Here is a 238,943-nt window from a genome sequence, read left to right as displayed (position 1 = left end):
ACACACCCGTTTGGAGTCTAGCGTAATGAGGTCACGCCTGGCGCGAGAGAGGCCGAGCCTCCCTCAGACGCCATGCCAGTTCGGCAGTTCAGCGCAGCTCATGGACCGGGGCGGACCTACGTCCCACGGAGAGGCAACATCCTTTGTCTACATTGAAAGTAACGTCCGGTAAATATAGTCACTAATTAACCAAACCCCTTTTATTACTTAACCTCTCCGTGAGTACCTGGTCCCTTTTTACGGTCCAGGACCTAATCCGGCCGCATCAACTTAAGGACACCCCGCACCACACTTGGTCAGTGGGGCTGCTCTTCAGCATACGGCACGGGCCGTCTCCCGCAACGTACAGAACTTTGTTTAAGGTCACGCGCACGGCGCTGACCACAAACCCGCAAGGGAACTTGGACAAACTTAATTGCGGTGCGTGTTTCACCACAGTGGGCACAACACCCGCGCCGAGACATTTGCATACGGGATTGGCCGTCTCCAATCGCCCGCCCCTTAATTCAGTGTATTTTTGTATCCCGTATTTTGTACTGCTAACTTACGTTACCCGAGTAACGAGTGCCACGTAACTTGTGCGCGCCCCCTTAATCCAGTGTATTTTTGTATCCCGTGTTTTGTATTGCTAACGTACGTTACCCGAATAACGAGTGCCACGTAACTTGTGCGCACCCCCTTAATTCAGTGTATTTTTGTATCCCGTATTTTGTATTGCTAACTTACGTTACCCGAGTAACGAGTGCCACGTAACCTGTACGCGCCCCCTTAATTCAGTGTATTTTGTGTCCCGCCTTTGTGTTACGAAATTACGTTACCTACGTACCCAGTGAGACGTCTGAGACATAACAGCATCCGAGGCCACGTAACGCGGAACACAAACAATAAGGCGCCACGGAATAACAAGTAAAAACCCCCCGGGGACCTCTGTAGAGTGTTGTATTGTGTACGACTCGCTCCTCTGAATAAAAGGTACGACACCACCACCTCAACTCCACGTCTCTTATTTAAAATCATCTCACGCAACACCGCCGCCGGCCCTAGTGGGCCACGCAGGGGCACATACATCCACGACCCCAAATTCACGACTAGAAACGAGCTAGTCTGGCGCCCACCCGGACAACACAGATCAAGAACCGCCTTTTCCCACTAGGAGCCACACCGGGACTCGAGCCCGAGACCCCGGACGACGGCAACCTCTAAATCGTTCATGTACAAAGCCATACATATATATAGACCAAGCGTCTTCGGACCGAGAGACCGGGTCATAATCAATTTCAGACGTATAGACCAGTTATTTCCGAACCTCACGACCTTCCTCATCGTCAGCTAATTATATTCAACTGAATCAACGGATCATGTTTTTTACGTTTACAAGAGTACCAAGAATCCAATCAAAAAGGCAGCACCATTAACAAAAAGGAAGCCCATTTTGGAAGCTACATCAACAAAAAGACAGCACATTTGGAAGCACCATTAAAAAAAGGGAAGCATATTTGGAAGCACCGTCAACGAAAAGGCAGCACATTTGGAAGCACCGACAACGAAAAGGCAGCACATTTGGAAGCACCGACAACGAAAAGGCAGCACCATCATCGAAAAGGCAGAACATTTGTCATTGGCTCCAATATTCATTGGCTCCAATATTCATTGGCTCCAGTATTCATTGGCTCCAATATTCATTGGTACCAAAATTCATTGGCTCCAATATTCATTGGTTCCATCAGTCTAGTGACTCCATCAGTCATTGGCTCCTACAGTCATTGGCTCCAACTGTCTTTTGTCTCATCAACTCCAAATATATTTGGCTAGAATTCTACAAGTCTAAGAGACTATGAGGCCACAAGGCTACGAGTCTTAAAAAATCTAGCTGGTTACGAGTTATTTTAATTAAATTGACACTTCATGTGTTTGCTAATTACTAAAGTTTGTGACCGGCAGGCGTTTGCGCGGTTGTATTAGCAAAAGTTCTGTGGTCGGGAGTCGGCCAGGTCCGTTATGCTGTTACTCGCGTGGCAACATGAACGCATCCCGGGAGTGAAATGAAAAGCGGCCGGGTTAAGCCCTGCACCGTAAATGGTCTAGGGACTCGCGGAAGGTGACTGAAAAGGGTTTTGAAGAATTAAATAATTACCAGTATGACGATCAGTGAGACAAAGGTGATGACACTCCGCGGAACGAACACGTCCGCTTTAGACCGCGATCAGCGAAGAACTGCCGGGGGAACATGGCGCCAGGGAGGGAGTCATTGTTCCCTCGCGCCAAAATCTCGAATTTACCGTTATACAATATAATCTGGAAAACTTACGTGCTAATTACATGTAACTCTTATTTTAATTAAATTTAAGGCTACTCCCAACTGGTTCTGTGTCTATTGAATTGGTGGCCACACAATTACCCGATAAAACAGCCTAAAGTGGGGCTCAAGTTCGTGACTGTTAATTATTATTCAAACACTCCCCTCGCTACACATTTTATAATTAATTACTACTATGATGCACTCACGCGGTTTTCCGCTATAATTAAGGCCCCAGGCCGCACGGGAAAGAATTTGCGTTAGCGAATTGGGATGCCCTTAGGGGGCCAAAACACACACACTAAGACGCACCATTCCCGGCACTTAACTTTGGGTAATTATACCTGATGAGTTTAATGAGGCTTAATTTTCTACCATCCTTGCTAGGTGAGTATGTTTAATTTACAGGGCGCTAGGGCTACTTGCGGGAGGGTGCTTCCTTTGACTTGTGTTGGTTCGGCGAGGGGTGCGTTCCACCAGCGGGGGCCAATACTGGCGGGTGGAGGCCGGGCTTTGTGGCCTTCGGCGGTACGACGTCAATATATGTAACTAATGTGAGACACTTTTGATATGTTAGCTCCGATTTTGCTTTTGTTCCATTTAAATTGCACTTCAAAGGGGAAAAAAATTGATGAAATCATTAATTTATACTTGTCGTCGCCTGGCCGACTAGCCCTTGAATGATAGTATTTTGCCTGCTACTCATTGTTCGGTAGAGAGGGGTTCGGGCCTCGTGGCCAAGGGACTTAGTCACCAGGATAGCAATTGACATACTCGAAGACAGTTTCCAGGTTCTTTATATACTGTAAATCAAACCCTTTACAAGGGGCTACCACGTTTCCGCCTGTGACTGATTCTGTAGGGCGAATCCCGGTTCCGCGCACTATTACTGTATGGGAAAAAATACGTGACGTCCCGTTCGTGACGAGCAATACCCGCGTCGCTAAGACTTGAACTCTATATGACTCGCCCCCTAAGCTGAACGACTGACCAGACAACACGGTGCCCGGGAGGGCCCGTAAATTACCATAAAAATAATGGCGAAAATCCAGTCCGCAAAAGAACTCAGCGACTCGTAAACTACCAGAGAAAACACGCATACGAAAGAAGTGACTGACTGCAAGCCGCGACTGAATGACGAAGTGACCCTCTCGCCTAAATGACAACACGACTGTAAGATAGGAATTACTTCCTCTCGGCAAGACCTGAACTCCAGCGAGACACCACGCCCGTTCTCACCGTCTTGGAGCGATCTCGTAGACACGTCCGCTGTCTCCAGCGCCCAGCTGCTGACTGACTACCTCCCCGCCTCGCGCGACCGAGCGCCCGCGTCCCACCCCTCCTCGCGAGCCCGCGGAACACGCTCATTGGTCACAGGCGGAAGCCACGGCCTTGGCGCCCGGTGAACACGTGAGAACTTATTCTACATAACGTTTCATACAATATAATAAACAATTTACAATAAAGAAAACACGACTCTTCAAATATTAATAGAAACCATTTACAAATAAGAATGTTAAAAAATATATACAACAATTCGTCCCGTCTGGTTCTTAAGTATTTACATTAATTTTCACTGGCGCGTGAACCTCTCTTCCCCCCCCCCCTGCTCCAGCCACACAACACTGTCGTCGCACACGAAACACAGGGCAGGAGAAGTCGTTGGCGCGGCATAACGGGCTGTGAGAGCTGGGTCGACACCTGGGTCGACGTCATACTATTTTTGGAAAAAAAAAAAAGAAATTTTTTTTTTAATTTTAATTTTTAGCATTTAATTTAATTATAATTGCCATGTAATAATTAAACTATTGTAGGTTTTAAAATTATTATACTTTACTAAGAATAGACATTTCCCGATTGATTGACCTCTATCCTCCTACCCCCTACGTCACATATTTTTAAATTCTATGCACAGGCCTTTAAAACTATAAAAGTTAATATTGTCACGCTATGGGATTTATCTATATGGTATTTGAGTTACACATCAGAGAATTTGCTATATACTTTTTTTCGTGATTGTACATGAATAATACCCTTATTAAAATAGTCACTAACCAGAACATAGCCTAATTTAGAAGTGAGTGGTCCCGAATATCGTTTTATGGTTGGCAACACTGAAGGTGAAGAATATTTCAAATGTCATATAGCAGCAACTTCTGTATACGTTTGACGCAAAATGATATTTATACAGGTTACAGGCTAGTTTCGTTTATCATGGATTCCGAAGTTAGGGCCTTTCAAGATATTGCAAAGGGAAAATGTGATACCAATTTAAAGTTGGTAGAAAATTTAGAAAAACTGAAAATAGATCTTAAAAATGCTAAAACCAATCTAAATATTGGTAGGACTTTCTAAATTGTTACATTAACTTATTATTAAATATTCCATTTTACAGATTAGTATCATATGAATCTATGTATGAATGCACGCTTGTCTTAATAATTAGGGGTACATATGCACTAAAGACAATTTATTATCTTTCAAATACTAATCTTTGCATGGTTGAATTAGCCTATTTGTTCAAAATGACATGTATTTTAACATACAGTATCTGCATTGGAAGGTGGCAGAAACCATAATTATTCAACCAACTTGTTTTAATGTATCAACCGGTCTTGATTGTACTCCATACATCTTTATGTCGAGATGATGGTGTGATTGAGGCAAACAAGATACGGTAAAACAGTGATGATTCACCATTGCCTGTTGTAGTATGGAGTATAAAGGATAACAAGTACTAAATTTGGGAAAGAAATATTTCCAAGTTATAGCCAAGAATCAAATCTAAGATCTTTGGGCTCATTAGCTAAAAGTTATAACCTCTGATGAAAATAGAACATGCATATCTATACAGAATGTATCAAAATTCATGTTACAACGCTTGAGGGTAGAAAGCTCTTATTATTTGCAACCATTTTTGCCAATAAACATGTTGCCAGAAATGCGTAGTTAAGCCCCTGTAGCCCCAGAAAGAGTCACCGTAGGCAACTCGGGCTTTGTGCGAGACAGACGATGCTGTGGTGAATTACGTGTTTACGACGCCGGGCAGCGCTCGAGAGGACTGTACAATGTCGAATTCTGACCCCCACCCCTTTTTACTTTCGTTGGTGGCGCCCTCACGTCTTTTCTTTAGTTTGTGCCGTGCTATAGCATTGCGCAGCGTGACATTGCAGTGTCGCAGTGTGTTTTGATATCACTGGTGGTCTGTCGTTGACTGTTCTTTCATACAAGCAAACTCGTGGTGTCATGGTATGCTATGTTCTCATATTTTACAAATTTTTATTTATTGGCCCACAGCTGTTGCCAATGGCCAGCAAACAAGTACATACAAGAGAAGGATCTCGTTACATTGTTATCAAATATCTGCATTCAAATTTTACACCCGTGTCTTATCCAAGACTATAACCCAAAACCCCTCAAACTGTACGCCAGTGTGCATCCAACTACTTTACAGAGGTTAGCTACAAAATAACCTATTAAAACATTTTCTCATATTTCACACAGGTAAAAGGTTTCAAATATTTTCTGTTCCATTCAACTAGCATTTTCTTAGAATTTTTCCAACATTCTCAATTAGAATGACATGGCCATGAATTTGAACATGGCCAGGAGCAGGCAGACAGGTCTGTGTTGCTAAGGAAACATGAAGTATTTTATTTCACCCCCTGTACTACAAAAAATAGTTGATTACAAACTTGTTTTAGTCCTAGGTTTAAGATAATATAACACGTTAAGAATAGTTAGAAAAGATTTGCTTGTGAACATCAGGAAGAAATGAATTAATTATTTCAAATCATTGCTTTTAATCCCCTTGCAGGAAATGTAACGAAATTTGTACTTTAACTCTGTGTTCAAACTTAATATTGGAATCAAAAATTGATTAGACAAAAATTTTTGTTATGACTCTTAAGGTGAATAACATTATTTGCCATATTAAGGTAATTATAGCAATTTTTCTTGTTTTCAGAAAACATCCTCTTCCCATTTCTACCAGATTGGTTCTATTTAGCATAATAAAGAACTTGTCAGATATATTCTCCATTTATACATTCTCTGAATCAGTTTTTAGAAGTGATTTTTGCAGAAGTCAGTGTCCATAAAAAGTAATATATTAATGGTTTTGGAGGTCTATGAACCGTAACATGAAAAACTATGTAAAAATGTTCTAAAGTCACACCATGATAGCTAACTACAATAGGTACTCTTCCTTCAAAATCTAACAAACTCTTTACAATGGCAGAAAAAATATTTCCTTACAGACTGTTAATTTATTTACAGGTTACCAAAGTTGGCGGACAATTAGGCATCAGCAACCACCAAGATAAACCATCCATCAGAGTCGAAATTCAGTCTTGCCACATGACTTACAATGGCTGCAATATCTGTTTCATATAGCATTTTTTACTTTCAATTTACAGCAAAAGAAAACACTGAACAAAAGAAGCTGGAAAATCTTAATTTGCAGAAGCAGATAATTACTTTAGATGATGTCATTCCCATGAAAAAGAAGCTAGTTGAAGACTTAACTCAGGAATATGTTGTAAGTATATGCATGCATCCTGATCATACGAATACAGAATATAAAATGTTTGTTTACAGCTGGAATGTTATGTGGTTGAAATGTAGCTTGAAGTAACTGAGTGTGTGAAGCAACTTGCAGAACCACAGTTTGTCATGTCAGTATAATATGCTAACCACTACACTCGATTGGTTTAAACATCATGTGGACACATACATATTTATTGAATTTAGATGGATTGTTGAAGGTACCAGTAGCTACATTCTTTCAATGGTGGAGGAGCTAGAGCTACTCCTCCCAAATAGAGGATTGAGATAGCACAAGGGGGGGGGGGGGGGGGGGGGTTTTGTGGTGTGTGTGATGTATGTGCTTTTTTTTGAGAGAGTGTAAAATTTAATGCCGCAAAGCTATGCAATTTATTTCTTTCAGGACCAAAGTTGATGTTCACATATGGAAAAGAGTGTGCAGGTAGTCTATGTTGCCACTCTCTCACTCACTCTCTCTATGATGTAAACAGTGAGAGAGATGAAATGAACACTACTGTAGTGACCAAACAGGTCCAACAGAAACAGACAAGTAACTACGAATGTTATGTACCTTCGATATATAGAATACACATCATTAGCCAGCACTAACATGTAGCGCTAGTGTTCTGGCACACTCACATTTTTTATAGACATACTATTCTATTTGATCAATTTACATCTGCAGTATTTATTTTACATATTAAACTTTACAGATGGGATGAGTGTTGAAATATATTTTGAAAACTTTTTTTTTTTTTGCATTAACTGAATGTTAGAAAGCAAAGGTTATAAGAAGCAAATGCATAATTTGTGAAACGTTACTAGCAGGAAGTAAATAGATAGTCCTATGGAGGAAATGTTAGGACTCAAAAAATATGACGTTAGAAGCAGGAAAACTATAACAGGGTCTTCTATATACTGAATACTGCAGTTATTTTTCAGTAATTCAAGTCTGCTTGATTGTTGACATTTCCAAAACTTATAATTATTGTTAACCACTCTGGTATCAGAAGTCATCCTGGATGTACCAATGGTACATATGTTAATATTTTAAGTTGTACAGTATGTGATATTGCTCAAACATATTCAGTTTTTAATTGGATGAAAACAACATACACTAAACAAGAAAATAATGTAACACAATAATTGTTTTGAAGTGTAACCATCACTTAGTTTACCAATAAAGTGTTATTACGTAACATTTGAAGCTATGAAAATTTCCCACATAGGTACATGTTTCTTTGTTTGTTCAGCGAAACATGAATGTTAATTACGTATCAATAAATATAAGACTAAGGTCAAGTCGTTGCAGGATGTACACTTGAGAGGGTAACGATGCCTACAGCAAGGATCTTCTCACGCAGCAACAGGTTAACTGTGCGTGCTGGTAGGTCAGTGTGCGTGCTCAGACATTTTTTGCAGAACCTATGCGCGACCGTGGACGACACTCGGTGCAGGCAGTTCCGGGCGCGCGTTGTCTCGTCCCACGAGGCAGCCAACAGGAACAAGTACTTATCAAGCATGGAAGAGTGCAAGATGACCGTTGACCTGACAGCAGGTAGGCCTGAATGTGAATCACAGCGTGGAGACGTTGCGGTAGGAGGCAGAGCCATGCTTCAGGTACTGCGGCAGGTGGATGTTGGCACAGCCAGAAGCTAGCTGTACTGTGTATGAAGATCTGAGGAATAGATGTGCTGCGTACCATCAACAAGTCTAGACAATCATTTGGCACAACAAAACATGCATTTCTTTTCTTTATTTGCAATTTCTTTTCTGTTTTATTACATGTGGTATTTCATTCCTAGTTCGACATCTAGTTACACACTGATCAGTCACTACCCACAAACCACCTCACAGTTCATTTTTGCTTTGTATTTCTACAAGTAGCAGTTTGTTGTGAGCTTTTGTACTCTAATTGACACTTTATCTAAATAACCTGTTATGAACAAAACATTTACTTATTCTATGAAAACAGGGAGTGCATCATCATCATCATCATCATCTCACGTTCTCTCCATGATAGCCTGAGGGCAACATCACTCACGCAGAGTGGAATCGCTGCTCGTTCCAGGAGCCAAGGCCAAACAGCTGCGGGACCTGTCCAGAAGGAAGTCGGGGCTCGAAACAAAGATACGATCGCTGCTCGACGAGTTGCAACAGAAACAGAAACAAGCTGAAGACAAAGAGAAAGAACTGGAGGGCCTTCAACAGAAGATCTTCATGCTGAAGGTCACTACACTACCTAAAATGCAAAGCTACAACAGGTGCTCTGTCACTGTACGCACTTCCATCGCAACCAGTTTGGAGCAGAGCAAAGTTGCATAGCTGCAGTTGGTGGGTCTGTTAGTTGTGAATGACAGTGGGAGTGATTGCTAGCTTTACGTTTTTGTGAATAAGAAAAACAAAGCTTTGAGGTTTTCTGCAACCTAGCACTGAGGCCTAGCTTGGGAGTTGCTGTTCCTGAGCATGGCGGTAGTCCCTCTTCTGTCTGGAGAGAAAGGTCGCCCACATGACTGCTACCGGCACCTTGTGTGTGTGTGTGTGTGTGTGTGTATACATACATACATATACCGTATTTACCCATGTACCACCCGCCCCCATGTATGACCCGCACCCCTAATTTTCAACACTCTCTCCAGGAAAATTTTTTTTTTCACTATAATGTCATTTACATGTGCCAGCATAAATAGGGAAAAAGAGTCTGTCATTGTAACAACAAAGTAAACACAGAATTTTATTATACTGGCTTGATGCTGCTCGGCACGGTCCGGCGCTGCCTGGAATGCTAGGTCGGCACAGTCCGGCACGGCACAGTTCGGTGCCGCCTTGGCACATCCCAGCGGGCGACGCAAGCTGTACACGCGGCGCACGACGTAGTTAACAATATTGCTTGTTTGCTATTCACCCGCGCTACAATATCAATATGATAGTAACGGGTTGGATACTTATATTTTCATTGTAATAAATGCTTCCAGCATTCTGTAATGTACGATAAATCCATTTTTTCAGTCTTAATTTTTGTCCAAAACCTCAAATTCCGTGTATGACCCGCACCCCGATTTTTGAATGTTGTTTTTCGGAAAAAATGTGCGGGTGGTACATGGGTAAATACGGTGTGTATATAATATATATATATATATATATATATATATATATATATATATATATATATATTCCTTGTACATATACAAGGAACACTGCAGACAATGATGTCTGTTCACCTACCACATGCCTTCACTGCCTGAATGTGGTATGCTGACTACTTCCTACTGCAACTAGGCAAACAGACCAGCGCTTGGAGAGGACAGAAACATACCTTAATCAACATTATCTAGACAATGTAGCAACAGTAACTCATTGCATCTTTCAAGTGTTTGTGTGTGTGTGTGTCTGGTTTATTTTAAAGCTTATTAGATCAAAATAATAAATTATAGTTTAACATTATTTATAATTATGAAATGACGCTAATAAAAATGATTTGTTGTTGAACAGAAACGCAACGAAGCACGACTTGTACGTCTCAAAAAACAAGTAGAGAAAGCAGAAGCACGCCAGCAAGCCCTTCTGAAACACCAGCACGTCAACAAGTAATAAGAGCTTCTGTTTTAGCCAGATGAAATCCTTTAAGAAATGTTGTATTTACAGAAATTATGTATTTAAGCAAGACATGTAATTGCTTTTTGCTCATTACACCAGTCACTTGCTGAAGTAACTGAATAGCCTTACTGTATATGTATTTGAAATATAATCAATAACAACCTTTTTGGTTTAAACTGCACTAGTAGTGCTTTTTACTATCCAGACAATTACTTTTTTTTGTAAAACAAATTAGCTGACCAAAATTTATGCAGAGCCCTAGGACTATATCTTTTCAATTATATAAAAGTTTATACTCGTAATTAAAGTCTACATGCTCAAAAATTCTTATATAAAAACTATATTTTTACAGGAATAACATATTGATTACTGCTTGATTATGACATACACTGATTTCAAAATTTTTCTGAACTGATATCACAAAACAATAACTTAATTTAAAGAGTTTGGCAAGATAGTTTTTGTACATACGTGCACAATACTGAGGGCTTCAGTTTAGTTTGGTGACTAGAAAATTTTTGTCACTCATTTTATGACTACCTGACGAGATTGGCAGTGTGTGGAGAGTTCTTTCACCGAGTGAAATTGCAGTGCTGCCACATTGGTGATGTGTTTCAGTGGGAATTTCAAACTTAAGTTATTGTTTTGAGAAAAATACTTATTTGCAAGTGTAAAAATTTGAAGATAAGTTGTAATCAAACAACGATAATAGAATGGAATGAGATAATAAAGAAAATAAGCATGTTCCCCACAGTACATCATATCACACAGCATCGTCTATACTCCTAGAAATGGCTGCCTTGATAGGGATGTGCTAAGTTTCAGTGTCTAACAAGGGATGGGCGCAAACTTTGGTCATCAATTTTGACATGCCTTTGAAGAGTAAAGTATTTCCCAATAGCAATTTTTAAATAAATGTACTTTCCATGAATAAGTTTTATTTGTATGAATAATTTTACATAGCAAAAATAACTTTTTTTTGCATAAAAATTACACTCACTTTTCAAACTCTATTTTAGTGCATAATGTGCGACAATTATGTGATAAAACACGGTAAATGAAAAGTTTCCAATGACAGCTGTATCGTGCAAGAGCACATACCAGTGAGCTGCCCAGTTTGAGTCAACGTCTCAAGTCTGTTCAGTTACGTGTTGTAAAAAGTTGCACAAGTCAAGTATTTTGAAGGAATTTATTTGTTGATAAATGAAATGTGTTGTTTAAGATATATTTAATTTTTTTTACAAACATTTCAAATCTTTGTACTAACATTACTGAAAATTTCAGAAAAAATATTTGATACAATATTCTGGGACTAGGTATATAAAAATTGTATGTAACTCATTTTACCCCGACTGTTATATTACATGACTTAAATGTGTATATAACACAAGCATAGGATGTTTTAAAATTACACTGTACAAATTATTTAATACATATTTAACATATATATTAAATATTTTAGAACAGTTCATTCCCAAAATAATAAAATGAAATTTGAATGGATGACAAACCTGCACAATAGTCATCACATGGATACCGTGGGTAAATGGCAGCTGTGAGCAAGACGGCCAGTCCCAGGTCTAGACACTGGCAGCTTCTCTGCTCCACTGTTGCTGTCCAAGCAGCTCATGAAGTCTGCCCGTAACAGCTTCCTGAGCACTAGTCACCACCAACTCCTTTTGCGAAAACCTCTGTCTTAATTCAGAGTTTATTTCAACTATAAAATAAAGCAATCTGATTTCTACTTGAAGCTTATCTTAGGCAGATAAAAAATTACAAAAATTAAAGCTATCACACTGACACTGAAGTAGAAACTACTTCTTGACTTCTGGGCTGAATGACGATGTGCCTGATGGTGCGGCATGCCTTGCAGCCTTCATCAAAGGCGATCAACATTTGAGGCCTGGTGTTCTGGCGCAGTGATACATAGGGGCTGATCATAGCTCAGCTCAAAGGACAAGTCAAAGCTCAATCGCCCTTGAACAAGGCATGCTGAAAAGGCAAACCATCAAATATACACGCGTGGTCTCGACCCAGAAGGCAAGTGTTCAGCATCTCTGGCCACAGAGGCCTACAATCAAGATTGAAGAAGAAGAAAGTTTGTTTGTACCCCGAACAGAACGATCACAGTTAAGAGTGGTGGTGGACAGATGCACGTAGCTACGGAACGTCTGGCAGCAACGAGAGTGCGCTGGGCACCGGCACACAGTTCAGCAGGCATGCCTCCAAGTCGTGCAGGCAGTCACGCAGTTCTGCTACCTGCCCGTGCACGCACTCTAGGCGCGGCAAGGTGCACGCCTGCTGCGAAGCCAGCGCGGCCATTTCCTGCTCCAACTGCTGCCGCTTGTCAGCCACGTCCTCCTCTCTCTTCAACACAGCCTCCTCCAGAACGAGGGACCTCCTCATCTTCTGCTGGGCATCCAGGGAGCACATGTGTGCCTTCACGTTCCCTGGCGGCCGCCTGCAACAGACTCTGACTTTGTTGCCAACATGTTTTCCTTCTGTTCACTTCTGCAATTGTGTACGACCCAGAGCTCTGCCATTTGGGCATGGTCACCAAACACAAGGGCAAAGGGTATAATTAATTAATACCTTTAAAATAATTTCAAAAATTTAAGACCTATTGAAATGTAATGATATGATCATTGTTCTATGTAAACAACTCACCACGCGCTGGAGCCGGTTGGCCCCGCCCCCTTCACGAGGGCCGCCAACCTCTTCATCGAATCACCCACATCCTCTTCTTGCACTGTCCAGTTCAGTTCATCCAGGCTGCTCGTCACGACTGTCTTCTGGAACGCTTTGTGCAGTTTCGTCACGACAGACATGTTATTATTGCACACGTACCCAAAAATGTCAGTAAACTTTTCAGCACTGTGGGAAAGAGAACATATAAAAAATAAAATAAAAAATGTAAAATAATTTTGTAAAGTATGCACTGATCAAATATATATGGAGAAATAAATGCTTGATATATATGCATATAACTCACAATTACTAGAAATAAAATTACTACAACACCACTTTAAATATTTAGGACAGTCACTTAAAATAAAAATTTGAATGGTATGTAACAAAAAAAGTGAAGTACCCTACCTAGTAACATAAGATGTTTATTTGTTACGTACAGGCAAATTTTAAAATCCTCACTAAGAATCAATTACAGTAAAGGATTAACTTAACCCCCGACATTATGTAATTTCATTTTTAAGTCAGTTTCATAAGTACAATTACCACAAATGTTTCTCTCGATTAAGCATCAAGGGAATTGTTTTTACGTCATGATATATTTATTTTGCAATTTTCGACCCATTATTGTCAAATGAGTGTCGTCTTGACAAAGCAGCGTGGTCTTCATGGCCAAGAATGAGTTGGCAAAGACTGGTATTACGTTTCATGAGAATCAACAGCTGAAAGACTTAGCTTCTTCAAACTGCTGTCTCAAATTATGAACACAGAAATGTGTGGACCATGGATGGCAGGATCGTTATCATTGATGGCAAGAAGCCATTTTTCACATGTATGGAGGACTTGAGAGAAGCACTTTATTACGTACGTCATCTGACGTAAATTTCATTATTCCTATGTACTCTTGCCCTCTATGTACTCTTCTAGTTTTTTTATTCTTGTATACAATCATTATGCGATATATTGTAATGTACAAATCATTATCATGTGTGTGCAAGAGTTTATCCTTTATTTACGTCCAAAACATGCATGCATAGATTTTCCTCCCTCTAGCCTGGATGAGTACTGGTGTCCTCTTCAATGGCTGGGTTGGTGAGTGCTGTAAGTTATATTTCCTGTCCAACTCACTTATATGTTCTCTAGTCCTGTTAGCCTGTCACCTTGGAATTGCTAAATAATGTGTAGAAATTCAAGGAAGTATTTTAAAAATAATAATATATGGATAAACTATAGCGTAAAATTTTAAATAACTCTTTGTTACTATAGATTGAATAAATCATTGGGCGCTGTTTAAAATAAAATATTTAAATAACATACTGTTACGAACACAGACAGGATCATTACACACGCCAGGTTCGGAGCTAGCTGGCAGCCCTGCACAGCCACTGGCGTCATGCGCAATGTCACGTGCCGTCCACTGACGTAAGGCATGACACGCGTGCTTGGCCCCAGATTACAAGGGTCGTCACTACCCCCCTCCCCCCCGCATCGTCTAGCCACAGGCTATTACCACCTTTTTCAACCTGGGAATTCCGGGCTTCCAGTGGCCAACGTGTGGGGTGGCATTCTTGATATTTCGGCCGTCAGGACGGCCCAGGATGACGCGACAAATCAGTCGCTCTTGTCTGTTCGAGAAGGGCGCAACAGGTACTTAAGAAGCATTGCCGACCTCCGTGACAGTTCTGCGAGTGAAGGAAGGGAAATGAAAAATTGGCGAAGAGGGTGAGAGACCCCTCGAGAAAAGGCACAATGTGGAGCGAAGGGATCGAAAGAGTGCGAACGAGTGGCGCGAGACTGTGTGTGTGGACCGGCACAAGGTAAGGGGCGAATCACTGTTGAGCCTATCTCTAGTGTGGAACTTGACAATCATGGAGTGACTTGCAAATAAACATTTTTATGTTACTTAGTCTATCCTTTACGAACCCAGTTTTCCCCACATAGGTCGTAACAATACATATTAACTCACTTAAACTAAACCATATTTTTAAAATGGCAATGTGACATGTGAACATCATTTTATTATCAATATCATCTAACAAGCTTATAATATACTATGGTGTAAAAACTATCAAGAATCTAGTATAACAAAAAAAAAAAGAGATATGAATGTGATAGTTACAGACAGTGATTACGTATAGTACCAAACCAATATTAAATCAAAACTGAGTTAATAAGTCATACTTCAAGTATTCAAATATTGATTAGACAAACATTATTAGTTTTTCAAAAACTCGTACTTATGAGTAGGGTTGAATGAGAGAATGATAGACAGAAGTGTTAGAGATGAGAGAGGATTGGGATGGCAGATAAAGCTACTGTACTGGCAATGTATAGGTCACCAGGGCAAGGACAAGAAATCATGAACAGGCTAGGAGAGGAGAGTTGGGTGACGGTAGCTGGAGACCTTAACTTGCCAGGGGTGGTGTGGGAGGCAAGGGGGCAGAGATGGGCAACTCAATGGGTAAATAGAGGACTGGTGCAGGTGGTGGAGAACACCAGAATGGGAAATTGTAGAGGAGGAAAATAGAACTCCCCCCTATATATGGTACTATTAAGACCAGTGGACGTGGTTGTAAGCAGTATGGTAATGGAGGGGATCAGTGACCACAGGGTCCTGTTGGAAAGAGGGAGAAAGTGCGTAAACTATTAGGCGGGGTGGATAAAATGGGGACGGAAACATATCTGAGGAGGGAGTATTGTAGATGGGTAAGGGGAGGATGACACCTGGGCCGAACGGGATAGGGAACAGTCATATTAATTTGATGGGTTAAGGATGGAATGGAGATACTTAATGGTGATGTTCATACAATCTATAGAAGACAGAAAGTTGCCGAATCAATGGAAATAAACGGTACCAATTTACAAGGGAGGTAGGGATAAGACTAACCCAGCGAACTACAGACCAGTCAGCATGATGTCCTGTGTAGGGAAAGTAATAGAGAGGATGGTGGCCAGTTATATGGTGGGAGTAATGAATGACCTAGGTTGGCTGGACGATAGACAGCATGGATTCAGGAGAGGGTTCTCGTGTGAAACACAGATAAAGGGGTTGCTGGAGGATATGGTGGAAGTGGAGGATGGGGGGGGGGGGGGGGAGCAGATGGATGCAATTTCCATAGACTTTAAAAAGGCATCCGATAGAGTACCTCAAAAGAGGCTAATGAAGAAGGTAGAGATGTTGGTGGAGGATGAGAGGATGGTTAGTTGGGTAAGAGACTTCCTGAGGAAAAGAAGGCAGAGGGTGAGGGTGAGTGAGGAAAGGTCTGAAAGAGGGGAAGTGACATCAGGAGTTCCGCAAGGGTGTGCGTAGAGCCCCTGTTGTTCATGATAATGATGAATGACATTGAGGAGGGGATGGAGGCCAGGTTGAGAGAATTTGCGGATGACTGCGTAGCATATGAGGTGGTGGGGGAAGGGGTTCATCTGCAAGGTAGACTGGAACAATGAACAGAGCAGAATGGGATGTCACTGAATGTTGAAAAGACGAAGGTGGTTAAGTTCACAAAGAAGAGGAAGGTAACAAAGGAAGTGTACATGTGGAAGGTGCAGGAAATAAAGGAGGCTGAAGAGTAAAACGTATCTGAGGGTGACCTAGGATGGGCAAAATAGGTTTAGCAGGTGGTAAGGATAGGAGGGCACTGGGGCTGCTTAGCGGGACCCTACAGGGGCAGGGAGGAGGTTAATGGAGAAGGCATACTCCACATTGGTCAGGCCAGTGATAAAGTATGGGGCTGTGATCCGGGACCCCTACTTAGTGACTGAGGTAAGGGAGCTGGAGAAGGTGCAGCGTACAGCTGTGAGGAGGGTGATGGGTATGTAGAAGAGAAGGGAAGGGAAGGGCAAGAGGGGGAAATGCATAGTCCGACTGATACTTAAGGAGCTAGGGTGGGAAGCATTACAAGGAAGGAGAAGGGTGGAAAGGTTAGTCGGACTGTATAAGTTGATAAAGGGAGGGGGGTGGGTATAAAAGGCGGAGAGATGACAGGTGGAAGCTCCAGAGGGACTGGAGACGAATGGAGAGGGGTAGGAACGCTTTTATTGGCAGGACAGGAAGGAAGTGAAATGGGTTGGATGAAGAGATGTGATATACATAAGTGGGTATAAAGGGCAGAGATATCCCGGGTGGAGGTTTCAGAGGAAATGGAGGCAAACGGAAAGGGGTTAGGAATGCTTTTCTTGGCAGGACAGGAAGGAGTTAGATGAAGAGATGCCAAGATCTAAAGGATCTGTGGAGAATGCTAAGGAAGGGAAAGTGATTGAAAATGGAGGATTCTTTACCCAATTGTGAGCGAAATCGTCAATTAAAAAAAAACTTAGCTATGCTATTAAAGAAAACACAAATTTAGGTCAATATAGTAAATACAGACAGATAACTGCCTCGTTACTGCTATATCTACGTTAATTAATTTTTATTTACAGCTACAATTAAAACAAATGTTAAGCCATATGGGAATATTTTCCTTATTAATAAAAATTAGTACACTAATAATACAAATAGTACCAAAAAAAGAATACGTGCTGGGGAGGGCTATCTACCTTATTGATACAATTCAGCCTTGACACAATTATTATTTTGAAGTCAATACAGCTCTTCACCCACAAACGTGATTTTCTCATAATCCAGTCAGAATTTCCTATCGATGTCTTTAGGGTAAATAGAGGAACATGTGTATGTTGAAAAATACCAATTTACAATATTAATATATTATTTACAGAAAATCCGCGACTCAAAATATTTAGCAAATTCTGTAATGTTCAAAATCAGACATAAATTTAAATAAAACCGTGGTTCCACAGTGTTTCAAAATAAATGGATGGTATATTCTACAACTTACCTAACTTTATTTACAATATTTTCTAAAACACAACGAAATGTTACATCTAGCAGAAGAGATTCCTTGCTTTTAACATTTATTTCCTCATCCATTTTTAACACGCTTTTCTCAATGCTCCTATCTACTAACACAACGTAACATACAAATTAATTTAAAAAAAAAAAACTAGCGGTACATGAAAGTAATTAAAAACAATATGACAAACGTAAAGTTAAATCAAATTGAAATTAAGTATACAATTTTGGCGCATAATACACAGCAGGAAAAAAAAATTCAACAATGCCAATTCGTTTTACTCACAGTGTGATTTATCCTTATGACTCTCGGGACGCTCGTTTGCGTTTTACTTGCCGCAAAGTGTTAGGTGGATGCAAAGATTGGATGGCTATCATACTTGTAGGAGCAAGTCCTCAAGACAATCAGTTCTGCCCTCGGTTACAATAAGGGATTTGTAGAGAATCCTATTGTAGAAGGGAATATTGATGTTTCAAAGAGGTTTTTGAAAAGCAATAATCTTCGCGCAAAAAAAAAAAACCTAATTGGAACCCTCTTATCCAGGTCATTTTAAGATTTTTAAATACTTGGGACGAGTTACTGACCTTTTTTAAATGGTGGGGAAAGAGGCTGAAGGATTTCACTGCAAATCAGGAGTCTTAAGTTTACCCACTCTCGGTTAAACATGTTAGTATCTAAGTTTTTATTTGTCATTTATAACTTTTTAATTTTTTTGGTTGCCTAATGTAGCTTTACAAGGATTTGTAGCAGCAAAGCAAAATTTGATTGGTCTTTTGTTGTTTTTGCTTTGTTTTTCTCATGTTTATTCATTCGCATATTTGTTCCTCGCTGGGTGCTCTCTTTCTTGTATTTTTCCATAGTATATTTGTGAGCGCCTGCTATATTTTGCAGACTGCTCATTTTCTGACCTCGCTTTGGATGGGCTTCACCGAGTCTCTAGGGCATAGTTGTTCCACAAGATGTTCAAGTTCCTGCATGTTCGCTTCATGTGTGTCGGACCCAGTCTGGAGGTGTGTGGCTTTGGTTTCCGGGGAGAGGAGGGAACCAGCCCGTCCTGCGACTGTATCTCATCGGGCCTTCCTCCCCCTGCTGTGTTCATCTCCTGTTGGGTTTGGTCTGATTGAGGGGAAACCTGTTGATACTCGGGGAATGGTAAGGGTGGCAGTGATGTCTGCACTGGAGCCACCAGTATGTCAGGCGCATATTGTCCTGTGATTTGGCGAGTTTTTTTTGTTGTAAACCGAACTAAGTACATATGAGGTCCAATATGAGCAATTACCTCTTGTGGGGTGGATTATTTTGAAGCTAGGCCTGCACATACGATGGATTTATTTTATATCACCATTTGGCCCAGTAAGTCATTTTATGGAATTATAATATAGTCCGATGAAAATAGACTGAGAAAAACTTACTTTATGGCAGTTACCAGCGGTGTAGACAAAGTGTTGAGGGCCCGGTTGTGCATGGATGCATCCGACCCTTATAGGTGGAAGCGACGACTGGCGTGGCCTTGGCAACTTCATGCCATCGAGGGCCAGTTTTCCAATACACGGAGCCAGGGAACGACTCGCTGTGGTGACTGTGGCATAGTTGCATGATGAATAATCTTATTTTAATGATGCAAGACAATGAATGATAATATTTTTATTAACAATAAGACATAAAGATAGAATTATATAAGAAAGTTTTGGCACTATGTATGGTGGACGGATACATGTATGGGAATGTCGGATGCACACATGAACACTCGATAGTCACCGGGTGGCTATCGACCCATCTACCTGGGTTTCGTTCCCCTCGCTGCACTTTCTTACACAGTCACTACGTTCGTGGCACACACACGATACAAAATAGGCGTTTGGCGGTTGGCGCGTTGGCGTAATTGAATAAAATTGTTATTGTCTTTATCTATTTACTTTTTTATGTGGTTTTTGTGTAATAGTTTGAGCTTTTTATTATGTGATGATATTAATTTTTAAAAATGTTGCATTTGTTTAATACGTTCTTTTCTAGTAGCGAGGCAACATGTTTTTAACTTGTATCTCTCTCTTAAGTTTGATTAACTTGTTATTGTTATTTATATTATTTATATTATTTATATCCTTTTAATATTTTTAAGATATATTTTTTTTCTGTTAATTGTTTTATGGAGATTTTTATGTCTAATTCAAGATAAATTAACTTCAAGAAATTTATTGTGTAGTAGTTTTTACTTTATTTTTATGAAGTTTTAAAATAGTGTTATATTATATGTTTATAATTATTTATATATAACATTCACACATATGTTTATTAAATATATTTTATTCGTTTAACAAAAGTTGATTAACATTTTATGCTCGAATATAAATAAATCTTATCAATTTTACTTAATTTTTTGTAGTGTATGAGTATTTTCTTTGGAAGAAAAGTTATTCTTTTCCTGTTATTCTCTTCTTTGTTTCCTTGCTAAGTACAAAAATCATTGACGAAGTTACATACCACCTTTCAGCCATCTTGCTAAAATTTGGAGGGATCTTGTCTTTTGGTGGTCTATTCGCTGTTGTGGAATCCTTATTCAATTTTTAAGTAGGTAAGTCATATGTATTGTTGAAATACGATTATTTATGTTACATTTGCTTTGGTAATTCGTTCCCAGTTTATCATAATGCAAATGTGTTGTGTTTTTTTTTGTGTAGAAATCCATGGGGTAATTTTTAGAATATTGGTTTCCTGAGCTTATAAATGTTACTTTTTAAATTTAACATTAAGAGAACCATTCATTGTTTGTATCATTTCTGTTTTACTCATAAAAGGGTTGTGTTCATAAGTTTTGCTATAGGTAATGTTCCATTTACTGCGTGGCCTGCACTTAAAGTACACTCTGACTGTGTTCAGGTTCCTTTCATTGTTTGTATCATTTCTGTTTTACTCATAAAAGGGTTGTGTTCATAAGTTTTGCTATAGGTAATGTTCCATTTACTGCGTGGCCTGCACTTAAAGTACACTCTGACTCGGTGTTCAGGTTCCAATGGAATTGCAATGGCCTCTAGAGCACATGTTTTTGGTGTTTTAATGGCTACTTGCATTAGGCTTGTTGCGCACTAAGTGCATTTTTACATCATACAGGCGCGATTATTCAGTGAAATACAGCCGGTCAACATGGAAATAATTAAAAATTTGAACTGTTGAAATTTTTAGTATCTTCATGGTAAAATTTCTTTTGTCGCGGCTTTTCCATAATTAAATTTTGAAAATACCCTTTTAAAGTGAATTTTTTGTTTTGCGTATTTTCCGTAAAAAAAAATAGTTAATTCGGAAAATAACTTATTCAATCACTAAAGACTTTCGTGTTTTTACCCAGTAAAAACCGTTTAATTCCTTCTGGTTTCTGAGAAATTACCATTTGTAGGTCACATTTGATCGCCTAAGCACACACATCAAAGGAATTATTACGTTTGATATACGCACTGACATTTCCTTTTTTCAGGTTAACGCAGTTGCACGTAACAAGTCGGCGCTTGGCGTATCCATGCTGCTAAAAATTATTTCGTGTTAAGGGTTGATGGTTGGGTTTGGATGAACAGTAGGGTATCACATATTTTTTTGTTAGTTATTATTAATGGTACATTCATTATATAAATAAAAAAATTAATCATTCTTATCTAAAGAAAACTACAGGATCGGCAACACAATTAAAGGACCACATAGTGACTGCTGTTTCGTTGTATAGGCTATCTTATGTGACCTAAAAACTGTAATTTTTCAGAAACCATTATGAATTAAGAAACAGTTCACAGGGTAAATACAGGAACGCCCAAAGTGTTTGAAAAATATTTTTTTGCAACTTTTATTATTTTATTAATGGAATAGCGGGTATGTGAGAGTATTGCCTTTTTGAATAGTGAAGATGTGCCTGTTTACCCTGTAAACTTGATTTTTTAAATTCCTACTGGTCTCTTGAGAAATTACGGTTGATAGGTCATATTAGAGAGCCTATGCAGTGAAACGGCCATTGCCATGTGCTTTAATTGCGTTGTTGATCCTGTGAATTTGTATGTGAGTTCTACTGTGCATCCAAACCCGTGTCAACCTTTGACAGGTTTTTTTTTTTTTACCAGTATGGTGGCACGTTGACCACGTCGACTTGTTATGTGCAATAGCATGTAACCCGACTGTCAAAAAGGAATAATTGTGTTTGATAAAAGTAATTATTGCTTTTATACTTAAGTTTACAGGGTAAATAGAGGTGTGAGTTTAGAAGTTAAAAACTTTTTTTGTAACATTTTTATTAATTTACGGAAAAGCCGCGTAAGAATTTTACCTCATTGCACTGGAAGATGCAATGAGTCTCATTACACAATGACATGATGAGCTGCATCCGAATTCTATCATAATGGATCCCTTAGTTAAGCGATCCACTAGAAGTGCATCGTAGTGGACGCAACCATCTTTATATTGCTTCTGAATTCTCACAAGTGATCCATTCGAAGTGTATTGCACTGTACGCGGCCATCTTTACGTTGCTTCTGAATCCTCACAAGGAATGCTGATGTCCACTAAAATAGAGATTTCTAGGGATGCATCCCAACATCCATTAGCTACGGCATAATATTTTATTATTATTACTGTTTAGCTTAAAATTTTATTAAAATGTTACAAGCATAAGTGGTAACTCAATTGGAGACAAATAAAAATAATAATAAAAATTACAGAGAACGGAATTTTTACTTACAGGGGTACTTAATGCTCATTATATTTTTAATATTTTGAGATTTATAACAAATTTGTTATTTTGATCACTAACACATAACATCCATGCTATATTAAATATTTTGTAATGGTCGTTATTTATGATTTGCTAAATATTTTTAGATGCCATAAGATAACTCAAAATGGCCACGTGCACATTAGTCTGACCTACTATAAACAGGTGGTGTCAGTCGGATACCATTCAACCATTAGAAATGTGTCCTTTAAATTGTGGCAAATACAGCCCAAAATTAAAAGATGTATTGCTAAGGGATGGATGGTATCTGAATATTTTTATTGCTTACACCATCTGTTGTCATTTGTTAGTACAAATGTGCATGCATCTATTTTAAGTCACGATATCTATGTAGATTTAGCAAAATGTAAATGATGACCATTGGTAAATACAATTACAAAATTTTAATGTAATTTGGATGTTATAAATGTTAGTGATCAAAATAAGAATTTGCAATGAATTCCAAAATATAAAATATACTTAGTGAGCATTAAATACTCCTAGAAGTTTAAGTTCACTAATAAATAACAATTTTGGTTAGCTTTTATTAATCTAGTTATGTTTTCAACAAATCTTGTGCCAAAACTCTAAATCAACAACACTATTCTGAAGCTAATGGATGTAGGGATGCATCAGTGGATGTGTGTCACAGCCCTAGAAATCTCGACTTACGTGAATGCATGTAGGGATGCATCTGCAACCCTTGTGAGAATTCCATAGCTTCGCAAATATGGCCATGTACTCTGTAATGTTCTTTTGGCTGATCTCTTAGCTAAGGGATCCATTGGGCTAGTATTCAAATGTAGCCATAATAAAAAGGGTAATTCTGAAGGTGAGCCACTTTCCTGGAAAACAATAAATCCAAAATCCTCTCTTTTAACAAGTTTTTAAATCATTTTCCGAAAGGGCATTGTGATACTTATATTAGTTTACCCTTTTAATGAGTGATTAGGTATGTTAACTACATTACAAATAATTTGATTTGGTGAGAGTGGTGAGTTGGTAGAGGTTATTTTACACCAATTATTTTTCAGGTTAACTCATATTTGCTCCTTCATTTCTGCTGACATCATTACTACCTCCCATAATTATGACAATGTCATTGAAATTTAACTCATTTCCAACTAATTTTCAGGCTTCTGTTTCAGACTATTTTTGCACCAGGTTTTACTTAAGGGTGATTCAATATAAAGAGATAAAATCCAAATTACCTGACCATTTTTTATGGGGTTGATCGTTTTATATATTAAATAAATATGAAAAAAAATTATCTCTTAATTTTTTATCTCTACCTTTTTTTAAGTTACAAAAAAGTGTGTTTTTGTGTGTAAGGTAACATTACTTACTGTATGTACTGTATTTATTTTGTTAGTCTTAGCATAAATGCAGTCTGGTATAAGTGTTTCAGAAATATGTATTCTCTTTATGAAGTATTCTATGATACTAAATATATTGTGTATGGCAGATGATTAAAAAGACATATAACAAAGGTTTTTTTTTGTCTTGGAATGTAGTGAAAAATCTTTTCATTCTGCCATATTCATTTTATTTTGTTAACTCTTTAACCTGGATATGTCAATTGTGATAGTAGTTGAGAATGTCTGGTGTTCCAAGAATGTATATTGTTTATTTAACTTTTATGGTTATCTAAAAAAAAACATGAAAATGGATACTGATATCAGTTTGACTGTTTGTGGAAAAGATGAGCACGAAATACAGATAAGAATGCTTCACTATATGTTTGATTTGAGTAGTTAGATCATACAAAATACCTTGGTTCAAGTGTATTTGCTGAAGTGTGTATAAAAGATAACTCTCAAATATATGTTTAGTCATGTAATTAATACAGAAGTGTTGCATTTACCAGATTAGCGAAGGTCTGTTAATAAATATTAAAGAATAATTTCAACCTGGATTATAACTCTGAAGCCCTGACAATGCCAGAATGAGAAAGAGCTAGAGCAGGAGCCATTGAAAAAAGACTATCATTGTAATCTACATCATGAACTGGATATATATTCCATAGTATATGCAATTTACCACTGAAATGTTTTCTGAGTAATATATTACCTTTACAGTATATTATTGCATGAATATGTCAGTGGTCATATTGTCATCGTATTGCAAGTATACAACATTAGGTGCCCAATTACACACACTATTGTATTGGTGAAAGTTGTACATGTCCATATCACTTAATTACAAGTTGTCATATAGAGGAGTAGAAAAATTAGAGAATAATCAAGGAAACAGTTGAGTGAGACTTGCATGGGCTTACATGGATTTACGTTTTATTTAATATCTCAGACTAGAATTGAGATAGAAAGGTAAGATAAAGACAATTCTTTTCAGAATCCAACCAGCTTTAATTTGATATACGTGGCAGTATTTCAAGTACTTAATATTTTCAACTCCCGAACTCAAAATTTTGAAAGTTAATTCCAAAAAATAATATGATTTAAAATTAAAAAAAAAAAAAACACATAAATTCTTAATGTTATTACAAAGTTGTGTACAAAATTTCAAGTTGGGATCTCAATGGGATCATACCCAAACCTTAAAATTAGTTTTATTAAAACACTGACATTTTCACGATCATAAGTCTAAACTTAACTTTGAAAGGATTTATCATTCAGCATATTGTTATAAAATTTGATTAAAAACTTAATCTTGTTTAGACCTTCAACACATAATGGCCTATAGAAAATATACTAAGGTAATATTACTTGTGCATCACTATATTTTAAAATAACCACTAACAACAGTTAAGTTCATGCAAATTGCTTTTATAAAAAACCAAAATAATTTTTTTTTGTTCAAGGAGATAAAGGTATAGGTTACAGTAGAAGGTGGAATGAGTCAGGAGTGGGGGGAGTAGTGTTATGCGATGCTCATTTCACTCTTTCCACATGAACATAACCAATAGTCGTGAAATCTCTCCCTGTTAATTTTTCCTCCAGTCAAGGCAATCAGAATGCTATCTTCTTCTGCATTTGTGAGTAGTGATTTGTGAATGTGTTTAGTTTATTTAGACAATTGAAAACGTACGCCAGGCAGATGTTATTGAGTGAATATTAATGTTGAAAGTGAAGTATTTTTTTTCTTTTAGTTTAATTGTTTTAATGTATGAGTTAAAATGCTAAACTAGATGGAAAAGAGAGAAAAAAAAATCTGGTACAGGGTTTAAAACAATTTATTGCTATAATTATTTTGGAAAAAGTAATCACAAAGTTGTAAAAATTCTTAGACCAGTAAAAGAGTGGATGTTTGAAATAAATAGTGAAGTAAGACCTGGGATGAAAATTTGTGACAGCAAATGTAAGCAGCTATTAAAAGAAAAAAATTAGATTCTTTAGATTTGTATAAACCTTAGTCTTCCCGAACAGACACCAACTTTACCAACCCTAATTTATCATTAGAGTATTTAAATAAATCACTTTCAATTATTGTAGAATTACCAATTACAATTGCATTCACATGATTACTGAAGAAATTGGAAAATGTCAATAAAAAGCTCACTTTTGATTTGTTTGGTGATACAAGCTTCTCTGAGAATGAAGAGCAAGTTTATCTAGATTCGGAAATAATTGTACATTTGAAAGAAATATTCCAAAACAAAAGTGAAAACTTCTTGATCCACACAATTCCTAAAAGTTGGAGTATAAAAAAATTGAAAATAAGTTCTATCTCAGTAACAGGATGGCAAGAAAGGCAAAATCACTAGTTAAAGAAAAAGTAATGTCATGTCCAGATCCACTGCCAGAAAAAAAAACTTTAGACTAAAATGTTGCTGGTAAAGTCAAAGATTTTCACAACTCTGATGTAAGTCAAATTATGCCAGGCAAGAAAGATTTTATCACGATGAAAGTAAATGGAAAACAGTCTGGTTTTATTGAATTACTAAAAAACAAAAAAAAACAAAAAAACTGAATCAGTTGCCAAAATTGGTATATTTCAAAGTTCGCAGAATTAAGACTGAAAAATTGCATTTTGGCTGGGAGAAACGGAGCACATTTGGTTTGTGCATGCATAACGCACCAGAAAGTAAAATTAATGATTGTCGGAGGAAAACTGAAGGATATGAAGATTGATGAAGCTTCTGATCTTGGTGATTACAAACAATGCTTGTCACAAATAATGTGCCAAGAAAAGACCCCTAACTGCTACCTAACAAATGTGAAAAAGTCCAGGCCTGGAAATTTGTCAATTCAGGTCTGGAAAACCTGGAAAAGTCGAAGCATTTTGGAATTTTAAGCTTTGTAGAAACCTTGAAAACTTACATTGTATGGAAAACCAGAAGATATTCAATACATAATTATATATAAGTATTAAGTATAATTGTGGAAATGTGTAATTTGATAGAAAAATCATAAAATCATCATTAAGTTTTATAAATGTCTAGTCTTATTTTTGTTTCGGTAATTTTCAATGGGCAGTAAATTGATAGCAGTTATACTAACTAAATAGAACATGCCCTTCCTGTAAATTCACTGCCAACCTCTGCATATTATCGAATACCGCTTTAGCGGCGACGGGAAAGTTATGACGGCGGAATCCGTGTTCGCATTCCCATGCGGCTGTCATAACCAGTGACGTGTCGCTATGACGTGGCGAGTAGAAGAAACAAGCGTGACCTGCCGCAGTAGTTAGCTGGACGCGCTGTCTGCGTCCACAACACACATGTTGGACGCTACTTGATAAAAATGTTTGGTATTTGTACAGGTAAAGACCACAGTTAAGTTATTAAGTACGTAGCCTAAACATTCTTTAACGAACACGTGAAAGGAGAAGAAATGTTTAAAATTTGTTTACGTGCCCCACTTGAGCTTCCCCGTAGGGCGAGCTTGGATTGAAAATCGTCTTTCGTTAATGCGTAGTCGCTATTACACGCCCGTCTACATATGGCGTTCATTTAACCCCGTCACACAGCCGACGACGTGTCTTTCATTTAATACTGGAAATAATTATTTCAAACATGCTCAATATACTATCGTCAAATTTAATGTTTTGTCTCAATCCTAAAACAGTTAATTTTTCTTTTCGCTCTCCTAACGAGATATAATATTGTAGTTTGTAAAAAATAAAATATTGAAACTGATAAGGTTGAAAATACCCAATAATGCTGCTGGTTATTTTACACCCTTGTTTTATTACATTTTAAACATATTTAGTGATTTTTAGGTTATGCCTACTCCCCACTTTCATAGGTGGCTAGGTTTGCTCCTGCTGTATCGCATATTGCCACTTATTTTATACACAAAGGATTCCATAAAATACTTTGGAGTATGATAAAATGGTAACAATTTAGGTTTTTCTCATAGGATTAAGGGGTTTCGTGTTTAGTTCCTCTATTTTCTGGTTGTTACACATTACAGAAGTAACAAATGACCATTGAATTGTGTGACGGGTTTATTGCAGTGCAAACAATCGTCTATAAAAATGACACGGCACGAAATAGTAGGTATACAATGAATGCATGCTATGAACATTGAATATAATTGAAATAGACATTTAAAGCCTAAGTTTTATGAATGTCCACAGTCTTATTTTTGTTTCGGTAGTTTTCTATTGGTTGTAAATTGCCAGCAGATACACAGACTGTGGGTGGAGGGGGGGGGGGAACTTCCTTCCTGCAAATTCACTGCCAACCTGTGCATATTATATAATGCCGAGTCGTCTTAGGTACGACGCAGTAGCGGTGACAGGATAAGTTATGACGATGGGATCCGTGCTCACATTTCCACGCGGCCGTCACACCAGTGACACGTCGTCACTATGATGGTGGCAAGTTGCTCTACCTGCCGGTACCTGCTGATCTCGCCGTCTCGAGCCGCCTTGGACAGTGTGAACTACGTTCCTCTGCTTGTTCCTATTTATACATAGATACTTTTTAGACTACCTTCCGAAGTGCGTGTATGCGTGTGTTTTTGTCTACTTGACTATGCCAGTCATTAACTTTTGTTCCTTCTTAACAGATGTAAAATTTCTTACCTCGAGGTTTGGTCCTAAATCACCAAGCTTATAATAACTTAACAATACACGTATTATCACAAAAAATTTGACGGAAAAATTCCGATATTCGAATTTTTATCAGAACAAGTTACCATGTTGGTACGGGATTCAAACTATGTAAACTTTTTTTTTTTTTAGTAAAGTATTGTGTTTTAAATCTTTTAAATAACGAATTATATAAAATTCATATGCACTTAGAAATATAATTTTTTTTTAAATAAGAGAACTATGTTCACTTCATTAAACACTGGTACACGTTAAATACTTTTTTAAGATTAATAATATTCACATTAAAAATAATTATGGTAAACGGGGTTAACTCACTCTGGCACTTTTATTAGACATATTTTGCATAATCAGAGTATGGAAAGCTTTAATTCATAAAATTAATGAGCACTATATGTTCCCTTATAAGAATTACCTGAAATATTTAACAAGGATAACAACTGTTTGTGCTAGAAAATGACATTTTGTGTGCCACAAAGAAACACACTATGCAAAATAACCTATTCGACACCATATATTAAAGTGGCAGTTTATCCAAGATTAGGTTAAAAAAACGTGAAGTAAAATTCCTTAGGTAGGTATATCTTTAAATATAAAAAAAGTTCCTTATTCAGTTTAAAAAAATTTAATGCATAAAATATAACGACGTTTAGTGCAATATACCACAATAGTGAGAAAAAAAAAACCTGTCTATAAATTAAAACCAAAGGGATGTCTTTCGAACGGGTAAGGTTCGAGCTACTCGAGCCAGGGTGGCAGAGACTGTACCAGACGCTGAGAAGCGAGCTACTCGGGGCCAGGGTGGCAAAGACTGTACCAGAAGGTTCAAGCTACTCTGGACTATATCAGACAGGTTCGAGCTACTCGGGACCAGATTGACAGAGACTACCAGACAATGGAATCGTGCTACTAGGATCCAGGGTAGCAGGGACTGTACCAGACTGGCTGAGAAGCGAGCTACTCGGGACCAGATTGGCAGAGACTGTACCAGACTGGCGTCATGGCGCCAGCAAGGTGGGTCTACGACCTGATGGCGTGCCGCCGACTTGAAGTTTGTACTGTCGCCATGGCAACCGTCCATTTTCCCCCGCCCTATGATCGACTGCTTGATTAAATATTTAGGAAACAAATGAATGCGGGTACGTTTCGGCCTGCACGAGTGTTGGTCGAGGCGAATGGCTCTTTGGGCTTTGAAGAAATTTAGAATTGACTATTGTAGCAATAATTAGCTGAGCCTTCTGGTTGTCTCATTGGAGGTAGTTGGTCCGAGTCATTTAACATGTGACTCCATCGGCTGGGCCATGGCCCCATGGCCTCTTGGCTGGCGACAGTCGCGGTTATCGAGCTGATATAGACCGTGTGCTTGTTTGTCGTGGTCGTCATGGCGACTCCAGCCGGCCAATAGCAGCGCGGCACGTCTCACCGAGCCTTCTAACCAGTGTCTATTTATTACGTCAGAGATATCGTATTCCTATCAGCGGTGCGTTCAATAATTCTCGCGCATTACTGAGGTGGCTGTTGGCTGGTTTTATGGCAGTTTTTTTTTCAGATTTGTTCAGCTTGTTAGGTGTGAAATGAAAACCGAATATCCCTCCCCCTTTCTTCTCAACAACTCACCTATCCCGTACGAAATTAAAGAATCCAAGCATGCAATGCTTGCAGTATCTGAAGTTAAATTGCAGATATACATTATGTTAAGTACTTAAATAAGAATTCTGATACTTTATTGTTAAGCCAGTAAGATGTTTTTAGACCTGTTTTATTTAAGTTTATAAACTATTTTGTAGTGTCTAGTACTTGCCGTTACATCGCGTTCTTTCGATTGTGTGTGTGTGTGTGTGTGTGTGTGCGCGTGTGCTTGTATGGATGAATGTGATTAGTGATACGTGGGCAGCACGGTGGGCATACTAGTGTTCTGATTGGTAGAGCAGCCGGCCTCTATGTAATGTCTGCAGGCGCTCGTAATATTAGCAGCGTGTATTGAACGTTGTAGATGGAAGTACTTTTGATTATACAATATCATCTATATTATATATGCTTAATATTTGCTCTTCTAGTTCAATTTAATTCAAAAACTATTTTAAATTAGCGAACTTAACGACTTTTTACGTTATAATTCATATAACTTGTAAACGTAGTTATGTTGTGCCGTACTACACCTGATCTTCAGTTAAGATACCTACAAAGCCTGCGTTCATTCGCCATAAAACCGGACGTATGGAGTGTCCCGATTTGTGGCTTTAATTTGGAATAAACAAAAAAGAAAAGAAAAAAAAGTCAATCGCACGATTCCTAACCTATGAGTATTAACTGTTGGATTCACTTCCTAATGTACAGTGTAAATGTTAGAAATTATATCTTTATTTTGAAAAACCGCTACCTCTTGCTTCAGGTAGCATGCCTGCTGATGAAATGTTAGCATTTTTATTTCTTGTTCTGTCCATCTTCTCAAGTATCCAAAATGATAAGAAATTAAAAATACTTATTGCTGATAGTAACTTTATTTGTTTAAAGGTTAAATGTATCTTCGTTTGATAATCAGTCAAATGAAAATATTCTCTTGTGTCTATTGCAATTTTCAGTGATTTGCAAGTTTTATAAAAAATATATATTTTTGCACCCTAACACACATGTCTGTTATGTGTTGATGACAGGGCTTAAACAATGGGACATGAAGTCGTCGTTAAGACTGAAGATAACTTGAATATGCTTTAGTAGACGTTATTGTAACTATTGTCTAACTATGAAGTGAAATTGTTGCGCAAATTTATCAGTAACACGAAACATCTTAAACTCTACGTGATACGTTCTTCTTAAGTTTGTTACTTTTCTAATATACTTTAGTGCATTTTGGTGAAGTTTGTTAATATAATATGTGGTAATGTGTTCTAGCTGGTAGCAAAGGTAGCCTAATTGATGCTAGCTAAGTCACAATCTAGGAGAAATGATTTTTGATCGAATAGTAGAACAATACATATTGTGAAATGTTCAGCAACCTGCTAGGTATTTAATCTGCAGTATCTGGTGTATGCGCACCCTCATCAGTTCGTTATATTTTTACGAGCGAAAAGTTTTTACCCCAAAATAAATGTATGCTGAAACATTCGCATGTTTTAGACCTTTTTTAAAACGTGTTTTCTGCTAGACCTTTGTGATAATAATTAAGTAATATGACGCTGTATTGTTAAACATGAATTTAATTCTGTATATACCTTTATTTTTAATCTGTAACGTCTTAGCTTTCGGTATACGGCATTTGGCAGGAGTAATTTCGTGAATGGAACGGAAATGTGTAACCACGATGCTGCCATCTGTGGCGAATGGTGCGAACCAAAGTTCACAAAGCCAAAGGAAAACTTTATAACATTAACTGTTTAATTGATCTTAATCAGATTGGCCGTATTTTAATAAAATTTCTTGTCGAAAATCGGGTGAAAAGTCGTGGTTTGGCATTATTTCCAATTTTTTTTCTCGCTTTTATCGGAGCCGTTTCATTATATAATTTATGTTTTCGGTTTGAAAATCATACGATTCAATATTCGACGTAACTGCTCCGGCAGCGAATTGTAGCGGCAGGTGATACTGCGTGTGATACCTGGCAAGAAATACATTTAAAAAAAAACAAAAAAAAAAACGACAATTTGCGTGTACTTATTACGCTGGGAATTATTTTAAAGAATTCTACTTAATTTTCTTGTCAGTTTCGTATTATAAGTGTATTTGCAACACATGAATTTGCTGGTTACAGAGGTAAAGACTAGCTCACAATTTTTTTTTTTAGTAAGCGTTTCAACTTATGTACAAGATGTCGTGTGGTGGTTTTTTTTTTACAAGATGATGTTGGCAAAATGTGTGTGCTACGGTTTTAAAAATAAGCGATGGACTAAAACAAATGCGATTTATGGAATGACGGAAATATACAATATTCTACATAAATACGCGTGGACTGTGTTGAAACCCTCGGCGAATGTTGGAACCCACCGGCCTGCGGAAAAGGCAGCGAGATGCACGTGCCTCGGCCCTGCATTGTTAATGCGAGTGGGGGAAGTAGGTCGCCGCGTGTTGTGTCCGTCGCCATGGCGACGCCGGGACGCCGCGACGCCTCGACGCCTCGCGTAGACCGCGACGCGCCTCACTCGGCGCTGAGCGGGCGGCGGGACGCCTGGCTGTCAGCTCATGGTGAGCACTACCGACCATACCGACCGTAGCAACACTAGGTGTTTCTGTTGTCTCGTTTGTGATGTACGAGTAACTTCAAACTTGCTGTTACTTTTTTTATTTTACTGAATAGCGTGGTAAAACCGCAATAATGAAAAGGCCTGCATTCTGCTGGGTCGGCGAGACGTAAATACAGTTGGATTCCTGACATACATGAGACTCAGACGAACTGGTACTCCATGTTACAGCTGAATGCTAAGTATTTGTTAACCTTAATTCGAAATTTTCTTCATCTCCTTTATGTGACGTGGTAGTGGGTTTAATTAATTCTTCAGACAGTGAACTTCATACCGTTGCGCACCAGAAATACCATTCGGTTAGCTAAACATTATGTATTTAGCATGACTAAAGAATTTTACACTGCACTTTACATTCAGTATTACTCACAAATTCTTAGAAACTATGATTCACAACTTAGATTAGCATTTATATTTGTTGGGTGTTCATCCTGTGCAGAGATAATATTCAGGAAGATTAAATTTAAACGTGAACAATATATGCTTTTGCCTTGTTCAAAGATTGATTTAGTTTCGAAGTCATTTGATTGGGCACGAAAGAGCTCATTTGCCACTCAGCTGTGAATTCGACATACATTTCCGGGCCGATTTATAACATAATTAAACCAAACATGTATTTATTATCTTCAAGTGACTATTATGTTTAGGTACCCGAGGATTAAAAGATTAATTTAATTTCTTGAGAATAGAATCGTAAACTACCTGTATGTGGTATCGTTTCTCTCTCTCTCTTTCTCTAAAAATAGCGTAACGAAAGGTAGGTTCAAAATTTGCTGGTCTGATCTCAAATATTTTCCTCCCACCTGTAAATGGAGGCTGACAAGAAGCAGAGCACATTTTGTTTGGAGTTGGCGGTTTGCCTAGAGCCAGTTCTCGTAGTCTGCAGCTGTCTCACTGGCTTGTTCTTGTTGCAGATCGTCCCGAGCAGCATCGCTATTGCAGTGGTTTTCCCCCCAACTCCAAGGCTTCTGGTGAGTTTGTCATGTCATCTGTGCTGGATGCTTTCTTTCTCGGCATGCATTATATGTTGACTCTACCTTGTTATTTGTGGTCATTTCTTCATGCCTGCTAAAACTGATATAAAGACGCCAATAACAAGTTAAAGTAGAATCAACACGTATATTTCAGCAACCTTACTTACAATGTACTGTTACCTGAAAGAGAGCTTGTAAAGTTCGGCAAGAAGCACTGTGTAGCTGTGGCATGTGTTGTGTTATGTTAGACTTGGTAATTGATGGCCTGTTTTAGGTTATCTCTGTTTCCGGAAGTTTGTGCTTTGTATTACGAACAAGCGATGCAAGATATCAGCGGTGATTCTTACCCTCCAGTTTGAGTAGGCTCTATCTAAACTTACTAGTGACCAAGATACGGTTCTCAGCACGACCACGACTTAACATTCAAACATCACTAAAAGTCTCCAATATGTTATTTCTTTTAGTTAAATGACTTTGTGGTTTAACGGGAAAATACTATTGCCATTAGTAAAATATCAATAACTTGTCTTACACCTGTTTTAATCGATAACTAATAAGGACGATTATTTTAACGCTTTTTGATAGACTTCAAACTCTTGGCATGAACTAAAGTTTCCATAACTCGTATACACAAACATCACGGCTAAATCTTTGTGTGTAAGTGCTTCTAACCTATAAATATGTTTAAATAATGTAAGTCAAACTTCTCCGCTGGTTAGGAAAGTTTGAAGTGGCAACGAGAAGCATTGCAGTATTGCATTAAAACAAGCAATTTAACGTATAGACACAGTACCTTGTTACCATTCACTTGTTGCGTGAAGTCATCCCTGCCCGAGAGGTCTTGGCGTCCGATACTAAAAAGCCCTTTCACACGGGCAACAGTTGCTGGCGATCGATCGCTCACAAATTGTCGAGACCTGGCAACTGCAGTTGCCCCGCTGGGAACTTTTCAAACGATAGTTGCTCGATTGGTAGGGGAAATCTCATTCGATGTTCAGCTGTTCGCTGAACTGAGCGCCGCGCTCTTGTGCTATGGAAGTCGAGGCCATTTTAATTTAATCGATAGTGGGCGAATGTGTCCATAGGAAGAAATTGAAATCAAGAAAAATGAAATTATGGACGCATCCTATCAATGCTTCCAGACTGAAGGAAGGAGCTTTATTTTATTTCATAATTTTTAACTGACGATAACATTTTCTAATGACCTTAAGATGCCATTAAAACATTCAATGAACTATGCCAAATTTTGAAGCAAAAGATACCTTTATGTGTCGATGTATACGTGTTGAATAAGTTTGTCACATTCAGGTATTAACTGTTTGAATGAGATGACAATAAAATGACTAGACAAATGTGCAAATTTTAGTGAACAAAAGGTTCTTAAGAAAAAATATGTTATGTTGAGCTTAAATCAAGCATGATTTTTTTTAATTCCCGTAACTCTTGTCAAAAAAAAGCATTGTCCAATCGGCCTTATGTCTTTGGGAGTTCCTTTCCATGCATCTATTCCCGAATCCCGATTCATCCCACTTGATTTCGGTGATGCTGGGACTGTTCCTCACTGGAAGCCATACCTTTATCTCTGGCTGGAATGTTGGTGTTCCGTCTATGATGATCTCGTCAGTGATCTTGAAACGTAACCTCCATTCAACTTACATTCTTATTCATGCACTCCGTTTAGTCCCTAATTTGGGACTAAACGGAGTGCATGAATAAATAAATAAACACTCCTGTACACACTTCGCTCGGAAAAAAATCTGTATTATTTGTTTTACTGTTGATGTTTAAGCTTTAACTAAACCGGTAATGATATGGTAGGGGAAATACATCAAACAAATTTATTAGTTTCTAATGATATTGTAGAAGCGGACGGCTAGCATATAATATGTATATAAAATCCCCATGAATTCACGGGAATACAGAGACGAGTCACCGATGGCCACTTATTTGGGTCACTATTCCTCCTTGTATTGAGGTCATTGCATGTTATGAGCTCTGCCAATAGACAAGAGTAACGCACGTTTGCTGTAGCCTGTCGTCTCGGTAGGTACATTGTTGCCAAATTGATACTACCAATGTTACGATTATTTGGTAAAAAATGTTAAATTTTGTAAATAAAAAAAAATAAATGGTCGTTTGTACAAATTAGCTAATTTCCTGAAGTTCTTCACCGATTGCTTTGAAATTTTGACATATCGTTGCTTTCGTGTACGCGCGTGTTTTTATATAACAAATTGAAATATAGTAAAAACATATTAAATCTCCGAAAGGGTTTCACCGATTGCTTTCAAATTTTGACGCCACGTTGCATTTTCATACGCGTATGTTTTTGTATACCTGTGTTCACTTGTGATAGGTAAAAGTATGTTTGTGTGTTGGTCTCCTGTTCTATACAGAAAAAAGACATAGAAAGGAAGATATAGACATATATGTATAGAAAGGGATATATATATATATATATATATATATATATATATATATATAGAAAATGTAGATCTATAGATAGAAACACACACAAGAAACTGTTTGGAAGTCTGGCACTAATTTATAAAAAGGCATTCCATTAAATGATGTGCTATATTGTCATGAGTTTTGATCTTAAATTATACTTTCTGCGGATTAAGCATGGCTTATGTCAAAAATAATAATTTAAATGATATGAAAAAAATTGACGAAATGGTTTTCGTGTATGTCGGTTAACAATCCGTTTGAAAATCACGTGACTAATAGCCCTAAAGGCACGAAAAATTCCATCCGGCCGTATGTCCGCAAAAACTTCACAACATTTAACTTTGGATGGACGGCCAGATTAAAATTTTAACGTTATTTATTTATTTATTTAAATTTTTTGTTACATGCGCACCAACAGTCCAGGGACTTTAGTGGTGGGCACGACGTATACAAAATATACACAAATACATAAAGAAACAAGAAACAAAGGACAAGACATCCATACACACAGACAACACAAGGACAAATACAAATATAATACTTAAAATAATAATTAGTACAAAGTGGTAAGATAGTAAGCAGCAAGACATAAAATTTAATAGAGTACAATAATGTAAACGTGAAAGAGAAAAAATACTGACTATAATTAGTATGAGGATATAAATTACATTAAATACTTTAACATAGCTCTGTACACAATTAATTTGACTTGGTGTTGTGTCTATTATAGTTTTTAACGAGTCTATAAATAAGATCATTTTTGTTATAAATAGTACATAAACTAGAAAAGAGGCGAGAATTGAATCGGGGGATTCTCAATCCGGTGTTCTCAAGAATATAGCTACATTTAATTTTATAGTTATAAATGTTATGTACAAAAAGATAGTCCAAATGGGCTCTACGGTCTGCTAGAGGAATAAGTTTGGGATGCGGAAAACCTCTATGAATTATTAGTTGAGACAATTTGTTTTGTAAATTTTCTAGTTTCTCAATATCAGTCGACCCAATGTCATTCCAGATAGTTGAACAGTATTCTAATTTAGATCGAATTAATGCCAAGTAAAGAGAAATAATTGAATCAGAATTGGTAGCATAATGAGTGATATATTTTATAATAGCAAATGTTCTTTTTGAAATGGAGTTTAAGTAGTCGATTTGTTTATGAAAAAATAATTTTGAATCTAGAAAGACACCAAGGTCTTTTATAATGAAAGTTTTTGAGATTGGGTTACTATTCAGAATGTAATTATAAACTATAGGGTTATATTTCCTAGTAAAGGATATTACCTTAGTTTTACTATCGTTAAGATTGACCAAGTTTAGAAGACACCAATTATTGATTTCATTAATGTCCCTTTGTAGAAGAGCGCAATCATTGACTGTCGATATTATTTTAGAGATTTTCAGATCGTCAGCAAAGAGTACACCAGTTGAGTAATTAAGGACCATGGTAATGTCATTTATAAATATATTGAAGAGGAGAGGTGAGAGAGTGGCACCTTGTGGTACTCCAGAACTAGCATGGTGTAAAGAGGATTTATGGTTATTGACAGATACAAAGAAATATCTATTATTGAGATAGCTAGAAAACCAGTTCAAGTAGTTAGTACAAAAACCAAAGTCTGATAGTTTTTTTAAAAGTAGCGAATGGTTTACTGTATCGAATGCTTTGGCTAGATCAAAATAACAGGCATCTGCCTGACCTCTGTTAGTAACTACATTATGGATTGGGTTAAGAAAAGTAATTAGGTTAGTAGTGGTGGACATTCCAGATCTGAAACCGTGCTGAGTGGCTGATAATTTATTTTGAAGTTGAAAATTTAAAACTTTGTGTATAATTTTTTCAAATATTTTTGCGAAGCCATTAAGTAAAGATATTGGTCTGTAGTTTGACACAATCAATTTAGAGCCATGTTTGTGTATCGGAATGACCTTTGCTATTTTCCATTTGTCAGGGAAAACTTGAGAATGCAAACTGGTGTTAAAGATATGATAAAGATTTGTGCAATGGGAGTGCATGACTTGATGTAAGTTTTTGGACATACGCCATTGCTAAGAACTTTTTCTGTTGAAGAAAAACTAATAAATAAAATAAATAAATAAATAAAAATAAAAATACTCAAAAAAATATACAAAAAACACACAAAATTAAGCAAACAATTGCTGTTGTCAACAAGGATATGAACACCACAAAATATTCCGAAACAGGAATATGGTCAGCAAACAAAGAAAAAACAAAGAAAAATGTACTAAGAGAACGAAAAAATCCCCACAAATGATGACAACACAAAAATATTGAAACCCAAAATAATTCAGCACAACAGTTGAAGCGAGACAAAAAACATGACAAAACGAAAAAACAAACAAATACAATAGTTTTACCTAAACAGAAACAAGCGACGTTTCGGGAACTGCTATCTGCTCCCGTCCTCAGGCAGAGACGCACATGGCACGGAAACACTGAGTCGACTGAGTCGACTGAGTCGACTGAGTCGACTGAGTCGACTGAGTCGACTGAGTCGCACCTGTGTTTCCGTGCCATGTGCGTCTCTGCCTGAGGACGGGAGCAGATAGCAGTTCCCGAAACGTCGCTTGTTTCTGTTTAGGTAAAACTATTGTATTTGTTTTTTCGTTTTGTCATGTTTTTTGTCTCGCTTCAACTGTTGTGCTGAATTATTTTGGGTTTCAATATTTTTGTGTTGTCATCATTTGTGGGGATTTTTTCGTTCTCTTAGTACATTTTTCTTTGTTTTTTCTTTGTTTGCTGACCATATTCCTGTTTCGGAATATTTTGTGGTGTTCATATCCTTGTTGACAACAGCAATTGTTTGCTTAATTTTGTGTGTTTTTTGTATATTTTTTTTGAGTATTTTTATTTTTATTTATTTATTTATTTTATTTATTAGTTTTTCTTCAACATAAAATTTTAACCTCCAAAATGAGAGCAAGGTAGTTCCGCCAATTTTTACTGTCTTAAAAGGTCATTCAGTGTTTTTATTTTACGTTTGAACACATTTTGAAGTTTGATACAAAACATGACGTAGGCATAGAAGTAGAATAAATTACGCATGGTTAAAATAAAAAATATATGTATCAGAACTAAAAATAAATAGTTCAATGATTAATAAGTGCTTAACTTTCAAGATAGTCAATTTAATCGATCTTTAGTTCTTTACAAGATACATTTTTCACCACTTTTCGAGTCTTATAGTCTGCTGGCAGCATCAAAATGGAAACTTATTTGACGGGCCTATGGATCATTGCGACTCGCTCGGCTTGTTGCCTGTTCTGGCGGATAACATTCGCGGCCGAGTCTGACGTAGTTTGAGAGGGGAAAGGAGGGATTTCCCTCTCCTTCTCCCCCCCTTTTTTTCAACCACTTCGGAAAAGGGGGGAGGTTTGTCGAGGCGGCAGTCCGCGCTTTGTTCTGTGCAGCGTCGAGGCGTGGCTCACGTGACTACCAGAGTGTTATTCAACTGTAAGTACATTCATTACACATTACACGCGACACGTAAACAAATTTTAAACTTTAATGAAGGCTATTATTTTGCATACATAAGTTTAAGCGAATTGCGAACTGAAATGTGTTTTCAACTTGACAGAATTGACATATTTGTAATAAATAGTGTGGCTGGTTTATAAACCAAGATGGCTGCCTCCTGAAGCGGGGAGAAGTAATGGCCGTGTCTGTCGCGCCTTTTACGAAGCTTTCACCGCAGTTACCTACAGCTTTTTTTCCTCCGATTGGAGGCCATTGAGGCCGGTGTCTAGTTGCGTCAGGCTGGTTGATGGCAGTATCGACGATTTGGCGGGCATTAGTGGGTGGAATCGCCAGAGGACAGGTGAAGTAATCATTTTTTCGCTGGTTTGGCGATACCCAGGCCGCGACAGTGCACGAGGCATGAGTGTGCGATGTTGGCAGCGCTGCGTGTGCGTGTTAGCGCCTCGCGTGACCGATGGGCGGAGCGCTCTTGTCGTCTGGGGTGGGGGTGGAGGGGAGAGATCAATACCGCGCATCCTGTTTCCCCTCCTCGGGCCGCCATGCTGGCGTCGCCGGCCGATGGTGCAGTGGTGCCAGTTCGATAACCTGTCTTACGTAACTAGACATTAGTATCACAGGTAAATCACTTCAGCGTAAATTATAACGAGATATTTTCCTTATTTTTTTCTATTACACTTTAAAGATTTAAATATTTTCAGACTATATAATTGAAACTAATGATTTATATTTGTAATCTTTAATGCCGGATATAATTATTTGTGTGGAATTATAATTTCTTGCATTCATTATTGTATTGTGAAACGGGGAATGATGCTTCTACTGATTGCATTTAGGTTCTTCCATTACAGCCATATGTCCGGGTCTCCTAGAAAACAAGTAATTTGACGGAAATAAATCATTCAGGCAGGCAAAACAGTGTTAAGTTACTGTAGAGAAAAAAAAAAGTATATGGTAACAAATGCATTAATGACCAATGGGATTAGATTACAAAGTAATAAAAAAAATCATCGCTGAATTTTCTGTGAAACTTGAAAAGAACACAGTGTTTTCTAGTAACAGTGAACGGAGAAAGCAGGAACCGTCAGTGCATGTGGTTTCCCAGTTTACACCTGATGAGCTAGTTGGTGCAATTACATAAATCGTGAGTCAATACATGCTTTCTATGTAGTGCCAAAACACCTGTAATTTGCTGACTGTTTACTCACAATGATTCCTACTATTCCTAATCTTATCTGTAGGTCCGTAAATTAATAGGAGTATACCCTAAGTCTATGTATTTTTTTACCTTAACACATTTTAAACTCCGTATTTCCGATTTCTATATAAACCTTGATACATAAAAAAGTTCTTAGCAATGGCGTATGTCCAAAAACTTACATCAAGTCATGCACTGCCATTGCACAAATCATTCAAAGATAAAACCTTGATACAAGTTCGTAATAAGTATTGATCCCACTACAAAATTTTCAGGATTTAAAGTCTATAATATACTCACTCCTAGTAACTGTTCATTTTGCATAGTTTTGAGGTAACTATGCTAATAAATTATTTGAAGTAGCATGGTCATAGATTAAATAGATTAAAAATAGCACTCCTTTTCATCTATGTTAATTTTTATTTCGGTGCGTACACAATGAAACCGACACTTTTAAACCATTAAATACAATGAATCTGACGTCCATGGACTACACCTATGAAGCGCGGTACGACTCCACCCCTACGCCCTGTCAGGGCATAATTTTACCGGCACTGCACGTCAGCGTGTGACGTTTTGTACAGTGAACTTTCACCCGAGCATGTTGGTGAATGTCTGGTACTCCAATTAAGCATAAGTAATTTTTTAATTTTGCATTTCTTAACTTGTTTTTAATTTATTCATCTCCAGGAACACACCCTGAAGAAATAAGGTATTCTCATAATTTTTTATAATATTAAATACAACTAATGTAAAGGGTCCAAGAAACTTAATACTATGCGCAAATTTTTTTGAAGGGTGTATGCCTTCTGCTATAACTGTCTGCGGCAAGGTTTTTGAATGACTCAGCGTATTTATGTGGTGGCGTGAGGATGCCGTCCATCGCCCGCAATGGCATTCGCTCAGCGCAGTCGATCACGTCTTGAGGTGGTTGGGTATTGCTGTTCAAGTCATATACTGGACTCCTTTACCTTCGGGCCGTCTCGACAGGGCGACTGTTACATTTAATTAAGTTAAGACCTACTCAGGGACTTCAACAAGAGTTACTCGGACATCATTCAGCTGCGTGTGTGTGTGCTGGACTGCAAGTAAGCTGATTCGTGCCTTTATATATGTTATTTCTTTTATTATTAACTTCAATGAAGCATTTAAAATATGTGACTTACGTTATTTCCCTATTAGCCACGGAGTGCATTGATGTGTAGAGGCGTATGGGACGCCGCGAGAGGCCACATGATGTTGACATCAGCAAACAATAGCTAACACGTTCCTTAGAAGTCATTACGTTCCATCATTGCCAGGGGCGTAGCCACGGGGGGGGGGGGGGGTTGTTTAGGGGTTCAACCCCCCCCCCCCTCTTAGCACCAAATCTTTAATTAATTTCTTATTCATCACTCAAACAAATTTCATATTAAAATTAATAAAATTTTTACCATTACAATATTTAAATTTAAGTATTGAAAACTGCTAAAATAGCACTATTTTACACCTTAAAATCCAAATTTTCCCGGGGGAGGACCCCCGGATCCCCCACATTAATACGGGAGGGGGGGGGGGGGCATGCTTCTTAACACCCCCCATGCACAAATCCTGACTACGCCACTGATCATTGCATATTTACTTTAGCCCAATTAACATAGTAGATTGTTCGTACTATGTAAAAGTATCTGATGTAAGAGTGCTCAGTCAATAATTGTATTATGCCATCCTGTTAGTCTACAGCAACTCTGATGAGGAAGGCCAAAAGCTTTCAGCTTTTAGTCTATCAGGATTCACTAGTGCAAATCTTGAGGTTAGCTATTCATGTCAGACATGCATTTGGTAACCGAGTTTAGTAGCCGGATTTACATTAACAGATTCAATAATGATTTGTTAATTCAATAATAATTTATTAATAGAAAAATTACTTTTTTAATCTTATTATAATTAACAGGTTTTCTAAATGTACAACAATTTGTTACTCAGAAATTTTTTTACCACTTAATTAGTAAGGAAATGTTAAAAACCATATTTGTTTAGCACTGTTTTCCTGGAATTAATTAGGTTTCTACTTGGTAGGAGCAGGTGTATCAAAATTATCCTTTTTTCTCTATTCAATAATTATAAAATACTGAATTAAAAAAGAAAACATTTTCTTTAAGTTGTACATCTTTAAGCACGTTATTAAAAATTGATGAGTAAATTTTCATGATTCACACATCAAGCAACAAAATTTTTACAGGAAGATGGGGGTACCGACACATATGAACATAAACTTATATATAGTCACTTTCATAAAAATGAGAAGACCTGCCAAGCATATTGGTGTGCTAAATGAAACTTTGGTAGTGCAAATATCCTGGAATATATTTGGTAAACTAAAATAGTCATAGTAAAGAATAATTTCAAGTTAAAAAAATATGAATACTTGTATTAAAATACTTATTCTCCATACAATATATTTTCACGGTTCTTAGTGCAGTAGTTATAGTGTGTGATTGTGGTTAATAAGTTAATGGTGTGGTTCAAAACTTTACAGTTGAATTTTCTTTATATAATTTCCAATTTAAGATTACTGAGTTATGCAAACTGTGCTGAGAAAAAGGAAGGGAATACATTTTATTTGTGTATTGTATTGCTATAATATTATTAATTATTAAATACATAGCTCAGTCAATTTGATTATTTCATACTATGTAGGTCTGTATCCTCTATTTTTACTTAAAGTAATATTAAATAAATTACGTTTGTTAGGAAATATTTTTAAAAAATTTATATAGGTAGGTAATAAAATTTTATAAATTTACAACTATCCTTAAGTACTAAATTTATAGTCATCTAATGTTTGTCAAAACTATATAGTATTAACTTTTTAATGAATTTTAACAAGGTGGACAGAAATTCCTAGTCCTTTTTTCAAGGATTTTTTATTTTTCAATTATGTTTCTTTATATAGTCGACATAGCTGCTTTGGAAGAGAATTTTAGTGGTGGGTGCGGAACTATGTTACCCTGTCAAAAAAAGGTTCCTATCTTTTATGTTGTCAGTTGCTTTAAAGGCTCTGTGTTATTTGTGTTGTTTTCTTACTGTTTGTCTTTTCATGTAAATAATTTATTATAATAGCTCTTTTGAATTTTGTTTCTTTTCAAATTTTCCTACCTGATTCTTAATAAATATTATCTAATAATGATAATGTTCACGCTAGTGTTTATAATTATGATCACTTGCATGCCATTTTAAGCTATAAAAGGCAAGCCGTAAATATGGTAAGGAAAATTGTGACCCTACAAAAATTTGAGGGATCTATCCAAATAACTTCACAGAAAAATCCTTAAATTGATAGTAATGACAAGAAACAGAATTAACCAACACACGTTAGACTGAGCCTCAAGTCTGCTTATGTGCTGCCCTCTCATGGCAGCATGTTAGTTGTGCAATGTGTGTCCTCTGTGAATCCTACAAACTAAGACTGTTAACTCATAATAACCTCAAATGCTGAAGAAACTTTTGTACTTGTTTGTCATGAATTATATGATCAATATGTAAAGTATTACAGTGGAAGTATTCTAGCAAAAGCATGTCTGCAATACTTTTTAATGGTGACTCAAAATTTTTATAAATATAGCATAGTCTGAAAGACATTGTAAGAGATCATAGCAAACAGATTTTAGTCTATGCTTCTGAAATACAAGATTTTTTTATAGTATAATAGAATTACCATTTTGAAACTTAAACTCTTGTAAACCATAAGAAAAAAGGCAATAGAAATATAAAATTTTAGCTGGTTTGCATTGCGTTTGGTAATGTAATGAAAAAGGCGGATGTCTAAATGTTGCATGAGCTGTGTTAGTAATGTTGTCGTGGCAGTGCGCTAGTGAGGGATCGTCCATTAATCACGTGAGGCTCGAAAGGTGGGGAGGGGGAGGGGTTCGGGAAAAATCACGAAATTTCACGAGGGGGGGGGGGGGGGGGTGTAGAGAGATATCACGTGTATTTATTTTTTCGCCCGATTTCTACTAAACCGAAAAGCGACGCGTAACCTTGACTCGCCGTAGCCAGGCAACATTATCCCCGCCTGCCGCAACATGAACCACCCGGCTCGGCTTGCCAGTCGCCAGTAAGACTGTGATTATGGCGCAGAATACATGCGCAAATCACATATAAGCCTTTCCTTAATTATTTTTATGCCAGTGAGAATAAAACTGCAACCTTAATGTGTGTCTGGACATTTTTATCACTGTGCTTAATTTTTCAGAATTAAATTAGATTATACCTATATTTAAAGATAATATTCTGAAATTTTTAAAAATATTTTGTACCAAAAAAATACACGTGATTTATTGGGGGGTTGGGGGGGGGGTAGTCTAAAACCTCACCACAAATCACTAGGGGGGAGGGGGGGGGTAAAAAATTGGCTAAAAAAACATCACGTGATTAATGGACGACCCCTGAGCGACAGGCTGTCAGTAAGCACCCATGACCACCGCACGTAGTCTGTTGTGATCTGCACTTCCTGGACCATAGCACCGGGGTGCTATTGTAGACACTCTTGGTGTACAGTTGTAAGGCTGGTTACGCAAACGCTCGAGGTTATCAGTTTTGTTGTTGTAGATAACACGCGGTCCACGCACGTACTGCACGTACTCTCGTAGCCTGCCCCGGCCTCCCTAGTCTTGCTCGGCGACGATGGCTGACTGCGACGATGATTACTCTGCTGCAGACACGTACTCCAGTAAGTGTTGCATGATTGTCCATCTCTTATTCACCCACTTGCTTACAATACTAGATTTCAGCTTTTTTTTCTGTAGCTTTAAATTAAATAATATTTTTACATTTTATGGCAATTTATTTTGTTACAGAAGTATTGTTTTAATGACAATTAAAGCCTGCATTCAGGCAATGAAGAAAAAAAATACCTGTACACTTTTACTTTTTTACGTATTGCCATAGTCTTCTGTGAATATATGACAGGTGATATAATTTATATACATTTTACACTATTGGAAGTTAAAGCCTTCCAAATTGTTACATACCTACAAAATAAATAAATAAAAGTTCTTAAATTTTGCAAAGTGTTACCTTTTGTTAAACGTCAGTTCATATGAAGTAATTTTTAATGTAGCTAAAATGCTGTAATGAATACCCAACATAGAATGGGTGGAGCTGGGAGTGTGGTGTGTACGTAGCTGATATGATTGTTGTGTTGGCAGGCATGAAGCGAGAAGCAGACGGCGACATGGGCACCCCACAGAAGAGGTCACGCCCTGGGGGAGACACTGAGGTCCGCCTTCTCATCCCCAGCAAGGTGGGCTCCCTTTACCCCCTAGCCCTATACCCCTCTAGCCATATATTCTCTAGCCCTATACCCCTCTAGCCCTATACCCCTCTAGCCCTTTACCCCTCTAGCCCTTTACCCCTCTAGCCCTTTACCCCTCTAGCCCTGTGCCCCTCTAGTCCTGTGCCCCTCTAGCCCTTTACCCCTCTAGCCCTTTACCCCTCTAGGCCTTTACCCCTCTATCCCTATACCCCTCTAGCCCTGTGCCCCTCTAACCCTTTACCCCTCTAGCCCTTTACCCCTCTAGCCCTTTACCGCTCTAGCCCTTTACCCCTCTAGCCCTATACCCCTGCCTTATACTATTCTAGCTGGCACTGATGTCATCTAGTGTCGCGTCTCATGGCAGTCATGTTGTTGCAGGCTGCTGGCTCGATTATTGGGAAAGGCGGTCATAATATTACTAAATTGAGGACAGAGGTGAGTAGGTTCACATGTGCTGGCTGTTTTTTCTTTGCTCACATGTCTTGTGAAACCACTTATTTTTGTCACAGTTATACAATATAGTCAAGTTTTTTTTTTTTGAAATTGTCAGTTTGAATTGCTTGCTTGTAATGTCTTTTGGAAACATAATATTTTCTCAATATGTGAATAATTTACAGCATTCCATAAATAAGAGAAGGTTCATTTTGGTATTCAGCCATTATACAATTTAGTTTTGTAAAACCTTTTTTACTCAAGACACTTGAAATTATTTAATTATAAATCAGTAAAATGTTAACAATTAATGGTTTTGAAGTTATATTGTTTTTATTTAAGAAAGAGCTCTTGTTGAACACAACCTTTTCTGTAACTTTTGTTTAACATGTTTTGCCCCCCATTTTACTCCTTCGATGGCCCTCTGAATGGTTCGTCGTCCCCGATTGGTCCCCAATCTGACCAATGGTACGATGGCCCCGCCCCATGTCGCCGCCCCGTTGGATTGATTGCCCGCCCGCCCCGCCTGCGAATGGAAATATTGTCCCACACATCGATTGGATATGTGTGACTCCTCCAAAATGCAGTACAAAGCCTCAGTTACTGTCCCCGATTGCCCCGGGCCCGAACGGTAAATCTACACATCACATTCTACATTCTGTACTTATTAAACTATACTCCTTGTGACTGGATCTAGACACGCAAACCTACACCGCTTGCCTGAGTAATCCCGTAATGTTCACTTAGCAAGAGCACATTTTGTACAACTTGTGATGCAATCTTTAATGTAGTTTTTAATGTAAAGCAGTAATTTGTAGCTGTTTGTACCAGTGGCAAGTGTAACAGTGACCTGTGTCTAGTGATGGACCACAAAGTAGAGCTAGCGAGACACTAGCGAGGGAGACCTCGCAGGCGTCCCATTGGCCCTTGGCTCCCAGCTGTTGTGCAAGTAGGGGGAGCGTGGAACATTTAACTTTTTTTTAAACTCATTAACATTAGTAAGATATCAAATTGAAAGATAATGAAAAGATTGAAAAAAAAAAAACTACTTGTGTTTGAGTAATATGTTAAATAGCATCCATTAAGTAAACATTGCATGCTTTACTATTCATTTATTAAAGAATCATGTTGAACTCATAAAATATTGATATATATGGGAGGAGTCGTCTTTTGAAAGTAAATAAATGTGGAGAGATTTACAATTGGTGTTCAAAACTTATAAATTTGAAATATTAAAAGCTAAAACAAGGATAAGTTTGTGCCAATAAATAGTTTGTTCTGAAACATAGCTCATTTTTACAATCAATATTATTTAAAATTGAAAATGTTGACATTAAAATTGATAGTAATATGAACTATATAGTAAAATGATGATGTAAAGTAGTTGTTAGTTGTGTTGACATGATGATTGTAATAAGCACCATGGTGCTTGGTACCGTGGTGCTGTGCCACTGTGTCGGCGGCACAGTGGCAGAGTGTGGCTGTGAGTGATTGGCAGGGTCTCCAACAGTGGTCGTGCTGGTTGCAGCATCCTCACCGTGTGCTCGGATCTGGAGACCGTGCTGAAGGTTGTGCGGGACGTGATCCCCAACATAGAGGACGTGAGTACCTGACTGCGTGGCGACGCGGGGGCTGGTGGGGGGTGGGGCCACGTCCCGGGGACTAGCGCTTGTTCCCTGCGCAGGCCATCGCGCGCACCGGCTTGGCGCGCAACGACGACGTGGACCTGCGCCTGCTGGTGCACCAGAGCCAGGCAGGGTGCATCATCGGCAAGGCTGGCCAGAAGATCAAGGAGCTGCGGGAGGTTAGCACATTTCAGCTTATTAGTGGACGTGTGTGTGTGTGGTGAAGCAGGATACTGACTTGCAAAGAAATAATACTTCTTTATGCATTAGAAATTTATTGATGGGCTAAACGCCCACCTCTCAACATATGCCCTAATTTGCTCATAAGAAAAGTTTTTTTTTCATAAGAAAGTATTAAATGATGCTAACCAAACACGTAAGTTTGTTTGTTGAACACCATTTTACGAAGTATTGGGAAGTAAGTAAATTCTAGTTTAGCTGTGAGTGACACTTGAGGAGTGTGTTGTCGCTTGTGCAGAAAACGGGAGCAAGGATAAAGATCTTCAGCAACTGCTGCCCCCAGAGCACAGACCGCGTGTGCCAGATATCCGGCCGGCCCAACACCTGTGTTGATTCGCTCAAGGAGATCATCGAGCTGGTTAAGACGGTGAGCAGCTCCCTCTTCTTGTAGGTCTTGCTTACGCTCGGTTTTACGACTCTCGGTAGTTATCCTTGAACAAATAGTCGACTAGTGCTTAGACTGACTTATTCAGCTGTAGTCACACTTTCAGGGGGAACATTGGATACTCTCTCAAGACAATTTTGTAGAACGAGTTACTATTTTTCTGGGTCTCAATGGGAACTGTTATTTAATGTATCATCCTTATAATTTTGTTTGTTAACATAATTAACTTAATGGGGTATAAATATAGTTACCACATGAACATAATTAATTTGTACCTTGTATTTTCAAATTGTAGCACACATACAAAATATATGTCTATTATTTACCATCAACCTAGCTGAAAATGATGCATGACACACGTGAATTGAAATAAATGATCAGCGAGTAATGAATAAGTACAAGAGCTACCATAAAGGGCCTAATACATATTCTGCTAGTTAATGTTACGGTACAATAACCTGGAATGCAGTACCATAGTTACTGTGAATAACCTACATATTGGGCATGTAGAATGTTAAGACAAAGCGTGACATGCTGAGCATCCAAATAAACCTAAACCCAAATTTCATGTGCCAAACGAGTGAAATGCACAACTGTATCATCTAACAAGTTTGAAAGTAAATATAACCCTAATTACAATAAGGGGAAAAAAAAGATTTTTCATTATAATTTATTATATGTGTCGGCTGTCAGTGTTAATTGGATTTTATAGTTAATTCATGTTTAAAAAATTAGATAAACACTGTAAGTATATAAAAATTTTTACAGCTACTTTCAACATGCCTGATCTAACCTGCAGAGGATTAAAATGAACTATGGTTAGGAGCAAAGGCTGGGTTCATAATCTAATCTTTGCTACGAAGCACTTTGTTTCCTCTTCAAATGTTAAGTAAATCTGGTCTTAAATTTATATATGTTGAATCAATTTTATTTACAGTGTGAATTATAATTTTACATTCCGAGCTTTTGCGTGAGAAGAATCTGGTATTCGTAAACATGCAGTGCTTTGTACTCGGTGGCACCATGCAGCAACTTGGAAGAAATAAGATGCCCCCTGGTGGAAGGTTATTGGATAATCAAATGTGTTTTGGTTTTCATATTTTATAGTGTTTATTATTAATTAAGTTTACATAATTATAAACATTTCAATCTCAGTGTAATAAATAATTGCCAGTAGTTACAGTTAGAAAAAAGAAAACTCATTTTTAAATTAATCAGTAATTTTTATTTATTCTGTGCTTAATATTCAGAATCTGATTGATATCTCAAATATTGCCAGGGATTCAAATTGGATTCGAACCGAACTGAAAATCAAGGATTCGCACATCCCTAGTCGCTTCACTGAATAACAGCTTATCCACAACAATAAAACCACATTTCTGTGATGGGCTGCATGCGACATTGTCTGGCAGAGGAGAGTGGGGAGTAGCATGCTATAACCAGTGTGTGATGCTGGTGTTTGTGTTCTTGCAGTCTCCCATCAAGGGCATCAACAACCCGTATGACCCACACAACTATGACGACTTCTTCGCCCAGGAGTACGGTGGTTTCGGGGACCCGGAGAAGAGCATTGGGGTGCGTGGTGGGCCCCCACCCCCGATGCCGGGCGGCCGTGGGGGGCGCTTTGGTGGCGCCATGGGTCCTGGACCGGGCCCCAGGCTAAGCCCGCGCATGGGGTGAGTTGCCTTCTTCGAACATGTCTGGGCTCTGACAACAACTGTGATGCCTTTGCAGACAATGCGAAATAGATCCTCTGATCATAATTTCTCCAGTAGCAAAATCATTTTGATAGAAACACACACAACTCATGCAAGATGTGTGGTTATTTCACTAAGAATCGCTAATTTAACCCCCTTACGAGTTTGACTGCACTCCTGCTTGCCGTTCAATAACTGTTGTTTAAGATGTGATCCACGCAGATGAGTTGCGGGATCTTAAATTAACTAACTCGTTCCTTGGCTTCCAGGTACTTCACTTCTCTCCTGTTGCAGTAGAGCATAAGTAGGGACCCAAAACACTGTTAATAAAATTGATCAAAATCTGTGTAAAAAAAACTGTAAAATTGTTAATGTTACTTCTAAAATTCAGGATCAAATTTTCATCTTTGCCTTTTATTTCCTTAAAAATTGTTTTATATACACTGTGAATTTAAACTTGATATTTTTTTTGGTGATTCTGAAGAAAAAGCCTCCTGTTGCTGCTGTAATACAGGATCTCGAAAAGCCCTAAATTCCTGTATGGAATTTAGCTTTGGACTTTGAATAAAAACTTTTTTTTATTAACATAAAACTAGTTTATATAAAATATATAAAGCTTGTTCTTTATCAGTCTTTCACTAATCAGCATTTATTAAGTCTGGCTATTTGGAGGCTCAACTAAAATCCACAGCGGTTGGCTTGTTGAACACACATCCAGCATAATCTTGGAAATCGTACACATTTCCACTGTGCTTCATAGCCAATTCAATTTGATGGTGAAAGGAATCGGTAAGCACAAATGTATGATATCTGATTCGAAGTAAAAAAAAATGTTGAATGGTTTGTGCAGAAATCCGTAAGAAATAATCTACAAGATGCACGGAAAAGGTGTGCCAAGAGCCTGAGAATGTGGTGTGTGTGTTGCAGGGGCCCTCCGCCGGCAGGCATGGGGCCACGCGGCCCGGGCGGTGGCTTCGGCGGACGAGCGGGGGGGTTCAGCAGAGGTAAACACTACTACTAGCCTCCTGCTCCAAGAAGACATAGCTAGCTTCTGACCATAACACTTTCCTCATTTTCGTTAGCGCTTAGGGTCTCGGCGTGTAGCTTTTTTTAAAAAACATTTAAGAAATACATGTGTTTCTGGTGTGAGTTCTTGCGTTATTGTCATACGAGTAGGAACCTGTAACACAAATTTTTATTTTACCAAAAGAAATGTCGTAGTTTGGTGCACCAGCAGTGTGACTACTGCTGCTTACGCTTCTGTGAGAGGGTGCACTTTCGGTCTTCTAAAAGGAGTGCACTCTCATGGACTCCAATTTTGATAGCAATTATCATAACATTTGCAAATAACAAATAGTTTGGCTATAGTTTATTTGGACCATTTTCTTTGTTGGTTTTTGAAAATAAAATAAGACTGCTTAGCCTTATTCTACTGCGCAGTTAAGTTTTGAGCTGGGGTGGGCCTATGTACACTATACCGGCAGCGGGCAGGCTGGCCGGTGACACGTGGACACAGTCGGCCGATTGCTGCCTCGACAACTCTGGTAACCACCTGAACTCTTATTCATGCCATGTTGCAAGATTATCCTTAGGGGTGACCAGTGAATATTAGTAAGCAAATTCATACTGCTGGATACACATTGTGACCAGTGATTTATGTCAAGTGTTCAGAGTGATGCCTGCATGTCTGACAACCTTGTTTTATACTCTATACTGTACTCACCAATCACACTGCAGCTATCGCCCAGTTAGCACATTAATTGTATCAACAGCACTTCAAAATTCATTCCTTTTTATGTTACACTGGGCTAAAGGATTAAAGCTTCTTATAGCAAGACAACACAGTTTGGCTTTGTAGAACGTGGTGAGGTATGCACGGCAGAATTAAAGGAAGAAAATAAAATATAAAATGAAGAACAATGATTTTGCTATGCTGACTTATAATCATTTAATTTTTTGTCTTACATGAGCACAAATTAGGATTTATATAATTTCATGTTTTATCACATATTCATTGCACATTTTGTACTAAAATCAACCTTAAAAATTAGGGGTGCAATTTTTATGCAAAAAAAGGCATTTTTGTTCAGGTAAAGTTATTCATAAAAATAAAACCTATTAATTGCATGGAAATTAGTTTTAATTAGAAAGTAGTGTACACAAATGCATGCCAAAGAATGTAAATTATTAAGTCAGCTTTAAAAAGAGATTAGAAAATCATTACCCAAATGTAAACTGGAACTAACGCATGACTATTGTCGTAAACACTAACCATGAAAGATGCAGGCTATCAAATGTAGATTACTCGGCACTAGACAGAATGCGTACCGTATTTACCCGCAGAAGGTTTTTCCCTTTCTGTGGGACGCACCATTAATTTTGGGAAAAAAATTTAATATTTTCACCATAATAGTCGCCCCAGCTATGGGTCAAAGCACCATCTTAATATATATAAATCTCGTGTCACAATGTTTGTCCTCAATGGACTCCTAAACCACTTAACCGATTTCGATGAAAATTGGCATTTAGGTGTAATATTTTCCAACTTGAGAGATAGGATAGTTTTTATTTCGATTAATGGTCTTAATCTTATAATTTTAGAGTTTTCTAATGTGATGTATGTATGAGTTGGCAGAAAATCACCACGGCAACGGCTGTAGCATTGTTGATGCTTCATTCGTCTCCATGGCAACGACTATTTCATTGTTAGTGTAGTCCTCATCACTCATTAAATACAGACCACCAATTTTTAGATATATACAGGTAAATAACTATACACTGGTAGAACAAAGTCGGTCGGGATTTGAAAGTGATATAAATTATTCAAATTAAGAAGACAATTACTAACTACATCTGATTTCTAAAAAGGTCCCCTTCACCAAGTCAACTGATTTCGATGAAAATGGGCATTTATGTGTAATTTTTTCCAACTTGAGAGATAGGGTAGTTTTTATTTCGATCAATGGTCTTAAAAATTTATTATTAATAATAAACTGATCATCAATGTTAATTGGTGTTTAAGCCCGGGAAACAGTGGGCACTTCGTCTCCATGACAACGTTGCGTACTTGAGAGTCGGGAAACCATCGGTGCTATTCGTTTTTTCTTCGGTACATTACAAAGCATTGTATTAAATTTTTGTCAAAATTAATTAATTTTCATTTTATTTCATTTATTATAACTGTAAATAAGAGATTTGGTCTCATTTCCCCCCCCCCCCCCCCCAAATTAATACAACCGTGCGAAGCCGGATCGGGCAGCTAGTATATATCTATATCTATATATATATATATATATATATATATATATATATATCTGTCTTCACTGGAGTTCCTTGGATACAAGTAATGTGTTCCTTTTCTCAGTTTATCAGCTCTTTGTCTGTTTACTATGGGAGGGTGTAAGTTGGCCCACTTCCCCCCCCCCCCCCCCTCCAAATCGTATATAAGACCCTACCAATTCCCTCTGCTCCTAACCAGATAAAAGAGTGCTATTTTTTATACCAATGTTTTCCTTTCCTCCATGTTTTATTTTTACCCATCTTATTGCTGCAGAGAGAGGTGGCAAACTACTTTGTCAGTTCCTTCTTAAAAACTACAGGCAGTTTACCGCAAAGATGGAGGAATATAGAAGGTGCCCTTAAAACTCCAGCCATTGCTGCAGTTTTGTCATGGTATGTTCACTCATACAAAAACAATATCAATGTTTTGCATATGAATCACAATACATTTTTTGTACACTGAACTTTTTAAATTGAAATTGAAATTTAAACTACATTTGAATAACTATGAGATATCTTCCTGTACGTGTCTCAATAACCAAAATGCCCGGTAAGGTAAAATATTACTTCTGAGGCAATATAATCACTTAACTGAAATGAGCGCCAAATTAATTTAGTTGTATCTACAGATATCTTCCAAATTAATAATCAATATTAAAAGTAAAATATTTCAAGAAAAATAATTAAATGTTAAGCAATTTACAACTGATTAATTAATTGTATCCAAAATTAATGTTTGATACTTAAATAATATGAAAATTTAAAAAATAAATCTAATTTGCCAAACAGTAACTTCAGTAAACACTAGCTCATTAAAAATAGAACTAAGACTAATTAAACAAAATTTGTCAGGACTTCTGAGGGAAAATACTAAGTTTATCAGGAATAGTTGTGCAATATTCGAAAGTAATCAAAGTTAAATTTAAATTAGGAATTATACAAACTTTAACAGAATTCAATGATTATATGAAGAATTTTGGATACAAGTAACCTATTTCTCAATATTAATCTATTACTAACTAAACTCATATACCTGAAGCAACAACACATCTCACTATTGTAACGAGTAATTTGTTGAGAGTTGTTTATCTACATAACTATTTGAAAATTTTAAACTTGGTCAGTAAAATATTCCTATAGATATAATATATGCCATCGGCTAGTTCAAGAGAAGGGTATCGTGGGCAAATTTTAGAAGCTAGGTTCTTTACTTTTACAAATTCTTAAATTATTAAAGTTCGAGAAGTTAGGATTATTTATAATTTGAACTCAATATTAACAATACTCTAGACTTAAAATTAATTACTTACTCAGTTCATATCTTTTCAATATTACTTCAGGAATATAAAAAAAAATAATCTCTAGTTCAAGGATGTCCAGCGTTTGCACAATCGTTGACGTTAAAGTCTCTGTATCGGTCGTAGTTTCCTCTTGATATTCCCGGGGTTAGAACCTCGAACCTGTTCCATCTTCTGGTATTTACATGTTGCACTTTCCGCATATCAATACCGAAGTCTGTATATTAGTTTCGGACAATCTAATTGCTGACGTCACCAAAAATCAACGTAACTCGCGTCGTCTATCACAGTTTGATGATCTTTAACACGGGCGATGCTCGAATCAGGCTTCTATAGGTTGGTGGTCGTAGTTTTTGAAGGACTGGTGCTGGTTTCGGAGACTCTTCCTTTGATTCATAGAATGGTAAAGGTGCGGCTCTTGAAGTGATTACACGCACACCAACATTTAGTATTGCTGACCTCAGACTTGACATTTATTCATGAAATCCCTTTCACAAGCTAATGGCTCTGCCAAAAATTCTTAATAATCCATTATTTTTACATAGATAAAATATATCGTATTAGACTACAGCATTGATTCGAAATTTTAAACAACCATAGAGATTGATGATAATACACAAATTATAACTAACACATCATTGATATTAAACAATATTAAAATAAACATGACATACATATATTTAATTAAGGTTGCCCTTTATACTATACATACAATTGTAGAAATATCCAATCAATACAAAATCTTCAAAATATTAATTTCTGTAGTCTTTCATAGCAGTGAACCGAAGCTGATGAACTTGAAGAATGATGATTCAGTCCAGTAGTAGTATACGTTAAGACTTATTTTAAAAGCATCGAATCTTCATCTAGCTAATTGTCTATTGTTTTTTTTTGCAAGTGTTAAATTCACATTCTTCAATCTTGATCCGTAGATATTCCTTTGAATTCGGTGTAGGGCTTTAATTAATAAACTATATTATCACATTAAAAATGACAGTCCTTTTCAGCTTTCTAAATTCAATAAATGCTCTAAAACTCAATGTTCTTAATAATCACTTTCATTTCTTTTTCCCTGTTCTTGTTTTAAAACTAACATTTAATTTAGTGATGGCCCGATATTCGATATCCAATATCGGAGATCGGTAATATCGGCACATTTTTCAATATCGGACATCGGTAAATACTTGCGATATTTTGATAACCGATGTTTGCTCTCGCCAATAATACTTCTCACATAACCTTAACCGTAATTCCAAGCTTATTTTCTGCGGGCGTAATTTATCTTTCTTCACGTCACCATATTACCTAGTAATTCCAAGCATATTTTCCACAGAAACAATTTCAAGATTTCAAGCCTATTTCTTCTTTCTGATACTGCAATGCATCCCGACGGTACAATTCTTCCATGTGTACACAAATCCCAGTCATTAGTGCATATTTATTCGTTTCAGATATTCGCAAAATGTTTTCGCTTGATGAATTTTCGAAGTTCACTATGTGTACATAAATTGAAAACATAAACGAAAATAATTACGATATTTAATTTAATAAGTGGTGTAGCCGTAAGTAAACATGAAGAAGAATAAAGTTGCTGCTTGATATAACAGACATTTTCTTTCCGTGTCGTTTCATGGTCGCCAACTGCTGTTCTATACAAAAACATTACGTAAGTTTTTACAATAGCTAAAATATGAAACGTGTTTACGTAGGGCAAGTTGCAGCAAAGGTATTATGTTGGCTATATTGAGTGCATTGAAAACAACATAAATAAAGATGTGTGGTTTAATAAACTCTGCAGTACGTTTGAAAGTTGTATTGAAATTACTTTTCACGTATTTTTAACGTGTTTTCGCACCAATAAATGGAGTGATACACTTTAACAATGGTCACAAAATTTACTACTTGAAGACCTTCCTTTCTAGCGTGTCGTTTACCGTGATGAAATTTTAGAAAGGGTACAAAAGTTTGATGTTTTTCGGCGGTAGCCTACAACTCACGTAGTTTAGGTTCCCTACCACGTTCGTGCAACTTCGGATTTCTCTCAAAAATTGAAATTTAAAAAAATCAAAGTGTTAGGTTAGGGTAGGTCAGTCACAACATACTTGAACTTCTGATTTAGCGGCTGAAGTGGCGTTAATAAACTTCGGAAATCTTCGGAAATTCTTGCAGGGAACCAAAACTACGTGAGTTGTGGGCTTCCCGTTTTTCGGACGGTATTTTTCGTAGATTACAGTTGAGACACTGGACTCAGTACATGCAGTGACTTGTAATTCATACATTATAAGCAAATACATTAGAGACTAATACCGGACAGCTACAATATTTCTCAACATTTCTCCACAAAAATCTGAAATTTGTTTCCTTGTAGTTACAATATGTTTTTTGCATACTGTAGGTAATACCTACACCAGAATATTGCTTTATCTTGCCTTGAAAAACAATTTAAATTTTTAAGACCTTGAATTTAGAGAGCTTATTTGTAGGCCATTATGATAAATTCATTATTAGCTTTCATTTAATGTGAATTTACTATATTTTACAATTAATAAAAATAATATACATTCACATTTGTATGTTTTATTAATATTTAAAATTTTTCATTATTGTCTCTAACAATACTCCAGAACCACAATTTTATAGAATCAGTGTTAGAAATGAGATAGGCCTATTATCAGAATATCGGAATATTGGGTATCGGTTATCGGATCGGTAAATTTGGAAATATCGGAATCAGTATCGGTATCGGGTTTTTGGATATCGGGCCATCACTAATTTAATTACAAAGAATATTTAACATACAAGTTTCCACAGAGATTTTATGCACAAGCATAGAGTAATGCTGTAATTTATAATAGAGTATAACTGGTGTTATCAAAAAAAATTACACTTATTAAATTGTCAATTGACAAAATACAGTACAATTTCATTACAACACTAAACATCTGCATAAAATATGCAATTCATATGTGGTTAAATATGGTACATTGCATGCAATGGCTAGCTACCAATATCGATATTAGACTTTGTCCACACTCTTTAGGCATAAACTTAAACAAACATGATTGATGCCAACTAGTGCTGGCTACATTTTTGTGTGCGCTACACAGCGGCAACGAAAACTAACATTAAGGTTGTAACATTGGAAAAGCTTGACACTTGTTTCTTCACAAGTGTTTTATTTACCGGCATATTGCAAATAACATTGTAGTTCTAGGCATGAGGAAATTGTGTGAATCTGTAAATGTAGACCTTTTTCCCATGACCCCCTTCGCCGAACCAGCCGCATATTGGCCCTAGGGCTTTGCACATTCATTATGTGTCATTGTAATCTGTTGCTGTGTTATATTTTGCTAGCAACATTTCAACAAATAATATTTTCGTAACGGCAAGTGTTATTTTATGATTGTCAATGATTACCTTTGTTTAATTGCTATCAACATTGGTTTATGATTTGCAGGTTTATATTGCATGTCATTAGAGAAACATTTGAACTTGACTATCGGTCTGCAGTTTAACTTCGTTACAGCTTGCTATTCGTAAAAATTTTACTCTTTCTTGTTATTTGCCTGAGTGCTTTACTGAATTTAAGAATTTTTTTTTTTTCATTTGGGTGAAATAAGTGTAATTTTTATTATCTCCTAGATTTTTTGTATGGTGAGTGCTGAGAACAGTTTTCTATTGTGTGTTTGTAATGTTCAAGTGGCACATGGCTGAATGTCACATTCCAATCTGCTGCTGTTTTTGTACTTTGCAGAAATGTTTTGAAAAAAAATGTAGTGACCCAATTTTATTTTTAATAAATGGATTTGACATTTTATAAAAGTTAATTTTGATTTGCTCTAACATACCCCTGTTGATAAAGACATTGACATGTTTTGATATTTGCCCCGATGCCTACATTTGTGTGGTTCCCTGCAGTGACATTCTTGCCGCCTGTAGAGTCCTCGAGTGGTCGTAGTTACTTGATGTCACTGCTCAAAGACAGCACTTATTGGCTTGGCCTGCCTGCTCCCGCTCTTTGTGTGATGTTTGCTAGATGTGCACCATTCTGAAGATTTGTTCGATGCTTTTGAAATTTGAGCCTTTCTAAAGAAGCATCAAATTTAGTTAATACAACAATTCATAGTGGCTTAAAAAGTGCACTGAAAACTTCAATTTTGACAATTTTCGAAGAAGATATTTTAGACAAGCCTGGTTCACAAATCTGTATTCTGTTTTCTTAGGGACATAGTATAGTTACTTAGACACACTACTGTTGCTTTGTCCCCATTGTCACCCTGGAAATGCTTGATTATTTTTTTCTGATTATGTACACACTACACATACTTCAAGCTTACGTATGGGTACATAATTATTTTGTGTGAAACACTCACTGCTGGAAATGCAAAGAGTATCCCCCTTTTATCACAATATGATATTTGTGAGATTACAGTGTTTTATCTCATAATCATTGCACTGCTATTTTAGGGCGTCCAAATTTAGAAAGAAAAAAAATTCTATTAAAAAGTTGCATAATGTTTTTTAACCTGCTGTTAGATTCCGAGCACTTTGTTTAGGTTGTAAACATGGCCTTGCCCAAAATTAGTGTGCAACAGCAACTGTTTTCAATTTTTTGTCAAGCAGCCTGGTAGTTATAATGGGAAAATAAAGTAGTAATTACAATCTCGGTAAAACTCAATTAAGATGGAACTGCACAACACGATTGCCCATCCAATCCGGTCATATTTTTCGGTCCTGCCATTTTCTCCATAAGAGTACGTTATTTTTTCCCATGTAAGATGTTGCCCATAACTTTTTTCGGTGTTTCCTGTCACAGGGTAACCATCTCACCGCTCTAGACACAGCTGTGAGCAGAGACTACGTCAATCCTCATTCACATGAGAGCCAGTCGTGACACCTGCTATTTTCTTTTCCAAACACCATGTACTAGACGTAAACTAAATAAAATGGAGTTTTCAAAAGGGCATTGGATATGGCTAATGCAGGGAAAATAAATTTAATATACACAATGTTATCAATTTGATGACTTAACATACTATGATAATTTATTGAATTAATATGGTAAATAGAAAAATTTTACACAGTATGCATAGCCTTCGATCACTGGTTATGAAACAATCATTGTGAAAATAGTTTTACTTACTAACTTGGGGATTGAGAAGAAAATCCCATTTTTTCTTAGTACATAATCTTTAAACACTTAAAACAAGACATGCTATTTACAAAATTTCTCTCTAATGCTTAACACAACTGGCAAAACTATTGCATTAGCCTATCTTCAAACAAATAACCATAGCAAAAAGTAAAAGAAAAACATAAAAGCATATAAAAAGAATGAGCAAGCAAAAGTTAAGAAAAACTGTCTTTAAATGCTTTTACTAATAAAGAAAACAAAGTACCAAATTATTGGATAGGTTAAATTAATGTAAACTATATATGTTGCAAATGCACAAATCTTATATCTTTAAACGAGCAATTCTTGTATATATAAAATCTGAATCTCGGAAACGGCTCCAACGATTTTCATAAAATTTAGTATGCAGGGGGTTTCGGGGGCAATAAATAGATCTAGCTAAGATTAATTTTTAGAAAATATCGTTTTATCCGTGTTTTCAATAATCAACTTTATTGATAATCAACTTAAACATAACTGACTCTTCCTGACATCTATTGGCAATTAATAATACTTTTTTTTTTAAATTGGGAACAACTAACTGCTTTAACGACACAACACTATAGCTACTCCAGTAGATGGCGTTGTTAAGCGACACTAAAGCCAATGAGAGTACTGTTTGAGGTTAGACCAAGAAAATCAATTGTTTACTTATATTATTTGTGTTTTTTTTAACTCATGTGTTCATTTAAAAATGCCTAAATGAACTTTGAAAAAAAAAACTTATTATTATGTCAGTAAGATCGAAAAATATTATTCATATTTCATCATTTCATCAGTATGTAATCCGTATTTAAATATAATTTCTAAAAAAACACAATTTACCAAAAAAAATACAGACCAAAGCTGGGTCATCCAGGTACTATTTCTTAAAAGAACAAACAGCTGTTAATTACAAAATGGTAGAAAATCTAATAATTTATTTTTTCTGATTATATAAAAATATTAATTCTTTAATAAACTTAATTAGAAAGTGGATAGGACAGTTACTTGGGTCACAAAAGTTTTCCATAAGTAGTTGAGGTTTAATGCACATAAGTTTCAGGTAGTGTAATGATTGTAGCCTGTTGACCAGCCCTTCAGAGATGTATAACCAAAATGCTGGACTGCATTGGCTTTGATCAAGAGTTCTTGAGAGAAAAAAATGAAGAATGAAAAAGATTTTCACAGAGAAGGCTACAGTTCATTGATTGGGTAAAGTCCAAAGGCATAGTGTATGCATATGGGCCACTGAAAATATATGTGTCGCTAGGGAGCACATTTGGGATAGTCCGAAAGTGGATGTGTGGTGTGGGGGCATACACGACCAGGTTATTGGACCGTTCATTTTACAAGAGCAGACAGTGAATATGAACAACTATCTGGACATCCTGCAACTTTGTGCTGCACCACAAATTTCAGCCTGTGTACCCCACCCTACTGTTGGGACTATGCCAAGGGTAATATGTTCCAACACTGATTGTCTAATTGACCTCATGTCTGGAAGACCTACATCAGGAATGTGATCTTGAATATTCAAGCAGACATGCTCCACAGAACCTGGATGTTCTCCGTGCTTTTAAGCGGGCTCACATTGAGGTCTTCTGAAGTGATAAATAGAGTTTTACTTTGATCTACCGAAAACGACATACAGCTAACTTATTAAATTTTTTAGCTACAATTTTTCAAACCCTAGTGGACTTAAGACACACAGCACCCCCACCCCTGCCCCTTCCCCCCCCCCCCCCCCCCCCGCCCACTTCTGGCAAGTTCGGCTGTAAAATTTATGTCAAGGAACTGTTTTACAGCTCAGTTCAATCTCATGAGTGCAGAGCTGTCTACCAGTTTGTGTTCTTATATTGGTAAATTAATATTTAAATGTGTACAAGTTCATTACTGTATTATTTAATAGGTTTCTGAACATTTTCGAACTTGTATAAAAATTTAGAGGAAAGTGGAGGTTTGATTTTACGTGGTCACCATGTTTTTAAAGTTGTTGTTGGCGTGAGGCATATGCATAGAACTGCAGTGGTGCATTGTATTGGACAACCTGCACTCGGACACTTGATCTGCCGGAGACTCTGCCCCCATGCTTGCAGAGTGCTTGCTCACCGTGGGGTGTGTTTGTTGGGACTTCAGATGTGTAGCTCCAGTGCCTTACGTCGTGCCACTTGCAGGTTTAACCATTTCTCTGACATTAACAGAGAATATTCCTCTTTTGCTGTTGAAGAACTCCATAGCGGTTTTTGTTACGTCAAATAAAATTTTTTTGTGAATTGTATTTTTTTGGTTTAATTATTTAAAATATTCTAAAGAAAGTATTATTTGTGCTTGTTTGTTTAAAACACTAACCAAAATCTGATTTCACCTGCCCACTGCGGCTCCAGGCGTAGTGTGACTATAGATACATAGGGAGTCTATGTTATGGACACCGTGCCTAAATGTGCGTCCCCTAGCAGGTGAAACAGTTTAGCCTAAGTTGGCAGTGGCACGCCTTTAATTATATACACAGATTTTCCATATTTAAATCTAAGTTAAATTTTTGATTACTATAATAATGGAAAAAAATTAAAATTATTCTTGACTGCATATTCTTGATTCCTTCAAGTGGCTGGAGTTGTGACAGGAAGGATATTGTAAGGGTTGTGTGTTCGGTGTGCTGAGAAATTTTGATTTATTGGTTTTTTAATAAGTTTTTTTACAAGTAAAGGTGTGTTTTAAATTCATATAAGAATCTAGTGTTCAGTTAATGCACAGTGTTTACAGTGTGATGCCAAGTGGTGGTGGTGTCCGCTGGAGTGAACTAGCCAGGCGGGGCGTGTGGAGACTTTGTTCCAGGTGGCGCTCCCAACGGCATGATGAACAATGCCCCCATGATGGGCGGGGAAGACATGGCGGGTCCAGGCGGCCCCATGATGGGTGGCGGAGGTGGGCCGAAGGGCTCCACGCAGGTCACCATTCCCAAGGACGTGAGTTCAGCACTGTTGTATCTCCCCATGAATTGGCACGTACGCAGCTGGAATTTGAGATTTTGTTTGGCCAGAATCTTTTGACGTAATAAATTACAACAGCAAGCATCATGTGCCAAAGGATCAATGTAAATATAATCATGCCATCAGAATCAAGGGAGAAACATTTATTCTATGAATTTTTTTCTCTTGTTTTCAAGAGGCTCTTCCTGAGAAAGTTGTGAAAAGGTTAACTTTTGTAAAATGTGAGCTTATTTTTGTAGAAATTCATTTAAAGAATTTCAAGAAACCAGAAACAACTTTATTGTGATTGTTAATCTTTTAGTTCCTAGTAATTACAGTAGAACCTCATTTTTACGTATTCATGATAAACAAATTCTCGTGATTAACTTTTTTTTTTACTTGCAGTGTCATTTTCCCTTAGTATTACTGTATTACTTTACTACAGCTTTGTTTGCTATTGTAAACAGCTTAACCTTTTTTTTTCCTGCTATGTGCCACGGTAAACCATACAGCCGTGAACCAAAACTGGTGACGTGGACGTGAAAATTTAAGTTCCTGTTGATAGCTTTGACCTTTAAACTTTAATGTATTATGCTTGAAAATAAAGATGTTAATGTGGTATCACATAAATAATTAGTGGATAACTGTGCCATTGTTAAAATATGTTTTAAAGCAGCGTACCAAATTCCTGTAAATAGTGTCTTCATGGATGTTTGGCGATGCTCGTTTTACCACAATAGAATTATTTGGAAATGGCAGTTTGCAGCAGTGTATTTCCAAACTTTGCCATGGAAATGTTTTTAACTTTTTCTCTTCCTAAATGTAAACAATAGTTTTCATAGTAGTAGTGTTCATTTATTTGAATTATTTCCCATAAAAATCTGAAATTAATTACATGTCAATACGTGATATACAAAAGTCTAAAAGTGAAAAGTTTAAGAAAATCTCACCATAACAAGAGGTCATACTGAGATGCTTATACATTCTCATCTCTTGTTCAAGAACTGAAAAGTTCATGGTCAACTTCAAACAATTGTGAAGAACTGCAAGGTAGGATAGATTTATTGTTTTCACCATATGAGATAGTTAATGTATAAAAACATAAGCATCTCTTGACATTTCACTTAGTGTGGTGTATATTTGCTTATTGTTTCCATCATAATGAAACTATAAAAAAATTTTTTAACACTTACTACTTTTTATGTTTTGCCATTTACATATTATCCCCGTGGTCCCTTGAAATATGTAAAAACAAGGTTCTGCTCTATTGTAATTATCTAAATCTGTCAGGAGTTAGTTTTCAGTATTTATTTATTACAGACAAAATGGCACAATATTGCAACAGAGTTCATAATGTGTTCTTGTTACCCAAGCTGCATGTTCGCTTTTTAACATTTTACCGCCAGGATTCACACTCATGTCAGGAATATAAATTTGTATAGTCTCTATACGTAACTTATTTATTGCCTGTTTCCCATATGTTTTTTTTTACTCAAAACTACCAAATTAATTTTATCATTTAATGGACTTGTTTTTTTACTATCATCTGGACCACTTTCCATGGTACCCCAACATTAAATATTTGATTGAAGTATTGCGTTTAGATTTACAGAAATACCCCTTAAATTGAAATAATGGTTGAAAAATGATAAAATCAACATGGCGTGTAAGACATCTCCCAAGTTGCCACAGCCTACATTTTTTTTTTTTAAATCCTTGAGTGTGATAATGAAGTTGGAGTTGCAACAGTGCCTTTAAAGAAGTTAGGCCCCTGGAAGCACTGCTTGGAGGTGTTCCGAGAGGAACGGCAGTAACTAACTGTGCGTGAGTGTTGCAGCTGGCGGGGGCCATCATAGGCAAGGGAGGTGCCAGGATCCGTAAGATTCGCTCCGACTCGGGGGCCGGCATCACCATCGACGAGCCTCTGGCCGGCTCCAATGACCGCATCATCACCATCACGGGCTCGCCCAGTCAGATCCAGATGGCGCAGTATCTGCTGCAGCAGAGGTGAGATGTCGAATACTCCCAGCCCCCAGTGTTTGTGGCCTCTGGTGTAGGTGTTTCTTTTTCAAATTTGTGACTTCCTGGGCATTGACAGACAAGTTAGGCTATTTCTGACTGATCAGCAATTCACTTCCAATCTGGAGTTTCTCTATTAGCATTGATGTTTCTAGACCAGTCAATAGATTCCTGACCAATCGGGTGAGTTCCAATTAATTGGGATCATTATTCTATATTTTAAGTGTTTTTACAGATTAATCAGTGCTTCAAGCCAATTTTTCCGGAGTATTGTTTGATTTAATTGAAGATTCGTTTAATGAACAGTGGTTTGGTTGAAGAAAGTTAACAACTTGGTTCTTCAAGGTTTTGGTCAACTAACATGTTTCATCGCTTCTCTATATAGCCAATTAGCTGGAGAGATTTGCAATTAGTTTTGCAGTCTGGCACTGATTTAGCCACTTTTTTTTGTCACACAATTGTTCTGCACTCATTCCTCTTAATAGCTTCTAGAGAAAGATGACTGCTGTTGACAGTCTCTATGGCCTCTCTCTCTCTCTCTAGCCATGCCATACCCAAGTTGAGGATTACCACACAACACACTAAAAATATATTTCTGCTCGAAGTTGGTCAAGCATTTTTTTTTTTTTTTTTCACTTCTGAAGACGTTTTCGTTGGTTTTTTTGCGGATACAATTATTTCATAAAAGGTGTATCTACTAAATAATATTTTGGCTGACAGCAGTCATTGGCAAGAGCCTATTATAATGCATAGGCAAGCTTTTGCAGGCATTCCGGGGACAATTAGTGTTCCTTGGTCGCACCGATCTACTTAAGTGACGGCAGAATTTTCAATAAGATTTAATGGCAAATTGATTTTGAGCTGCAAACTTTGTTAATGTTGCATTTTTTTTTTGTGAAGAATATGAACTGTATTTCAGACACAGGATTGAAAATGTGCAATTCCATTTAAGAATAATAAACATAACTTTATTTTTAGTTCTTTTATTTAGCTATAATCATACACCCAGGAGCCAAAGTCGCTCGGACAGCGGACTCTGTGTGGCGGTATTAACCTGTAATGGACACTTAAACATCCGGGGTTCACCGTGTACTCGTCTGATGTATACAACTGTGCCAAATATATCTTTGTGCTAGCAAAAATATCCTGGAATATGTTTTATGAATGTAGTCATAAAAATAAATAACCAGAACTGAACACATTTTTATAATTTATGATATTACAACATTGATAACAACCCTACATTCTCAACTAGTTTTTACCTCGGCTCTTCAACTCGGTTAAATTCGTGGTGTGAGAATTGAAGGTTTTTGGTTCAAATTTCACAACTAGACAAATTTGGTTTACCTTTTGATACATCTTATTGTATTTTAAATTAAAACTAAAGAAAATTATATTATTACTATTTATTGTTTTAACTAGTTGTTTTAATGAACTTTTAGGCATTGGTCAGTCTGTTTCATTATTTTACCTAAGGTACCCAGTAAACTCTCTTTTCATTGGCATAACACTTTCATTTGTGATGGGAGATTAGACCTTGCCATCTTGCAATTTCAATTATTTTGGTAATGCTTGCAATAAAGCTTTTGTGCTAATTGTTTTCGTTTGGCATGGCATAGGACTTTGGCTACTCGTGAAGTGCTGTAGTCTCCTGCGATAAGTTATTTGCTTGCTGTACCTACAAACTAGAGCATATTAGTAAATATATGTTTGCAATGAGTTATAGAAGGTCTAAGAGATAGATTTATTACTTGTCATGCCAAAAATTGTGGTAAATAGTTTAAACCAGTATTATATAAAAAAAAATTGAAAAGTCTTAGATGGCGGGACTGAATCCCCCTAAAGTACTTTAAAGTTAACCTTAAACCTTGGAATAGGACTTGTTGCTGGCTACATTATTTTCTGGTTCATTATGTTTGGCATTCACATATATATTTTTCATACAATTTCAATATACCGTATTTACCTATAGAAGGGTCGCCCCATCGTATTTTTAACAAAAGAATGTAACATAATATGGGTCGCAACACCGTATGTCTTCACTAAAGTTCTGAAGATAAAGTGAAGTGTTGGTTTTCTTAGCTTCCTGGTGTTGACCCTAGCTCTTCTTTATCTGTTTACCCCCTTCCTTTTTATTTACAACCCATCCAATTCCAGCACTTCCTAACAAGACAAAAGAGAAGACTGCTATTTTTTTATACCCTTGTTTCCCTTTCCTCTATTATGTTTTTTGTTATTATTTGAAATTTCTTCTCTTCAGAGAGTTCTTGAATTTCCATGATTTTGTTCTGAAAGGAAGTATGGTTTGGCATCTTGAGTCTAACCTGGAATTGAGGGTAATTTTTTAATTGACCCATCCCTAATTGTAGTATCCATTGTACAACTTGGTGGTTGTACGTGCAGATTTTCATGAAGTTTGATTAGTGCAGCAATGTTGCATCTGCATTAAGTGTACCCATTAATAAATTGATTCGATTTAGTGCACTAGGGGTAAGTGGAATTTCGTGTAATTAATAAGTCACTCAGGTTCTGCTATCGTCATAAAAATAGGTGAGGATGGTAGCAAGACTGACAATACTTTAGTTTGGTGCTTCATATTGTGTTGTTATCGTAGTATCAATACATTGCTATTTTTAGTAAAGTTAAGTGATCAAATGCACTGTTCGTACGGAACTTGTCGAAACTGGAGCATGTGCTTCGTAACTGAACAAGTTCATCCAGAATATTAGTGAGAATGCAGAAGGAATGCAGTAAACCCAAATAAATTGTGGTTTGTTGTAAATGCTTGGATTCTGCGGCCATGTCTTTTGGATTCCCATTTCTACAAAAGGTGCGTAGTTCAGTTTGATTGTTTTTTCGTTTCTTTGTCACATTATTTTTTGCTTTTTGTAGTTTTTGATAGATTTTCATTTTGCTTGTTTTTTCGGTGTTACGTCCTGGCTGTGTAGTGCGTTCGTTGCCTTGGTGTTACTTGCATGTTTGGGTCGGTCGGATGCTCCGAGCCTCTTCTCGCCGTCGTCGTTGTGTGGAAGACTAGTGATTTTGTTGTTCGTCATGTGAGAAACAAGGAATCTCTAGTCATCCTACAAAGGCGCCTCCTGTGCTTCGCGTGGCCCGTCTTGAAATGCGTAGGTAAACAGGCGCTGTCTGATCACTTTCCTGCTATGCCGGAGCTGTAGACAGTAGAGAAGGCATGTGGCAATGCTGTCCATGCTCTTGTTCAGGAGAAATGGTGGTACAGATTGGCTGCAGGTTGAAGTACAGTTCCTCGTAAGAGAAGTTTACGCACATTACTGTTTTCTGTGTAATGTTTTCGTCTTCTCATTTTCTCCACAATTCATCAATAAAAATAATTAAATAATTATTAAGGTAGAAGTGCGATAGGATTTACGACATTACTACCTACTATTATTTCTGAGGGAACCTCGTAGTTTCTTTCCTGTATGGGGAGTTTTAGAGGTATGACTTAATTATATGTGAAGGTTTAAAGAACAGAAATAATCTAAATAATTTAAAACTTTATTCTAAAAAAATAAGAATTTACTATGACAGAGATAATTCTTTATAAAACATAACAGTCTTATACGTTTCAGTTTCAGAAATAATGTGTCAACATACATTACGTTATCGATAATGGGACCAGATGTGATTAAGGGAGTACCAGAACCTTCAGTAAAGTATACATTGCTAAACTATTCGCTTGGCGAGACTTAAAACTAAATACTTAATAATAAAGTTACTATCAACTGAGTCTTAGATAATAATTTTAACGCGCATGAAGTGGAACTCCTCGTATGTTCTGGGGCCTCCCAGCCCTTGTTCTCATTGTAGATTAGATTTGCCATTTCACATCTCAGCACCTACACTGTGTACTTAAAATAAATAGGTACCTGGGTGGCCGGTGCCTGCCCAGTCAGTTTAAAACTTTACATCATGAAATGAGAACTCATTTCTGTCTCTAGGAGTGAGCTTAAACAGTTACATCCCTGACTTGTTAGCACTAACAGACTCGTTACCAGGACAGGCCTGAGCCCCCCCAGTGAGCCTAATAAGTACATCTGTACAAACTTATGATAGCCCACTCAAACTCGTTCTTAAAAAGGCTTGGCCTTCCGTCCTACTTTCCACAAGGTTCCAGTGCAGCTGTCCCCTAATTTCGCAATCAGAGTACAAACTATCTGAGTGGACTTAACTTCGCTCGCTTCGAGAGGGACAGTGTCCCCTGTTTCACCATGAGCGACCCAGAAATGTCAGCATGAGGCAGCGCCGAACGAGTGGTCCGGCTAACGCCACACATCGGTATGTGTGACGCCAGCACAACCACTGCCCCGGGCCCGCCACGTGCTGCTGTTACCGAGTTGCACCACCATTCAGCTGTGGTGACACCCAACCAACCTGCACCTAGAAAGTTGGAAATCTAAAGGCAGACGTACTGAAAAATTCTGGAACGCGAATCTGGCAAAAGAGCACACCGAAACAAGAACAGCACTAATGATCAGAAATTGTGTATTAGTAAGTAAATGTAAGTGCTACTAAAATGCACACTGGAGTCTTAAGGATGAGACTTGCTATACACACACGATAATAATTTTCACTTGGACTATTTTGATTGTAGTTCTTGTATTTTATTGCATATACTCTGTAGCTGGATGCATACTTGAAAATTAATTCAACATTTAACGTTAAAGGCAGTTATGAAGGTGATGGGACAGCAATCAAATAGTGCTGCATGTTATTTGTGATGTATGAATTGATTGTGAATTGCACTGCTTTTTGAGTTCAGTTTTGTGGCTGCACAAAGACTAGCACAATATTGAAAAATGCATTTACACCAACAATAACTCAGCAAACAAAGTGGAAACCAGTAAAAACATAGTTAAAAGGCTTTTCTGAATCAAATAATTAATTATCAAAATTAGTTACAAGATAATTAAAATGACAAAATACAAGTATGAAAAACTAGCTCACTGTGATTTGGAGCCTATATTATACAACCAGCTAATAAACCAGACTGACAAAACCACAATATTTGTTATGAGGTGAATGAGTAGCATATTTTTATGTCTCTCTAGTAGTGCAATAAAATCGAGTATTTTGGTGGTGAGTAGTCAGGGTAACTGTTTCTTTTAAGCGCAACTAACAGGAAATAGTGGCACTTAAGTACACATTGTACATAGTACAGTATATCATGTTGGTTTTTTAATCTCTATCATGGTGCAACTACATACCATATTTACTCGCATATAGGTCGCGGCAATTTTACCAGAATTGATGGGCGGGGGGGGGGGGGGGGGGGAATAAAGTGCAATCTATATGTGAAGAAAAAATTTTAAAAAAAAATTTGAGGAATTTTTTTGCAAGATTTTGCTTTAAAATGAGAAAAAAAAGTTTATATAGGTATAGGCAAATTTATTTACAATGTACACATACAGCGAAACTCCTTATTTACGTTACCATTTTTTACGTTTTCCCGTTATTTGCACTATATTCTTCAGGTCCCGTTTAGTTCCCATTTAGTCCAATACAATACTTTCACGCAAATAACGTCTCAAAAATCGAATCCATCCCGCTATTTGTCACGAAACAACCATAAACAACCAGAAAATACAGTGGGTACTTTAAGAGTAGATAAGATTAGCTAGAAGGCCTAAAAACATCGTGAAAAACGTAACGTTTATAGTCGGCAATGAACATTTTAAATCGCAAAATATACATATTGTAAGGTGTACCATCTCGTGGCCCACGCTACCTAAGTAAAGTATATAAAAATCTATATATTTACATGTATATTTTTTATTTTTTTTGAATTGTTAATCATAGTGCGTTATATCAATAAATTGATGCGTTTGTGAAGTATGGTTGCCTGAAGAACATATGACGCATCAAGCAAGCAAATAAATGCCTAGATATCGGAATTTTGATCCCGCAGAAGAAAAGCATAAATATTTGAAGTTGGTGTACCTTGTAAAATAATTGTAATTTGTTTAAAGTGACAAGTAATGAAAAAGATCGGTTAGCTTTGAAAGTTTAACATTTTTTTTTGCCATAATTAATCTGTTTCAACATGATAACTTTTGAACCCTTTGTAGTAATTATTTAACGTGCCTTTAAATAATTTGCAATCGTCACTGGTAATGGAGGAGCAGAGTTTAGGTAATTTATAAATTTAACGTAAGTTAGATTAAAAGTAAAATATAGGTTGTCGGGTATCTATTTAAAGCTTATCTATTTTGGTACATTTTTGTTCTCTTAGTAAATTTCTGTAACTTCCGCGGTTTTAGACATATTTAATGTGGAATTTCTTTTTGAATTTAAGCAATCTGGGACAAAGGTTCTAGTAGTCGCGACAGGCTGGCACCGGTGCGTCCGGTCAGCGTTTTTTAGAATTGTGTGGCGACGCGGCTCGTATAACTGTTTCGGCGTGCTCGTCGCTGGTTGGCTGTGGAGGTTTGCGAGAAGGCGAAGGGAGAATTTTTTTTAGTATGACTCTGCGACCGAGCCTCGAGGGGAGGCTTTTTGATAATAGGGATTTTTGAAGAAGAGGAGCAGGTGATTGGTGGCAATCACCGTCCGATATGGCAGAGTGATTTAGGTGTAATTTACTACTCAGTGCGCCTAGCATAATCGTGTATTTAAAGGAGAATTTTGCGAAGGGTTCAAAAGTAGTGCGTTTGGCTTGGTGCGCGAGGGTGGAAGTTGGGTAGAAAATGGAGGATGGCGAAAGAGACTGGCACGGATTCGACGAGGTCTTTTCTTTGTTTTTTTGTTAACCGTGGCTCGTAATATCGGGACGCCCTCTAACGGAGTATCATCTGAAGTTGGCGGTAGAGATATTTATTTCAGTCTCGCGTGATGTAAAACAGAAACAATCAAAGCTGACTGATCGAGCATGGTGCCTATTTGAAAGTGAAAGCTTCCTGAATAAAATAAAGTAATGCGTGTAACAACATTATTTTATTTAAATATCTAGTTCCTTTTATTTATTTTCCGCGGCGCGAACCCCACGAGAACCCTGAGATAAGAAAGTCTACTCAATGCCGCGAGCAGCAACAAGAACCCTCAAAGTGTTTTCATGATTTAATGAAACCTGAGAGTGCATAATAAATAAGGGCAGCGTTACAATATTTTATAACATGAAAAGTTGCTTTTATTTCTAAACATGTAATAATTTAAGCCTAGGCGTGTAAAAGTCCGAATAATTATAGCAGGATACAATCTAAAATGCACGAGGGAAAAACGTAAACTCACGAATGTATGAACGTGGCTGATTGTTAAGTTCTGATACTGTATTTATGTCACAACTTAGCCGAAATACTGGTACGAGACAAACTTCACAAGATAAAATGAGTGGAGTCTTGGTAACTGTTTTATACGTATTTTATAATTTCGGAAGTATTGTACAGTTGACGCATATTTTTTAAACTAACAATTTATTTCTGGGGATCGTAATTAATTAATTATTTGTATCAAGACATCAAGATGAACGTAAACTTGAACATGTCACGGCAGCGAGAAAACTGGTGCGTATACCAATAAACTGGTATTAGAACAGGACAAAACTGGTACACGGGAGGTGGAGCTTATATTTTTTTCCGCTAAGCTCGCATCTATTGGCTGGCTGATGATTGAAGGTCACGAGTCTGGGCGGAGCGTTGAGTGATTTATACTGCGCATGCGCAGCTCAGTGAACAAAGAGAGCCAGCCGGCGTGCCGTAACAGCAGCTGATCGAGTACAATGACCTTTCTCCACGCACGGCACGCTACTGATGGTAAATTTCCATCAATTTGCGGCCATTTTTTTAAATTTTTTTTTACTGTGGTGCAATGCTTATGTGTAATGAATTACTGGTGCAACCTATATGGGGGGAATCTTAAATACCAAATTCAAGACCTCAAATTATGGGTGCGACCTATCTGCGATGACGACCTATTTGCGACTAAATACGGTAATAGCCTGCAGTCCTTACCTACATTATTTATACTTGCAAAATAATTTTCAACTGTATATTACCATGTATTTTAGCTATATAATGTTTCCTAAAAATTATTTGTAAGCAACTAGTACCTATTAATAAAAATAGTATTCATCCAAATTATATTATGAATAGCAAGGAAACTAAAATGTGTTTGTCCAGTTGCATTTCAGTTGTATAGACTTAATTTGAAGATGATGATGATAATCATAATAATAAAAACAATTTTTTTGCACACAATATCTTTTTATTTTAATTTTAAATATTTAAGTTTATTTCCTTATTCACAATACATGTAGTACAAGAATAATGAGGGTGTATGTACTGTCATATTGTGTATATTCTTGGTGTGTGAAGTAACATTGCCATAACATTCAATTTGTCTAATATATATCAGGTTATTTTTATTTATAGTAACAATGATGAATCTATGGTAGTTATTGTTCTGCAGTAACTGTGGTGCATATGTAGTAATTATTGTGCTTTTACAGATACTGTAGTTTAATTATGGCAACTATTGTGTTCGTGCAGTAATTATGGTGCTTTGTCCGTGTTTAGTCGTCAATTATTGTTCATTTGTTTTTACGTTCACCATTATTAATTTCAGCTATTTAGGTGGTAAAATGTCCATATTGTATTTTTATTTCTTTTCAATGATGCATGGTATGGATGATACTTAGTGGCAAAGAATGTTTCAAGTCCATTTTAAGAAGCAGTTGTTAGTGCAGCCATTTGGTGTTTGCATAGAAGTTATAATTTTTTGTTTTTGTAGTATATGTTAACGTGACAAAATTATGATAAAGATGCTGTTAATAACCCCAAATACGTCCAAACAAAAAAGAAAAATCTTACATAGAGTGTGACTATAAAATAAGCCACAATCGCTAGCAAATTCAATACGTAATTATTTATCTACAGTGTTTATATGCATGACATTTCCTTCAAACTGCATTGTACGAGCTTCAAAATTACCTACTAGGTATATAATCCTAGATTACTCCAGGGTTGTTAGTGGTGTTTCATGATTTTTTATTATTTTTTTTCCTGGACCAAACTGAGAACTACGGAAATTTTTGTGCTTTACAAGCAAGCTTGAATTGAATACTTATAACTTGAAGACTTGTTTTCTAGTACTTGTGCACCCCTGATAATATTTATCTCAAATACTTATAAAAGCTGGGAAGGGTAGGGTTCTACAAACTTACACATTCGTCGATTGTCGCCACCTTGCGATTTTTGGAAATTCAAAAAAATACACATCAATACGTGGAACAAAAATTTCTATTTCACGCCAATTTACCTGTGTACACAAATGTTGAATTTTGGCAAACAGCTTTTAAAACCCTAGCTTTTAGTCGTATTCCAAGCTTCAAAATTTTTGGGATCGGCCAATGAATGTACAGTAGAATCTCGTTATAGCGAGCACGGTAATAGCGAGAACATGGCTATAACGAGGTATTTTTGAGGAATTTACGGTGTGATCGCTTGAGGCAGTGCTTTTGTTATTTGTCTGCTTTATCTCCACCCCTTTCGCTCGCCACTAGACATCTTGCCGTTGACGCCTGTCACATTCTTCAGCCTTGCAGTCGCCACCTAATGCGTGGGTTTAAAAATAGAATCCCGTCCTTTCTTTCTTTTATCAAACTTCCGTTAGTTATCTGTGCCTGCGACTTGTCACAGCATCACTGGCTGGCTTCAAGGCCCAGGTATGCTCGAGTGGAATAAACCAAGCCTTTGAATATAGGTACATATACTTGTACGCATTTCTTGTTATTTAGAAAATAGACGAAATCTATTTTTTCCCGCCATTAAACATAACAATGTGCACTTTTTTAATATAAATGCTCTTAATTAATTTGTTGCGGCATTTTCATTAACGAATAACAACATTGTTATAACTATGTTAGGCCAAAAAAGTCAGAGCCGTCTTTATACTTGTTGCTAATTGATCGCGTTAATAATACACAAATATTTATAAACTTGTTTGGAATTATTTCAGTCGTGACATGTTTACAAACATGTCACGTTATTTATTTTACTATCTGACAAATAGTAGGCACTAGAGCTGTAGCAAACCGTATGTATTCGGTACTGAGTAACGGGTGCGCCACCTAGTAACGAGAAACGAAACGTTACACACGGCTGCATCTCGTTACTCGCATTTTTCGTATGTTTTACGCATGCGGGCGCATATTAGTTTTTACGTTACAAAGAACGAGGTTTGTTTATTAAGTAAAGTATAATTTGGAAATTCGTCCAAGTTTTTTACTGTTTATTAAAGGTATTGTGTGTGTAGACGAAGTTTGAGATTGGAACAGAAACAACTTAAGAAAGTATTTTTTACAAATTAGAAATATATATGTTTTTGTTTTAATAATGGCATATTTTCACGTTTTTTTTTATCTTAAAAGAGATAATATTAAAAAGCCGCTAATGAGATTTAATTGTTTCTTGGCTAACAAAAACTATTAATTATCAAATATTGTTAATTGTTTATATTCTATTTATTATTATTTACACAACGTCATACTGTACGCGTACGCAATACGACTGGTTTTGTTGCTGCAACATAACATAGCATGTTATGCGGTATCAGAAGTAACGAATAACGTAACGATAGTAACGAGTACTAATTGTTATAGTAACGAATACATATGGGTACACATTTTTTCGTTACTTTTACACCTCTAGTAGGCACTACCGTATTTATTTCCGAATCGCTAGGACAGTTTTCTTGTAACTTTTGTTTCGGTCAGTTGTTGGGGTATCTGTCCGGGAAAGGGATGGTGATGATTTGAGTTTAATCCCAAATTTATTTTCTAATAAAGTTGACAGGTTTCTTTAAATGAAAAAAGTATAGTTTTCCAGCGACTATTTCGTTTGAGACGTACGTGGTTGCCGCACTCCTGCTTTTTTGTAAGGAATTAAATTGTCGCGCTACACTAGCACCACCTGTTTTCAACATCCCGAACCAACATGGCCGCCAGCAGACAGCCCGCGTTGACAATAGATAGCAGGACAATGCTGTGTCGGCCGCGGGCTGAGATGCTATACTTACGTGGTGTGGTAGGGTATTCTGGTTATTTTGACGCAATCGGTGATCGCATCCGTACTTGTGGGGTAACGTTTTAAAGAGAATTCACACATCTGCTCACAGAAATTAAGATTTTGTTAATATAACCTGTTATTTTCCAATTATGCTGGTTTAAACACAATTTTTATGCTATTTTCGGTTTATTTTTATTTTTCGGGGGCCAAAATTTGTCCAATTCGGTTATAGCGAGGATCAAACCCGGAACCGTGACACCTCGCTATAACGGGACTCTAGTGTACTTGGTTTTAACAATAATAATTAGTTGAAGGTTTGTGAAGGCATTGCTTTAAAACTAGGCAGATTGATAGTAGAAATGGCATAATAAAAAAAATTAATAACCAACTCGGCGTGTCAGAGGAGGCCTTAACAATGATGTAACAATTATTATATTTTTAATATACATCAAATTCGATTTAATGCTGTTATTTTAAATTACACTTCCTTTAATTTCTATTTGGAGTCAAAATAATTTTGTGGGTTATATGTAAATAATTTTATGTAAAGAAAGAGAAATATCTGTATAAGTAAGTTCCTGCGTGATTTTTTTTTTTTTTTTTTTTTTTTACCTTATACAACAATTGATTATTTGGTACGTAGGCAATGTCATAATGGTACCAGCGGTATTGGTACTTATGACCTGCATTATCTTTGGGTAGGTACGCAATAATTGCTTAGAATTAATGATTGCATGGTTGGCATTGAATGCGGTATAGCAGTTCTCTACAGTTAAGGTACAGGTGGTCAAGAATTTTAATCGGACTCTGTGGGAATAGTGAACACTTAAGCAACGCGCTTGGCAAGTGTATTGGAATGGATGGTGGCCCGACGGATGCCGTGACTGAGAGGGCGGGTGTGACGCCTTGTTCTGTCGCAGCGCCCTGGAGAAGACTGGCCCGTCCATGGACTCTGGCCGCCCGGAGAGGTTCGGAGGCGGTGGTCGAGGGGGCGGGGGAGACAGAAGAATGCGCTAGTGGAGCCACTTGCTGCAGTGTGTGAAGCTGGTGAGTGGCCAGTTAAAATTTTGAAAACTCTTAATTATTTCTTTTTTTATTTTTTTAATTTGTCCTAATCACATAATTTGTACAATGATTAATTTATTTTCCTCTTCGAGCTTTTTTTTTACTTTGAGGGGCAGGTGTGAATTTCTACATTCCAGTGTAAACCTATGTATGATTCTTTCTGTTGGACATATCATTGAGTATGTTTCTTTTGTGGATTGAGAAATGAAGTAGAATGAAATAATTCTCAGCATAAGAATGCTTATTACTTTTAAATCCTACAAGTTAGTATTATAAAAAGTTTGTTGTCAGGGCGAAGGGGGTAATGACGTTTAAGATGAGTGTGTGGACCTGGTTCGACTCTTGTACTTGGAGCCATTACGTAGCTCGTGTGAGTCAAAACTCTCTTCCCCTAGTTTGACCAATCACTAGGACCTGGTCCACTTTTAGGGTTAGGCACACTGTCATTAATTACCTAATTAATGAGGCTCTCAAGGTGTACCTAATGCCTCGCTCTCCAATGACCTTGTCATGTTGTCAGCAAAATTGACACGTGGTTTGGTAAACATATTCGACCAGGTGCTTGTACACAGTTAATATAATACTATTTTCCTTATGATTGGACTTTTAAAACATTATACTCTTATGAAAATGCTGAAATTTAAAAATAAAAAATTGACAATTCAAATCTTGCAGTTCACTGAGTTGTAGATTTTTAAAGCATAATTCAAAATATTGTCTTCACGTCACTGACCGCAGCGATGCTAAGAGAAACAGTTTAGCAAAGATCAAGGAAAATGTCATACTCTAGGTGCATGTAAACATAACTTAAAAATGTTTTGAAGTACATAAACTAATGTTTATAGGTTTGCAAGCTTGTTTGCTTACATTATTATTATGTGAAAGCAGCTCGGCTTAATGTATTGATATCTGTTTCAGTGTCCGAGTTACAGCCAGCCTCTTTCACCTTGGAAGATTTTACGCACATTTGCAGTGAAGTTAATTGAACTTCCATTATTATTTTTAAAAAAAAAATTATTTAATATTGTTTGTGTATTAGTGTCAGGTGTAAGTATGTAGTGCACTGTAGGTAACAGGCTGCTTGTGTGGTTGATTGCATGTGACGAGTGCGGGACAGTCGCACCCAAGTGTTTCATACGGGGGCAACATGTTGCGTTGTGCCAATCACGTGTGTAGCCTGCAGCCTACTTAAGGGCATTTTATGTTGAGGACAAGGTTCATGCACAGACGTCCAGACTTAATATGGAAGTATTCGTATTGGTTTTGGTCAGTCTTAGCATCAAAGGTTCAATCTATTTTCTCCCATGTGCTTTCTTTTATTTGTTTCTACAGTTGTGTTGCCCTGCTCTTAGGGCAGGTGTACAGCAGTGTGTGGCTGTCAGTAGGTGTATTTGCACCGTGCTGTCTGTCTCTGGACCGCAGACGTTCAGGAGCGATCAAGTACAAAATATCAACACTTTCTCCGGTTCCTTGCATTTAGAATACTACCACAAGTCAAGGACATAGTTATCTTAATAATGATGTGTTAGTGGATAATAAATCCATCACTGGCTGCTAACACATGTCATGTTTGTATCATGTTTAACTATGGTATTCAATAAAATATTGTAATTTTACATTGTGTGTTTTTCTTAATCCAAGTTCCATAGCCTAATTTAGGAAAATAAATGGGAACCATTAATTTCACCAAAGGTCTCTAAATCACTTAAGTGTAATCTTTGTTAGGTTATAGCAAAGTTAGTGTGTTTGTGTTGTTAATAACCTGGTTTTTTTTATGAAATATATTGAAAAAAAGGTTGGGCAATAAAAAATAATAAAAGTTGACTGAGCTGTACGTACAGCGGCTGGAACACTGCGGTTCTGTGCTGTATATTACCGCCATCGTCGCGAACTAGTCACGTGAGAGGATATCTGGATCTGTGGAAAAGATTTATTATCAAGAACTTTTATAGACAAAATTTTGTTATATTTTTTGTATTGTAAATTTCTTTATTCTTAATATAAAGTTTTCCAAAAGAAACTTAGTTTATGGTATTTTTCCCATCAATCTGTGCCAAGTAAAATTTGTCTAATTCGCCAGTAGTCAGTCCTCTGTCTTCCAGTTCATGATAAAACATAAAAGTTATTGTGAATGATAATTTAATGCAAGCAGATGCCTGCTTATAAATTTGTAAATATTCTGCCAACTTAAAGTATTTCTTTGATATATGTGATGGTAATTATCGTAATTCTGAAAATTCACATTTAATGTCTTTTAAGTTATTAAAGCAAATTATGTTTGCTAACTCTGATACAGTAGATAAAGGGCCCGCCCATAGCTACAGAACTGCGAGTTCTTTTCCTGAACTAGTCGCATTGCCTCTCTGATCCTGGCTACGTGTAGCGCCGGTGTGGAGTATGAGCGTGTGACAAGTGGACTGTCAAACCAGCTTCCAATTGCCATCGTCTCTCCCGGTGACATGCTGTGTGCCACGTGCCTTCCGCCTCCCTCGTTCCGCACTGCATCCAGGATTTGTGCCAGCCAGCGAGGTCGACATTTGCAAACAAAACTTGTGTGCGTTGATATTGCACATTACACAGTTTTCAAAGAAACTTGACTGCTTGGTCATCAATATTACCACCTACACACACACTGCTGGTTTCATAAATATATACTTACTTGTTACTTTGTGTCAATTTTTATTTATAGCAAGTACATTTATCTCTTTATATATAGTTTACAATTTTACATTTTAGAAAGAACTATCATTGTAACATTTTGGAAGAATTCATTAAGTACTTCTTATTTTACATTAGAGTTAGAAAAAATTTACATTTACCCTAAAAAAAGTTCTACTAAAATGTAAATAATTGAAGAGTTGAAAAAAAGTTTCAAAACAGAAGAAAATTTAAATCTGCCAAAGTTACATTTTTTAACGTTTTTGGGTTGTACAAATAAGGAGAATTTAATTTATTGCAGAACTGAAACTTTTTAGGTTTAACTGCAATACCACTGTACTTCATGATATGGTTTGCATTTCTATCAACATGTTTCTTGGCTGTCCAAATTGTAATAAATTTGAGAATTTTGAAATGCCAGGTATAATTAATATTTTCTGAAAGAATTTCAAACCATTTCTTGAAGTAGCCAGTGGCATTGCAGTTAAACCTAAAAAGTTTCAGTTCTGCAATAAATTTAATTCTCCTTATTTGTACAACCCAAAAATGTTAAAAATGTAACTTTGGCAGCTAATTATACAAAAAGTATGTGCTGTATACATAGATTTTTCATTTTGTGAAAGTTAAACAATTGAAAAAGTCTAAAAGTTTATCTGTAATTACTGTAAATATAAAATCTTGACCTGAAATGGGAGGCACCCCCTTAAGCCACTTCCTGCAATATATATTTTTTCTCAAGTTGCAGAAAACAAAAAAAAATCATTTTAGAAATGCAGGAGAGAATCGCAATCTGGGACATGTTTGCAAAGGAATACTAGAGTTAAAAAAAAGTGTTGGTTAGACATGTTATCTGATAAATATAAAATCATCTGCTTTTACGGCATATCTTTCGCTGTATCAACAACACCAACATTGCACCTACTTCCAACAAATCCAGTTCTACACAGGCAGCTGGGAATGGGGCAAAGTGGAGCATTCGCAGTGGCTCGAGACAATTCTTGCCCGTTCCGAGTCCCTGGTGGAAAAGAGCCTAAATAGGTAGTCCAGGTGGGCTTATATTTGCAAATATATGGTCTCAAATACTGCTATTTGAAACTGTTAAACTTTCTTTCATCAAACTTTGTTTAACACATTTGCTAAGTTAACAAATACTATAAAATACGTAAATAAAATTTGGGCTCAGGAGGGGCAACATCTCTTGCTCGGACTAACTTGTTATCTTTCATTTGAGGCACATTCTGCTAATATAAAACTATGAATTAACATACAGGTGTATAATCCGTATGTGGTAGGCAAGATATTGTGTGTGAATTATTAATGTACATACAGTCCCTTTGTGTACAAGTGAACAATCATGTCCTTGGAAACATTGCGGTTGTTACACGTTTACAATTATTAATATATTACTATCCATAGGCACATGCAAAAGCAGCACAACTTATTGGCTCATCTAGTCTGCGAGTGAGGCGGGATGGTAAGTACGACACTCGCTGGTCCATAGGACAAAATTTGAGCTGTGACCATAACATTATACAGCATTGAAATAAAGGTCGAGGTGTTTTGCAAGTCGTTTCAAGTGATTTCATGAATCTGTGCGAGTTTTTTAATGCCTAGAAATTACTTTGAAAACCCACCTTTTAGCCATTGTAACTGCTAAAAAATAAAATTTAAAACTTAATCCGAAACCAAAAGTAATTTTCGGCTGTCAGTGAATTCTTACATGCTTTTCATGAACAGGCACCACTTGGATATGCGAGTATTTTTTAAATTGTGTTATTCCTGAAGCTCTGCACACTTGTGTGCACCCGGGCATACAGTGCTCTTAAGCATTTGTAGTCTAATGTCTACTCGAAACCAGTTACGGAAACAGCCATAGTGCAAATATACATCCCCTCTAATATTTTTTATTGCGGTAATGGTTAAGAAATAGTTTTTAAAGTGCTTAATTCCTAGAATTGTGGTGTTTAAAAGCTATTGTCAATTAGAAAATTGTTGATGTCTCAATTTTTAAATATAAAAAATGAGTAAACACGAACACATGTAAATCGACTGCTCCGACAACTTGCGATAGGTCACTTAGGTATAGTGTGTATTAGCACAAGGTAATCAGTAGACAAAGTATTGAATTAAAACCACCTGTAATAAAACTATAGTTGAAGTAAAGTCATCACAAAAAACAATTCCCGCATGTCCTTTTCTGGCGGAATTGCAATTCCAATAAGAACTCCTACTTTTCCTAATGCTCATCATTTCTACAGTCAGTTCATCCATTCCTGGAACTCGATTCTTCCCCATTTCATTGCTTCCTCCACATTGTTCACATAAGTATAGGTTGATCTGAAGGAAAACAAACATCTTCCAAGATTTTCTGCATCAACCAAACATCAGCTAAACAAGTAATTACTAATCATTAGGGCACACAGAAATGACAGACATTACTGAAATATTAATTTTGAAATATCCAACCAAAATTCATACATTTACACTTAAAATCTCATTCTGGGGCATTCTCGTTTCATTTGCTCGATGAGACTTTTCACAGATTCGGAACACTGGCCCTTCCAACTTGTTACACTAATTTTTTTTTAACCATATGAGAAGCTTTACATGACCGTTGATTAGTTGCCATTGGCAAGGCACATATTCCCCATTTCAGTTTCATAAAATGAACACTAAAGATACAATTTCTGAGATCAATAGCATTTTAAATTTATTTTTCACAAATTTAAGTCTGTACATTGCAGAATATAATCACACTAATTTAACATGAGAAATGTTAACTCCCAAATTCCTAACACTTTGGTCGTGTATACTAAGTTGGAAGTATTAACTCAACTCCCAAAGCTCTGAACACCCCTTCCTTTTTTTAAACCTTGCAGCGATACTACTCTGATGACCATCTTGCTTAGTCTGCAATATTTGTGCAAGCATTTTAAACAAATTATCTTCCCAAAACATATTTGGAATACGAATTGCATAGGTTTGTAACCAGGCTTGAAGGAAATGACAATGCTAAGTTAATTACATTAATTTTTTTTATTTCTTATTTAAGAGCAGTCTTACATTACAGGTCACATTTAAACAAATGCACACATATCAGTCTCAAAAATGGAAAGCAAAGAACACATCAAGTAGATGTAACAGAAATAAAATACAAAACCTACACTGCCTGCTAGGGCACCTACAGACATCGACATAGAGAACGTGGAGATACAAGCACTGAGTGGAAGCAGGCGGCCCCGCCTACTGCTCCATCTTGTCCCCGTCCTTGCCCTTGGCATCGCCGGCACCGCTCGGTGCCTGCTTCACGGCCGGCGCCTGCGTCTGCACGATCGGGATCACTCGCTCGTTGGCGGGCGGCGGTGTCGTGGGCTGCAACACACCACACGACCCCTTTCAGCAAGCCAGCTGGGTGCAACACTTGACAAAGCTAGGGTCTTCAACCAGGTGTACATCCAGTGAACACAGCATTGCAGCAATACATTGAAGAGCACGCGTAATACCTCATTACACCGGCAATGAAAGAAAATGAATGCATACTCCATGTAGAGTATAGATTGTTTTACAACTTAACAAAATATTTTAGTGTTTAAGTTTTTTAACATCTTGTGGTACACCAGAAAGCAATGAGCCTTGTGACAATCATGCATTAGGAAGGCACATTCAAAGTAAAAGATGTAACCGCAGGAAAACCAATACAAATCTCTCACCCTGCAATAGTTTCCTTCTAAATTAAAGCTAAGGTACTCTACTAATAAAATATCACAGAAATATTTATGAATGGGGAAAGTTTCAGAGTTTACAGGTATTTCACGCAGCACTCTAAATATTCAGGCCAGTGCAAATATTCAAATTTTCTTACACAAATACCAACAATAAAATGCATGCATTTTTTTTGCATTAAAAAAAATACATTCCACGGGATTTCATAATCACAAACCCTAACAATAAGCGACGTTTGAAAATGCAACTGGCACTTTCTCTGCTACTGTCTCACTAAACAGTTAATAGAAAAAAAAAATCACGCTAACAATAAAAAACACTGCACATTTCCATTTAAAACTTGAAAACTAAATATTTGTATCCTCCTCAAACCAGCTAGTAATGGGGAGAAAAAAAAAAAAAAATAAAATTGAAAGTCTACACCACTGACATTCCAGCCACCTGGGCATTAAAAGCAGCAACAGTTGAACGGCCCACAAACAGACATTCACCAACACTATGCGATACAGAAGAAACTTTCTTGCCATGTTCACGGATGACGAAACTAATTAGACTCAAAATACCGTATTGGCCCGAATATAAGGCGACCTGCAGTTTCAGGAGGCCAAACAAATGTAAAAATAATTTTTGGTAGAAATTAATGTGAAAATTCATTAGACATACATTTTGTGTTGATAAATCGTTTTTGCATTTATGTATAACAATTAATTTATATTTATCACTTTATACTTATCTAAAATAAGTTTGAATGGCCTACCCTAAAAGTCAAAAGAAAACAATTAGAAAATATTTACACTTTTAAATATTACACTAGAAATTTTTTCGTGTTTACTCTAATGAAGCTGCATAATTGTCATCTTCAGAGCTGTTTATTTGTCTAGAGCTCGTTCCCCGCCGTTCCACCGATGTGTGATTGTTGATTTTTCACAGTTTACTGTATCTACGAATTTAAAATTTTTACAATGGCTATTAATCACTCTTAAAATACAGCATTTAACTTTCCGTTTGACTTAAGCTACGTATTACCACAGAACAAGGTGTATTACTATTTAGTAGTGTGTTTAACGTAAAAAAAGCAAACAAATAATGCATCTTGCCGGAACAAAACAAGTGGCTAGCTGACATGATGAAGCATACGGCCATGAATAACTTCGGTTACGTGACCGCGTATATTTGTCCATATTACTCTCTGACAGAGAGAGTCTGTTCTATGAATTTGAAAGAATAATCTATTATAATTATGAAAGGTTTTTACATAAATAAAGAGTGGATTATTAAAATAGCTTTTGAAGCAACGTACCAAATTCCTGTTAATATGGCGTCTTCGAGCGTGTTCGGCAATGTTCGTTTTACAACAAAGAAATATTGTGGAAAGACAGTTGGCAGCCGTGAATTTCCATACATTACATCCGAAATGTTTGTAAACGTAAACAATCGTTCTGAAAATAACTGTGATATTTTAGTACAAATATTTCAGTTAAAAATCTGAAGATAAATTACTGTAAATGTTAACACGCGATTGTACACTAAGTACAAATATGAATTGTGAAATAAAAGGTTGCCATTTTGAGATGCTTCAACATTCACGTTTTTACTCAAGAACAAATATTTTAATTTTCAACTTCAAACAATTGTAAATTACTGCAATATTAGGTGGATTTATTGTTTTTACCGTGTGAGGTAACAAAGTTTTAGTTAATATAAAAAATCGTGAACGTTTTGTTAAACAATGTTTCTACTGTAGCTTTCAGCTTGAAACTAATGTTTGCGGTTCTGACGTCTTGGGTGCGAAAATAAGGCGACTTCCAATTTTTGCATCTCTCGTTTATGTAAAAATGGTCGCCTTATATTCGGACCAATACGGTATATAAACAACTGGTTTAAGATTCTAGAATGAAATTGGCAAATAGGAGGATTCAAAAAGGTAAATTTCAGCCCATTCAATCATTAATTCAGCAACTGATGAAGGAGGTTACCTTGAGGGGCGCGGCGACCGTCAGCACGCCGTCCGACGACAGGCTGGACAGCAGCTGCTCCGTGTCCACGTTGTCGGGCAGGGCGTAGCGACGCGTGAACTGGCGCGAGATGTAGCCGTGCTCGTCCTGGCGCTCCTCGTGCTTGCCCTCCACCACAACGCAGTTGTCCACCACCTTGACGCTCACCTCCTCTGGCTTGAACTGCTGCACGTCCAGGTTTACCTGCACGACCCCCAACCTCTGCACTACACCGCAAACACTTGCACTGTAGCCCTACACTCCGGTGCTGCTGAACTTAACGAGAACATGCAGAAACTAACCAAGCAACCTAGATAGCTATTAAATCAGAATGCCAAATCCAAGCTCACGATTTTTATCTAGGTGTAAGTACTTTATCATACATCACCAGATAAGGCAAGCTTTGCACACCTGTAACCGTAATAGCCACCTTGTGGTATAATACAAACTGCTTTGTACAAACCTATCCCTCAATTATTAATTTAGAACAAATTGAATAACTGGCATCAGCATGTACAAATAGACTTACGAGTGAACAATACACTATGCCTAGCACAGTTGGAACACTCCCAACTAAGTAAGAGTTTTTTGTGAAAGAAGAAACAATTTTATCCTACCATTTTATCCTACCATTTTACTACCAAAAGTGAAAATTCGATTTCCAAGCTGTGCAACATTAACATTGTATACACCTAAAATTTTCATCTACCACTGCTAAATGCTATCATACATCACCACAGCTCACAAGATAACATTACGAAAATAGGCATTCTGAAATACACATACGGAGGCTCATTTTGTACCCAAGAAATATCAATATGGAAATACTCGCTGAACACATTTAGAGTAAATTACCAATTAATAACCAGCCTTGCTCACAGCACATACCTTGAAGCCTTCCTTCCCACGCAGCAGGTTGGACACACCACTCTGCCTGGAGGCCTGGTGGCGCCACGGGCGGTAGTAGCCGATACGCAGGGGCCCTACGCTGCGCGGCTGCACCAAGTCCTCGGCCAACATGCCCAGGCCAAAGTTCTGGTCGAACAGAGACGCTGGCCGCTGGAGCTCGTCCAGCACCTCGCTCAGGTAGTACGGAGCCAGAGACATCTAACAACACAAACGACACTCATTTAAGTTTGCCTCATATTCATACTTGACTGACAGAAGTAGGCCTATTACCCCCCCCCCCCCACCCTTTCCCAAAAGTGTATATCACAACACAGAAGACAGCATGAAAAAAATGTTCATGACACAAAATTTGCGAGCTAATGCCGTCAGATTACCGACAGGAATACATTTGGTTAAAGTTTAACAGCCCTGCATAGTCTTAAGTAAGCACAGCTAAGCAACTTGAAAGCAGTCTTCAATAACAAAACTCAATCTGGCCAAAGTATAGAGCAACACCAACAACAGGTATCATGCCTTGAATTTTATTTACTATGGGAACAGTTAAATAAGACCGAGACGTATTTCCTAATTTGAAAGTTAGATGAACGAAGGGAATACGGAACAGCTAAACCGAATTTGCTAGTTGAAATGAGCGAGGGCTCTGTGCGCGCAGAGATAAAACCCAATTGTCAATTCTATAACTAAATAATAAAGATACAACAGCCAAGCAAGTTAATACTCGCATTACAGGACACAAATTCTATAAAAGGACCCCAACATGATTTGTTTAGAAATGTTACAAATTTCAAAAGATTTCGCATTTGCTAAATATTGTCACGTACCTTGTACATTCCAGATACTTTAAACTCGGCACCAACTTCGCAAACACTTCTAAAATTCAGACGCTCGATCGTAGAATCCAAGCGGTATTGATTGACCGACTGCTTCAACTGCCGTCTTTATAGAAACAAGCTGGCGGTGCAGAACATTCTACAACATTCCTCGGTAGTTAGTAGTTACTAGAAACTTCTCCGAAATTCTGTAAACGGAAATGACTAATAAGCACAAAAATTGTATCCTACATTAACAACATTTGTAATTTAAATTAAATTAAATTAAATTTATTTCAATTAAATTCTGTCCTCAGTTAAAAGTTTGATCATAAGGCGGTGAAAACATTTGACAGATACAAATACGCTCGTCTTTCCTTTAAGTAAGACGCAATAATGAAAGATAGGGTAGTGATAAAATTTAGTGAACATAATATAATTTTAATGAAAAATTTTTACCATCGTAACAGTTTTATCAAAATGCTGACCAGTTTTAATTAATTAGTCATCCTGGATTCGTTAATCCTAACAACCATTTTTATTTTTTTAGGTTTTTATAGTTTTCATAACATGGATGTAATAATAAAATTAAATAGTCAAACTGCAGGAAGAGACAAATTGGTCAGGTAAAATATGTTTGTTAATGTATTTTATCTATCGTTATTAGTTTATGAATTAGTAATTAGGAAGGACCATGTATTTTCATTGTAATGAACAATTACAGACCAATAGCACTTCTATCATCTTTTTCAAAAATATTTGAAAAAATAATCTCAAAACAACTTATATTATATCTAGATAAAAATAACATATCTCAGAGTCTATTTGGGTTCCAAAAAGGGAAATCTACAGAACAAGCAGTTTATAAATTCATAGGAAATATTTTAAAAGCTATTGATAAGAAAAACCATATTATGGGCATATTTGCAGATCTTTCCAAAGCATTTGACTGTGTGGACCACTATTTACTATTAAAAAAACTTGAGAGTTATGGCATAAAAGATAAACATTTAAAATGATTTTAATCATATCTACAAGATCGGAAACAAGTAACATTAATACGTCAATGTGATGATAAAGGTACATATACAAATGCTATATCAAAACCTATGACTATTTCAATAGGAGTACAGCAAGGCTCGATCTTAAGTCCCATATTATTTATAATTTTTATAAATGATCTTCCTACGTCAGTAATAAATGGAGACGCTATCATGTTTGCAGATGACACAAATATATTAGCAATAGCAGAAAATAAAAAAGAACTAATAACTAAAGTAAATTCTGTACTAGAGGAAGCAAATAATTGGATTATAAAAAATTAACTAGTACTAAATTTATCAAAATCCACTATATTACAATTTACAAGAGTAAATAGTCTAGCCAGTAAACATGATTTTGCTACTGTAAATGGTAAACAAATTAACATGACTGACCATATTAAATTTTTAGGGCTACAGATAGATAACAATTTTAATTGGCATATACATATAAATGCCATATACAAAAAATTGTGTTCAATGTGCTATGTTATACATACTATCAAAAAAATCTGCTCTTTAGAAGTTGTAATGGCATTATACTTTGCAAATGTACAGTCTATATTAACATATGGAATTATTTTTTGGGGAAACGCATCACTGTTCAAAAAAGTGTTTAAAATTCAAAAAAAGATAGTTAGAATAATAAATGGTAAGACACAAAGGACTCACTGCAAACCATTGTTTAAACAATTAAATATTATGACTTTTCCTTGCCTGTACATTTTTCATACTATACTTTACACAATGCGTAACTCCACAGTAATATCAAATAGTAATATACACAGTTATCAAACTAGAAATAGATGCAATTTACATTTAATCACACGTAGAACAAAACTATTTTCACAAGGACCCTACTACAGTAGTATCAAACTAATTAATAAATTACCAATTGAAATTAAGGGAATTGTCCATTTAAATAGGTTTAAACAAGAACTAAAGAAATATTTGGTAAAAAAAAATCCTTTTATTCAGTTGAAGAATACCTTAGGGTATAAGCATATTAATATGTTGGTTTTTGTATTTCAGCAAGTATGGTGGTTAGGATGTATCAGCAACCTAAATAATATTGCCAAGACAAAGATTGTAGTATCCAGGAGTGTGGTTATGTTTTGTATTTAAGATTTGTGTTTGTCTATATGTTTTAATTTTTTGTTTGTATTTTGTATATTGACAACTCCCTTCTAGTATGTATTACTGGAGAAAACAGGAGGCAACCAAATAAATAAATAAATAAATAAATAAATAATAATCGTATGTAGTGAATGCACACTTTCTTAGGCTATCATTTTGTGTAATAGCTGTTTCTCGTTACTTTACTGGCAAGTGTGTATGATAAATGTGGGCGAAACAAGAGTAGTTAAAATTTTAAAGTAAATAATGGATTATTAGAGTTTACCTGGGGTGAGGTACAAGTGAGCTTATTGAAAAAAAGCAGGCAGTGTAATTATCTAGCAGAGGAGAGCTTACAGACACAAGGACTGCGAACTCCGGCTGGTCACATTTCTTTAGTGAATGCCATATGAAATATTTGGCCAACTGCTTATTAAGTACTTACACTGAATTAAATGGAGGCATAACTTTAAAAGATTCATTTCACCATACCCAAGCAAGACCCCTTAGGATCAAACCAAGAAAGATGGTTGGGCACTCCTACAGTGTGCAGAGCTTCAGAAAAAACTATGTGTTCGAATACTCAAGACATCCTGTTTCCGTATTTCTTTTTTTTAAACTGTATTTTTTGAAGAGTGAATTTTCTAGACCATGTATTTTTAGAATAATGTTTAGGGGTGATACATCTGGTAGAGCTCCTTGCAGACACTTAATATACTAGAATTACATTTTTTTATCTTATTTTTTCCACCATCTAATGTTATGGTTACCACTTATCTCATAGTTGTCGTATGCACGAGAAGATGCACACCAGTCTTGCACTATGAGCACCAGCAAACATGTGCACTTATCGTCCTGTCTCACCAACATAAAATACATTCCTGACTAGGCGAGTGACCAGCCATACGTCAGTAGTTAATTGCCTCACTTAAGGTACGCCACTGCAGTGCTGATGCTATCCTGTGGTGGTAGAAGAGCACAATGTACTTGTCTGGTGAGACGGGCAGAAACTGGGCTCCTGAAAGTGCTCTGTAACTGTGTTCAAGGGAGAGTGCATAAACATACCTTGTTTCAGCTCTTAAATCAGCCTTAGGAAATAAAGCGTGGATTGTAAGTGCACTCGAGACTCACTGCCTGGCAGGGAAGTACTTCCATGACTTAACAACATACTGTTGACTGAGTGGCACGAGGATGCAGGGTGCTGCACCAGGAAAAGCTGGTGAGAGTGGCTGCATTGCTGTGGCAGGTTGCTGCAGTACGCGAGCAAGGCGGCATGGCACTTCCTGCAGCAGAAGGAAGTGAACCGACGCTCCGTGGACAAGCTCAAGAGCCTGGAGTACACCTTCAGCTCCTTCCGCAAGCGTGAGTTAGTTGCCCTCCTCGCCTTTGCCACCGTGCGCTCGGTGCATGCTTGAGCATGCATGATATACTGTGGTCCTGTTTTCATTGGGGTGACGTAAATTTGTTAAATGAGAAGGTGATGAATGAGCTCATAGTTTACTTGAAAAGTACCGACTGGAAAATGCTCTGAAGTTGATGCTCTGAATAATTGTATTCAACCTTGAAAAAATTACTGCAGCTACAATAAATATATGTATTTTAATGTTCTGGTAGGTATCATGAGTTAAGTAATATTATTGTTTAGTATGGGTGCTCTTGTGTTGCGGGCAGACATACGTACACTTGTGAGCGAGACACTTGCCGAGTGTGCGGGGCGACTCATGTGTGCTGCTTTCAAAAGTTCTCTTTCAACAAGATTTCTAGCTATAAACAATAATCAATCAAATCTGTAAACATACAAACTTAATATTTTTTTTAATAAATCTGCCAATTAAAAATGTGGAAATGTGGTGCGTTCAGCCAGGGTTGTGTCACTGCTTGTAGTGGCATTTCCTGCACAGCAGACACGAAGCTCAGCTTTAACTTGCATCAAACTGACAAAAATATCACATTGATTGCATCATTTGTAAATCAAGTTTGAAACAATCTGGTGTAATCCATGCAGAATTGACATGGTTGTTGCAGGCATGATTGGAAGGCTTCCAGTAATATTCCTGGGAAAATATGCTCTTTTATAGCCAATTTATTGTTATTAATTAGAGGGTGTTATAAAATGTAGTGTTCCTTCTTGGGGTGAGTTGTGGCTGTTGGTTAGACAAGCATAGTAAAAGGTTTCTTTAGAAAATTATGTGATTGTATAGATGTCTTTTAAACCTGGTTTAGTTTTTTGTATTTATAGGAATACAGAAATATAACAGTGTAGAGTACTTGAGATTATGCCGAGCAATTCTAATATTCAAAGATTTCAGTTTATTGTAGCATATTTCAGATGGTTCTGAACAAAATAATATCAATAATGTATTTATTGTAATAGTCCTTGATGACTCTGTAAAAAAAAAAAAAAAAAAATATATAATAACAACACTGATAAATATTAAAACACAAAATTCCCTTCCCCCTCCACCTTCTTTTGCTATCAATGTAATTTTAGAGTACTCTACTGTTAGCAACCAGAAACTAACTTAGTGATGTCCTGGAATTTTCTAAACAATGCCAAGAGATTCTGGAATGTTCTAAACAATGCCAAGAGATTCTGGAATGTTCTAAACAATGCCAAGAGATTCTGGAATGTTCTAAACAATGCCAAGAGATTCTGGAATGTTCTAAACAATGCCAAGAGATTCTGGAATGTTCTAAACAATGCCAAGATATTCTGGAATGTTCTAAACTATGCCAAGAGATTCTGGAATGTTCTAAACTACTCTGTAATATTCTGAAACATTCTAAAGTATTCTGTGATGTTCTGGAACATTCTCAACTACTCTGTAACATTCTAAATGACTCTGTTATGTTCTGGGACATTTTAAATAACTCCATAATGTTCTAGAACATTCTAAACTCCACCATGATGATCTGGAATATTCTGAAAAACTCTCTCATTTCTAGGCCTCTATAGTTTATTCTAGAAAGCTCTTTAACATTATTAGTGTTTCAGGCAAATAAAGGTAGTACTCCTGCAGAATTTTATTAATTTTTTGCTGTATGTATTAATTATTTGAAACTCTGTACATGGAATTTTTGTAATTTTTCTCAGATCTATTGAATCAATAGAATTTCCAATAATGTGAGACACAATTCAAGTTCAAAAAGTTAGTGTATCTGTTTATTTGTATAATAGTGTGAGATTAACTTGTCTCAGCTTGTTTCATGTTCAGTTCCTTTTTGACACTAGACTTGAAAATTTCCAGTGAAATGATTTTACTTCTTCGTGGATGCAAAAGAAATTCATGTTCGCTGCACCACTCTCAGCCTGAACCACCTAACTCAGTTTGTTCTGTAGAGCATCACATAAGCCTTGTGTACTTAAGGGTGCTAATTTACTGTACTAACTGAATGAATAACTTACCTGCATATAAATTGTATGGCCACAGTTGGGAATACTAATTTCTGTAATATAGAGCTAACTCCTTCTGTAGCCAATCAGTTTTCACCCTTAAAGAAGTTAACTAGAATGAGCATAGGTTGAAAAAAACTATTATGATAACATGAGATACATTTCAAAATGACTGAACTGAATATTAAAAACTGTAATTTGTTTGAATCAAGATAGGATTACAAGCGGATTATATTAAAATGAACCGACAGGTTATTTATTAGTATACATAGGTTGTTATTAAGTAAAAACTCAACATCATTTATTACACATTTCTTAGTATACAACACAGTTCAGTTTCTGTATGTACTGTGTTAGATTGCCAATACATAAGATAGCCCTAGAACATATATTTAGAGAGAAAGCTATGCATTTGAAAATGGAATATGGAGCAAACCATTGTCTGGAGAAAAAAATGACTACCCGGTTAGCATGTAATCATGCAGACATGGTTGCTTTCTATAATGTCAATATAGTGACTTAAATTTGTGTTGTGTTTTCGTAGTTTAGCAGAGAGTATTTTCCACGAGATATATCACGTATCCTATTGTCGCCTCAGTACTGTATTTGATACCAGCTGCAACTTGATCCTGTGTTTCTCCAGAAGTCCTTAGGAATATAGTGTAGTCGAGACTGTGTTTGAAAATACGGGAATATTTAATGTCAATATGGTACGGCCAGGGCTAAGACTGTTTTTCACCCTAATTGGTTTTCTAATTAAAGTGAATTTTCACTCTTTAGAGGTGCAAAGGTAAAGATTTCTAAAGTATTGTGATTTGTGTTCAACTCAGAGCAAAGCAGTAGCAATTATATTTTTCTTATTTTAAATTAAATGCAGAGACATTTTATAATCTTAGATAATCATTTTAATTGAACTGTCTTGTTTTCTAACATAAAGGCATCTCTGATATGTTTTGTGTCCAACATAAACATATCTCTAGATATCTAGATACTGTCTTTAAATGATTCTTGTATGGGGAAGGTTGATTTCAATTTTTTTTTGTTACATTTCATTGCTAGTTCACACTGTATGTCACAGGGAAGCCACAAGAATGGATGACTAAGATGCACACACATCCAAAAACAGCTGATGTCAAAAGTTAATGCATAGTCAGCACAGAGTATTCCGGAAAGGAATTAGAAAAATATCACGGCACAGGCGACAAAAATGTTGCAGCGGCTGAGAACTAACATCTGCTCCCGGCATCAAACTAAACATACTTATAGCTGACAATGAGAAATGTGTTTAAGATCCTCTGTTTTGCTGCGAGGGTTGTTTTTCATTAGTTCTAGTAGTAAATTAGTTTCAGGCAAAAATTTCATGCATTTTAGTTGAAGGTACCCATATATGTTTTTAATTCAGTACTTTCTTGTCTGATAACACTGTTATTGTTGATTCTTTTAGTTTCATTTTAATTGAGTGTTCTTTCTGAATGAGTGGAAATGCATTGTCCCCGAGTAGTTTATGACTATTGTTCCAGGCATGTTATATTTTGAATTTCACCCTTACTTATATGGTTTTTGTGTCTTAAATGTCTGTTGAAAGTTTTAAAATGTAGGATGCATCCACATTCACAGGGGGTCTGATAAACAAAGTTCCTACATTGGAACTTGACAAATAGACAAGTTTAAATGTTGGAACTGTGTTTATCAAATTCCGTTTAATGTGGCTACATGTAGTATATTGGAGAAGCTGGCAGAGTCCTTGTTATTTTATTTATATTTGTACTCTTTCGCTTCTACTTTAGACTACTTGAATGCTCATTACTAGAAAACTATTGTTAGTAGTATTAGTAGTTCAACAAAAGTATGACTTCTATACATACTTTTCAGAAATGGCTTGCACATCTGTTGTGTGGACTGTGTGACACTGCTACTACAGTAAGAGTAGTGTAGCTGCACTTTTAAATGCATACATACACTCACATTCATATTCATATATAGCGATAACCATTGTAAATAGTTGTAATGAGCCAAAAAAAATTGGAGTTATAACTCAAAAATCTTTTTTACAGAACTTTGTAGGCAGGGGCGCAATAACTAAATTTCCAAAGCGGGGGCAATATACCTTTTCATAAAGAATGATCAATCGCCCCTATTGAAGCGGGGGGTGGGGGGGGGTGGTGTCCGGGGGTCCTCCCCCGTGAAAATTTGTATTTCAAGGTGGAAAATGGTGCTTTATTTAAGCAGTTTTATTATCTAAAAATTGATTACACAGCACTTCCTTTCTTACCCCTGTTTGCCCCTACTTCAAGGTTTCAGAGGGGGGGGGGGGGGGGGGCAAAATACCCTTGCCCCCCCCCCCCCCCCTGTTGTTGCACCCCTGTTTGCAGGCTAAGTGGAAGGTAATAGCATGCTTGAAAGCTGAAACAGGTGGCCATTCTAAAACAGAGCCCAGAACACTGTAACACAGGGGATCAGCAAGAGAGACGGACACTACTGGAACACTGTAACACGGGGGATCAGCGAGAGAGACGGACACTACTGGAACACTGGAACACGGGGGATCAGCGAGAGAGACGGACACTACTGGAACACTGTAACACGGGGGATCAGCGAGACAGACGGACACTACTGGAACACTGTAACACGGGGGATCAGCGAGAGAGACGGACACTACTGGAACACTGTAACACGGGGGATCAGCGAGAGAGACGGACACTACTGGAACACTGTAACACAGGGGATCAGCGAGACAGACGGACACTACTGGAACACTGTAACACGGGGGATCAGCGAGAGAGACGGACACTACTGGAACACTGTAACACGGGGGATCAGCGAGAGAGACGGACACTACTGGAACACTGTAACACGGGGGATCAGCGAGACAGACGGACACTACTGGAACACTGTAACACGGGGGATCAGCGAGACAGACGGACACTACTGGAACACTGTAACACAGGGGATCAGCGAGACAGACGGACACTACTGGAACACTGTAACACGGGGGATCAGCGAGAGAGACGGACACTACTGGAACACTGTAACACGGGGGTTAGGGAGAGAGACGGACACTACTGGAACACTGTAACACGGGGGATCAGCGAGAGAGACGGACACTACTGGAACACTGTAACACGGGGGATCAGCGAGAGAGACGGACACTACTGGAACACTGTAACACGGGGGATCAGCGAGAGAGACGGACACTACTGGAACACTGTAACACGGGGGATCAGCGAGAGAGACGGACACTACTGGAACACTGGAACACGGGGGATCAGCGAGAGAGACGGACACTACTGGAACACTGTAACACGGGGGATCAGCGAGAGAGACGGACACTACTGGAACACTGTAACACGGGGGATCAGCGAGAGAGACGGACACTACTGGAACACTGTAACACGGGGGATCAGCGAGACAGACGGACACTACTGGAACACTGTAACACGGGGGATCAGCGAGACAGACGGACACTACTGGAACACTGTAACACGGGGGATCAGCGAGAGAGACGGACACTACTGGAACACTGTAACACGGGGGATCAGCGAGAGAGACGGACACTACTGGAACACTGTAACACGGGGGATCAGCGAGAGAGACGGACACTACTGGAACACTGTAACACGGGGGATCAGCGAGAGAGACGGACACTACTGGAACACTGTAACACGGGGGAACAGCGAGAGAGACGGACACTACTGGAACACTGTAACACGGGGGATCAGCGAGAGAGACGGACACTACTGGAACACTGTAACACGGGGGATCAGCGAGAGAGACGGACACTACTGGAACACTGTAACACGGGGGATCAGCGAGAGAGACGGACACTACTGGAACACTGTAACACGGGGGATCAGCGAGAGAGACGGACACTACTGGAACACTGTAACACGGGGGATCAGCGAGAGAGACGGACACTACTGGAACACTGGAACACGGGGGATCAGCGAGAGAGACGGACACTACTGGAACACTGGAACACGGGGGATCAGCGAGAGAGACGGACACTACTGGAACACTGTAACACGGGGGATCAGCGAGAGAGACGGACACTACTGGAACACTGTAACACGGGGGATCAGCGAGAGAGACGGACACTACTGGAACACTGTAACACGGGGGATCAGCGAGACAGACGGACACTACTGGAACACTGTAACACGGGGGATCAGCGAGACAGACGGACACTACTGGAACACTGTAACACGGGGGATCAGCGAGAGAGACGGACACTACTGGAACACTGTAACACGGGGGATCAGCGAGAGAGACGGACACTACTGGAACACTGTAACACGGGGGATCAGCGAGAGAGACGGACACTACTGGAACACTGTAACACGGGGGATCAGCGAGAGAGACGGACACTACTGGAACACTGTAACACGGGGGATCAGCGAGAGAGACGGACACTACTGGAACACTGTAACACGGGGGATCAGCGAGAGAGACGGACACTACTGGAACACTGTAACACGGGGGATCAGCGAGACAGACGGACACTACTGGAACACTGTAACGCGGGGGATCAGCGAGAGAGACGGACACTACTGGAACACTGGAACACGGGGGATCAGCGAGAGAGACGGACACTACTGCCGTGGGCTGAGCGGGAATTTTGTGTGCCGTGCGCAGTGCTGCGGCTCGGCAGGTTCCTGGACACGCTGTACAGCGCGCTGGTGTCGGTGCACTACGAGGACCTGGTGGTGCGTGCCACCTGCACGCTCTCCAAGATCGCACACGCCCTCTTCCTTCTGGCCGACAACATGCTGTGGGTGGGCCGCACGGGGCTCGTGTCCGTGGACAGCGAGCGCTGGAACAAGGTAGCTCTCTCTCTCCTCCCGCGCGATCAGCAGTTGGTGTGTTTGCGTCTTGTTGCACGTGAGATCAACAGTGTTATGAAAAATATTTATGATGTGTACAGTACAACCCTGTTATAACATTCTCCAAGGGACCAACTTAAAAAATTGTTATAAGCAGGAAATCATAAAATTACGCGTGGATTGATTAAATTAAAGAGTATAGGTAAAACAACTCAAAGTACAGGAGTAATACATTAAGTACAGCAATAGAGTGGAAAATTGGTTAATTTATTTATAGATAATACCTAATAATATGCTAAAGAAAAAAATGTTTTGTATGATACAGTTCAGAGTCGAAACAGAAATATTCAACTCTTTTGCAATCACAAGAAGCGTTTTGTTGGGGTTCCTGTCCACTTGGTTAATAAACGGAATTTTTTAAGCTACAGAATATGATTTTCGCTTATATTTATCGGCCATCATAGTCGTACATAACCTGAATAAAATTTCGATACGGCTTATTTTAATTAAATACGACCGTGACTACAATAAGTAAGTGAATAAATAATAATTACGGTAAAGGTTAAACACAAACAAAAGCAGTGGATATATCCATAGAACATTTAACCATCTCAAGGTGTTAAAACTTTGAAACAAAAACCAGCATCATAGAATACGGTAGCACTGTTTCTGACCTTGTATCAGTGCACAAAATTCGTATCATTAAGTATAAGGCCCGTTCCACAATGACACGGAAACGGAGACGGAACACGGAAACGAAGACGAATTTCACGGAACAGAGCTTCTACAATAGCACGCAAACGGAGACGGACCCGTACGGACCTGCTCAGCAGTGCTGAAGTCTTCCGTTTACGTTACTCCGTTAGACCAATAGGAGCACGTTATTTATTCACTGCAGTTGTCAAGCTACAGTTGCGCGTTCATGTTAATTAAGATAATTATTAGTTTTTACTAATGTTGGTTTCCGTATTTCTCGACTACTTTTTTTTATGCGTGAACAACAAAATAAGATTTGTTTTGAAATTTGAATTGTGCACGTGGGTTTCATCATGACGAATTTTGATGAACTTTTAATTTTCATGGTTAAAGATATACCTGCTATATATGACAAGACGGAGAAGGACTACTTTACCACCGCCACAACGCAAAAAAAATAACAAATTGACTTACTACATTACCAAGTTAACAACCATACATTTTGATTTGACAGGTAGTTCACTTGATACTCGTAGTTTTCAGTTACGTCACGCTTGCTCTTTCTTATTGGCCAAGATTTATTACGGGTCCGTGTATTGTAGAACGAGAAAAATACGGCCGGAACGGAACAATACTCCGTTTTCGTTTCCGTTTCCGTCTGTTCCGTTTCCGTGTCATTGTGGAACAGGCCTAACGGAACAAGTCATAGGCTAACGAGCGCGAACGGGACGCCACATTGATAGTCGATCCGGTGCAAGTTGTGGAGTGCGTGTGTACCACGTCTATGGTGAACTACACAAATGTAAACATCTGATGTTTGTATATGTGTGCTGTAATTTCTAGCTATGTTTTCGTTCTAAATTATGACTTTGAAGGAAGGGATACTGAAAATTGTGGCAGTTATCAAAGCAAATTTGAACGTTAAAGGTGGGAATGTAGAAATTTTAATATTGTTACAGGCGGGAAATTAAAACATTGTGATAAATGGAGAAATGATGGGGCCATGAAATTATGGTGTTATAGGCGGGAAAATGTTACAAACGGGAATGTTATAACCGGGTTGTACTGTATTTGCTTTCTAATTTAGCTGACTTGTCATAAAGAATTTTCTTGCCTCGCACTCCGGGCTGCGATGCCCTGCGCCCTGTCGCTCGGCAGGACGTGTTGTGTCGCTGCGGCCGGCTGTAGTGACGCTGTGGTTGCAGGTGGCCAACAAGTACTGGCTGGCGTCGGTCGCCATGAACCTGGCGCGCGACCTGTACGAGGTGCTGCGCCTGCTGGAGCGGGGGAGCCGCGGCCCACCGGCGCCGGCCTGGTACAGCGCCGGCCCGCCGCGCAAGGGGCTGCCGCTGGCGACGCTCGCGCGGGAGCACAAGGACGTGCTGGTGGACACGGTGAAGAATGGCTGCGACCTGATGATACCCCTGACGGCGCTGGGCTACGCGCGGCTCAGCCCGGGCGCGGTGGGCGTGCTGGGCGTGGTGTCGTCCCTGGCGGCCATCGTGGGGCTGGTGGACCCCGAGGCGCGCCTGGAGCCGTCCTAGGTCCAATGTCACCACTCGTCGGTTTGCTCGCCTCATTGTACAATAGGTTGACTTGTTTTGTTTGTGTGGTTTCAATATCTTCAAGGTTCTTTTCGTGCTGACGACGTGTAACAAGTTAGAAGCAGCGAGTAAGATGTAAATACGTGATTTTTAGGGAGGGCAGTTGGTGACTGTAATGTACACAAAACACACCGGAGTTTCAAGAGGAACTTGCGTTTAAGGGCTCCGCCTACCCGGGCACACACACGGTGCGCAGAGTTTCAGGAAAAACAACGCGATTTCAAAACTGCTCGAGATATCCGAGTGTGGTCTGTTTACGAAAAGCATTTAAGAGTTCGCTGAGTACCGGAAAAGTACTTTTGATTTCGGATGGAGTTTTTAAACTGTATTTCTAGAAGAGTTGAAATGGCTAAAACACGTGTTTTCAGAGTAATTTTTAGGCGTAAAAAAACTAGTACAGATTCTTGAAAACACTTAAAGGGCTTGCATTACACCTTTATCTTTATTTCTCTGCCATATAATGGTATGGTCACAGCTCAAATTTCAGAGTTATCCTGTGACTACGAGAAGACTGCGTGCCAGTTCAGGGTCTTGCGGTTAGAGGCGACACCACGCTGGAAGCACCAGCGAGCGTCGCGCTTATCATCCCGCCGCACTAACACACATACACCCATGACGAGGCGGGCCCCTTAATGAATAAGCAAACATTTAAACAAATATATATACTTATGACTACTGAATCACTTATTAAATGGCGTTCAGCTAGTGGTGGAGCCAACTCTTGTGAAGTAGTTGACTCCTGTCTCCAGGGTCACTCAGGAGCTGATGGGGCGGGTGTGAGATGTCCGAGACGGCGGGGAGAGGCCGACCAGCCCCTCTTGCAGGTAGTCACACTAAGTGCCCCTGTTTAAAGGTGATTCACTGATTCAGCATAAGCCTCTGTGCGATTCGACCATACAGTGGGTGTGTGTTTTCTGCCTAGTTTAATTTCACAATATTTAACCAAAGTTTTACTGTAATTTCTTCAGTTTTACTCACTATGTAGGCCTACTATCCCTAAAACAACAGTTTCACTAATTTAGGAGATATCTGGTTACAAGATTTTGATGGTCTTTCAATAATTTCACAATATTTAACCAAAGTTTTACTGTAATATTTTTCAGTTTTACTCACTATGTACTATCCCTAAAACAACAGTTTCACTAATTTAGGAGATATCAGGTTACATGATTTTGATGGTCTTTAAAATTAGTAGTACCTATTTGGTCTTTCAACAAAACATTTTTAATTTAGGGTATTTATTTATTTTTAGTATCTTGAAAATTTTTTTGTAGCAGTTGTGTGGAATTATTTATATATATTTTTTTACTTTGTGCCAGCCCTTGTATGTTATGTACATTGATGAAGAGCCCCCAGCTGTAGCAAGTCATGTGCTGCAACATGCAGTGGGGGATCCTTGACTCTCACGTAGACGGTAGCACATCTGCTGGGCCCCGTGTGTCGTGTCCGTGGTCCGTCCATGCTGCCCCTTCCCAGTCCTTGCACCCTGACTGTTCCACGTCTCCGATGTATTCCGTTGCATTGCCATTATGTATCGTTCCAAACACGGGCATTTATGTTGGAGATATATGTTTTCCTCCTGATATTATATACCTCTTATGTATAGGTATTTTTGAAGTGATATGCAACTTAAACTTTATCCAAAAACTGATTAACGTTACTAACGTTTCTGTTAACATCCAACTTGGTACTAATTACTGTAAAGAAATTAAGAAATTAACATCTATACTTAGTTGATAATTTAAAATCTTATACAACTGGAAAATATTACAATGTTTAAGCCATAATTTTGGTAATTTTACATTGGAACTAAATGATAAGTATCTTTGATAAGTTTTTGCTTGTGTGCTTGATTTGCAACAATGTGTATTGATTCACATTAAATGATTGGTTGTCACAGATCTCAAGTAATCTGTATCTAATATCATTTTCAGAGGCATATTTCAGTTTATTAAAATATATAATCATATGTGCTGCTGATGTTGGCTCAGACTGGTTAGCAGTATTGCAGGGTATGCCTATTATTGTTTTCCTTTATTCTGTGAAAAAATAAAATTGTTTTTACCAGGAAAAGCAATAAATGATTTTTCAGTAACTTATAAATTTATCTTCACTTTGCGGTAGTGAAGACTCACGCCGTCCATGACTTTGTGATTGAATGTGATTTCTGCGTCAGTTTGCGCAGTGCTCTGTGTTCTTGAAGTGACTGTCCATGCCTCGGGTCACCAGCCAATTGCGTTTGAACGACAGGTTGTTATTCAGGGTGTATACCAATGCGGGAAAGTCACAAATTAGCCTTTGGTCATAAAAGTTCCCTTGTTGGTCCAATTGTTGTTGGTGAGACACAATCTCCAGTTAGCCGCCACTGAGAGGCAAGCCCTGTGAGAGCGCCTCCTGTTGTATCGCTCATGACTGCCTGCTATTGCCTCATCTGCTATGTGGCGAGGGGCCCAAGCAACCGTAAAATGCTTGGAAAAACTACTTTTTTTTGTAGATGCTCCCCTGGGTTTAGCATGATGGGTATCCAAACAAAAATGAACTGCAAATACAGGGAGATCAATTATTTTATGGGGGGGAAAAAAGTTTTTATGCTGTATTCCTGAATTAGTATTCGGACAAGCAGGCTCGTGTGCAGTTTGCCGGAGCGTCTGTGCAATCAGCTGGTTCAAAGACGCCTGAGGCTCGGACACAACACTGTCACATAGTTGTCAGGTGCATCAAACTGTTTTTTGTTCAAATATTGGAAAATGAAAAGGCATGAAATGCGTGTGTGATAATGATGGTAATCTTCTTTGCCAGAGGTACATCCCTCACAACAGTTTTTATTGCTCTCACCATGTACCTTCAATGTACCCCAAGGATATTTGTGTAACGTTTAGTGTACATTGTAGATGTGTGTGTTTGTGGGGATCTGAGCGGGTGTATTTCTCAAGTTGTGCTCTTCCATTGTTTTTGTAGTCCCATGTAAATTTGAACATTTTTATGTGTTGGTTTCACTGGGTGTCTGCAGGTCACGGAAGTCGTAAAAAAGCAACCAAACTGAAGCACTGGTCGGGACAGTCTCAGAGGTCACCAAACTGTATTTTCCAGTAGCCATTTGCTAACTGGCATTGTATTCTGTCACCTCGCCTGTTGCAGTCACACATAGTGGGAGACTGTCCACTAAATCACATAGAAGTTATACATACATAAAATTAATAGATTACAAAAAAAGTTGTAAAAATTTTCACAGATTTTTGTAGACACCCTGTTCCAGTTTATGCATTAAAATGACTGAAAAATTTAAATCTTATGTAATACTAATACTTTTTGTCATAACTTGAGTTTATTTTCCTAGATCTTTTTTTTTTTACAAAATAGGAAATAAAACTATTGTTACTGTATAGTTAGTAAAGTTTATTCCCAGACAAGTGAAGTCTGGAATAATTGAGCGACACCCTGTGAGAGCATCAAGGAAACGCTTTATGGAGAGTTTTATTCCATGCCATTCCCGAAAGCCAGGTTTACCTACCTACTGCATTGCTCGCCACTTATTCTGCTAGAACTTTGTTTAAAGGTTTCTGTTCTCACCTTTGAGGTTTCCTGATTAAAATAAAATAAAAAAAAATATTTGATTCTATCTAATATAAACTAAAAACATTTATCAAATTGTAGCAATATGTACATAGAAATCGGTAATAATTTTTAGACTTGAGACAAAGATGTAAATGATTATAATTTGTCAGAAATATGTTATATCGTAAGGTTCGTGGAAAAATTTGGTATATCCAGTTTGTGAAAAGTGTTGTTTTGTAATAACCCAGGGGACGAATTTGGGAAGGCAAAACATGTTTTTAATGGATTTTTCAGCCATTAAAGGAATTTAAGTACAATTTTCTCTCGACAGCAAAATACATGTATGTACTTGCTTCTGTTGGTTACAAACTTTTTCCTGTAACTCCATGAAATGTTATAATATATTTATATAATAAAATGAGGCAATAATCTGTTTCACTGCAGTTTGTGTTGATAACAGTCTGATGCTATGTGTTGCCGATGATAGTCGTCTGTCCGGAGTGAGTTGCTTGTTGCTAGGGCTGTACTTGTGTACAGGAGTAGTGGCCTTCACGGTTACCGATCCGTGGTCGCCTTAAAACTGCTGTGTTGTTACAGTATGATCTGTCTAACTCATTTGTCCTTTTTTTTTTTGCTCAATCTGTGAAAGTAGAAAATGTATAAATGCTATTTTTGTGCAGAGGAATAATTTTTATGGTTGAGCTTCAGTACATTTACATTGTTGATTACTGACTACTATTTAGTTTTGTGAACTATATTTGCACATTTGCTTGTGTTTTCTTTGACCAAAGTGCAGCAATTGCTGTTGAGATCTCATTGTGTTACGTTACGATTTGTTGCATGTAGCTGTTGGAATCTGTTCGTGTTAAAAATGTAGTAAATACTTGTATATTTATACAAAACCTTGGTGGGAATAAATTGTTTATATTAAGTTGCTGTTTTATGATCTGTGTGAACAGTAATGCATGAGTCAAAATTACAGTAGATTTAAATCCTTATTTTAAACATACGCCATGGCTAGTTAGCAATATATGTCATGGAGAAAACTGAAGAATGGACAAAGAAAGATGAATGCAAAAACACCAAGAAAACAGGTCAAAATCAGTCTATGTTGAATGTTAAATGTGTAGAAGTACACAGAATCCTGTTTATCTGTGCTGTGATATGGTTTTAATTCCTTCAACTGAACTTTGTGTACTGTCTACACATATAATATTTGACAATGACTGATTTTGGCTTGTTTTCTGTGTTTTTGTTTATTATTCTGTATTTGTCCACTCTTCAGGTCTTCTCCATGACATACAGTGGAAGAACAATGGCTTGTGTCCAAAATAATTATTTAATTCATTCTTCCCCACGTGCATGAATCATTCAAACAATATGCTAAATTTCAGTGTTTCTTTTATTTCAAGTGATTGAAAGTCATCTTTGTTGATGTTATAAACTGAAGATGCATAGTGGAACCTTTACATGACTTTTTGAAGCCTAACTGTAATGAAACATAGTACAAAAATGCTTTATTGCTACACCACTTGTAAACACCTGCTTCATGTACAATAACTGGCACAAGAGTACACATCCAACTGAAGTGATTTCTTTCAGGTTTACATATATGCAACAAGGGTAGTTTGTCTAACTATCTTGACAAAGTTGCATACAAGGACAGTCATCAAATCAATCTTTTATCCTAAAATAATAAAATTCATTAGAAAATTAGTATTAGGTAAGTGCAATCATCTGTTTGCAACACAAGATGAATAATTTGAAATGTTGGGTTAGTTACTGAACATATTCATTCTAAATATACAAGTAAATTCTATGAAGTAGACAGCTTGCACCATAACAACCAAGTTGATGCCCTCTTGAGTTAAAACTGTGGCATTTTAGTTTAAAAGCATAAATTGGCAACAACTTGCTCTTGAGACCTCGGTATATTTTATACAGAATTTATTTTTTTGCGTAAGTTGTATTTTAATGGGTTATAAACCAATTGTCTACTCGTAAGATCTAAAAATAATTGCGGAAATTTTTGCTCATTAAGGTTAATAATGTGGGGTTGTTTTGAGGTTAAGAGGTTAGATCCGCAGGTTTCACGTCACAATCTTATGCACTGAGACTTAATACGACTGGTCCTTTATGGTTGTAGTGGGCTCTGAAATAATGAGACCCACATACATTGACAAATGGAGTCACGACAGGCTGGGCTCGCACCGAGGGAATTCGCATCGAGCGTTCCACCTCAACAGTCACAGCCGTCAAGGAGCCTGCATTGAAAATGCGAACTTTTCTCCATTGAAATACTAAATTTAGTTCAGTGCTAAACTGCTACATAAAATCTGTGACATATTTATAAAGCACTTAAATATTTTATTTGCTTGTAATATATATTGATCAAGGTTTGAACCCTGCACCTAACCATACACTCTTCCCTGTTACTGTTATTTTTCAGAGATGACTAACATGTGTCTTGTACATAAGTATAGTTTAAATAAAAAAACACACACACATGTGCAGTCACATATATATTGTCATATTCTCGCTGCCTCGCTGTATAAGATTGCTTATAATCTATATCCTTCTTGCGACTTTGAACTCACCCTCTCGTTTCCTTGCAAGGTTTGTCTAGCCGGGCAGCCATCTCCCTCCTCTCTTCCCCGAAGTTGTGCGGCCAATAAGCGTAATTCAGACTTGCGTCTGCGAGTCAATCCAGACTAAGGAAAAATTTGGCTGGGAACAGGAGGAATGTGTTGTACCCGATGGGAAGGGGGTTTGAACCACTTTGCGTGTTATTTGCTTTCAAATTCTTTCCTTTTGTTGGTAAGAATAATAGATTTTTAAGGATTTTGTACGCCACTGGTCTTGATAATAATGGATCTCTTATCATATGTGAGCTTGTGTATTACAATTATTATTATGACTTCTAATTGCATAAAACACATTTAAAAACATTTATCTTCCTCAAAAAGAAATTGCAGTCAGTTTAATATGAACATATTTATACCAACCCCAGCACAAACTTTAGCTTGCCCACACTTTTTTCTTCCATATTTTGAATTCCTGTTTTATTGCTTTATCATCTGAAAGGAAAACTCGAAAAAATATAGTGTCCCTATCAAAGGCAATATTCTGCAATGCACGTACTCACATTACGTAGGTTCATATGTATTATTAACAAATATTAACGTAATTTAAAATTATTCTGATGCACGTGATTTCAAAACTGATAAATATATCAGATTGGTATCTGTTTACGAACAGCATTTAAGAATATCTAATGGCAGATGAGTAGTTCTGTCACAGGATTTTATTTTAAATTGGATTTTAAGAAGAGCTGAAGTGGTTAACATGTGTGTTTTCTTGATAAAGTTTAGGCATGAAACATCCGGTACAGATTATGGAAAGCACTCAAGGGACTTACATTACACCTTTATCTTCATTTATTCACCATATAATGTTATGGTTACTTCTCAAATATCATATTTCTATGCATGACTAGTATACTGCGCTCTAATTCTGAGTGATACAGTGCTTAAAGACACCAACCAAACAACGCCCCTCCTCCTTCATAAAAGACACACACACACACACACCACTTACCATGCGAATATTAAACTTCCTTGAGGACCCCTCATACTTTTCTCGTGACCAGGATCAAACTATACATTGTACTTCATTTTTGTTTTGAGTTATACAGCATGGTCCATAACTCAATGTCAAGCTGAGATCAGTTGATAGATTAATTATGGTTTAGAATAAAATATTAAAAATTCATTGTTGTAGTTTCCCAAGTTACGGCATATTTCTAAAAAATTTTAAATCCCACCCTTCACCACATAATTTGATACTGTAGCTCAAAATTATTTGCTTATCTATAATAAATAACCTTACTATTGATAATTCAAAATAAAATAAACATGCAATAATTAGGGGGAAAAAAAATTTGTAACTCTTATGCAAAAAAAAAATTAATCAGTAGATTTATCTAGTCATACTCAAAAAAAATTACTTTCCTAACTAAGCAAGTGTTTTGAAAAGATGACTAGTTAAAACATATGACTTTATATGTTAGCAAAGTATTTTTTTTTCAGTGTGAATAGTCGAAGTCAGTAGCGGATCCAGAGGGGGGGCTAAGGGGCTCAAGCCCCCTCCAAAAGCATCTGGGTCCACTATTATTTTAGTGTTTGCCTTGATAAAGCCTAGCCTCGGCTGGGTCAAGCCCCTACCAAACCAAAATCCTGGATCCGGCACTGGTCAAAGTTACGTATTCGTTAAATATTGTTGCTACATTAAGTTGTGCAATGAATTTTTTCCTCCCTGAAGTGTAGAATGTATGATTTTATTTTGAATTATCAAAAATAGGATTACTTATGATTGCTTAGCAAACATGAAACTTAAATCTCTCAAGCATGGGTGTGAATCCAACAGTTTTTTAGTGTTTGCTCAAAGCCACACAAAGGCATGAACGGTAAATTTATATTGCTCACTTGATCTTTTCATTGAAAAGGGCTGGCCAGAGTGCACCCAGATGCTTCGAGTCGTTATATAGTGTTGCTGGCATATTATCTCACATTAAAACTCTAACATTTGGTATGACCATTCATTTGTAATACATTTGTAAATACGTTACCTACGCAAACACATGCCAAATTTGTGGGCATATTCAAATGGAATGTGCTGATGATTTTTGACTATCAATATTTGCCAAAAACAAGCGTTTCATTTTGCATTAAGTTCGAGTGTAACTAATCAGAAATGGGAGTTATTAAAGCATATTTGTAAAAAATACCCTAACTATCATTTTGTACATGTTTTTTTTAAGTATTTATATTTTACATTTTTACTTTACGTACGTGCGTGTTTTTGAAAGTGAATTTTGTATTTATATTGGTATTTGATATTTAGCACATAGAAACATACACATTTTAATAATGGACAAACAATTAGGAAACATGGGCCGGAATTCTGAAAGAAGTGACAGTTCGTTACAGATAGTAAACAACACGTCTGTCTGCACGCTCGGCTAACTTCGTATGCTTCCGCTAGGGCACGTACCTTTGCCAACCAATCAGGTTCCAGTTCGGTCTCTGGTCTAGGGTGGGAGTTGTTTTCAAACAAACAGTTCACAAATGTTCTAGAATGCCAGTTCACAAACGTTCTGGAATGTTGGAGTTTGCAATGAATGTATATAATAGCTCTCAGCCGATGAGTGTAAGTTTTAGAAACGTGTGTGTTGCGCTGTAGGAAGGTTCACCTTGTTGGAATCTGAGCTAACCTGAATAATGGCACCTAAAGCGCCTGCTGTGGGGATAGACCTTGGAACGACGTATTCTTGTGTTGGTGTTTGGCAGCATGGCAAAGTTGAGATAATTGCAAATGACCAGGGAAACAGAACGACTCCAAGTTATGTTGCATTTACCGATGCGGAGAGACTAATCGGCGATGCTGCTAAGAATCAGGTATGTTTTAAAATATATTTTTGTGTGATTAATGTTATTACCTAGTTAATGCCTTATACTGTATTGGTTCTTGTTTAGTGGGGCTTGGTATTATTGCTGTAAAAATTGCCGCGTTTGACTCTTCGAAGATTTAAACTTTCGTGCTACGTGTTAGTGCTTACAAATTTTATCGCGTTTCTACGAAGGTACATATTCAATTTACTAGCTTCTAGATTGTGACTGCTGACGTTTCCAACAAGATTTGAATTCCTTTGAAATAACTGCGGTTTTTATATTTCTAAAGTGGTTATTTAAATAAAGGGCGCAACCATAAAGTTAAGGGGGAAGAAACTCAGAAAATTCATTTGTTACTAAAAGGAGATATGTTCATAAAAAAAATGCAGTAAAGTAATTGCCTGTAGCCTTATTAACCACTTAAGTGATATTTCTTATGTAGAAGACATAGATGTTGACCCCAAGTGTCATAATCGCAGGACCAAGTTAGTATAAAGTAAACATTAGGACCGCGGTATCTGGAGATATCTTGCATGGATAAGTCTCGGCTGCGTTATTAAATCATGTCGGCTGCGTTATTAAATCATAAATTAAAATCACTATAGCAAGTACAGACGGCGTTCGCTTAATTGCATAATCTACCGTAGATATTACTATTTCAATCGTGACAAAAACGTACAGATTGTTTACTTTACAATATCATGGCGGTGTTATTTACTCAAACGTCAATATGGGACTGTCTATAAACAAAAGTTTCTCGGGATTCAGTAGGAATTATTAAATGTCCATTTATAGGCCTTAGGAATGTATAGGTACATATTTATAGGTTTATATTCATATATTGGATTATATTCATAGTAATACTTAACTAGGTTTAAGTATGTTTTCGATATTACATTTCTATATATGAATTGTTACCAAGATTTAAACTTCCCGGGAGATACCAGAGATATATTAGTTTCCGTATAATGTAGTGGAATTGAGTATCTTATTGTCGTCATAACTGTCTGAATTATTCCGCCACATTCTTGAGATTCCGCTAGATTCGCGTTTGTTCTTCGGAACTATTTGTTGACAATGGAAGCTGTTTTGGTTCTGAAATACTTTAAAATCGTGTGGATAATTGTTAGGTTGGAATTTTAAAGGAAGCATAATCGCTATTTATATAACTATAATGGAATTGGTTTAATATTATGTTCATTTTACTGAATTTAAAAATTGCAACACTAGTGCCATTTCATATTTTAAAATTCGTGTGTTCGTAAGAAATAGCTCATATAGGCTACGCAGATTTATTCGTACAGTTATGTCAATTTTGGGAAAAAAAAAAATGTGAAAATAAGTTATTCTTTTGACCCATTACTAGCGAACATTCATGCCATGCAGGTAGACAAATGTAGCAAATAACCTTGAAAAATATATACATCAATAAAGATCTTCACATGTATTAAATATGACAGGAAATATAGTTGCTAAAAGTTTTTGTTTCCTAGAAGCCCCTACTTGGACAATTACAGAATTCCTCCCGAAATAATGTCCATAATTTTGTAATTGGCACTTATTGTCCTATTGTACACATTCATAATTGATTTGCTGTACAAACAAATGCTGCATAAAAATTTTCACCTTGATGTAAACACATGAGCCAATTGGTCAGATAATATAAATATATCTGTGTTTAGTGATAATGGATTTGTTTTTGTGGTAGTTTTTCTGTAAGAAATTGACATTTTCCTATCTAAAACATTTTTTGTGAGATTTTTCACGGGTGGAACTTTACAACTTGTTTAGTTATTACTCTAGTATTTGTACATGGACTTTTGCCAATCGGCTAGAGAGAATAAATGAACATAATTAAAAAATTAACAATCACTTTCGTGAGATTCTCCTTCCTTCATTGCTATTAGCTTTCTAAGAGTGCAGTTAATACTAAAAGAAACATTGTCATACTTCCATAAACTTTTTTTTATCAGAACAATGTTGATTCCGATACCCACAGTAGTTCAAGAAAATGCTTTTAGCGCTCTACTAGAATGAAACCATCAGATCATTTCTGTAGTGGAATTATTTACAGCCACAAGAATAGGGACCCAGCACCGCCTTGTGACTTAATATATTAACCATAATTTTTTTGTAACTACTTTTGCCAAAACTTAAGTAATTAAGGGATTGCTTAAGTTAGTTTTAGCAGGCTCATGGGGCTAAGCCGTGGTTTATTTCTATACTTATTATTTTGGTTATATAAATTTACACAAATAATTGGAAGTTAATGTTAAAATCCTGTCATAATTTTGACAAACCTCGGTTAACGTTGAAATGTACAATTAAGGCAGCATTCATCATACTATACACAAATTTTTGGCCTACATTGTGCACCATGGAAAATAAGTACTTAGTGATGAAATTTTTAGTTAATTTTAAATGTTTAGGGTGCAGTACCTAAGGTTAAGGCTTGTGTAGGAAGTATTTAAACTGATTGTGATTTAAGCAAAAACCTAAATATATAGGTTTTTTATAACCTTAACATAAGTGTGCACCTAATTTCACGTTCCTTTATCAATTTTATGATGAATTTCATGTTTCATTTTTTATCACGAGAAAAAATGAATTTGCTTGTTGGGCTTAAATGATGCACATGTCTGGCAAATATTGAATGATTATTTTTTTAAAAATATTTTAAGACTTCAATTATTTCTGTTATGATAATATTGGTTCATATTTAATGAAAACTTGAAATAAAATAAAATACATATTTAAACTTAATACAGTAAATAAACTGTGATTTAATATTTTAAATGTTCGAACACTCTGAATACATAAAATAGTCTGTAGTTGGGAAGATTTTTCTGGGCAGTGCCCTCTCCTAATAAAAACATTGTGTGAAAATAATGAATTAAGATTTGGGTAAAAATCATGTGGGTGATTTTATTGGTGCACTTGATAGATCATATGGAGGCTTCTCATAGATGCAGGTTTAATTGTGGTCTTTAAAGCTTACCTGCTTGCTGACTGAAATTACTGTTGCACAATAAAACAATGAGCCTAAATGACTATTTAAGTTTAAATATAACCTTTAAATGTTTTAAAATTAATGTGTGCAATTTAATTGGAAATTATGAATTCATAATCTGAATTTTACCCTTTTCAAGTTTTTTTAAAAAAAATTTTTTGCATCATAATTGAGCCATTGTAGCCATTCTTGCCACTATTCTTTAACAGGATTGAAAACCATTAAGTGCTTTGAAACAAATGGTGTGAAGAGTTTTCACCATATTTCAGATAAAATTTTTTGCCTTTGCAGTTAGGAAAACAAAAAATGTGTAGTTCCTAATATAGTAGGACTAAGTACTTTAGAGAGGAAAGTTTTTTGAATTTCTCTCAAGATGGGAACAAATTTTTTTTGCAGGTGGCGATGAACCCTGAAAACACAGTATTTGATGCCAAACGTCTCATTGGTCGGCGATTTGACGACACAAAAATCCAGGCCGATATCAAGCATTGGCCGTTCAAGGTCGTGAACGATGGAGGCAAACCAAAGATCCAGGTTCAGTACAAGGGGGAGACGAAGACCTTCGCCCCAGAGGAGATCAGCTCGATGGTCCTGACCAAGATGAAGGAAATTGCAGAGGCTTTCCTGGGCGCCACTGTCCGCGATGCAGTCATTACAGTCCCAGCCTATTTCAATGACTCCCAGCGTCAAGCTACGAAAGACGCAGGAGCTATAGCGGGTCTCAATGTGCTGCGCATCATCAATGAGCCAACTGCTGCAGCGCTGGCATATGGTCTTGACAAGAACCTCAAAGGAGAGAAGAATGTCCTTATCTTCGACTTGGGTGGTGGAACCTTTGATGTTTCCATTCTGACCATTGATGAAGGGTCATTGTTCGAAGTCAAGGCCACTGCGGGAGACACTCATTTGGGAGGCGAAGACTTTGACAACAGACTCGTTAACCATTTTGTGGATGAGTTTAAGAGGAAGTACAAGAAGGACATCACCAAGAACCCACGTGCCATCCGCAGACTAAGGACAGCTGCAGAGAGGGCGAAGAGGACACTGTCGTCCAGCACGGAAGCCAGCTTGGAGATTGATGCCCTGTTCGATGGTATCGACTTCTACACCCGCATTTCCAGGGCACGTTTCGAGGAGCTGTGCTCAGATCTGTTCCGCAGCACTTTGCAACCTGTGGAGAAGGCTCTTGCTGATGCCAAGATGGACAAGAGCTCGATTCACGATGTAGTTTTGGTCGGAGGCTCGACTCGCATCCCCAAGATCCAGTCGCTACTGCAGAACTTCTTTGCCGGGAAGACTTTGAACCTGTCGATAAACCCGGACGAGGCCGTGGCATACGGTGCGGCCGTCCAGGCAGCCATTTTGAGCGGAGACACCAGCTCCCAGATCCAGGACGTGCTTCTGGTGGATGTGGCTCCGCTGTCTCTGGGCATAGAGACTGCCGGTGGAGTGATGACCAAGATCATAGAGCGAAACAGCAGAATTCCTTGCAAGCAAAACAAGACGTTCACCACGTATGCAGACAACCAACCGGCTGTGACCATCAAGGTGTACGAGGGAGAGCGGGCCATGACCAAGGACAACAACTTGCTGGGGGTGTTCGACCTGACCGGCATCCCACCAGCTCCACGCGGCATCCCCAAGATCGACGTGACCTTCGACCTGGACGCCAACGGCATCCTGAACGTGACTGCGAAGGACGAGAGCTCGGGCCACTCGCGCAACATCGTGATAAAGAACGACAAGGGGCGGCTGTCGCAGGCGGAGATAGAGCGCATGTTGTCGGAGGCGGAGCGCTACAAGGAGGAGGACGACCGGCAGCGGGAGCGTGTGGCCGCCCGCAACGAGCTGGAGAGCTACTTGTTTAACGTGAAGCAGGCGGTGGAGGAGGCAGGGGCCCGCCTGCCGGACCAAGACAAGCAGCAGGTGAAGCAGGAGTGCGAGGACATGATACGCTGGATGGACTGCAACACTCTGGCAGACAAGGAAGAGTACAAGGACAAGCTGCGGGAGCTCCAGCGCAAGTGCCAGCCCGTCATGATGAAGCTGCACGGGCAGTCCGGTGGCGACGCTGGGCAGGCCTATGCCGGCTCGGGCCAGTCGGGTCCGTCGGGTCCCACTGTGGAGGAGGTAGACTAATTAGTAGGTGGATATTTATTTACCCCATCTGTAAGACTGACAGTAGACTGATAGGCTTAAGTTGTTCATCCAAATTACTTTTAAATGTATTGTATACCCAGGTATTTTGTCAGATGAAATCGTATTATTGGAGAGTGTTAGTTTAGATAAATGTTAGTTTGCTAGGTTTTCTATCTGTTATTTACTGTCCTTTAGTTTTGCTAAGTTTGTAGTCGAGCCTTTTGATTATTTGAGGCATTGTTTATTGTTGTAAAAGTATTTTCTGTCTGAAAATTAGTTTAGGATGTATTTGTGAAGTTCTGTTTTTTCCAGATGAATATTGTAATATTGTTCTTAAATATGCTCAATAAATTGTAAAAATAAATCTTTGTTGTATTTGTCTTTAAATTTTACACATTTGTAGGGGTGTAAATTTAGTTGCATCTTATTATTGAAATGAATCTCTTGGCACATAACAATGGAGTGTTTAAAATATGTGAAATAGGGCATGGCAATGCCAGATCAAAGTTTCATAAAGAGCAGTTTGAAAACTAATTGACTAAACTTCACTGCTGTTTCTCAGCTCTTAATATATTCTTGCCAAATGAGAAATCCATTACACCTAACCAGTATTCCAATCAAAAGGTTTTTAGACATTATAGTTTCTGCAAGTATCTTCAGTTCCAAAATGTGATCAAAATTGGATTAATGTTAAGTTTGCTAACATAAAGATTTGGAAAAGTGATATTGAACTTGTAATTGGAGAAAGACCAGGTGATGTGCTATTAAGAAGTGTTTATAGAGTTTTTGTCCCATGCAATATTTAATTACAAAGTAATATTTAAAGACTATACTCAATGTGCCGCTTGTTTTTATAAACATTGTTAGAGCATGTTGAAATTGTTTTAGCAAAAAAAAAAAAAAAAAAGATTACCAGGTTCCTAGAGTTGACTAAAAATATAATTGAATTGGTCGAAATAGTTGGGGCCCAGTTCAGCAATTGGTTTAAACTTTGAAAAGACTGAAAAATTGTTTGAAATTTTAAAAATTGGACTGAATTGGGACAGTGTATCACATGTTAAGCAAACTTAAAATGGTATTTATCCTAATTCTACAGAGAAATTAGACAGGTTTTTTTTCCTCAGATGTAAAGAACAGAAGATAATTCAGAGAAAATTCTTAACACAAGTTTATTTTTGGTTCAAAACATATAGATATTTGAAGTGAAACTTGAGACATAACTACTGTCACTACAGCAACAGCAATGCGAGAGATGAGCAACTAGTGTCGACTGGGTGTGGCTCCACTCTAAAAAGATAACTGCTGTTTGACTAGATGAGATGTTAGCAAGAATATCTGAAACACTCTTTTCTTAAATATAATAATTTTGTCACATGTTTACATAGTAATACGTGACTTTACTTTTCTTGAGAGTTGACTTTGTGTCTACTGGAGCTAATGGAGCAGGAAGAAGTGAGAAATAGGCAAGGGGGGGGATGGTGAGATTTGTAATGTATAGGGTTAAGTTTATGTGCAAGCAACTAAAGAGAAGTGCATGGGTTACAGCATTGACCATTGGTAATTTTATTAAAACTATTGAAAATATTAACTCCTTAATATAATTGAATCTGCCCCAGAGCAATGTTAAAATAAAGCAATGTTTTTGTTTCAATATTATTGCTGAACAGTATATAAACTTTTAGTAGAAGAGGAACATGAAACATCGTGCCAAGTTGCACTTGTGTTTGTAATAAAATTTCAAGAAATTAAGTTATAGCCTGGTACTGACACTTTAATCTTGTCTATTAACCGTCAAAAGTTGGCAACTTGTGCACTGGTCCTCACCTATTTTTAACACCCAGTAATTTTTCTTCCAGTTATACATGCTAAGACAAGCCCTCAGACCCTACGTGCTTATTGCCAAAGTTGTGAACATTTTCCAGATTGATGAACTTTGTTCGAATTCCACATTCAGTGCTTCCACCACTTTAGGCTTGGAAAAAACCATGGTTCCTTTCCTGTAGGCCAGTGCCTTGTTAATGGGGGGGGGGGGGACTCCCATGGCATCCCATGGCATCCACCCACGGACAATCTCCGCACTGAGCACCTTGAAACCTGACCAATAAACATGATAGTTCTTAAGGATGGCACTCATCGGGCCTCTGTCATTTGCTAGATCATGGCTTGGTGGTGTCGGACAGACATGACTAGACCACGTCACTATCACTGGGATGCGTACTTCTGTGACATCAGCTAGGCACGACTGACACCCCCCGTCACTCTTCACTGCCCACCTAAGACATGGCACTCCTTGCTTCCTTCAATAGTTGTCATTACTTTATTTGATGCTAAATGAGTAGGTACATTTATGTATATCATATATATGAATAAATAGAAAATACCCAGTGAATGAATCCATGCAGAGCCAACCATTGAGTTTCTATTACCAAATAGTGACATAAAGGTAAGGGTGAAAAGTGCAATCTTTATTGCCCATCCTTGTACCAGTGCAGACATTACTGACAGCAATTCATCATGCATTTATATAAGTTTTATTTTAACTTGTTAAAAGCTGCATACTTCTGCCATTCACTCTAAAAAAAATGTTTTAAAAGTGGAATGGAAGTACAATTTTAATTTTGATGTACAGATGAATGAAACTTATATCATTGTTTGAACATACATACTTCATTAACAGATGTAGCTATTCACATTTTAAACTGGTTGCTATGTTCTGGGGGCTACTTTTTTTTTACTTTCAAATTTAGACATTGTGTATTGTCTTTCTTCAATAAGAAAGTTTTCCTTAAGTATTAATTTTTGTAAGCATATTGTTACAGTATTGTGTGGTAACTTCTCCCTGTGAACCTCCCCATCACTGGTGACTGCTTCAGTTGCCACATGCCCTGAGGAAACCTCGTGCTCAGCCCATAGTTTTCTTAAGTCTTGGATCTTGGTAGCATTATAGTTGACTCATTCCTCAAACAAATCATCGTTCTGCCTTTTGGGGTAGGAGGGCTCTCCTAATTCTGACAGTTATGCATCAGCAATGAAACAGTTAATTGTCATACACTACTTCCCCCCCCCCCCCTCCTAGACATGGGTTTGAATCAACACCTTATGTTTCCATGTCTGTTATGCTGACATACGTCACACGTGTTATTCTCGATAGTGCAGTGTGAGACCACAGAAGCTCTTGGTGCCTGATTACTGGAACCGGTTCCAGTTCCCAAAATGTCACAACTGTTTTGTTACATAGGGAACGTACAGTGTTCATTGTTGTTATTGTGTTGTCCATAATATCTGTTTGTCTTCATCATTGTGTTCGTATATTTGCTGTGTATTCCAGGTTTTGTCATCGGTCTGCATTTACATACTGTCATTGTTGTAACTGTCTCGTCCCACTGTGTTCGTCTGTGCTGTTATTATTTTTTTTCATTGCTAAATTCCATCCATGGATTTCTTGTGCTGTCTTATATTTAAAAAAAGTTAGACTGTGTTAGTCTGTACTGTCACCGGTTGTCCTTAATAGGTACCTGTTTAGGGACATGGTTGGGTTTATCTGGTTGACATAGCTCTTTAGGCTTGTTCTCTGCAAGTTTTATGTTTTCATATTTATTTCTCAATTTGTGTACTTGAAATTTTCACTGTTTGCCGTGGAAAAAATTCATGATTGCAAAATAAGAAACTCTGGACAAATACAGTGAACAGCTAAACCAATGATGAAACTGAACAGGTGTTATGAACTACACATTGATATCGGCACCGACAGATACAGACTTATGTGTTTGGGATCTGCTGTACGGATAATTTGCCACTTTTCATACTCGTAAACGCATTTCCCAAAACACAACCACATAAAAAATCTCTATCATTGCTATTCAAAGAGACAGTAAGTTCACAGCACTAGCGGTTCTTCATCCTGCAGTGAAGTGTCCTGTCTTGGAGGTCATCAGTTATTTGGTCAGCAGCATTCTGTGTGTTTACGTTTGCAGCAGACTGCTCGCTACACCTGCTTAGCGTGCCCGAATGACTTGTAGCATGAAGCACCCATGCAAGTTCTACTAGCTGAGCATGCCTGGTAGTTGTTTCATATTTACAAGCCTTCGTAAACCCCAAACCGTGAGATTCTTTACAGGTTAAGTTTCAGACACCATTTTAATTACTACGGTACTGAAGTAAGAAAAGATTTTTTTTGACAGCCTATTTCACAAAGGATTTTTTGCATGAAATAATGAAAGTTAACTTATAAGTACTCCAACTGTGTTGGTATTTGATACCATTTTGCATAATGATTTTTTTTTACAAAGTGTGTGCAAATTGTGATACACTATGGTTGTAAATAATGGCAGCTTTGTCATATCTCAAATTTTAGAATACATACTGTTACGATCGCGCTTGGCTGCAGTGCTTGGCGTCGCCGCGCTCGTTCGGCCTGTCTGCGCCCCCTTCCACCCGCATCCTCTCCCTGGTATCTCGTGCCATACTATCTCGCAACATCCTGACCGTCACTGCGCGCACCTGCCTCAGATCGAGTTACTTAAGGGAGGCCGCACTGCGGAATAAAAGGACTCAGGCCTGTTTATCGGCGCGTTTTGTGGGAACCCGATGCTTGTTGCGTTTATCGGCGTTCTTTGTGCAGCCGCCGCGTCCTTCGAGGACTCACGACGCGTTTCTGGACATTTCGACGGCGAAGGTCGCGCGATATCTCGGAGACATGCCCGATTGTTCTGGACGGGAACCCAAGGGCTATAAAAGAAGGTTGGGCCAACCTTCGAGTGAGTCAGAGAGAGAGTCTGAGTGGGGAGTTCTCCCGCGGCGGAGTTTCCGGGCGATAGTGCCGCAGGTGCGGCAGAGTGGCGAAGTCCTTGGACGAAGGTTCCAGGGCAGGGAGTGAGCGAGATCAGTGGAGTCGGGAGTTTCCGGGCGATAGAGTCGCGGGCGCGGCGGAGTCCCGAGTGAAGTGGCGGGCGAGTCGTCGAGTGGGATCTCGGCGAAGGGTGTGACGGCGGCGGCGGAGTGCGGCGACGGAGTCCCGCGGCGGAGACCCACGAGGGGTGCTGCGACGAGAGTTGCGCCGGAAGTGCGGCCCAGCGAGGTGTGTGAAACGAGTGACTGGGGAATTGACATTTCTTTAAGTGTAATTAATTATTTGCTAATTTAGAAGATTATTTGTAAGTGTCAAGTAGTGGTAGTAAATAAAACTGTGTGTGTGAAATAAAATCTATTAATTGGGCTATCCTTTACGAACCCCCGCAGGGAAATCGTAACATTTTGGTGTCAGAAGTGGGATAGCCCTAATTAATAGATTTAGGATTCGGTTACATTATTAGAATAAATGTTGAGGATAGAATTTAGTTTTTGAGAATATAGTTAGTGTTTAGAACTTTTGTGAATTTGAAATTTTCTAGAGTTAGTATGAGTATACTGTAGTCAGTGTTAGTTTTGAATGTAATAGTTATTGTTAGTTTAATTAGAAGGTTCGGCTAGACCATTTAAAATTAAGAACAGTAGTAGAAAAAAATATTTAGGTTGTTTAATTAGTAAATGCTTTAGAGAGAGATGGCTACTGAAGGGTTTACTGTAGAGCAATACAAAGAGATAAGGGTTGCCTTGGAAGAAATAAAAGCAATGTGGAAGAACTATAACAAATAAATGTTAGCCAGTATAAAGAACTATACAGAAGGAATGGTAACCAAAATCGAGAACTTTACGGAAGAAATGAAGAGTGGAAGGAAGGAGAGTAAGAACCACCGTGAAGAAAAGAAGAGTGAGTCCAATAATAATAACCCGGAGGAAATGAAGAAGGGACAGGAAGAAGTAAAGGGTCAGAATGAAATGAAGAATGGCCAAGAAGAAGTAAATAATGAATTGAAGACCAAAGTGAAGATAAGCCTAGAAGAGAAGAACAGAGAAGAGAAGAACAGTGAAGAGAAGACCAGCGAAGAGAAGACCAGCCAAGATGAGACCAGCCAATATGAGACCAGCCAATATGAGACTAGCCAAGAGGAGACTAGCCAAGAGGAGACTAGCCAAGAGGAGACTAGCCAAGAGGAGACTAGCCAAGAGGAGACTAGCCAAGAGGAGACTAGCCAAGAGGAGACTAGCCAAGAGGAGACTAGCCAAGAGGAGACTAGCCAAGAGGAGACTAGCCAAGAGGAGACCAGCCAAGAGGAGACCAGCGAAGAGGAGATCAGCGATGAGACCAGCCAAGAGGAGACTAGCCAAGAGGAGACCAGCCAAGAGGAGACCAGCGAAGAGAAGACCAGCAAAGATGAGACCAGCCAAGAAGAGAACAGTGAAGAGAACAGCGAGGAAAACAACCAGGACATGAATATGAAAGAAGAGCTGAAGAAAAGCACAGAAGTAGTGAAGATGGGTTACAAAGTGTGGAATATTGAACAAGAAGAAATGAAGATAAACCAAAGAGAGAGGGTAAAATGCCAAGAAGAACTGAAGAAGAGCCGAGGAGAGATGAACATGAGTCAAGAAGAGATAGAGAAGCGCAAAGAAACGAAGAAATACCAAGAAGAGATGCAGGAAGACCAAGAAGAGATGAAGAAAGACCAAGAACAGGGGAAGGAAGACCGAGAAGATAAAATGAGAACACAAGGAGTCATGAAGAGGGTACAAGGAGAAACTAAGTGCAGTCCAGGTGAGACACAGAAGAACCAAGAGGGCACGAGTAACCAAGAAGAGACGAAGAAGAGCTGGGAAGAAATGCTTTGTGAACAAGTAGCTACAAGAGAACAAACAGAGAGAAAAAGGGAAGAAACAAGCGAACCATTGGGAGGCAACGAGCAATGCTCTCAAGAGAATCGGGTCCGTCCAAGGCAACGGTCGGCCCGTCTCGGGCAGCTGACTGAACGACATTGGGCATCAGCAACGCAGAAGTGTCACTGGGTGACGAGAGAAGCAACATCTACTGCGAGAGAGGGTTACCTGGTGAGACTGTACAGCCCGCGATGGAGAAAAGGCAGGAGGCCTAAACTTCGAGTAGCATGGGGACCTCCAGGAGGAGATGCATTACCTGTTCGGGACGAACAGGTTTAAGGAGGGGGCAATGTTACGATCGCGCTTGGCTGCAGTGCTTGGCGTCGCCGCGCTCGTTCGGCCTGTCTGCGCCCACTTCCACCCGCATCCTCTCCCTGGTATCTCGTGCCATACTATCTCGCGACATCCTGACCGTCGCTGCGCGCACCTGCCTCAGATCGAGTTACTTAAGGGAGGCCGCACTGCGGAATAAAAGGACTCAGGCCTGTTTATCGGCGCGTTTTGTGGGAACCCGATGCTTGTTGCGTTTATCGGCGTTCTTTGTGCAGCCGCCGCGTCCTTCGAGGACTCACGACGCGTTTCTGGACATTTCGACGGCGAAGGTCGCGCGATATCTCGGAGACATGCCCGATTGTTCTGGACGGGAACCCAAGGGCTATAAAAGAAGGTTGGGCCAACCTTCGAGTGAGTCAGAGAGAGAGTCTGAGTGGGGAGTTCTCCCGCGGCGGAGTTTCCGGGCGATAGTGCCGCAGGTGCGGCAGAGTGGCGAAGTCCTTGGACGAAGGTTCCAGGGCAGGGAGTGAGTGAGTTCAGTGGAGTCGGGAGTTTCCGGGCGATAGAGTCGCGGGCGCGGCGGAGTCCCGAGTGAAGTGGCGGGCGAGTCGTCGAGTGGGATCTCGGCGAAGGGTGTGACGGCGGCGGCGGAGTGCGGCGACGGAGTCCCGCGGCGGAGACCCACGAGGGGTGCTGCGACGAGAGTTGCGCCGGAAGTGCGGCCCAGCGAGGTGTGTGAAACGAGTGACTGGGGAATTGACATTTCTTTAAGTGTAATTAATTATTTGCTAATTTAGAAGATTATTTGTAAGTGTCAAGTAGTGGTAGTAAATAAAACTGTGTGTGTGAAATAAAATCTATTAATTGGGCTATCCTTTACGAACCCGCAGGGAAATCGTAACAATACTTATAAAAAATAAAACATTTTGAGAATTATGCTATTATTAATTTTCATAAATTTAAGTATCTGAATTATTTACACTGTCCTATTCATTATGTGTATGACTATTTCACTGTGGAGAGAGGCATCAGTTAGCATTGATTGGCTTGTTGGAACTCTCATCTGTGTGCTGAGGACAGTTAAAGTTAAGAAATTTGTTTATTGATAACCATTGATATCTGTAAATTAATATTAACACAAATTTAAGTATTCTATATTCTTTTAATTCTCATTTGTTTAGTTTATTTTTGTATAAGCTAGATTCACTGTCAGTTAGTAGCTTTTGCACAGAACTACATAACTGTACAGAGTGGACAGCAGGGCTGGAATGTTGGCAGGTTGTGTGCATTGGCGCGACGACAGCGCCGTGCCGTGTGTGGCAGTGCTGCGAGGAGCGGGCTGTGACAGCCCCCAGCTGGAGGAGGTCATCGTTCAAGTCTAATGGTCCAATGTGCAAGTAAGTCCGTCACAAAACTAGACTGAGCGAGAACCGCCTCTGTGAATTCAATAGAGTCTTCTTGAGTAGTGAATCTTTTAAACACTAAACTGGCCAGTAAAACCAATGTGCAAAGAAGAAAAAAAACTTGCACTGAACTCGAGCTCTTCAAATATTAGGATTACGCTTGTAATACATTTGGGGTTATAGATAAGATTCATGTATGTATTATTTTCTTAATGGCTATAATAATGGTTTTACATTATGAAACTTTGCTGGTAAATTTTATTTATATTGGTGACGTCCACCGACAGTTAACTTGAATGGTGGGCATGAACATATAAAAACCACAAGTACACAATAGATTCAGTTACTGTATGGCTGGGTACCACAAACAGGTAGTCATCACCTGCAAGCAGTTAACATTGTAACCAGCTGGCAGGGATTACATGACAAAAAAAAACTACAAATAGATACAGATACATAAACAAGTCACACAAAATGAAAAACAACCAATAATAACACTCATAATAATTTGTGAGCATCACAAATAATATGAGTATAAGAGAATAATATATAGCCTATGTCAGAAAATTATCTAGCATAGCAGCAGTTGTGAAGATAGAAGATACAATGTGAATTTATGGTTGGACAAATGATGTAATTTTTTGGAAATTTATCTCATTACTAGCCAAAGGAAAAAAAATTCTTATATTTATGCACATTGTTTTTAAGTCTATATATAATATTATAATTGCTTAATATACATATTAACAGAACCTTCTGAATATTGACAAAAATTTTATGCCAGTTACAAATAAATAAAGCATTTAATATATCTCTTCTGTCTTTAAGAGAAACTGAATATAATTTGTAATTTTAATAATATATTTAGAAAATTTTATTTGTACTTTATTGATTTTTTTTTTTCAAAATCAGAGCTGTTAATATGGTTCCAAATTACCTATAGATCTATATTCAAGTTTGCATACAATTAAAGCTATGTAGAGATATATAACGGAATAAAAATTTGAAGCATGGAAAGTAATATATTTAATGGGACAGTATTCTACTGGAATTAGATACAGGGGATTCAATATGTAAATAGAAGTATAACTTGGAATCAACCAAATCTTTACATGATGAGATTTCATAATATGATTATTATCAAAGTTGTATTCAAATGTAATAGATGGGAGTTTTATTGAGAATGTTATGGTAGTGGTTTTGTCCTTGTTAATTTGCACCATTCTACAATCGCAGATGTGTATCTCTGGAGTGAGTGGCAGTCATGGGGAGATGCAATTTTTCTGTTTATTTTAATATCAGCAGCAGTCAATGTGCCAGTGAGTATATACATAGTAAGTGTGTGTGTGTGTGTGTGTATATATATTCAATGAAACTGTAGGAAGGTAGAGGAGAGAGTACCTCAAGACCCCAGAACTAGAAAGATGTAAATCAGATTTAACATTTTATTTTGAAACACAGAAGTATCATTTAGATAACTCTAGAACTATTCAATATATTTGTCACTTAAACCAAAATAAGCTAATTTATTTAGTAAAATTCGATGGTTAACTGTGTCTAAATTCTTAGCTAAATCAAAGCAACATACATCAACTTGACTACGTATTATTACTTCTCAATAAATAGGGTTTAGAAATGATATTAAGTTGGTGGTTGTGAGCATGCAGCCAAACACTCAAGTTAACCAGAACAAAATTTTGACAGTGGCGGCCAAACACAAAATTTGAAAGAAAAAAAACTAAGATCAAATTGCATAATCACGATGCAGCCATTACACACCAACTACGAACACTACGACGTTACTTAGCCATGACCACGGTCTAAGACGGTCTTAGACCGTGGCCATGACATTCTTGTCGGCATGATATAATATGGTTGAAAATGCACAACTGCAGATTGAGGCAGTTATACCATCGTGCTTGCGATCAACCAAACTACAACCATTCCTGACAACACCTTACATTGATTGCCAAATGCCAAATATTTTTTTTTTCATCTTATATGATAAATAAAGAAATTGATTTGCGGTCATTTCATTTTTAGTAAAATACAATATTAATGCTAAGATATCTTGGAGAAGCATGTTTAGTTTATTCTCTCACACTCATCAAGAATGCTGTAAATGAAATGAAAAGGTTTATCAAAAATACCTCAATATGTAAATGCTGGATCAACAGATAGAAAAGCAAATTAAATATTATAAATAGTGTTAATATTTGGAATAATAGATTTTATTTCAGTTATCTTCAGCTTTGTACATTTTACACTATCTCTTAATCTGTTGACAAAATTTGAGAAAAATTAATTCAAACACAGAAATCTTGAACTAAAACATTTAGCCTAGTAGAAATAGCTCAAAAAATTGGGCTGGGTTGCAAAAGGTGGAGTAATTTTAATTTTTTGGTGTGTTTATCTATATATTTGTATCCTGTTGTGAGATTGTATCCCTGTGGCGAGATTGTATCCCTGTGCCATATCCCTGCGATGAGATTGTATCCTACTGAGTTCAACTTTCGTCCAAAGCTACGTACTTTTCGTTAAATGTGTTTCCTTTTTAATGTGCATCGATAAGTCTTTAATCAGGACATGATTGGCCTCATGGTTTGGAGACGACTGGTCTATATGCTTGGCAATGAACATGACCTGATAAAAATGTTTGCAGAGTATCAACGAAAAATACCGCTTGGCTACTGACTGGATGTGTCTGGCTACCAACTGGATGTGGCTGGCCATATCTGGACATGCGTTCCTGGCCAGTGAACCTTGCTACCGACTGGGCGTACCTTGCCATCAACTTGATGTGTTAGCCTGACCAACCTACTGGATGTACCTGGCCACTAATTGGTCGTGTGTTCCTGGCCACCGACTGGACATGGCTTGTTAATCAACTGTAATGTGGAGATGCCCTGAAAACACGTGTGAAGACATGTAAATGATTAGATTCGCCTTCTAAGAAGATGGTAGAAAACTAGAAAGACTTGTAATTTGCTTTTTTTTTATTTTATCAAAATAGTTACTTTTTAATGATTTTTTTGGAAATTTTTTTTGAAATATTAGTTTAAAGTTTACAGAATTTGAAAATAGCAGCCAAGATGGTGGACGCTGCGGTAACAAATACTTCTGCTCTCTATCGGGCAAAATTAAACTAAAATGGCGACAGCACCCTCTAGCAGATGAAAATGAGATGACGACCTCCACCAGATGACAACAATATGGCGAACTCAAGATGGCTGCTATGATATCATATTGGCTGACTTAGTATCTGTCTTGACATTACTGATGGGAGGTCTCTGCCAGTGCCTTCCTTTTAGGTAGGATCCAGAGTCATTTTTAATCAATGGACTTTGCCAGGTTCGAACCAAAGACTCAGTGGCTTAGCTACGGTTTTAATTAAAATTGAATTAATTTTATTTATAAATTTTAAAATTTTTACTATTAAAATCAGATGATAATTACGGATTTTCAAGATGGCGGGCGTAACGAAATGCGCAATGGTGACGTCTTGATTCAAGATGGCGGGTGTAACGTATGCAAGATTTTTATTACAATTTTATTATAATTGTAATTAAGAATTGTTTTAAATTTTTTATTAATAAATTGCATGTTTACTTTCGCTGGAAATCGAACTGAGAACAAATCGTTAAGTAAACATTTAAAGTAAACTATTTTTTTTATAATTTTAGGAATTTTTTGGTCAAAAATTTTAAGAATGTCAATTTTTCGGATAAGGTCGTGACTTCTAATGGGGTTTTCGTGGAAAATTGCCCCTCTCGATTGAAAATTGCCCCTCGATCAAAATTTTGTCCCTCTGGATTTTTTTTGCGGGAAAATGGGAAATTTTCCCTAAAGGCTGGAATTTCCACCTCTAAATAGGAAATTTTCCCCTCTAAATAGGGAAATTTCTAAAAAAATTCATTTTTGAGTAATTTTTAAGGTAAAGGTCATATAATATGGCCCCCATGACGTCAGGTCGGTCGGTCATTCATTGACCCCATCCACAATCCACACTCAGACTCAAGTCCCAGTACCGGTCGATACATACTAATGTCAAATAGGTTGTTGTAATTTTGGAAAAAGTATATAGTATTTAAAATAACTCTAGTTAATTATTTGGGCTATGTATTCGAACCTGTTTTTGGCACTAGCAACAATAAGTTTATTCATTATATCTTGCAAGGTTAATTAGTTATTACAAAAAAAAATGTACGAGGAGATTTATTTAGATAAACTAGTACTAATAATTTGGCTAAACGTAAAGTCAACTTTAATACATGGTCTTTGTAAAAAAAAAAAAAATAAAGTGGAAAGGGGTTTTACTCGTACTTGCATTATAATGAGGACAAATATCAATCTCTTGTTAAATATTTTTTTAAACGCCGAAATTAAGATAAGGTAAATAGTTTTAGTAATTAAATTTTTCACAGTTAATTGTAAAATGACAAAGAAACGGACACGGAATCACTGTTTGCGGCCCGGGTGAGAAACAGCTGCAGGGCAGGAGGCAAGACTCACAGGGGCATGCAACTGCGGGCCGCTAGCTGTCGTCCAGTCACGTGGTCGTACCAGAAGGTCTAGCTCGGGCCTTACCGATAACAACCAGGGTTTTTTTTTTTTTATGGAAGGTGCCTGACAGTCACTGTTTTCAAGTATGCGCAGTATACCGCCCTTATGTAACACTGCAATGACCTCATGAGCTCACTGTCCAGGGTTATTTTCGGTTTGTTTGGATTTTGGCGGGAGTGCCTTCCACAGAGTGGGTGTGCCTCGCGGTCGTGGAATGTTAATATGACATTCAAACACTGTAGGCTAAACACACTGGCGCCAGAGCATAGACACGATTTCCCACTGGGATCTTCTCTAAAACCTTGATTTATTCTGGCATCAATGATTTACATTGAGATCCATGAGTGAACAACAATACAAGGTAAACTTTTTTTTTCACGTGACAACGTCTAATAAATCTATGAACGCCGGCTGCACGCACTAAAAAGTATCCCGTTACACACATTGTCCCGTTACTCTCATTGTACGCTTGCGCCGCATCTATCTCTCTTCCACTCGATTGGAACAACCATCGATTTGACTTTTTCGAGGCACATTAAACTTGAAACACACTCATTCGTTTCCTACTTTTCCTATCATCGTCCTATCCTTAACAGAATAGCACAGATTGGAAGAAGTTAAATAGCAAACATGTATAAAAGTTATAGTTAAAATAATCTCTTCGTTAAAGCAATAAAAATATTTGAATTAATGAGTGCAAATAAAAGTAAATGTATCAATTAAATTGTATATTTCATTTTACTCCTTCTTTGTATCCATACAAAATAGTGATAATTCAATAAAAATGATTCAATTTTATTCATAAAAGTATGCAATCATTTCATAAATGTTTTGTTATGACGTCATGTTAAACTATCGTCCGTAAACCGACTTTACAGACAGCCAATTTTTTTTGGGAATGGTAATATTCGTAAAGATGCATTAACTAGCCTGCATGTCTGCAGCGAGAAGAGACTGGATAGTAAATGTTCACTGCCTTGTGACTGATCACAGAGCTGCCTGTGCTCCCGTCTGTGCAGCTATGCCTTACGAGCCCCTGGCTGTGGCTCAACTGCCAGTCACGTGCAGCAAGGTGGTAATGAAGCGTGTAACTCAGTGTCAACTGTTCATCATGTTGCGGGGCCGTGACAACTGTAGAGGGCGTTCTCCACGTTTACACTAGTTAAATAAAGTGAATACTTTTCCACAACGACCAAATTCAATTTTTGTACATTGCAGTCATAGCTTGGCCGATCCGGCTACTGGAGTCTGAGTGTGGAACCGGTGTCGGGTGCCCGCCATCTTGGATTGTGACTTCACGGTGGACATATTGGATTACCTTTACTTTTATCTTTCAAAATCTACTCTTTTTTTTTGAAAATGATCCAAAATTTGCCAAAATAACCAAAAATGTCCAGTTTTGGGAAACTATTTTCACCAAAAAATCTTTAAAAAAATTATCTAAAGATTAACAAATTCCATTTTCGAGGGAAAAAATCCCACCAAATATTCAAAAACTTGAAAATCATAATGCCTCAAAATGTGTTTGCTTTAAATTACGAAAATTTCCTACTGAAGCTAAATTACTCCCCCCCCCCCCCCCCCTCCTTCCCCAAAAAAATGTTATTTAATCCTATGTATGATATCATAATCTAGGGAATTATGGGTGGTCACATTTGCCATTTTAAATTCCGCAATCTTGAATTCTGGATATTATATTTTATAAATTTTCCACAGTTTTGTTTTCTATAACATTCCGCCATATTGAATTCCACCATTTTGAATTCACTATATTGCAATTTTGTAATTATTATCCAAATATTTTAAATTTTATAAAAAAAATTTTTGATAAAAATTCAATTATTTCATGGCACTTGGAGTCCTTAATTCGAACCTGGTGTGTGCTAAAATATAACAGCGATGGATCCTCTACCTCCATGGAGGTCACCAGCAGACTGACCTCCCACCACTACTACCGAGGTACGTATTACATCAACCAGTGTGATGTTATGGCGACCATCTTTGATCCACAAATTAGTTTTTGTCTGATTGAGATAGCTGCCATCATTTTAGTTAAATTTTTACCTGCTAGAGTGCAATAGTATTTATTACCGTAACGGCATAGCATCCACAATTTTGAAGAAGGCCTCGTGGTTCAAATAGGTACTTCGTATAGGCTTGAAATTGGACATGTCTTGGATATATTGCATACTTATTATTAACAAAGAAGACCTCGTGGTTCTGAGACACTTGGCCTGTATGCTTGTGGTTGGCAATATAGTAGGCAGTCATAAGGTGCATCAAACATGTCCTTCATGGAAGGCATAATGATATCTAGTAACATATTCACTTAGTTGGACAGTTATCTTGTATAGAATCCTTGTTATTAGTCATGAAGATTATCACACTCGTCAAAATTAATAGGAAAGTGATTTTAATAATGATTTTAGGTTGAATTTCTTTTTAAATTCAACCTAGGAAGGAAGCCAGGACTGAATATAGTTCGAATCAATCATTACATTATTAGGTGCCTTTTTATAAATGATTTTTGGAATTGTTCCCAAATAGGCCTATTTGGTAAATAATTACAGATTTTTAATATACAGTAAAGTCCCTATTATCCGCGCATGCTACGAAAAAATACAGCACATATGTAAAACTGTATTTTATTACAAGTAAGCAAATTTGAACTCTACTGACGAGTGTATTGTGTGCAGTATACAGTAAAACGCCACAGGCCTTCTCGGATTTCACGCAGTAGGCTGGCATGCGTTGCTATTTTTGTCTCTGTCGCACTTTGTTTCTAGTCGTATGATTGAGCACTTTTATGTTTACATTACTGAAATGGATTGTATGTTAATTATTAAGTAAAATACTAACATTTTAGCATCATTTAAATTTGTTTTACTATTAATTGTAACTTTTACTGTACATATTTTTTTAGATTTTTAAGTTCAAATTAATGTTTCCTTTTTTGTTTCCAATTTTCGGCTGTTTTGCGGATTATCCGCGATTTTCACAATCCGCGGTGGCCCTGCCACTTAATTTCGCGGATAATCGGGAGTGTACTGTAGTAGCCAATGTAGCATCAGCATCTTACTGGAGGCTGATAATTTAGGAATTTCTGTCTATTTTATGAATATTCGTCATTTTTACTTGAATAAGTATTTTTAGGCTAAAATTGCATAATTATTTTTTGCTTCGACCAAGTATCGAACTGAGGACATGAATCCATCGGATCAATTTTTATATAAATAGGTAATTTTTGAAGAATTTAAAAAATATATTTTGGTATGAATATCCAGATGTTCAAGATGGCGGCCAAGATTACCCCCAATATTGCGGATGCTACGACGGTCTGGTAATAAAAACTACTACTATCCAGGGGGTAAAAAAGTAAGCTAACATAAAGGCAGCTATATCCAGCAGATGAAAAAAAAATATGGTGGATCCAAAATGGCTGCCATGAAGTCATACTACCTGCCTTGGTAGTAGTTTTGGGAGGTCAGTCTACTGGTGACATCAGTGGAAGGAGGATCCATTACTATTTTATTTTAGCCCTCACTAGGTTCGAATCAAGGACTCCAAGTACCATGACATATTGAGTTTTTATTAAAATTTTATCTAATTCTAATTAATTTTTTTATACATTTTGAAATATTTTTCATATTTTTTTTGGATAATAATTACGAAATTTCAATATGACAAATGTGATGACAATTCAAAATGGTGAAGCTCTCCCTGGAGTATATAATCATTTTGTGTGTATAATTTGTGATTTTAAAGACATTAACTTGTAATATAAAATTTGTAAAGCCGGGAGTTACTTAGTCTGGATAAACCGGTCGCAAGCGTAGTCAATTGACTGGTTATTGCGTGTTTCATGCATGAAGCTAGCAGGGTAGTTCTTGTTGGGTTCCAATGGTTAATTTTTGCTTTTGACTTTGATTATGCTTAGGGCCTCGTGTGGTGAAAACTTGTTGACTTTATAGTTTGTAACTCATAATTCAATATCCACTGGTTTGTAAGCAGATGTAGTAACTCTCTCTTCTAGGTACTTGTCTGCTGGTCAGGGTTTGCAATGATTGTCTCTGGCCGCGGCGATTGGACTGATTTGGGTTGTCCTCTTACACCATGAGCCAGCGGCTGAACCTAATAAATAAATAAGATATAGCAATTGTAAGTTTACTGGCATCTTCCTCGTGCTAAGATTGCTCGCTTTTAGTTTTTCCATTGTTGTAACTTAACTTTTACGTAAATGACGTGTTTTATCTTCCGTGTCAGTTTAGGAATTGTTTGTAGTTCGGTTGAACTTGTGCGTGGCGATTCAACTAGCGTTTTTATCAGACTTTTGTAATTACTGAGCATGCTTGTGCTTTATGGATTCAACTTCATTTTATGCACCTTAGTATTTACAGCGTAACATGAGCCATGTAATATCCTTGTATATATCACTATATCATTCAAGGCTATTCTTGAATGTGAATTAAACAGCATTACGTTGTGTATCTGCTTTTATAAAGCATTGTAGTAGCTACGGAAAACACATAAAATAAAATTCGCTCAGAGTAAAAATCTCAAGTTTCTTATTTTCCTTAAAACAAAATTTTTCAGATATGTAGAATCTTTTCAGTTAGTTACATTGATATGTAGTTGTATGCATTATAATTTCAGAAACATATAGATTATACACCATTACAAAAACCAGCATCATTTTCCATAAAAAAAAAAAAACATTGCGCGAGATTTAAAAAAAATATTATTATTGTTTTTGAGATTGTGATTCTCTGGTAATTGTTTTCATTATTACAAATCTTTGCCATATCAATGATTGTTTTATATTCTTCTCCGCTATAAACATTGTCGAAAGATAACATAATTAATCCCCCCCCCCTTTTTTTTTCCCCCTTCTTCACCTACTCCCACTCTCAGCGCAGCTTGCACGTCCTGGCAAGCTGTGTACTGGCCGCTCGGCAAACACGTCATGTCTGTTTCAGTTGGGGAAATCAACACCATCTAGACATAAGTTTTACAAAATGTTGGAATATATATATGTATATTTTTTAAACTGAAAAATAAATCATAGTTCTGTCTTTTTGAATTTTAATTTTAATTTTAGAGCGAGAGAGAGAGAGAGAACGCTTCAAGCATACTTTTGTTTGGTACCAGTCAAGGACTGTGATTTGCGTTGAGGAGGGGAGGGAGAGAGAGAGGAGGAGAGAGGGTTTATATTTTGCCCACAGTATTGCTATTCTGTGTATTTTAGTTCACTATTTCACGAGTGAAGATAATTGTGTGTTTTTTTATATGCTTGCTACTGCACAGGGAGTTTTTTTTTAGGCAAGTTAATGAAAAATAATTAGTTTATATAAAATTTAATTATATTTGCATTTATATTTGCATAAAAGTTACAGTAATGCGGATACTGTTTGTTTCTTTCTTGAGTTGTTTACGATCAAGTTTCTTGTAGTAAACATTATTAATTGTTGGCAACGCTGCACCAGAGGAGGTCTGAAGTGACGCATCACCAAACTATGACAATCACTAACCAGCGACGGAACTCACTGCCCGCACCCTGAGCACGCAGTACACATGCAGTGTTATAGTGACGAGAAGTGAAATCACCGACAGTATTCCACGTGGTTGTGTTTCCGGAATAAACAGATTTAGATTACTTTGACCATTTCCTCCTGAGATTTGATTTATCACATCGCACTGCCATGGTTAGGGTGAAAATTGCCGCCGTCGCGTCGTACGTAGTCCTGGTGAATGGCGCGTGTGCATCGCTTGTCGCGAAGACGTCGCACAACGGCACAGGAAGAACCACGCCGTCGTTAGATTTACGAATGCACATTTGTGATCACAACGATGAACTATCTGGCCTTCTGACTTCACCGCGGCCATCTTCAGAATCGTTCGAGCACCACAGCCCGATACACCAGCGCAAGACATAATAAATATTTTTTTCTTCAACTGTTATTTAGACAAATAAAATTCGCCTACGAAATTATGTGTGTATGTGAATGCAATTTTCGCTCCTACACCCTTTTTACTGCCCAAATTGACTAGAGATTTTTTTTTAATTGTTTGTATACTAGCCGATGTTTAGTTAGTAGACTTTACCAGTGTTCCATTTTAGAATAATTACCTCACCGTCTTCGTTGATTCGGTTGTTCTCAAAACGAAAATACGTTGTAGTGCTCCAGTGCTGTAGAAGTTTATAAGTCCGGTCTAACTGGATCGTCCTGTGCTTACGTACACTGCTTGAAGGGTGTTCCAAAAGGGCCGCAGTGTAGTTCGAGTGCTTGCAACAAGGACGGGCAGGCTACACCTGCGTCACCTGGGTGTTGGTGGCGCCGCTCGGCGGAGGAACAGCGGGCCGGCGCAGCAGCCGCGGCCGGAACACCTGCGAGAAGGTGGCGCGGAACTGCCGGCTCATGGAGCAGTACAGGATGAAGTTGACGGCCGAGTTGACGAGCGCCAGTATGTCCATGAGCTCGCCCAGCGGCACGTAGCAGCTGCTGAAGAAGGCCTCGCCCAGGAACACGCTGAGCAGGCCGAGGATGCCCTGCGGGAACTCAGTGATGAGGAAGAGCAGTAGCACGGCCAGCAGCATGCGCGTGGTGCGGTCCGTCTGGCGCTCCTTGCCCGCCAGCTGCTTGTTCCGGCCGCCCGCCAGCTGCAGCCGCCGCTTCTTGGTCTCCAGCAGCGCGCACACGAGGCGCAGGCTCAGCACCGTCAGCGCCGCGCACGGGATGATCTTGATGGCCACGCTGTACACCCAGAAGTTGAGCTGGCGCAGGCTGAGCTCGCCCAGCACGCGGCGCTCGGCCAGGGCGCTCAGCCCCACGCGGTACTGCGTGGCGCGGCCGAGCCCGCGGGCCGAGACGTCGAAGGCCAGGTACAGCGGCACGCAGAGCAAGGGACTGGCGAGGTAGGCGGCGGCGATGGCGGCGGCCGTGGTGCGCGCGCCGCACCACTCGCGGCTCCGCTGCGGGTGCACCACGGCCAGGTAGCGCCACACGGCCAGGATCACCGTCAGCCAGATGGCCACGGTGTGGCACACCTGCGCGAAGTGCGAGTGGAACAGCACGAACAGCGCCCAGCCGTAGCTCAGCCGCTGCTCCTGGGGCAGGAAGGCCTGCGCCGTGAAGGGAATGTACTCCAGCATGACGAGCAGGTCTGCCACGGCGAGGCCCGTGAGGATGGCGTTGGTGGGGGAGGACATCTCGCGGCGCGTGAGCACGGCGATGTTGAGCGAGTTGGCCACCGAGCCGAACACGCAGACCAGCAGGCTGGCGTACAGGTGCACGGGGTGGTAGGCCTCGCTCCAGAGGCGCAGACGCGCGCCGCAGTGGGCGAGGGAGTGGTTCATGACCGGGCGGAGCGCGGGGGAGCACTGGGCCACTGGCTCCGCGGCGCGCGCCAAGCCGCCCGCTTGCCCGCCGGCCGGCGCATGCGCGCTGACCCCCACCCCCACCGCCTTCCCTTCCATCTCCTCTGTTCAGGAGATGCTTCACATTTTGTTTCCCTCTACCTTGCCGTTTAAAAACGCTAATCATTGCCGACATCCTTAGGTTGCAACCGAATTAGATTACTACATTTGAAAGATCGTTATATTCCAGAAAGACAAACTTATTTTATATTTCACTCTCATTTAAAACGTTTGCCAACGTAATTTTAAACATCACAATATTTCAACCAGAAATTATTGTGAAACACTTGGTACCCTTATTAGATTTATAAAAAAAAACCGGGTTTGTCTGTAAAGTCGTTTTAAGGACGATAATTTTACGTGATGACGTCATAATAAAACATTGATGAAAAATTGCATACTTTTTAATATTCAAATACAATTTACAGTTTTTGCAAATTTAATTTAAATAATTTGTTTAAATATAATCACGAACAATTAGTTAAAAAGCCCGCCTTAACCTGTTTGATATAATAGAAGAATTTCTCGCACGGTGGTTTGCAGGTTCTTGCATGCTCGGCTCAGGCGGTACGTGACAATTATTCGTACGTGCAGCCGGCATTCCTCGATTTATAAGACGTTATCACGTCAAAACAAAAGTTCATTCAATCGAGCTTTGAGGGGCGTATACAATCTCTAAAAATAATATGTACCATACATGGCATTTTGCGCACTTATTTTCATGTACCGACCCTGCAGCCAAAATGTATCGATCAAATTGAGAAACACCGCATGTGTGACGATAAATCTCTCATTTATCCCTGTCTGGCTAGACAGTAGCGCTCTCTGATACTCGTGTCGGGCTAGACAGTAGCGCTCTCTGATACTCGTGTCGGGCTAGACAACAGCGTGTCGGGCGAGCGGCTCTCGAGGTGTGACGGCTGGCACCACCGAGGGCCGCTACGAGCTGGCGCCTCGGCGCCGCGCGTGTAAACACGGCTAATGGAGCGCCACCAGCCTCGGAATGCCGCCGGCTGCCCGCCTGTAAACACCCCCGCCACCCCCTCTGCAGGGAGGTGTCAGGGTCGCGGCTGAGGTCGGGCGAGACGGGTATAAATAAAGGCCGCGTGGTGGGCGTGCGACCACACATGTGCGTGGCAACGAAAGCTAGAAGGATCGCTGTTGAGACTGTGAACCGTTGCCACCTCATTGATAGGCGACCTAGGCCCTGGCCGGCGGCCAGCAGGGGGTGTTGCTTTTCTTATCGACATTAAAGTAGCTTGGGGCTCGTTCTCCATGCAGGTGTAACTAACTCAGAGTTTCCAGTGGCCTGTATCTTCAGCGATACATAAAACTAGTTTTGTAAGTAACGAGGTTGAGATTAGACCTCGAATCAGATCAATCAACTAATCGGTTGGATAAGTATGTTTGACTCTGAGTTCTTTACGAAAGCAAATAAAATATAACTAGGGAAGAATTGTGATAAATTCAATATTTCAGTTGTGACTGTGTTTTATGTAGGCTGTGTAATGGATAACTTGACACACATACATCACAAAACAGCCGTCAAATGAGGAATTCACCGGACGGAGACTGCCACGGACTGTCAGTTGCTAATGCTGCGTCTGCTTGGCTATGTTGGGACGGCTGAGTTTTTTTTGTCCCTGTGAGTCCCGCCACACGCCATATAGCCGTGCTGTGCGGGCTGCAAGATGCAGGCGCAATAAAATGTTACCAGCTCATCCTTCCGACCACTAGCAGTCTGTAGGCTCTTCGTGCAAGTCCGTGCGTGAAGATAGCGGCATTAATTTTTATGGGTGGATATTTTGCTGAAACTGTGCCACACCTCTGCCCGCTAGTTGTGGCAGAGTCGTGGAGGAGGGGCGGTGGAACGCTTGCTCTGTCCCCAGGGCATGGCAGGACAGTAGCTTGGTGCGTGGTACACAGTCAGCTAATGGATGACTTCACCTCTCCCGCTAATTGTGAGCAGGCAGGAGCCCACATGGCCACCACTCGCCATGAGCTAACCTCTTCCCGCTGCAAGGGCGTGTCTCGCTCAGAGCGGCAGCCCCGGGGGTTGCGGTAAACGGGGAAAGAAGTCCAAGTTGTTTCTACAACTTTTCACTAAATTAGAGTGGCACGATAGTGTGAAATCGTAGTACCTATTTAATGAGGTTCTAGGTTTTTTTTTTTAAAAAAAAGGGGGTTGTCAGTAAAGTCGGTTTACAGACGATAATTTTACGTGATAACGTCATAAGAAAACATTGATGAAAAATTCCATACTTTTTTTTCATTTTCAAATACAATTTAAAGTTTTTGCAAAATTTAATTTAAATAATTTGTTTAAATATAATCACGAACAATTAGTTAAAAAGCCCGCCTTAACCTGTTTGATGTTATAGAAGATTTGCTCGCACGGTGGTCGGCCGGTTCTTGCACGCTCGGCTCAGGCGGAACGTGACAATTTTTCGTGCGTGCAGCCGGCGTTCATCGATTTATAAGACGTTATCACGTCAAAAATAGACCATTAAACATTTACCTATAGTTGATTATGGAGAACACATTGAGTTGAGGTCCGAATCATGAGAGGCTTAGTAGTGGCTCGTTATACTGTAAAACAAATCACTATCGTAAGTGAATAGGACCTTTCTATATATACGGATAAAAATGGCAAATTTGACCTTATACGTCATTTAGAAAACATCTGCTGTGGTACACGTGACAATAAAAACCTACCTGACATTCTTATATTTACTTTTTAAATTTTTATGTTTATACTTTTTAAAACGTGATCACATAACTAGACATTTGATAAAATAATAGTCACGATAAAGTATTACAATTTTAAATAAATACTCGATATTTGATTGGGAAAAGGCGTGCTACTACATTTTATCATGGGAACTCGTCCATCTTGGATTACAAAGCGTTGCAATTTTCGTTACAGAGCCTCCATATTGAATACTAATAATATGTCCACCATCTTGAATCTGATGTCACGGCCACTTTGTTCAATTCTGACATCATTTCAGCCATTTTGTTTTCGTCTGCTGAAGGCTGCCATCTTGCATACCGACATCTATTTTTCAGCGGTTCACTCCTGGAGTAAACCGCACAGCGCACAGTGCACAGCGACATGGTACTAAGTTCAGTTATTGTTACTAACTCCCCTAGTAACAATAATCGAAAACAAGATGGCAGCAGCACTCTCTAGCACACATCGTGTGTACCATATTATCTTTGAAAGATTTGTGCAATTGGAGTGCATGACTTGATGTAAGCTTTTGGACTTACGCCATTGCTGAACACATGTATGTCTGTAGAAGAAAACTACAAAAAACCTAAAGACAAAAACACAAATTAAGCAAAAAATTGCTGTGGTGTTTTTATATCCTGTTGACAACAGCAATTTTTTTTGCTTAATTTGTGTTTTTGTCTTTTGGTTTTTTGTAGTTTTCTTCTACAGTCATACACGTGCTCAGCAATGGCGTATGTCCAAAAGCTTACATCAAGTCATCGTGTGCACAACGTGACACTAGCGCCCCTGGTAGCGAGTACTGCAAACAAGATGGCGGTTCTCTCTCGATCATGTGATGCTATTATTCCTTCAAATGAAAACAAAATTACATGTCTGAACATCCTGAAAGTTATCCCCTTGGAAAGGTAACCTTTCCAGTTTGCGACATGTTTTTGCTCGGAATGGTTAGGTTAGTTTAGGTTAGTTTAGGTTAGGTTAAGTTAGGTTAAGTTAGGTTAGATTAGGTTAGGTAAGGTTAGGTTAGAGGGGATAACTTTCACGATTTTAAAGCAGAACATAATATGAATTTTAAGAAATCGGAAAGGGTACCTTACCAGTTTATTTTCTGCTGTGTCATTGTACAGAAAATCCTGAAAGGTACCCTTTCCGAGGGGATACCTTTCCAGTGCATATTTGCATTAAAACTAAAACATTTTAAGAAATCGGAAAGGGTACCTTACCAGTTTATTTTCTGCTGTGTCATTGTACAGAAAATCCTGAAAGGTACCCTTTCCGAGGGGATACCTTTCCAGTGCATATTTGCATTAAAACTAAAACATTTTAAGAAATCGGAAAGGGTACCTTACCAGTTTATTTTCTGCTGTGTCATTGTACAGAAAATCCTGAAAGGTACCCTTTCCGAGGGGATACCTTTCCAGTGCATATTTGCATTAAAACTAAAACATTTTAAGAAATCGGAAAGGGTACCTTAGCAGTTTATTTTCTGCTGTGTCATTGTACAGAAAATCCTGAAAGGTACCCTTTCCGAGGGGATACCTTTCAAGTGCATATTTGCATTAAAACTAAAACATTTTAAGAAATTGGAAAGGGTACCTTACCAATTTATTTTCTGCTGTGTCATTGTACAGAAAATCCTGAAAGGTACCCTTTCCGAGGGGATACCTTTCCAGTGCATATTTGCATTAAAACTAAAACATTTTAAGAAATCGGAAAGGGTACCTTACCAGTTTATTTTCTGCTGTGTCATTGTACAGAAAATCCTGAAAAGTACCCTTTCCAAGGGGATACAATTCTGTCGTCCCATTCTGCCAACTTGCCAATGTGCGAGGCGTATCCTCCAGGACAGACCTGCGCTGGGTGACCCGGGTATACCTCCGCGCCGCTGGGCGTGGCGTGATTGCCGCTGATCGCCATTACCGCCCTTCCCCGGGCGACCAATAGCTCCCGCCGCTCATTACCAGACCCAATCTGCCCGTCGGCGGCCTCTCTCCGCGCCCACGTGACACGGGGCCCGGGTATAGCTATCCGGGAAGCCTTCTTTCCACAGACGAGACAGCCAAACAAACGCCCGATCGTGCATCTTCGGTTTTTTTTTGTTCATTGTAAATGTGTTGATAAAAGGATACTAATGGTCAATTAGGTTAGGTTAGCTACATTATAAATACTTTAAAACATTGTGGACGGTTGATTTGGTTAGGATAGCTAAATTAAAGATACGGAAAAAGAAAAGCGAGCATGAACTTCGGGGAACTTCGGGTTTTGGCTCTCTCGTCTGTGAAAAGAAAAGGCTTCCCTCCACGCGCGAATAGCTATACACGCAGCACTGTGCACGAGTCATTTATGTATTAAGTGATCACTCCTCTTGTGATGATACAGTTGTCTTTGGGCGTGCCGGACAAGACAGCGATTCCCTCAAGTTCTGCAGGCCAGTGGTCGCGTCCACTCGACAACCAATTATTATCGACTCGACACAAAAGAAGGCAACAAATTCAAATACAAAAGCCAACAAAGACAAGGAAAGAAAGAAGAGGATAACATATATATTATATGTTTGTGTGATTCATACACACACATCTTTCTTTAACTTTGGATTAGTATGGGAGAAACATTTAGTGTGTTTACGTGTTTCAATATAAATGTCTTATCCAATGCAAATTTTTTTCTGAAGGATATATTTTCATATTACGGTGCCTTTCAATATTTTAGTTCATACAGGTGGTAGGAATTTTGTATTTATTGCAATGTATTATATTTCAGCCTAGAAAATTTTAAGTGCTAATGTATATATTCTGGAGCAACGTTTATCTTTCATACGATAGGTCATGTTTTGAGAATATATTTACTGATTTTGTTAATTTTATGGAATTTCAAAATCCTGCATGTAGAACATTCTGGTAATATTTTCATAAATTACTATTTGTTATTACCAATGTTCTATCTCGTCACAGTAGAAATACAGTTCGGTTCGAAAATTGAATTAGTGGTATTTATTCAGTATACAATTATCAACATTCTATAGTATCATTCACATCGCGTGTTATTTTCTGAACAAATTTTTTATTCTGCATAAACATTGGTTTACAAAAATTACAGAAAAAAAATTAATATTGTGTCTCTTTCGGAGGGGAAAAGGCAATACCAGTCTCGTGAAAATCGTTGTGTATTTAATGTCAGAGAATACGTTTATTTATTGCTAGAAAATAACTTAAAATCTTGTTACAGTGAAAAAGTACCAATATAATAAATTCTAAATGTAACTTTCTTTCTATGCCAAATTAGTCACTGGGATACTACTCAGTACTTGAAAAAAAAATTTTTTAGATTTCATGTGAATTTGCTTGAAACATAAAGTTAAATAATAATGATATTACATTGGGTCATTAAGAAAAACTATACATTAAAAAAATGTTATCTGCACCATGAATAAAAATTATAAAACACAAACCTTGTGGCTGAGTAAATAGGAAACCACAGTAATGTTCAAAGTAAGATTTTCGCATCTTATATTTTCTTTCACAATATATATATGATAAAATGTAACAAATTACAACTGCAATATGCCAGTTATAAACTGCTTAACACTTTCATCGCAACCACAAAGTTCGGATCCGATTTTCATCTGGAACGTATGTACCGCTACCGTCCTCCGACAATCCCGCAACTCCGTGCTGCTCTGAACTGCTTTCTTGCCAGTGGATGTACCAACAGGAGGATCCTTCACCAGCTGCAGCCCCCAGCCAGTGGACTGCTGCTCGTATCTCTCCCACAGGAGGGCCAGTGCTGACCCTGGGCTGCCTCAGCGCTCTCCTTGTCGCGGCGGCTGTGGCTGGAAGCAGCCAGCCATGCCGACCCCGCCTCTCTGCCGCTCCAGCCTGCACACAACCCGCCGCGTCACCACGGCTCTCCACGGGTCACTGTGGCCTGGCTAGTGCAGTGACTGTCCAGCAGTCTGCAGCCAGGCCGCACCACCAGTGGCGTAGCCAGGATTTGTGTATGGGGGGTGTTAAGAAGCATGCTTCCCCCCCCCCCCCCCCCGTATTAAAGCCGGGGTCCGGGGGTCCTCCCCCGGGAAAATTTGGATTTTAAGGTGTAAAATAGTGCTATTTTATCAGTTTTCGATACATCAATTTAAATATTGTAATGGTAAAAATTTTATTAATTTTTAATATGAAATTTGTTTGAGTGATGAGTAAGAAATTTAATTAAAGATTTGGTGCCGGAGGGGGGGGGGGGGGGTTGAACCCCTAAACCCCCCCCCCTCCCCTGGCTACGCCCCTGCACACCACTGGTCACGCTCTGAACTGCCCTCGAGTGCAGTGACTGTCCAGCAGTCTGTGTATGTAGAGTGAGGAGCTAGCTTGGAGCGAACCGCTGTCGCAATCTGGAATGACATTTTTTGTTTTGTACAATCTCGCAACTGGGCCTTGTTCTGTTCCACAAAGCATTCTTTCAACGTCATGCCATTTTCATACAACTTTTACTTATTGTCATGCAAAGTGGTAACGTCCTAATGTTGTAAACATTTTTCTTGTCATTTGTTTTATATAATGTGTTTTTTTGCTTGTATTGTAAACTTGTGTATTGAAGAGACTTATTTCCCCTGCTATATTTTACACATGCTATTCATCCTTCCCTTATAATCTTAACTTCAAAAGAGTTAAGGAAGTACAGAATTAAAACTATTAGATACTGTATATGAGGAACACGCCAATGAGTCTAACACAAGACTAAGTTGGTTTTTTTTTGTTTGTAAAGAAATTAAGGTTTCGAATTGTTCCGAGGCGGGATTTGAACCCACGACTTGTCCTTTGCCTTCATTTCAAAATAATTTAGCAAGTGATGACAATCACTCGTGCTTCACAATTCTCGCCAGCCAGTAACTGGTAATATCGTCCAGTGTAAGCGACCCACCTATGAGGGACATGATTGCACTGTGGACCCAAATTTCCTTACCCAAAACCCATTTATATTATTAATATAGGGAAAATTATCTTAAATGGTTTCTGGCACTATTTGTTATGATTTAGAATTTTAGGTTTGTGGATCATTCCGTTGCTGACTGAAGTTTGGTCATCGTTACCTATTAACGGCATTACGTATTGTTTGGTTAGCCTTTTTGAGCCGATCTCTTTGATAATGAAGGGCCACTGACCAAAACATGCCCAGAAGACAGTCATTACAATTTTAGAAGCTTTGTCTAGGAAATACCCAAATAAATTATTTGGACATTCGACAAACCGCATTTTATAAAAGCAACACACTGTCTTTGATCAAATCAACAAAATTCTGCATTTGGTGGCCTGAATTATGACTTAATACCAGTTCGAATTTGCTAAACAACATACAGGCAGTTATGTCGAATGGCGTACAAGATACTTCATTGAGGCACCTTGGGAAATGGAGCAGACCACAGTGGTAGACACCTCCTCGCGATATGACTACACTGCTGGACGACTGCTGCGATGGGTAGACAGGAGCGTGCAAGGATGGGGTTCCTTGGGCATCGGGCCAAAGAGACCACCACTCTTGGAGAGATACTGCAGGGAGGGGCCTCCAACCTTCACACAGAGCTCTGCTGGTCTGCTGAGTGGGAGTCACTCACCCGGCCGGTCCCCGGTAGCGCAGAGACAGCGCACTGTCCTTGCACTTGTAGGCGAGGATCTGCTTGATCATGGACGCCGTGATGGAGGGGAAGCGAGAGGTCACGTGGGCTGCAACAGTCCCAACAGTCCCAACAGTCACAGGCCTGACTGAAGTTCCCCTAGAGTGGTTACGCCTGCTGCCAAGTAGAGAATGCTTCATTCCTCACCACGTAACTGCTTTTTTGACGTGACAACGTCTAATAAATCGATGAACGCCGGCTGCATGCACAAAAAAGTGTCCTGTTACGCAAATTGTTCCGTTACGCTGTCTCCCGTTACGCACATTGTTCCGTTACGCTCAATGTACGCTTGCGCCGCATCTATCTCTCTTCCAATCGACTGTTTATAAAGTGAAGTGAAAAGTTAATGTGGTTTTCATTGCTTATTACAACAACAATTTCGGCAATAAAGGTTAATTATTCTTGCATTTTTAAAAATCTGATTACTAGTATAATTTCAAGTATTTATTCTTTTATTAATAAAATAAATGGGATTCAATTTTATTCATAAAGTATGCAATCATTTCATCAATGTTTTGTTATGACGTTGTCACGTTAAACTATCGTCCGCAAACCGACTTTACAGACAACAAATTTTTTTGTCCATAAGTTACCGTTTTGTAATATTATTTCTCTCAAGATAAATAACTGGTGTATACTGTTTTAATACCCCACAGTAAATTAAGTAAATATATGGTTTTACCATGCTGTTATATCATTTGATAAAAATGTGTATTTTTGTTCTATGTCTGCCCATTTATTTGTTATAAACTAAAGTGAAACATAAGACTGGATAAAAAAATATTTTAGCAACATGCGTTAGGATGTAAAGTGTGTATTTAATTAACTCTAAAGAGTACAATAATGATTGTTTCCAGACATAAAAATAAAACAGGTCGTTACTCTTACCCCAAGACCTAACATGGTATCCCTAGGCTGATGACAAACAAGAATGATCTCTACAAATACACTACAGAATGCTCAAGCATATTCCAGTCTGCACCTGCCCCATTAGCAAACTTATTAAGTACATACATGGTTCCACATTATTCACTCAGAACGCAAGACAGGTGCTGGGCAACTAAGAGAATCTTGCAAGTAGAGACCTATTAATTTTGAGAATTCAGATTATGGACGGATTGTGCTGTGTATCGATATATATATATCTTAAATACTTGTTACATTTAAATTATTTTTTTTAAATTAATGGTGGCGAGTTTTAAATTCATGTGGCATTAATTATACTAATTCATTTTAATGTTGGCTGCTTTTTGATGGCCCAAACTTCTACAAAGTGTATGTTATAACTTATAGCCAAATAACATAACACTTTTTTTTTAATTTGCACTTCCGATGAAAGAATCCAAAAATTTTAGGTCACTACTTAAAAAGGCAGAACGTTTTCAAAAAGAAGGAAAGCCCATTTTTACAACAACACGAATCGAATTCGTGCAGAGCGGAGCTATCCAACTTTATGAGATTTGGCTTTTTTTTTTAAATTTAAACTAAATAGTAAAATCAAAATCAGGAACTTACTTTAATAAAGAAATTTTGTATGTTAGAGAAACAGACAAGAATGGGTTCTAGGATCACACTGCCAGGCGCTTCTAGCACCTAGCATGCAAGCTGTCATTCAGTGGTAAAACAGCATAATTATAAATACACGCTTTCCAAGATTCGAAAGAACTTGAAAACTTCCGTGCCAAATAATTTGGCAAGACTCAGTCATTTTTACGAGAAGGAAACTCTGAGCTGCGATCTCCCACACAGTGTTGCCAGCTCGACAAGTTGTAGCAGACGCGACTAAACCTCGGCAACAGCGGGGTACGCACAGCGCCCATGCGGGGAGGGCGGGGAGCTAATTAAACTTTCCCACCATCGACAACACTCCCGAGGAAGAAAATCCGATAAAAAAAATTTCCATCCTCTCGCCTGCTGGTAGCTCTGCATGGCCAGAGCGAACGCGCGTTTAATTGGGAGCGAGGCGCACTCACGCTCGGGGCTGGAGGCGTGATGCACCTGCGCCTGGCACAGAGGGGCGGTCGTGACGCAGCGTGCACGTGATTAGTGGGCGCTGTCCAGGAACAGTGGTGCGCGGGCACGGACAGACAAGAGAGGTGTGCAAACAGCAGGGTAATTAGGACAGCATTCGTGCGTGGGTACACGTTCCACTGCGATCTGGTGTAAATTATAGCTATGTGTTCTAAATAAGAGTTGTGTGTAGATTTTAATGATTTAATAGATATATGTAACATCTTCAAAAAATTGAGCTATTCATTGAACTCTATAATCTACAATCATAAAATTTAGTAGATTTAGTGTTAAATATATAAAATTAGTGTTAGAAAAGAGTATGTTTTGAACGTAGGTTAATGTTAGGACATAACTACAATTATTAAGACTATTAGTGCATGTGGACAGAGAATGTGGCAGCTGAAGAACTTAGGAACTAAAAGGTTCTCTTGGTTCATATGAAAAAAAAAACGAATGAATAATGGCCAGGAGTAAATGAAGAATGAGGTAAACAGCCAAGAGGAAAAAAAAAATACACTGAAAGCTGAAAATGATGACATGAAGAGGGGCCAAGAAGAAATGAATATGAACCATAAGTTAGAAGTGAAAGTGCTGTGTTTGGAACATCTGGCTCAGAAAATTTTTTATAACTGCAGAACAGCGTTACACAGCTTGAACTGAAAATACGAACTACAAGATGAACCCATAATCGAGGAGTGCCATTGGATGATTAAAGAAGCCTTCACTGCTGCGGTCCGAAAGTATGCCATGGGAAAGACATAATGGAAGTTCTTGCCCATGATCAACCAAGGTTTAACCCATCCACTTTCCATAGCCAGTCTGCCAGTCTTCCTGGCCAATATAAACATGAAAACTCGAGGTAGCTGCAAAAAAAAAGATTTTACCAAAGAAGAGTACGTAACAGCACTTGTTTGGACCGTGCGAGGACATACTCGAGATTCTTTATACCATACATGTTCCCACCTAGAATGACTTTGCTGTTTTAGTATAATCTCTCAAAGTAAGGTATGGTAACGAAAACATGGGCGAGGTATACAAAATACCTTTGAAGACACACCAGCAGCTATTTTAGGACACAGCACAATAATTGAGACTGACATAGAGAGACTTGGGTATCTTTCTTATCCAGAAGCCCTTGCTGAGTTTCTTCAGCAGCTTGCTACAAGTGCATTTGTAATTGGACTCAGGAATACTGAAGAACAACAGACCTTTCGCTTGGCTCACCACAAGATCTACGAGCAACTGGTTCATGCTCTAAAAATTTAATAAGCGTACATTGCTTCAGATAATACAAACATCGCGAACAGCAAAAATGGTCTATCACACCACGAGGGGAATACAGTGCCACCAGAAACTATGTTAGACATCATCAGTGCGTTAAAGAAGCTGCTGAGTGGTGCTTAGGGTTCACAATTTCAAAGGACGAGATCACACGTGGTGCTCCGCCTTGTCGTGAACTGGGAAATTTCCAGCGGGATCAACTGACACATGGAAATAAATCAAAGCGAGACGAATAGCGGCATTGTTATCAGATTGAGTATAAAAGAGACCCACAGGTTCAAATAACAGGATGTCATCTTTGATGCTTCGCCTGCCCAAACGCAGCGACAAATGCAAGTTCCAAATTGACGCCACAGGAGACCCATAGTTCCGAGGAGCATAGAGATCGTCTACATTACAAGAACTCGGTCATATCCCATGTGTAAGAAGACAGGTTCGGGGGAAGGGTCCACGAGGATGCGACGGAATCACTCACCGATGATGGCCTGCACCTTGCGGCCGTCGAGGGCGGGCTTGGTGGGGCGCTGCGACTGCGCGCCGGCGCGCGCCCAGCGCTGCCCCGTCACGGACTTGGTGGCCAGCTCCATGGGGCTGAAGAGCAGCGAGGCCAGCCCTCGGGTCAGCTTCTTGTAGTCGCACCAGTTGATGGCGAGCAGCTGCTCGGCGCACACGTCCACGCCCTCCCACAGCCGCACCTGCACACGCGCGCTCGCGACCACCTGCACCCCGGTCTCACGACTGCTCGAACCACTACCGTCTATTCTTCCTGCACAACCTCTGACGTGCCTCTCCTTACCCTGTCTTTCACCTCTTCCCTGTTTCCCTTCGCTTCCCCCCTCCCACTGCTTCGCCACTGCTGCTCGCGAATGCACGTCGGTGCTAAACTTATGGGAGGAGCGTAGGTTCATAAGGCGTGGACATCTGAGCCTCAGAATGTATTTCATCTTCTGTGAAGAAAGGCTTAACTTTCGTACGAGCGTCCCAGCGAGGTTCTTTGGGAGAGTCATGACAAATCCTTAACATTATTACACCTGTTGGTGTGTTTGGCGACACCTTAGGCTTGTATTTGTGACTGCGTTTTTCTATAAATTTCCTGCTTGGCTGCCGTTAGAAATTTACGTCTGATTGGACATTACATAAGTCACACGACCGCGATCAAATGTGACAAGTCACTATAATCAAGGAGAGCACTGCTTGGAGCGGATGGGCAGATGTTTCTCCATTGCCAGGGAACACGAGAGGTAAAGGAAGCCGTGCTCGCGAGGAACAAAGAGCCAGAGAGGAGACTCACCAAGCCGCCCTGCGCCGCCTGCGCGAAGCCTGCAGCCAGTGGGTCGAGGTTCGAGTCCCGCCTCCACCCGCCTGCAACACAAGCCAGCCACTTGCAGTCAGTGGGACTGCTGGGAGTCTCCTCAGCCCACCACCAGGGGCAGGCCTCACCTGCCAGCACAATACCCAACAGCCCTCCTTCAACAGTAGATGGAGCTGGACTGCAATCCAACAGTCATTACGCGCACCGCGACACAGAGTGAAGTGGGGGGGAGGAAGGATTCATCGTGAACATCGAGGACGTGCGAGGTCGATCGGTCGGAGAGCAGCGGAACAGGGGGGAGGGGAGAGGGGGACAGTCACGTGTCATTGCGTCCGGATGGCCAGATCGGCCAGATGCACGCTTCAGGAGCTGGCGGGGTTTGGAGGGGGGGGGAAGGGGGAATGATTTATTGCCCACCCAGTTACAGTTCCGTCGCCTCTCGATGGTCGGGTTGCTGCTAGCTGGTGTCAGAGGGGCATAGCCCGGGGGCAAGGCATGCGCGCATTGTCGCCTCAGCAACATTCTCATTGACATTTTAAAACCAACATTACATCACTACTAATATGTTTGTATATTTTTGTTTTTGCTTAAACGACAGCTCCAAGTCGGTAAAAAACTACTACAAACAAATTTTAACATTATTGGGCTGATTCAACATTACTATATCATATTACATTTAAAAAGTAAAGGAAAAAAAGTTGAAGTGACGAGATGCGAACCACGTTCCTTGAAGTCAACAACCACACGCTCTACCGCAGTGCTACCGAGCCCGTTCACACGTGAGAAGAATATGTATTACAATCATTGTAATGTTAGTTTTCTTAGGTATTTTAAAACTTGACATTAATTTTTACAATTATACCTTTAGTTTACATAATACATTCCGAGGAAGTTTCACTACCATAAAGTATAATTTAGCACACCAATACGTTTGGTATACATCCTAATGTTTAAGAAAGTAACTAGTATATACGGGGACCCAGTTTCTCAGGTAGAACCGTTGCGCTATAAACCGAGCAGTAAGGGATTTCTCACCACCGTACATGTGACTGAAACGTTTAGTAACAGTCATGTGTACAGGCATACAGCCATTGATAACTAGAGCTGGCGGCCGAGACTCGTGTTATTCCTATACCAATCTAGTAGCATTGATATTATTAATAATAATAGAATCTATAAGTATATAATAGGTACCACGAATGCCCTAAATCCAAAAACAGTAAGCTAAACTAACTAAAATAAAGTAAACAGCGTGGCTCTATTTCAAAGTCTCTCGCACTGGCTTGATCTGTACTGCCCACTTCACTCTCCGCTTGAATGCTCCCTTCGTTGTCTTCACCACCCTCGTTCGCACCCCTATTGCCTCGTCAAGCCCTGATAAGTCGTCTGGATCCAGCCAGTATATCGCTGGTCTCTTGTTCGGCGAGGACTCTGCCAAAGAGCTTCGGGTAGCCATAGCAACTTGCATCGTGACGAGTCAAGTCTTCCCCCTTCCCCTTCTTCGCAGAGTTTAGGAAGCGCTGTCGCTTTCCAAAGTCAAGACAAAAAAAATTGTTTTAAAAAACTTACCCCTTTAAAGCAAGGGTGAAATTCCCCCTCCAAACCTCAATTCACAAATTATATCAGTTTCCCTTGCAGCCAACCTTACCTCTCCTACTCTGCTCCAGAGTGCGACAATGTACAGCGCTTAATGAAAGAAAAAATAAATCCTCAAATATTCAAGTCGTCTCACTGCTCAAAGGTTCAGCTGTTACTCAACAATCTCAATTTTTAATACTGAATTAGGAAACTACATTCGGCATTACAAAAACTGCACCTATTGAAAAATATTATTTCAAAGTGGTTTTAACCCGAGTTAATCAACGGTAAGGTTAATGTTTACTACTCACGCTCATCATAAAAAAAAATTGAAACTGGCAAAGGGTTATGAAACTATTGTCTGATAAGAGAAAGTCAAATGTTCTTGAAATTGATATCAATAATGTTTGGTTTAGATGTATTGGCGCGGTGAAACTTAAGCTTGAAAAAATATTTTCGAAGATGTGCGATTTTTGTGACGCCGAGTGTATACCACAACACTAGATTAGCCAGTTAGTCTGCTGTTATGCATTGTTAAGAAGAAAAGTGAAAAGCAGTGGTCTTGTAAAATATGTTATAAACAAACTACTAATGTAGTTCCACCTGCCTGGATAAACATCAAAATTAAATAACTATACAAGAAAACACCTAAGTTACTGCTAGCATGGGTCTTGTTATTGTTACGAAAAAGGGAAGCAAGACCGCGATGCGCGCCAGGTACCTGAGCGGTCTGGCGGCCCCGCACGCTACTGACGTCACGCGCGCATTCCTTTGGGGATTAGGGCGGCCCAGCCTCGAAACTCCCTGCCCCCGCGACGTCATCTATCCCTTAGCGACTTGGGGATTCCGCGGACTTACAGATGCCGCCGCGTGGAGTGGCGTGAATAAGCGCCGCTGTTCTGGATGCTTCGAGCATCGAGTCGACCCGGGATGACGCGACATGTCACAACTACTCCAGTCCGTTCCAGAAAGACTGCCAACGGGTGTAAAAGCGGCGACGCCAGCCTCCGTTGTGAGTTACAACAGGCGAGTTGAGTGAAGTGTGAGTTCGGTGAGTGGCGCACACGCGGAGCGACAGTGCGACTGAGTGGCGCGAGACTGTGTATGTGGACAGATGTGTGGCGAGGGGCCAACCACTGTCGAGCCTAGCTCCAGTGAGGAGTGTGGACTGTGGGCTTGATAGATATTTAGTGATTTGTGAACAAACATAAAGTGTGGCGATTTAATTATTAATGTAAATATTAGTAGTAAATAAAACAGCATAAAATTAATTGCGCTAGCCTTACAAACCCGTTTTCCCAAATCGTAACATTTCGTGTCAGAAGTAGGATAGCCCTAATTAAATGATTTACAATAAATTAATAGAGAAATTAAAAAAAAAATTAGAATTTAGATTTTTTAAGATCAAAATTGGTGAAAGGAACTGTAGTTAGTTTTGAGTGTAGTACAGTTCGTGTTAGTTTTGAGTGTAGTACAGTTCGTGTTAGTTTTGAGTGTAGTACAGTTCGCGTTAGTTTTGAGTAGAAGTTTAGGTTAGCTCATAGTTGAAATTATAGTGTAGTAATAGGGCAGTAGTGACAGTGACAGATTAATAGTGTATGTGGACAAGAAAGATGGCTGCCATGAACTTAAAAAAACATAATGGCTTTCTTGGTCGAAATGAATAATAAAATGGAGATTAACCAAGAAGATATGAAGAATAAAATTGATAATAGCCAAGAAGAGTTGGAGAATGAAATGAAGAACTGCCAATAAGAGACGAAGAATGCCATGAAGACTGAAATCGAAGACATGAAGAAGGGTCACGAAGAAATGAGAAGCGAATTTGGTAGTTTCTCAAGAGGAATTAAAGAAGATGGATGAAACCAGTATACATTACAAGGGAAAGTGCAGTGTTTGGAGCAGCATCTGGAGAAACATCTATTAGACACGAAGAAAATATACTTAATATCTTTTCATTTGTTTGTGGAAGCGATAAAACGTAACTACCAGACATCTGCTGTCACAGTAACAAGACACCGCGCACATGGAATCCAAAGCGGATGCCTCGCAGACAGGGCATGACATCTGCTCACCTCTCAGTGCTGTGGTTGAGAGATTGCCAGGTAAAACGAGGGATAATCACATGAAAAAATTTTCTTTTGAGATGTAAGTTCTGCTAATTTTGATGTTTTGATTTCTCGCCCAACAAACGTCCAGCGGACAACGAGAAAGCGTCAGAATTCAAAGTTAGTAAATGTGCCTGGTAAGCGCGCAACCCCGCAAGGAGAGTGAATGTACCTGGTGGTAAAAATAATAAAAGTATTTATTTCCCCTTTTTTTTTAAACTTTGAATTCAATTCAAAAAATTAAACAGGAAAATTTAACACTCACAAAAGCAAGCTCGTGTGTGACTGCATCTAGTCACTTAAATCTACGTGCAGTATTTTGACTAATGTAAATATTTTATGAATTGTAACAAGCGAAAAATAAGTAAAATAACAAGAATATATTTTATTAGTTTCAATAAAGTTTAAAGTTAAAAAAGAGCAATTAATTATTTAAATACAGGATAAAGTACATTTTTTCTCAGAAAAAATCTATATACAAAAAAAGTCAAAAATAAATATTTAAAGGATTATAAAAAGTACATAAGTTACAACAGTATGTTACACCTTACTTAAATATTAAAGGAATCTCTTCATCAGTTAAATTATTCAGCCAAAGATTGACATATTTTTAATATTTTTTTGTTGTTTCAAGTTTTCATTTTTTGGATTCAAAAATTCTAAATATTTCTGTGAAATTGTTTTATGAACTAGAGGCATAGGTATACATGAAATTTAAGTTCATGTTCGATAGCCTAACCAAAAAATTAGCACGTGAAGTGATATACTTGGTTTTATCTACATTTATAAAAAGAAAATATTGTCTAACATATCGTCAATTTTTTAAAGTTTACTATTAACAGTTTCAAATACAGCAGAGAAATTTTCAAAAGAAATAAAACTGCAGTACCATCTGCAAACAAAAATCTATGTCGAATTTACATAAATCATATATATATATATAAATTATATATATATATATATATATCAAAAACAAACAAGAATACTGCCCTGTAGGCAGCACGCAACTCCGCAGGAAGAGTGAATGTACCTGACAAGTCTCCGAGCTCACAGGGAGAGTGAATGTAACTGATAAGCACACAACCCCGCAGGGAGAGTGAATATATCTGGTAAGCCCGCGACACTGCTGATGGTTTACAAAAGGGGGGGGGGGGGGGGGGAGAGATTTTACTGTACCTGGTAAGCCCGAAACCTTGAAGGGGGAGTGAAGGTACCTGATACAGAAGACAACCCGCAGAAAGATTGAATGTGCCGCAACCCCGCAGAGAGAGTGAATGGACCTTGTAAGCTCGGCAACTCCGCAGGGAGGGTGAATGTACCGTGTAAGCTCGGCAACCCCGCAGGGAGAGTGAATGTACCTGATAAGCTCGACAACCCCGCAGGGAGGGTGAATGTACCTGATAAGCTTGACAACCCCGCAGGGGGAGTGAATCTACCTGATAAGCTCGACAACTCCGCAGGGAGGGTGAATGTACCTGATAAGCTCGACAACCCCGCAGGGAGGGTGAATGTACCTGATAAGCTCGGCAGCCCCGCAGGGAGAGTGAATGTACCTTATAGGTAAGCTCGACAACCCCGTAGGAAGAGTGAATGTACCTTATAAGCTCGGCAGCCCCGCAGGGAGAGTGAATGTACCTGATAAGCTCGACAACTCCGCAGGGAGGGTGAATGTACCTGATAAGCTCGACAACCTTGCAGGGAGGGTGAATGTACCTGATAAGCTCGGCAGCCCCGCAGGGAGAGTGAATGTACCTTATAGGTAAGCTCGACAACCCCGTAGGAAGAGTGAATGTACCTTATAAGCTCGGCAGCCCCGCAGGGAGAGTGAATGTACCTGATAAGCTCGACAACTCCGCAGGGAGGGTGAATGTACCTGATAAGCTCGACAACCCCGCAGGGAGGGTGAATGTACCTGATAAGCTCGGCAGCCCCGCAGGGAGAGTGAATGTACCTTATAGGTAAGCTCGACAACCCCGTAGGAAGAGTGAATGTACCTTATAAGCTCGGCAGCCCCGCAGGGAGAGTGAATGTACCTGATAAGCTCGACAACTCCGCAGGGAGGGTGAATGTACCTGATAAGCTCGACAACCCCGCAGGGAGGGTGAATGTACCTGATAAGCTCGGCAGCCCCGCAGGGAGAGTGAATGTACCTTATAGGTAAGCTCGACAACCCCGTAGGAAGAGTGAATGTACCTTATAAGCTCGGCAGCCCCGCAGGGAGAGTGAATGTACCTGATAAGCTCGACAACTCCGCAGGGAGGGTGAATGTACCTGATAAGCTCGACAACCCCGCAGGGAGGGTGAATGTACCTGATAAGCTCGGCAGCCCCGCAGGGAGAGTGAATGTACCTTATAGGTAAGCTCGACAACCCCGTAGGTAGAGTGAATGTACCTTATAAGCTCGGCAGCCCCGCAGGGAGAGTGAATGTACCTGGCAACCCCGCAGTAAGAACTATCCCTCGCCTCAAGGGAGCGAAGCCGCGGGTTGTTTACTGCCCGGGCTCTCCAGTCCTGCTGGGGCAGGCGGGGGACAGTTATTCGCTGCCGTCGTCTTCGCCCGAGCAGCCCACACAATCCCAATTACGTAGCGCGTGGGAGGCGCGTCACAACTCGGTGCAGAAGTGGCTAATTTATGCGACGATGTAAATATTTATACATTTCTCGAGCCCCTCTCTCGTTTATGCTTGAAGTTGTGTTCAATGCGACCACTGCAGCTTTAAATATAATTTTTCGTGATTCACTTAGCTTAATTTAGTACGAAGTGCGTTGGTTTTTTCGTGAATTCCTGGTTATTCTTGTCAATATTGTGTTGGTTTTATGCAAGTTGTTCTCGTCATTACTGACGACACTTATTGTGGTTTTCTCCGTGTGCTCCGGGTTATCCCTGAGAAAACAATCCCTACATATAATTTTTTTTTCGTAATGAGACAAGTAATTTTATTCTTTAGTATTTTATCCTTTAATCGGTGAATTCCTGTTCCCAAATCAAAACAAATTGTATTTTAATTAGTTGGGATTCCAACAAGAATATTAATTACTCAGTCGATTATTGTCATAAATTAACTCTACTGGCTGCTTGCTTGGTTTCTGAGTCATACCCGTAACACCAACTCTAATCCCCTGTAATGACTTTGGTCAACAAGTTTGGATCACGTACAATCTCTTTTTCAAGAACTGGCTCAGATTCAATCGAATGTTTTTATCCTGTTTGAGAAGGCGAGGAACAATTTAGCGGCAACACGTCTCAATTGCAAATTCTGTCAAAATCTGCCGGCACGAGGTCCAACTTACTCCTGTCTCTTCCGAAATTTCTTCAATCGAGAAACTATGAGCCTCGTTAATTTTTTTGGCGGATTTTGTCAACAGTTTCATTGTTTCGAGATGTTGAAGGGCGCCCAGAATGAGCATGGTCTTGAACACTCATCTCACCACGTTTAAAGCTCCCAAACTACTAGAAAACTTGTGCGCGGCACATAGCATCCTCCTTGAAAGCCTGTTGAAGCATTTGGTAAGCTTCCGTTTCCGATTTTTCAAGCAGGGGACAAAATTTCTAACACACTCTTTGTTCTTTTAAATCTGCCATAACAACTTCGCAGGCTGAACAATGAACAGTAAGAGAAAAACAATACTACGATCAACTGTTAACCCAGGGCCGGCGCGTCCATATAGGCGAACTAGGCAACCGCCTAGGGCGCCAAGTAGCTGGGGGCGGCGCAGCACGACACATAACAGCTGATATAATATGTTTAACGATTATTGAAACTAGATGAAAATGGATTTTTGTAACAGTTTGGAATGTTTATATTGATAAAAGTAATTATTTAAAGTCCACGGTGACCTGTTTATGATTTGTAATAAGTAAAAAAGTAAAAAAAAAAAAAACACAAGCCTGCTTACATTTGATTGTTGACAAAATCTTAGGCTTACGTGATGTATTTTGAGGCAAGGAAATTTTTTTTTGGGGTGTCCGGCTGCGGTGGGGGGGGGGGGGGGGGGGGGCATTAAGGTTTTTCGCCTAGGGCGCCAATTTACCTTGCACCGGCCCTGCGTTAACCTACAAACTAACGCCGTCTGGGCAGCTGTTTAGTGAAGGAATCTACTAACCCCATCTAGCGGGAGAACTCTCTATTACGTCTACAAATAGCAGCGCGCTCTCAGTCCGTTTTTTTGGTCCCCCTTCGTATTTTAATAAACATGCAAAGAATATGACAGCAGCAAAAGAGATTGATCACTCGTCATGGGGATATCGTATCATATTGGTCGATCATCTGAGACTACTGATGGCATCGATTAGTGAAAGTAACTACTCGCACCTCAACGAAATAGCCTTCATAATCAAAGAACTGAGGGAAGCTGGCTACATAAAATTATGATTTGTTTTACTTGCATGTGTATAAAATAAAAATAATAAATTACATTTTGGATTTTAAAAGTGCTTGTTTTATTTCTCAAATATGATTTCTAGGCAGTATTGAGTTCTCGTAATACAGCTTCCATTTAGTGAATGTTCTTCATAATGTGCTTCCAAACGTGCTTTTTTTATAAATGTGATTTCTTTATTTCTTGTGCTTCCTTTTCGTTGATTGTGGATCGTTCAGTCTGTAGTCAGGACATGTTTTGTCTCGTGGTTCGGAGACGCTTGGCCTATGAGCATGACTTAGTACATGACCTGTTTGAAAGATATTCCAAATATCTAAAAATTAGATCTCTTGGCTACTGACTGGATGTGTCTGATCACATACTGGAGGTGTCTATCCAACAACTGCTTCTGCCTTGCCACCTACTGGACATGCATTCCTGGACATGCGTGGCCAAAACATTGGCTGTTGGTGACCACTGATTGGAAGTGTTTGGTTAATCGACTGTATGCCATGACATACAAAGGATTCACTTCACCTTCTAAGAAATCTACAGAAATCGAGAAACGCTAGTAATTGGCTTGTTTATTGTAGAAATACATACATATTTGCTACCTAAAATTTCCTTTTTGTATTGATATAGAATTGAACAAAGCACTGTAATCAATCATTATATTAATAAGTATTTTTTTTAGTGATTATTGGAATTTTTCCTTAACTTCTAGGTCAATAATTATATATTTTCAAAATGGCGGCCAAGTCGATTGATAAGATCTCGGATGCCACGATATTCTTATGATTGGCACACTAGCAAGTAAAAATTAAACTTATAAGATAGCAGCTCCCACCAGCAATTGAAAATTAGATGGTGACCTCCAGCAGACGAAAAAAAGATGGTGGACTCAATATGTCTGCCATAACGTCATACTGGCTGACGTAAAATCTGCATTGGCATTAGGGGTGGGAGGTCGGTCTGCCAGTGGCTTCTGTGGATAAGTGATCCATCGCAATTTTTAATGTAATGACCTCACCGGGTTTGAACTTAAATCCTTTTTATAAATTTTTGCTATAAAAATATTTTTTTATGGTTTTCAATTTTTTTACAAATTTCTAGCTCAATAATTACGGTTTTTCAAGATGGTGAACATGATGCCACTATTTAAAATGATGGAATACAAAAAGGCGGGTGCTATGTTGAAAGGTTTTTATTAAAATTTTATTTAAATTGTATTTAAGTATTATTTAATTTTTTATTAATAAATTCCATTTTTACTCTCGTCGGAATTGAAGCGAGGACTAAGTGACTAAACAAGTTTTCGGTCAAAAATTAAAGAATTTCAAGTTAATGGTAAAGGACAAGGTTAAGAACTCGGTGGCTTAGGGCGGCTTATCGGTGGGGGGAATTTAAGCCGCTTGTGTAACTTTGGTTTTTTAAGGCAAAAATCGTTAGAAGGCATCAAATTTAGAGTTTTTGATTTTTTTTTGAAGAATAAAATGGAAAATTCTTCACTCTTACTTATTGGATCGCTTGTTTGTCGCTACGATGCTTGTTAGCTTGTTCGTGTTCTCCTCTTATAAATGCTAGTCAGTTTTATTTTTGTAAGGCTCCATTTTAAGAGTAATGTTTTGCATGCGGGGCGCTAAACATTTTACAAACGTTTGTGAAAATGGCAAATGCTTTCGCTTCAACCAAAGATTTACTTCGTGGTTTTCTGTAATTTGATAATGTAGTCTTCTTTCGTGATTTTCGGTAATTTGATAATGTATTTTTCTACTAAATATCGTCTAAAGGACACAAAAAATGTTTGCTACAGTAATTTTATTCATGTAGAAAATGTGCAATTTCTTACAGTAGTTTTTTTTTTGGTTCAGGCCTGAGGCCATTGATTATGGCAATAAATCTGATGTCGCGAAATTATTGTATATTATCACTGTTCAAAACAGGTTAATCGCCATCTCTTCGTGCCTTGACTAGAGAAAAGGTTTCACTGTGGATCCCGCTTGTGTTCGGCAATAAAGTTTACACAGAAAAATGTTTGTTCTCCGTACGCTTCAACACAGGTCTAATAAAATTAATCAAAGTCATGCTACCCCGAACACGTGACCAACCCTTAGCGACATAGCATCAGTCCCTACTTTAGAAACTTCAGAAACTACACTTCAGGGATTGGAGAGTTGGTATGGTGATTTCAGGCCAACAAAATGTCTGTAACGATATATTTTATTTCTTGATCAAACAGAGATTCTTACAATGCCATCTATCGAGTTTTCTTGTACCATTAATGACATCGAGAACATGTTTGAGCAAATATGTTATCCTTAAATAAAAAATAAATAATAAAACACAATGTGACACTATGACCATTAAAGGCAATGCTGGCCAACACAGATGTGCAACAGTCTATAGCCTCGCTGGTCGCTGTGGCTAGTCACATAAAAGTGGCTCACAGAGAAACAAAAATGCACACACACCAACCCACACATACACGCACACTATGGTGAAACTAAGGACATTCTTTGAACTTTCGGCACTGTTTTCATTCTTCATGCCTTATTTAGGCACCATTCGGGGAGCTCCAAAAATGGTTGGCGACCAGCAGTATAATCTTTTCAAAGGCCAACAAACGTGGTTGTTGGAATACCATTTACTTTAAAAAAAAAAACTGCCTTGAAAAAGTTGTTTCTTATTTAATTTATCAAAATAGCTAAAATTTTTTAGTGAACTTGTTTCAGGGTGAGAAGCCCCAGGAGATTTAAGTACACTAAGAAAAAAGTTCTTGTTTCCAGCAAGATACCTGACTGCACACTAACCTTGAAAGTCAACTTCCACACAGTTATAATTCTCCTAAGCGAGTCATCGTGGGTTTTTCACTTTCACAGCACGGGACGCTCTTGAAACGCGACGCGGTAATGTTCCCGGAGCTAAGGCCGACACAGCAGCTGCGCCGGCGATGTGGGCGTGCTTGCAGGCGCTACTTCCAGCCGGACGCGAGGGAGCTCTAGTGCTTGGCGGGGCCGCTACTGGGGTGCGCTGTCTTGAGGTGGCGGTTCAGGTTGCTGCTGTTGCTGTACACGTGGCCACACACGGGGCAGGGCCGCGGCACCTGCCAGGGCACCCGGCACGCTGCAACACACCAAGGCACGGGCTCAGGGTCCAGCGGCCCTCACCTCTCCCGAGCGTTCTGGTAGCGCCATCACGAGCACAGCACCTCCCCTGAGACAGATGCAGTTTCCCCCGTGGAATCCTACTTAACTGGTCACACACACACATTCAATGGTATTTCATTCATAGATCTAAGAAAAAACCACCGCTAGTTTTGTAAATATTACGCCATAAACTTTTTTAAAATATAAAATGTTGCTTCGTAGTTGTTTATGAAGCCATAATTTAGGGCAGTGTATTTCATGTAATAAATGTATTACTGATCATATTGTATGGTTATTTAAGCAGGTATTTTTTACTTTCAGGGATGGGCTATTGTTTTAGTAGGTACGGGAAATGGGGCGGAATGTGTTGAGGACGCAGCCAGTGTGTTCTACGACAAGCAGGGAGCTACGGCCGGACTTGGAGTAGAGGAGAGAGTAGACCATCGTGCGGGCACCAGCGGAAACCTACAGCCTGGCCGTCAAATGGGACTGCGCCGAGGTGGGCGGGGCGCACACGTGAGGTGTCTCCAGTTCCAGAGCTTCTCTATCAGCGACCTCCGACATGGCGACAGCTACCACTGTGAGCGCACTAGGCGAGGCACGGCAAGAGTGCCTAGCGAACAGCAAGAATGATGGCATCAGAGACGACGCACTCTTCGCGAGAGAAACAGTCGTGTCACGAGTTAACTTTCGAAAAGCTTTTAAAGGTGTGCGTCTTCGAATACTAAGATAAACATTCAGCTCACTCTGTTTACTCTTGCTTGTTTTCAAATATTCTGGAAGTCTTACCGTCGTAAGCCATAGAAATACCTGGAAAGAAACAAATCTTTTATTTTGGCTACGCAGACATAAAGTGTAAGGACAATAAATTAAAGATAACATCGTCAATTCCAATATCAGTTCCCTCAGTAATAGTACAGCCACCTGAGCTAGTCACACAGTGAGCAGTATTTTCGTCCCGAGAGAAATATGGCCTGGAGGGCACCATGGCTTTCATTTATAAACTTTTTTTAATAACCTAAATGAGAATTATAATTTTTAAGTTGGCAGTAGGTTTTTTTTTAAAGTAAGATTTTCATCAAAATAAAGGTTTTGCTTTTCTTCCATAGCAGATTCCTTACAATGTAAGCACAGTTACAATTTAAATGTTTGCTAATGCAGTTTTAAAGAGAAAAAAATTGGGTGTCTGTAAAGTTGGTTTACGGACGATAGTTTAACGTGACAGGAGTGAAATTAAATCTACAATTTAATTGATAAATTTACTTTTATTTGCACTTATTAATTCAAATATGTTTATTACTTTAACGAACAGATTATTTTAACTATATAACTTTTGTACATGTTTGCTATTTAACTTCTTCCAATCTGTGTTATTATGTTAAGGATAGGACGATGATAGGAAAAGTAGGAAACGAATGGGAGTGTTTCAAGTTTAATGTGCCTCGAAAAAGTCAAATCGATGGTTGTTCCAATCGAGTGGAAGAGAGATAGATTCGGCGCAAGCGTACAATGAGCGTAACGGGACAATGTGCGTAACGGGGACAATGTGCGTAACGGGACACTTTTTCGTGCGTGCAGCCGGCGTTCATCGATTTATTAGACGTTGTCACGTCAAAATGCGTTAGTTTGGTATTTCCAAGCTCATGATACGTGGTAGAAGTCTACGTTAGTACCGCGGCGCGAGTGTCAGCCAAAGGGCGCTGGCCCCAGTCAAATGGGGCGGGCAGAACAGGCGCAGGGCCAGACCGCGCCAGTAGCAGACACTGCCCGCAGCAAGGGCGCGTGACGTGGATGGCTGGCGAGCAGTTCGGTAGCAGCATTCAAGAAAACAACTGTAGTTTACGAGCGATTGTAAATCAGCCTGCAGCCCTTATGTTGGAAAACTCTGAAGGAGAAGATACGGATAATTGATACAGCAAAGTTTATATTGTTCCGTGGCGTAGTAAAAACGTCTTTTGAAATGTATATTTTAATAAGTGTTATATTGCGACGATTCCTGCCCTTGACCAAATCACGAGACAATTCACTGTTTCTGTTCCCTGTTCAACAGCACGGGTCACGTGACGATGCAATAACACTGAACTTTTCGTGTTTTTGAAAAGAATTGCGGCGAGTTGCAGCGACTAACCCACAGACACCACCAACTATGTGACATGGCCCGGGGCCTAACTGTCCTTGTGCTAAGCGGGGGTTCGCGTCGATACACGTACTGAGATTAATTGGTGGGCGCCACCGTGCAAGGGGCACAGACCCGGGAGAGACTCTTTTTCAAGGCCGTGACGTCGCCCATGTGAGGCGTGATTTTAACCCCCCTAAAGCCAATCCTAGTGCTCGCCACTGGTCCGCTATCAGCGCCGGGTACGCTCTTCACCTACGCAGTGGGATCTTAGGGCGTCCCACGCGCCGTCACACTCAGGGTGTTCAAATAAACAAATACAAATAAAATCGTATGCCCTGGTTTATTAGTTGCTGCTTCGCCTACATCTTTGATTATATCACACAACTCCTGCTGCACGAATCGGTCCACGTGGTGCGACCTGACCACGTGGTCACACACTACAATTAGGTAATGAGCATAAAAAGGACCATAGTGGTCACTCATACAATTATTTAAACAGTCCCCCCCGACCGAAAGAAGCCCCGAGGAATCACGAACGAAAGATTTAAGATGATTAAGATGGAACAGAATTACTTAGCAGAGCAGGCAAGCGGTGAGGTCCCCGGAGTGCTGATGCGTCTGCTCTCGGTCGGTGCTGGCTAAGGACTGGGGTGAGCTCAGGGCTCTGCTAGCTATAACATGGCGTCTTAGCGCTGAACCAATTACCGTTATACCTATTTACGATTACGTGCCACAGGAAGCTACAGGTAAAACATGAAACACTCTTAATAATTAGATTACACCTAATGCATGATAAAAACAATAATTTATTATTAATGATAACCAGTCCGGCTTCGGCGGACTTCGGTACGTCTTTTCGTTGTTTATGCCTTAGCTAAATATTAATTACTTAAAGTACATAAAACACTCCCGGCCGATCTGCCGTCACACGCCACTTGGGGGAAAATAAGCAAAAAGAGAATTACAACGTTTATCTCTAGTTAGAGGGGTGTGGTGCACTGCTGCTACAGCGCTATTCAAACACAACCACCCGACGGAGCGGCTGCCAGTACGGGAAGTGTGGTGGAGGATGAGGGGAAAGGTGGCGGAGGCTGACCAGGCTTCTGGGGCGCAGGCCCGGTTGACGTCATATGTTTACCCACAATGATCAACCCCGTCCCCCCAGCGCCCAGCCGTCATCCTAGTTGCTCCAGAACCCCCGAGCTCCCCTACTATCGCCGAGGGTGTTGCTAGGAGCAACTGGATCCCTGTGCTTCTGCAGAGGTGCCCCCCCCCCCCCCCCCGAAATTTTTATGCCATTTTCTCAATGATTTACTCAATGATTTTATAATATTATACTTTTTTAGTATTATATTTTATCACATTTTGCATTAATTAAAACTGATTTTCTAGTAATAATAATAATTTTGGTCACATCAGGTAATATTTCCATCCTGAACCGACAGATGCCAAACTGCTTTTGTTGAGGAAAGTGTGGGGTTGCCAATTTGATTTTCAAGATCCCTTTCAATTATCAAAGCACCAGAAACGTATTTTCACATTAGAAGCTATAATTATGTAAATAATATATACATTTTTCTCGTCTTTTAACCCCCCCCCCCCCTGAAATTTTAATGACGCAGTCTGCGTCGTTACCCCCCCCTTGTGGGCACCCCTGGCTTCTGAGTCCGAGGCCAGCGACCCAGCAATGCAAGTAGACTAGGCAGTCAGTGCAGCATTTAAACTGCTAATTACTTATATAAGTGACGTGTTTTTTTTTTAAAAAATAAATGCTAAAATTTTAATTCAAACTGATGAAAATTGTGGGTTTGACTTGACTCCCACATCAAGAAGTACCTTATCTGTTGCTTTGACGGCGTGAGGATCAACTTTCTCCGTCAGCTAAATACGGTGTTATTGAACCTCGACGGTATCCACACCATTAGCAGTTGGAACTCTTTCGGCCCAGTCCAGAGATGCATTTACCAGCGCTGTTACGATGCCATAGCATACACATGGGTACTTTTACATATGCTGTGATAAGCCGTTTGTAAATTGCGCCAATCACGTCATAGATTCTATTGCCTCGAAAATCTGGCTCCGCTGACATGTGTGTGACAAATGTAGTGATCAATTTTCACCAAAAAATAATATGTAAAGACATGCCAAGATATGCAAAGGATTCTTTTTTCAAATTTTTGAGAGACTGAAGAAATTGCTGACAATATTGTTTTTAGTTTTTTTTTAGAATTTTAATAGTAAATAATAATAATTTCTGTGATTGAATTCACAGATTTTAAAATTGTGCCTGCATGTTTGGAATGAAGGAACATGAGATGTAATTTGGTAAATTAATTTTCTGATTGTATACATATATATATTTTAATTAACGATTTGACTTATAAAAATATTTCAAGATGGCTGTTAGTAACGTATATAACCATCTGGTCAATTGTGCGCTCTAGCAGATATGTGAGGCAAGCTGACTGATGATGATAATGCACTTTATAAAAAAAATCAAATATGGCAGCCACCATGGCCACAGTGAAATCACATTGTCTGGAGTAAATTACATCTTGAAGGTGGTGATGAAGGGTAAGACTTCTGATGAACATTGGGTGGATACATAAGTTTTCCCATTGATTTATTACATCCGTCATGACAAACCAAATGCGTCAGAGTGATGTGCGTGTTTATTAAATGTTTTAATTATTCAAAAAACATAATTTAGAATATTTTTATTTTTAAAATTAATAATTAGTGTTTGCACTCATCTGGTTCGTAACATATTTTTTTTACAAAATATTTAGATGGATAATTTTTTATTTAAAATTGTTATCAAATAAATAATGGCGGGTCCAATTTGGCGGCATTTGCATGACTGAATGCAAAATGGCGGACATGAAGTTCGTTAAACAAGCCGTGCCCTGACCACTGGGTGTCGTAGGTTCCCGGCAAGGACGTCGTTGCAGACGGTCGCACAACAGAAGCAGTGGAGCAGTGGAGCAGTGGAGCAGGGATCAGGGAGCAGGATACGGCCACTGCCATCAGCGGGAAACTCCGGCACTTTCCTGGACCAGTTCCAGGGAACTGTGCCTCGCCAGGGTTCGAGCCCGACTCCTGAAACCAGTACGCAGGAAAACAGGCTGTGGAATCGAACCCAGAATATACTCGTGTTAAATGTTTAGTGTCTTCCTATTTTAAAAATTTATTTAATATCTACAAGCTCAGATAATTTATTTTTACGGCCATGCAGGGTGGTATTTTTGTTGATTTTGTTTATAATTAATATCCGAAATATACCTGGCCCATTTTAAATTTCCAAAACTAATTAAATTAGAATTTTCAAGATATCTAGTATACATGTGCATAAGAATATAAACATCTAAAAACCAAATCAAGTTTAACAATTTGTCCATCCTTTTGAACATTTTTTATGTGTGTCCACGACAAAGGTGATAATTTTGATACACTAAAAAGCTTTATAACCATTAAATATTTGAAACCAAAATATAATAATTTTTAAATTATTGGAAAATCACTATTATTGCCCTAATACAAAGCATACCTTTAAACAATACTGGTTGGTGGTTTATTTATAAGTTGATAATAGCATAAGGACTAACTTTCAACAAGCGCTTCGTAAGCCCCTGTCTAGTCAGACCTGGTCCGGACAGCGCTCGGCTACCAAGTGGTGTGTGGCAAACTGCCCGTTGATAAATATTCCACCCAGAAATTTTGACATGTAATGTTTCATCAATAATTTTTATTTCAAAACCAATATTTTAACACCTAAATTGCAAATAATTTTTTTTTTTTACAATATGAGAACAATGGGAAACACACTGTGACTAGCCAGTCGAGCTGACTGCTCCCCAGGTATTCGTACCAGTCAGAACCCCACACATTAATTTTATCCCACTTAATTCAAACACTATTTACAAGGTACTATTTAATAATTATATTTAATTCAGTTGCTAAACATCATAATAGACATGCTTGGGCAAAAGCCCCATGCCGGCTTGAACAAGCGATGGGTGACGCATTTTAGCACACTTCGAAATGTTTTTCCCTCCAACACCAAAAGTTCCATAAAAGATGGTACTACACAGTGCACATGTGCAGATAGCCCCAGAAATATGTGCACATCCACAGCGCAGTGACCTTGCAGCTTAGCGACAGACATCCATTGCAGAAGAATTACCGAGGCATTGCAAATATAAAAATGCAACATTTTTGACGACAAAATTGGGTATTCACGTTTACTTGTGCTCTTCCGTACTGGCCAAGGTGGTAGGTGTGATATGTTTTTTAATTAAGAAGAGATAATTTGTGAACAAATTGTAAGCCTGCAAGTGTAAAACCACCAATAGAAAACAATAAACTACCGTACTCCTCTGAGATTGCTGCTTATAGTAATTAGATCTAGCCCAAAAGCATCTCCCTTAATCAGCAATGATGCCTGCTCGAGCAGCCTTTAACAGACTCAGAAGGTTCGTGATAAGAAGCAGCCCAAAGGATGTGTTTTAACATTCACCAGAATGAAAACGGAATCGCTTGCACCCACGCTAGGCCAGGCATCACAGAGTTTTCAACCAGAAAAAGTGACTGGCAGTTCGAAAGTTTTATTTACTAATACACTAACAGGAAATGTGCTTTGGCATGGGGAGTGCCGAACAAACAATCGTACCCGAGCCAGCTGTACGAGTAGCAGTGAGAGACTGCCAACCAGTCACCACTCCCAACATGACTGTGTACATCTCAAATTCTAACTGCACTATAGATCCGCTAATCCGGACCCCACTTGTACGTACCTCTGGCTAATCCGGACAGAATTTTATAAAAAAGCAAGCAGGATTTACTAATTCTTGACTACAATGAGAAAGTGCAGACAGAAAAGACGCCACTCGGATTTATGGGTTTGTGTGTGTAGATGAGGAGAGGGGAGGGGAGGAATAAATATTTATATAGTTCTACTTCTCTAAAACCTATATTACATGCATTTTAAGTTTGATCCGGTCTTTCGGTGATTGGGATGGCTCGGTCCTATCCAGCCCGGATTATCGAAACTTCACTGTACCACTAATTTTATAGTTGAAATTTCCTTTCTGTGCAATAAAATAATACTGTAAAAGATACAAGAATCCACAGAAGAAGAAAAAAAAATGTAAAAATACAGTGAAATTAAAAATCAGACTTGACTTTTTATTAATTACTAGGTTACTTTGTTCCAGCATTGCACATAAATAAAATTTATATAAACATATTGCAAATATTTCATTCATACTACATTAAATAAATGTACAAGTAATATGCAACCAAACATCTAAAAATAACATCATGTATAAAAAACTGATTATGCACTATTAACACTATTAGAGTTAGTAACTAAAATATTGACTAGTTGAAATGTCTGGGCAATGGCAATTTAGTATACTTCAATGGTTCTATATGCATATATAAATGTGCTCTTCGTATCACACACAAACACAAACATCATTAAGGTGTTCAACCAACAAATCAGTCGATCACAGTTCATATTCCAACATGTAACAAACCAATTCTGTATATGTATATATATTATAAAACACAAACATAAGCTCAAAATAACACTATATTGCTAACTACACATACATAATAATAATTTTTCCTTCTCTACATTTCACAATCACTTTCTAGTTTGCTAAATTAAAAACAAAAATTAAGTAAAAATTAACAATTTTCAAAAAATTAAAGACAGTGACAAATAATATACAAATTTTCGCATGTAATACAAAATAATTAAAACAAATTTTATTAACTTAGAGAAACAGTCTAGTTAAAGTTAATAAAGTGTCTCTAAACATTGTGCAGATTCTTTGTTCTGCAGTGAAATCAACATTCAGGGGTTACCAACCATCTAAACCTCTTCAGATATAGTTGGTATAGTTGGCAGTCTGAGCAGTTGTCTATTCTAGCCATATAGGCCACACTTTCGGAGAGTAGTTTCACGTTTCATTAAATTATTAAAAGGTTCCACACACTGAGCCATAATAGTAGCGGAAAGATTCTGCCTGTGCTTGTTTATACAATAATTTTTTTTAAATATTAAAAATTTTTAATCTCACAAAAAACAGATTTTAGATGAGGTTAGGCAATAACTTTACTAGACTGTGCAACTACTTATTCTAAAAACCACCATATGTTTGTTAATGTTTTATTCGTCATACTATATGTACAATACAACCTTTAAGATGGCCTATGTACATTTTTAAATTCATTAATCACTATAGCTCAAAAAGAGAATAAGTTTTTGTAAAAGTGATCCATTTTGCATAGACTTTTGCCAAGTTCATCGAAGTACACCTTGAGAACTCTTTAAAGACTTTACAGAACCTAAAAATATACAATTTAATTTCAAGTAATAATAAATATTAATTTTTTCCACATAATTGAACTAAACTCGTTATTAATTACTTTAAGTCTGGCAAAAAGGTTTCACAAATATGTTCACCACAAATTTTGAGAGCTAATTATTACTAAGTCATTTATTGCTGATATTGGATGAAAATAACCAGTTTTTTTTATTTTGAACTACCAAACAAATAAATTCTGGATTGAGTTCTTAAAAATCAACCCATTTAGCTTAAATAAAAATATTGGGAAGCTGCAAGATAAATTTTTTTATAGAATGTAAAATAAATATCTAAAATCAAACATGTTTGAAAGTCAATATTTTTTTTAAATATAATATATTGAGGAAAAATAATTTGAAAAAATATGTCACCTGGACTTTCAAATTTAAACATTATAATAATTATGTATTTATCATAATAGAATAAAACATGAATGTTGACATCAAAACATCATAAAAAGCTTTAACATTTCTTTACCAAAAATTAATGTCTATAAAATATATCTGTAGGATACTAGCACAAACATGGAAATATAATACAATAGTGTTATTATAACAGTGAATACATGATGCCATAAATGCTCGAAAACATCATTGTTATAAAGGCATTCTTAACGCAGCACTTCATAGTTCAATAGTCTATCAGTGTTCATGTAAAGTGTCTCTTTTATATATATATTCTAAACAAACCACTCAGACAAAGTGAGCTCACAAAAATGCACATACACAATCATACTACAGAGAGAAATATAATAAAAATTTACAAAAAATGTTTAAACCATTATAATGGTGTCATGAATACAGATTTGTCTCAGTCATTACGCACCACACTAGACGTAGGCCCTACACTAAGATTACTTCTTTCAAACACACAATAATATTTCAATCACTGCTCTTGAATAAAAATATTGGAAAAATCTATAATAAAACTTAATATCATGTAATTTAATTGTCCTTCAACTCTATAGCTAAGTAAAATACAAAAATCTATTGTTTTATTACTGAACAGTCTGTAAGACATAACTTGAAACTGGAAGCACCTGCTTATGACTGGAATAAAAGGAGCAATAAATACAATTCATAACGTCTGATCACTGAAGAGAAATAATGGCATTATCAGTATGGGAAACTTCAAAACTGTAAATATTGATATCCACTCAATGCCAACTAATGAACTACGCCCCACGCTGCCAAACTCCAAGGCAAAACCTGAACAGCGGTAGTATCAAATACTTAGCTTTCAAGTGCTTGGTTCCCTGCTAATACAAAATAAATATAAATTAGAAACTCAGAGACAGATGCATGTAACAAGAGCAATGATTCAGAAAGGAGTGAGACAAGACTACTTTATCTCACCTTCTTTTGTTCAGTTTCTGTGCAGAACAAGCTATGGAGGACAGCACAGACAGTTTGTAGTAACCGTTCTGTAGAAGGCGAACCCAAGTAATGGCACAGTGATTTTAGCAGAATAAGCAGAGAGCAATCAATACCAAATTAAAACATACAAAACTGACAGAAGTAATTAAATGTCACACGAGCTAACAGAAAGTACAACAAACATAAAATCACTAATGGAAAGTCAGAGGAGTCGATGGAGGGTTGTACCAAACTGCTCTGTGGTAAACAACAAAAAGATGACAGTCCACCCATTTGTTGCAAATATCCCTGGCTGTTTTTAGGCTGTAAATATACTGCATCAGTGTGGACTTTGCTACATGACCAAGACAATTACAAACATTGATTTTTTTTTACAAATGCACATTCGTAACAGAAAACATTATGAGAGACACCACCATAATATATTTTTTTTTTGTAAAAATATGAGGCTCCACAAATGAAACAAGCACATCTAAGCTGCAAAGTGCAGCACAAACAAAATCCTTATTACAACAGAGACACATTACTGCTGCATTCACAATCAGACAGCACTAACTAAGCTTTACAGGTGATACATACTCAGAATGTCCAACACACCTGCATGCATGTAACGAACACGCCCCACGTACAATGTTTGATACCACTCATCCGTCTGTCGCTCGCTAGGAAGAAGAGTACAGTCACAGGAACTAAGGACAGTCACAGTGGCGTAGCCTCAACCAAAGTGTTACAAGTGTAGAAAACATACATGTTTGCATTGCTATAGTAAAACTGTTACAAAACTATATGTGGTTAACTCTGCTGTAACAACACACGAGGTTGCCGCGGGGCGAGGCTGAGAGGAACATGAGTTGCCCGCGCAGGGCGTGACGCGGCACGGGGAAACGCACACACAAGCATTCGCATCTCTTGAAACAAACACAGAACGCTGAGCAGCAGTTTGAACTTGTTTCACCCATGCGACTAGGACAAAAAAAAAACCCACCACAGTCACGATCACCGACATTCTCTCAAGGATACCACACATCACCACGCAGCTGTCAATAAGTGACGGGTGCAACTGCGTCACAGGAACTGCCCGACCAAAAGCCAGGGACAGTCAGCGACAAGCCAGACATCTTCAAATCTGGCGTTCGGCTTATGATCAGCAAGCATACCACACACCATAGATGAGATTTAAAAAAAAGCATCCACTGTCTCAGACAGACACTAATTCTTAAAGTTAGAAAATCTGATTGAATGAGATGTACAATAAAAAGTCTACAACTTCACAAACTAATAACATGACAATGTTTCACATAATGGAAAATACTTCGACAAGATAAACCAACTGAAGAAGTATATTTTTGTTACGTACTAACTATTGCTTTGTCCATTCTAGGAGACAGGAAAAGCATTATCACAAAGAAAAAGAGAAACCACTTAGGTACGAAGGAACATGAGAACTCGATACAGAAGGACACTGTAATATTGACAGCAACTTCCAAAAAAAATATGGCAGTGTGGATGTGAGAATAATGTTGGCCAGCTTGGGACAAAGCTTTATTTGAAAGAACTCATAAACTAAAGAAAGTAATTGAAGCCTCAAGAGGACAGAACTTACTACAAAATGTTCAGCAGGTTTGTGAAGTGAAACCACAAGGATACGCAGCTATATAAACAAAGAGAGTACATGTCTTGTAAAACTGGGAGCTGCTGGTTACGTCCGACTACACAAAAGAACTGCGGGACATGGCACAGCCAGCTCTGACAAGCAGCGAGCACGCACACAGACCTTGGAGTCCATTCCCCGTGCCGACACGCCCACGCCAGTACTGAACTATTGTGTGTGCGCGTCACAAATCAAACACCGGTAATTGTCTTACGTACTGCTAAGCCGAGGGAGTATAGGAGCTCCCGGCCGGCAGTGATATGTATAAAAAATACTGGTTGCTATGGCACTTGGAAAATCAACATTATAAAAACATCTATTGTCAGATGCAACATACATTTGTGGGAGAACTACCTAACCACCCTTTGTTTTACTTTTACATTTCAACCAATATTACACCATGTACTTTCTAGCACTGCAAATCTCTCCTCCCTGCTCTTACAGTAATTGTAGTTCAACAGTGTCACATTTCTGCCTGAACCCGTAGTTAAGATTGTACAAACCTAGTAGGTGCAGGAATCAAATGAACGCAGAATGTTGTAAATTACAAAATGACCTGAATAATTTTTTTTTTTTAAATAATTTATACATTTGCAACTTTCCGAAAGAAATACAGAAAATCCAGCTTCCAACATCCCCGTAGTTGACCTAGTTCAAAAAGAAGTTTTCATGTGACATTTTATAGTGTGTGGCTATGCATTAAAACACCAAATTGAAAAATGAAATTGCTTTCACAGTCTGGGTGATGTCAGACTGGAAAACAACATTTTCTCTTCAAATTACTATCACTGGGGAATTTCCATGACTTTTCCAGGATTTAAAGGAAATTCCCTGAATGATTATTCCAACCTCCATGAATTTCCCTGATACATACTTTAGAATGTGGACCCTGCAAGAACATGTTCATTTACAAAGGAAAAACTAAGTCACTGAACGTTTGATGTTCCGAGTCGCAAGTACCAACAGTTTCCAACACGACGCTTTTAATTCCGCAAGTGCTGTATAGTCTTCAATTGTATACTGAATCACTTCAAAGTTTCTCTCAACGTCCGCAAATCCTTTATGCCCAATACATTTTTAGAGTGTCCTTAATGCGTACAGTATGTGTCTGAATATATGATTCCCTCAAGGTTAAAATATATATATACCGCACTCGCATGCACGCACACGTAGCTATAAAAACTAAAAACTCATAAACCTAATCTATTATGATCTAACAGATTATGATGAAGTGCAACTTTAATTATTTGTTTTAACTTTTTTAAATAGAGATATAACACAATTAAAAAAAAAAATCATAGTAACTTTAAGGCAAGCAGTTTATACTGTAAAACAAATGGTATTATGTTCAATTTGAAAGTACTTTTCACAATGTTTTGCTTAAAAATGTTTAGTCGCAATATTTTACGTTCAGGTGATTGAACCGTCAGCCATCTGCAAAGATAAAGTCCTGCTCACGCAAAGACGACGAGGACTCTGCAGTCACTCGTCGTTACGAGCGACGAGTTCAACCAGTGCAGGGCGAGTTCAACCAGTGAGCACCATGCTTGTGGACGAGCACCAACGAGGAGAGAATCACCGCGGTGAGCGAGTCAAGTCCTAGAGATCCTCCGGAAGCTGCGCTGCAGTCGGCGAGCACCGCAGCGCAGCAGAGGGGGGGGGGGGGGGGGGGGGGGGGGGGGGGGGCGCTTGTGGAGCGAGTGTCGGGTGTGGTGATCAACTCCAGCCTCCTGGCCAGCACGAGAGGTTCAGTGCCCAGATGCGCGAGGCAAGAACAAGACTCGTCCTTTAACGTTGAGTTGAAACATATTGTTTAGTGGAGTTTTGAACCGAAAAACATTGGATCGCCTCCTGACGAAAAGCTTATGAACAGGAAGAAGCCTGTCCTTATGTGAGTAAAGCTCGGCAGAAAACTTTGAGGTTGATTTCAATTTGAACCTTATCAAAGCCCACCTGTGTTACTTTTTTTTAAGACATAATTCCAGTAAAAATGTAAGAATTACGTAAGTCTAAATATTCAATCTAGGAAGTCTTGTGTAATTCAAGAATGTCATTTATTTACTAATGTTTACTGTTTTATTTGGGTTCCCAGGTCTGTGCCAGTCGGAACATGGGTCGCACAAGTCACAATCAAGAATGAGTTTTTTGAAATATTTGCCAAGCGTTGTAACTTGAATAATAATAACGAAATCAGATGCTAGCTTCAGGGTGTGTCTCGTTCCGGAACCCCTTTTCCCCCTAAAAGTTCTTGTTGTGAGCACGCAACACAGTACAACACTGGGCTCACACAGAGAGACACAGGGAGTGAGAGAGTGATCTCAGTCCAGGCATCATGTCTAAGGACTCTTACAGTTTCCTGAAGGCTCCCCCCCCCCCAATCCACCAAGAAGAAGGCAGGGGTAGTTCCTCGATGCAAAACCCGGCCGGCTGCTGGCCTCGCTGGACAAGACATGAACACCAAATAACCAGTAGTTTTCCCCGAACTGAGAGCTCGCAAAGTTAAATCGTGTAATGACCAAAGTTATTAGTACCATATTACTTATTATCGTAATCTCCATCTACGGACACTATCCTCTTTCGATTCCAAGCCAGAAATAAGAAAATGTGTGTAATTTGTAAGTTATTTGTGTATTTATCAAAAAATATTTTAAAAAAACCTAGATCGATTTAGATCATTCATGAACTTACAAATTGCACTGGCCATACCTGCCACCTACCAAATTTCATGAAAATCCAATCAATGGTTCAACAGTTATCGCTGGAAAAAGTTACATAAAAACATACATACACACAAATGCCACACGCTATAAATATTTGGAAGACCTTGCTTTGCTCGGTCAATAAATAAATTAATAAATACATTTAAAAAATTTAAAAAAATAAAATAATGTTTCATTTTTCCTTTAAAATGTTGCAATAATATTTAATTTCCTGTGTAATATAAGATAATGTTACAACAATTAATTAGTTTTCAGATTAATTACATTATTATTAAGTCATTAATGTGAATACTACTATATTGCATCACGAGCAAATTTAATTTTGCTGGCATTTCCAATTGTTGTAAGGAGCACACGACACTAGCTGCCATTTTAAGCTGGAGGGGGGGGGGGGGGGGTTGACTCTTCAATGCATGTTAACTATAGATATTGTGAGCTCATTTGGATTCTGCCCTTCATAGACAACAATAAGCACAGATACTGCACTCTTTTCATGATGAGCTAAATTCCAAATCATGTAAACTACCAATAACTTTCAGCTCGAAAATCAAGTTCATTGTAATCACGGGACGACACTGAACAGTATTCTTTTAACTCTATACCTATTCGACAAGGGCATGAAACAAAAAAATCATGTGCAAGTATTATGCAAATATTTCACTGGGAATTATTGCATTTATGTTCTAACTATTTACATATTTTTCTTAAAGTATGGGGTATTTTATATGTAGTTACAATACCCAGAAAACATTCTGCCTCTATTTACATCTCAGAACACTAAAAATAAACACCATTTTGGAATGAAATGCCAGCAGTATGCCATACGTATGTAATACAACAAACAAATTTTTAAACAAAAACAATCCAATGTATCCCAAGTACATTTTCCCCCCCTCCACATGTCAATTTATAATATTGATATTCGGCACAAACAGAGCAAAACTAAAAATGATATGTCTTGTAGTCAGTTATATCTTCAATCTCTGATTATTTATTCAAAATGTCAGTAAGTTTTATTTTTGTTTATACACCAGGCCAGAATGTGATTTAAACACATGATGTGACATTTGAGAATGCCTAAGAATTGTCATTTTTGAAGTGGGAGAAATCATTGTTAACAAGAAAATGGAAAAGTAGAATTGAGTTAACCATCCATTCAGTTATGAATACACTAGGAATTCATTTAAATAATTTTATAGTTACGTTAACAAATGTTAATTTGGTTATTTAAAAACAGATAACATTTAACATTACATATTTTGGGAAGTTGGATGATTGCAGTGTAAGGTATGTTAGGTTAGGCCAGATACATTAATAATATGTGTTTAATACGTAAATAATAAGTACATAATACCTTTCATTTTAGTTATTGTGTCCCTTAACTTCATGAAGCAACTCTTCTGCAAAATTACCAAAATATTTTATATGTTCTTAAACACGGCAAATGAACATACAGTAGTAATAAACCCAGATGGTGATAAATTTTATTTTGTTAATTTATCTGCCTTAGTATCAATGATAAACTACTTTCAACATTTACAAAAAATATAATCTTTACTAGTAAGTTTCTGCATGCAGTATTTATTTTAATCCTTAAAATCGTAGCATAATCCGTTTTAATACTCTATACCTATTTGAAAAAAAATAAAACCCCTACTTGGATCTCAACTTGACTAGCAATTTATCAGGCCTGGGCTAAACTCAAAATTATAAATACAGAACTAAACACGATATGAAACAAAAGTACGCAGATTCGTCCATATCTAATACGTAATTACAACAAAATATTAATAAGTAAAGTGGTATGCTCTGCCTGGCAATGGAAACATAACAGTAGCTTCTAGTTAGTGCTTTGACACAAGTCGGGCAGAACTATTAATAATGAATATTTGCCTGATGATAAAGTGTGCAATATGATAAAAAAAATACAGTAATATGCAGTAAACCAATATGCAGGGTAAAGCTGTTTTCAGAGACTTAAAATCCATCTGGCTCTTAACTAAACAACCAAACCTATGGCAAATTAACATTACAATCTTGGATTACAGAACTGTATCATGTAAACAATTTCAGCTATAGTAAAATTATTTAAAAATAATAATATTTATTACTAAAATTGCATCGGGCGCAGTGTTAGCAATAGCAAAACTGTCTGGCAATTGTACCTTTATGATGCTAAAATGACAAAAAATTACGGGGAAAAAAAATTATCTTAAAATGATTTTAAAATCCACAATTTTCACCTGTAGAAAAGAAATGTGCACAGGTAAACACAACCGTTTCCAGGTGCCACACGTACTGTATCCCTATCTAATTTCAATAAAAAGAAGAAATATAATAAAATAACAGCTAACCTAAAATTATTTTTCTGAAACCTTGGCAGCTCTCGTACTATTAGCTGTAACGGTTGTGGCATAGCTTACGTAACTACTCTTGCAGATATTTAACACTGAATACAACAGCAATTAAGCTATTTGTGTTTTATACTCTTGAGTGGATTGGTTTGATGCGTGACTATTTTGTTTATGTTTACGCAAAGTCATGTCTGCATCCTTGTACGATTAAAACTAATGCATTATATAAAGTTGATTCCACAGGGAAAGAATGTTTTAAAAATAAGTAGAAAGCCTTTTTTGTTTGGACTTGGTATTGGGTTTGGGTTACCAGATTTCATCCTTAAGACGGATTAAGTGTTTAAACAGAATGCTGTTAACCATGGAGATTACTTCAGGACAGTTATACACTAAACTTCATTAAGGAGCTGTTTAGAAAGAGCATTACGTCTACTTGCACATGCAACAGCACTGAGTACATAATGATAATACTATGTACTTTATGTCAATGTTTGAAACCAGGTGGAACTCGTCCTTAAATATGCATTCCCTGTACATATGGTATGCAGGAATGGCTTGCATTCAGGACAGACAATTATTTGATCGTGATCAAAAAGACAGTTATTGGTGGCAGTCTTAGACTAATATATCTACTTAAAGCAACCAGCACAATATAACTTATATTCTATTAAAATGCAGTAATAAACCAGGTATCATTTAAGATGAAAAAAATACTTAATTGCCTATGGCCTGACTACTGGGAGTGTTTTCAAGAATGTTAGGACTCAAGAAGGAAGTCGTGTCGTCCCGTTTACTTTCCGACAGAGCCAAGAGGGCATCGTTAACGTCGCTCTGCATGTCCAGGGCCTCGAGCTTGAGCGAATGTGAGTGTGCGTCGTTCATCACGCCGGAGACATCGTCGCTCCTAGACTCAGCCCTGCAGGCTTGGGGTGGCGCTCCGTACTGCTGCCTTTCCTGACTGTCATCCAGCGCATTCCTAGACTCTGCCCTGCAGGCTTGTGGTGGCGCTCCGTACTGCTGTCTGTCGTGACTGTCATCCAGCGCGTTCCTAGACTCAGCCCTGCAGGCTTGTGTTGGCGCTCCATACTGTTGTCTGTCCTGACTGTCATCCAGCGTGTTCCCGTACGGGGGCAACATCGTGTTCAGCCCGCTGCTGTCACCCGGCTTGTTGAACAGCCGAGAGAGGTACGCAGACTTGTTGAAGCCGCGCCCCAGGGCGTGGTCCTGGAAGCCGTGGCCGTTGGGAGGGGGGCGCTCGTCGCCGGGGAACGGGAACGGGAAGTGAGGGAGCGGGGCACGAGCATGCTGGAAGAACTCGTCCTTGACCTTGGGGCCATCGGGCCCAAGGACCACCTGCGGGGCGGGGGAGCAGGCCAGCTCGTGGAAGCTCATGAGGTGTCTCTTCAGGTACAGTTTGGTCTTGAAGGGTTTACTGCAGAGGGGACAGGCGACGGTCTGCGGGTTGTGAATGAGGCGTACGTGCTGGCGCAGGTTCGACAAGTTGCTGTACATGCGGAAGCAGATGGGGCAAGGCCGCGGGTCCAGCGAGTGAAGTTTGCGCAGGTCTGCTGCAAAAACAACAAAAAAGAACATTAACCGCGCGCCCACTGTGGCCACCACAACAGAAAGGTTCCCTAGCCATCAAGTTAGAGTTCCAAAAAGAAACATGACTTCAGTATGCTTGTGTACAAGGTTTACAGATAATACATGCAAGCGTTAACAACTACAATAAAATTTATTTCTGTCATGTAAAAGAAACTTAAAAGTGGCTACGTTCACAAAAATATTGCATAAGCCGTACTGCTTAAAATATGCAAGTGAAATGCAAATACAGTGTATTTTTACAGATTTTGAATCATCGGATGTGAAGCATATTTCACATCCATGCGTATGAGCAGCAGACCTCGGTAAACATATTTCTCGCAGGACCCTTTCCTTGCACAGAAGATGAATGCTCCTACCTTGAGAAGAGTCCTGTGAGAAGTCGGCCATGAAGTTCTGGGAAGAGGTCCCAGGGTAGGTGTCCATTGAACCTGTAATCAAGAGCCTCAGCCATTTAGCAGTGCCAGGAGAACGTCACGTGATGTGTGCAGTGAGGAGCGGTATTGCATAGAGTTGTCATGCATGGCATTCTTCAATCCTTTCTACATTGTGGAAAATAAACATTATTTTTCTTTATGATACGGTAGTCATAATATGTACAACATTAAGTTCAATATTGAATAAAATGATTTAAATTTTACAGAGTTGGGACAACACTACAATTTCTATAATCAATAATTGATACCATTTTCATCTTGATGCCTATACTTCTGATACTTTTAGTAAAAAATAATGTTCATTCCACACTAAAATAAATTGAAATGCAACTGAAAAGATGAATTAAAATTAGACCTGTGTAAGATCCAGATGTATCTAGGCTCAGTTCTATAGTTGAATAACAAGTCAAAAGGATCGAGATTCGATATGTATTCAAGTTGTGCTGGTCAGGCAATACTGGCATAGTCACAATATGTGAGAATACATACTTTTAGATGAAAAAAATATTGTTGCATAACCACAAAGCTGCACTGTATGACAGAACATATGCTGAATGGATGTAATCTAGAGTGAATACAGTAGTGTCTTGATTCACAGAGTTTCTCTTAGCTGAGGTTCCGTACTATCTGAGCTAACCTGAAGTGCCATTACCAGCAAACACTGTTGAAACATTTGCTCGAGAACCTGAAAATGATCTCACTGTTGTCAAAAAACCTAAAGAAAATTAACCTCAAAGATGCCATTTAGGTCTGGCACATCATGGAGCGAAGTGAAGGATAGCTGTAAAAACATCAGACCGAAAAATGATACTACTGACCAGCTAAAAACCAAGACAATTTCCTTATTATAATACACTGAAATAAAGCAAAAGTTTTTCTGTAAAAATTAATGGTTCTTTTTTTTTTTATTTGGAAACACTAAACTTGAAACACGTGACTTTCCCAATCAGAAACGGCCAATAATATTTCAGCGTTTTTATTTTCTAATTAAATTTCACAGATTAAAAAAAATCAAATAGGTTTGCTTACAGATTGCAATTTCCCATAGCTTTAAATGCTTCAGCTGTCATCTCTACTAGCAATAATTATGGAAAATCTATCATATTCAGCAGCACTCACCATGACAATGTTTATACATAATGATATATTTAATTAACATAATTTATTTGCATATTTTTATACAGTTTTAGTGAGAAACTAACTATGTAGTACAAGCAACTAAATTTTAGGCAATTTCATAGAAACTATTTTGTTAGGTTTAAGTTGCTCAAGAGTTAGAATTGGAAGTACAAATGAAAAAAAAAAAAAAAACTGTTGTTTAATTTGCAGTGTAAATTGTGTAGACCTAACAACCTTCATTAAGAAGTAGACCAGCACCCTCAGCACCCTAGATGAAGAGCTCACACACCCACCGTGCAGGGAAGACAGAGAGGTGTTCCCGTCGATGGAGTTGTCCAGCCCGAACATGGACGCAGACATGGATCCATCCACCCGACACTCCCCGTCGCTGCCATAGTCCGGCAGCTCCAGTTTGGGCTGCAACACACCCATCAACATGGATTCTGAACTGAGACACAATAACTGACTAGCGGTAGTGACAAATAAATTTGTCCACTGAACTGCAATGAATTTGTTACACCTACCCAAACATTTCTGAAAAAACTCTAACCCCACAAAGAAAATATCTCAAACTTTCCTCTGTAAAATTTATGGTTCATTTTTGAGTATATTTTCTGATGCAGTAAACTATCGCATACAAACTGCAATTTATTCAAACTTTAGAGAAACATAGATTATTTTAAAATATTGAGCTGTTTCAATAATATATGACAAGTTTCATGATTTGGATAAAAAAATAAAAACTATATATGTATAAAATAGGAAAATTGTAAAAATTTACATGAGTTTTTTCATAACCTTTCAAGGTTTATTTGTTTTCGCTGCTTTCTATTTATAAACTTAGTAAAAAAGAGTTTCTGAGAAGTTCAAGTCAAGTTTGTTGTTTGTAAACAAATTTTTCATCTATCAATGGTTACATTAGTTTTATCTATAGATGAGCCAAGACTAAATCTTGAGCTGAGTCAAGCAAGTAGCTTTATATGAAACACATTAAAATGAAACCTCATATATACTTTCTTAGTATTTATGTTTTCCTGCAATTTATGAGGTTTTCTTAAAAAATGGTACATTTTTCATAATTATGCTGCCTGGAAAAAACACATCCCAAATTTTACATCTCAAAACACTAGAAATCGAAGCCATTTAGGAATGAAAGGCCTAGAGTGGGCCTAAAATTTGCAAAAGAGCAAACTCCGAAAATAAAATATTTGAATGTTTCTAATGTAATTTTTTATACCCTGTCAATCAATATTTATTGCTGACAATAAATGCTCATTGTTTTATTTTCCTTTTCATTAGCTATTCTTTCTGTATGAGTGGAGTAGCATTGTCCCAGAGTAGTTTAAGACTGTGGTCCCAGGCATGTTTGACAAGTTTAGATTTTCACCCATCTTTATATGGTTTGTGTGGTCCTTAATGCATGTTGAAAGGGATTGGCCAGTCTCCAATGTATGTGCATCCACATTCACAGGAGGTCTGAAAAACACAGACTGATATGTAGTTTGTTTTTCTCTGGTGATCATACTCTTAGTTGTGGAATTTGAATAGAAAAATGTCCATAGCCAATGTTTGTTTCCCAATCGACTTGTTTATTCTCCCATAAAGGCCACAGAATAACCAGCATACCAACTGGTTTTCCAGTATTATTTTTGTTGGTTGTTTTTGTGGTTTGTCACGTATTGCTTCAGGTGGTAGTCATTTACTAGTTGATTTTATTTATGATTTTGTTTATCAATAACTGAATTCTGATCAGAACAAATTAATTTGGCCTGGTTGATTAGTGTGTGAATAATGCTAGTTTTGGTGCTTATTTGATGGTTGAATCTTTAATGGTTAGTTTCCTGTATACTTTAGAGGTATTTTTGGAGTTTTCTTTGGAGACTAGAACATCTAGAAGCGTAAGGCTCCCATAGGTTTCAGTTTCATAAGTGAACTGTATAGAAGGTCTAAGTAATTAAGAAAATTTTAAACTTCTAACTTTTTAGGTCATGTTGCCAGACAAGAAAAGTGTGATCAACATAGCAAAGCCAGATAATTATGTGGCATGTCAGGTACATTAATTGCGGTAAAAGTTCTATACCACGTATCCAAGTTTATCTCTTGATCCTAATAACATAAATATGGCAGGGCCGATCATTCTAGAGATCAAAGGGAGCCGTCAGTTTAACAAACAATAAAGTTATGTATCTTAAATTCGAAGAGAATTTACAGGTGTCAAAATTCCTGATACTTGAAATGTTGTTTACCAACACTTCGCTCCTGATTGATTAATCTATGGTAAATAATGCTTGCTGTTTTAATTTAGTACATACGTTGAAAGATAAATTGTGATGCAACAATTAATTATGATTATAAAATGTATACAAAAGAAAACAATTTCCACAGGACCTAACATGATATTTGTTTGTACTATGATATTCAAATTTTTGTTATGTCCAGGATTTTTCGACAAACTAAATTAAAACAGCACGCATCATGTACCACAAGATCAATATATATAGGATCATGCCTTCAGGATCAAGGAATCAAATATATACGTGATAGGGAATAATTATCTTCAATGGTTCCTGATCGAAACTTTGCATGAAAATACTGGCCATGAAAGGAAAGAGGAGAGAACCCATAGCCATTCCATCAGTTAGCTTGCCAAATTCGTCATTTAATTGAAAATACGCTGTGTTAACTCAGAGAGTGAAATGTTCCATGAGTGATATATACACATTCCTGTTCTTTCTATCAGCTGTTGTAATTTCCAATTTAGTTTTCATAGCAGTGAGGCACACTGGTGGCCGACGAGGAGACTCACCTCGATGATGTCCGGGGACTCCCCGCGGCACGGCAGCTGCAGGGGTGGCGGGGTGGCGCTGCGGCAGGGACGCTTGCTGGGGGGCGGGGAGAGGGGCGGGCTGGCGTCCAGCACGCCCTCCTCCTCCACCTTCCTGCCGTCCGGCCGGAACACGTCGGCGTCCAGCGCCGGAGACAGCCTCTCCTCCTGCAAGCAGCCCGCACTGCACCGTCCTCGGCCCGACACGACACACGAGACGACGTCGGCCGCTCCGCTAGCTCGGGGCTCACCTTGCGGGGGCGCGGGGTCTCGGTGAGGCCACGGATGTGCAGGGACTCGGCAGTGCGCAAGAAGGCAGTCAGCTGTGCTTGCGCCACGTTCACCTCGCCGGCGTACATGAACTCAACGAGGGCGCGCAGGTGGCAGAACTCCACGTCGCGCATGAACAGGATGGGGTGTTTGCATGGGTTGCTCTGCAACAACGACACTTGCCCCATGGCCACAGTCCCGCAAGGAACTACAAGCGAGTGCTGCTTGACGTTGGACTAGCACCACGGGGTAGCAGTAAGGAACTATAAGATTTGAACAACATGGATACATGATCCACACAACACATGATCCAATGACAAAGACAAATTGGCTTCCGTCAATTAGAAGAGAACCACCTAGAAGATATGATGAATGTTGAAAAACTTAAGGAAACATGATGCCATAAATGACAAAACACTAAATATAGTATTCCCTCTTACCACAGTTATCTTCCCGGTACACAGTGTGCAAGATATGTAATTTGAAAATAGAACACAAGGTACCCACAGTAATACACCAAGAAAGAAAGTGGATGTTGAACTAGAGGAATAATGGAAAATAAGAAGCAATAGGACTAAAAAAATAATTGGCTGGACCATGAAAGAAGTCACATCTCCATGACACTGAGGTCATTAAAAAGTCAGGAAATTTAGGAAGGAATCTGTGTTGGCATGTAGAAGCAAACCATCACAGAATTTGCATGAAGAGATTTTGACAAGCCATGGAAAACCTTGCTTGTTAAGGCCCACAGGAATCAAGAATGACAAGAGAATTCTGGAAAAGGCGAGGTCAAGGAAGGAGATAGAACAGAACATGGGCCAACTGCCTGGAATACAGGTGGGCGGGATAACAAGCTTCCTCACTCTTTACTGTGTGCACGGCTAGATTGGTTGACAGCGCTACTCACTACTTGCTAGCTTTACTGAAGCTTTTGTCACTCAGGAGGCTCAGGAGCAAGGTAACTATTGCTATTTATAAGCCAATTTTGTTTTTAATTCATCAGAATATTTACTCTTTCTAATGTTGACCTACCTTATAGTTAATAATATTTAAACATCAGTAAATAACAAAAGGTAATCAACTACTTACCTACACACTACTTGCAAATGATACAAATATTGTCCAGTAATTTTCCCAACACAGTACATAAGTATCTGGACTTATCTTCCATACGGGTTGTAAAATAAGAGAAACGGTACGTGTGATTGATGAAAGTCACCGATGTTGCGTTGAGACGACTGAGACGAACAGGGAGCGCTCACCGTGAACAGCTCCTTGAAGTAGGGGCTGCACGCAGACAGCACGACCTTGTGGGCCTTGAGGCGCTGGCCCTCGCACGCCAGTGTCACGTCCACGAACAACTCCTCGTTGCGCAGCGCCTCGAACTGCGAGGTGATGTTCGTCTGGAAGTTGTTCCAGCGCAGGCAGAACTGCTGCTCATCCGTCATGTCGGCCCCGTCTCTCCAACCCTGCGCAGCGCACCCGGGCCTGGTCACCTTGCTACGGCGGTGCACTGTGGTTCATATTACCATCACTTGCTCTGCTTCTCTATTAACATACCGCCTACTGAATCATAAACAAATTTTGACTGCACGAAGATGTGACTTACAAATAATAAGCTTTCATCTAGGTTAGATGCCTTAATGTGAGAGATGGCACTGCAAGGTCCTACTGGCTGCGGTCAGGGAAGCGACTGAAGCGTGCTGCTCGAATGCGGTGGCGACTGTCCCGAGAAGCCTGGTCCAGCCGCCAGCCACACACATATACACCTTCCAGTCCGGCGCGCCCAGCAGTGCGCTCCAGCAGAGCAAAGACCAAAACTGGTACATTCACCGAAGAACAGCATCCTCCCGTGCACCAAAACGAGAAATAAGCCGTCGTAACGACCAAACGATAGAGAATTAAAATGTACCTTAACCAGAACAGACATATTTTTGATCATCCTCTAATAGTGGAGAATTCATCGAGAATTAGTAGGTAATTTTTTTTTTTTTTTTTTTTTTTTAACAAAGTTGAGACTCGGGAGAAAAGAAGCTATATATTATAAATATTTTTGAGTGCAAAAATTAAAATAATTTTAAGTAAGAACCATCATCATGTAGGTAACACAACAGAGTGCTAAGAAGAACATAGAATGACAGTGGACTGAACTATTTTATCATATTAGATTAGTGAATGTTATTTGTCCTTTGCCGAAGAAGAAGCTGACCTGTCAGGTCCCAGGGTCAGTTCATCATCCCACAGCGAGGGAATGAGTGATGAGGACTTACCACATATCCCGCAGGAAGGAAGGAAGGAAGGATGTTTACAACCGCACTCTGGGAGTACCTAGTAATGTTTATGCTTGTCGTATTTGTAAATGCCTGTCACCATCTGTATTGTGATGATACTACAGTGGGGCGAATGTATTCATTTGCTGAGACTCAGTGGTCTGGAGTAGGTAATTAATTACTAAAAGATCTTGCAAGTTTTGAGCTAGGTAACTTAGAAAATTCTTTACTGTTTAAGCATAATAAGAAAAATTCTGTTATGTTCCATTATGTTCATGTTATGTTTACGCACTGGTAAGATAGTTTAGCTGTAAAATAATTGTGAGATTATAGAGTTAAACATTATTGATAATGTCTTTCATCATTTCTTTATTTGTCATTCTCTTTTCAGTGTTTTTGTTAAATATAAATTTTCAAGATAAAACAGTTTTCTATTGATTAAAAGTTTGATGTTCAACATTTAGACCATGATCTTAATATAATTGATAGAAATCACTAACTAGTGGTGATCATAATTAATTGAATTCACAAGTGAAGGTATACCCACATAATGTGGCTTCACAAGAAAGGTGAACAATAGTATATTTTTAAATAACAGAATTGACTAACAAACTTGGAAAATTTCCACAAAACTGACTCCAAATAGTGTAATTTTAGAGATTCCCCCTCGTAACATGCAGTATACGACAGTGTTCAACCTATTGTCGTTGTATTACTGTACAACAAGAACTGTCCAATATATTTATGCAAACTTGTACACACATAAAAAAAATTGAATTGATTGTTATGAAGGCAATTGGACTTTCACCCAGTGACAAGGAGTCTTCCCCTTTCACTCACTACCCCCACCCCCTTTGTAGTTTTTCTCCTTAGATCCAATGCATCTTTCATCGATGGTATCATTCCATGTCAAGTGATCCAAATGCGGTTGATAGACCATTTTATAACCAAATTATTTTTTGGCTCTTGATTCCTACATGATTTAGAGTAAAAAAAAAAAAAAAAAAAAAAAACAATTTTAATTTTTTTGAATTTTTACTGAATTTTTGTTTTATAAAAAGTGCTAATTTCTGCGATTGTAAGGGTTTGCATTAACTTTCATTATTAGTAATTGGTGACCTAGAAGTTGAAGAAACATAAACCAGTTTATTCAGGAAAATACAGCCTTTATTATCTCTGATACACATTTAAGGAAAATCATATCCCAAATACCAAAAATTAACCTTAAAGTTCAACTTCAAAAATGACAAATTTTCAATTTTCGAAGGCATATCATTCCCAACAGAAATCTATTCTCCGTATTACTTTTGTGGGGATGGTATTTATTGACAGCTGTGTATTGACGCAGATGATGTTAGTTACGAGGGAATGAAGAGACTGTTTGAGGATGAGAGAGCATGGTGAGTATAGCTAACAAAGTGAAACCGTAAACTACTACAGTGTATATTACAGTTAATTTGAACATTTTGAAATTGACTTCTGAAAAAATTCAACACCACATCAAAATTCAAGTCAAACATGGCCTGTAACATGTATTTCAAGAGGCTACAAATTAGAACAGCTGGTGCTTATCAATAATTAAGAAAAAATTCAGATCATATATAATGCACACTATATGCATAAATTTTTATATTGTCGTAACAGTGAATTGTGAATACAATTAATTATTTCTATTAATGTATTACAGATACCAGGAATGAAAAAAAAAAGAACGGGTTCTTTTTTCAATACCATTATAGCCTTCAAATTGATTATTTTGAGGTGCCATTTTGAGTGGAAAAGAGGGCAATCTTGCAATGTTTACAAGGCACTAAATATTACAGTACAAAGAAGACTTCTGATCAACTAGTTTTAAAGGGCCGTGGCACTGATTCGACAGCGCTCTCTCACGATAGTTTGTGGTGCACTATTTGAAAACACTGCACACGCACATCAAAGGTGGGAGGTTCAAATGCTAAGAGAAGGAGGGGTTAGGGTCGGGAGGGGAGGTGGCATATCGAGCTCTTCGGGTGTAGCCCCAGATTACGTCAATTTGTTTTGTGTACCTACTGTTTTGTTTATGTTTTTTGTGTGCATACACTAAAGTCTTGCAACAGTTTGTGTGCATGTCACAAATTATAAATAAATAAATAAATAAACAAGTATATGCAAGTCTCTTAATATCTCACTTTTATTATAGTAGGTTTTTGATTTTGGTATATAAATTGTAAATACTACAATGATATAACATAAAGTTTACTTGTTCAATAGTCATAATAGATGAATCTACAGAATATTTATAGCATTAATAAATGAATAAAAATTACAAAATTTCACTATTTGAATATTCTGTAATGATTTTTGTACTTTTGTTTTCAGTTTTTGTACATGTTATTATCTATTTTGTTTTGTTTTTGTTTGATGAAGAACAGGCCATATTTTTTTAAGAAGCATAAAATAACATTCTGTGGCCATTATTGCACAACATTTCTGTGGAAAATATCTGTGACAGCACAAAATTGGGACCCACTTTCTTCAGACCCAAAATTATCTTGGCAGTATTGTCATCGTGTTTCCACAAAAACATTACTCAAAAAATTATGTTTTAACCACCTTCACTCGCAGAATCTATTACCATTGTTTCAGCCACACCATTATGCGGAAAATATTATGTCAGTAGTTTAGTAACTGTTATGATTGTAATGAAATCATTTTGGCTTGTTAAGTACACAATGTTAACCAAAATTATGAGGGAAAAGCTGCACAGGAGCTTTATTTTTCACATAAATAATCTGTAATAAATTAAAAAGTAGTAACACATAATTTTTATAAATGTTACAAATAATATTAAATATTTAAATAAGTATACTGCAAATATTCATAGTATAGTGCAAACATTCAAGACAATGTTTTTTTGTTGCCTGCCATTTTAAGTCAACCTAGTATTTTCAGCCACCTGCCTGCCACCCATATTTTTCGGATTCCCATGTGGAACTCTGCATGTATATGATTTGGAGAACTTAGTTAAATTGTGAGAATGGTCAATGACATTAGGTTAGCTATGTACATTAAAAATACTTCAAAACATTGTGGATGGGATCACATTAAAAATACACCTATCCCTCACTTAGCACATCTTCAGATTGCGCGGATTCATTTAGCACGATGTAAAATTTACTGTCCCAGTCTTGAATAGCAAATCTGTAAATTTCAGTTAGCACGAAATCTCGGCAGGCAAAAAAAAAAAAAAGTCGAGCATGACACGGCACCACGAAGTTTGTTTCAACTTCTGTAAACAACAGATGTGCCGTGGTATACAGTTAGCCAAACAAGTGGGGTAAGAGATACGCATGCAGGTCTGTCTACGCTGGCAAGTAAGCCAGCCGACTGATGATAAAAATACATGACCACGTATCTCCTGTTACGTGGTGTCGTATTTGTCATACAAAGTGCGATGGGGGGCATGTAATGATAAATGGTGTGACATATTTTTAGTAGAGAGTTATTCAACGCATTTATACTATGTAAGGTATATTTTCCTACACAATTTTGGAACACATTAAATAAAATAGCCTTGCTATTTATGGCAACTTTTGCTTCAGAATACGCGATTTCGGATAAAACGAGCATTTTTAGGAACGGACTAGTCGTGCTAAGTGAGGGATAGGTGTACTGTAAAATATTTTGTTCGTTGCTTAGGAAATACCAATTTAATATGTTGCTATCTTGACCTAACCAACCATTCACATTATTCCACAGTATTTTTTATGCATTTATATTACCCAACAAATTGTTCACATTGTTTTGAAATTTAACTTAAGTTCTCCATATCATATACACACACAACCCACACGGGAAAGGAAAAAAATTGTGACGGCCACATCGATGCACAGGTATTGTAATGTAATCTAATAACTGCGATTTCTCAGAAACTAGTAGAAATATAGTAACACTATTTTCAGGGTAAATACAGGAGCATCTCTAGTGTTCTACAAAAGTATTTTCGGATCTTTATTAATAATTCACAGAGAAGCTGCGCTGTAAGAATATTACCAACTGGGCAGCTTGTGAGTATAATTGCTTTCAACCAAACTGACAGTGTGTGAATGATTTCGTAATATGGATCAGCAGTTGAATACCCAGATGGCGGACTGGGAGTAGGCCTATTCCAAGAAAACTCAGTGAAAAATAGTAATATTACCCCTCACCTTTTATGAAACACACAGCTCAAATCTACTGGATACTACATTTCTCTTTATTTCTACACCTTAACATCTGCTCTACAAATAAACAAACAAAGCTGGTACCTGACAAATGAATTATAAGGAAAAAAAGTTATTCTATAATAATATTTTTGTGCAACAAACCTTGTAAAAATATCTACATACTGCAATAAACTAAAGAAAAAATCACTAAGGTGGATGACAAGTGCAAATGTAAAGTGTACAACACCTGCATTTACTCTGTGTTAATTTAATTTGTAGTCCTACTTCAAATCCCAAAATTTAAAAAGAATATAAGATATAGCTATTGCATATACTGTAAAATTATGGCAATAATTACATGGAGATGGAAAAATTTTAACAGATAAAATATTTTCATAACACGTAATGAGACATTAAAGAATAAACTGAAAATAACTAAAAATTCACACTGTACATTGCCGGCCAGAAGAGCAGCCTACTTTATTCCAAAACATTGACCAAAACTCACCCAGCTAATGCAAGACGCAGATTACGAGTTTTTTTTACAAACCTAATAGTTCTTAAAAATAAAATAACATACGTGCCAGTTACACCCTACATTAAAGTTTACAGATTTATATCAAACAGTTGAAATTTTTAGCATAAATAAAAACAAAAGGAAAAACTTATAACTAACTTTGACAGCTTTTCTATTGACTACTTGGCAGTATTGCCAAGTGTATTATTCAAACATAAATTCTCAAGTTAAAATGTTTTTAATTTTAATAGGTATTATATCAGTGAAAAATCTTAAATATTGATCGAATACATTTTAAAGTGTTTTTAGGCACATTAAAAAAATCAGCAAGAAATCAACATCTAATAATCCTGAATCGTGAATCCGCCAATGTTCGTTAAAGTTGCAATCGAACAGGCCATGGCAAATTACGTCATTGGCAGAAGCAGTTGTGACTGTTGTGAGATTATAGTGTTTTAAAGAACGTGAAATGATTTATTATGGAAGATCACGTCTGAATGTGATAAACATGTACGCGTAAGAGAAGTATATATACAGAATTATAACACTAGACATATTAACATGAGTGTCAGTGAGAATTTTTCAGCTATTTTCTATTTTCGGTGAAGTCCAATAGGCCAGTTAGTACACGTGAATTGCATTTGGGTTGCAGGGTTCGAAGTGGGGGTTTTAGCGAATGATGTCTTATGTATTTATTTTTTTCTTAATATGAAAGCTTTCTTGTAAAGCTGCTTCAATTTCAGTATTGTACGAATTTTTCCTTAACACGTTTCGGGATTTTTTTAACCTTTGAAAAAAAACCAAACAGTTGCAGAATATTGTATTTTTAAGATAATTATTTAAATAGAAAAATATTTGGAAGGACATTAAATATATTAAAGATATTTTACACCCATCCACCAGCTACAATATATATTTTTTTTTTACCAACCTTTGTCCTTTTGAGGCTTGAATGAATTTACAGAATTTTTTAATTGCTGAGAACTGTTTTTTTTTTTTCCTAAGGAACATGAATTAACCAACAAATATTTTTGGTATTGAATTTGACTATTATGCTTTTAATTGGGCTTTCACCCGGTGGCAAAGAGTCCTCCCTTTTCACTCACTTCCCCCCTTAGCATTTTCCTCAGATCCTTTGCATCTTTCACCCCTACCATTTCTTCATCCAACCCATTCCACTCCCTTACTGTCCTGCCAAGAAAAGCGTTCCTACCCTTTTCCGTTCGCCTCCAGTCCCTCTGGAGCTTCCATCCCTGATCTCTCCCACCTCTATGTATCCTAGTCCCCAGCAGCTACCAGCCTCCCTGTTCCTTATAAACCTTTAATTTACTCTTTGTTTAATACTTTCTCCATTTGTTTGGACCCACTATGGTAATTTCTTAAAGTAGTGACACTACTGTGAAAAGTTATTCGGAAAATTGTATTTTTTAGTACTACTTGTCCAAACAAATTGCTTTTAATTAATGTTGCTAACTTAACCTTAAAAGGAAGATCTCAAAAAATGTAATTTACATATTTTTATTTTAGTAGAGCACGTAGAGCGTACGTTTAAAATTACTGATATGAGTGATTATCCTCTTCGTTCTCCACACCTTTTGCAACTTCCCCTCATGGTCCCCACTGCCCGTGTAGAATCCCCTCTGCCCTTGTCGAATCCTCTCTGCAGCAGCTGCAGTTACCCCTTTTTCCCAATCCTTAGTGTTATTAGCCCTGATATTCTTTCTAAGATGGTTTTTGAATTGCCTATTTTTGTGCATTTAGGTGGGTTATATGGATCTGTGAAACTAATATTAAAATTGTTGGTTCTTTACTTGCAAACATTTGAGCTTTGATGGAAAAGGGGGTACATCAATATGTCTATGTACTAAATTGTTTGATTCTCTGAGCTAGAAGTGGTGAATCACTCATTATCAGTCTTAATATACATACCTTAGTCCACCCCAATATCTTTAGGTGTATAGTAAGTAAAATTGTTGGTACCAGTAAAATTTCACGTTTGTAAGTGGTTAGTTTATTAGAATTCATATTACGAACTTTAAGTAGACTGTTTTTAAATGCAGTGAGACACAAATCCAGCCCTGAAAATAAAAGCCTGAACCATGCTGCTGTTAAGATGTCCCTTTATTTTCGTGTGTTGAGTTCTCCAGCTCCGGAGATGTACGAGGGAGTCGGGAAGGAAAAAACTACGTCTTTGTGTTGCAGGGTCTGGATGATCTCACCACACTTGGACACGCAGTGAGGTGAGTTCGTTACTAAGCTAGCACAACATTCTGACGGTGTATTCATTTCAGCATGATTGCTCATTTACAACTTACAAATTAGTTTTTAACCTTGTAATAAATTACAATTTTTATGGTTCAGCACCCAACAGCGGAACCTTATAATTGTGGCTGTTCTGACTGTCAGTCTTTCAGCTCATAAATTGGACAACATTCATTACAGCATTACATACTTTCAAAACTTAATCATATTAAACATTACATACATTTACTTTAAAAGTAACATTCATGCCATAACTGTATTTAATGATTTTGTTTATTTAAATTATAATTGTTTGATAGGTTAAATTGGCAGTTTTTAACAGACTTATTGACAGCTCTAACAATTTGTTCCCTATATGTTATAGCTACCTACTCTAACTGGTGCATATTAGCACAAGTATGCACCAAGAATGCTTCCAGGTGGTCTGAAGTGTTCTTGTGTGTCAGGTGGGTTAGGAACATGGGGACACCGCGTAACCCTCGAGTGAGGCACTGAGCTGGCATGCAGGCTCTCTGTCATACCCAGAGAAACAATAGGGCTTTGATGTGGTGTCAGGTGGCGGTGCCAGCATTTTGGTTCCGAAACTTAATTTTTTTTAAAAACAATTGATTCAGCCACCTAAACATACATTTACCTACAGATATGGATAATGGAAATGGAACTACCATTCCAATCTCAATTTTTTTTTTAATGCTTCATGTTCAGATGCCACTCTGATATGTTGCACATCTCAACCACTCATGGCATGATCTTCGTGGTTTGGTAGGTCATGTCTATGTGGGAGGGGAGGGGGTTAGCTTCTTAATCTTCCTTTGCTGAGACATGAGTGCACAGCACTTACTGGAAACTAGGCAGAGTAGAAACAACACCCTAATTTTTGTTTTAAATCTCATAGTTTGTGGTTTAAAATAGTTTTTTTTTTTAAATTTGATATTAAAGTCTGCGTAAAAGTAAATGAATTAGTATATAATTAGTATTAGTAGATATTGGGCATAATTGTGTGTGCACTTTTTTTTTAATGAGCTGAACCAAATTTATGATGGTAGTTTTTGTTTGCTAGAGTTTATTTGGCATAGTGTGTCATTATTTATGCAGCCAGCTGTATTTGGAGTGATTGAGTCTTAATTGGCTGGCCGTTTGTTGGTTATGCCAAAAATTTAACCTTATGAAATTTTTTTATAATGAACATATTCCAAAAGCAAACATGCTAATTAGGTTCTGCCTTTGAAATCTGTATTTTCATACATTATTTACACTTTACTATCTGGGCCGTAATGTTGGTTTTATCTTATCATTTCCAACTTTGATACAAAGCTAAGCTAGAAATGACTATCGGAAATGTGACTGCATTATCAGTTTCTTTAGATGCTGTTGTGATACCAGTCTCTGCTGATCCAAGCCTTCTAGATTTTTTTCGTGGAGGAATCAGGATTTTCAAGTGTGTTACTGTCGCGACATGAAGTTTCTTTGTGGACTGTTGTAGCAGCTTGTCAGCCGTAAAGTTTTCTTGTTTGAGGGAGTTATTTGGAATCCATTAGTGCTTGTTTGCCACTGTTGCATCACTCTGCACATGAGCTTGGTTTGTGTGGTGGCGCAGTGTCCTGAGTGCGCTGGATGTATGGACCTGGGTAGTGGGCTATGCTGTCCTCGCGTATCGGCGTGGTGTTGAATGATGTGCGTCGGGCCTCGCACCGTGTGGTGCGCACCGTGTTGGACAAACAGCAAGCGCACGCCACGGAAGAGAGACCTAGGCGCAAGTCGGCACCGGTGCTCAGAACACTTTCATCCCTGGCCTTCAAGCATGACGGTTTGCTCTTTTATGTGAGTAAAATGTTCTGTATTTCGTGCAGATTTTTATTTCAGTAAATCATAAACAAGCCAAATTATAATTTATGAATAGTGACATAAAACTCCTGTCATTTTTTTATTTTTATTTCAGTAGAGCAGACTCTTTTATTTTCCTTAGTGATTGGAATTCATGACTGCACTCCCACTATTAAATTCATTAAAATTTCAGAAATCATAGAATATACATTTTTTCTTCCATAAATATATGCAAATGAAATATGTTGAATGTAATAAGCTAGTCTGAGTTGTTATTTTCTGAAATGCTTTTTTTTTTTTAACTCCATGATGATATACAGATGCTTCACTTTAATCTGGTACTTCTGGTTGAACAGCACTCCATTTGGCAGCATTGGAATTATTGTAGAAATAACTTATCATATAACCAATTTTGTAGTCAACTTGAATTTTGTTATTGTTACTTCAGTAACAAGCACCTCTGAACTAAATTGTTTGTTTTAGAATATTTGTGAAGGACAAAGACCAGAGTTGTGGATAGAGAGTGCCCGGGCCTCATAATTTGCAATATTAATTCTAATTTTTAGACAGTGTTTTGATATAATCCTTTATAATAAAAATTTGTATTTTTCACGCTAGCACTTGTGTGCATGAATATGATGTAAGGTTATTTAAGTTCAGTGATAATTTTTATAAGAATATTTAATGTAATAAATATAATGTTATAAACTTAAAATTGTTAGACAGCAGTACAATAATAGGAACTTTTGAAAGATTTTTTTTTGTTTGGGCCTCATGACTTTCTAAGAAATAAATTGCAGCATACATAGGTTTGTAAACTACAGATTTTTACCAAAATTTTTAAAAAAAATTAAAATAAGACATTTTTTAGAGTTATTTATGAAATTTATGAAGAAATTTTTTTTTATTGCGAGGGTAAAAAATTTGTGAATACATTTATTTTCATACATTTTTAAACATCATATATTAATGTTATTTGATTTTTGTTTTTCACAGTTGTAATAAAAATAAATAGATTTTTAAGTAATTTTTTTTTTTAATGGTATGGAGTTTGAGTATTATTATTATATTTTCATCTGCATAAGTCTTCAGACAGATTTTGCAAATTAATGGGAGCATTTAATTTTTAGGCTTAGCTTTTTGATAGTGATTTCATTGGAGACAGTAACATCTATGGGGGCTATATTTGGAAAGGGGGGGGGGGGGCAGCCTGCCTGGGGACTGGTTAGAGGGGTGCTGAATAGGTTGACAAATTTTTCTAAACAACAAAATATGTGAAAAATAAGGAATATAAAAAAATTGTTCTAAGTGACTGAAGATGGTAGCCTACATTATATTTGTCCTGATTGGGCCTTTAATATGTATAGGATTTAGGTAATACAACAGTAAAAGTAAGTTAATTTTTTATTACTTTGGCAAATAATTTTTCAGTACCTATGTAATTTAAAAATGGAACACAATTAAAACTACAAGTTTTTTTTTTTGTGGCCATTGAACCTTGAACAATATAATTTCTTTAAACACAGTATGTGAATTGAAACATAACACTGGTGACGGTACGTATAAAAATATTAAATTAAAATTTTGCATATAATGTGCATGGATGCAAAACAAATAATGCCTGTTAAGTTTATTACTGTTTCAAAAATGTGGAAGGGGAGGTGCTAATCACAGTTTCTGCCCCGGGCGAAGGAAAGACTAGGTCCGGCTCTTAGCATAGACCAGGGCCTGTAGTGACTTCAGGGATCCGCGGAGAACATAGTTCTGGGAGACGCATCAAGATCCCACCCTGAGTCGTGGAGTGCCAGGCCAGTGTCTTGCCAGCACGCCACACAACTATGTGGTTTAATACTTGGCATGTTGTTGTAGGGATTATTTTATTGTATTTTAATGAGGAGTAATAACTATTCAGTTGTAGTTTTCTTTAAATTTTTTAAATAATGTTTACATATTGATGTATTTGTACGCATGTAGTTATTCAAATAATGACCATTGCACTTTGTAGGGGCTTAAGTTCGACCTTACCCCAGGTTAGCATTTGTGCACTGGTGTGCAGCTAGGGCAGTGTGGCTGTGAATGACAGGCAATCCCACATTTTGAACACTGCTATAGAGGTACACACCCTGTCCCTTGTTTGCTTGCCCACCCTTACCGGCCCACCCCAGTGGGAAGACGAGTTGCTTAAGGGTTGCATGAGGGTATGTGACACCATTCAGGGAAGTGTGGATATGACACAAACTTCAGCTGCTGGTTCGTCATGACAAAATAACTTGAACACATTCATGCGACTTACGGTTTAAAGTATTTCTCAATGCTGGTATACATCTCTGAAGGTCTACCTGAACAACATTTTTATTTTAAATAATAGAAGAAAAAGGTATTTAATATTGAACACTGGGCATCTTCAATACTTTCTCTATTTTATACAATACAAATGTTGTTCAGCTTTGACTTCAAAGATGTATATCAGCCTTGGGAAAAGCACTTTAGTCGTAGTTATGTTTTCAACATATTGTGTCGTGGCGAACCTACAGCCGTGGTTTCTCCTGCATATAACCATATGATGTATGCGGCCTCTTATTAAGTGCTTCCCCTCGGCCAGTAGCCTTGCAGGGTTCTGCAAGTGGCAAGTGGCAAGTGCTTTGTGGGTGGAACACACATACATCCGAGAGTTCAGGGCAGCGTGTTCCTCAGCGCTCGCTGGCGGCTGTCGGGTCGTCCGCCGGCCCAGGAGCTGTCCCTCACCTCAGCCTCGGCGTCGCGTCGTGTGAGGGCCCCGCAGTCATCGTTATATGTGCCTCGCTATTTCTGCTCCGCCTCAGCCGTCCCTCACGCGGTTATTTTTACATCTAGTCCTGCTCGCACTTCGCGCATGCATCGATACTGTATGTAACAGGCCTGTTTCCCAACATGATGCCTAGTTTAAAAAATTAATTTGTTTTTGTAAAAGGGATGTCTGTGTATGTGCGTGTGGTTTCGGAGAAGGCCTCCCTTCTGTCCAGGCGTTGGCCAGCTGGGGGCCATGAGCGTGTGTGTTTCCCAGGGAGCAGGGGCATAGCCAGGATTTCTTTTCGGGGGGTGTTTACTTACACCCTGGTCCGGGGGCCCTCCCCCGGAAAATTTTTGATTTTTATGTGCAATTTGGTGCTATTTAAGCACATCCTTAATTAAAATATTGGATTTAAATAACATATATTTGTGTCCCGACTTTATGATATTTTTTAACATGACACTGTTGAAAACTCATTGCTGAATATTAAGGGTTATCGGCTCAAGGGTTCTTTCTTAGTTTCTTCTAAGTGCATTTGCAACAGCTAGACAAGTGTAAATTTTGTCATAAGTACATTATATATATATATATATATATATATATATATATATATAATATTTCGGGGGGTGTTTGGACACCCAAAACACCCCCCCTGGCAGGGGTGCCTCGATGTGCCTCACTGGCGGGCTTGAGTCACGTTCACACCGCGCCGAGACTGAGATACGACATGTGGAAGTGTCCCGCTAGAGTGTAGGCCCAGGAACGTTGCGTGAAGTAAGTCGTGTTCGGAGAGCCTCTGTTGTGGCCCGGCTTGTGAATGGACCGCCTGGTGGGGCGCGGCTATTCCGGTCCCGCCGGTCGCGTGTGGCCCGAGGTTCCCACGGCAGTCGCCGAGCCGCGCCACGTGTGCTGCAGTCCCTCGCACTGCTGCATGCCCCAGCTTCCCGATACCATACTTGCTTTTTGACGTGATAACGTCTTGTAAATCGATGAACGCCGGCTGCACGCACGAAAAAAAATGTCACGTTCCGCTTGAGCCGAGCGTGCAAGAACCGGCCAACCACCGTGCGAAAAAAAATCTTCTGAAATATCAAACAGGTCAAGGCGGGCTTTTGAACTAATTGTTCGTGATTACATTGAAACAATTTATTTAAATAAAATTTGCAAAAACTGTAAATAATATTTGAAAATTAAAAAAGTATGCAATTTTTCATCAATGTTTTCTTATGACGTTAACACGTAAAATTATCGTCCGTAAACCGACTTTACAGAACCCCCACCCCCCCCCCCCCTTTTTTTTGTGAATGGACGTAACTTGTATGTAATGAAAGCTATACTCATTAGGTAAGTACGTTAAAGTTTACTTCGTGTTAGTTTGAAACCCGCACTTGGCAGTCGCAGCTACACTGCTTGCAGTGGCTACAGGCGACCGACCGACAAATGATATCAAGCATCCCGCGCTTTTAGTTATACAGAGTTGTGAAGCATTATTTAATGTTTGGACTAAAAAAAATAAATTAAAATTGTATATTTTAATGTTCAGTTCATACAACGATAAAAGAGCTTTTTTTTTTAAATTCTTTTAAACTATAAGTTTATTTTATTTTTGTCAGTCGCCAAATAAAATAATAATATTGACGATGAGTAATTGAAACAAATAGCGGGGTGTCCCCTCTAAGAGCAAAGCTCTACACTCGCGCGCAGTCTCTCGTCGTGCATAGGGCAACTACCAGATTTCAGCAATGACCAAAACGTCATATGGCCAAAAAATGAAAATAAATTTAATGCAAGGCCCTTGAGTGCATTCTAGACGGGGACGCACCACAACGCCGAGATAACACAACGCCGAGATAACACAACGCCGAACGTACAATAACCCCGAATACCATAACGCCGAATGCCAAATTGACCGCAACGCCGACAGCTAGAAAACTGTTGTGTACCACAACGCCGAAATACAGTAACGCCGAAAAATGTTGCTGCGGTGAAAAGGGGTGGGGGGGGGGGGGGCCTACAGGAGCAAAATGAAAAACAACAGAATGAATATGTGTGTTTCTTAAATGTATCTTAACGCCGAAATACCACAACCTAACATAACCTAACCTAGGCTAGCCTAACCTAACCTAATCTTACCTTACCTTACCTTACCTTACCTTACCTTACCTTACCTTACCTTACCTTATCTTACCTTACCTTACCTTACCTAACCTAACCTAACCTTTGTGGCAGTCCTGCAATGACATTTTTCGGCGTTGTGGTAATTCGGCGTTAAGGGGATTGGTGCAGGACAAAAAACAGTCATTCGTCAGAATTTGTTGGAAATGAGCTTAAGTGTTTCATAAATGCTTGTTTATTACTACTGTATGGCCAGCCAGCACGTATATAAGCTAGCGGGTGAGATTTGGCAAGTTAGTGGCGAGAGAGCTTCTGTGAGGGGAGGTTGTCGAATGTTGCAGCTCTGAGGCCTGCCATCTAACGGGAATCTTTCGAAGGTCTTCCACAAAATCGCCTTTCTCTCTCTCTCTCTCTATCTCTCTCTCCAACACGGACACCCAACCAGCTCTTATCGCTTCCCATCTCGCCCTATCCTTCATTCTCGGATCAGGTAGCCGCCCTTCCCCGCGTAGACTTTCGTGTTACTCCAGGAAACCAAGACAACCTGTGAACAATTTGTCCAAAGCTGAATTTTTGTACTGTGGTAGAGTGGACTATGCTTAATAACATACCGAAAGTTTACCGCTGTAGACCTTGTGCGTTATCACCGAAAATTTGCATTTAAGTCCTAGGTGACAGCAACTTGCATCAGTCCATTAAAATGCTACCCATTTATACAGTTTTTAATTTAGACTGTCCATAAACTTACCAAAATAATCTAGAAACTTTAATACACCCATTAATGTTAGAAAAAATTTAAATTTTTAATATATATGATATAAAGCGATTAATTCACGACATATTTTTTTTTATCTTTGCCACCCAGATAAAAATACGATTTACACCGATTTGAAGAGCCCAATGCGAAAAAATGTCTAAATAAATGTTTTTAACTATACTTTTAGCTTTAATATAGTATATTTATAAAGAGTCTAGCATAATTAGTTGCCTCATTAAAGCTGCCCGAGCGTTGCAGTGTACTGCGGCCGTACTGATCTTTCACGGCCGGCGGGCTTTGAAACACGCTGCGTACTGCGACACTCAATAAACTTGGTCTTATTCATGGATTACTTAAAATATATTTAATGCATATGATAGGGTGTATTCATGTTACATCTATTGAGATATACATATTATTTTTTTATATATGAATGATTTTTGATACAATAAAATTAACAATAAACAATTTCTGCTTGGAACTTGTAAATCAAAATTCTAGAGGACCTCTGGTTTTATATATGTGTGTTCGTATTTTGTTACAAAAATTTTATTATTAAAAATTATTTTAATACCAAAAAATATAATTATTTTTTATTTCTAATACATTATATTATTTTAGATCAGAACTGTGCAAAATTTTAATGTAGCCTATATTATAAAATATATATATTTAATTGTATGAAATTATTTTACTATATAACAATTGAAGAAAACGATACACCGTTAATGTGCTTATTGAGTTTTGTCACTTTTATAACATAATTCGGATGATAATATTATTTTTTTCCAGAAAATAAATAATACATAAGTTGTGTTGTAAAATGTATTGATAGAATTACATATTTAGTAATTTTTTTTCTAAGTTAATTCATTGGAGTGCTGCGCCTAGCTTACTTCGTTGAATTGCTAGTGGCAAAGAGCGGTGGTGGATGTTTTTGCAAGAGTTTGACCGTATTTTATGACCCCAGCTGTGAGAGGGTGTTCGTCCCAGAAATCCTAACGGTCAAGGAAAATAGCCTTTCTCTGTAGTCACGTACGGGTCTGCTACTCGCGCAATATCGTCAGTTTATCACAACTTTCCGGGAAGTTCTATTGTTGTTATTTATTTATAATTTATAAATTAAAGAGTCGATCATACTAACATTTTTACCTAAGCAAATTGCATCCTGGAAGATTTTTATCTACGTTTGCAGCAAAAATCACTTGCAGTTAGGAAACTTTTATTCTTTCAGAGTAAAATTCAGTCTGGAATTACCATACATTAAAAACCTTAGTTTTCTGGAGCAAAAAACGTCCCAGCACGAGCGACTTTAACACTGCTGCACCACACACTACGCAGCTTGAAATACATCAGTGGTCAGACTATTGTACCAGACACTCAAAATATACACATTTAAACCATAAAAAAAAAAAAAAAAAAACACAGACATTATTTATGAAGTGATTTTGACGTTACACTCAACATATTTATGTAACATGTAGTCAAATTTCTATAAAAAAATATATTTTTTTTCTTACCTTTTATGATTAAAATTACCAATTTAATAATAGGACGTTTTAACTTTGAGGTGTTTATCACAGTTACCATGTAGGACTTTATTTTATATTACTTTGGTGCCATAATGAGAACCGACTTAAAAAAGTATTAAAGTTATTAAATTTACGAAACATTTTTGTGGATCATTGTAGAAATTATCATTAAGGACTCAACTGCTCATTTATTGGTGTGATCACAAGGTTTCATCTGTAAACTTTTGACGTGTTACTAAGAAATGTTCATTCTACTACTGTACAAAAATTTTCCTTTGGGATAATTTTCCATGTATTAAAAATTTTTGTTTCTTAACAGCGAAATTCGTCTCGACCCGAACCTACTTCGACAACCTCGCAGTAGTATACACTACGCGGCTCGGATCGCTTTAGTGGTCAGACTAATTGTATGAGACACTTAAAAAATATACCAATTTAAAGATGAATAAATGTGCAACAACGATTACTTTAAGCGATTTCCACGTTGGGCTCTTTAAGTTTATGTAAGATGTATTTATATTTCCTTAAAATTGAATGAAAGTGAATTCGTTAACTTTAATGATTTAAAAGGTCTATTTTATAGAAACATGTTAAACTTCGTGCTTTTTATCACTATCCTCAGATAGGGCAATGTTTCTAGATTATTTTGGGTTCCATACTGAGGTCTACTCCATAAACTGCATTTGCAATATCCATTATTGTGGATCGTTGCAAAAAAATTTAATTTTGGACTTAACTACTCGTTTTCGGTGTGACACACAAGGTTTGCGGCAGTACTTACACTTTTGACGTGTTACTAAGAAATGTTCATTCTACTACTGTACAAATTTCGGCTTTGGGATAATTTTCTATGTATTAAAAACCTTTGTTTCTTCACAGCGAAATTCGTCCCGACCCGAGCCTACTTCTGCAACCTCGCAGTAGTATACACTACGCGGCTCGGATCGCTTTAGTGGTCAGATACATTGTACCAGGCTCTCAACAAATAAACTAATTTAAAATTTAAGAACTAAATCGTGATCGTAAATTGGCCGCCATGGTGATTTGCGAATTTATGGAGAAATAAAAGCAGTTAAAATCTTATGTAGTTTCCAAGAGACATTATTACATCACCAATCATCTTAAGTAACAGGTTTACAAAATTTCAACATATTCATTAACTAGTCAGTTTTTTTTCAAATGTGTTAGTATTAACAATCTGGACCATATCTAGTCGGTGAGGTCTGTATTGTTACAGACTATCTGTATTCCGGTATTTGGATTTTGAAGCTACTTAATGATTCGCTTTCAATGTCTATTAAAATATACCTAATGCTAATTGCAGGAATATTTCTACTCGATTTCAAAATTATAATTCCTGAACATTTGTATCGGACACATTTCAATGTAACACTCACTGATTTTCGAGTTGTGTTGAGGTTTCGCATGCCACTTCGTGTACACGAGATGGCCCCTGCTCTGGTAACAATGAGTAGGGACACCTGTATTTCGCGAATACATTTCGTGTCAAGGTATTTCACAAAATACTGTAGATTTTATAAGAGGAAAGGCAAATTGTGAGGGTGCAGCAGTACTGTGACCACATTCTCATTGGCCTCGTCAAGAGCGGGACGACACCTCTCACCGCTCTCAGCCAATAACCACAGGAGAAAAGCTACAGCATTTTGTGAAATACCTTGACACGAAATGTATTCTCGAAATACAGGTGTCCCTAACAATGAGTCATCACAACCGGTGCCGTCTGTACGAGCGTCTTCACAAGTTATGCTGAAATATGTTCTTAAATATTAATTCAAGTGAATTCTTAAAATCCTACACACCTTATCTTAAGTGTCGTAAATGAATCGTTATATTTTGTAAATCCATATAATATAGGAGCCACCATGGCGCGAAGCGATGGACGCGATACGAATAATATTTTTTTTTACCAACCACTACATCAGTAAATATTTGTGGTTTCCATTCGCTATGAATTCAAGCATGTAACATTTGTACTGCTTCTTCAATTCGGCCACAAGTCAAGTAGCCAATGAGCAGGTGACATTTTTCGAGTCCGTAGAGGATTGACTATCGTACAGGTCATTGGCAACACGCCCTTACGCGCATGGTTAATACCCGCATGAGTAGAGCAGAGGTGCCCACCTCCCCCCCCCCCCCCCCAAACACTATGACTCACCCCCCCCCCCCCGTAAACTAATTATGCCCCCCCCCCCCGAATTTGTTATGCCATTTTCTAAATGATTTACTCAATTATTTTATAATATTATACTTTTTTAGTATTATATTTTATCACATTTTGCATTAATTAAAACTGATTTTCTAATAATAATTTTGGTAATATCAGGTAATATTTCCATCCTGAACCGACAGATACCAAACTGCTTTTGTTGAGGAAAGTGCGGGGTTGCCAATTTGATTTACAAGACCCCTTTCATTTATCAAAGCACCAGAATCGTATTTTCACATTAGAAGCTATAATTATGTAAATAATATATACATTTTTCTCGTCTTTTAACCACCCCCCCCCCCCTTAAAAATTTTAATGACGCAGTCTGCGTCGATACCCCCCCTTGTGGGCACCCCTGAGTAGAGTGTAAAGGCGTAAGCATGATACACATCTGGTCCTCATCTAACCGCGCACACTTAGATTTTAACTCAGGATAGGGTGAAAAATGTTTACTAATTTTGCAGTCCTAACAGTCACCAACGAAACGCCAGCAAAATAAATAAATAAGGCCACGAATATTGTTCGTGAATGAAGGCGAAGCTGATACTTTGGAAACGTTACCAGCATATATTAAATAATGTTTAACTATTATTTACGTAGCTTACTTCTTAAAACTGCATTCATGTAAACTGATTTTGTGTGAGACTATGTTGAGTGTTTTCTGCTACACTTATTTTTCTGAAAAAAAGTATATTGTGGCTTAATAAACTTGTTAACATTGATGCCTGTCATAAAAGAAAATTCAAACGTAATCATACGGATACATGTTGAGTATAGTTTATGAATGGTTCACGCATTGCTGAAAAAAAAAAAGCATGTTTACAATTTTACACATCTTTATGTTGTCGCATCGCGTCCATCGCGTTGTACATACGCAACTCTGAAAAATAAATGTATGGTAAAAAAGCTATAATAAAATAATCTCTTATCTTTCTTTATTCTTTTTTCTAAGCGCTCTAATGGCTTTCGATAGTTTTGTTCTTTTGTGTACTATGCTTGGTGGAGGTTTCTTCGGCATTTTATTCCTGAATAAATCTCACGCTTACAACAAAAAACATCTAGCTAAATCACTGTGCTAAATAATAACAGAGAATAACCATTCAATTATACGCCGAGCTAGACCAAACACGTTCTCTTATCTACTGAAAATGAGTACATTGACCTTCATATCAGTTTCGCGCGAAATCCCGTCTCCCCTTCGTAAACAGCAGACAGCTGAGGTAGGGTGGGAACGAGAGAAAACACTGGCTGCAAACAGTTCGGGAAACTGTCGCAAGGTGTCACTACTGTCCAGCGCGCTCCATAATTTCTCGTATCCGAGCTTGCACGCTGCTCAAACTTCTACAGCTACGTTTTTACTTTAGGTCCGACTGCAATAAGCTAAAGACTAAAATAAAGTCAATCATTCAGCCGACAGATATATTGGCGTTTGAATTACAAATGAAAACGCGAATGTTATTAAATTCGCAAATGAATATCACGCAATTTCGTAGCAGCTCATTTATTAAAATTCAAATTGTAAATACGTTAAATTAATAATGATTACAGATAAAATAATGGTCACAGTCATATCTCCCGTGTCTGAAAATTTATCTGCGGAAGTTTTACCACTGAATTCTTTATAGTTTATTAATAAAGCTTGAATTTAAAAAATTCCCGAAAATCAGCAATAACTTAATTAAAATAAAAAAATTAAAAAAATAATTTTACACCAGAATGGTTCAAATCTTCTCTAGTAGCTGAATCATTAACAAATATATTGTTTTTTTTAATACGATGCTGGTGCACCAATCCCCTTAAGGTACACAGCAGTTTTCTAGTTGTCGGCGTTGTAGTCAATTTGGCATTCGGCGTTATGGTTTTCGGCGTTATTGTACGTTCGGCGTTGTGGTATTTCGGAGTTGTGGTGCGTCCCCGTCTAGAATGCACTCAAGGGCCTTGCATTAAATTTATTTTCATTTTTTGGCCATATGACGTTTTGGTCATTGCTGAAATCTGGTAGTTGCCCTATGCACGACGAGAGACTGCGCGCGAGTGTAGAGCTTTGCTCTTAGAGGGGACACCCCGCTATTTGTTTCAATTACTCATCGTCAATATTATTATTTAATTTGGCGACTGACAAAAATAAAATAAACTTATAGTTTAAAAGAATTTTAAAAAAAAGCTCATTTATCGTTGTATGAACTGAACATTAAAATATACAATTTTAATTTATTTTTTTAGTCCAAACATTAAATAATGCTTCACAACTCTGTATAACTAAAAGCGCAGGATGCTTGATATCATTTGTCTTAAAATTTATATTAGTAAAAACAATTTGTAATAGATTTTCTATACATATTTTTAGGATATAGTAATTTCTAAATCATAGTCATTACGAAAAGACTATATGAATAATGAACTTAAAATTAGTAATTGGGTGTTGAATATCATTTGTCTCTTAAATTTCCTATCATTACTTTTAGGATGTAGTCATTACGTAAATGAAAGAAGAGTGCTTTTGAATTATACACAGTTGTGGAGCATGATTTGGCTGTTGGACAAAAACCTAAATTTAATTTTTTTTTTTAATTTTTAGTTAATTCAACGATAAAAGTTTTTTTCAATTTATAAGTTTATATGGAGATAGATTTAGCTCTGAATTAGAATGAGAATCTGGTTTTCCGGTGGTGAAGAATCGTTAAGAGAGTACAATAAGCGCACCGTGTGCGCTATCTAGTGAGAGAAGGACAGACAGGCAGGCTGGCTCGCGAGCTACAGGAGCCAGAGGCCGCGGCAGCGACGTGCTGTATCGCGGCGCACGTGACTGGCGACAGGCGCGCCCCCCGGGGACCGTGACGGGCCGCGGGGAGACAGACCCCCCTTCCGTCAGTCTGCCCGCCGCCGGCCATGTGTCTGGGCTGCCGTCCCGCGCGCCGCGAGGTGAGTGGAGTTACTCCCAGTGGGCTCTGGTTTCAAATAAATACCGTATCCATATAAAAGAAAAATTGGTTGTGTGTTAAGTCGGTTCACGGACGATAGTTTAACGTGACGTCATAACAAAACATTGATGAAATGATTGCATACTTTTATCAATAAAAATTGAATCATTTTTATTTTAATAATAAAATAATAAATACTTGAAATTATACTAGTAATCAGATTTTTAAAAAATGCAAGAATAATTAACCTTTATTGCCTAAATTGTTGTTGTAATAAGCAATGGAAACCACATTAACTTTTCACTTCACTTTATAAACAGTCGAGTGGAAGAGAGATAGATGCGGCGCAAGCGTGCAATTAGCGTAACGGGACACAGCCAAACGGAACAATGTGCGTAACGGTACACAGCGTAAAGGAACAATGTGCGTAACGGGACACTTTTTCGTGCGTGCAGCCGGCGTTCGTCGATTTATTTGACGTTGTCTCGTCAAAAAATATAGATATATATTCGCCAAGGACACGGCTACAACCCAAAAGCCAAGCTACTTCAGATAATGGCCGTGAAAGCCTGCGAACATTATTAAAAATATAGTTATTTGAAAATAGGCCACTCCACCTAATGAAATATTATGTTTACACGCTCTGAACGATAGTAAAATTACTGTATGGTAACGAAAATATAATTCTGATGATTTAATCACACACACAGGCATTACGGTTGTTACGGTTACTGTGAAGGACGCTGTAGCTGCCCGCCAACTGCTTGCAAACGGGCGGTCCGGACCCAGCAGCTGTCCCAGGACGATCTCTTGACAGCCAGGCGTGGGGATTGATTGATTCTGGCTCTATATAGGCGTTGCCAACCTTAGCAGTTTCCTTAATAATGATTCGTGAAGTGGAGAATTTTGATTCAATGCAATTTCTTCGACATACGCCATCGCTGTTTTGCACTGTTTGTCATGAAAAAAAATTTCAAGAGTGCAAATTAAGAAATAAAAATTAAAACGTAATCCCACAGAGAACAAGCCAAAGTCAGCTATCTCAAACAGATAAACCCAACGGTGCACCTAAACAGGTATTATGGACAACACAGACGAACACATTCAAACTTGAAATTCAGACAGCACAAGAAATTCGTGGAAGGAATTTTAGTAATGAATTAGATAATAACAACACAGACGAACACGGTAGGCTAGCAACGACGAGACAGTTTCCACGATAACAGTACTTGCAGGCAGACAACAAAACCTAGACAACGCAGCAACTATACGAACACAACGATGAAGATAAACAGATATTATGAACAACACATCTACGACAACACTGACGAACCTCAGCCATCAGAATATTGAAAGAAATAATCAGGAGCACACGCGGAAAACAAACTCACGTTTTCCTTAAATCAAGAATTAAAAAAACAAATTAAAATTAATAAAAAATTAATAATTCTGAAAATAAAAGTAAAAACTTTGAATAAAATTATGGCTTGTGAACAAAGAAGTTCACATGCTGGCTGAATTTTTTGAATTTTTTTCTTAAAGTTTTAATTTTTTTATTTTAAGAAATTTTTATTTTTTTTATAATTAATTAATTTTTATAATTATTTATTCTTTTTTATTTTTACTAAAATTGATTTAAGGAAAACGTGTGTTAGTTTTCTGCATGTACTCCTAATTATTCCTGCGAATATTTTGATGGTTTTCTCCGTGTGCTCCTGATTATTCCTGGAAAGACTTCTGATTAAATGCCGATTTTTTTTATGATTCTTGGAATTTTCCCGTTATTTCTAGGTTATTTATTACGAATTCTCAAGGTAGCATCCAATATGGCAGACATCCTGGCAATAAATAATCTTCTGCACTAACCGGTAAAAATTAAACTAATATGGTGCAGCTTCCTCTAGTAGACGAAAACAATATGTATGTTGGATCCAAGATGACGGCCTCCTGCAGATGAAAACAAGATGGCGGACGTGACGTCATGCTAGCTGGCGATATATAGACCTTAGGATTAGTGGTGGCTTCTGTGGAGGAAGGATCTGTCGCCATTTTTATTTTTTCCCTCACCGGGTTCGAACTGAGGAAACCATGATGTAAGAGTGTTTTTTAATTATAATTTTATTAAAATTGATTAATTAAATTCATCCCCGATTTTGTAGCTAAATAATTACGGATTTTCAAGATGACGGCTACAGTGACATCATAATCCAAGATGCTGGCATGTTTTATTAGAATTTTCGTTGATAATTTTTTTATTAATTTAAACATTTTCTTAATTTTTTAGCATAAAAAATTCGAATTTTCAAGATGGCGGCCGTGGTGTGTTTAATTTGGACCTGTGGTTTCAAACACTGGCGAAGCGACGGTCATGTGCAAGCTAAATGCAGTGTACCAGAATTCACGCTAAAATGAGATGTCGTTAAAACTCCAATTACTTTCGCTGTCCCGGAAGTGAAAGCGGTCGGACTACCGCAGAAACAGTGTTGACCCAAACTTCCGTCTGCTGCGCTCTGTCCTGGCGATATTAATCGAAAATAATGATAACAAACTATTTACGTAGAGAATCTGAAATCCATCAATACATTTCTAGGGAGCGGCATTTTATTGTATACTGAATAGCATAGAATATTATTTGCACGTCGCAATACGAGTTAGTTGTAATGAGACCGTGGTGTCTGCCGTGTGTGTTACAGGGCACTGAGTGACGAGGCTATATAATATGGCACATTCTTAGTTTGTAGTACAGATTAAATGGCGCCTACTTTTGTGAGATCGATACTATCAGGCTTTTTAACATTATATTTAAAAAAAAATATTCTATTATTAATTATATATATATATATATATTTTAATTTTTACTATGTGTTGGTATTTCTAAGACCATTATTTAGCGTTTGACAGTATTATTACAGCTGTAGTTATCCTGAAAGAAAATAATGCAGTGATAAACACCTAATGTTATTTCACAAGAAACACTATTTGTAGCCGTCGGACATTGAAAAAATATTTCCGGTACATTAAAAACTTGTGTCTGGAACTGTTTTGCTCTATGGCGTATATGCTGTGCCAACAGAGCACAGCGCTATTAGGCGCAGGGGAAGCCTAAGATGAACATAAAGATCTGCCATTCCCGATTACACCCGAACAATTCACCTTCGGCCAACCTCGGTTTTATTTATATATATTTATATTTGTCTGTTTGTTTTAATGTAGCTATACTAACCTAACTAACCGTCCATAGTGTTTTAAAGTGTTTTAATGTAGCTAACCTAACCGACCACTTTTAATATTTGAACTCATTTTTCCTGCGCAAAAATAGAACAAATCCCGAGGTTGGCCGTAGGTGAAATGTTCGGGTGTGATCGGGAATGGCAGAACTTGATGTGCATCTTAGGTCTCCCTTGGCGCAGCAAGACCAAGACGAGCTGTAGCCGGGCACCCGGGTGTGACGTGCAGTGCGGCGGCAGGCTGCCTCCTGAGGTCCAGCACCCGGGGTATCGACCGGCGCCGCTGGCCCTGACCCACATCGCGCGCTCTGTCTGATCGGCTCCAGCGCGTGACTCACTGTACCAAACATGCTGCAGGCAGTCACTTGTTGAAGCTCGCTTAATGTGCACCCTGCAGGCTTGTCGGGTCCGCTGAGTGCGGGCGACGGACTGGAACGCCCTCGGCGGTGAATGTGCACTGCCTCAAGTTGTCTCGCGTGCGAGGCTGGCCTGAGCTTGGCCGGACTGCAACTAGCGCTCTGGCGGCTGATCCTCGCATTTCTTCCCTCCCTCCAGACTCGCTTTGAGATGCCACGTCCCTCGTGCTATCTTCTCACTCCTTCCATGCATCACTAGATAGATGGATGGGTTTTCTTTTAAAAAGTCGCTGAAACCTCGTCTTTTTTAAAATCTGTTTAGTTGACATTTATCATCTGTATACTCAGGCTGTGAGTTGGGATGAGTCTTCTGAGAAACTGATTTTTTTTTTAAACCGACAATTATTATAACCATGTCTTATGGCGAACTACTCATTGAACACTTTTCCGTATCAGCAATTTGCGGATTGCATTGCATCGGGAAACTTGCCTTCGAATATAAAACTTGGCTGAAAGCAAACAAAGTTACTCTTTAAATTCCCTAATTAGTGTTGAGAGACAGCGTGTGCGTGCAAGTTAACTGGTTGGTCAGGTGGCCGCTTCGCATTGGATGGGCTTTTTAGTTGTCTCGCGAGTCACTTGTGGCGGGTCGCCGCAGTTAACTTGCGCGTCAATGCGCATGGCGGTTGGTACGAGTTTCTCTTAACTTATTGAAGTTGAGCCGCTGGAACCACGACTTAGGTTTCGGCGACTGTTGACTCCTCCGAGCGGAAGGAACCGTCGCAGGCCCTCCACGGGCCGAGACAGGACAACTGCCGAGGGCGGGGCCGAAACTAACGGAGAGGGAGGGGGGGGGGGGGGCAAGCGGGGCATACAACCCGGGCGCAAAGCCGTGGGGGCGCCGAAATCGCTTGCATTGTAATTCCTACTACAAATGGTAACTGGTAAAAAGTTGTTGCATGGAAGTTACAGTAGGTTAGAAACTGTTACATGTAGGTATGGAAAATACTTAAAATAGCACCATTTTTCCGTGGGAGGGCCCCCCGGACATCCGCTTTATTGGTGTGGTATGTGCAAGAAAAATAGGGGGGGGGGGGCATGAATCCATTCATGCCCCGGTTGCCAGAGACTCAAGTTGCGGCCCTGGCCGAGGGCACTGCCCCGCTCCTGCCCGCGGTGCAGATTGACAGTTCACTTCTGCGGGAATCGAAGTGGGGACGGTCTCAGGGCACGTGAACCGCGCGGTGGCCCCGAGGAACGTGACGTTGTTCGCCTAGAAGCACTAGCCACTCTCTCACTCTCGCGAAGGTCTTCCTCTCGAACAAAGCACGGAAGTGAAATTGCTGCGCGGACGAGAGTGTCGTGACGATACGCAGAGGAATGCTGGCTGCCGGGAGCAGTGCTCTGCCCGGCGGCGAAGGCCGGCGAGTGCAGTAGCGGATCAAGCCCCCTCCAAAAGCATCTGGGTCCACTATTGTTTTAGTGTTTGCCTTGATAAAGCCTAGCCTCAGCTGGGTCAAGCCCCTCCCAAACCAAAATCCTGGATCCGCCACTGGGCGAGTGTGTGCAGCATCCAGGTCACTGTCGCTCTCTGTGCAGGTCCGAGCACTCGCTCACATTCGCTTCCGATTGCTGGACTAATTTAGCTGGGAATATCGCCTGTATATTTTGTTGTCCGATTCTTCGTAGCGCAACAACATAACGATTTCCAACCAACACCTTTTTGAAGTCTACCATCGTAGCTCTCGCTATTTTAATAAAACTCCTTGTCGGAGATCAAGTCCAAAAGCCCGGGTTCAGTACATACTTTCAAAAATCTTTCGCTGTTATCGCTCGGCGAATCGAATCGACGTAGCTGCTCCGGCACCGAATTCTAGCGGCGGCTGCAGAAACTACGCCAAGGAATGTAGTTGAAAATACAATTTGAATATATGTATCACCGAAGGCATTTTTTTTAACTATACGCCAAATTTTGTGTCCAAGTTAAGTATTATAAGTGTATTTGTAACAAGATCAAAGGAATTCGCTCGTTACCGGGTTACAAGTTTAACATCTGTGGCGAGTTCTGAAAGTCTCGCTCATACTGTGTATTCTTTGCAGGCGTGTACGAGATTGCTATTCCCTCCCGCACTGTAATTTGTTTTAACAGAAATGTGTTTAAAATATGACCATTGATCAGGAGCGTATGTAGAATTTCATTTGTGGTGGGGGGAGGGGAATAACCTCTTTACCTGCTTTTTTTTTTTTTTTTTTAAGATTAGGGTTTTTTATATTACTTACATTTCGCCCCCTCCGTTTATTTTTTTGCGTACGCCCCTCATACATATGTGAAATTGTATCCCGGCCGTAGAAACACACAAAATGAACTTGGTATGAGCTCGGCGTTAATTAAACAAAATAATGTGTGGCGCAAGTTTGGCGACAATTAGTGACGGTGTGATAGGCACGCTCGGCAGTGCAACAGTCGTGTGCATGCCGTGTGAACGCATCCGCCGGCAGTGGGTGTGACCAGTGGCGTAGCCAGAATTTGTGTATGGGGGTGTTAAGAAGCATGCGCCCCCCCCCCCTATTAAAGCGGGGGGTCCGGAGGTCCTCCCCCGGGAAAATGTGGATTTTAAGGTGTAAAATAGTGCTATTTTAGCAGTTTTCGATACTTAAATTTAAATATTGTAATGGTAAAAATTTTATTAATTTTATTTTTGAAATTTGTTTGAGTGATGAATAAGAAATTAATTAAAGATTTGGTGCTGGGGGGGGGGGGTTGAACCCCTAACCCCCCCCCCCCCCCCCCCTGGCTACGCCCCTGGGTGTGACGTCAGCCAGAAGCTGGTGACGTCAGAGAGCTAGAGGGTGTGGCTAGCGACATGTAGGTCTAGACCGCCACCTAGCTACGCGGAACATACACCAATTATTACTTTACGGGTTAAACTATTTGTAGCAGTCTGTCTCTATTAATAAGATATCGTATTTAATTAAGTTCTGTGTTCAAGCAAAGCTAAAACAATTTAATATCAAGTGATACAGTTTTTTTTTATCGAATCGGCTGAAACCAAAATGGCGACTTTGAGTTCCGTCTCCTAAGAAGAAGAAAAATATGATGATTTTGATGAAATACAACAAGAAAATGTATTTATAAAATTCTCATTACAAATATGCCTTAAAGTCTGCGTGAGCTCGTGCGGCTTTTGCGAGTAGCGGCATTCATTTAACATTGTATCTGAGACATAACGCCGTTGCTGTTTATGCTGGTTGATATATATATTATCCTCAGGAATGGACGACAAAGATGACTACATAAACACTCGGAGAGCAAGTCAATACAACACACAGAATTACGTGGAAGGAATTTTAGATAGAAAAAATGATAGCATAGACGAACGCAATATGCTGACCACGACGACAGTTGCAAAAAGATCGGCAAATACAGATAATACATCGGACAATACAGCGAAACATGAATGATACGTCTGAAGGCCGTGTTCCTTTGTTCGCAAACAGTTTGTTTGGCAGGGTGGCGGGAGCAGGGAAGCCTTCATTTAACAGACGAGAGAGCCACACCCGAAGTTCCCCGAAGTTCATGCTCGCTTTTTTTTCCCCCGTTCTATCTCATTGTATAAACCGGTGTGGCATTAAATTTTGCGGTCGATTAGGATAGGTTAGCTACAATTTAAATAATTTAAAACATGGTGGATGGTTGGTTATATTAGGTAAGTATAGCTACATTAAAAAATACTGTAAAATCATTTTATGGTTGCTTAGCAAATAACTTTTTAATATGTAGCTATCCTAACCAAATCAACCGTCCACAATGTTTTAAAGTATTTATAATGTAGCTAACCTAACCTAATTGACCATTAGTTATCATGAGTTGTCCCAAAATAAACATTCACGGAATATGGGGCGTCCCGAGAATATTTGTGGAAGACAAAGACTTCCTAGATTTTATACGGCATGAAAAATATACAAATCCACGAAGTACATTTCTTCAATTAGGTATTTTCCTCTAAAAACAATTACAAATAAATACCGTTGCCTTGTTTATGGTCTTTCTTTTTATCAACACCGCCATATTTATTTACAAAAAAAAAACGAAGATGCACGATCGGGCGTTTGGCTCTCTCGTCTGTGAAAAGAAGGCTTCCCTGCGAGAGCAGATGTCAGTTCCCGAAACGTCGTAACTGTGTCGCCATAGAAAGCTTTGCTGTGTTCGTCCGTGCAGTCGTCGTTAAGAGTCACAGTCCACGTTATCTTTTTAGTTTCAAGGTCTCTATTGTCAGTGTCTGTTGGCCAGAGTTGTCTGTTTACTGTTATTGTCACAACTGTATCGTCGTCAGTTTATTGTTTCGCCAACCTTTTCTTTTATGGCTAAATATTCTTCCACGGAGTTACTGTGTTATGAACACGTTACGTTTTAACGTCAGCTGATAGTGGCTTGCTCTTCGTGTGTTAGTCTATTCATGTTCGTTCATGGCTGAAGTTTTGTTTAATGTGCCAGATGTGTTCAAGTTATTCATCCTGTTGCATAGCTTCAACCGCATTATGCTATTTAACGTATTTTTATATTATTTTAAAAGTTTATAAGCCAAATAATAATAAAATTTAGTGCTGAATTTCTACAAAGTTATTGTCACTGATTACGTGTATAGAACTAGTTATTATTATGTTCTAATCGATTATATTTTCACATTACTTAATATTAAACCATATTAAAACTCGAATGGTTTGGAAGAAATATGATATAGGTATAGAGACTGGTTGTTGTGAAATGCAGTCGCTCCAGCAGGCCAGGCCAGGCCAGACCAGCCCTGTCTGCCGCAGAAGCGAGCTGCAAGTCACCTCGTGTTATCTCCGGCTCCGACATTCTCCCGAACACGAGGTCGCGCTTGCTCACTGTTTCCTCGGCCTCGCCTGCGTGCCGCAGCAGTTGGCACACCAGCCGACCTCCGTAGCGTAGTCGGATGCACACCGGCTTACGGGTCCTGGGTTCGAGTCCCGGGTAAGGCATGGGTGTGAAATATTCATGCTGATATTTGATTACCTACGAATTTAAATTGATGGTTGCACTGAAACAAATTGACCCTTTGGCTGTTTGTCGTAGAGCTGTAGGTCACTATAAACTTTAAAAAAAAAAGTTGGCACACCTGGTCGCTCGCACTGGAACTATGTGTCTCCTACAGCATGTCTGCATCCTCAAAGAATGGTTAAACCGAGAGGAGAACTCCAAAATACTGCTAGGTTATCTGGGACTCAAACCCATGCTCTGTAATTGAATTGACTTGACTTTGCCATGGAAGTCATGCTTACTGCCGGCTTCTCCCCCGCCCACTGGCTCCTATAGTAGCTGAATACTGACTGTTACAAAACTATTGGCTGTTGATCGTCGCGAAAGATTACTGCAATAATTTACATAAAATGAGCAAATAGCTCGCATTAGATAATGGCGTATTAGCGATTGCTTGCTGAAGGTCTATCAATATTCATATGACAATTCAACTATTACATCATTGTTGCATATATTTTCACTCTTTCTTTTTTTAGTGTTATATGTATTTTTAATCATCGTAGAAGCTGCGAGAAGATCATTAAGAGGGGGGTTAGAAACATAAACATGCCATGTTTGTTTCTACATTTCTAGTTTTTAGCAATAACATTTATTTTGAAAATGTGCCTTCGGTAAAAAAAAAGACCATAAAATAGCGTAAACGGTAGTAATACAGTTCAGTTCATTGTCAGACATTGATTTAATTCCAAACGCCAATGCTTACGAGGTGGCAGCCAGTCGCCATTAGCCAGGTGTTTCATTAAATGTTATACAATGCTTTAACTAATCCGAGTTTTAAAAAAAAACCAAACGATATAAAACGGCCGTTGAAACCAATATGCAACACGCCGGACAGTTCTGTCGAGTGCTGACGATGTGTTGCGATACTCGAGAGTAGCGTTCGGTCGGAAAGTGATCTGCGCTACTCGATCTAGAATGGGCGTATTTTTAACACCAGTCCGTTGTGTTGCGCGCTCTTGCCTTGTTGGCAGCAGAGGATAAGCATTGTTTGTATGGACAATTTTTGCAATGCGCCGGCAGTAAATGCCACCATGTATTTCGATCTTATCAGCGAGTAATACATGTTAAAGGAGTTTAAGGAAAACAAATGTTGGAAAATTTTTTTAGTATATTCTCAAAGCTAGAGGTAATCTATCGTGTAATTTTATGAAATTGCTCTTCACGTGCTAACAAGAAGCAAGTCTTGTGTTCAGGCTCCGAGTTCATAACTGCCGCCACGCCGAGCCAGAAGGAAGTGCAGGTCGCGATGTCGCGATTGGTCGTGTGTGCAGTGTGTATGTGTACATAACAGGGTGTGTGCGATGTACACAGGTAGTCGCAGTGTACACAGGTTGTGTGCAGTGTGTACATACATACAGGTGTGTGCGATGTACACAGGAGTGTGCAGTGGGTACATAAAGGTTGTGGGCGGTGTGTGTATAACAGGATGTGTGAAATGTACACAGGTAGTCGCAGTGTGCACGGGAGTGTGCAGCGGGTACATGGCAGGGTGGTTGCAGGCGGGCGAGGAGGCGCCTGCGCGGGCCAAGCTGGCCGCCCGGGAGGCTGTGGGTCCGCCCAGACCCGCCTCCCTGGGACTGGACGGCGAGCCGCGCCGCTCCGCCACCCAGGACGCCGCCACCATCACAGGTGAGACCACAACACCCACGGCCAACAACTATACGTGTAACGTATCGACGTGGCAAAACACAACACGGGGAATTCTATAATCGGCCCGTGATTTACTGAAATAGATATTTATTTTTCTATTAATGTCAATTTTGACTAGTTTACGCTCGGGTACTGGTTTTGGCGTACTGTTGCCGGGCGCTACGTGTACTCACGTGACCGGACAGGAGAGCAGTGTCGCCGCAGACACCCGCCGCACTGCGCGCCCGGCGCCTCCGCGGGGGCCTATATGCCCTCCGGCCGGCCGGTAATGATGATGATGATGAGGCTTGCTGATGGATGACGGCTGTTCCCCGTCGGCCCTGATGATGATGACCGCGCTCGTTTGCTAGCGACCCAGCAGGGTGTAGCAGGGAGGGGGGTTGATCCTTAGTCCTAGCCCCAGCAGGATCTCATCTTGAATGTAGGTGCATAACGCTGAATTACATTTATTAACTATGTGTGGAAGCGTGGGTAGATTAATGACAATATTTTATTGGAAGTAGAATGTGAAGAAATGAAAGAAATAGACGGTGATGGAAAACTCCGCGGGTAGTCGCGGGCGGGCCATTGTTTACGCAGAGGAAGAGGAACAGGAAGTCAGCCTGGCGCGGCGCCAGGGGGGCGGGCTATTTGCGTGTAGTCGCGCGAGCGGCAGTGTTGGGGGCTGCCATGAGCTGGGGCGAGGTCCCGGGGCACCCGAGGGCCAGGCGGCGGTACAGCGACGTGCTGGAGCGCAGGAACGCCATTCTGGATGCCTGGAGACAAGGTGAAGCAAGCACCTCGCGTTCCCTCTCGGGAAACTCTTTAATTACAAATGCATGTGGACACCCTGATTTTAAACATGCAAAAAATACTGGATAAAATATTTCAAAACAGAACTGGGATATTTAATTCATGTAAGGTAAATCATGTGTAATGTTTAACCTACTTATGTGCAAAAAAAAATTAGCTATATGTTACAACAACCTAATCCATGTATGACCCAAAAAGATGGAACAATATCAATACTTAACCCTAATTTATTTCTTAATCAACAAGCAAGCTGCATGTATTATAATTTTTTTTGTTTATTATAATGTGCTATGATAAGACTAATTTATCTGAATTAGGGTTTTAGGCTTAAAATTCAAGTCATTTATAATGTTTCAAATGCTAAAAATAGCCTAATATTTTATAGTTTTTTTTAAAAAAAGGAGTCTTCTATATCCAGAATGTTTCCCTTTGAATATTATTTTAACGGCTCTTTATTTTTGCATCTGCTATCTGGTGAGTTTCCCCAAAACATAATGCTGTGGATTATGATGGAGTTGAACTGCGCAAAATAACCCATTATTGCTTTTTCCAAGCATACTGTTTCCAAGCATTTCAACACAAAATATGTTTTCCCTCCTTTCAAAACTCCTGCATTTTACAATTCTAGACCTTTTCGCATGATACCTACATGTTAAATATTAATTCATTATTTTCACATTACCTTTTATACACTTACCTCGGAGCAATGTTTAGTCATCTCATTACATTATTAATCATTGCACATTACAGAATATATTAAATGTAAAAATCCACCAATATATTCCATTACCTAGCTTGAACAAAGGAATCAAAATCCAATAAAAAACATTTTTTTTATTTACTTCTCTGAATAATTCTTTATAGCCACCCACTTAATTCCAAGCAACAGTATAATATGCCATATGGTATGCAATTTCGCCAGAAATACATTTGACCATAATACATTTGAAGTCACTGTAAAAATATAATTATGATCAAACATTAGACACTGGAAAATCTGTAAAAAAAAAATTTATTAAAGTTTGTAAATTTTTCAAATAAACTGTAAAAGATAAAAAGACTGATAGCAGAGCACATCGTATTACATTTTAAACGATACTCATTCCTTTCCTTCTTGACTTCTTCAGATGTTACCTATGACTTCTGTTTTCTATAAATTAATTTAATTTTTAGAATGCCAGGGTGTAACAATATGTTCCCAATCATTCAGAACTAGTGGTTTTATTTAAATCAGTAAGGTTTATAGCCTGCAACCACCCAGAATAAATAATAATACTGAGTGGGTGACTAGTTGGTAAATGCCCTTCAAGACTTGTCCAGAGTTATGCGCAATGCTGTGAAGCCACTAAGTGCTGCAAGTTAGAGTACTTGGTGCCGTCCGAAGGCGTGTTGGGAGCGTGCGGGCGCGGGGAAGGGTCTGACGCACGGGTGTGTCTTGTTGCAGAGGTGTGCAGTGGAGAGGAGCTGCCCGAAGTGGAGATCATCAGTCTCCTGGAGGAGCAGATCCCGCGCTACCGCCTGCGAGCCGACACGCTCACGCAATTCACAGGTGCGAGCTCTTGCTGCGGCACTGCGTTCACTTGAGGCTAACAAGAGTATTACTACATTTGACTAACCTGCACAACCTTACCTCTCTGTGCAAGCTGGTGTCAATTTCATTACTAATTAGTACTCTAGCTTTGTACTGAATTGCTTATCGAGAGGGAGCTGTATGTGAAGAAGTTGTAGTTGTGTTTGTTACAATAGCATTACGCTAACTTTCTTTGTTGAAGGATTTTAATAGTACATTTGCTGAACTTCACATACTTGTACACCTTTCTCTCAGTGGTAAGCTGTAGACATGTTGATGGCATGTTTTCTCTTCATTATTATTCTTCCTGTTGGTGACACTCAGTTGGAAAGATGACTTGAAGTGGAACTCCAACACAGGGAAGTTACTGCAATGGTGGGGAAGAGGAGCACACCGAGGAAACCCAATGGCTGTCGGCCACAACTCTCACGAATGCCACAGTCTGCAACGTAGGCCTTCCGGCTAGTCACTACTTGTGACAGTTGTTTCTCACCCTGGAGCCTGGCTGCAACAGGCATGCCGAACTGTAGTGGACGTGACCTCACCGAGAAGCCAAGAAGTAGTGCCTGCCGCAGTGTTCACAGTGCCGTGCAGAGCCTTAAGGTAGTGACACTTCCAATTCCTTCAACCCTCGGCTCTTGGAATAGTAACATCACTGGCTGTTGTCCAACCTCTCACCCTTGACCTTTGTGGGGCCCACATGTTACAAGGGTTGGTGTGATGTCGCACCGGTATGGCATTTTCAAAGGTGCTTTACTGTAACAGTTGCCTCAGGGCCATATATTGGTTGTCGTAGCGACACTCAAGTACGTGCAGTGCCTCTGTAGGACTAAAGTGACGACCTTAACATTTAAAGTGCTTAGCTAGAAGACTACAGTTGGACTGCTTGCTCCACTGTTATGTTTTGAGAAGCTATTGTACCACAGTCCATACATGATAAAATATTCAGGCATGCTGTTAAATTCTTAATCTTCTTAAGGTTTCTGCATGTCATTTGCTGTCCAAGGCAAATGGCAAATGACAGCTTAAATAAAGAATTGGTGTATAGAGTTGTTGAACTGCAGCAGTTTCACAGTTCGTTGCCGGCCAGGCCCTGCAATGTGACGCGCAATGTGCTGGGTGTACCAGAGCCAGAAGGGGCTGCAGCTTGTGTGGCTGGTGCTTGCAGGCTACGAGAACCAGGACTGGTTCGTGCCCAGCCCCGCCCTCAAGCCGGAGGAGGCGGACCTAGACCTCACCCCGGACCAGATACGAGAGACGCTCAACTACTTCAGTGAGTCTCGCAGCTCAGACTAACCCTAGTCAGTAGTGTTAGCAGTTGCACACTTTCGAGCTCGACCATAAGACTAACTGATGGATGTAGACAGTACACACAAGCTGCGAAGTAGATGGTTTGGTGCACAACACTAACCTGGCCTACTAGCCAATACAGAAGAGTTTACAGCAGACAACTACTACACTACTAACAGTCTGAATGTTTATTCACACTCACCTAACTTCTCCTGCTGCTTGTCTCGTCTCGTACTCTCAGGTAATGTGACATACACCAACTATAGTTGGTGTATGGGTGTAAAACTAGATCATTAAAGGTATGCCTAAATTATCTATTACCTCAAATAAGTATGTTACTTTGGTTTTATTGGTAATATATATGAACAGCTTAAATGAAAAATATGTTGAAAGTGTGTATGCAAATAAATAATAATTTTCTTTAGGTGGTAAAATGTCCAAATTCCAATCCAGATAAACGAAATTACATAAAAACTCAGTACTATATAAATTTATTTGTAAATGTGAAGAAATCGGAGTAATTTAGGAGACAGGTAGTTAAGGAAAATAATAATTTTAATCTAGACATAATTATAAACCTAAATATTTTTGAGAATATTCTGTATACCACGTTAGTGTACAAGACAACTGTCACAAACATGGGGATGCAGCTGGTGCCTTGAGGTTATACGTTCTCATTGCACTTGTACGAATGAAAAGAGTGTCAAATCAGTATTCTGTTTATTGTAGTGCATTTACATTTATCCTGTCTCAAACTTACTGTTTTACATTTACCAAAACATTATTGTTGTATTACCATACTTAACCAAAGGTAAATATTTTTGTTTATGTCTACTTATTTAGACAGTTTTGTTGGCATGAATATTATGCCAATGTTGGAGAAGACCTGTCTGTCTATATCCATCTTTAGTATGTGACTTCAACATTTTCAATATGTTAGAATATACAAAAATTTTTTTATATAAAGGTTTTTTTCCATACATCTGTCATGAACTCAAATCTTAGTATTGTCTTTTTTTTTGTACAAATGTAACCAAACCTTTCTGAATTATGCTGTGATTCCTTATGCCCGACACAGCTGTCTTAAGCTCATTTGGATTGTGTCTTCGCTTGTAACAAGTGCATTTGTACTCTCAGGAAGAAGGTATTTTGTTAATACCAATGTGTGCTCAAATTGTATTAAATACTTCGTAGCTGCTAATATTCAAGCGGCCTGTATGAAGTCAGGCAGCTCATGCCTGTTTCTCGGGGGGATTTGTTTTGGCGTCTTGAGTTGTAGCGTCTCCGTAAGTCGTTCTAGCTTATGTTTGGAAGTCATACATACACCTCAAGCCAGTGCAATTATCGACAAAGAAGATCATCTTGAGACTGTTCTCATCATGTTGCACAGTTGCGATAACACCATCTCCAAGGCAGTGCAGAAGACAGCCATTAACAGTTTTCGTCAAGTTCACCGCACATGTGACTTATTTTTCAGTGTGAAATGGTAAATACTCTTGAATTTATATTACCTAGAATATTAAAACTGCTATAACGGGTTTCATCTGTATCATATATTTATTTGGGGTCTTTGCAAATCAACTTACGTACAGAAGATGGACTTTTATCTAACATGTGTGAAGAGTTATTTTTAAACACGTGAGCAAGATTGTTCTCTAAACAGTGTTTAAGGCAAAGAAGCCGGAAAACCAAGTTTTGATGCTTGTTTTTGCCATGGTGTCCGAAACTTAAATTTGCCTTGTTTTATGTGTACACTTTACTATTTTCAGATATTTAATCAATAATAAGCAAACAAACATAACAGTTTATAAACATTAAAAAAATATATTTATTTATTTTTTGTAGCTACAATAACCTACATAAACACCATCAACTTGACCAGGGCAGTCTTATTTCTAAAGAGAGTGTGCTTCAAGATCAGTGTACAGCTTGTTTCCGACTGCTTCTGGCTTGATAAAGCAACTGCTCAAGACGAACGAAGGAGGCAGAATATGAACGAATGTGAAAAAAATGTTGCAGAATATTCACGATCCATGCAAAATGCCATTCATTCTGGCCACTGAGGAGCTGTATGTTATGTTTACTTTGTTTTCGTGTTTTTGTAGGAAGCTTTTCAATTTATTTTTCTTTTAATATATAAAATCAGTTTGTTTGTACTTAAGATATTTTTCACCGTACCTCCTCCCTCAGAGACTTCTTGATGTGTGACTCCATTAAGTGTTGTTCTTTCACACCATCACCATTACTTTAAACAGTCTTATGTTGCATCAACACTAGGGTTCTGTGTCAAGATTGAGGTTTCAAGATGCAGAATACTATTAGGTATTTGTATATCGTTGGGAGTCATATCCGCACTCTTACGTTTTATTTCTGTACAGTGCTGAAAATGTAAGCAGGAATCATTTTAACACTCTCAGTATGTTAGAACCCAACAAATGTTGATCATACTTGTTTCTACAGTGGATTTCATGTATCAGTGCTTCACATGGGCGTAGCCAGATTTCAGTTTTGGGGGGGGTTTACAAAATAAAATGACAAAACAATGCAACATTAATATACACGTGAATAGAAAGTGCATACTGCATACACAATTACACTTATAGAATTATTCTTCTGTTTTTCATTTTGAATATGTCCACTACTTCATCCGCATCTATTTCTGCCCCATAGTGTATATTCATAAGAGCCAAACCGTTCAGTCTGTTTTCACTGGTTGTGTTGCGTAAGTAGTTTTTCAGTCTCCTTAGGCTTGAAAACGTCCTTTCTGGGGTAGCAGTGGAAACAGGTATGGTAGCCAAAATTTGTAGCAATGTGTAAACATTTGGATATAGTTTTTGATCGCACTTATCTAGGCATTCCAAAGCAGATTTTGGAGTAGGGGAGGTGTTTGTCATCACTGCTTTCCACACATCTAGTTCTGCTTTGACTACAGATGTACTTCTTTCGGGAAGCACTGAAGAGTACATACAAACTGCCTCTTCAATTTCAGAACTGGCTGCGAAATTTGATGGCAAGATACCAGAAAGTGCAGTCACTACTTTACGGTGCTTCGTAAACCTTTCGTTCAATTGTTGAATGGTATGGTCAAGGAATGGGATGAAGAAATTTATTTTGTAATGCGAGCATGTATCAGACGCAGGAATGTTTGAGCGGTTCAACTGCCTTCCGACTATGCGTGGCATCTGCAGTATACCGCCATTTTCTTCGAGCAAAACCTTTGCTTCTTCAAAAATATGAGGATACTCGTCATCAACTTTATTCCTCAGAAGTTGCAAGGTATTAATAACATCATCCACATGGCTGAATGCTGTAATCAGGTCGGTGTTAGCTGTTTGCAGCTGTTTGGATAACGACAATGTATAGCTCATGACTTTCTCAAGAATCACTAAGGACATCACAAAATTCGAAGATCGAAGTGTGTTAAGCATTTGGACGGCTTGTTGTGATGTTTCCTTATTATGGCTAGATTGGAGTTCTTCGAGAGCATTGACAATCGCTGGATAAATTTCTTTGAATCTCATGACAGCTTCATGCTTGTTGACCCACCGTGTTTCGCACATTACAAGCAGGCTTTTTTGGTGATCGGCGGGTAACAACTCTCGAATTTTGTCTTTCAAAACAGCAGTGCGTTGAGCGGAATGTCTGAAATACGAACCGACAGACTGTACAATCCCAACACAATTTCGGATATCTGCTTGTGAACATGAGTCAGCAATTGCAAGGTTGAGAGAGTGTGCACTACAGTGTACATAAAGAGCAAGAGCACATTCTCGACGAACATAAGCTTGGGCCCCGTGCAAATACCCACTCATAGCTGCAGCCCCATCGTAACCTTGACCAACCACATGAGAACACTCAAGCCCATGCTTTTTCAGAGCTGTAATAATTAGATTTGCTAGGCCGGATCCTGTGACATCAACAGTAGGAATGTACTCGAGAAACATCTCCTTAACTTTATGATGTTCAACATCCTTCAAATCAACATATCGCAAACACAGCGAGACTTGCTCCACACGCGAGATGTCAGTAGTTTCGTCAGCGAGAATAGCAAATAATCGGGCTTTCTTTACTTCTTCGATTATCTTATGTTGAATTATTTCACCACAAATGTCTATTATTTCATTTTGGATCTGAGGGCTTGTGTAAAGAGCATTCTTCTGAGAAGTGGCCAAATGCTCAGAAAGATCTTTATCCCCAGACTCAGCTCCGTACCGCAACAGTGCCCGAAAATTACCATCATTCTGCAGTGGTTGATCAGGCTCTGGTACAATCCGCCCAGAATCTATTTTACCTCTTAATGGGATGCCTTGTTTACCGCAAAAAATTATTCCTTTTACGATAGGGATTAATTTCTTTCGGTTTTCTTCTTGCTGCCTCTTTCTCTCAGAAGACAACTGCTCACTGACTGAAAAAGCCTGCAAAGATGTTACTTTAAGAAAGTTTTCTGCAAGTTCCAAATTTCTCTTGTGATATCCTGTTTTTGCATGAGTTTCAAATATTTCTAATGCATTTTTCCACTTGCAGAATGGCTCGGTTACAAGCTGGCCAATTCGCTGATGGCTGCCTTTACCTTCAAGTGAACGTCCCATTACAACACAAATTCTGCAGAATGCTCCACTTTTATATTCAGAATATGACAACCAGGGGAATCTCTCTATCCATTTAAGTTGAAAGCGCAAATTTCGTTTTGTGGAAATGGGAAACTTATAATCTTTGGGTGGGGTCCAAGGGACTTTTAAAATTTGGACTTTTATATATTCATTCACCATTTCATCTTGATTCGAATAAAAACCAACGTCCAGTTTAGCTACAGGATGAGATGATGATGAAACAGGCAAGCTGGTCGGTTCCTGAATAAACGTAGGCTGGTTGGTCGTACCCATTAAACAGGCTGCAGGCACCACTGACTCGAATTCGTCGTTAGATACTGTAACTGAGGTCACAGGTGCCACTGACTCGACTTTGTCGTTCGATTCTGTAACTGAGGTCGAAGGCTCACTTGCCACCACAGTCTCATTACCAGCAGCGCGCAAGCTTGTTGTAGTTTCAGTAGCCAAATGTGTTTCCTTACTGGAAACCGCTTGACCACACCACTTTTTCCAGTAGTCCATACCCTTAAACTTATCGCCTTTTCTTTTTTTTCCCTCCATTTCTCGACAACATGAAACTCGTACCTAGAAAGAAAAATAAAAATTACAACTAAATAATAAGAGTTAATATTAAAATTAATGTAACTGAAATTATTCATTAAGTACATTACAGCAACAGTGCTATGTGCTAACCGCGCGAGTCGTCTTTAGGGAGGAAAATAAAATAAAGTGATGTCTCTCATCCATTCATGTGTAATCATAATAGTAAAAAAATATATAAATTATTACCCAATTAAATGGTTGTCTGTAATGTCAGTTTATGGACGGTAATTTTACGTGATAATGTCATAAGAAAACATTGATGAAAAATTGCATACTTTTATGAACTGAATTGAATTATTATATCACTGAATTATCATTATTTTGTATAATACAAAGAAGGAGTAAGTTGTAAATTACATTTTTTTCGATAAATGTAACATTTATTCGCACTCGTTAATTTTAAGGTTTTTTTATTTTTGTAATAAACAATGTAAACCACGACAATGGAAACACTCGGCTCAAACGGAATGGGACACTTTTTCGTTCGTGCAGCCAGCGTTCATCGAGGTATAAGACATTATCACGTCAGAAATAACATTAAAGAACATTGCATTTGCTATGTATACTATTAATTAACATTCAATATGGAAAAAAAAGAAACTTTTTTTACGACATCATTACAAATCTTTCTAGAATTTTCTCTACTATAATATGCATGTATAATACGGCCAAATATAGCTTACAAATATTTACGTCACCGAATCATGAAATTTCTTGCATTAATTTGTGCAGCCAAATTTCACTTAACCCGCACTGTTTTACTGTATTTTGGCATAACAAACCACTTTTCACATATTATTTGTTCAAAATTAAGCTTCCCCTAATGCGGGAGACGCTAAAAGTTTCAAAGGAACAAATCAAAACTTTTTGATGTTTTAAAGTCTCAGCATGCCATGGGCCGCGGCACTATTAAGCTGGAATCACAATGCCACGACGGGTCCGACACGACAGGCCCGACAAACCGTCGTACAGCATTGCAGCACGACAGATTTAATAGCCTAGGGTCACAATGCCACGACAATATTCAACCCGACGATTTCTGATTTGGCTGTCGGCAAATCGTTCCAAACAAATTATTTTCATAAAATAAAGTATATCTGACGTTTAAAAAAATAATTGAAAGAGAAACAGATGATGCTATTACAGCCCATGCTTTTTTCTCGCTATTTGTTAGGATAATTATGGCAGTTTTTCAACCTAATGCCTTACAAAATAGATTCAGCCTTAACTTTATTAATATTTAGTTATTCGCTAAACTCATTCATTATTAAATTCAAACTTCACCAATCTACAATAACAACTTTAACCATAAACACGATTAAATTTGTACAAACAGATGAAGGCAAGATATAAAACTCACTCGCATGTTAAACAAAATTACGAAGTAGGTAAATATTTTTGAAATTTAGTTCCGTACTGTTTCCTTTCCGTTGCCGTTTTGTTTTCTGTCGGGCCGTACGACACGACGGAATTAGAAATAAAATCTATTCGTTGCGGGCCGTCGGGGTGCGTTTTCTGACGGAGTGACGTCACGGTGACATTGCATTTCATTGGCTATTGAGCTTGTCGGACCTGTCGTGTCGGAGCCGTCGTGGTATTGTGATTCCAGCTTTATTCAAACATTTGAAATGCCGCCCGCCGCGACGAGGACCAGTCACATGCAGCGAGCCCGAAACTCCAAACAAAGCCGTTACTGATTCATAGTTTTACAAAACACAAGGTTATAAAAAACGTAATTTTACTCTTATATAATTAATATTAAAATAGAATTAGCAAAGTTTTCTAAGCGAAATCAGCAAACAAAAAAAAAATAAAAATTTGATGTAAACAAAACAACTTTCTAATCCACGATGGCTTCTCGGCGACTGGAACTGTTCACCGAATGAAGTTTCGAATTTCTCTAAAGGTGTATATGTATATTACGATAATATACCCTTACAGCCTTAACATAAGTTGAGTAGTTTAGAAGATCTAGGCGTACAGAGTTGCAAACTAACAGCTATAGAGACAACCAGACAAAAGCGGGAAGCGAATTAATTTTATAGTAAGTAAAGAAGATTACAATTTACTTACTCCTGTAATATGGCCAGTGGCCACTTAAGTTACTCGACGTGAAATCACAGCCAGAGCAATGATCACACAAATAACTATGTCCAATTGTCCACACTTCACAGTACACGGTACACAGATTCAGTGATCGGTGGCAAGGGATCGGTGGAGACTGGCGATAGCCGAGCTGATTGCACGCAACGGATGCATGCGCGGCGCGGGTTACAACACGAAATCAAGTCTAAGGTTACCAAACGAATACGATGATGCGGGCAGTGTCATTGGATAATCGGCGGCGTGCGGCGGCAGCGCGGCATGTTCAAAACATTGTTGTAATAGTGAGCAATTACCGTGGAACAAGTGTTAATATTTCAGTATATATTAATGAGATATTTTGAATATTTCGGGGGGGGGTTTGAACCCCTAAAACCCTCCCCCTGGCTACGCCCCTGGTGCTTCATACCTAACAAAAAGATCAATAGTTGGTGTATATTCTAATGTTTGATAGACACGCCATGCGATAGCAGAATGTAAGAATAAAATTGCTTATATCATCTCATCTGTTGGATGATCAATAAATTAATGTTAAAACTCTTGTAAGCTTTTGATGATTGATGTATTTAAGTTCAAAACTGTGTAACAAAATTCAAATGTGGTTATTTTTGTGCAATTGAGAGTAATTTTTCTGTATCCGTAGCACATACATACCTATTTACTGTTTGTTTTCACTTGTCAAGAATTTTAGCTATGTGTGCACCAACTAGAAATGAGCATAATGCTATGTTGAGCTGTTATCCACAATACTTTTACTGATGTTGGTTTGACAAATTGGTGCTGTGTTAGGCTGCATTTCATTTAATCAGAGCTCAAAACTTATTTGAGCAGATTTGTTTTATGCTTTTCCATTATAATTTAATATGCTTTGCACCAAAATTGAGAACTGAACATTTTTTGTAAAAAAAAAAATTGCAAACATTAATGTCAGGAGTTTTTAAAGTTCTTGGAGAAGCCATGACATATTTTCGGCAGTCTAATTAGTTCACTGAATGCGCGCCCATTTAGTTTGATAACTATAATATAATATTCTAGTGGTTATGCCAATAAATGAGCATTGGACTGATTCAGCAACTGTTATTTGAAGATTTATGTGATTGAATTCAAATTGATGATCTAGAGCCACGTAACTGTGTAAGGAGTCCACATCATCATAATCAAACTGGTGATATCCTTCATTAATTTATTTAATTCCTTCTATAATGATGGACAAAGAACACTTTGCCATACAAGTAGTATTAAACTTTTTAAACTGGAACTGAATATAAACTGGGTTGCATATTTTTTTGTAAAAATTAATGTTGGAAGATAAAATGCATGTTTAATACCCACAAGCACATTTCAATTGAGGCATCTGGAGATCCACACATTCCTCACTGTCAGAAGGTAAGTTTGTCGTGTCGTCGTGGTGGTGAGTATGTATGGCAAATATAAATTGACAAGCTTCAAAAGAACCTGTAATCCTGCTGGTAGCAAGCCAAAAGTAACTCAACTAGTGTGGCACATCAGAAAATATGTGCTGAAAGTTCTGTGTGCAGTTCAGACACAAAACTACGGAAGGTTCACATTCAATCAAGATCACCTACAATAAATTATTTTATTCTTTAAAACTGAGAAGATCCTAGCTGCAAACTGAACCATCCTCAAGCCTCAAGGAAAAATGTTGGTATTCGAACCGAAACAAACCCATGAAAATTTCTTTGTTACTTAAAGGATTGTGATAAGTTTTCTCTATCAACCTTTGGGAAACTTAATAGCATTTTTTACAACTTAAAAGCATAATTTTGTATAGTTTTAGCAATGCTAAAACATATGTATGTAATCATTTTGATCGGTGTACGCAAGTTATCCACAACGGTAAAACCAATTTATCCAATTGATGGCACCAGCTTAGCCTTCTGGTAATAAACCATGGGGAACATTAACTGTACTTACAGTTTGAGCATTTTTTGTTCAAGTGAATTATTTTTCTTAACATTGTCCGGGGTTGGGTCCTCATGGAGCCTGAAGCGACCCACCATACTCCACGCCTGCCCTTCTTTTCTTTTCAAACCTCTCGCCAATGATTGTGTGTGGGTGCGTGCATGTTCTGCTGTCTGAATAATATGTCAGTCACTAATTACTATAATACTTTATTGTAATCTTTTTGGTTTACGTTGCAGGGTTAAGTTCTGTTTCAGCAGTCATTTAATAATTTTTATGTATTAACTTAAATATCACAGATGACAGACACAAGCATGCCCGAGGTGTAGCAAAGGACAACCTAAGTATAATACTTTATAGTTTGTCAGTTTATCATGAGTCTGACCTCATAATAAATTTACACTATGTCACAAGTAATTTAGCATAAATATAAGGTAATTTTAAAATTATTATTTTACAAACAAATTGTTGGATTTTCGAACATAAGCCAACTCAGTCGTTTGGTTCTGTTCAGTTTTAAATTTTCAAACTTTGTCCAACAATACGCTATCATTCATATTACAATAACAAAACTTTTAACATAGAATCTTAATTTTGCGATTTGTTACAATACCCTGTTAAATATTAATTTCCAACAATTCCAAAACAATTATGAAAGTTTATATAGTAATGTTTTTTTTCTTTAGGAATTTTGAACTTTTGTGTGCTTTATATTTGTTTATTTGCAAGGTTTAGTTTTGTTTGTTTTGATTAATTGAATACATGTTTTAAATCTGTGATTTTTAAGGAAGTGATACAAAATAATTTGTAACTATGCATTTATTTAAAGAAAACAGTTTGAAGCTAAGCATAAATTTTCATTATCAATATTTTGATGTGAGAATTGAAGTATATAGTAGTGAATTTAATTTCATGCTAATTTATTATTTTGAATCTAACATTTTGAAGGATTATCTGATTTAATTTGTTTTCTTTAACTGATAGAATTGATCAATGGTTAGGATCCTTAGTAACCAACTTGGCTTCATTTGTACCAAAACATATTTTGTTCATATTTTCTGTTGGTGAATTAGGCTTGACCATTGATGTAATGTATGTTGTTCATATTATATGATCAATATTGTGAAAATCATTAAATTCAGTTTTGATCTATTTGAGATCATTTTTCATTTTATTATTTCATGGCACAAATTTGAGTATACTTAAACTTGGTGTGTCAATTCCCAGAATTAGTTGTTTAAAAATCGATTTAGTTACTATCTTAAAGAACACATTATAGTTTTACACACTACTACATATTATTGAAACATTTACGTTTCAAATATTAAGTTGTGTCATAATTTTTGTCGTACATGATGTGAAACTTAAAGTTCACTTTACAACCCATCTAATTTTTGTTTTAGAAAATTTAATTTTTTCATGAGTGGTAAGTCTAGACTGTACTGTAAGTTTGCAAACATAGTAATAATGCGGTTTGGGGGTCGATACTGGCCGTGTTGCTTTTGTTAGTTTGTGTTTCACTTTCCTGAGGCACATGGGGAGTGGTTGGTCTTCCTTCCTGGCAACCACAGAGACGTGGGGTTTGCACTCTTCCCTCCGTCTGCCCCAAGAGCAGCAACATGTCAAATGCTGGAATGATATCCTATGATGGTTTGCAGTGTAGGTCTCATCTAATATTTTACTTTTCTTTTAACAAATCCTTTTGGTTGTGCATCCTGTAGCAAGCACCTGGTGTGGAGGCAACCTGCTGTACTTAGCAAAATGGCTTGCTGCATACTTCCAGGATGATTCGTTGCTTTCTCTCTCTTTTCTAGTGCTCCACACTCTAACTTTCTGAACTCTTCAGTACTTGTTATAGGACCCGCCTAGTGTCGGTGAGGCAGGATGATAAGTGCGACGCTCGCTGTATCTCCTCTGAGTGCAACGCTCTGAACTGGCGCACAGTTTTCTCGTCGTCCATAGGATAACTATGAACCTTGAGTGGTTACCATAACATTGCATGGTGGATAAATGAACGTAATGTAATTTGGTTGAATGCTTTCAAGACTTAGTTTTTATAGTTTTTATAGTTATTATTCTGAAAACACACGTTTTAGCCATTTTCTTTCTCCCAAAAATACAGTTTTTAAAAAAAGGAATACACAACTACTCATCTGCCCACAGTGCATTATTAAATGTTTTTCGTAATAAGCATACATTATGCAATCTTTTACTCTTACAACTAAAAATTCTCTTCTGAGTTTGTTTTATAAAATGGCGTAATAAGTTTTCTGGAATTTTATCTGAGAAGTAGGAGCGTACCATCATAGTTAAAGCATTTATTGATAGAGACAGGGCCTTTTTATGTCCTCTTTGTTATATTGAGTTCTATTTGAGGTTTTCTAGAGCTTCATCAAATTTTGAGTATCTCTGCTTCCAGTCTGTGTGCATTTAGTCATTTACGCTTCTATTGTGTACCTTGTATCTACGGAGTAATTTGTTTGAAGTAGGTTTGTTTTATTGCTGTGTCATTTTTCATTCAGTTGTCTGTAGAAAATTTCTTCATGTGATTTGAAGAGTCCCAAAAAGTACTTGTAATTGGTTGATTAGAGATTAAAATTATCTCCTGTAAGCATTATTTGAAATGTTTTTATCATTAGTAAATGTTTTCTTAAACAAATGTGGTTCTTTTCAACAGAGCTATACACTAAATGGACAGAGGCCTTATAGCCGTAGCCATATCCTTATTGGTTAAGACCTGCCAAATTCACATTATTGTTTAGAGAGAGAGGCTGGAATGTGTACCATTATGCACTTAAACTACATTTTCATTGACACTCCACGTAGGATGAGGAACCAATAACATTACATAATTTCAGTGACCCAATCAGGTGCTATCCGGCTGGAAAGTAAAATGTGGCAGCAGAAAATTGACAATAGACACCACCTTAATCTACTTGTAGGCCATTCTGGATATGTAGGCTACGAGATAATGTGATGTGCCATGGTACTTCAACCATTTGTATTGCCTGCATTCACTGGTTCTGAGCATCCTTCATGTAAAACTGGCCTCGTATCTATGGTCACGTACACAAAACTATTTTCGAGTGAAAAAACAGTTTGTAGCAGGTTGGCTTCAAACCTTTTATACCTGTAAATAAAATGATTTTAGCTAAAGGAAGTTGGCATCTTTACTAATGCATTACGGTAACGCACTATTCCACGTTTACTCGTATGTATAATGTCAGTGAATCCATCATGTGAAACATACACTGATTGGAGCTACCATAGGCGGCGTGACGTGGCAAAAAAAAAAAAGTCTCAGGTTTAATGTTCGCAGGCTTTCACGGCCATTGTCTGAAGTAGCTTGGATTTCTGGTTCGTAGCCGCGTCCTTGGCGAATAATTCACCGACGTTTCGGTCGACATTGCAGTCGCTATCATCAAGGAGCAGTTAGTTACCTACTCTCTGGTGATGTCGACTGCAATGTCGACCGAAACGTCGGTGAGTTATTCGCCAAGGACGCGGCTACAACCCAGAAGCCAAGCTACTTCAGTGTCTCGGGTTGTTGAGGTGGTAATGCAGGTCGGGGACGCACCACAACGCCGAACTTACAGGTCGAATGCCAAATTGACTACAACGCCGACAGCTAGAAAACTGTTGTGTACCACAACGCCGAATTACCACAACGCCGAATTACCACAACGCCGAAATACCACAACGCCGAAATACATTAACCCCGAAAAATGTCATTGCAGGACTGCCACAAAGGTTAGGTTAGCACACAAATTCATTCAGTTTTTCATTTTGCTCCTGTGACCCCCCTCCCCCCCCCCCCCCTCCCCGCAGAAACATTTTTCGGCGTTACTGTATTTCGGCGTTGTGGTACACAGCAGTTTTCTAGCTGTCGGCGTTGCGGTCAATTTGGCATTCGGCGTAATGGTATTCGGCGTTGTTGTACGTTCGGGTTGTTGTACGTTCGGCGTTGTGGTAACGACCCATGCAGGTCGGTCGTGCAGGTGATGGTGGTCTCCTCGGCAACAAGTCACCGCGCGAGGCGCTAACAGCTGACTGCCGTGCCAGCCACGCCACACCCCGTCCGTTAGCACCTGCCTGCCCCTCCATGTGTGTACCTTTGCTTCTTGGTGCTCTTGCCAGAGCAGATAGTTACCAACTGCCCTCAAATTGATATTGTCCACGTGTGAGCTTTCTCGTGTCCAACCTCTGTTTGTCTACCAGGAAAAACAACGCGATTTCAAAACTACTCAAGATATCCCAGAGGGGTCTGTTTACGAAAAGCATTTAAGAATTCGCTGAGGGCAGATATGTAGTTTGGTTTCCGGATTAAGTTTTCAAACTTAAAATGGCCAAAAGTTTTGTTTTCAGAGTAATTTTTTGGGCATAAAAAAAACCGGTTACAGATTCTTGAAAGAATTTAAGGAATTTGCGTTACGCCATCTTCGTTTCTCCGCCATATAATTTAACGTTCACCGCTCTAATTGCTTAGTTGTTCAATGGACGACGATAAGACCAGTTCAGAGCCTTGCGCTTAGAGGCGATACCGCGCTAGAAATACCCGCGAGCGTCGCTCTTATCACCCCCGCCTCACCGACACAGATTCACTCCTGTCCAGGCGGGCTCCTTAAAAAGGTTGTTATAGTGCAGTGACGATATCCGCCTTGTAGGTCTTGTATAGGTACAGGGTCATTAGTTTGCACTGCGCATGTACTATATTTGTGATCCTTGATGGACGGTCTCAGGAAGGGAGGAGGAGGGGGGGGGGGCACACTTCGCGGGTCGACATCTCGGCGAGCAGAAGGGCGTCCCACTCCCAGACGGGAAGCCTTCTTTTCACAGAAGAGAAAGCCAAACGTCCAATTGTGCATCTTATGTTTTTTTTTTTTTTTGGTTCATTGTAGATAAATATGGTGGTGTCGATACTAATGGTCAATTAGGTTAGGTTAGCTACATTATAAATACTTTGACACATTGTGGACGGTTGATTTGGTTATGATAGCTACATTATAAATACTTTAAAACATTGTTGACCGTTGATTTGGTTAGGATAGCTACTTTAAAGATACTGTGAAATAATGTGAACTTCGGGAACCTTCGGGTAACTTCGGGTGTGGCTCCCTCGTCTGTGAAATGAAGGCTTCCCCTCCCAGACTCGAGTGCATAGCGCCCACTACTGCCACAGTCGTACCGCCCGGTGTGCCAACATTACAGTACCACCGCCAATTATCGCAAGTTTACACATTTGTTTCCAATACCATAATGACAAGAGTTATCACAAGTAGTCGTTCTGAAAATAATTCAACGCTAAACACTAATATTATTTCACTGTATAAACTACTTGAAGTCGGTCACTATCAATAACGAGACATTTTATGAAATTGTGTGTTGTGCTGGAACAGAGCAAAAATTTTTAAATATAAAATGATGATAAACGTTTTAGCCCAGAAAAATGGTTGAAATCAAAATTGCGTTTTTCAGTTTCGTCTCCTTTTAAATAAGAATTAAATAAACATAGTATGATGCTCTTGATGGAAATGCAACAAATGAAATATGTAGCAAAAAAATTCAAATGCCGAAAATCCCTTTACAAAATAAAATGTTTCAGATTATTTTAAATAATTTTTTTATTCTTCTTTACATTGTAAGTTGTGTCTGCAACTGTCGTGCTCTTTGGCGCATTCTGGAAATACCGAAACAAGGACAGGCAGTGCTGATGGCCAGTGGCGTAGCCAGGGGGGGGGGGGGGGGGGGGGGGGGGGTTTTAGGGGTTCAACACCCCCCCCCCCCCCCATTAGCAAGAAATCTTTAATTAAATTTCTTATTCATCACTCAAAAAAATTTCATATTAAAAATTAATAAAAATTTTATCATTACAATATTTAAATTTAAGTACCGAAAACTGCTAAAATATCACTATTTTACACCTTAAAATCCAAATTTTACCGGGGGAGGACCCCCCGGACCACCCCGCTCTAATACGGGGAGGGGGGGGGGGGGGAGGCATGCTTCTTAACACCCCCCATACACAAATCCTGGCTACGCCACTGCTGATGGCAGAAGTTGTGCATTAAAAAAGAGAGAGTAAATGCTCCATTACAATGGACACTCAGATCTGAAATGGAAGGATAAGATAAGCTGTAGACCTTGTCCCCGCGACCGGGGCGTGGTCGGCTGCCCTGCAGGCACTCGGGCGCCGCCGGCCTCTGGGCAGCGCTCCCCCCACCCCCGTCCCCCCTCCATCGGTCAAAACTAAAATAACTGGAGATAGAAATAAAGACTTTCGCGTTAGAATAGCCCTAGGGGTCATTACTCTTCGAAATGTCGGACTCCTCATAGAACTGGGCCTACCGCCGCCCTAAACACTCGGGGATCATCTGCTTTCACGACTTCCCCCCCCCCTCTTCCCCTTCACAAGTCGCGGCTGTGTCACCCTGCCGCTGCGGTCCTCAGTTCGCCATTAATTGTCATAATTTAACCAAAAATAAGTAACATTTAAATGCGCTCGATACCGTCTTCCTTTACGCAGTTTCAAGGACACGTGCTGACTGGTATCCGTTGGGCGACGAATGGAGTCGCCCGCCGCCAGGGGTACCAACCCGGACGCGCACAAACACCTGTGCGGACCGCAAGGCCCAAGCTCCCGCCCCGGGCATGGTTGAAACTTTCTGTCCCTGACTAACTCTTCTTCCAGGACCTGTACTGAACCCGCCCTGCTTAGTGCTCGCGCTATTTACCCTCGCGTGAGTGAGTCCGGGGTTTTCTCCGTTTATATGCAGGTTTTACCGGGAGCCCAACTTTAACTGGTTATAATCTAAGAGTTAGTCATGGCATCAATCGCTGTCATGGGTGGCCAATCCCCAAACAAAGCACATGGCGAATGCTTCCTTTCTGCATGACTGACACCCAGCATGATTAGGCGTATAGTCTTCGGCCTGAGACGCACTTCAAGTCTTTCCTAACCCAGACCTCTCACAAACAAATATACTTACTTGAGAGGGAGCTGGAGGGGGTGCAGAGGAGAGCAGCTAGATGGGTGAAGGGCAAGTGGAGGAGAATGGACAGAGAAGGAAAGGGGGAGTGCAGTCCCACAGATATGATGATAGGATTGAGATGGGAGAGCTTAAAGGACACAAGACAGAAGGAGAGACTGGTCAAGATCTACCAGGTGCTGAGTGGAGTGGAAGGATGGGGAGAGCTGGGGAGACGAGTCAAAATGGGAATGCCTAGAAGAAGGAAGGAAAATACTAGGAAGGTCTTCAAAGAGAGGAGGAGAACAGAAAGGGGTAAAAATGCGATGGTCGTAAGGATGGTAGGGGAATGAAATAGGCTGGAGGACGGAGGAGTGTGTGTCGGCTGGGAGTGTGGATCAGTTCAGAAGGAGAGTGAGGGGAAAGTAGGGAGAATGCTTGCCACCGGGCACTTCTGTACCCAATTGCAGCTATTAATAATAATAATAGTTAGATTGGGGGGGGGGGGGACCTCTGCTTCCAAGGGCACGCACGTCTCATCACCCCGGCAGGCAGCTGTCTGGCCCACGAACCACCCCAGCGCTCTTAGTCGCGCCTGTCGGCGACCTTGTGTTGTCAGCGACGACTCACGGGCGCGAGCTTGTTATCGCCCGGTTACGTCGTCACTTGTAGTTGTGTAACCAGCTGCTGGAAGCCTCTGACGAGCCCGACGGCCGTGCGAGGTGTCTGTCGCCTGTTGGTCTGCCCTGTCTGCCCTCGCTGTGCCAGGCTCCCGTCTCACCACACTCTAGGAGGTCTTGCGTCCATGATACTCTCTGGGCGATACCTGCTATCCAAACCCCGCCAGAATCTGTGATGTCGAGCAAATAGAATGAAAGAAGAGGTAAAAATAGCAGGTTGGTTTGTGTTATGGCTGCAATAATTTCAAATGGAATGATAATACTATTTCCATCACGAAAAATACACACACCTTAAAAAAATTCATACATTTCGAAATATTACTGGCTGCTAGTATAAGCAACGGCCTTAATACTTTGAAAATTCCAATATTAAATATATTTAATAGTGACTTTAAAATCCCCAAAATAAATCAAATATAAATATTCGGGCATGTTTTAAAGTGCCTTGAACTTGTTCCGCGCAATATACTTAAATTTAAAAACAAATGTGTCTTAATGTCTTTCGAGTCCGGTACCGTTAGCTGGGATGACCAAAAACACCAAGAAGTATTGAAGGTGAAATTGCCAAATCTTGTTAGCGTAGCTTCTCAAACCCGAAGTTGACTTCGCAAGCCCTCAAATTTGGCTCGCTGATATTTGCCTTGTACGCCAATCGTCGATCAGGGTCCGTTATAGCGTCACGTAGTTGTAGGACGGTCGGATTGGTGCCAACGTGATAAGTCACTACCTTGCAGCGTAACACGCCTTTGCAACCATTACAATTCGAGTAAAAGCCAGTTTAAATGCAGTCGTTTAAAATGTTGAATAAACGTCTCACTTTAATAGTCGTTGCGGCAGAGACGGTGGTTTAAGATGTGCTTGCTTCACACTTTAAACTATTACCTTGAAAAGGAGGGGGGGGGGGGGGGCTCTGGTAAAATCATTGCACCAAGAAGCAGTCAATTCAAAGTTGATAAGCCTGTCAAACACTGGTTTCTGGTAAAGTTTATTCGCTGGGGGCCCCAATTGAACTGCTAGGGCCGACGTGTAACCTTAGTACATGTGGACGTGGTGTACACCAACAGGCAGGTGCAGTCAGCACAGTTGTACGCTAGACGTGCAGACAAGCCTTCGCTCCCACTCCCGGTAGCCATGACGAGAGCTCTGCGTGACGTCACTGTCTCCCGTCGCGCTCCCAGCGGTCACCCAATGCAACAGTATTATTACCCAAATCCAGAGCAATTGTACCTACGGTATAAGGTATAACTATTAAATGCAAAAATTATATTTAAAAATTGGTTGTCTGTAAAGTCGGTTTACGGACGATAGTTTAACGTGACGTCATAACAAATTATTGGTGAAATTATTGCATACTTTTATTAATAAAATTGAATAATTTTTATTGAATTATCACTATTTTGTATGGATACAAAGAAGGAGTGAAATGAAATCTACAGTTTAATTGATAAATTTACTTTTATTTGCACTCATTAATTCAAATATGTTTATTACTATAAAACGAACAGATTATTTTAACTATAACTTGTATATATGTTTTGCTATTTAACTTCTTCCAATCTGTGTTATTCTTTTTAAGGATAGGAAGATGATAGGAAAAGTAGGAAACGAATGGGAGTGTTTCAAGTTTAATGTGCCTCGAAAAAGTCAAATCGATGGTTGTTCCACTCGAGTGGAAGAGAGATAGATGCGGCGCAAGCGTACGATGAGCGTAACGTGACACAGCGTAACGGGACACTTTCGTGCGTGCAACCGGGGTTCATCGATTTATTAGACGTCACGTCAAAAATATAATTAGACACGACAACCATTGCTTAAAATCTCTAAATAGAGTTAATAAACAACTATTCAAATTTTCCAACTTTAACAAGGCCAAATTTGATTTAATTAAATTGCTAGTGACCGAGAGGCCACAAATGTCCTCTCTGCTGTCTCTCACTGCCCTCATTGTCCTCTATGGACGGCCGCGCCATCAAACTAACTATAATTCTATAAGATCGCTCCTTGTTCTATACCTGGAACTACGGAAACAATCATTCAAACAGATGACAATTGGTTTTAAAAAAATTCTGCAACGAGTTGTGATAAGTACAGTTATCACAGTTAAGGGCTACGCCTTATCATTCAGATAACTGCGGGAAATGATGTGTACCTTGCGTGCCGTGGTAACTCCAACCGCTTGCGCTTGAGATACTTGGTTTTATAGCTTTTGGTTATGAAACTATTATTTTTTTACATTTTTAAAGTGTGTGTACTTGTGTACGCTTGTTAGAAGTTATACTTTTTTTAAATTTAAGACACGAACTTTTTTGAAATTTATTGTAACTTAAATTAAATAAATAGTATTCAATATTAATATAAAACACTTGTATAAAATTAATTATTTCGTTCGTATACATTTTACAATCATAATTCATTGTTACATCACAAATGTTAGTAATGTCCAGAATTTTTCGATGTAAATATTAATTAAAACAGCAAGTATCATGTACCACATGATAATGCCTTCAGATCAAGAGATAGGCCTATACCATTTTATATATCTACGTAGATATGCGTAAATCTAACACATTTCCTAGTGTTAATAAATATTGTAAGCAAACCAAACTTCTGTATTCGGCATGAAATTTTACGTAGAATTCTATAAAAACACCCCCGAAACTAATAACATGAATATTTAATCTCCAACCCAGTGCCTTGGCTGATGCTAGCCCTGAAGCAGGGGCGTAGCCAGGGGGGGGGGGGGGGTTTAGGGGTTCAACCCCCTCCCCCCCCCCCTTAGCACGCAAATCTTTAATTAATTTCTTATTCAT

At 38.6% G+C, this 238,943-nt stretch overlaps 9 protein-coding genes across 29 annotated transcripts in view; 5 read left to right on the top strand and 4 right to left on the bottom strand.

The window, feature by feature from the left end:
- Window positions 1-4,394: 4,394 nt before the first annotated feature.
- Window positions 4,395-10,764, top strand: LOC134532631 (uncharacterized). 5 transcript variants are annotated; one of them, XM_063369255.1, is made up of 5 exons: window positions 4,395-4,416; window positions 6,575-6,836; window positions 8,264-8,399; window positions 8,913-9,070; window positions 10,334-10,613. In XM_063369255.1, the coding sequence occupies exons 2-5, from the start codon at window positions 6,666-6,668 to the stop codon at window positions 10,430-10,432; spliced, it is 564 nt and encodes a 187-aa protein (XP_063225325.1). In that variant the 5' UTR covers window positions 4,395-4,416; window positions 6,575-6,665; the 3' UTR covers window positions 10,433-10,613. The 5 variants fall into 5 exon arrangements, with proteins under 5 accessions (XP_063225325.1, XP_063225327.1, XP_063225323.1 ...); XM_063369257.1 differs by lacking the exon at window positions 4,395-4,416 and adding an exon at window positions 4,431-4,637 and having other exon boundaries at window positions 10,334-10,764; XM_063369253.1 differs by lacking the exon at window positions 4,395-4,416 and adding an exon at window positions 4,431-4,637 and having other exon boundaries at window positions 6,715-6,836.
- A 592-nt stretch (window positions 10,765-11,356) lies between these two features.
- Window positions 11,357-18,336, bottom strand: LOC134532632 (uncharacterized). 3 transcript variants are annotated; one of them, XM_063369261.1, is made up of 3 exons: window positions 18,262-18,336; window positions 13,106-13,312; window positions 11,357-12,899 (listed from the first exon to the last, which is right to left on the bottom strand). In XM_063369261.1, exons 2-3 carry the CDS (start codon window positions 13,264-13,266, stop codon window positions 12,599-12,601), a joined length of 462 nt encoding a protein of 153 aa, XP_063225331.1. In that variant the 5' UTR covers window positions 13,267-13,312; window positions 18,262-18,336; the 3' UTR covers window positions 11,357-12,598. The 3 variants fall into 3 exon arrangements, with proteins under 3 accessions (XP_063225331.1, XP_063225329.1, XP_063225330.1); XM_063369259.1 differs by having other exon boundaries at window positions 17,962-18,269; XM_063369260.1 differs by lacking the exon at window positions 18,262-18,336 and adding an exon at window positions 17,663-18,261.
- A 2,072-nt stretch (window positions 18,337-20,408) lies between these two features.
- On the top strand, window positions 20,409-79,195 carry LOC134532630 (heterogeneous nuclear ribonucleoprotein K-like). Of its 8 annotated transcripts, none has more exons than XM_063369250.1 (15): window positions 20,409-20,548; window positions 33,891-33,947; window positions 45,689-45,809; window positions 46,288-46,382; window positions 46,773-46,829; window positions 47,414-47,457; window positions 48,355-48,427; window positions 48,511-48,630; window positions 48,930-49,058; window positions 50,550-50,752; window positions 51,701-51,777; window positions 63,329-63,471; window positions 65,312-65,481; window positions 77,435-77,561; window positions 78,498-79,195. In XM_063369250.1, the coding sequence occupies exons 3-14, from the start codon at window positions 45,764-45,766 to the stop codon at window positions 77,529-77,531; spliced, it is 1,254 nt and encodes a 417-aa protein (XP_063225320.1). In that variant the 5' UTR covers window positions 20,409-20,548; window positions 33,891-33,947; window positions 45,689-45,763; the 3' UTR covers window positions 77,532-77,561; window positions 78,498-79,195. The 8 variants fall into 8 exon arrangements, with proteins under 8 accessions (XP_063225320.1, XP_063225318.1, XP_063225313.1 ...); XM_063369248.1 differs by having other exon boundaries at window positions 48,337-48,427; XM_063369243.1 differs by having other exon boundaries at window positions 48,325-48,427.
- Window positions 79,196-83,254: 4,059 nt separating this feature from the next.
- On the bottom strand, window positions 83,255-88,065 carry LOC134532629 (alpha-crystallin A chain-like). Its single transcript, XM_063369242.1, has 4 exons — window positions 87,685-88,065; window positions 86,843-87,061; window positions 85,937-86,158; window positions 83,255-83,609 (listed from the first exon to the last, which is right to left on the bottom strand). Exons 1-4 carry the CDS (start codon window positions 87,691-87,693, stop codon window positions 83,481-83,483), a joined length of 579 nt encoding a protein of 192 aa, XP_063225312.1. The 5' UTR covers window positions 87,694-88,065; the 3' UTR covers window positions 83,255-83,480.
- On the top strand, window positions 88,034-104,828 carry LOC134532628 (peroxisomal membrane protein 11B). The gene is made up of 4 exons (XM_063369241.1): window positions 88,034-88,298; window positions 91,075-91,190; window positions 97,855-98,042; window positions 99,944-104,828. Exons 1-4 carry the CDS (start codon window positions 88,243-88,245, stop codon window positions 100,280-100,282), a joined length of 699 nt encoding a protein of 232 aa, XP_063225311.1. The 5' UTR covers window positions 88,034-88,242; the 3' UTR covers window positions 100,283-104,828.
- A 4,099-nt stretch (window positions 104,829-108,927) lies between these two features.
- LOC134532627 (heat shock protein 68-like) lies at window positions 108,928-114,860 on the top strand. 3 transcript variants are annotated; one of them, XM_063369238.1, is made up of 2 exons: window positions 108,928-109,353; window positions 112,754-114,860. In XM_063369238.1, exons 1-2 carry the CDS (start codon window positions 109,177-109,179, stop codon window positions 114,494-114,496), a joined length of 1,920 nt encoding a protein of 639 aa, XP_063225308.1. In that variant the 5' UTR covers window positions 108,928-109,176; the 3' UTR covers window positions 114,497-114,860. The 3 variants fall into 3 exon arrangements, with proteins under 3 accessions (XP_063225308.1, XP_063225310.1, XP_063225309.1); XM_063369240.1 differs by lacking the exon at window positions 108,928-109,353 and adding an exon at window positions 110,386-110,477; XM_063369239.1 differs by lacking the exon at window positions 108,928-109,353 and adding an exon at window positions 110,394-110,733.
- A 17,528-nt stretch (window positions 114,861-132,388) lies between these two features.
- LOC134533499 (G-protein coupled receptor dmsr-1-like) lies at window positions 132,389-134,862 on the bottom strand. The gene is made up of 2 exons (XM_063371021.1): window positions 132,894-134,862; window positions 132,389-132,455 (listed from the first exon to the last, which is right to left on the bottom strand). Exon 1 carries the CDS (start codon window positions 134,840-134,842, stop codon window positions 133,793-133,795), a length of 1,050 nt encoding a protein of 349 aa, XP_063227091.1. The 5' UTR covers window positions 134,843-134,862; the 3' UTR covers window positions 132,389-132,455; window positions 132,894-133,792.
- Window positions 134,863-140,679: 5,817 nt separating this feature from the next.
- On the bottom strand, window positions 140,680-189,118 carry LOC134532625 (zinc finger protein 131-like). 4 transcript variants are annotated; one of them, XM_063369234.1, is made up of 10 exons: window positions 188,907-189,097; window positions 183,207-183,413; window positions 181,926-182,108; window positions 181,657-181,842; window positions 179,144-179,267; window positions 177,654-177,725; window positions 147,887-147,957; window positions 147,071-147,290; window positions 143,242-143,350; window positions 140,680-141,511 (listed from the first exon to the last, which is right to left on the bottom strand). In XM_063369234.1, the coding sequence occupies exons 2-10, from the start codon at window positions 183,390-183,392 to the stop codon at window positions 141,436-141,438; spliced, it is 1,227 nt and encodes a 408-aa protein (XP_063225304.1). In that variant the 5' UTR covers window positions 183,393-183,413; window positions 188,907-189,097; the 3' UTR covers window positions 140,680-141,435. The 4 variants fall into 4 exon arrangements, with proteins under 4 accessions (XP_063225304.1, XP_063225305.1, XP_063225302.1 ...); XM_063369235.1 differs by lacking the exons at window positions 140,680-141,511; window positions 143,242-143,350; window positions 147,071-147,290; window positions 147,887-147,957 and adding exons at window positions 158,155-159,075; window positions 164,129-164,316 and having other exon boundaries at window positions 188,907-189,118; XM_063369232.1 differs by lacking the exons at window positions 140,680-141,511; window positions 143,242-143,350; window positions 147,071-147,290; window positions 147,887-147,957 and adding an exon at window positions 166,381-177,260 and having other exon boundaries at window positions 188,907-189,118.
- A 3,682-nt stretch (window positions 189,119-192,800) lies between these two features.
- The window catches only part of LOC134532624 (trafficking kinesin-binding protein milt), a 108,320-nt gene continuing 62,177 nt past the window's right edge, over window positions 192,801-238,943 (top strand). For 2 of the 3 annotated variants that reach the window (XM_063369224.1, XM_063369223.1), the window contains exons 1-4: window positions 192,801-192,998; window positions 215,468-215,597; window positions 217,855-217,959; window positions 219,149-219,253. In XM_063369224.1, coding sequence (XP_063225294.1) covers window positions 192,816-192,998; window positions 215,468-215,597; window positions 217,855-217,959; window positions 219,149-219,253 — 523 coding nt within the window. In that variant the 5' untranslated portion in view covers window positions 192,801-192,815. Of the gene's footprint in view, window positions 192,999-205,288; window positions 205,325-215,467; window positions 215,598-217,854; window positions 217,960-219,148; window positions 219,254-238,943 lie in introns of those variants that run through there. The other variant, XM_063369225.1, reaches the window with a different exon arrangement.

Source organism: Bacillus rossius, chromosome 6, assembly GCF_032445375.1.
Source record: "Bacillus rossius redtenbacheri isolate Brsri chromosome 6, Brsri_v3, whole genome shotgun sequence".
In the NCBI taxonomy this organism is placed as follows: domain Eukaryota; kingdom Metazoa; phylum Arthropoda; class Insecta; order Phasmatodea; family Bacillidae; genus Bacillus; species Bacillus rossius.
The sequence above is the reverse complement of the archived record's forward strand: the minus strand, read 5'-3'. Positions and strand labels throughout refer to the sequence as shown.

Excerpts from the sequence above, each read along its gene's own strand:
- LOC134532631 (XM_063369253.1), top strand. The coding sequence starts at position 4,433 with ATGTCATATAGCAGCAACTTCTGTATACGTTTGACGCAAAATGATATT. Across the intron at positions 6,837-8,263 it reads ACTTAACTCAGGAATATGTT|AACCTATGCGCGACCGTGGA; the intron begins GTAAGTATATGC and ends CATTTTTTGCAG. Across the intron at positions 9,071-10,333 it reads AGAAGATCTTCATGCTGAAG|AAACGCAACGAAGCACGACT; the intron begins GTCACTACACTA and ends GTTGTTGAACAG.
- LOC134532632 (XM_063369259.1), bottom strand. The coding sequence starts at position 18,053 with ATGGATGAGGAAATAAATGTTAAAAGCAAGGAATCTCTTCTGCTAGAT. Across the intron at positions 13,313-17,961 it reads AATATTGTAAATAAAGTTAG|TGCTGAAAAGTTTACTGACA; the intron begins GTAAGTTGTAGA and ends TCTTTCCCACAG. Across the intron at positions 12,900-13,105 it reads CCAACCGGCTCCAGCGCGTG|GCGGCCGCCAGGGAACGTGA; the intron begins GTGAGTTGTTTA and ends AGTCTGTTGCAG.
- LOC134532630 (XM_063369243.1), top strand. The coding sequence starts at position 45,764 with ATGGCTGACTGCGACGATGATTACTCTGCTGCAGACACGTACTCCA. Across the intron at positions 46,830-47,413 it reads TTACTAAATTGAGGACAGAG|TACAAAGCCTCAGTTACTGT; the intron begins GTGAGTAGGTTC and ends TCCAAAATGCAG. Across the intron at positions 65,482-77,434 it reads CAGTATCTGCTGCAGCAGAG|CGCCCTGGAGAAGACTGGCC; the intron begins GTGAGATGTCGA and ends GTTCTGTCGCAG.
- LOC134532629 (XM_063369242.1), bottom strand. Across the intron at positions 86,159-86,842 it reads GTGGGAAGGAAGGCTTCAAG|GTAAACCTGGACGTGCAGCA; the intron begins GTATGTGCTGTG and ends GGGGTCGTGCAG. Across the intron at positions 83,610-85,936 it reads CGGTCGCCGCGCCCCTCAAG|CCCACGACACCGCCGCCCGC; the intron begins GTAACCTCCTTC and ends GGTGTGTTGCAG.
- LOC134532628 (XM_063369241.1), top strand. The coding sequence starts at position 88,243 with ATGGATGTAATAATAAAATTAAATAGTCAAACTGCAGGAAGAGACAAA. Across the intron at positions 88,299-91,074 it reads GGAAGAGACAAATTGGTCAG|GTTGCTGCAGTACGCGAGCA; the intron begins GTAAAATATGTT and ends TTGCTGTGGCAG. Across the intron at positions 98,043-99,943 it reads ACAGCGAGCGCTGGAACAAG|GTGGCCAACAAGTACTGGCT; the intron begins GTAGCTCTCTCT and ends CTGTGGTTGCAG.
- LOC134532627 (XM_063369238.1), top strand. The coding sequence starts at position 109,177 with ATGGCACCTAAAGCGCCTGCTGTGGGGATAGACCTTGGAACGACGTAT. Across the intron at positions 109,354-112,753 it reads GCGATGCTGCTAAGAATCAG|GTGGCGATGAACCCTGAAAA; the intron begins GTATGTTTTAAA and ends TTTTTTTTGCAG.
- LOC134533499 (XM_063371021.1), bottom strand. The coding sequence starts at position 134,842 with ATGAACCACTCCCTCGCCCACTGCGGCGCGCGTCTGCGCCTCTGGAGC.
- LOC134532625 (XM_063369232.1), bottom strand. The coding sequence starts at position 183,392 with ATGACGGATGAGCAGCAGTTCTGCCTGCGCTGGAACAACTTCCAGACG. Across the intron at positions 182,109-183,206 it reads ACTTCAAGGAGCTGTTCACG|AGCAACCCATGCAAACACCC; the intron begins GTGAGCGCTCCC and ends TCGTTGTTGCAG. Across the intron at positions 181,843-181,925 it reads AGACCCCGCGCCCCCGCAAG|GAGGAGAGGCTGTCTCCGGC; the intron begins GTGAGCCCCGAG and ends GGCTGCTTGCAG.